The sequence below is a fragment of the Symphodus melops genome, assembly GCF_947650265.1.
Source record: "Symphodus melops genome assembly, chromosome: 9".
Classification (NCBI taxonomy): domain Eukaryota; kingdom Metazoa; phylum Chordata; class Actinopteri; order Labriformes; family Labridae; genus Symphodus; species Symphodus melops.
Window position 1 is genome coordinate 15,604,246 of NC_136699.1, and position 271,732 is coordinate 15,875,977.

Here is a 271,732-nt window from a genome sequence, read left to right on the forward strand (position 1 = left end):
AATATATTGCCTACTGGTTGGGTGAGGCGTAGCTGCATGCGCTGAAAGTGCTAAAGATAAATATGCAGACGTGTTGGTCACAGTCTGTAAGTCTTAACTTACATTGTCCACAGTTTCAAGATTTAACCCACAGTATTTAAACATTCTCACATTAGCATAAAGCATGCAGGTTAATTCTGTAAATAAACTCCTGTGATTTTAAATTTAAGCAACTGCAATGAACTTTGACGTTTGAGACAAATTAATGCGTAATCTTTGTCTTGCTTTTTGTTTTTTTGTTTTTAAATTATTATTATTAATGCCACCACTTCGCTCACAAACACTCGTACACGCGCGCTGGCACACTTTTACACACTGACCTACTTTCCCAGCCCGCGTGCACATGTATCTCGTGCACCCTGCAGAAAAAGGTCACGACACGACAATAACAAACAAATAAGCACGCACACATGCCCTTACCCAATGCATAAACATGCGCAATCAAACACACTGGTGCAAAAAAAACACAAGTGAAAGTAAATAAAAAAACGTCTATCGTCTTAAAGGAAGCAATCTATGTTTCTGTATGCATGATGTTGATTGGAAATACAGCTGGGCAGATCCATGTTTTCCTGCACTCACGTGGACAGACTGCTCTGCGCAGCCCGTCAAGCTGTCTCTAAAGCCAAGAGAGGAGAGCTTATTATGGGAGCGGCTCCTGCTGTCCTACAGTATATCAACAACAGCCAGCATTTCTCCAGCTATCTGCAACCATGGCTCCGAGTGAATGCCGTCTTCTTTACAAACAGATCAACACATAACAGATAGGAAAGTGTTGTTATTGGGCGCTTTAGGTAAGTAACATGTATTTAAAGACGTTTGATCTCTAAAATATAATCTGGTTATTGTTTGCTCATAAAGCTTCTACATTTTGGTTTCGCCTACCTGGCGCCACAGGTGCTGTGTAGCTCAACTTTGATGAATTAACCTTTTGCATGGGGAGATTTCCTTCATAGTAACATAGTAAAATTCATAATGTGCAATGGGACAAAAAGAGAATAATGTGATTTTATAATGCAATAGGCTAAGTTATATTTAGGTGCATGAATGTACACATTTCTCTTAACTACTAGTATGAGGAGTCATGGAAACTTCGAGCTTAGATGTTGAACTATTATTCAGAGTGCTGTTCGAACAAGGTCCGTGTAGATACAGTGAGAAATGTTGCTTAAACCTTTGAACAGATTTGGTTAGGGAAGACCTTTCAGGTAAAAAGCAGCAGATGATGCTTCTTTGATAGATAAAAAAAAGAAGAAAGAATGCAATTGCAATGATGACATGAGGTAAAAGCTTTAGATAGGTGCTTCATTCTGTAGACGACATCAGGACATACTGGGACTCAGTCATAGAGCTCTTCCACAAGAGGAGGCTTCAACATCAATATTTTCACAAGTTTGTTTTGGTGAGTTTGCAATTTTTTAACATCCAATTATTCAAAACTTTCTATTTTAAGTCCTTCCATTGAAGGACTGAAGCCTCCTCTTGTGGAAGAGCTCTATGACTGAGTTGTGGCAGCAATGGCAATTCACTTGTGTTGGATAATTTGGTTACATATGTTCTGTCCGTTAAAACACGTTTTAGTGTAAGAGGTTGAGGTTTTGGGGAAAAACGTTTTTCAAATACCAAAATAGAGATTTATTTTTGTCATTTTGGATTTTAAAAGTTGGCTCAACATTGATGTACTGTGTACAGTGGGGAAGTCATTAGAGCTATGGAAAAGATCATGTTAAAACTAAGTGTAAGCTTAAAAATCTGTTTTTAAAACAGCACTTTCAATGTTCTGGTTTTCTGAATGACTGTAGATTGTGATTAATATAACTGTGTCTTAGGGTGAAAATATTGCACAACATCAAAAACCAAAAAAAGCCATACAATGTCACTCATATTTAACTCAATAGAAAGCACATTGAATTAAGAGCCAGTCATAGTCTCGCTGTTCATCTTTGGCATTGTGTATATTTTTGAATTTAAAAGATTTAAGATATCAGAACTTGATATTGCACATTTTCGCGCTTCATGTTTTACCTTCCCTTGTTTCATATTACTACTTTATTAAATAAGATACTAGATTTCTAATATGTTAAACGATATTTTCAGCTGTTAAAGTAAAAATGTAAAAGACATTTCAGTCTAAGATACAAACTCCAATTTAACTGCTGGATTTAGGATCAGTGCTTTTGATAGAGTTGGACATTCCTATCCCTAAAAATGAATGATGAAGAAATACAAGCAGTGATGATCTACTTGTTATCATTGCTGGTCTTTACACATAGTTATTAAATAATTATACCTCCTGTTATGTCTGGTGGAAAACAGGAAATAACCACATTTCAGGTTAAATTAATTTTGATTTGATTATATTGGGACTTTCAGGTTGAGAGTGCATTGCTCATTTTATTGATTACGTAACATTTTCAACATTACATTTTCTTAAGTTGCCAGAGAGCTAACCTGTCAGGATGAAACGAAGAAGGATGGGTCTCAAATCAAAGTGCCAGAAGTTCCCCTCCCATGAGAAGAAACATAAGTGGGGGGCGTCCAGCTTCACCCTGCCTCAATCTGAGGACTGGGGAAACCTGCCCCACTATGTTGTCCTGCAAATCTTCCAGCATCTGTCCCTGGTCGACCGGGCCAGGGCTTCATCTGTGTGCCGCTGCTGGAATGACGTCTTTCACACCCCTGACCTGTGGAGGAGATTTGAGTTTGAGCTCAATCAGCCGGCAACGTCTTACCTGCGCTCCACTCACCCTGACCTCATTCAGCAGATCATCAAGAAGCACGCCCAGCACCTGCAGTACGTCAGCTTCAAGGTAAGAGCCTCTCCTGCTGTCCTTGTCTTCACCTCCTCCCCCTCCATTTTCACAACACAGCTGCACTCAAACACAATGTTAATCCAAACCATATGCTGCTCATCTGATCATTGCTCATCAGCTGTCTTGACATAAGTGCACCTAACACATCTAGTCTGAGATTCTTCTCACACTCATCTTTCCATTCCTCATTTTTGTGTTTTTTTCCCCTCTTACTCAACTGGTGAACCCTGGCTGGTTAATCAGGTGGACAGCTGTACGGAGTCTGCAGAGGCGGCCTGTGACATTCTCTCCCAGCTTGTGAACTGTACTATTAAGACCTTGGGACTGATCTCCACAGCACGGCCAAGCTTCATGGACGTGTCTCAAGTAAGAGGCTGTCTGTGCTTTATATGCACTCTGCAATACTTTTTTAGTGCTGGCATACACAATAATCCAGATTACATATGTGATGTGTACCTTTTGTAGCCTATGGCAATCTGAAGAATTCAATACATCCAAAAACTGTATTGTTGTTTTTTTTAAATAATAATGTCCCTGATGATTTGCATTTTGATCTGGTAAATATAGAAAGATTACAGTTGTTGTTTGTCCTTCCTCAGGCTCACTTTGTCTCTGCACTGACAGTCGTATTTGTCAACTCCAAGTCCCTCTCCTCTATCAAGATTGATGATACGCCTGTGGACGACCCCTCCCTCAAGGTGCTGGTTGCCAACAACAGTGACACTTTAAAGTTGCTGAAAATGAGCAGCTGCCCTCATGTCTCCCCAGCAGGTAAACAAACATCAGCAAAACTATTAGTGGAATTAAAGGACTCCAAATGATGACAGCAAACAGTTTTTTTGAGAGCCAATGCAGTATCACAGAATCTCAGTGGTTGTGCAACAGAAGAGGTCGGCAGAGTATCAAAATCAGAAAGATTCATATTCAGGAGACCATGAATGTTTGTGCAAAGTGCAACAAACCACGCAATGAATGCCTAATCCCAAAAAGAAAAGCCAATTATTAGTTTTTGTTCTCTCTCTGTCCTCAGGCATCCTGTGTGTTGCAGACCAGTGCCATGGACTCAGGGAATTGGCATTGAACTACCACCTCCTGAGTGATGAACTCCTGCTAGCCCTATCATCAGAGAAACATGTCCACTTAGAGCACCTGCGCATCGACGTGGTCAGCGAGAACCCTGGGCAGATTCATTTTCACACCATCCAAAGGAGCAGCTGGGAGGCTTTGGTGCGACACTCCCCAAAGGTCAACATCGTTATGTACTTCTTCCTATATGAGGAGGAGTTTGAGCCCTTCTTCCGAGAGGAGACCCCCGTTACACACCTGTACTTTGGTCGGGCTGTCAGCAAAGAGATGCTGGGCCGCATTGGATTGAACTGCCCCCGGCTGGTGGAGCTGGTCGTGTGTGCTAACGGCCTTCAGCCCCTGGACGAGGAGTTGATCCGCATCGCAGAACGCTGCAAAAGCCTCACAGCCATTGGGCTGGGCGAGTGTGAGGTGACATGCAGTGGCTTTGTAGAGTTTGTAAAGATGTGTGGGGGCCGGCTTACTCAGCTGTCAATCATGGAGGAGGTGTTGATCCCAGACAGCAGCTACAACATGGAGCAGATCCACAGTGAGGTGTCCAAGCACCTGGGCCGTATCTGGTCCCCTGACATGATGCCCACCTGGTAGACCGACATGTAGCCAGACTGGAGTTAAAAAAGAACATGAGTTTTATGATGCCTACATTGGAGTCGTTATAACAGTGTTAACAGTTAGACATTTTGTTTTTCCACTGGCATAAAGCTTCAGTATTACCTTGCATTTTCCTTTTTCAGACATAAGAGGGCCGAAGATGGTGTTTCACATGTATTTTTATCTGCAGTGAATGTGATGTGAATGTGTTTTTCTCACTTCGGCAAAAACATTGTTTTCTGGCTTTATTTTGAGTACTCAGCTATTTTTCAATGCATAGATATTTTAAAGTGAGATTTTTGTCATCATAGGGTCCGACAGTCTATGTGCCTATATTAAGGTACAGTCTTAATTACCTGGCACTGGCCCAAACCTTTTTGTATTAAGGATGTAGATCTGCCCTCTGCTGGTTGCTTGTGTTATAAGCGTGCCATTTATCCTAAAATGGCAATAACAATTCTGAATCTACGATTTAAAGGAAATTTGATCCTTCATTAATTTTTTGGCCCTATTATCATCGTATGTAGCTCAATTAATTCTACAGCATTGTTGAGCCCCTCAAAATTTTGCCTCAGTCATGTTTGTGATTTCCTCCATTTTCCAGGATATAATTTAAGGGTCTTCACATTTGGAGGTAGTAGAACAAGTATCAATAAAGCTATAGTAAGATGGGCAAAGGCGAACAAAAGATTCTAGTAAGGTTCTCTTCATGTAAACCCCCCTGAGCCTTTTGTATTCTTGTATATTAGAATTAGGGTCAGTGGAGTTTAAAATAGCTTATCTTCAGCTACAACATTTAAATGTCATGTTCAGTATGTTGTGTTGATTACTTTAAGATTTACATGCTGTTCTACCTTGTCAACAGGAGGGCATTCGACCACTCATAATGGTTATCTCCTGTGAGGTTAACATTTTATGAATTAGTGTCATAGACTTGAAATAATGTAAAATATAAAGTGATGAGAGAAATGAATTTAAGCCACCAAGTGACCAAGCTCTGTTCTCGTGTCATACGTTTTGTTTGTTGTCGTTCATTAATAATGAAATGTTTTATAAAAGAAAACCCTTGACACTAAAAACAATGCAACACATTAAGTTGTAGTAACAGCGTGATCGAGCAGTGATGGCAACTCCTCTCTTTCTAATGTTATTTTTATTTTAAGTATGCAGAAGGTGGAACTTCAAACTACATCTACATTTGTTTTCAAGGTTTTATATACAGTATTTTTTGTTTTACACTGATTTCTGTTTATTAAAAAGCACTATAGCTAAAGAAAATGAAGCTTTTTTCCCACCTGTTGTCTTTTCTGTATTTAAAAGAAAGGGTAGTAATCCAGACATTTATCAGTAAGTGTTGACATTTCTATCTGTTTTTTTATATTGTTGTTTTAGAGAAAACAACAATATAAACTTTTGGTTACATTTGTCAATCTACATGTTCAGAATCGCGTTTGTGTGAATTTGTCACAGTATAGAGTATGCAGTGCTAAACTGCATCATATGAAGACTTTTCCTTGTACTTCTTTGTTTGCCAATAAATGATTTTTATCATACATCTACATGTGTTTTAGTGTTTTATAGGCTTGCTAATTTATATGTATATATATATATATATGTGTGTGTGTGTGTGTGTATATATATATATATACATGTATATATATGTATATATACACACACATACATACATATATACACATACATCAGACATGTATATATAACGTGTGTGTGTGTATGCATATAATCTTTATAAACAATATTATTTAAATTAGATAATACATGTTCTTGTAGCTGTAAAACACTGGACCCCATCTTAGCTGTTGTAATGTTTGTTTTTCTGACTTTGTCCCATTTGACCTTTATGCAGTTCTACATTCTCACCACTTGAGAGCAGCAATGATCTAAAGAAAGGAAGTGGGCCCTTATATAACCAGAGATGCTGCTGTACAATCAAGTATGCCAGCGATAACTCAGCCCTTTTACAAGTGGATTGGGCTTGTGCACACTCCATTTACATAAAAAAACCATCAGACTGTGGAACTGAGAAGTCTTCTGATTCCTCTGAATGTTCCTCTGTATCCTTACGTGTGAGGGAAACACATGTAAGGAGCACTTGTGTTTACATGTATTTTTTTCCAGCAGATTTCTACAGACATACACATTTTCCACAAATATTGTCTTAGGCCTAGTCTATATGAAAATTTAGGGTTTTTTTCAATGCGGGCAATTTAAATGGAAAATCTGTAAATCAGACACGTGTTCCCCTCACTGACAGGATCCATAGTGATTATTAAGGGTAAGTAGGTGACAGGAACACATCAAACTAGCTAAACATTTTGTTCTGGAAAAGTGCCACATTTTGGAAGGGTGGGTGGCATGACTAATTGGGTTACCAGTGTGCTCTGAAAACCCATCAGGAAAGTAACAGGCTTATGTGTTCACTATGGCAGCTTGTTATAAGCAGAGTAAGGGGGAGAGGCCCTACACGCTCCTGTCAAGTTCTTTATCACAAGATGAACTCATCAGCCCAATGATGATGATAGTTTGCCACAAGTCAAAGGGCGACAGTGTTTCTCCCTCGCTTAGGTAAAATCACAACCTAAAAATGAAACTCCAAACAGGTATCGAGTGTATATGAACCAGTTTAGCTTCAGCACAGATTTTATGAATACATCTTCATCTTATTACTTCACTTTTTTTTAATGAGACCTCATGTGTTTAGAGGCCTCTGACAGTTGTCAGTGAGGACATTCAGTGTAAATTCATCCCCCATGTCAGAGACACTGGGAGATTGGGGATAAATCGTGGGAGAGGATGGGGTAGAAAGCCTGGAGCATTTGACCCCCCTGCTGCCCCTGAAGCTCCTCCACTCCTTGATCCTCTGCTCCCTCGTGCAGGGGTCCATTCGGTCCAGCTGCCTTGCTTGCAGGAGCGGGGAGGGGGCGATAGAGTTCCTCAGCACGTGAAACATGTACCTGGGGGAGAGAGTGTGGTGGTGAGAAAGTAGGCCAGAGAAAAATATGCGGCCCTTTGATGTAAATCAGAGCATTCCCTCTAAATATCAGCACATACAGACACATCAGCAACCAGGATGAAGAGTGTGCCTAGCGACAGTCGTTCCGGGACCTCACAATTAACATTAATCACAAATCAGTTTAAGCTTTTCATACTCATAAACACCTCACAGTTACATGGCAGATAATGACCCAAAAATAACACTATTATGATGAAGTGGAATGACAGAGTGGTTTGTGACCTTTTTGACATTTGACTCCTAAAATGTCTACCTCTAATCAAATACAGCGGGGAAAAGAAGAATAAAGAGTCCATAAAATCACTACATTTGATCTATTTTAAAGATTTAATTGGTGTAGATGCTTTAATGCATGAAACACTTCCTTACACATGCCTTGGACCACAAAGAAAAGCACAAACAAAGCATAATGTTCTTTTTAAATTTAACTCTAGATTTTGTTTGTAAAAATCTTAATTTACAATGCCTTTTATTATGTAACTTTAAATTATATCTTGTAATGAAACACATTTTGATGAAACAAATGGTTGATCTATAGAAAATCAATTAGACACAATTCTATTTGTGAGCATACCCTTTTTTATAAAATTATACATTTCTGTTTTGCACTCTGACCCATATACATACAATTGGCCTCACCTGCAACTGGTTGTCTTGAATTTTCTGTGTATTTAATCCAACTGTATCCTTCCTCATGTAGTCAGTTCTTTGCATGTTATAGCACTGCTGACTTCCAGCCATCTAGTCATGAAAACACTGCTCGTTGTTTTTTTCCTGTGTTACTTTTTTGCCTGCCTCTTGTTGGATTTGTGTGCTGAGGTTTTTAAATACATGATCTGTACCAACGTTGGTATTTTTGCTAAACTCTGCCCATTATTGTATCTGCCCTTGTTTGAGAGGTAAAAGAAGAAAGTAGTGAAAGAATTCTAATTCAAGCAAGAAAAATATAGAGCAACTCTGACGATGACAATGTCCCCCCCCCCAGGAGAAAAATAGTGATGGTACCTGGGCAGCAGAGCCACCACAGTCGTGATGATACAGAGTAGGTAGAACAAGGGATCGGCCATCTGGTTCTGAAGGATCCAGTACAGGTTGGCTGGAGGGTTACAGATGATGCAGATACTGCTGTAGGCGAGGGTGACTATAAAGTACATTGCCACACTGCCCAGCATGACGATCCAGTGAACCCAGGTCTGCAAGACCAATGCAGAAAACAACTATTAGATATGGTGACACTAATTTAACCAGTCAAACAACTGTGTATAATGTATGTTTTTGTATTGAATTCAGCTACATGAAAATATGTTAACGGAGTTTAACACACGTGATGTTATAATGTTCTAGCTACTACAGTAAACCAATAACTATCTCAATGCATTCTGATTGAAATTATCTAAAAATGGGATTTGAGCTCACTGGAAGCATTATGTTTGAAACACATATCCATCAGTGCACTCACCCAGGCTTTAATCTCTATGGACAGATGCAGCAAGATGGTAAACAAAGAAATTGTGTTCAAAGGAGTTCCAAAGGTAAAAACATCAATATCTGAATCCTTGTAAGCCTGCAGAAGATAACACATTTAGGGAACACATAATGATGCAGTAAAATAACTTGGATTTTCATCTTACCCAGTATGGAATAAAGAAGCACACAAGACTCTGATAGAAAGCATCCAGCATGGAAAGCCAGAAGGTTGAGAAGTTGTATTCCTAAAGAAATACACGTTTCAAAACATTAACAAGAAGAGTATGTTCTGCAATTTACTCAAGATATTTTTTTCTTCTTCAATTTACACAAGTTGAACTATTGTTATTTATTGTCACTCACCCCTGTGCCCTGTCTGGTCCTGTACAGCTCAGGGACACCCAGCAGCGTCTCAGCAGAGACGTCTTTGTCCATAATCCCAAACATGATGGGCGGCAAAGAGGTGAAGAAGAGATTAAAGAAAATCATCAGCCAGTAGTCTATCATGGCAGTGCCTGAGAAGCCGCAGTAGAACTGATACCAGAAGAGCAGGTTCACATAGGCCTGGGGAACACATACAACTGTGGATGAATAGGTGATACTATAGAGACAATATGTGAACAGAGACAGCAATGGACTTTATAAAACTCACCACATTCTTATAAAAGAAGTAAATGATCATGTTGGCCAGTCGAGTGTAGCACCAGTGTCCATGAACCAGGAGGAGTTTTCTCAAGTGTTTGAAGCGAGGTATAGCGAAATCACTTGCCATGACTGCCTGCCAGTAAAAAAAACAAAAACGTTTTAAATGGTGAGAAAGAAACAATAGTTCTTTTCAAAGCTTAAGACTCAATTCAGACCTGCATGCCCTCCTGTCCGGATATCCCAACACCAACATCGGCTGCTTGGATCATATTGACATCATTTGCACCGTCACCTCAAGCCAAAGAGTAAAAGTCATTTTAACATTTACAGTTTTTGCATTTAAATACCTTACTAAGCAGTTTACTTCAAACTGAACTGAAAACATAATTAATTTAAAAGAACTTAAAAATATAATATATAATATATTTCAAGTATAGTCTGTTTATAATAAAACAAACATTTCTTCCAGCTTGTAAAAAGGTGAATATATTGTGATTTTGTCTGGTAGAACTTCCTCACATCGAAGAAGGCATTCAAAGAACTTAGGGAAGTGACTCAGCAAGACTCAAATCTGAAAATGTAAAGTCTAAGGCCCAACAGTCAATTTCTCAGGAGGTTCAATAACTCAGAACAAGATAAGAAAACCGGAAAGAAGTAGAGAAAAATTACCTTGAGGTTCCCTTGTGTTAGATTTTGTATTATTTCACTAAACCAGGGTTTTCACATGAAATGTCTGTCCTCAAACCTCACATCAAAGTGTTACCGTTTAAAACACAGGTGTCACTTATAACATTATCAACATTATTTTTTCCCATCTAAATGATCCTTTAAAATAATGACATTGAATTAGAATGGCAAAGGCCAGGACTCTAAAACTGAAGCAGCTACATGGGATTCAGCCATCATGGAAGGACTTACAAACACTGGCGCTGTTATTTCTGTAAACTCTTATATCGAGACTTATATCGTACCCAGTCAGATATACAATGGTAAATAAGACATTTGAAAAAAAGGATATTCAATACAGCCTTTTAAGGAGTAAAGCTACATTCTTTCATTCAATACTGATTAAGCTCAATCTATTTTTCAAGTTTTATAGTTTCAACAGTTTTCTTTGTATACTGTGATGCCTATAAGTTAGCTCAATAGCCCCAAAAAAGCAAAACTAAAACAAATAAAACAACAACAAAACGTTCTTACCAACAGCAAGGGTCATGACCTTGAGTTTCTCCCTGACCACCTTCACCACTCTGCTCTTCTGTAAAGGCGTCACTCTGCAGCACAGCACAGAGCGACAGCACTTTGCCAACTCCAAGAAGTGGTCCTGCAGGTCTGACTCCAAGGCCATGGTCAGGGTCTGTCCATCAATCACGAGAGAGATATTCGGGGTCGTGTCCACATTACGAGGGTCTTCGCTGTACCTCCTCATCTCCTCGAGTGTGCAGTCCAAGAGGGAGGTGCATGACAGCTGAAAAACAAGCTCCCCTTATTTTGCTGATCATATATATATATATTTCTTTATGAATATTTACATACTGGAGCTGAAAAAATGAGTAATTTAGAGTTAAAGTAAAAGTTCCAGATTCCCCAATGGAAGTTTTGTTGCTTTAGTTCGTCTTTATGGAAAGGTCAAATCAGAGTATTAGATTCATTCATAGATTATTCAAATATATAAAAATTTATCCTAATGGAAATAATTTCACTGATGAAAGTCTTATGATCAAAAACTAAGGATAAGAGACGAGTGCTTATCAAGGTGCTATATTAGAGACAAAACTTATGTGCAACAGAACACAGATGTGCTGGTACTCTGATGTTGAATTATATTCATGGAATTAGGGGGCGCTGGTCCCATCAGATGCATCAATTTTTTTTGTAAATAAGTCTGGCTTGATAGCCAAACGGAAAGTAAAAATTATGAAAAAATGGGTCCCCTTATCCCCTTATTCATATCATGCATCTAATGTTGGTTAAATTTCATTAGATGTGATTGGGTGGTGTCTGTGGGAATGCATCCCTGAGATGGTCATCAAGTTACAGGGGTAAAAATAGTTCATTACCAATTACCCTCCTCTGTAGACCATGAGTGAGATGGTATTTCCTCTGAGTGTTGCATATTACACCGGCAATTAGATAGCAAAGCAGCAGATATTGTATTGGGGGTATCTGACGCCATTCATCATGAATGACTGGTCCTATCTGAGACGAGCTGTCTCTTTGTTCCGGAAAGCTTTCAGAGAAGCCTATCTATATAGACAGGTCATTTTGGCCTATTTGAGGCAGGGGATGATTAGGAGCAGTCAGGTTGTTCTGAAGGGTTCCTTCCTGTGCTACCAAATCTTTAATGATCTCAAAGAAGCCGGGCCGACACCTGAAGACTTATTTTTCTCAGGTGGAAATGTGAGTGTTTGACCTTTAGTTAAAATGTAAAAATGGTGAAAGAGGTTTTGCCATTTAAATTGGATGGGGCAAGTTTCAAGATAAAACCTCCTGAACTCAGTGCTTTGGAAAACATACAGACAAATGAAAGTAAGTATCTCGTCTATAACCAAGATATGGTAAATAAAAACAACAGATGAACTTAATCTTTTTTTTTTAAATGCACTGCATCAGACTTTTTGTTAAGTTAAGCTCATTGGCATCAGATAAATAGCAAAGTGTAGCTTTTATAATGTTGTTAACACCTATTATTGCTCACCTATATTACAAGGGTGGGCCAGGCATTTTAGATATTTATTGAATTTCTCTTTTTATCTGTTCCAACAAAGAATCAAATACTGTGATTAAATTAATGAACACATTTATCTGTCTGTGGCTTATGTGTACCCATCTCCCTGCCAAACTGTTCACTCTGCCTGTGCACTCATCACTCAGGAGTGCAGCCAGGGCCCTCTGTCTGTTCACTGACCAGCTTTCATTCAACTTCTCACTTACAACCTGCCACAGAGACAGCAGAAAGATGACACACGGAAGTTGTGTTAAAGCTAGCAAGCTTTCTTTAGTAGCACAATAATGCCGAATGGCGAGGCTTAGTAGGCCTATGATAGTTTTTTTTTTAGATGTCCAAACAGAGGTGTAAATATTGCATGTTTATTAAATCAATACCACACGTTTGTTACTAAGTGGCTAAGTGGCTGCAGGCTACAACTGCAGCACATATTTACTATTACAAGTATTATAATTTCTTGTCATCTAACTCTCATCAAGGAAATTATCTTGTTTGATAAAATTGACTTTATTTTCATATAATGAATATATTAAAGGTATAATAAAAAGGACATCATCCATGAATATTAGTATCATTACTCTACTGTTTTTTCATTATTATTATTGTGCTTTGTTGGTTATTATGCTTTGGCCATATACAGTAGTCTTCGTTACATTCATGCCAATAGAGCTTCATGTCATGAAATGAAATTGAATAAGAAATCATTCTTTATTATTTCACATGAGCAAAGAACAAAACAGCTCTGCATCAAATTGCTAACATTCAGTGAGGCAGACTGCGGCCTTCTCACCTTGTTCTTGCAGCTCATGTTAATCACCAGGTCCTCCTCTTCCAGTAGCCTGCAGGCATAGCCGATGTTGACAGCTGTCTCCGTCTTGTCACCAGTCAGCACCCACACCTGGATCCCTGCCTCCCGCAGTGCTACAATGGTGTCTGGGACACTCTCCTGCAAACGGTCCTCGATGCCTGTCGCCCCTGCAGGAGGAGAACATATCAAAGTTTGGTATGATTCACACACAGAGCTTGTCACATACATGTTTTTAAAGTGCTTATGAAGACTGATGTGTTGTTGATGCATGTTACCAAGCAGGGAGAGATTTGTCTCCAGCTGCACAGCAGAGTCCATAACAAGCTCCTCTCTGTTCTCTATGGCAGCCAAGGCCCGCTCTCTGTTCACTGACCAGCTTTCATACAACCTCTCACTTACAACCTTCAGCAGAGACAGCAGAAAGATGATACACAGAAGTAGTGTTAAAGCTAGCAAGCTTTCGTTAGCACAATAATGCCGACTGGCGAGGCTTAGTAGGCCTATGATAGTTTGTTTAGGGCTCTCATACAAGTATAATGCTTGTTAATATGTAAGTATGATTATGCACCTTCTTTGTAAAGCAGAGTGTACGCAGTCCTTCTTTAGCGTAACAGTCGAGGTGATGCTGAGTATCTGCTGCTACATTCTTTTGATTTCCACTGAGATGTTCTGAAAATAACATCACACAGGATACATATCATACATCAAAAATGTTGCAGGGTTTCTTGGTATTATTCAATCTATCATATTATAATTGCAATATATATGTTTGAATGCAGTTTCACCTGAACATACCTCCATATGGAGTACCTAGTAGCTCCATTATGGCGTAGTCTGCACCTTTAGTGTACAGCACATACTCTTTGGTGATTGGGTGTCGCACCAAGACAGACATCCTCTTCCTGGTTGAGTCAAAGGTCAAGGTCTCTAGCAACTCAAACACGAGTTTCTTCCCTGTTGGGAGCCTGACCGTCACACTGTCAGGGGTGCGGGCTAGCAGAATGAAGCCATATGCCTTGGCTGCATGCACCAGGGCGGCCTCATCTGGACTCTCTACCTCATAGCTCAGATTATCTGAGGACGCAGCAGGCTTGACAGGCAGAGAAGGAACATGAAAAGAACCTGTTTGTCACCCATCCATATCTTCAGACCCCATCTCTTTTACACAGGTCTTAATGTGATCCTCTTCTATTACTAAATCCTCTGTGATGGTACGATTTCTCTTCCATTTCCGATTAGAGGGCATAAAAAACTGTGACTGAGGCCAGACTTTCTTAACCACTTGAAGAAGGAATCCAGGGACTTATTTATCTGAGTGGAGCATTTTGTTCCAAAAAACGTTTGGCTCAGACACCCATCTGGTGAGCCTTGTCCACCTTTTTCACTCTGCTCCTTTTAGCACTTTCCCCTCAGATTATAAACTCCAGGGAAACTTCATATTTTTCTCCAATCTGCCAGACCTCAGAACAGCACAGTCAGAAGCAGTGAGTGCTAAATTTGATAGAGCCTACCCTGAATTGCCTCTGCATATTACCTTAACTATGTGGCTAATTCAGTAAGGAATCTTTACAACTATGGCTTCAGAGATGGGTACATGACTATGAAAGAATAGACAAATCAAGTGTACACACACAATCAGTGACGTTAATAAGTGCTATTTAAACTATGTGTTTCTTATTAAACTATGGAGATCTTGCTGCAGTGCTGCAGCCATATAGATCTATAAAAAACAAAAAGTGAAGAAAACACGTAATAGATTCTGTACATTGTTGTGTTGATGCAAAGTTTTTTATTTTAAGTTTGCATACTAGAAGTGTCATGACAACAAATACTACTACATACACCTTTTCTCTCCCAACAGTGCCCTCCATCTCCTCTTCCCATACACAGCCGCATTACACTGAGCACTCACCCTCTGTCTCTGAGCTGTTGCCATGGAAACCACCACCGTGTTGCAAATGGTGAGAGCCAGAAAAAAGTCCAGGTAAGGATCTATCATCCCACTGCTGCTGCTGCTCTGTGCCCTGCTAAGCTGCTGAAGCAGCATCCTGTCTGGAACCACCTCAGTTTCCTGAGGAGTAAAAGTTAATCATATTTTTTTAATTAAAAAAGGTGTTGTTAAGTAACTGCTTGTTACATACGCTTTGCTTTGAATGGTTTGAAAAAACAGGATTAGAGGAATCTTTTAGCTTCTAACCTTTTTATCCACTTCTGTTTGCCTGAATGCACAGAAAAACGTTTTCATTCATACATCTGTTTTTCTATATTAGAGACACAGCATGAGGAGGGAAACTGGGCTCTGTGCAGCCTTGTTTGGAACAAACACAAGTCTTATTCAGTCTCATCCTGTACCTCCAGGCTTCTGCCCTATTCTCCCCATGCACAAAAATAGCTCCGGAGTTACTCTACTGTACATCAAGACGAAGGTGACTAATCTATAGTACACATTTACAGTTTATGTGAAATCAGTGCTGTGTGCCAAGCGGGGCCCAGCTTGACCATATGTCCCGTCACAGACACAGGCTTAACTTTGAGCCAAAATGGATGTGCTCATCATGACACCTAGCAGCTCAGCCATCTGCAGCAGGGACTGGGACCATGAGGCCTTTTAACACAGGGATGGGTGAGAATTAGGTAAACAAATGTCCCTTAGAGGTCCATGAATATAGGCACTGTAAATAACAAAATTAAAAACTTTTTTTTATACATTTACTGAAACACTCAGAATTTTAATAACCCATGCTCTTATCTAAAGATGATAGTGACTCAATTTGAAGATAGATTTTGAAAGAAAAAAAGTAGAACTTTTGCTCCAGATTAAATAAATATTTAGATTTTTTGTTTGATGTGTATAATGAACACAACTGATTTAAAATCATAACCGTTTTTCAGTTCTGTGATAAACTACCAACAAAAACTGGATCCCCTCAGCCAATCCATTCTGAGGTACATGACCATGACACGAACCAGATCAAGATTTTGAAGGATGATGCTTTTTTTTTCTTTGCCTCGTTCTGATACAGAGCATTTAACTGATGGATTGCACAGAGTTACTAGCGTTTTGTCATTTTCAACTCTTAAGTAGTTCTGTTTTTTTTTTAATCTACAGCACAATAAAATAATGTAATTTTCTGTTGTGCCCATTGTGAGAGATTTTTAAGCAGTTATATTTAAGCTGCTCAGCTGAAGATGCTGAAGACCCTTTTACTCATTGTTCCTCCTTGTTACCGTGCACTTACTAATACAAAATATCAGATAAACCTGACAACACTACACTCTGAATGAAATTACAGTATCTGTTTCCTGACTGAATGATAACTTTACCAGCTCTCTGCTGAAGGCCGCATCTGTTGATGCACCTCTCGAGAGCTTGCTCCTGCGTCTGCTATGGTGGTGTTGATGTGTGTCCTCAAAGTCGTTGTCCTCAGCATCCAGGGACCATGTGGTCTTTGCAGGTTGAGGCTTTTGGCTAAAGATGACATCTTCCTCTGTTTCTTCACCTTCAAGAACAGCTAGGTGGATGGCTGTAAATTCCAGAAACTGTTAGCATGTGCAGATGTGCAAGACAAAATCACACATGCATGCAGGTCAAAATATCTAACAGTCATGCCATGACATTTAAATCATCTTTTGGTTAATGAGACAAATATTATTTGAATGTCATTAAAATGTTTTCTTTGTATTGTTTTTCAGCTAAGATTAGCATGCTTGCAAGCTTCAATCAACATGTGGGACTGCAGGTGGAATTTAGCACAAATGCTACAACCTGGTACAATGCATCTCTCCTTTTTGAGGTTAATGTATATTGTACACTGCCCCTGTTCAAATAACTAAATAAATGAAATGAAATGAAACATGTAAATATTAATGGACCAAGCCTGAGTAACGTTAGCCATCTGTCATATTGCATAATATGCAGCCTCTAAATCATATCAAAAATTGACTTCTGCCAGTCAGACATTATTATTATCGAAAAATGTCATTTACTTTCCAGATGTATGACCAGCTTGTCTTCATTAACTGTTTGATCATGCATTTGAGGGATCAACGCAATGAATGTGTGTATCTAACAATCTCAAGAGATCGGACATATATTTAACCCTCACTGAAACAAAAGGAAACAGAATTTTCAAATGCAGTTTGAATGGTGAAAAAACATTATAGTCACTTTTGCGATATTCATGTCCAAAGTCAATAATAAATCATACTAAACCTTAAACTCATTAAGCCCTTAAAATGGACCATTATTTTGGAAGTATTCTATATAGGACATGTGGAAAGGTGAGGTCAAGCAGAACCAAATATCTAAATACAAACACCTACTGTTCTCTTTGTGCGGGTACTCTGTGCCCATGATGGAGCATCTGCGGTACACCATCTTGTTCTCAGTGAGGGTGCCAGTCTTGTCTGAGAAGATGTATTCAATCTGTCCCAGGTCCTCTGTGATGTTCAGGGACTTACACTGCACCCGACTGTTTGTGTCTGGGTCGTACATATCCACGTCATTATTGATGAAGAAGATCTGACCGATCTTCACCAACTCAATAGAAAAATAGAGAGAGATGGGAATCAAGACCTGCAGAGGAGAGCAGACAAAACGGTAGGACAAAAGGTTAAAAGAGAAAGAAAGGTGACAAGGAGGAAAGAAGAATATAGGAGATGAAATGAAAAAGACACAGTAATGTAAGGGATAGGAACAGGGGAAGGCGGAGAAGTTGGAAATACAATATAGCAGATGAAGAAAAGAAAAAAGACAGAAGACCAGAAATTGTGCTATAGAGTTATTAAGAAAAAGCATCTTAAACTCTTCAAGAAACACTTCGAGACTCCTCAACCTGCAGAAGGACGATCATGGTGAAGAACATGTAGAAACCAGACAGACTGGGACTGTCCAGGTGACCGCTGCTGTCAGGGACCAGGTAAGGGGACACATCAGGCAACGCCTTCAGCCATGAGTAGTGACCTGCATGTGTGAGGACATGAGTATTAATCACACTGACTGCAGCGCACGGACAAGTTATTTTTAACACCACACCTTTCCCTGTCTCCTCCCTCCGCACCCAATAAGTCTTCACGTCTTCAGCCAAGGTGACTTTTTTTTTTTGTCCTTTGGAAATTAAACATCATTTCACTAATGCAAAAGCATTAATCATGAACCATTCTGTGTTGTGATTTTATGGTCAAGTTGTGTGATTCATTACTGACCAACTGCTCCGACGAGACACATGGCGAGGAGGAGAATGACACAGAAGATGACGTCAATGTTCAGCTTCCGCTCCAGTTTGCTGCGCTTGTATCGTGGCCCATTGTTGTTGAGCATGGACTTGGTTTCATGGCCTTAAAAATGGGATGAGAAGATGTTGATTCAGAAACCAACAGGAACTCCAAATGGTCAACTTCCAACAGGAAACTGGAATATATAAAAATGTTTCTATTCTGGATGAAAGCAAAAAACAATGCCAAGGATAATCATGACAATATCTTACATTTTGAGTTCTTTGCAAGTTTAACAGTTGTCCATTTTAACCATGCTAGTGTGGATCGAAGTTTTTCCAAATATGTTTATTATGTTGTACTAACACAGTTAGATCCCAGTTAAATAAGGGTTAATTTTGACACATAAGTCTTCTTATAGCCTAGCTATGGCCCTTTACAACCATCATGGTAAAAGCTAAAAGTTAAAGCAGCGCAAAAAGTACAGAATATACCTGCAAACACCACAAAGCCAACAGCATGGTCCGTGTTCCTCAATGTGCTTCCTCGCAACAGCAGACTCTCAATCCCAGCACCCACCTTCTCCTTATCAGGTTTCTCTCTGCAGCAGCAGGAGAAAGTGAGAAACCTCCTTTGTACTGTCAGATCTTGTTAGATATTCATTACTGCTTATATATTTTCCATTAGCAATTCTCCTGCTTTACAACCATAGCTGGACAGAATAGGCAGACCGGCTGTAAGAGCTGCGGTGCTCGAGGAAATCGATTATAGTCTATTACAGCCCCAATAATGCCTCTGGAGGCATCAGAAAATGCAGCAAGTGGGTTGAAATTAGTTTTGCTTGGCTGCTCTGAAAGGCCCAAAGAAGCAGTTTTGGGAATCACAGGTGATCTGTCTATTTGATACTCACAAAAAACACTTGAAATGGTTTAGATTATTGTTCGGCTTTTCACACACAACAATGCTGTTGAAGCTTTCAGGCTCAAATTCAGGATCCTGAAAAAAAGTAGGCATAAAGTCAGACAGTATGAATAGAAACTTTATTGCTGTAACTTAACTAGTCCTTTACAGTCTGACAGAATTATTATTAACCATGGAAAAACAACTGTTCTCCACAAATATTATTAGGTGTGTATTTCCTGTTTGTCATGAAGTACTTTGACTTGAGTGATTGCAATTGACAATAAATGTTCAGTAAGTTAAAGGAAATGAAACAGTTGCTCTGTTGATGTGTGTGTGTGTAAAATGTAACTCATGAGAGCGAGGTGGAAGATGAGGCAGCACAGACACATGTTAATAAAGTGGAAACACAGGTGAGAAATGAAACCAACAAATTGTATTTCTATTTTTCCTCACTGAGTTACAGAGGCCAGATATGGCCCCCTTCTGCTTTAGGTTTGTCTCTCCATCCAGGTTTGACGTCTCAACAAGACACATGCCGTTGGTGTCTGATGTGTGCAGGAGCAGGAGGTCTGCAGGGATGATCTCATTGCAGAACACCTTCACAAAATCTCCCACTCGTACATCCTTCCAATGGCTCCCCATATACTGTTTCTCTCTCCTGAAATCAAATATGTCAGACACCAACACTCATTACAGTTTATTTGTCTTTGTCACTAGGAGGCTGTATTATTGATTTCTGTCATGTTTATTAACTGCAGTATTGGCACAGTGGGCGAAGTTTGTCCATATTTTCGAAACAAAGGAAATAATTTGGTGCAGTATGATAGATACTTAATATTATGGATACAAAAATCATGGCAGCTTTGCTAAAGTAAAACAATAGAGTAAATTAAAAAATCTATTCCCTTTATTTTTTGAGAGCCACCCAAATGTGTCTATGTGCTTTACAGAACAGGGAAACTTGGGGGACCCAACTCAACACATTAATAGTTTAAGGCTCCCCAGAGCCTCATAGTTTAAACATGTTTGTCCAGCTAGCTAACCAGCAGTGACAGAGAGCTACAGGTATGTTGCCCTGCATGTAAGACCTGATTAGCTGCCACATGACACCACACCTTGCCCCAAACAAAGCTGGGGAGGGGGATTTATTTTTAGTGTGTTGTGTTTAGATAAGACGTACCAGGTTGCACACATATTTGTTGTTAAGAAAGCTTTTTGTATGCTAACCATATGTCAGAACTCATAGCATTTCACAGAAAGATCCATTTCACCAAGGCATGTTGTCATTTATCACACATGATCATGTGTGACATGACAAATTGTTTTTAATAATAATAATACTAATACTACTACTACTACTACTACTACTAATAATAATAATAATAATAATAATAATACATTTTATTTATAGAGCGCTTTTCAAAAACTCAAAGACACTTTACATGTTAAAAACAAATACAAGTATGCAGGATAATTCATTTTTGACTTGTGAGGAAGCTTCCACAGTTTGGTGAGGATGATTCTCTTTTAGAAATGCATTTGTTTGCTTAACTGAGCAGAATAAAGATGAGAATATACGTACGAGAAATATAACTATTTAGCTTAGCATTTAGCTCAATAAGAAAATTAGAAAACAATAGCTAGGCAAATGGGAGCATGAAGATAGCGTAGCACATTTATCATTTATCTCACTATCCTTAACTTTGCTCGAACAAGCAAACTAACTATTGCTTGTAGATTCATAGAATGAAGACAGACAGACAGACAGACAGACAGACAGACAGACAGTGTTAACACTTAATGACAAAACATCACAACAGACCAGTTTTAGGATTTTCTTTGTCAAGATAAAGAGACACTTAAGATAACCAGTTCAGCATGAAGAGGAATAGACGTCATTAACACTATAGTGACAGGTGTGTTTTAAAAGCTCTGCAGCATTAAATTAAGACATTTGACAACACTGTGATATAAGTTAGGCATTTGATCAGTAAGATCAACTGATTTCCTGTTTGCGTACAGCTGGGTTGTAAAGAGTTTGACATTAGATAAGATAAGATAACATGCACTTTTATTGTTCCCCAGGGGAAATTTTCAATGGACTCAATCCAGCTGCAATTTACAAGTTATATAGAATAATATTAGATAGAGATGAGGTGGATAGGACGACCCTAAAGATAAGGCACTTTATGTTCAAACAAACACATTTCCCTCCTCCTTAAAAGGAACATGCGCTTTAGGGGTGATAGGACACCTGTAAAGGTCTGATGAGTCAAGTTAAATTCCTGATGGAGGTATTTACATGTAATGCAGCAGCTTTTCTTTATAAAACACTGCCAGATGGATAAAGTTAACCTCAGAGAAGAACAGGAAATGCGTGGAAGCCAAAAATCTATTCTCAAGCTTTCTCTGGACTCATACTTCTGTATACTTAAGTAATTCCTGCTAATCGAAGCTGTTCTAATCTTTATAAGCCCAAAATGGAGCTTTAGTATCCCCACTCAGCGAGCAATAAGAGATCCACAGAAGCCCACTTGACACGATTCAGCTGCTCTTGGTGGGATTGCGTAAAAGACACCCAGGGTCTGCTAACAGGGCTGGACAGGCATGTGAGTTTTCTAAAATGATCCTAAAATGCTAAGCCTGGTGTCAGCACCTATGAATACCTGAACCCCGACACACACATACAAACAAACATGCATGCAACAGATTTTTCCCAAATACTTGCTGACTCCTCATGGAAGATTCGGAAGCTAGAAAATGCTGGTTGATTTCAAACCCTTCCACAGCTTGAATCTCTGAGGATTCATAGTCGGAGGTGCTTCCAGTTTCAATTCATTACTCCCTACTCCTCCTCATCCTAGCCTACTCCAAAATCACTGCAGTGAAAGGGTTGAAAGTGTGTTTTTCCTCCTTTCTGATTAATTGGTTTTTCATCACTAATACAAAAATAGATAACAGCTAACCTCACTGTCTTTGCTGACGCAACGCTCAGATGAACATTGCATCAAATGTGCACAATGTAATGGTAAGAGATATTGTTGTAAGGATTTATAAAAAAAAAAAAAAAAGGAATAATCTCCCACACATTTTCTATTTGTAAATTCTCACAGGGTGCTAAAACGCAGATGAGGTAAAATACACACACACACACACACACACACACACACATATACACATACACACACATCTTGCACACAATCACACCGATCTACACACTCTCACAGATAAGAATCATAAACAAAGATGTGGGGTGTTTCTTCATACCACATCATGCTTTGAAGTGACATAGTATTGTCTTTGAGTCTTTTACCTGCTGTAGATAAAGCATGGCATGTTGTTAAGCTTTCTGTCTGACTGGTACCTCCCAAAGTCCTCCCAGGCGTCCTTCAGGGCCGTCAGAGACATGATGACACAGATGGGAATCAGAGCCACCTCCGGCTGAAAGGCATTTACTACAGGGATGAAATTCAGAATTGCAAGACCAACAAAGTAGATGTTTGCCAAGCGGTGAAACTGTTCAAAGAGGTTCATAGGGATGAAGAGGAGGAGGGAGTATTTGGTGGTTTTGATAGCATTTCTGGCAAAGTAGCGGTTAGGTTGCTTCCCCTTCTCCAGGCCCTCATAAGGCAGATTGGACACCAAGTTGCGGAGCTCCTTCTCCCTTACCCTCTGACCTCTCAAAGCGTCCCTCACCAGTGCCAGAGGGCTCCTCCACGTCATGGCTGCTCTTTTTCCTTCTTCTCCTTCTCAATTGTTTTTCTCACACATTCTAAAATGTTGTAGCTTCAGTGAGTTAAAAAAAAAAATACAGTTGTCTTCTTGATTGACATAGAGATGTGAGTGTAAGTGTGTGTGTGAGTGAGACCTTTCGCCAGCTTAAACAAGTGACAGCACACCTACTTCTTTGAGCCCGCCCTTTTCATTGATAGGTGTGTTGCAGCAAACAGGTAGCCACGAGTGCTCCAGTGACTCATCCGATTTAAAGTTTGCTTTCAATCCACCACATTTACACTCTGACATCATGCTTACGGAAACTCAAACACTGTTATAATGATGTTTCTGCTTTATTCCACACTGCAAGTAGTCAAAAAAGGTATAGGCTAAGAAAACTGTATCGTGCAATCAATACATGGCTTTTGATTTCAGAGCAAATGAAAAAGAATAATTAAAATTTGGATGGACTTTGGACAACATTTCAAGGTTATGAAACTTTTTGCCAATGCTTGCAATAAACTGTACCTATCTAGCATCATGTTAGCTAGCATTCTCCCTTTTTCTCTTGTATAACACCAACACAAATATTAACTTTTAGCCACTTCCATGCTAATAGTCAACTAGGCTAGTTACAAATACAAAAACGCTATAATGCTTGAGATTTAAAACTTAAGTGTGAATATGGTCCATAACACCCCCTCAGCAAATCATTGGACCAGTGTGACACGAGAGGCGGTTCTTCACATTTAGATCTTACTACAGACACCAATCAGAGCATAAAGTTTGCTCATGGGAAACGCATCAAGAAACTGTAGAATGTGAATGAACACATGTAGCAGAGGGATACACACCTCATTCAGGTGGAGAAAAACGTGTGATAAAAAGCTTTTTGTTGCTTTTAATTTGACTGACGATAGTCACATTAATAGCATTGATACCATGGTCCTGTATTGGTTCATTTGGGGTCAGTGATCAACTAAAGAAAACCTGTGTCTGAAGGCTATTAAGCACATCTGTAAGAAAGAATACTCGTCGAAGTTTAACTTTAACTACAAATTTGATCATGTTGAATGAATACACATAATAACGTTATTGCCTGTATGTGCAATTATGAGACTCTTACATGTGGACTAAAACACAGCCGCTTCTTGCACAGATTGTAGTCATGTAGGATGCCTTTCACTTCCTCATGTTAACTTATAGTGTCTTTTCCAGAGCAGCCGAGCTACCAAACCTGTTAAAAACAGGCCAGATTGCAACTGGGCCTCTTCAGTTATTTCACTATCACTTTCACAATGTTTACATTTCAACACAGTTACAGTCCAGCAATGAACATGTGTATTTCTGATTAGTATTTATTAGGCATAATTCAGAGGCATACATGGTATTACCTGCAATGGAGATAGATAGACCCCAATAGTATTTTTCAAAGGATGCCATGCTTGGCCTTGCATGTGATTTGCTATAAATCAAAGAATTTAAATTATTTCCAGTTTTATCCTCGAACAGCTGACACAGGCGGGTTCATCTCTCCAGGTGAGAACAGTATGTTTTTTTTCCATCCAATCTGTGTACAGCAGGGGAGTGGCGTGACGTATGTGTGCCAGACTCACGCGCTCATCCTTCCCAGTCAGCTCTGGCTGGGTTTGGCTTGGCTGGCACTCCGACTGCGCAGTGGCGCAGCTGTGAGTCTGCACTCCCAACACACACACAAAAACTAAACACACCATTGGAAACAAAACACACATGGTTCCACAGAGCAGAGGTCTGTGCATCCCTAATTACAGCAGTGACATGGAAACACTACAAAGCAGAAAGCATCTGCTTTTTCCCAACTCTTACATGTTATCACTGATGCCCTTTGTGAAAAGACGAAACATGAGAGAGAGAGAGGCAGAGAGGGCCAACTTTGCACAAACCATCTGCCTAGTGTAGTGAGTTATTACATCTGTTATATTGAGGGGGAACAGTAATGTAGAGCTGATTTTTACCGCTGCATGGTGGAAACTGAAACAAGGTTACATGTCACGTTACATCAGTCTTAACACCACTTTGCCTTTTTATGGAGTTTTGCACTTAGAGCTTTTACTTCTGGTATGATCGCACACACGCACACACACACACACACACACACACACACACACACACACACACACACACACACACACACACACACACACACACACACACACACACACACACACACACACACACACACACACACACACACACACACACACACACACACACACACACACACACACACACACACACACACACACACACACACACACACACATCCTCTCATGACACGTGCAGTCCTATTCAGAGGACAGGGTTTCGTCTGTCTTCCTTCCTCATAACCAAACTCAAGCTGGAGCAGTCTCTCTATCTGTTACATTTTAATTTGTCCTCTTCCTGAGCTCAGGAGAAAAGTCCACCAGTGTTTGTTAAATGTTCTCAATGTGTCTGGAGCCAGACCGGACCATTCCACAAGCTCAAATAATCCTCAGTTCCTGCTTATATACCTAGATCCAGCTCATACTGATCACCCTCCATCTGTTGGCATCTCATTGTGTTATCTGGTCCTCTAAGTTGAAATAAAACATTAGCTGCACATTAGTCCTCGCTAGAACAAAATCCCTTTTGAAATATTAAATATTCAGTGTTTTGCAACATCAAATATTCAAAAGCATCCATTTAAGAGCTGTAACAGTGGTCAAGTCAGTGCAGTGAGTGCAGTCAGGAGGATGGAGGTAGTGGAGGCATGGATGGATGGATCGCCCTCTTTCTTGCCCTTTATTTCTTCCTCCTCCTGTTTTTTTTTTTTTTTTTTTGTAGCAGGCGCTCCAGCCCTTGCAGCCATAGTTGAGTCCACAGAGTGCCTCCATATATCTCTGGCTCTCTGCGTTAATGTCCCCTGAGGCCGAGGCTGACGCTCAGCACTGCCCAGACCCAGACCACCACTGCTGTGGCCTCTCGCTCCAACTCCTCAGCCTCTCCATCCATTATGCAGCCAATAGGCCCCAGCTGCAGCTCTCGCATCCCCCCTTTTCACCTCTACATTTGCTTCCCTTGCTTGATTCTGCCTCCCTGATTCATGCTCAGCCCCTCACTCTCTCATTCAGACACTCAATCAGCCATGAGCTAAGTCATGGCTGTAATTACAAACAGCCACACATTCATCTGGGACACATAAAACCGCCATCTGTGTACTCTGTTATTGAAGTGATAGACTGAATTGACTTTTAATTGAATTTAGATACATCTTCATAATTGCCGACAATCATTACACAAGATATTTACAGTCATTATGAAATATTACAATTGGAATTTACAGAAACTTTGTACAAAATATGCCTGACTTCAATGCCTGGATAGTGGGGTCCTTGTTAAGTCATATCAGGAGCTCAAAAGATTGACCCAAAAGTCACTGGTGTCTGGAAGTGCTTCAGTTTCAGCAAGTAGATGCTTTTAGAGTCCATTAAAAAGAAAGAAAAGAGAGAAAAGTCCAAAAAGTACAGAGTCAGCAAAGTTGTGAATCGTGTTTTTCTTTTTCCTCAGTTAAATTGCTCTTTTCTTTTTTTCTCCCGACTGAATGAAACATTTGATCTGTAATTCAACTGCAAAAAACAACAACAGAGACCCATTTAAATAGAATAAATCCATAATATTTACACAATAATGTGAATATTGATTTATAAAACTGAATCATCTCTTTTTCTTTAAATATGATTTTTATGTTTATCTACAGTTTTTTTCAAAACAGATACCTAATCACAATGAAACGCATCATACTTCTATCATTCAAATCTACTGATAAATGATGATTGTGGATTTCCATATTTATGCAGCAACTCTGGTTCCAATAAAACTCAGCTCATCTAACAGCAAAGTTCTTTCACCAGCTCATGTTGTATTAAAGCCTTTCTCCGCCTTGGAAGCTCCTCACACAATGGCAGAAAGTATGGAGGAGTCACATGGTCTCTTCAAAACAATAATAAAAATAACACATAGTGAAATGGATTTAATTCTGTCAGCACAGCAAAAGCAAAAAAAAAAAACATAAACTTGGTCAAAGCATCAGTGTCCATCAGTCCCACTTTTTTTTACCTGATAATATGAGACCTTTAACAACTGAAGAAGCTTTTTCCATTCAGCATTGGCACCACTGAAGCTCTACAGGGTTGTCCACGGAAAAGATCATTCCCTGCTGTACACCTGTTGTCATCCAGCGACGCTCAAATCCACCCAGGTGGGCCTTGCAAAGCCAAAGCTGCAAAATGAAAACTTACAGACCAACCTCAACTAGTAAAACTAAAATACTTTGCGCTCCATCATCATCATGACTAAGATGCAAATGAAATCAAACATAAGCATGCTTTTAAAGGATGTTTTTGATATACAGTAATTATAGGAAAATAGACTATCAAGGATGACTCCTTTTAAATCATTTATAAAGCTTTCCTGGATGCAGACAGCTCGGCTACGAAGTAAATAGATACTAAACAAAACAAATCCTTAAAGTATATGCAAACACAAGCATAAATATTTGATCCACAGAGATTAAGCTACGAATGACAAATATTAGTGATATATTGAAATTCTGGAACAGGCACCATTTCTGTCTTTTTAAAACTCGCTCTTCTTTTCGAGTGTTTGTCAGTCGTATTAAGGTGTTTCCCAATTCATAAAAGAGTCACTGTTGACTGAAGTGTTGGGTGCTGCTGCAGTCCATCCAAAAGTCTTTGCATCCTCCTTACTTTTTCTAAAATGAACCATCTGAAAGTTGGTGCACTGTTCATCTTTCACTCTGTCTCTCTCACATCCTCTCACTCTTAAAGATTGATCTCATCTTCACTAAATCCCCCACACTGCCCCCATTCTTTGTTTGCCCTCCACAAAGCTGGCCACCGGACACCACCGGGTTTAATGGACGTAGTAAAGCCAGTAGACGACGTTGAAGAAGGAGAAGACAGTTGGGAAGATCATCCTGGACCACTTATCGATAGAGTTCACGTCGGAAAGGTCTGGGATATTCACCTTGAGCTGGGAGGCCCGTCTCCGTAGACGTGACTTCTTCTGGGCGTGGCGCTCCAACGCACTATGGCCATAGTTCTGGCGGGCCATGGCTGCCCTACGGTACTGCAGTGTCGAACTATCATAAGCCAGCATGGTGTTGCGAGGATCCCCAGGTGCTCCCAGGCCCCGGGACAGATCCCCGGCACCACCCATCTCATTCTTCATCTCTAGGGTGCTGAACAGGATGTTGTCATCAGGAGTCATCTGTGTAAGGGCGTAAAAACAGATGGAGCCATGAGAAGTTACTGCCAAAGGAAAATCTGTTTTTAAGATTATAACAATACAATTATAATGTAAAACAAGAACATCTGCAATACATTATTTACTGTGTAAAAAAATACTGATGAGGTGCTATAATGGATAATGTCAATGATTAAAAAAAGTGTGTTACTTACAGTTAGGAAATAGTTACGGTACTGAAGAAAATACTAAATAAAACAGTGATCATCTGTCAATCAATATCAAGTGACAATACAACCACAAGACTATGAGGTTACATTCCTGGAAGAGCACAATGCACTCCACAAAATTATTCTCATGGAGAAATCTTCATTGTCATCTCAGAATTTCAACCAGGCTGTGATTAAAATTCTGTCGATTCACAAGACAAACTGAATAAAAATAAGTAAAGCAAAAGGAAAAAATGTGACAGGAGAAGGTTGAGAGAAATAGTAAGGACTTTGCAAAGATGGAGGAGAGGCTAAAAAGGTTCGGGGCAGGTCAGGAAAAGACGTTGTGGGAAGTGAATTCAGATCAACATTTCTTCATCCATAGCCTGACGTCTGAGGAGAAACATCCCTAAAATCCAAATCCTGTCCCGCTGTAAATGGAGCTTTTTATACTTTTTTGTCTTTCTGTTACTTTGAAGAAAAAGCCACTTTTTGGGCACTATTCATCCAACTTCAAATCTTCTTGTCTCTTATCCGACACCCATTTTAAAAAAGTGTTTCACTAGGCCTTAAGAGAGTTATCAGTTGGCTTTTTTTCACCTCAGCATCTCACATCTAAATGATCTTATTTCTTAAGAGAAGCCACTTACGTTTTCTTCTCTTTTGCCATATTTGTTGTAATTTCCCATTATTTACATTTACAGCCCATGTCCAGATTTAAAAAATGCCTGCAGAAATCAAACTGCTAAGCCATGTTTGTCAGGAAAATGCATGAAGAGCAAACCAAGAGAGGGAAAAAACACAATGGTGGGAGTGATGATCAAAGTTACCTTAAAAATCTATAGAAATCAAAGAAATGCACAAAAACTACAGCATTTTCCTCTGATCTGGATTGATTCAGATTGATGACATTGTTAGTTTTGACTTTCAAAACCTCCAGTACCTTATTTCTTTGCTCGCCTAGTCCTAATGCGGCATCGTCCACAAAGATGGGATCCCACATCGAGTCATATGCGTCAATTTCCCTCTGTTTCATTCTGGCATACAGAGCATCATCTCTCTGAACTACATTTCCCACCAGCCACTGCAAGCATACAAAATCAGCACTGTTACTTTGGGGAAATCGTAGCTTGCCACACTCAGAAGGAAAGGGTGTTTTTATTTTAAAGGTGTTGTTGTTCCTGCTAGCGTTAGCAGCTCAATAAAATGTTAAGGGAAGGCTTTGGCACCACAGCGTGTGATTTTTCCAAGATGCCTTGCCCTTTGAGAGACACAGAAATATGGAGATTAAGAATAAGCCAATCATTGCTTCTGCATTCACTCTTTCAGATCCTAATCTGTGTTATAAAGATGATACATAAGGCTAAACCAGTGAGAAACGGAGAGCTAGAGCAGAGTTAAGAGTGCTGGTAAATGACATAAAGCATTGATCACAGCATCACATTGACCTTGAGAGGAGAACCAGTCATTTGCTCCCACAGAAACAAACACAAATATTAACCAACAGCACAAATACATTTAGACAACTTAAGCCTGCACATGTACCTTGTTAGGGTCAGGTCTCAGCTTTTCATTATTGGCCGTGGCTGCTTTCTCAGCCGCTTTCTTCTGCCTCTGGGGTCCCTGGCCGAAGAAGATGTAGTTGACGAAGGCATACTCCAGAAGGGCCAGGAAGACAAACACAAAGCAGCCCATGAGGTACATGTCAATAGCCTTCACGTAGGGAATCTTTGGGAGCGTCTCTCGCAAGTGGGTGTTGATGGTGGTCATGGTCAGCACCGTAGTGATCCCTGGATACCACAGGTCACACGTTCAGAAACAAAGTGAGGTATTTAGCTGAAAGACATTATTATCAACATCTGTACATTAAAACATGGCTGCTAGAATCAAGGTAGGAAATATCTTTTTTGCCATAACCCACATTTGTCAGATCTGGACAATATGTAATTTTGTACCAAATACCTACAAAAGAAAAAACACCCCCAACAGCACTTACATTTCGACTTTCAAATCAAGCTAACTGGAAGCTGTAAGCATGCTGTGAAACTTAACTTCAGATCAAAATTGTTAAAGGTAAATTATTACAGTGCTAACTTCTATGACCTGTGTCCCTTTTCTTTTTTCTTTTCAAGGTTTTATAGGTCTATTACAATTTCTCTCTATCAACATCAACATAACAGCAAATTATCTCCACAAACATGATACAAGAATGTATAAAAGCAATGTTCACCTTCTCCACACACAATAAAAAAATGAAATAAATACAAAGGCTGTAACTAATTATAAGTCAAATCCTAGGGTGCGTTCGGATTGTCCCTCCTATCCACTTTCACTAGCATTTTTTCCTAAACCCCGGAAGCAGTTAAGTGATAAGAGCCGTTTAGAATTCTCTAAAAGTTCAGGAAAGGTGACTCAATGCTTCCTTTATAACCTCCTTTAGCATAGGAAACACTGGACCATCCAATTCACATACTGTGAATTCAATAACAACAATTCATTGTGGCTGCAACTTTTAAAGCGACTCATGCATCTGACCCATGTCGAGCATTCACGAAACCTAACGATCTGTCAGAGGAGAAATGTGGAGACAATCTGCATATTGATTTGGATATTGATTTGACTTATAATTAGTTACAGCCTTTGTATTTATTTAATTTCTTTTTGTGTGTGGAGAAGGTGAACCTTGCTTTTATACATTCTTGTATCATATTTGTGGAGATGATTTGCTGTTATTTGATGATGATTTAATACAAGAAATTGTAATAGGCCTATATAACCTTGTTTATAAAAAAAGCAAAGGAAAATGGTGACAGATCATATAGAGGTTAGAACTGCAATAATTTACCTTAAACAACTTTAAACTATCTTAAACCCAGAGGTGAAGTCTGAACGTGCTGTTGATGTTATAACACCATCAAAATGAAGGATCCTGGTATCCAATAAAGCCTACCTTATATGTTCATTCACACCTCGTGGTTTTCAGGATTATTTCACCGGTAAGAAGGGACAGGGGAAACATTTTTAGATGAACTTTTTGTAGTCCATTTTCTGAAAACTGTAGTTTGACCACGGCAGACTCATGTCACTAACCTCTGCCGCCGTCACATTATTATTATTACATCACCTAGTGGAAGTGCGGTCGGATTGTCAAAACAACGCAATCACCTTTTCCTAAGTCCTTTATGAATTCTCCTAACACCTTTCCTTAACCCCAAGATGTTTTGCCGGGGTTAAGGTAAAGTGGATGATGAAAGTAGAGAAGAGGGACAATCCGAATGCACCCCTCGTCTTACTTGCTCCCTTTGTGTGTGTCCCTCCCTCTTTGATTACCTTCATTAGTTTCACCTGCATCTCGTCTGTCACACCTGTGTTTGATTGCTCCCTGTATTAAGTGGCCCTTTCCGAAAAGCTGTCGTTCAGTACACAGTGTGTCCTTTTGAGTAGGTGGTTTCAGTAGACGGAACACTTGTCGTTGTTCAGTGGGCGTTTTTTGGGTCCACCTCAATATTTCAGCATGTATACTAACTTTTGGGTTTTGTGCAGTATGATTTGTAAGCTTCGTTTTAGGAAATTAATGTATTTTAACACCCACAATGCTCTGTAAATTTACATGTAAAACACCAACTCACGTGCGCCTCCAAATCAAAGCAAACAAGGATAGATGAGGCCGGTTCGGGTAATGTGCCTTTCAGATGTTAAGTATTGCAACATGTATTATGTATTGAACCGTCGTGCAGATTACTGTACATCTGAGTTGGAGTGTCAATAACATGAGGCGGGCTAATGACGCAGCATTCACACTAAATGAATCAGACAAACTAGAAACAAATATCTGCTTACTGTGCACAACTACTGAACAGTAGCTCTTAAATGTTTCCAGCACAGATATTAGGGACCGTTTACTGTCAGACTGTGTCAGCACTTTGCAATTTGCATGCAGCCTCTGTGTTTCTTCCCTTCTGTGTCAGTTCATCAGTTCTACCCGTGTTTACTCGTGACTGTTTTTTCTCCTTGTGGATTTTTTTGTTTTTGGACTTATTTTGGACTATGTTATGGTTTTGAAATAAAGATACTTCTTTTTGTTCTTCCTGCAATAGGGTCATTTACTTTCTTTGTTTAGAATATGTGACAAATACGATTAAATATACTGCCTTTGTAGGTTGGAGGAAGAGCTAGCATAAAATGAAGACTCTGTAGACTACTGGTCCAAAATCACTTCCTACAGTAGCGTATTGTACACCTTTTTGTAGTCCATTTTCTGTAAACTATTCACTGCTCTCTTTTGGGAGCAGTGAATAGTGTCTCGTGTGAATTTGCCTGTGATCTATAAAGTGAGATCAGGTGCTCATCTTCAAAGGATTTTTCATATGTGCTTATGAACATTGCCCTTTATGTTTATTGCCTATTGTATAGTTCTTATTTATAGGAATCAGGCAGGCCTGGACGAATGTGAACCCATATAGAATAAAAGATTGAAACCTCCTGAGACTGGAAAAATGTATGTGTGTTTTATGTAAGTAAGGTTCATATCCAACCATGTATCCAAATGGATATGAAACCAACTGCAGGCCATAATAAAAGCACAACGTTAGCACTGTAAACATCTGCTATTAGTCACAGCACGATTCACCTGCTTTTTTGACATACACGCATTGTGCTTGATACATTAGTCATCTGCATGCACAATCTGCATTTGGTTAGATTCACACGTATTATAAATAACCCAGCAGCCAGCAGTGTCACTGTAGCATGGAGCCTAGTCTCTTATTGGTTAGTACGTTCTCAGGGCGCTGGGAGGAGGCAGATCTTTAAATCACGTTACCCTCCAAATGCACCGTCTGGGGCTCCAAACTGCATGTGTCCCACTCCACAAAACAAATGGTGTGTGACAAGAACAACACACAAAGAGCTCAAAGCCATGCTGTCTGCTGCTCTGACCTGTCATAGCCCATTTTAACATTAAGTGGAATTTTTATTTTTCTATCAGTGCTAGATTGACATTATCGTTAGAACAATACATTTTATGTACACGACGTGGTGCATTTATGGAAATGTGTAAACTTTGATTTGGCAGTTTTTTTAACAGAGATCTGGCCCAGATAAGCTCGACCAATGAGAGGCTCTGATGGACAGAGAGGCAGAGAGAGAAAGACAGCACGCTTCAAGGTCGAGCTGCAGCGCTTCTCGCTCTGCATGAGTCATGCATATAGTCATCTCTGAACAACAGACATTTAGCTAGGCAGCCTATCACACACTGCTATCACTCACATGCTTAGAGCTAATGAGAGGACAAGTAAATGCTGGGAAAATAAAGAGTCACAGCAGAGATCATGACACACACATTCATTTTAACATGTGAAGCACATGTAAAGGGCTCCATGTCTGCTAAATGGCTCTTTTTATGCTCTGTTATCATTTAGCTGTGGGTTATTTCTCAGAGTCACTGTTCAGAAGCGGCGAGTTGATCCTACCCAGGGCCACTCTGGCAGCAGAAGCATCATAGTTGATCCAGAAGGAGACCCAGGAGAGGATGGTAATCAGGATGGAAGGCATGTATGTCTGCAGGATGAAGTAACCAATGTTCCTCTTCAATTTGAAGCTGAGGGACAGGCGGGGGTAGGAACCTGAAGGAGGCACAGGGATAGAGGAAGGGGGAAGATAGTTTTATGTTAGTTGTACAAATAAAACAAACAAAAGGTTTCCAGTTTATAGAAAATATCCCTTTTCCAGGTCAAGGTCAAAGTGTAAGTGTCAAAGACAAACTTGGCTGCTGTGTTGTGTACCTGTAGAGAAGACCACGTTCTTGGAGATGAGTTTATAGTCAACTATGGAAAACTGTGGCAGCTCTATTCTGTCAACCCCAGACACTGCACCGTCTCCTCCTCGCCAGTAAAACTCAATATCATCTGTGGTGTAGCCATCTGCAACGAAAAACAATATCAGTGTCAATTGATCATTTTTAATAAATAACAGTGTAACAAGAGTGTGTGCTTGATGTGAATGTAGAATGAAATAATCACAAAGAAAAGCCAAGGGGACACAAGGAAACAAATAACTATTTTACATTTTATACGTATTATTGGGACCTTTGTTGCAGATTTTTATTCTTAATATGGTTAGAGTGAAAAAGAAAATATGCCATCTTGTAAGAGGTTTTTACATGTACGTTTTCAAACCTTAAAGGCAGCCATTGATTTACTTTTAATGTAGCTCACAATGAAAACCATGGTGACTTGTAATTGGCTCTACATCCGTCACAGTGAACATTAAGCTCATCTTACTTACTTACTTTTGAATGAACGATAACAGTATTAAGCTTCTTGATTGTGTGTTTCCAACTGTTCTGGATACAAAGTCTTTCTCACAAACAAACAATAAATTAGTAGCTTCATGTTCTCTGTGATGAGTTACACTTTATTTGCATATTTTTTTTACATCAACTAAAACAAGAGCTAAAACTACAAGGTAGGAAAAAGGAACTATATTTGTATATTTTGGAGGCTGGCTGAAGTTTGATGTTTGGTGAGGCCTTTAGAAGGGATAAGCTAAAACCTCCTTTAAGCTTTATAGTGAAGAACTATTTCCACAAAACTGCACAATAATAAGTATATATGATAATAATATAATATGAAAATAAACAACAAACAACTCTAAAGTCTCTAGTAAATAATGAATACTGTGGACTGATGCTGTTGTTGCTGTGAGCGACAGAGATTTGGAGCTTGATGTGTTTGTTGCACATGGATGGAAACCAGCGCAGGCGCAGTCAGTATTGCAGACAGGCTTTGACATGAAGAGCGTCATAAGCAAACAGAGAGCAGCCATCTCCCCACTCTAAGCTGTGCCGTGTCTGCCTCGCTCTCAAAATAGAGGCAGTGACCTATTCAGATGTAATGAATAATTAAATTCAGAGGCTTTGATTTTTAAAAATTAACACAATTGTGTGTGCTGCAGTGGCCCTGTGATTCAAGGTTAAGTTAGTGATGTTGCTCACATTACGCATGCAGCAAACTTAATTCATGTGTTTTTGTATTAGATATTTTAGTATGTGATAGTAGAGACAGAGAAGTTCTAGAAAAGGAAAAAATTCCAATATCTGCCCTCAAATGCAGTTATCAAGCTTGTGGAAAAGATGTATGACAAAGACAAGGTGGTCACACAACTGGAAGGTAACTGTGCATGTAGATGCATCATCGCGTGACACTAGAGAGTGATGATTCTTGTAATCCATATAGCACACTCTACTGGTGACAGAGAACAGCTAGTGTAATTCAATTAAACTCAACTTAAATGTTACTGTTGAATAAATCTAGTTATATTGTAATATATCTGTGTTTAAATGACCAGATACTGATAATCACTCGATACGCTAATATCAGCTTGAATTTCCCTCGGGATCAATAAAGTATCTATCTATCTATCTATCTATCTATCTATCTATCTATCTATCTATCTATCTATCTATCTATCTATCTATCTATCTATCTATCTATCTATCTATCTATCTATCTATCAGCCAATATTATTGGCCGACTGATCGATTGGTACAGTACAGATGTCAGTTCTATGAAAAAATACCATTACGAGTTTTTGTAGCGGGTGTCATGGATGTGGATTTTTTTTCATTTTATCTGTAAATCCAGCTGCACAAAACCAACCATTTTAATTCACATTTCATACAAACAAATTCAGATTTATGATATTTTGAATATATTCTAAATCTGAATTTAGTGCACCAATAAAAGAAACATGACAAGCATTTGACATATGTATTAAACGGCTAATGCTTACAATTCACTGTCGAGAGTTATCATGTCTGATCTGTCTGAAGTAAAAAGTCTGTTCAATCCCTTACATGAAAACACTGAAGATAAAATGAATGTCCAATGGTTGTCATTTTTCCATTTTTGCACTCGTTTAACTGTGTCAATTGTTGTCCCCTCTTCTTTTTCAATGTTATAAAAATCACTTGAGCATAAGCGCCCCCTACTACTCACCTCATTAAACCAACTCTTAATGTTCACGAAGCAGCAGTGGATTCAACTCTAATTTTCTTTTGCTTAGTTTTTGAAAATTAAAAAAAGTTGAATCATTTCAGTGTTGTGTTTGGTTTACTGCAGTGGTGGTGTTTGTTGTGTTAGAAGCTGAAATTGAGCACCAGTCAATAAAGTGAGCTCCCCTTCTTCATCTGCATTATCATTATTGCAGCCTAATACAACCCAGCATCACCCCAATTAGAGCCACGTCCACCATGCTGCTGTTTTGATGTGCGACTCAGTTCAGTTCCGATCAGCCATGACAGGTTGGGATCAGGAGGGTGTTGAGAAAGGGATGCGGGGGGGGGGGGGGGGTGTATTGGCATGAGGAGTGTCATAAAGGGATGAGTTTTATGGCCTGTATATAACTGGTCAGTCTGTTTGTAGCTCCATTAGTTCTGGACCATTGTCTCTGTATATTTTGGAAAGAGATGTCAATGTGTTACATCACTGTGCTCCTCCTGGGCTGTCATGTGAGTCCCACAAGAGTGACGTGAAGAGAGAGACAATGCAGCCTTAAGATATGCATTCATGTGTGGGTGTGTGTTTGCATAGGAATGTATGAAAAACAATAAACCTTTGGTGTTGGAACAGTAGAAATCAATTATTGCTTCGCACAGACCAGTGGCCTGAGCTGCAGCACAGAGCTTCTGATGTATCAGGGGATCTGCAGTTTTAAGACTTGTGTCCGTTAAAAATGCATCAAGTTTATCAAGGGAAGTGAGAGTTCTCTGGGCTCATTAGTCTGAATAAAATAGCACACTCTGGCATGAAGCGATTCCAACGTTAAAACCATTGCCAGTTAATCCATATGAGAGCAGATACTGCCTGGTGATCAAAACTGGAGCTGTGTGTGTATGTGTGTGAGGGAGAAGCACAGAGTCTGTGTGTACATTTTGTGTTGTGCAGCCTGACTGAAAGGAGGAGGAGGAGGAGGAGGAGGAGGAGAAAAAAAGAGAGCATGAGTGATGGAGAGAGAGATAAAAAGGCTGGGAGAAAGAAAAAGAAGATGATGAGACTGTGCAAAGAAAGGAGATGAAGGAAAGGAGAGAGGGAGTGATGAGGACGGAGATGGTGAGCATAATGGGAGAGGAGCAGGGAGAGGCGGTTCTGACCCGTACTGTTTTTGTGCTGCTTAACGCTGCTGGCAATAGTGTGATCAAACCCGGAAAGACTGAGCCCTACACCACATCCCAGCCCCATAATCCTTTTCTCCGGGGAGCCAGATAAAACACGCAGAGGACCTCGTCTTTCCCTCTCATGTTGCTCCACACTCCCTCCCTCCTTCCCTCAGCTCGAGAACGCCAGATCACGTACAATTACGAGCTCCGTGTGAAATGAGCTCTTTGTACTGTACAAACATGGAGGCAGTTTTTCGGGAAAAAAGCAGCACATAACATCCACTATCAGCACATCCCTGAAACACTGGACCTAATCAGGCTCCTCCACGCCTTGGGAAACCACAGCAGTTGGAGTTGAATTAATTAGGCTGGATGTTATCAGTCAGTGAGCCATTAGTGATGTTCCTCTTCTCAATGCCTATCTCCTGATATCTCATCAGCCTTTCTCAGCATTTTACATGCAGCCTTAGCAAGCGTCTTCCTACCTCGGCCCCCAGATGGTTTTCACAAATTTTCATTTCAGAGTTGCATGCCTATGTGGGATCTGTTTAAATCTACGTTTACAGGTGGGCGTGAGAAGCGGTTGTCAGGGACGACAGTACTTACAGCTTTCGATCTCCAGGGTGCAGTTTTGTTCATCCAGAGGATATCGGCGCAGGTCCATCATGCAGGCTGCAGTGGTGGTGATCCTACACACAGAGTGGGAAGGAGAAGTAAAGGATTCACAGAGGCAGCCAGAGCAGCCCAATTCATTTTATTTGACCCTCATTGCAGAGCGTGATACACACGGCAAAGCATGACTAATATGTTACGTTTACTCAGATCAGGTTTAATTGGAAAACACACCGATATGAGAAAGGATAAACTAAAAATTAAGTGTTTTTAATTCAATCTCAGAAACTCTATCTTTCATTATTGACGTTAGGAATAAAAACCAAATAAAATGACAACATGACCGACCAGTTGGTTTGCTCACACTTCCCATTTAACATGTATTTCCTGTTTTAAGAGTTCCATAGGACACAACTCTATGTCGCAATATGTTCGATCCCTTTTCTTGCAGGGTCTCCACTGGTCCTAGCTGCTGCACTGCAGCTATGAAAAAATGTTTTCCCCTCGTTTTTTTATTTCTGGAATGAAGCCTTTATTTTTTTCCCATTTTGTACTCATCTTTTATTTGTCAGTGTACTGTTTGTCTAAATGTTAGATTTTTGCTTTCTGCTTTTATTGTCCTGTGTACACAGGGCACCAGATAAAAAAAAACAGTTCTCATTGAACCACCCTGTATAAATAAATAAGGCTGAATGAATAAATTTAAATATTTGTTGTAGCAACTGATGTACCAAGAAAAACATTTTGCCCAATTAGACAAGTACTACACTCTTCTGAAGACAGTGCAGTAAAATACTGTACAGAAATATCCGGAAATAAATAACGTGACTTTAACATTGGTTTTTGTCATATCAGCATTTTTAAGCTATTTTACACTGTATAGGTTTGAGGTATGAAAATATTGAATATAGCATGAACAATACTATTGGAAATTAAAAAAATCTTGCTGTTTCTGAGTTTGTGATCAATGAACTATTTTGAAAAAAAAAAGAACATAAAATGAAAATGACTTAATGAAGATGAATAGCTAATAGATGAAGGTAATTAAACCCTTTTACTTTACATCTGCTGTACATTTCTTTCTGCAGATTTCTGCAACAACTCAGTGTTAACGGAAAAAAGACAACTGTCATCAATCATCATATATATTGGTTTTTGAAAAGGAATCATTGTAGATGGTATTGCTATTTATATTTCATCCTGTCAGTCAAAATAGTTAAGTCCATATGTTTTTGTTGTATTCTAGTTGTAAGAGTTGTGTACTGTTTAAATTAGTTTGTATTATGAAACATGGACATGGTACCATTTAATTTTTATCCCATAAGTAGGTAAAACAAGAACAGGGTTCAACCTCTGGCCACACAATCCTGTAATAAAGAGCTGCTGAGTGTGAGCCAGCAATGGCCGACAGGTTAACTCAGAGAGACGTACTTCCTGTTTCACACACGACAAGTTGGCCAGTGCTGAGACGGGCTGGCACCCGGCAGTGCCAAAACCCCCGAGGCTGTCTGAGAGAGACTGGACACACTATTTAACTACAGGGACTGAATCCGTGACTGGTAAAAGAAACACACACACACACACACACACACACACACACACACACACACACACACACACACACACACACACACACACACACACACACACACACACACACACACACACACACACACACACACACACACACACACCGTTACATACACAAAATACAATCATTGACTTAAATCATCTTGTGACCATGATCAATTATAGAAGCCTCTGGTAGAATTCCAAGTATGAAATATTGTTGATTTTGGCTTTGCACGTCTTCACTGTTTCTGTCATTCCTTAGTTTATTACTTTTGTGGTTCAATCTTTCACAGCAGACAATGAAAATATTCTGAACCTGCATCAACCAAAAGGTATTTTGAGAAAAAAAAGATCACACTTTTTATATTGCTATAATTTCAAATCCTAGTCACATTTTTCTAACACAAGGGTAGGGAGTCTAAAAGGACTGTATTTCACTTTTTATTATTTGCAAAATTGTTGAAGGTTATCTTTGAATAATCTGCCTGATTTTTTTTTGTTTACTAGGTTGTTGATGCGAAATTTCTCAATTTAATTGTTAGGAAACTAGTAAAGGAAAAACAGCAAAATCATAAAACAACCTTAATGGACTTGCACAAAATGACTTTTATGCACTTTATGAGGATTTATACTTTAAGATACTGTGTATGTATGTGTATATATGTGTGTGTGTGTGTATATATGTATATATGTTTGTTTGTGTGCGTGTATATATACAGTATATATATATATATATATACACACACACACACATACATACATACATACACACACATACATACATACATATACGTAAACACAGGTCACAATCACTGCTTTGTTAAACAATATTAAAGACATTAAATTAGATCATGTGAAATTGTTTAAGATATCATACATATGATCTAATAATGTATTAAGTCCTGCTTATTGATTAATATTTTAAAGACACAGATCAACTAAACATGTATTTCCTGAAACTGAAGGTTAATCTGCCATGATGTTAAAATACGATGTCAACAGCATATTATTACCATATTCCCCAAACTGTCTTTTTATTTTGGCCAAATTCCTTCTTGCAATGTTTAAAATAACTCTTCTCCGCTCAACAAATACGAACAAACTGCAGCAGAAAAAAACTAAATGACAATATCTTTCCTCACTTAACTTTATCGTAACTACAAACTCGACTTGAAGAGTGCTTTGTCTTTAATAATTAAGAGCCAAAGTTCATTTGAAATCCTTCTACATAAGACTTGCAGCTCCCCTGGGCCCAGCTTGGCAAGTTTAGGATTTCATTTTTTGAGCTGCGGAGATGCTCTGTCTTTCTCTCTCACTCAGCCTCTGTCTGTCTCTTTCTCTCTGCCTCCTTTTTCTTGCTCTCTGGGCTCTTATATAAGAGCCAGTTAGCAGGGCCATGGTGCACTGGGGGATTAACACAGGAGTCTTATTTCTGTCCTAGTTTACCGCTTTTATGGTCACAACTTATTCAGATGTTACTGATCACCAGCCACATGCTCATCACCCACCATCATCACCATCAGCACCACTAAATCGTTGCAGTGGCAGAGGAAGCACAGGGGAAAAACGGAAATGAGGCCAAAATGGCAGGGGTAAAAATAACAGTCTATTTATAGCCCACCTACATCATCAGCAGAAGTCTCGAAGCTTTTTTGTCTGAGACTCAGCATCACTGATCAAGAGCTAATACTGCATCTTCTGGCTCAGCTAGCATGTCCAATACCCACGCTAACAATTAATACACAGATAATAACCGAGGAGGAGGAGAGATGGATGAGGATTTCTCTGCAGGATTCCCTCCCCATCTTTTTCTCTCCTCCTCCTCCTCCACCTCTTCGTCATCTTCGCTGCAGTGAGAGTCTGCAGCAGCAGTGATCATGAAGCACACAGGCTTGTTTGCTCTTCATCAACATCAGGGCCAGTCCCTCTCCCTCATACCAACCTGCCGGAGGAGAGGCCGCGCTCGAACACATCACGCAGATTCAAACACGCTACATTTGCTCTGCGTTGGAGATAACAAGACAAGGAGCGCTAAAAAAAGCCTTTTTTTTTGTTGCTTCTGTGCATGTTCCCTCACAGTTCCACTGTGTACGTGTGTGTGTGTGCGTGTGTGTGTGTGTGTGTGTGAATCCCCCTAAGGCAGCCTGTGCACCTTTATTCCAAATGACCTTGTTTACGGACATAACAGCACCACCATGAATTCCCAGACAGAATCACATTTCGAGGGAGCATCGTAGCAGTGATCTATGCAGACGGAGATTTTTTTTTTTTTTTTTTGCAAGCAGGATGCAACATTGTGCATTCTTTAATTAAACTGACATGTCATTATTACATACATGGACACTGCAATGGAGGTTGAAGTGAAATTAAGATGGAGAGGCTTCCACCATTTTGGATAGAGAGCCTGTGTTGAGATGAGGAAACATGGCACGCAGGATTGTCTCTCCGTGCTCACACACTGTTGCCAAATTTGAAAATAAAATGTCTGCAGTGGCAAAAAAAAAAAAAAAAAAAGAGTCCAGTGTGTTCCAGCGTATGCCGAATCACAGGAGAGACTTCACAATTTAAAAGTAAAAGCACATCTGACAAACAATTCACCCAGTTTGAGTAGTACCATGAGAGAGAGATGGATAACTTTGAAGCCAGTATTGATGGTATTGACAGAAAAAGGCTTATTTAAATCCCTTTCCTCCTCCACTCAGCAGCTTTCTCCTCCTGGCCATGCCCTGTCATCTATTGAGCTGCAGAGTGAAACAGTCTTCGCACTGACAAAGAAGGACGTCAGTGTCCATAACGCGAGGATATGTCCTCTCACAAAAAGAGTTACAATGGTCACAGAGAGGGGAGGGGGATTCCTAACAATTTCTCCATTTTGAATGAAGTCTGACCTTTGTGTCTGTTTCTCTCTGTGCATTTTGAGCGACATGCATCAGCAGTCGTGCACAGAATCTCTCTGGTCTTTTCCTTCATAAAATGAAAGCCCCTGTGGAGCGTGTTTGCAGTATCATGGTTATTGGTCAAGCCTAGTTTAGGGTCTGGGTAATCGGACCAGAACGCCTCTGCCTGAGAGTCAAAAACTTAGTTCTGAAGAGAGAGTTGGACGTTTTTTTTTGCTCCTCCTGGTAATTAAACAGCAGAATTTGCGATGCATTTTATATCCGGGGAATAAAGAGTACACAACACCCTCACTCTTCCTCCTCACCTGCCATGCACCTCAATAATAACCATCACCTACTCATGCACGTGTACCCTCACACACACACACACACACATAACGCAAACCGGAACACGCTAATCTATCAGCACTCCCCATGTACGGTGCTGGCTCATGTCAGTAAGTTTAGCACAGATCCATGTACACCAATCACTAAAATTTTGTCTACTGTTGTGCGAGTGTTGTCCCCATGAAATTAAAAATACCTTTTCACAATTTTCACACATATGTGTTAAATGTTCATTTATCTGCCATTATCTTTCAAATATATTCCAATAAAGCATCATCTGAGTACTTAACAACAAAATAACCATATTTTTATCTTTCTGAAAAATGTTTCGGATGTTTGAAGGCATAACCTAATTTTTGATTAATTAAAAGCTTTGTGGAAACTGATGATCCAATCAAAGTCCTCCCAACATTATGTCACACCTTCTGTCTCGTGATTGGTTTCAGTAGGAAATACTCCACAACACGTAAGATACTCTTGTTCTGTTTCATGGGGACTTTGAGTTCAGATTTTAGTTATGACATTTTCAACCGTTAATAAATTCACAAACAATTGAAAAGCACCCAAACAACTCATTTGCAAACAAAATAAAATATCGTTCTATAAACCAAAATAATAAACACTGCAGGCCTGATTTGTTGCCAGGAACGTTGTGACCAAAAACAAGTGGTAATTTTATTTGCTACTGTAAGCAAAGAAAATAAAGAGTACATGTACTAGATAAATTAAACTCACAAATCATCGGCTCTCATCTGCAGCATAGACAGATTATGAAATATTGGGCTCCTGGGCACATGGACTCTGACACACATGCGGATACACACAGAATTTACAGCACAGGAATATTGAAAGGCAACATCAGAATAATTCCAAATAAATGTATCTGTATCCAAACAAAACAAGATTTACATAAAGGTTGGGGTGGAATCTTCTGTCATATTCAACAATTTAAAGGGACAATCTGCAATGGTTATTTTTTAAGACCAATATATCGGGTATTTGCAATAGAAGTGACCACTGCTGAGAGAAAAAAAGACAGTCAGACGCATAGATACAGAGTGAGCTTTTACGTTATAGTTTTGCTTTTTAACTCAGTAATAATCACAGATTTTATTAGACTGACTACAGTATATCTAACATTGTACGGTTGCACAACTTTCCAGTCATAAGGGGCCTTTATGATGTTCTTTAGTCTAGACAGAGATGGGCTACTATTATTATTGTTTTTGCGGTTGCTTTTCTTTTTTTCTTTCCTTATAGTTCAGGGCCCATGATGATAAATAGGCTTATATTCAGGCCATTCCTTTATTATTTATGATATGACTTTTTGGACCCTGCTATTTACATCAGTTACTGAGCCCTACGACTATGCAACATCACCTTTCACAAGCTCTGGCTTAGGGGCCTCCTGGGCCCTTGGGCCCCTGGGCCTGGGCAAGAAAGACCCTTGTTGTAATCCAGCCCTGATCTGCAGTAGTCAAAAGACAATGTAAAAGGTGATTGTTAACAAGATGAACAGGCAGTGAAGTTAAGGACTGGCAGCAACAGTCCAGTATAGCTGATTTCAAGAATTCTACACCTCCAGCTGGTCCAACGAGTTCTTGGTCCACTGTGTCCATATATCTATTAGTGTCTTTTTATTCATCCACAAACTCCTTCACACAGAGACTGTGTGAGCTTTAAAGTAGCTGAAAATAGCCGACACTAACAACTCACGGAAACATTAGCTGCTTCTACATTGCAGATATATGCTAATTTCGCACTAATTACACTTTCCATCAAAACATCTTCCTTCAACACACTACGTCTTACTGAAGCAGTAAAAACTCAATACACAAAGTATTTACTTTACGCAAGCTTGTTAATGCCCATTACCTGTCGGTAAAGTCTACATACACCAAGGTATTAAACATTTTAATTCACTAAAGGTTTACACTTCTGAATATACGCCTGTGTAATGTTATTGTCTCTTTAACCTTCGTCTCCAAAAAATGAAATGCTTTATTTTGCCTGATAAAAATATAATTCCAAATAAAAAGACAAAAAAAAAAAAAGACTATTTAAAGTCAATGAGGCAGGACCAGCAGATGAATCTGTGACTCAAAAGTGAGTCACATCAGAGCGATATAACGTTTTAAGACGTGCACAGCAGATAAAATCACCATTAAAATTGTAGGTTATTTATATATTTCGCATTTTAATGTCTTCTCTTTCTTGCGTTATTGTCATATTTCTTCATGTTTCTTTTGGATCCTTTTTTTTTTCGCTTTCGTTTAAAATTTTCTCTGTGATTGTAAATAGTTTGTTTTAGAGATTTGTAAAGTTCTAATGTTTCTGTTTCCCTTTGATGCTTTTGAAGTCTTTTCTTGTTGCTGAAATGTGCTATATTATGTAAGTGATTTAATTTAAAATAAAACTTATTTCCCAACTATCATCAACCCCAGATGTTGTGAGGGAGAGATATGAAACGTCTTTTTGCAGACTGTTGACACTGCCTTTTGGTTTTTAATATGCTCTTAATATGTTACAAAGCGGTCCATCTTTGACACGAAAGGTACATTCCATAAATATTCACACCATCTTTGAAAAAGAATAAACAACAACTCTTGCTGCTAAATTTCCCATGATGCATCTGGAAAGCATATTTTCAGGTCTAGATTTTAAAATCCATTTAAAAACCGGATGGCCCACATTTTAATGCACACCTCCTGTTTGTATTAGTAGTTCTCCAGCCTTGATCACACCACAGTGACATCATCAAGGTTACTTGTCCAGTTTGACAAAACTCCTCCAGAGCTGCATGAACATTACTGTTAACGCAGGGGGAGAGGCTCAGCCATTGACAAGGATCCGGACTTTAACATGTACAATGTTTTATCAGTTGCTACTTCTTATTTCAAAGGGACAAATCTGCCTTAACACCAAAAATATATTGTGTCAATTAATGATAATAAATCTAACAATGAAACTTTCTTTTTTTTCTACCTTTTGAGAACAGATTTCTCAAAATGCAGGATTTGTAGATGTTTTTTTTACGAGGTGATACCTTTATTTAACTAAAGGACATAAATGTGTACTCGACCCCTGCTGACAACGCTTAAAATGAAGTCATAGTCGAACAGATAATGACACAGTTGCACACTGTCAGGATGTGTGTACACATCAAACCCGTCCTCCCGTTGACGACTCTGACTCTCCTCTCAGTTAGCTTCTCCTGCAAATCCACTGCTGCCCTGCTGTTGCAACCAGCCGGCCCGTCTCTACAGGTATGTGTCAGCGTGCTCACAGCGCACAGGCATCTGGCTGCGTTGACTCTGACAGAAGCTTGTGTCTGGACTTGCTAGCATCAAACAAAAACCTGAACCAAAGCTAAATAACGAAATAACAGAGGAGCCAGGAGGCATGCATAACCTCAAATTTACAAAGTTTCTCTCCTGACCTGCGTTTTTCCTTTTTTGGGCTGTTGTGAAAAAATCTAAGTTCGGTTTATCTACTTAAGTCAGAGCGTTTTATATACATTTCTGGACTGTTGAAACAAAGTAGCGATAAATAATGTAGTGCAGTACAGATACGTACATTTTTTAAAGCAGTCTTTGCGCAAGAAGGGCAACTGAGTGAAGAAAGAGTGACTGAACGCTGCAACATCTTGAATTAGCAACAATAATCTCATCTTTAAACACAGAGATGATTTACACACACACACGAAGAGGAGGTGACAGATCAGAGTAGGCAGCAGCACAATGATGGATGGCTGTGCTAGCCTCTGAATTCAAACACGCAGCATCAGTACAAATAAAGATTCAGTGTTTGTATTGAACTGCTACATTATTGATTATGAGATATCAATTATGGATGAGAGTCTTCCTCAAAGGCATCGCAGTCCAACACCACAAAGAGATGCCTCACAGTCAGCTTGAACCGTCGTGCACAATCACACTCAGTTTGTACTGCCCTGCTTCATTATTGATTGCAACCAATCCATAATTGATATTGATGATCATCAGGGGATTTTAAAGGCTAACAAGGCATAATTCTCCTCCTGTAAGTAGATGTTGGCGGTAACTTCTGCTTTGTGGCACACCGAAGTAAGAGCTGCAATTTAAGAATCCAGTGGCAAGAGGATCAACCAAATGATTACACAGGTTGTACGCTCACAGGTGATGGGTCTCCTATCTGTGAGCTGTCAACAAAGGACAAGTTATATTTTTATATATTTTTTCAAAGATATAATGGTGTAATTACTCCTAAAGAGAACAAATTCTCCAGTATTTCAAAAACAAAACATGAGAAGATTTGAGAGAAGTCTGCGAACTTTTTATAGTTTGTTTTTGTTTGCACTGAATTCTCCTATTTTGTTCATATGAAGTGCAACCCTGACCCGCATGATGTGTGAAAGTGAACAACAGGAATATACATTTGTTGTAAAGGCACACATGATGAATCTGATAACATCACGTCACTTCATTATCAACCTGAGCAAGGCACAAATAGTCATGAGGGCAATGTTAAGAGTTATACCTGAGTCCATAAAGCACTGTGCCGTCAGGGTGCAGACGGATCATCCTGTTCTTGACGGTGACACCATGAACGAAGGACTTCTTGTCATTCAGGAAGTAGGTGTCAGGGACCCACAGCTGGTCTGCCACCCGGTTATCCAGAGTTAGGTTGTAGGCAATCTCAGAGTAAGACAGACGCTTGTCCCGCCATGCTTGCTGGAAGTACATGGTCAGGGTGTAGTCCTGGAGGACAGAGAAGGGAGGGGGGGGGGGGATTGTTATTTTGATGATGTTATTTTAAATGATGAATAAATGCATGTTTAAAGGTGCAAAGTGGAGTTTTAGTAGAGAAATGTGAAAGTTGGAGAAGTGTACAGATTATGTAGTACATGTTCATAACTCTTTAGGCAAACTTTCCTCAGAGGAAAATGTGGTCCCTGTCACACTGTTTAAAGATACATGAGAAGTTAGGGTGATTGGCCATAACTCTCCTGGTACAGTTAAAATTGTTTCACTTCTCCAGCTCTCAATGTTCACTCAGAAATCTACATCGAGCCCTTTTGAATAAAGTGAAGTCAGACATTTAGATTTTCTTCATAGGAATCTGATTCAGTTTGGGTACACTGTGAAGAAATGATCTTGATGTCAGCAGACTTACAATCTATTCTGAGTAGCTCTGACCGCACTTGGAGAAACGTATATCATAAGGAATGTCTCTGGAACAAAATGTATAGACTCAGCTAGCAGTGTAATGAGAGATTGTTCTAAATAGATGCTTGATATTCAAAGAGTAAAGGTGACATGATTCTCCACACCATAGATGTATCTAAAGCTGGAAGGAATTTGTGATGTATGTTGTGTACTGTATTTAACAGATGCACAGAGCTCATTGAACTTGTCTGTTCTACAGTTTAAAGTCTCAGTGTTCTCTGTTGGGCCCCAAATTAGGTTATGCCGTCTTCTATCATCCAGTCTGCTTTATAGATTCAGCATTAGAGACATTTGGCTTAATCCCTAAAGGTAGGTTTAATCAATGCTGCTTTGATTACATTTTGGGGGTTTTTAGTTGAAACTCCTAAATTGTGCTACCTGAAACATTCTGGGTTGAAACCTTTCCATGAAAATGTACTACATATTCATATTACAACAAACGTAAGTCATGATTGCCCAAAATCCTCATCTTAAAAAAAAACAAAAACAACACTACAATGTTCAGCCAATCAGCACATTTTAGCTCTGTATAGCTTAGCCAGAAACATCCTTTAATGGAAGAACAGTTTTGAGCTTTTCAAATGTTCTTTGAACAGTTAAAAGACTGGATTGAGGTCTAGTACGGGCCTTATTCATCTCACAGGTTGCCAAATAAAAAGGGCTTCCACAAAGCTTGTTTTCGACTAAATCGTTCAGCTAGTATCAGTAGACTGTATTTCCTCTCCTGGGAATCATGTCAAGCATAAGCACTGTGTCATCTGAAAGTGACTCTATAGACGCCTCACAGCACGATGTATGGACTCAGCATTAAGAGAAGGTCAGCTGAAAGGTTGTCAGTGTTATGAAAGGCCACAGATTGTAACAGAGAACATGGCGGCTGGGGATGTGGGGTTCATATTCAACTGTCCTCACTTAATTTTCAAACTGAACCAGAGGGGAACTTTCTCAGCAGGCTGAATATTGTCTTGCGCTAAAAATATCTGCTTCCACTTGAATGGACAAAAACACTCTCTGCAAACAGCCAGTAGATTTCTTCCCTGTCTCTTTCTCTGCTCGCCTTTGTGTCTTCTTCTGGGCAACAAACCACCTAACTCCATAGATTTAGGAGAGATTTTAACCTTTGCATAGATACAGTATGCTTTCTACACTTGCTCAGGATACAGAATACTATCTCCTCCTCTCTCCATCTTTTCTCTGCTTCTCACTCTTATAAAAAGACTTACACCCACACAGCCTCAGTAAAACACAGCACTGCAGTTGGATCTGCTCTGTTGCAGTGTATTGCAGTGCAATCGATGAGTAGGAAAACAAATTAAAAAATACGGCCCGTGAAATGAGGCCCTTGAGCTTTTACTCGAAGCAGCCATCATCATTACTTTTATCACCGTATTTCTACGTTTCCTGAGCCGTTTTTTCCTATCATGACACTATGAAGCGATCCCTGCTCTCTAAGTCTTATCGTTCAGTACATGCAGTGTGTGCGCCACCAAAGCGCTGCGTAAAAAGGGCATCTAAAAATACATGAGCTGCTGCCATGTTGATTTTTTCAGGAGCAAAAAGTCGAGCGAGGACGGTTGCGTCCTTATCCTGTTTTACAAGAGTTCCCAGTGAACCCTCCTCTTACACTTGCTCCCTCTCTATCTCATTATCAGCACATCGATCGGATATCTCTATCACCTTTGGGATCGTTAGCTGCCGTCTGCAGGCTTGAGATACTTTACCCACTGAGGCAGTGGCTCCTGCAATACGTCTCCACCATGATTTGCCATGTTGATGAAGGAGCACAAGGAGCAGGAATTGTCACTACAACCTTCTCTCTGACAAAATGAGAAAACTGAAGTAAACTACTAGAGCCCCGTGGTAACAATCTGAGCAACGTGATTGTGTTGAAGCAGAAATTATTCAGCTTGATGGAAGCACAATCTCACACCAACAATCCCATATGGGCTCCATTTTGCTCCAGACAGTTTTCGGTAGAAAGGGAACGAAACATCCTTTGACATTTTGGTTAAAAAAAATGTTTTAAGGGAGCATGAGTGTGTCTTATGTGTCACCAACACATTTTGACTTTTCATTTTTGCATTCATTGCTCTTAATTTGTATATTTGACACTAACAGGATATAATTTAGAGTTGCAACGCATTGTTATTGTTACCATGAAAAGTCATTCCCAACTAAAAAAGATGCAAATAATATAGTGCCCATGATTCAACAAATGCAATCATTAAAAAACATTTTAAATATATACTATACCATGCACTGACTTCTAAACACAGGACGCAGCAAATCTTTACATTTGTGAAGTCATAAAATGTGTAAGCGTTTTTTAATCTGTTCCATTTCAGACTCAACATACAAAACAAGGCCCTAAAAGCCCTTTGAAATGACCAGACTTGAAAGGACATATTCAGGAGTCCAGATAACGGATCTAGCTTTTGAGACAGTCAGTGTAAATGTTGAGAATAACCCACTCATTGTTTAACAGAGACGCATAGTTTACCCTCTAGTGGATAATTATTAATATTTGTTTCTTCTTTAATTAATTTGTGTCTGTCTTTTCATGTAGCCAATAAGAAAATGCTGTTTTTACATCACTGACATGTGGAGTGTTAAAGCGTGTAATGTAAGCAAACATGTTTCTGAGTATTATTGAAGCTAATAAAGTGAATCTATTTTAGACTAAGACACTTCTTCCTATTTCAATTCAATTCAAAAACTTTATTTGTCCCCAGGGGGCAATTCAAGGGCACACAGAGCAGCAATTGAACGACAGTGCAACTATGCTAAAACACTTAACCAAGATAAGAGCTTTAGTTCTGTTTGCACCAGTACACCAAGAAAATTTGTATGTGTAAATTTACTTGGCAATAAAACCCGACTCTGATTTTGCAACTAAAGACGTAGACGCACTACAGTCAACTTGGACAGAGCCATTTGCCTTTATATTTTCAGCAGACATTTTGATGTGTCAAAGGGGCAAAAAGTGAGTCTTTAGAGTTTTTACACGATAACATGAACAAGCTAACTCTGCTCAGCTTTAGTGTCCCAGCAACCTCTGACAGTAAACCAGCATTTACAAGACCAGAGCACTCAAACCAAAGCAACAGAATGGATTTACAAACTGTGAATTAAGCTTGTTTTGTATAGGTGCTCGCTCGCTATAGTCTTTGTGTGTGCAGCTCCTCGTTGTGTGCCTTTAGAGCTCTCAGTCTATTGGGATGCACATCTCCCGCACAGAGAACACCTGGGCCTGCACGCTGCCTCCTGGCTGTGCTGTAAAATGGCAGCATAACTACAGCCTCACAGATGGTGCTTACCAACGCTCGGACATCACTTGAGCTCAGAGACGGACAGAAAATACAGCCGCCTCATTTCTGCTCTCTCTCTCTATCTCTCTCTCTCTCTCTCTCTCTCAGTACAAGTCACAGTTATGGACAAAAGGAAGAAATTCACATCTCGAAGAACAGCCTGGAGATTTTTTATTTTTTGATAGCGAAAGGTGTTTCACTATTTTGGAAACTTATGTTGTTGGTACACAAATAAAATCACCTCTGACCTCTGAATTGTCATTTTTCCTCAGCCCAAAATGCTCCAGAATATGAACAAACTTTGCATTACTTTTATTTTTCGATTTAAAAAAATGCAGCTCCTTCATTAAAAACTACAGTGCACTCACCTACTCAAAACATCTTTTTAAGCAAAATAACATAATTTATTCACATTACAATGACAGATGGATTTAACACACATTTGGCTTTTTGAATCCTGGGCTAAAAAAAAATCAAGTAATTAACAAGACATTTAATGTGTTTTGTGTTAAGACTCCCTTATTCCACAAATACAAGATGGAGAACAAGAAGTAGGTGAAGAGGATTTTGCAGCATAGACTTCTGAAAAAACAAAAAAGCAGCAGATTACTGAGACACAAATCGTCCCGTGCTGGAGTGTCAGTCTCCAAAGCGACCTTCAGTCTCCTTGTCACAAGAAGCACTCCTTAGAAACTCCATTAACATCACACTCACACACACACACACACACACACACTGACATACATATATATACACACACACACACTGACATACATATACATACACATACACACACACACACACACACACACACACACACACACACACACACACACACACACACACACACAGACATAGATATATATATATACACACACACACACACACACACTGACATACATATACACACACACACACACACACACACACACACTCTCATATGCACAGCCTGCCCAGTGAGCATCAGTTAGGGAGACATCTTGTGGAGAGCACCAACATCATAAAAAGGGAAAAAAATGTCATGATGACAGCCGTGAATACAAGCATGATGAAGGTGTAAAGAAGGCGGGCCAACTTAAAAGAAACATCAAAGATGGTTTGTACAGTGGCAGAGTCTCACTATAGACATGTTTAACAGAACCCATTAACAATCTGACACTACAGTGACGAGTGACAAGCAGTACTTTTGTGTTTCCCTGTAAAAGTCTGACAGGCTGCAGCTGTAACAAAATCTCCATTACAACTACATCAACCATCACCACTGACATGGAGGGAGCTGCCAATAGATGAAACATCCTGCTCTGTTTCTAGATGTAGTTTTAAGAGCTGCTGACGTTAGCACTCATTAATTCTATACTATGTGACCTCTGGTTGATCGATACAGTTTAAAAAAAGGAAATTTCAGGATAAAATGAAACAATCTTTGTGAATTCATGGCTTTCCACAAAAGAAATGCAGATAAAGGCCAATTATGCATCAAGATGCCCATTGTATAACTTTTTGTAAGACCAGTAGAGAGACTGTGTAAAATAAATGGATATATATGAAATGGATATAAAAGTCCAAAACCATATAGGCTATGTGAGTGGCATTTGATTGTCATTTCTGGGGTTTGTCACTTCTTATAAATGTGAAAATTGTTTAAGATAAGAGTTACCCTTTTATATAATTTACTTTACAATGTTATTACTTCTATTTTAAGAAATTATTATTGTTTGGAGGGTGAAAACTAACGTGTTAATACAGTGTGATCATTAAGTACTTGTGAGAGTTAGTGTGTGTGTGCTCTGCAGCTCCATGTGAGCAGACAGACGTCTACCATATTGCCAACACTTTCATCTGCTGTGTCCCTGCAGCAGAGGGGTCTAGCAGAGGCAGAGGGAGGGCTGCGCCCTTAATAACAATGTCTGCTGTACAAGGCCACGAGGAGACGACCCGGCGTTAGGATAACAACAAGCTTGTCTGCAGAGATCTTTGCCTCGTGTCAGTTTGCATCTATGAGCTGGAGGAGGTGCTACAGCGGCACATCAACTGGTCAAGCTGAGTTTGTTCATAATGGTGCTCTCAATGTCCTATCAAGTGTGAGCTTCAAATTTAATATTCGGGGTCAAGGGGGAGTTAGTGCAATCTGAATGAGTAGCTGGCCGCGCTCATCCTGAGGGAAGTGACAACATGGATGCATTTATGACTCTTTTTGCAATGGGTCATTTTTCAGCTACTTAGCTCCAGTGGAAAAAGTGCCTGACAGAATCATTTAGGGAGTCATCAGCACAATAAAGGGCTTTGATGGAGCCTGCTAACTACTGCACCAGCCATTAAAAGAATAAAGAATATTGTAAAATATACACTCCATATTTTTTTTGTGCTGATAATGAAAGCAAAAGACAAACTCAAATAAAAGTAGTACCCGTAAATGACTTTGATATGATTAGATGCATCAACAACTATCTGTTGTGTTATTAAAAAAATAACTGTTAAAAGATATGAAGAAAGATACCACATGTGTCAGAACATGCATCTATTAATAAGTGTGTCTAAATTCTATGCAATGGAGCCTTCACAACAAGGTCTTGCTGTCAATCATGCTGTAATCCTGTAAACTTCAGGTCTTCATTTTATATTCAAACAATCTCCACACTATATGGACAGCATTAAACAGACAGCCGAACATGCATGTAAGAAAGCTGCAGGATTAAATGTTGTTCTCCTGTTGAAATGATGCTGCTCACCATATTAATCTGTTACGGTGTGCATTCATAGCTAATGTCATTCTTCTGGACAACCTGCATTCTTGTCTTTTTTAGAAAGATAAGCAGAGCAAAGAGAGCAGAATCAAAGCTGCACAGGATGCACAAGAAGAGGAAATCTGGTCCTTAATCAAATACAAGGAAATTGCAATTACATCTGCAGAATAATGTTCATATGTTGTAGCTTTGATGAAAGATTTTGCAGCAAAAATCAGATAAGAGTTCATGTAGAATCGTGATGGTAGAATGAAAAATAATAGAAATCCTAATCAAGCTATTGCTAAAGTAAATTTTTAAACTAATTTGCAATTATGCTTGATGAAACTTCCCAAATGTCTGAATGTTTCAGTATACTATATCTTTCTGAACATGATATCTTTGAGGGCTGGCTGGACAAAACAAGCAATTTGAATGTTGCTCTGGTATACATGTGCTTTTTAGACAATTTTACAAAATCACAGAGCAATCCTTTAACTGAAAGAAAACAGTTTATAATTCAGCATATAATCCTTAGTTGCAGCCCTGTTTAACCATCAACATGTTGGTAATTCCTTGCATAATCAGCATTTCTTTACTGTAAAAGCCACATTATTAACAAAATAAAGAACAACAAAAATCTGACTTCTCTTAGAGGACAAACAACCTTAACCTGAATTATAAATGAAGAAAGTCTCTAGAAAAAAAAATAGGCCGTATTTGCTTTTCTTTGACTTCCCCAGATCCACCAAAAAAAAAAAAGAAAAAGAAGAAGGCTGCGTTGTCATGGAAACACTGAGTAAAAATAACACAAGCTTATTTTCCACAAGCTCAAAATAAAATGGAACAGGATCAGTTTGGACAAACAAGATCAAAATGGTTGCTAATGTACAGACAGAAGAAAAACGACGTCTCTCACACGGACATGTGGAGGGCATTGAGGAGGGCCTGCCTCAAGTTCCTCCTGGTCATCCCCTCCCCCTCCCCCCCCACTCCCCCTCACTCCCCCTTTCCTCCTCCTCATCTGATGGCTAGATCCCCTTACTCATGTAAAGAAACCAGCGCCTGTCAGGATAATGATCGTAATAAAGGGAAAGCTCACGCCCCACTAATTCCTCCATCCCAGAAGCCAGCACAGCTGGTTTGTTTAAATCTTTTAATTCACAGCCAGCTAATTAAGATTCAGAGAGCAGTATTATAGTACAGGCAGTGCCTCTTAACAACCACCAACTTCAGGTATTTTACATGTAATTAACAAGCAAAGGCAAGGAGAGAAAATACTAATTTACCTCCCTTCTCATTGCAGCCTTGGAGTGCAGCTTATCATATGGATGCATGGAGAGGATATTATTATGCAGCACTGATGCATCACTGAGACAACACACACCACTAGTATTTAATCAGCTGCACTGGCTGTGCGTGCAGAACTCTCTTTTTAATGCACCGTAACCAGAGTTCAGTTACTGAATCTGTGATTTCAGCAAAGACAAACAGCAATATGCAAATGCATTTTCAGCTGCTTCGTGAGAGATGAGTGAAGAACAGTGATAATTTGAGGAGGGGGGTCTCCGCCATGATATCATATCTGTGGCATATTTTTCACTAACCCCTGTGAGTCAGCAGAGCCCACCCAGCGAGGATGTGTGGTCACACCTCGGACTCGGAGGACACTTCCCTCTCAAAATAGCACATTTGTAATGTCATGCAGGCGAGGCGGCGTCCACGCTGTGGACTGACCTGCTCGTTTTTATCGCCCGACAACATGGCTGACCTTTGAGCCTCAACGGGCCATCAATGTAGATCACACTGAGAATGCATGAAAAAAAGAGACTGCACCATGACATGAACGCATGCCTTAAACATGTGCACAACACACAGAGACAAATGAATACTAATCCCATGTAAGTACTCAAACGCCACCTCAACAACCCTCATGCACTACATGTCAGAGCAGAAGATGCCACAATAGCTTCAATCATCCTGGACCAAAACCGCAGAGTTCACTCTCCACCAGAGGCAGTCCTCCTGTCTTTAATTAGAGGAGGGAGCAGCTGTCTGCAACCAAAAAAACCTGCTTACCACCATGACAGCAGGACGGTTAACAAACACTGACTTCAAATTCAGACCAATTCATTCACTTCTGACAGCAAAATACAACATTTACCTGAAGGATCACACACTGCAGGTGTAAAATCCAGCCAACGTTGGTCTGATTTAACACAGAAGATAACTTCAGAGAAAACACAGGTTTATCAGAAGCTACTTAAAATGTGAAGTCAAAACATCTGAATCAATGTATCTGAGTGAACAAAGGCTGTGTGATATACTATAATCAAATTATAAACATTGATTTTTCTCTCATATTTCTGTCTTACTTCACATAAACCCTTCACATTAACAAATAGGGCCTAGTTTGAAAAACCAAAGCCCTCAAAAACACATGCCATGCTTCGTTAAACTGCTCGGGCCTCAGGATTAATTCAAACGATTGTAGATGCTCCCTATTTTTCTAGAAGATCTTTCAGCTGAGCGGCCATCTTGGTTTTGAATCTTCCCCTCTGTCAAAGCTGCAATACAGGCTGATAGAGATTCAATATGAGAAATGGAAAGGCTAAAAATAAAAATATTTTTTGCAAACTTGGATACACTTCAGTGGAACAAACGGGAACATGTATGTGAGGGGTTAACAAAGCAATGGCTGAATCTCACTTGTGGGAACAAAAGGTCAGCAGAAGTTGCTTCTTGATGTGAATAACATTACTGATCCGAGTAACCTTCACCTCTTTACCACCCTCATCTTCACCAGCTTTATCCTCTCTTCTCCCCTCGATTATTGTTTTTCCCTCTCAGCACTTTAATCTTACAAGCGGTTGCCCCTGATGAGGAAGATCAAAGCAGCCCCTCTCCAGGTCACCAGCTCCATCCTTGTGATCATGCAGCACGGTGATATTATTGATTTCTCTCAGATCAATCTCATCCTTTTTTGTAGCAAAGACAGCTGGACGTGAAGGAAGGAGGAAGAGGAGGATAATCCAACTATGCTATATGTCCTGGAAAAGATTTTTCACAAATTACAAAAAAGAGGTATTAGCACATCTTTTGTTTTTTTTACTTTTTGTCTAATTGTGGCAGAATGAGCTTTTTCTGAGAAATGAACCAAATGAACGCTCCCTTGTAGCCACAGGGAGATACATGACGTCAGCCGCCATTCACTGTTTGTGCACAGTTTTGTTTTTGGTTACACACACACACACGGATGTAAGAAGCAGTGTTTTTTTTTTTTTTTTTCCAGATGAATGCTTGCATAGATGTCTCTTAAGTAAGATAACCCTTTGGAGCAAGGCAGAGGTGGATTACATGGCTGCTGAGCCCAGATTCACAGCCAGGGATCCAGTTGAAGAGGTGGGAGTGAAGAATGGAGGAGGGAGAGAGAGAGAAAAGGGGGGGGGGGTTTCTATTTCAAATCTCCCTGGACCCCCAAGGCACTTCCGTTCTGGCTGCATCCTCCACCAAAATAAGTCATTCCCATCAAAGGAAAAGCTCGGACCATTCAGTGTTGCTCCTCATCCAATGCAAACTTGCAACAACTCCTGTGTCCATGTGCAGAAAACTCATTGACCGATTCTTAAAATGACCCACACTCGTTTGACAGGCTGCCAAACCTGACATTGACTTATAAATGGCTCAATTAATAATAGAAAGCACATCTACTTCCATTTCCTACTGGCAAACTTGTTTTCAGGCTCTTATATAACAGCCTCTATTATATTGCTGCATGGAGAAGCTGCTTTGTAAATGATCTTTTCTCACACTCTGAATTCTTTGCAATGGCTCTGGTTAATATTTGTCTGAATGCATCCAAAATTCCACAAGCAGAACAGCACATAGAAACAGCAGATAGAGCTCTCTGTCTTCCTGACACATGGATCAATCTATGGTGCTCTTCCATGTGGGTCGGTGAACTTTTCCCACTGTCCTCCTCCAAGTCGCACAAACCTTTACATCCATGCACCAAATGTGAGCGTTTTCCCCTCTTTTATTGGTTGCAACGTTGTGAGACCAGACATTTATAATAAACACAACTGCTTACATCATCTGACAAGTGGGGTTTATTTCGTCTATGTAGCCTGTGATGCTAGGATTGGAGGGTGAATTAAAGCCTTAGAAATAAATAAATGATAAACAAAATGATGATGATGAAGAAGAAGAAGACTATGGCCGACTTATTCATTTTGTAGGAAACTGCATGTGGAAGAGAGAGGAGGAAGATGAGGAGGAAGAGGAGGGGGTGCGTGTCAACAAAATTACACCACCGAGGGTTGACAACGTGAAGCAGTCAGGAGGAGCACACACACGCACAAACGTACACCCGTACACACGCACTCACACGTACACACACACGCGCGCGCAAACAGGAATAACACATGCATCCAGCTCTCCGCGCGCGCAGCCGGGACTGTGCGTCCGAGTGCGCCAGTGAGTGTGTGTTTTGAATTCAAATGCAGCAGCATCACACCAGACCTGCAAATGCAGAGACTGAGAGGAGGATGGCGATGATGTGTTAGTGAACGGAAGCCTTCCAATTTTCTTTTCACGAGAGGAAAAAATGAGTCACAGTTCGCCCAAACCTGGCACACTTTATCCCGGCTCGCTCTTACACATTGAACCGTGCTAAGTAGCCCCCTCAGAGTCATTCCAGCCATGCCAGGCACATTTAGAAAAATATATCAGGGTAATAATGATGAAGCTGCACCTACCATGTTGACTTCAGACACCATGTCTATACTGGCTATGTCTATATTCATCCCCACCGCCACCGGAGCACCTGCGGAGGGAACCAGGTGTTAATACATCATATATGTACAGATCTCCCAACATGTAAATTTAACAAATTCGTGACGCGTTCGCTCAGGTTGCTCTCCTCCACCTACAGGAGACTTGTGCATCATCAGCCTGAGCGGAAAAGCCTTAACGTTTAATGCGAACATGAGCTTAAATGCTGCTAATTTGATCATTTTAGCAGGATAATCAAACATTGATGAGCAGGATCGATCACATTAAAAGCCTTGTCTCATCTCCTCATCGGCTGAAATATGCTCATAATTTCTCAGAACCTAATTGGAAAGGCCTATTTGGCTGTGAAGGGATGATTATGTAAATTAAAGCAGATTTTGCGATTCATTAACCATGTATTGCACGTCAGGAGGGCGTGAAAACATGACATTCCCGTTTTTCAAATTTTCGTCGTTACCTCCAAAATCTGGCCTCAACCGAATGTCGTATCCGTTCATCAGTCTGTCCACTGTTTCTTTTACCAGAGGCATATTGCTCGGATCTTTGAGATCCTTGACACTGGGGAGAAAAAGGTGGTGTAATGCATAAGAGCTTATTAATATCACACACTCGAGGCACGGCTAAATGACATGAGAGGACAAAAAAAACGGAAACAGGGTTTTACCTTTGAGTCCAGACAAAAGTCACTAATAAGGAAAAAGTCAAAATCCCAAAGTGGTTTTTCCTGATCCTCCCCATCGCAACAGTTTTTGAGGTGGTCTGGCGATGTGAGGAGAGCGCACACCCAACTTACTCCAGACGGTGCAGAGGAGCCAATGAGAGGCGCATGCGTGCAGCCAGCCCAAGATCAAAGAGTGGAGACTGATGATGGTGGATGAGCAGTTTCCATTGCAGAGAAAAATATTAAAGGGACAAGTGGATGTGCGTAATGAAGAATCAAACGCTTAAGCCAGGAGAGAAAACAACAACAGCGTTTGTTTGAAGCTCGTTTTATTATTTTTAATAACCACATAACAGACGGGGTTATGTGTGTGTATGTGTGTGTGCTGACAAGGTCAAACATCAGGATGCACGAAAGGGTTAAGGTAGCCAAAATGTCAAGTTAACGTCAAGTTTTTACCTTCCGTTTTTATGCTACTGGACATGTAAAAAGGCTAAAATCAAGACCCCTCCATTATCCACTTTATAAACAGACATATGTGGCCAACAATCATGCACCATCTGTACAAAAATAGAATATTAAAATCCCCAGCACCCATGAGAATTGATTGTTTTTCTACCCTGCAATGTTTTCAGGGGTCCTACAGTGAATATGAAAAGGCAAAGGGAGCGCCAGGGGGCCAGACCAAGAAAGATGGGATGGAAAACACAATCCCCACAATTCATTTCTCAGGTTTGAGTACATTCCTGAAGCTGTGGGGAGGGATGTGAGCCTGCTCTAAATTGCCTTTGATCTTGTTGTAGTGGGAGCTATGCTTCTGTAGAGGGCAGGCTTCAGAAAGCATTGGTTCACTGTTGCATCACCACCAGTTACAGCCATCATTGATTATATCATCCATTTCTTTTTGATGTGTTTCTGGGTCCGTGTTTGTCTTAAGTGTGTGTCATACATAGGCTATACTGTATGTGTGTGTGTCTCACAGTTGTTGTGTGTATTCGGTGAAGGACAGCTCTTCAGCTACTGATCAGAACACAAGTGGGCAGTGGTCACAGCCTGTGAAATGAATAGATGTGTGGCAGGAGAATAAATGAGTTTCTGATTCATTTCCTCTGTCGGATGAGAGCAGAGTGACTGCTGAGGGCTTGTTCACTATAGAGCGAGAGAGAAAGAGAGAGAGAGAGAGAAAGAGAGAGAGAGCGAGAAGGGTGAGGTGAGGCGGGCTGGATGTTGAAGGTCTCTCTGGCTGCACGTGCCCTTTTCCAGGTCCTTTTAGTTTTGAACCTCCACATCCCTGCAACACAGCGGAGCACACAATGTGAGAGGAGGCTCCAGAAAAAAAAAATCACATTCACAGACTCTGCAGTGCCAAAACCTTTTCTGTGCTCACTCTTCTCCTCCCTGTGTCTTCTTCATGAGCACAGAGAAGGGGATGTGGATAAAACGTATGTAAAGGGAATAGATGGGATGCAGCTGTTCTCATGCTCCCCATCTTGTCTCTCTCATTATTCTGCAGAACATTATAAACAAAACAAGCATAAAAATTCCCTGACAGGAACATGAGAAGCATGATGAGCAGATTTGCACTCCCTGGTGTTACATAACACATCTCTCTCTCCTCCATCTCCTGCTTTCTTATTCCATCTTTCTGCACTGGATCTCTCTCTTTCTTGGACATGGAGCTTTGTGTTCTATAAGTGGCTCACTTATAAGCGGGGAAGAGAATCGTTGTTTTTTTATGTGCTAAATGTACAAAGAAAGCTCCCGTTTGTTTTGCCTGTGAGATCTGCTCCCTGGGGAGAAACAGAGTTGCCATTAAAATGACCATGGTTTTTATTAGCCCTCAGGTAAAAACCTTACATAAAAGGGGAGAGATTATATTATCATTATCATAGTATTCTTTTCAAGTTAACTGAACAGCTGGCCTCTTTTCTATTGTAAGCCTATGATGATGCTAAAAGCCACAGTGCTGACATCAACACACAAACAATGCCACCTAACAACCCCCTGGGCTGTTTCAGCTTCAGAAAGTATTGATGTCTTTTCTGTCTAGATAAAAGTCCTTGGAAAACACAGCGTGTCTAGTTATTGTTTCCCATGAGCTATCATAATCAGAGCAGAGTGAGAAAGGTCTGTTCTTCTTTCAGATATAGATACATTATTTATTTATGGAAAATTTTGATCAGGGACAGTATACATTAATTAAGAAGTCCCTTTGCCAGATGTTCTTTGGCATTTATTAATCAGAATGAACAATACATATATACAACTTAAGTAACAAGACAATCCAACACATGATACACTTACAGCTACCATAGGTAAGTACAACATCAGAGTTCTGGTTGGTCATCAGAGTTATTGGTTGTCAATAAACCTTTTTTTAAATATAGGACGTTGACTCTGACTGATCGCAGTATTAAATTCCATTGATTACCGTAAATGCTGATTGTGCGCTTACCCAGCTGTGCCTCTAGTGGTGTTGTTTGTGGCAATTTTTAAGTTAATAAAGCTAGACAAAGGAGGGGAGCCTAGCCATGAAAAAGCCACTCAACTTGGCAGACATTTTTGTATCTAATAAAGATTCTCCATCTAAACAGACCTATATGTCACGTAAAAAACTCAGGTTTTTTTTAATGTCTAACGTGAGACTTAAGTGCATGTTTATATAATGACTTCATTGTTTTTCAGGGCTGTAGAGTATGTCTTTTACCAACACAACAGACAATAGGTGATGAATATCCATAATCCATTGCCTGATTTCTTTTTGCCTTTAACCTCATTTTGAAAGAGGTCTTGATTCCCTCCAAGTATGTCTCTGTCACTTTTTTTTTTTTTTTGCATGAATAGCTTTTCAAATCTGCTGCCTAGTCACACAAGCCTCAAAAGGTTTAAAGTCATACCCCAAAGGGAAAGCCTACTTGTAAGATGTAATAACACTAGATTTGTGTTTGTTTATGTTAGTGGCTCGAGCTAGAGCTTAAAACTTGCATAAAAGGATGAAAAAAATACATTTGAACTATTTTTGCATGTTGATCTATAATTATTATTGTATGTATTCCCCTTCAAGTGACCTTTGTTTTTGTCCTTAGCTCTCCAATGTACAGAGAAAACAATGTGAAAAAAACACAATTCTATCATAACTGTACATGCTTGATAAGATTTTATGTAGAAATTGCTTTATATAATTTGGGTAGTACAAGTGGAAATGCAAGCACTTAATTGCAGTTATCAATGTTAGCTATAAGTTGATGAGCATAGGATAAAGCCCATGTTGTTCTATACATTAAATCGAGAACGCTACATGACACAACGTGCTGCATGACTTCTTCTTTAGGCCAACCCAGCACTGCCTGTCATTAAAAAGACAAAGACATTTTGAAAACTTGATTCGTAATGATCATTTTGATTTCAAAGCATAAACACAATCAGCAGAAGTAGAACAGCTGAAATTGAGGCATGAGCCAGCTACACAACAGCCACAAGACTTCAGTGTCACCACCAACTTCTACTTATTCAAGCCCTGCAGTTTTTTACATATTTTTACACTTGGCTACCTGCTGTCATTTTTTTTTTAGATGTTTCCAAAGTCTTTACAGTTGAAAAATCTTATCAGTCAATGGTGATCAAAATTTCTTACTGATAGAAAATAAATAAATAAGGATAACCAATGTGCATGTCTTTCAGATTCATTTCTGCTGCTCTATATACATTTTCAACCACATGATTTTGTCTACTAACAGCTGGAAACTGTAGTTTTAATAAATGTTATAACAACTGGTTTTAATAGTGCATCCACTGCATGGGAACTATATTACCAGGTGCTGATTTGTTGGGTATTTATGGTGCCTTGATAGTGGTCGTAGGATTTCTTGTAACATTCTTGTAACATTACGAGAAGAGATAGTAAAAAGTACCTGGCCCTCTCCATGGTGTCCTTGGCCAGGTAGATGTACCAGTAAATCCCATTGAACAGGGCGAAGGCCAGAGGAAAGAGGATACGGGAGTACATGTCGATGGGACTGGTGCCGGCCAGCTGTGGGTTTTGAGGAAAAGCTGATCCCTGCTGGAGGAAGATGGGCAGTTGAGGAGCATCTCCTGGTTCACTGCGAGCCAATGAATGATTTCTTTTCTTCAGGCCTTCTTGAGGACAGCCATCCGACTAGTGGGGGATTAGGGGTGTTTGGAGAAAAGGTGGAAAAGATGAGATGGGGTTTGTTGTGGATTTTCTGCTCAATCAGATAGAAATGGTAGTTTGCGTATAGAAGGGTTAGAATGTGTTTGGTGATAAGAACATGCTGTAAACATGTATTTAAGCCTGGAGGTGAGGTTTTATTCCCATGGGAGCTTTCTCTCAATGGCATGCCAACATCCCTATAGAATGCAGCAGGTAGTTTGCTAGATGCCCATAGGATGATGAGGAGATTATGCAGAGAAGAAGGCTGGGGTTGTTCTCTGTTCTCACACTGAGGCTATTTTTAAAGCATCTAACCATGAGCCCTACACGTGAGACAGATCCCAGGAGGATGCTGTGGTGGCTTACTGTATTAGCATAAAGCATATAGCTGGCATAGAGTGCTACAACCGCACATATCACTATTTAATGTGTGCTCTGCCCTGAATGCAAAGAATGGAAAAGGCAAGGTGACTGCTTGAAAATGCATTGAAAACAGACCTCCCATCTGTGGCATGATTTCTTTCTCTCTACATCCGAGTCTGGAGCTGCAGACATCCTGTACATTATCAGCATCACAGCATTACACTCACTGTGCAACAGTAAGGATACTTTGTACACCTGTTCACAGCAGTATCTAAAATGCATTTAACACCATTTATTTTTCTTGCTGATGTTTTCCTCAGATATCACAGCCTAAACATAGAACATAGCTCCCTAAATTATAACTGTAGCAGTTCTACTATAAAGGCCTTTTAAACCTCGTAACTAATGATGCCACATGCTATATTTCAGAGCATGAACTATAGAATATAATGGATTTGTTTTGCTTATGCCACCAACACTGCCAATCAAATGTGATTGAACTTACATTGGTAAATGTTTTAAATGAATACTTAAAGACATGCTTAAGATGAAACTTCTTAAGTACTCCATCTTCATTTTTAAAAGTTTCCCTTTTTGTGTAGTTATACTACATATGAGCTAAATCAGTGAAAGAAAATGTGTTGTTCTTTTGTATGTTCTTTGGTAAAGGCGCTCTGATATCTGTTGCACTTCATTAGATGGTCACCATGTTTAAATGATGACAGTGAACTCTCATTCTCCCTTGATTATCATCATAAATTCAGCTCCTCACCGAAACTGTTTCACCATCATCGGGGGGGCTGGCCAACACCTCCGGTTTGTCCTGTCTTGTTTTCCTCCTCTTTAGATGTTGGGCCTGCAGGGTGGCGAAGTAATTCACTGCAGCAAACTCAATAAGAGCCGACGCCACAAAGGCAAAACACACAGCAATAAACCAGTCCATGGCCGTGGCATAGGCTACTTTGGGAAGTGACTGACGAGCGCTAATGCTTAAGGTGGTCATGGTCAGCACTGTGGTGATGCCTGCAGAAAGAAGGAAAATCATGGAACACACATTGAGGTGTAAAATGATATCAAATATGATTATTAGGCTTAAACATTGGTGGTAAGATGGGCATACCAGCGACTGTTCGTGCAGGAACAGACTCTTTGTTGATCCAAAATGAGACTTGAGACAGCACTACCACCATTATAAGAGGGATGTACGTCTGTATGAGGTAGTAACCCAGCTTCCTCTGGAGGTGGAAGTGGACCACCTGCACGGAGTAGTGACCTGCAAGATAAACAGCATGTGTAAAGAGAGCAACCCCGAGGAGGACAAGAAGGGGGTGGCACAAATCAGATGCCCTTGTCTGCCCTTGAAACAGACTTGCTACTGAGCGAAACAAAAATATATTTTTGTTGTTGTGAGGACTGGAATAGCCCACTAACCGAGAGACATCATGTGACAGAGAAGAGGAAGAAGGAGGAGAAGAGGAAGGACAAAAAGGAGGAGGGAAGGAGGAGCGAGCACAGCATCAACATTTGGAGATGGGATAAAGTGAATAGGAAGGAGCGAGAGTGGAGGGGGCAGGAGGAGAGCATGCAGTGTCACAATGCGTAACACTGCCCTGGTCTGTCTAAACACAGGCACACGCAAACACACGCGCACGCATGCACGCACGCGCAGAACACAAAACACACCACATGTTAGCAGAGGTTCTCTCTCTCTCTCTCTCTCTCTCTGTGTTTTCTTAATGGATATCATCTCTAAGTTTGGGAGTCTGCCTCAACCTTTTTTTTTCTCTCCATTCCAGGAATCTGTTGGAGGAGCAGGGGAGCACTTCTGCTTCTTGTGGTAAAAAAAAATACAGCACCCACACAGACACAGAAATACACACACTTGCACGCAGGAACACCTCCATCTGTCCTCCTTTCTGTCATCGTTGGTTTTAAACCTGATAGTTCTTTTAAAACCATGCAGTATTTATTTAGCCTATAAGGCCTGACCACTTAAGCATTGTATAGAAGACAGGTGCTTATGGAGGTCCTTTCTCTTATATTAATCCACTGTAGGGGAGAAACAAGCAGTAGAACTGACTTTAAGAATAAACTTCTACAAATACTTCTAGATAGAGTTACCTGTGTTAGATCTGAATATCTCACTGGACAAAGTGTTTCGCACCAGATCGTATTGTAGAAGACTTATGGACTCTGCAGGACAATCAACTGATGCTATCGGCCCCTTCCTCCAAGTAAACATGATTTCACTGCTTGTGTAGGCATCTAAATGGAAAGATTTTTTGGGAAAAATGTTTAAAAAAACTAAAAGTTTAGGCACATTTCTGAGCAAGGACAAAAAAATGTGATATACTTACAGCTTCCAAATCTTAGAGGACAGGTGTGGCCATCCATGGGGAAGTCCATCAGACTCATTGGACACTCTGCGCTGATTGTCAGTCTGAAAATATGCAGAAACCAACCTGGTCACATTTGCAAATAAACTTCATAGGACTTTAAAAAAGTACCATGAATGTAGAATATAAGACGACACCTCATGGTGTAGAGGACTGTCCCATTCTGCATGATGCGGAAAAGTTTGTTTGGTGAGGTCGTGTTATGAGAAATGGCCTTCTTGGAGTTGCGGAAGAAAGTGTCTGGGGTCCAGATCTTTTCCACCATCTTGTTGTTCAGACGGAGGATCTCAGTCGGGCCCTCAAATTTTAGCCGCTCATCCACCCACATCTGACGGAAGAACATGTCCATGGTATACTCCTGAAGCATGAACAAAAAATAAACATCAACTTTTTATTTTATAAAACCCTAAATAGTTGCTTTAACCTTTAGTATGCAAACCAAACATGCAAAATACTGAAGAGCCATTACAACTTGCAGTTGAAGGTGAGGAGAGACGATGAGGCAATGATGGATGCCACTCATCTTAGATAATCATTAATCAATCCATTCAACCGTTTGCTCTGTCTGACATGTTGTCATATTGATTTAGACACCATCAATAATGGAGTTATAAGGCTGCTCAAACAGATTAAAGCTCATTAGATGGTCTCACGGCAGATTGCCTGAAAGGCAGTGGTCACTGGAGCACTGGTATCTCACACAGTCAGCACATACACATGTCTTTGCAGCAGAAGCCTCTTACCATCTCAACATCTGAAACAGGTCCGAAGCTGGTGACAAAGATGTCTGTTTTCACCTCTGTAACACCACCTGTGATGTATAACACACAACAAGATTGTATATCAGCATAATATGCTGAATCATTGTGACATGTTTTATTATTGTTTAAAAACAAGGCTTTAGGATTTGAAATCTGATTTACCTCCTGATCCTGGCCGCAGCCTGTTGTCGTACCCATCCAAAAGTCTGTCCAAAATGCGTGTGATGTTGTCTGAGGAAATCTTGTCATTTCCATTGGCATTACCAAGACTGCATAAAAATATAACATTAAATTGCTAGGTCCACTGTACTCAAAAATTCAAGCTGAAAGACAAGACTTACCTTATTGAGCACATAAAAATAACCAAAGTTACTTTCAGTATAGCCATTCTTGGCTTTGGGTTTTCACCTAGTTTGAAGTCAACTTTCCAAAACACTTGTATTAAAAAAAAAAATAAAATAAAAATTATGTCAGGGGAGTAAAAGAATAGAAAAACAGTTCCTTGTTGATGTCATTTAAGTGACTGGTAGGTGTGCTGCATAGGGAAACAGAAGGCACTAAGGAGCCAAAAGTAATCTAATTAAAAGATTAGTAAATCCTCTCCATTTTTAGACAAACCATGGATTCTATTAATCTACCTCAAACACCAAGTGTGATCCCTTAAAAAGAAATAAACTATACAGTCAACGCCTCAGATCACTTCACACTGCAGTCATTACAAAAACAAACAATCAATCTTCTGTCACGTATGCCTTTTCATGTTTTCATACATATATTGGACAGCAGATGGCGCTGCAGCCACGACGTGGTTCAAACCCGGAAGTGAACTCTTTACTGACAGAAGAAGACATTTCGAGAGTGGGGAGGGCAGATTAATATGGCGAAAAGAAAACCTTACCATTAATCCCTGAAACTATTTATTTTTTCAGAATAACAGTGTCGTAAAGTAGTTGATAAGTCTTGAGTGGTAAACATTATCAGTGAGTGTGATAAACACAGCATCTGATCTCGATAGACTTAGCTAATGTAAGTCATCAGGCAGCATGTCTGTGAACTTTGAGGAGAGGAGCGGGGTCGTCCCCTGTAAGACTCCGTGGGGATCCTGGTACCAGACTATGGAGGAGGTCTTCATCGAAGTCAACGTGCCTAACGGGACCTCTGCTAAAGAGGTCAAATGTCGCTTGGGATCCCGAGACATCGAGCTGCATGTCAATGGGAATGAAATATTCAAGGTACTTTTCCCCAAGTCAGTGTTTTGATTTTCCCTTCCTGCTGCCAACAGTATGTTTATTAACACAGAAATTAAAGTATTTAATTCAACTCTGCGTTTGGTCTTTTTATTCATAACACAGAAGGCAAGAGTAAATAAACTTTACTGAATGTTTGATCTCTTTTACATGTGTTGATTCGAGCTGTGACATTTTAATTTGATTTTAAACTGCTAAATATTGAAGCAGAGAGCTAGTGGTGATATGGAGGTATTTAAATAAGGTAAAAGTACTTATATAGTAGTAAAAACAAACAAAAACATTGGATTTAGAAGTCACATTAATCACTTTCAATTGATTACAGTTTGTAAAAAAGGTTTCTATGAAAACGCAGTCACACAAACTAAGTGTTATGTTACTAAGTCTCTGAGACTGGTGAAATGCAAATTGAGTTTCATTATGTCCTGATTATATATTGACATGATGTAGGTTATCATTTGAGAGGGAAAATGTTCCTGAAGAAACTCTGTAAATTAATAGTCAAATCGCTGTGAAAGAGGTTGGTTAGATAATGTGCACAAGTTGTGAGGCTAAGTTCTGTAAACACAAATAACCTTCCACTCTCTGTGTTTTTAACATGATGTCAGGGCAGATTGTTTGACACAACCATGTCTGACGAGGCCACGTGGACTCTAGGTAGGCTGCAAACCTTTAACATTCACATGTTTAACTTCTCTTAAATGCATCCATACCCCATCTTATTTACCTTTTTGTTTTTGTGCTCAGAGGACAAGTGTCTCATCCGGATCATATTGATGAAGACGAACAGAGAGGCAGGAAACTGCTGGTCGTCGCTGCTGGAGGGAGAGTACTGTGCAAATGCCTGGGTCCAGGACCAGATGCAGAGAAAGCTCACTCTGGAAAGGTTCCAGCGGGAGGTCAGTTTGATGAAGTACCATCTGTAGGGTCATGGTGTATGTTGCCAAGCCGTTATTACAGGTCATCATATGCATACCTGATACCTAATGTGCTTTAATTAGCTACGAAGGTACTGCTGTCTAGTCAGGTCCTATTTGTGTAAGGGCGTATATGTAGTAACTTAAAACTGTTGTTACAAATGTAAGTAAGCCATAGAGAATCAATCAAGTATTCATAATTATTATTGCAAAGGCAGTACCCAAACAATCATCTTCTGTCGGTGTATCTCTACCAACTTGCAACCTGGTGTTAACTGCAGGTGGTGTCTCTCAGGCAAAAAGTGCTGGGGTAAAAAAAAAAAATCTGTGAAATTGGTCGTATTGTAAGGAACAAAGATATTAAACCATGTCATGAGTTGAAAATTAAATTTGGCCTGGATAATAAAATGATTCACAGATTTAGAAAATGTCCTTAATAGCCAATTGTAGGATGGTAATGCTGGATGAAGACACTGTTTCTGTTATATAAATATATTAATTGCGTTCCGTATCAGCACTACATCCACCAAACTACAATGAGCATGCAACGTTCCCTCACCCTCAGAGCAGAGGGATGCAAAACTGAAATGTTTAACATCCTTCTCCAACTGCGTGAGACAGATAATCCTCCAAATGAAGACAATGCACTACACGGGGCCCATATTACACCACACATGTAAAAAACATAACAAAAAGCTGGAGATGGGTCGCCATGGCTGTGGTGGGACTTGCACGCTCATGCACTTACACTGGTCTTTTTGGTCAGAACTCTTGGAAACAACATGGAAAATGTACAGTCAAGAGCTACACGATATATTGTTGCATTAGCAATTTTGTCTGTCAGGAAGACCAAACTCTGTGCAAAGTACACTCCTGTAACATACAGTACATACCTAGCTTATGGACTCATCATACTTAATTTAAGTGGAGAGTGCAGCATGGATTCTCAGTGTCTATGATAGTGGACGACATTCAACATTGACTAAAGAAAAAAAAAGTTTATAAGTAGAATAAAAAACCTGATGAAAAATTGTATTGACATGGCATATTGGACGATAATAAAAGTGTTGACCTGTAACTGTCCTGTAACCTGTTCTCTGGCTGGGTTGCAGAAGGGAAGTCAAGTTAATTCAAGTGCATTGTAAAATGATTTTGAATGAGTACCTTGTTATGTAGCAACCTGGCTCCTGCTAATGAGTGCATTTTGCTTCTTCTCTGCTAGAATCCTGGATTTGACTTCAGCGGTGCCGAGATCTCTGGGAATTTTGCAGGCGGTGGTCCGGACTTCTCCAGCTTGCAGAAGTGACAGATTCCATGGCGCGTGCTGGAGGTGCCTCCTCTGCCTAAGGACAGCTTCATGACATGCAGAGAAGTGAATTCCTTCAGAACTGAAAATTGAGCTGTATACAAGACTGTCTGACAGAGACACTTTCACAGGAGTCTTAACATCATTTTATAGCTATAACAGACAGATTTAATTTCAGTATGACTGGAGTATTACACCACTCCTTCTACCTGAACAGTTTATTGTAATTATTCAGCTCTCAAGGAGCCTGTCAGACGTTTTCCTTCAATAATGAGAAGACTGCACAGTAATAGCTTTTCAATAAAGTTTTTATTGAAAGGTACAAGTACATGGGTTAACTCGATGGTGTATTCAATTAGCCATTTTCAATTTGAGAACACATTTTGTCTCTTAAAAAAACTTAAACTAGACAGGGAAATTGGCAAAGAAAGTTCAAAACAAATTCTAACCTATGTTTCCACTGCAATGACCATTTTTTTGAGAGTTCTCTGCATAATTGACAACTGAAATCAATTAATACAAGAGGGGCTTCACTCTGTGTACACAAATCAAGAATCTGAAAACTACTCATCTTTAACTGTGGACGACCTTCACAGCCTTCATCAGTTTTGTTAACCATATATGATGGGATCGTCACTCGCCTCACTTCACCGGAGAAAACCGGAGTTCCCTCGCCATAAAAAAAATAAAAAATCACCTTGGGTAGGAGTGTGCAATTAGGACAGTTTAGCAACCTAGGGTAGGAGTTAAGGATTTTGGGCCCGATTACTTGGTTCCATTTTTGCTGTTCACAAAATCCTTCTCCCTCCTCTTCCACATGGTGGACTGAGGACCTAGGTGGTTCTTTACTTATTAACTTAAAACCAGCAACCCGTTCCAGGAAATACCCACCAACCTGGGTACGGATTTAAACAAGAACATACTGTACACTTGACACTTTTTATCGTTGGGGAAAATTTTGGTTAGCTTGATCGATCTGTGACACAAACTTGAGGAAACACCTGAACATGAATCTTTCCTTAAAGAAGTCCATCATCTGTGATGAAGATCTGTAAGGAGAATAACTCAAGGTGTACGTAGGTGACCGAACTGTGAAAAGTCACAAAACTTCAATCCAATCAGGGATTGATTAGTGACTGCTGTAATTTCTATCTTCACATTCGGCCATCCGGTCGTAGCCCTGGGTTTAACAAGCGGACTCAGGTATGGTTGGAAGATGAGTAATCTTGTAGTAGCTGTGCTTCAGTTGGCGTGCAGTTCGCCCTGAAATAGTCCAGCGGAGCCTCTGGGTGTTAGGCCTGGAGCACTTGGTGGTGGCGTATTCAGCCAGGCATTTTCCAACTAGCTCTCGCACACAAACCAGGTCCCCGTCTCTTATCTGCACAGAGGAAAAATAAACAGTTAAGCAGACAGAACAGAGTGCATGTTCCATATTTGAATGGTAAAACAATTCCCACATAACATTGAGGCCAAATTACATAAATTAGTTTTTTAATTCACAAGGAATATTTGACATTGTAAACCAGTTTGTACTTACATTTAGAAGCTTCTGCACACTTGTAACGGCCTCTTGTATGTTGTTAGTGTGCTCAGGGTCATGTTGTTCCTGAGCCTCAAAACACAGGAGAGCCATGGCAAGCAGAGACGGCTGCAGAGAAACATGTTCAATTACAAAGTGCAAACAGTAAACAAATCCAAGAATCCAGGCAAACATTTTCCTTTTCAAAGAACTTTACCGAACACATAAGAAACTAACAGCCAATTATTAAAACGTAACACTAAAACAACTTCACATGGGCAGAACAGCAACCCGAAATAGGCCATCTATTGGAACTTTGAAGGAAACAGTTTTTAAGCCGACCTTTATTTTGGAGAAGACAAATGCGCAGTGACAGGCTTTCAGCTGAGCTTCCAGTCTCTCAAGGCTCAGGATCTTCTTACTGTTAAAAAGAAAATGCTTTTAGTGTCACTATGCAAGTTGAGTTCAGGATGAATGTGTGGCAGCACTCACGAGATCAAACGACAATCTGCCCCATCTATTTTAGTCAAAAAAAATATTAGAACATGCCAAATGTCAAATACTCTACATGACTTAATATTGTTCTCGTGGGCCTTTAATACAATATTTTTGGCTAGTTTACTCTTCAAAACCAAATAAAAGAAGACACATTTTAGGAGGGTAAATATACTCTTGCTGAGTCATGGTTCTGCCCTGCAGGTTGATTTGGGCATCTGTCCTTACCTCTCAGCATCGAGCTGCTCCTGGATGTGGCTGTGAAAGAGGCGGAGAAAGCGGAGGGCTGTGGGAGCCTTCACTTTCCAGTAGAGCTTCTCCATGATTATCTTCTCCATCCTCATCATGTCCGACACTGTGAAGCGATTCTGACTGATGCGGATCAGGTCGTTGGCCATAGGCACGTTCTTCTCCTCTTCTGAGGACTTCACTGCAATGTAGAAGCAGCACAGGCCCACACAGGACAGGTGTTTGGGCTGAATCTGCAGAAAAAGGAAGAAAACAAGATTACAAATGAACTTCATTTTTTCTAAGCAGCCAACATGAATTTCACACGTTTACACACCTTCATTACAGAGAGGAATCGATCTAGCAAGCTGATGGCTAGTGAGAAGGTGTCCGAGCTGAAACCAAAGAACCTGGTCAGAGACAGCAGGTCCTTCACCTCCAGCTCCCTCAATCTGGTTGTCATTCTGAGGCCATTGTCCTGGGAGCCCTCAATGAGTCTCAAGCCACTGAGTTTAGGTTGGTATCTGCCCTCCAGATCTGTCATGGCCTTCAGCTGAACAGCAAATGGCTGTGCTCCAGGTCCTGTTACTGTGTCGATCATCTGTGCAAGAGGAATACATTTAATATAGCCCTATTGAACTAAACAATAATTGATTGATTTGATATGTCTGTTTCAGGATAAAAGACGGGAGTTAAATAATCGCTCCGGGTTGTGGGTTATGAAGTGTTCAGGAGAATCTCAGACATGAGAGTGCTTCCACATTTGTAGGCTATCAAGTAACAAGCTGTCCCCGACCAGCTGTCATTGAACTGAACTGCAAGGGGTACATAACGGGGTTCTACACTTTAATAATAATGTATGTAACAAATGTGTTTTCATAATTAATTAGTTACTATATATATATATATATATATATATATATATATATATATATGTACATGTTACTGCGATTCAAAATAAGCATGTTATAATGACATTTAATGAAATAAATGTGTTATATTATGGGGGCAGGGTCAGTGGAGGAGACATGTCGGGACATGTCTGAACCAACGGGGAGCTAACGGTGAGTCCAGTGACAATAAAACCCTTCAGATTAAACACGGTACAACAGTGGACACAGCTATACAACAACCAGAAACTGTGGGCAGAGAGATATGAAAGTATCAAGCCTCATATGTTAAAAAATAAATAAATAATACGTCAAAGCAGTACGACGTACATACGTAAGTTAGCTGCGGCCGCTAAAGCTAGCACAATGCTAAATCAGTTTTTAATGTTTAACGCGTTAACTTAGTTTCTTTACAGACACCGACAACAACTAAACAACACTAGATCAGGTTTTACATGACCAAAATACAAGTTCCACATACTTTTAAGTAATATGATAAAGCAGAAGGTCTAGAAAACTTACCTTGGATCAAGTTACGTTGCCTTATATGACGTGAAAGTAAGCAAATAAAAAAGTCCCCACGCGCTTTGAATAAGCGAGTGATCAGGATAAAATAAAAATAAAAAAGGTGTACGTATGAACTTTCACTTAAGAAAGTTTTAAGCAGAGTTTAAGTTGCGCCTGTGCACACCCCCCTACCCTCGGTGAAAGGCGATGGGGAAAAGGGCCGTTCAGTTATCAGGGCAGGCATAAAACCAAGCCCACGCCTAAACATGGTGCGCTTCGATTGGCCTATATTGGATGACGTTTGAAGATCCACATTCCTATTGGATAATTTTATAGTCGTTCACCATTGTGTTCCGCCTTCTACCGGTTAGAGAGCCAATCAACACTGGAAAGGCGGGACACGCTTTACACAGTCTATAGTTCACTGATGAATAAAAATATGACATACCTGTACATTTCTATCACTTTATTTTAAACCTTTCAACAGGCTTTGGTACATTATCAGTGGACACAGTTGTGATTTTGTGCTACTAAGCTACAAAATAGTAATATAAATAGAAATAGTCGGCTTCAGGATTAAAAACAGACTATACATGTATTGTTTTAGTAAACTGAGATGATCACAGAAGATTTCCTGACATTGTGTTTACCTTTTTGTTCCATAGGCCAGACATTGCCTCACTATATTGTCTTTTCTCCTTTATAATGGACGCCTCCAGGCAGTTTTCTGGAACAGTCTGGAAGGACCTGAACCTGCTGAGTGCAGCTTTTAACCTGTACTCTCTTCTGAGTGAACCTTCAATTATAGACTGAACAAATGACTTTTTCAACAAAGCAAGTATTTATTACACAAGAATTTACAAATCTCCAAGCAGGCCCACACAGACCTGTAATATAGATCATCTGACATTAAGCGATATTACCCTGAATTTCTAGACATCAATCCTTCTCATTCAGCAACAGTATATGCAGTGTATGTATGTATGTATGTGTGTGTATGTATATATATATATATATATATATATATATATATATATATATATATATAGCTTTTTACTGTTAAGACTTTAAAACACTTCTTAATATATCTATTATAAACATTAGGGCTTACATGTTAATGTAATAGGGAACCTTTCACACTGATCAAAGACAATAATTGAACTATGTTTGATTTAAAGTGCTGTTAAATCATAGATTGTTACATTAGTAAAACATTAAACATCATGTAACTTTAGAAGATTTATCTCACAGTGTAAATTGTCATCAACCAGAAGCTACAAGCACAACATGGTAGATGAAAGAATGAAGTACATCCAGAAAAAAACTGCTATTTTGGCAATGACATTTTAAATACTAGTAGGAATGAGGGTTAGGAGCCATGCTGAGACCATGCTACTGAGCACAGCTGGAAAGCTTACAGGAGTTTAGTAGACATGGAAGACGACTCACTCCCAGGGATGGTAAGTGCAATCTTACAAAATGTGTTATTTCACATTGTAAAAATATTAAGCTTGATAGTTAGTCTGTGATCCTTTCATGTGGTGACAAGTCTTCTAATTCATATTCCTTCCTGAAGTTAAGGAGCACGCAGATGGTAGACTAAAGAAGCTACAAAAAGGAAAGAAATATCTTGTTATTTATCAGCACAAGCAACTTATTGATCAAAGTGTCATGACAATCTTAACAAGATGAAAAACACTTAAAATTAGAGAATGATTATTCCGTTTAGTAAGCATTTGTTATTTATCTTTGTGGCTTCTGACTGAAGAAAAAACTTGAATTACATGATTTATGCATTTTATGCAACGCCGTTAACAGTCAGAGAACCATGTGCTTAGGTACGTCATGATGGATGTGATATGAAATGCTGTAAATCACAGAAATGACTGAAATAATGCTCAGAGAAGTGGTGGTGATGGTGGGGTAAACAGATGACCAACAGATGAACTGGTGCCAAGATCAGTTTTCCATTTTCAGCCTTTATTTAAACATGACTTAGGGCAAATATTTTACTCCCATCCAGAATTGTGTTGAATAAACCAAACAATTGTCTCTATACCCTTGCATGGAATGTTAGAACGTTTGATAACCTATCGTTAAAAATGAACAAAACAACAAAACAAAACATTAATAGATTTGTCTTTCAATCATAAAAAAAAGCCTGCAAGAAACCATTTAATGTGGGCATACCCCTTGTATAAATACATACAAACAATTACTGCATGTATCATCAAATACTGTATAAAACTCAAAATCATGTTCATTCCAGTCATTTAAACGAGAGTTTTCTGTTGTCGGTCTTTATGTTTCTCACCAGAAGACCAACACACCTTTAAAACCAGAACGGATAACAAAAAAAAGCTAAATGTCAAGAAGACCATTTGTGGATATGTCTTTAGAACAGTCTGCATTGGGAATAAATTAAAAACACTAAGCAAAGCTATCTTTTTAATCCACAATTAAAATACTTGCTTATAGCTATCACATTATTTAGGCTCACAAACGTTAGGTCACTGTGACACTAAGTCCACACCTACAGTGCCAGGAAGTAATGCTCCTTTTCCCATTCTGATGACATTCCTGGTTTTCCCTGGATGTCCGATAAATCAACTGAAAAGGGAGAAGACAAAATAGACAACGACAACAACAAAATATGGAAAACTCATAGAAAATAAAATAAAATGGTAGGCTGGCAGATGGAAGGATAGGATGTTTTGAGATTCAGTGACATTCAAATGATGCATGAATGAAATTCTGACGCAACAATATTGAGATGTTGGTACTTTAACACACAACATACACATAACACAACTTAATTTCCTGAATCCCAAAATAACAGTTTTTAAAAATACAGCAAAAATTCTTTAAAAAAGCTTTAAGATACCTCTACAATTGCTGATTTTCAAAGCATATGTTGGCTTTCAAACACTGTATGTATTATTATTTTTTAGTTTCGCAAATGAATCCTGACCTATGATGTCTCCACCTGCAGATATTAATATCTTTCTATGTTGGATGTCAGAGTATCATCTGCGGCTCACATGGTGTGAGCATCGAGAGACCAGTCGAATGTAAACAGAAGTGCCCCTGCCTGAGATGCGGTCTGGCAGGTCAGCCTGCAGAGAAATAACCATCAGGCTTTCTCGTGCAGGCTGTGACCCTTCCTTTTATGTCTGGGCACACTCTGTCAGTCTGAATCTGTCCCTGTATCGGTTTCTGAGCCAACATGGCTTCTGGGAAGATAACACTCATCTCATTAATCACATTGTACGCCTCCCCCTCTGTCCATCAACTCCTTATAAAAATGGTCTCAGAGAACATAACCTTGGCTCGTGAATATAAAGTATGTGTGGTATTAAACCATTTATACTTGGGCAGCATATACATGTTGAGTAACACTGATGGTTACCCTGAACACCATGGTGAACGTACAAGACCAGTTAAAGAGCAATATTATTCACACATGCAAAAAGTCAACTTACTTCTTCTTGTCCTTGTCCTTCTTGAATGGTTGTGAGGAGCCTTGGAGTGCCTGTCCCATCAGTGTCTCTGCTGCAACCTTTCTTCTATTGAAAGCATTCATCCCCTCCTCCAGTTCTCGCCGTTTCTCCTCCAGATTCTTCTTTTCTTCCTGGTGCATTCGCTTGAGCTGCTCAAACCTCTCGTGTAGCTAAAGATGATAATGGGGGAGAACAGGATAAAGTGTGAGGCAAACCAAATTAGGTATTTTTAAAATGAAATGTATTAAGATGCCAATCCTCACCTCTCTCTCTTTTTCTTTCAGTTGTGCTTCCGTTTCCTTCACTTTGTTGACAAACATTTGTCTCATTTCCTCCTCTTTGCGCTGCAGATCTACAAGGAACTCCTTCCTCTTGGCTTCATACGTCTCCTGGAGACTGAAAATCATAATAGAAGGTCAGATCAGTGTAATGTGCTGAGTCAAACAGATTAATACTCTGGAGCTGTGTGCTTCAGCTCTTGGGTTCATACTTAGTTGTACACAAATGTCAACTTGGTGGGAATCAGTGAATTAAGTCAAAGAAACAAAAAACGATGGGTACTACTTACTAGAGCACTAAAATAAAACATTTCACAGCAAACGCATTACAAAGGTCTGGATTTATGGCAATCACTAAGAACATGCTTCCATAAGAAAAAACAATGCTTTCTCACTCCGCATGTGTACATTGTATATGCGCTCACATTATTGTTATGCAGTCAGTTGAAACTCAAGCTAGCTGTGCCTTACCCTGTCAGCATTTGATGCAAATGAAATGGTAAAAAAAAAAAGGCTTAATTTACTTTGGACTCAAGAGAAACATTGCAAAAAACTATAGCTAATATAGATTATTTAGTATGAGCATTGCACATCACGTTTCATCGTTTGTGCCTCAGAAAAAAATAGACTTAAATTCAAAATAATTAAATTAGGATTTTAAGATTCAAATGTTAAAATGCCATATTTAAACCTGAGAAAACAAATTTATTTAGATTAACTTCCTGTATTCATGTCACGATATATACACTATACTGCAATGCAACCTTTTTTGCCCAGAATATTCCTCAGCCCTACTATTAATCTTGAACTTCATATTCACAAAATAATTCCATCTACAACAATTTGCCTGTCATAACTGTAGCTGCATATCTAGCTTTCATTTTCTAACATGTCGAAATCAAAGAGTGAAACCAGTTGTATCTATTCTATTTACCTGACATTAAATAAAAATGCTCTTAAATAATTAGATCAATTGGGATTTAATGACATATCAATATAAAAGATATTTATATCATAAGGTTTCCAGTAAAATAATCTCCACTCACTCTCAAATGTACAAACAACATTAATTCTGAAATCTAGCCTAAACATTTCTTCAAATGTTAAAGAAACAACAACTAGATTTTAGCTCTAAATGATCATATCTTCTTTACATTGTGATGGGTTTATTCAAGAGTTTATTAGACGCAACAGTGACTTTTTTCATCATAGCTGATCGCTTTGAAATAGACATTGCAATTTTAACATCATTAAAAAGTCTTAACCAGACTTTCCTCAAGTTATTTTGACGCAAAAGGATTTAGAGGAGATGACATGAATTTCTAAAAGCACTAAAAAGGTTCAGATGAGTCTAAAATATACCCAAAGACATCAATTAATTACACCATAGGATAAATAATTAAACTGCAGTCTAAAAATAGATTAAAAAGCATGAACCTTTAGTGTCCAATCTTTTGGTAGAAAAGGTGAAACGTTCTATTTTTACTTCACCAACTATAAAACAATCAAATAAGAGTTTTGCTATTTTGCTATAATCACTGTATCATTCACTTCTCCCTTTGCTCCCGACAAAACATTTACTTTATTCCTCATGCTTAAATAATAACAGTATCTTTTTCCTGTGTGTATATTTGGTCAAATTATGAGTGTGTCTTTGTTGACGTTTGCAAAATTGGAAGAAAGTCAGATTTAAAAGTCAACAAAACCAAGCGAGTCTGAGAGAGCATTAGGTAGGCTTTGTATCACAGATGCTCAAAGTCCGCTCATCTTGCCTGAAGATATGAATCCCATCTGAGCTGTCTACAGTTCTACATTCTATAGAATGATTTTTTTTTTACCAAATCATATTTAAAAAAAAAAAAAAAGCTTTTAAAAAGTGCTGCATATTGGTTAAGTCACTTGTCAGCATGGCTTTGAATAATAAGAGAGATGAGGCTTTTTTGGACAGTTCCACTGATTCAACTTGCCCAGGTGCATTACATCATGGCGAACCCTAATTTCACCTGAACGACTGGCTGTCCGGGTCTGTGTCCTTGAAGCCCATCTCTTCCAGCTTGCAGCGGCGGTAGAGCTCGTAGTGTCGAGCGTGTGTCTGCTCTCGTAGATCCTCCATGTTCACACGCAGCAGCATCTCTCTCAACTTCACAAAATCACAATGATTTTCGTTTTCCACTGAAAAGAACCCAATTATGGTTATTTAACGTGTTTCACTTCGTGGGAATCGTAAATAACAACTCAGTTACACGAGGGCTCATTAACACAGAAAATCGGGATGTGTATGTTAGAAGAAAAAAACTATTAATAGATCAGCAGCAGGCATGTGACGAAACAGCCCTACTTTGTATGAGGCTTGTCGAACCAAATCAGTGCACTCACCCTGTACTGAACCCCAGGGGTACAGCCTCGCTTTCACCATTTTGTTGCCAACTTTAACGTCTTCTACACTTCCAACCACAGCAAAGGGGAGATGAGTCTGTAACATAAAGAAAGCATAAAGCACTGCTGTTGTTGTAATACCTTTAAAATGGCATGTTTATGAACAATACTGGTCTTTTATTATCACAGATTTTACTCTGATGAAAACAACATGTATTAACATTTCAATTCAAATGTGCTTCTTATTATTTCAGCTACATTTCCAACCTCATCTGTAGCATTATAATCAGAGCATTTCACTATATGAATATTACTATGATACTGCCATACAAAAAGTAATCATCTTAATAAGTAGCAGTGAAAACCATAAGAGAGCATATTATTTCAGAAGACATGGGGTGCGTTTGTATTATCTGTCTTTCTCTGACTCACATTCATGGAGGAGTTGATCTCTGCGACAGCTTCATCCTCTGTGGGGAACTGATAAATCTGTACTCCATTACTGACCAGCTCACTCATTATCTTGATCTTTAATTTGTCCAGCTCACTCTTGGATAGCGTATCTGCCTTCGCAATAACAGGGATGATGTTCACCTGCATTAAAAAAAAAAAAAAAGCTACGTGTATATGGACGGACGGATATACAAATATGACGGACTGAAGAAACATTGAAAGCTGAAATTCATATTGCCACATTCTTTGGTCACCTTGCTGTCCAGTTTCTTCATTGTAACAAGGTCCAGGGACTTTAGGGAGTGTCCGGTGGGCGCGATGAAATACAGACAGATGTGGATTCTTGTGTCATGGCAGTTAAACAGGGAGCGTTTTATTTTCATCTCCTCTTCAAGATACTTGTCAAATTGGGCATCGATATACTCAAGAATGGGTTTAAAGCTGTGAAGAAAAATAGGTGTTGAAATATAAGATTACAGTTTCCACCTTAAATGTATGAAGATTTAATGTATTATGACTGTCATTGATGTTTGAGAGACACATTTGTATCCCAGTTACAAATTCTGAAACTCAAAAAATTCCAACGTTGTACGCCCTGCTGTTGGAACACTCAGAAGTCTTTTGAGATTGAATTAGTTCTACCAGTCATTCCCACATTCCCTTCTCCCCTCCTAAAGCCCACACTGGAAAAGGGACAGATCTGTCTCTCAGTTCTAAACTGTGTAAATGTGTTAACTGGCTTAAAATCCAGAGTAAAAAGAGGAAATGATTAGTATGGTGCTGATCTGACCAAGAGACACTTTCATTACTGACTTGCAAATCTTTTAAAGACGTGCAAAAACAGTAATGGAGATTTCTGCTTGAACTTTTTTGTTTATTTTAATAACAGATTTGTTTTTTTCTGTCCTCTCATCCTTTTTTAGTCTTTGTAGCACTCATGGGGAAACACAAGAATTTCTACCTTTCGTCTTTGTTGAGCTGGTCTCCGAACCCTACGGTGTGAACCATGGTCAGCTTCAGGTTCACGTTGCTCTCCTGCAGATTGTACGTCTGTTGGCGTAGACGTACCTCTTTCTCATTGTGGCTCACTTCCTCATTTTCAAATGTCGTATTGAAAAGCGTATTCATTAATGTGGACTTGCCTATCCCAGTTTCACCTTCAAAATATGGAGAGAGGGAATAACTTGTGGTGAACAGATATAGGGAAAGACTAATTCAATGGCATCATGTTACATCCCTTCATACATACCTACACAGAGGATGTTGAAGCTGAATCCCTGAGCAACTGACTTGCTGACCAACTGATCAGGGAGACTGTCAAAGCCCACATGGCCTCTGAGCTCCAGGTTTCGCTTTTCTTCATTCTGAGGTATTTGGAAAACAGTCAGGAAAAAGAATATGAATATTTTTTGATTATTTGCATTTGAGCGATCGTTGGTAAGATAAAACAAGTCCTTCAGTCACATCCCATCCCCACACTCTCGTTCAAGCTTAAAGCATGCTACTGTATGCAAATAAGGTCACCTCTCTCTTCTACAAAACAAACCGGTAAAGTCAGACCTATAAAAAAAGTGAATTCTGTGAAGATACCAACAAATCTATCATCATGACACACAGCTATGAATCACTTGAGTTGTGCAGAACAAATGATGCAGAAATGATGAAATCATACTTTTCTTTGCACACGTTGTTTTGTGCCTTTATAATGAAGCTTTGGTGTTCGAGCTCTGCCTACTTCGTATGTGCATGTTACCTAAAGCAGTGGTTTGGGATTATAACTATGCTGTTAATATGAACTGTTTACTGTAATATTTATTGTCACCATCATCATTTTTCAATTAAGATTAATCATCTACTACATACAGTACTATTAAATGTCCCCAGTGGTCATCACACTTGTTCCAAACACAATAAGTTATAATTAGTGGATTCAGTTTTTCTAACATAACATCCAAAAGCAAAGAGATCAAACTATCAGCTACTTTTCTCTGTTATTTGACTCGTCGTTCAATCATGACTGGCACTCATTCAACTCATGTTTGGAGAGAATTTATTCAAGCTAACATGTTAACTGATTAACTAATTACATCTCACAAACACTGTATCAAAACTTTCCTGATCAATTTCGCCCTGCACATATACATTACTTTTCAAACATTACCCTGACAGTGCTGGCTGGGAACTGGTTCATTCCTCCTAGAGCAGGGAGATGCTGAGATTTTGGCATCGTGCAAGTGGCTCAACATGAGGACCAGGATGTGTTCAACAAAACAATCATCCGTTTTAGTCCCTCTCTCGTTCTCGTTCTCTCTTTCTCTCTCCCTGTCTCTCTCTCTTACTCACACACACACACACACACACACACACACACACACACACACACACACACACACACAAAGAGGTCTTTCTTTAGATGTTATTTCAGAGGATGGAGGAGATCCAAACTTTTGGCCGCCCTGGTACCCATAACTCCTCTTTTCACACACACTCACCCTTAAAGGCAGGGTTGGTCATTTTCTCCACATAGGCTACACTTTTTAAGAATGTGGTAGAATCTGTCTTTAGTGTGGACATAAATTAATAACTAATGTCCTGTAAAAACTTAAACCAATGTCTGCCACGAGGACCCAATCTGCTGAACTAATCATGTCTCCCTGTTCTCTACATATTATGAAACAGTTCAGTGTTCACCTAGGTGCTGAATCAGTTTCCACACTAAGTACATTCAAAGTAAGCGATGAGCTGAGGATGTGGATTTAAAGGAGCACTGAGGGAATGCGACTTTCAAAATCATGCTATTTTTATTTTTATTTTTTTAAATCATCAACCCTATAGGGTCCTCCATCGTTTGCATTGCAACCTGTAAACAGCATACATCTACACCTACTGTAGGCTATAGCAGCCACTGACTGAAAGCCATGTTACAACACATTGACACGAATTACACGTTTGGCTGGTCCATTTCAATTTTCGCTGAGCAATCTGGAGCTCGATCCCACAATAAAGAGGCACTACTTATTGTCATCCTCTTAACTTGAGTCTACTGCAGCCTGCTGTCCACTGATTCATGCAGGTGCTTTCTCCTCCCGTGTGCACTTGTCAAATGTGTAGACATTGTAAACATTCGAGTGTACACCTTGTCTTTTTTCATGCAGTACAGTCGGATGACGAAGTGCGCTTTTTCTGCGGGACTGTGATATATCAAAACCGCAGGTTAAAATGCGTCTCTATCCCGACGATCCTTGGTGCATACCCGACACACAGCTCATCACCTTTCTCTATCACACCTGAATAGCGAGTCTAATGTCTGTACTCTTAAAACCACAAATCACTATTGCAGGTCCGCCAACAGTAGGCTATCATCATACTTACGGCGAAAACATCAACCTCGTTGGTCGCCATCGTCACAAGTGGCTGTGTTCAGGAATACTATGTTCAGTCAGCTCCTCGCATCTACAGACTACTCTCAATATGGCCACTTGGAGGCAACACCCCCTCGTTACCACTGTTGTCAAGTACTTTTATCAAGTGAGCCAGCGTTTGTTTGTTGCTGCGCATATTTTAACGCCTTTACGGTAAACAACAACCAAGTCGTGTGGACCCATGTGACCATAGACATGTGACGCGTGACTGAAAGTAAACCCTTCAAAATAAATGCCCGAAAATTAGTGACGGGTGTTTTGACAGATATATGGAACTATTTTACTGCAATAGTTTTGAGTAACAAATGATCAAAGTTGGCTCAGATGACATAATGCAATCGTCTTTTCCCTGTTTTAAAATGTACATGAAATGAATGTCTTGATAGGTTTGCAGATTATTTCAGTGGATTTCAATACTAGACATGTATGGAGTAGGATTTGTTCAGGTCTTTATTCAGGCGAGAATATAAATGATCTGAGAGAAAAAAAACGTTTGAGAGAAAATTATGTCATACCAATAGCAAAAAATAATAATATTTGAGACAAATGTTTTAAGATAAAGTATTTTTATTTCTGAGAAAAAAAAAACTCTCTAAAAAACACCTTTTTAAACTCTCAAGTATAGATTTTTTTTTTTTTTTTGCTCTTGTGTCAAACCTAGCAAGACATTGATTTTATGTACATTTTAAAACAGGGAAATCCAAGTTTGACAATATTTTATTCCAAATGTTTACAGTAAAATTGTCCCACTTTTATAATTACTCTCAATGACAATGTCTATTATTAACATCCATTGAAATTATTTGCAAAACTATCAAGATATTAATTTTGTACATTTTAATACAGGGAAAAGACCGGAGCCAAGTTTGACAATATTTTCTTCAAAATGTTTACAGTGAAATTGTCCCAAATGTATTATTAAGCTAATGGACAATGTGTCTTGACATCCAAAGAACCTATTTGCAAATCTATCAAGGCATTGAGTTTATATACATAGATCTAGCTATACGTCCACCATTACTCTCTGAGCTTTTGTTTTGAAGGGTTTACTTTCGGTCAAGCGTCAGATGGTTCCGCACGATTTGCTCTTTGTTTACCGTAAACGCGTTAAAATATGCGCAGCAAAAATTAAACGCGGGCTCATTTGACACCGGTTCACTTGACAGCAGTTCTTTGCCGGAGACATTACAAGACCACTCAAGTTAAACAATATTAGTAGCCTATTAAACTTCTTTGCATTTCAGAGAATATATATTTAGTATTATGAATAAGTCCCTTACAAAATGTGGAACTCCCTGACATTGTCCTCATCCTGGTATTTGAACCGTCCCCATCATCATGCACCCTATTATATAAGAAGATCATGAATGAAGGACTGAATGTAGGCTATATTGTAGATCCGATTTGTTTCTCTTCAATGAAAAGCCTCATTGAAAAATATTTGCCACACAACTACAATCCAAAAAGGCTAGGCTACAAAATAATGACAGGAACACAAAATTACGTATGAATTATAGTAATCCTATCATTAGGCTAACATAAAATAACATTATTAACTGGTAATGGGCAACGAGCAAATAATGATTATTGCTGAAGTTAATTTCGTCTAATAGATTTGTCTCACGGTATTTTTACGTTTTATTTTTATTTAATGGAAAGTGTAACATATTCAACATTAAGCCTCAGCCTATTGTAGGATAAACACTTGTGATAGGACAGGAGAAAATCCATAGCCTATCATATAATGATGACGAAATAATAAAATTAATGTAACCTAAATAAATCATATAACTGCAGATGTAAACTAAGTCTAAACTGATTCTGGTACAATATATCAAATGGAGACGTTTATGTTTAATATTTCAGCCTCGTGGTTTCTTTGCCTTATACAAAAGTGAAATAAAAATTGGAGCTGTAAAATATCTATCCTATAATTGCTGTGTGGCTATATATAAATACATCAAAATACAGTGAGTAAAATACAGTCCTTGTTATTGTATTGAGCAGCGTTTATATTGATCAGTAATCAGGAGCTGTGAGCTCTGTCAGCCTTTAACGAGGATGCTCGTCATAATAAAAACCGGGTGTTTTATTTGAAGAGGCGCCGGAAGCAGCAGGTTGGTGGAGGACAAAAGAAGGGGGGAGAGTAGGCAGAGCTACGAGATAATCCCCACTCTGTTGTTGTTGTTTTTTTATTTAATCTGATATTGGATTATCGTTTTGTATTTGATCGAAATGGCTTTGACCCAAGAATCGGTTTTGTCTTTTTTGCTGGAGCATGGAGGCAAAGCGAAGAACGCGGAGCTGGTGAACTATTTCAGGAGTCAGATCAGCTGCAGTGATCCCGCTGAAAAGCAGCACAATAGAGACCTTTTTAAGAAGTTGGTAAATAGCGTCGCTGTGGTCAAACAGATCGAAGGGGTGAAGTTTGTGGTGGTGAAGAAAAGGTATCAGGACTTTGTAAAGGAGGTAGCGCACGATGCCTCACAGGTGATGGATGATAGTTTCACGAGCCAGAATACGAGCTTCTCGTACACAAGTCCTACACTTCCAGCAGAGTCTGCCAGAAGAATCTACTCGGACATTGAGAATAATAATATGTGCTTTCCCGCATACTCAAATGGCATTAATTATGGTGATGCCACGCGTGCATTTTCGGAAACAACCACCGTAAAAGTCCTGAATATTTCTGCAGATCAGGCGAGCAAAACAAGGAATTCTGGAGCTGTGTTTGCTGTCATAGCGGTCAAATCCCCACCGAGAGACCCTGCACCAGAGACTCGGGATGGATTATACTCCCAAGTGCGCCAGTCTAACACTTTGGTGACCAAAGTTTTCAAACCACCAGTGCAAAATCTGAACTTTAGAGCTAGTGAGAAGAGTGCACAAAGTGACCCCCTGTGTTTGGAAAACAGGCAGGCAGAGGACACGCAACCTCATGTGAGGTCCGAAAACAAGACCACCAGGCAGGGTGATGATAAGTATTCTGAGTCTGTGCCTCTAGAGCCACTAGCACACGAGTGGTTGGTAAAGTGTGCTGCAGGGCTGTGGGGACAGATCCATGGTCTGCTGCTGCAGGACACACGGTTAGCACAGAAGAAGGACTTCATTTCAGGGTTCACAGCGCTGCACTGGGCTGCAAAGGACGGCAACAGTGAGATGATACACAAGCTCTTAAATATCTCAAAGAAAAAGGGCACTTCTGTGAATATCAACAGCAAAACACATGGAGGGTACACACCTCTACACATTGCAGCCATACATGGTCACAATGACGTGATGGTTCTACTTGTGCAAAGTTATGGAGCCAATGTAAATGAAAGAGATAATGATGGTAAGAAGGCCCTTCATTACCTGGGCAAAGGGGTGTCAGCTGAGGTCAGAGCACTTTTAGGAGGACGGCAGGAGAGCAAGTTTAAGGATAAGGCGGAGGATGAAGACTACAGAGGGCAGCCGAAGAGCTTCAACACCATCAGTAAACTGTTCCAGCCTCACATGGGGAAGAAACAAAAGACAATACCGAAGTATGCTCAGGACTGGTGAGGATGACAGACCTCACAAAAAATTAGATAAAAACTGTAATATAGGAGATTACACTATCTGAGTTTATCACAGTCCTATTGTTTGGATAGTCCTATAGATGACAGACCATAAAGATGTATAGTTTCTCAGTAGCCTGTTGCAGGTATCTCGTAAAGTGAACACTATTGCATATAATGTTTCTAAATGCTATTTATTATTCGTTTTCCCCTTAAGTGTAACACTATCTATTAACAATAAATATTGCAACAAAAACACATTAATTATTTTTAGTAATAAAACAAGGTTTAAGACAGAGGTGTTATCTTTCACTAATTTATACTTTTTTTTTTATAAATGAACCCTTAATTCTTGACTTATAGTGCAAAACAAGGTATTTTGTTGCTGATGCAGACTGTGCTTCCTGCTTCAGTGCACAACACATTTTGTCTGTCTTCTAAGTATTAGCATTACACAAAATGAAATGTGATGGAACTATGAATGCAATTTTGGAAGAAAAAAAACAGCTCGAGGTTTCACATTTTGAAAAACTGTCTTTCGGCATTGACAAAAGCACAGGGGGGCTTTAAGGGGCCAGTTATTCAAAGCAGGCCCCTCGACTGAGCGTTGGAATGTCTCCCTTATTGATCTCTTTGTATACTTGAGCTGTAATAGATGATGAGGCCCTCCTTTGTTTGGTGAACTATAAATCATGAGAGCTTGTATTGATCAGAAACAGGTTTTACATCATTTCTTACACCTTTGAAACTATAAGTTAAACGTTACATTTTACTGTTAAAGAAACAAACACTACGTGGATTTGAACCAATCGAATGTTCATGTCATAATAAATAAGTCATCTTACTCAGATCAGAAGTGAAAAACAGAAATCTGCACTTTATGTGAAGTACAGAAACACTGTATCCTAAACTGACCCAGACCAAAACTATCTTAAAGACTTTTAGACAATGAAGCCACGTGCAAAACAGTGCCAGAACAATGTCCATTGTCTTGTTATCAGGAAAAGAAGCTGCTTGCGTAACGATCATGACAAAGGACGGCTGCACTGACACTATGTAAGCTGTGTGTCAAACCTCACCTCAAAACATTTATTTAGAATATCTGAAGACCATACAGGGAAATCTGTCACAAAAAGGCTTTTGTGTCTTCTTGTGTCTAGTAGTTTAGTCCATCTCTTACATAATTTCCTGTTAGACAATGCAGAAAGGGGTCATTCTACTTTTAGTATAATGTGCATATCAACATGTTGATGGAAATAACACAGATTTAAACCCTTGAAAGCACTGAGATGGCTGTGTTTAAGCTCATTCTGTGTTGTGCTATATGATAGAGTTATCAGCAATCAGGTGATATTTTTCAACTCTTTCCTGACCATTAAAGTTTTAATAATATCAGCAGGTCAAATACATTTTGAAGGTTGACAAGTGATGATCCAATGACTTTTAGTCTTCTTTAATGAATTTAAAAGCTGATTCAAATTTAGTTTTTGTTTTTTTCTGCCTGTGTATTAAAGGTCCTTAGATGACAGAGGATGGTAATATCCTAGTATTAATTGGTTGGTGTGTAGAGGTGGACTTCATTTTTCTTTTTGGGGCGGTTGTGGCTCACTTGTTAGAGTCGTCATCTCTCAATCCCAGCTCCTGTAACAACCCAATGTGACCTTGGGCACAGTGTTGTAGTGGGACCTGAATAATATCTACATTTTTCCTAAAAAGGTTTTTTTAAGGGGCCTGCAGCAGAGGATAAACAGCCTTTGTTATATACAGTGACATGTATAAGACTACTATTGCTTGGACTTTTAGGGGGGCAAACCATTCCTAAACAGCCACACTACTGTTCATCTTAATATTCTGGTTAAAAGATCACGAGAGCACAGTGAAATCATTTGTCATAATAATGGTGGTGGTGTGTCTGTGTGTTACCCAAATTACCCAACATACAATAAAATATAATTGTTTTTGTCCCTTTATATGTTTTTAGCTATTATTGGCTATTAAATATATCTGATTAAAGCAATGCAGTTATTTATAAGAATGAAATGTCTGCCCTCTGGTGGTCGTGGGTTACAATAACTCCAATTTCAATCATCATTTTTGTTGAGTATTACAAAAGAGAAGGAAACGCCATTGTTACCCTGTGAAACACCCTCACATCTGGACAAAAACTTATAGTCTACAAGACAAAATATGTACTTAGCAACAAGTTTATTTTCTCCAAAGCAATGGACTGATTTGAACAATACTCTGTGATATACGGGAGATTATTTAGATTGCAGCCGATTATAAATGTCATAATCAATTTCATTGCTTGAATAAGATGATCTTTTATAGCCTGCAATATGTTTACAGAACGTATTAACCTTAATCCATTGACACATTAATATATATGAAGTAAAAATGTTAGTGTTAGTAAAACATGTGGACTAAAATAACATTTAAATAAATGTTATTTTAGTCCACATGTTTTCCAACAAAAGATAAACCCACCAGATATGTTTTCCCCTTCAGATTATGAATATATTAAAAAACTTAATGAACTATTTACAGTCTATGACTAAAACGGAAAAGGAGAAAAAAAACACACCGGACGCTGTCAAGTTGTTTTCACAACATTATTGTCAATACATCCGGAAGTTAAATTTGGTCTTTATGTTAAATTGGCTTTAAATTTTTTTTTAGCTGGCATAAACGAAACCAGCCTCTTGCTGTTTTAGTCGTGTTGTTTTGTGAAACTGAATGAATTGCTAGTTTTCTTGTAATTTAGGCTTTTGCCAGTTAAATTAAAAGCTATGATTGCAAACACCTGGGCTATTGATCACAAGTTGCACGTGCGTGTTTCTGTTGACCTCAGCTCTCAGTGGAGAGTCTCTTTAAGTTTTGACCTGTTTCGTTGTTTATAATGGAAAAAGAAATGCTGATGTCAGCTGTTCTTTGTTATTTTCGCACGGTTGCATTGCTGCTGACGTTAACCTGTTGCTTGCCGCTGGTTAGGTCTTCCCTGGGATCTTCCAGTGCGCCACACAATCTGGGCGACTTGATTTACCCTTACGGCACCATCTTCTCACCGCTACTCAAATCCCTGTCAGAGCACGGAGGGTCGAGGTGGAACCCAGACCTGAGGAAAAAGATGAAACCTGAGCAAAAGTACATCAAATATCTGGCAGAGGTTTACAAGAAGTCTCCCAGAGTACAGCGGAGTTTGGGCGAAAATAAATTCTACAACACTGTCCGATTGATCAAACCTCAAGATGAATGCCTGGAACAGGAAGGTGAGAAGGGGAAATAAACTGACTGCACATTGACAATATGCTTAAGTTATACATACCTGTCACAGTCCTTATTGTCCATGGTAAAAAAACAACAAAAAAAAAAAAATCAACATAAGCACAATTGGATGGAATATGACACTCAAACTTAGTATGGGTGATGACAGTGTAGCTTATAGTGAAAAGCTGGTGAAAATGTATAACGTAATCTTTTTCTCTGTACAAGAATTTCATAATGTTCAGTTATTATATGCACATTTTTGTCATGTTGTCTTATGCAGATGTGTTACTGGAGCTCATGTTTTCTCATATTATCCTTCAGACAATTTCAAGCAAGATCTTACCTACAGCCTTGATCAAGTAAGAAATAAAGAGCGGCTCCTGAAGTCAACCCTGCTCTATAATTTAGACCAAGACCTTGCACCACCGGTCAACTCTGTGTGCTACCTGAGTGTCAAGGAGCAGGACCTCTCAGACCAGAGCCAGCTGTGTCCCGCTGCACAACTATCTGTAAACTTCACAGCCAGCACGGACAGGAGGAGAAACTGGGTGGAGGTTGACGTCACCCCTTTTCTCCTGCCCTTTTTACAGATAAAAAAAAAAACAATACATCTACTCATCAATGTCACCTGCCCAGAGGAAGAAAGAGTCAGAGTGAAAGGGAGCAAAGGCCCAAAGTCCCCCCTGGGTTCTCCTCTTCTGCTTCTATATCTTAATGACGCCAGCAACATTGCCCACCAGAGGTTACCGGTCAGGGCCAAAGCAGGGACTTCTGCATCTAACACACTTTCACAGCAGAGGGCTTACAGACAAGAACAGAGGATCGGGCGGAAAAGAAGATGGAAGAGAGAGTCTCCAAAGAGCAAGCAAGGTGAAAAAAGTGTGGATTTCAATTTGCCTGAACTTCTTCCAAGCTCTGAATTTCCAACCAGTGACTGTGCCTTGTACGATTTCAGGGTGCGATTCAGCCAGCTCAAACTAGATCAGTGGATTGTTTACCCACCAAAGTACAACCCTCGATACTGCAGAGGCATCTGCCCAAATACCGTGGGATTCATCTACGGCTCACCTCGCCACACGATGGTGCAGAACCTCATCTATGAGAAGCTGGACTCCTCAGTGCCCCGGCCCTCATGTGTCCCGTCCCACTACAGCCCCTTGAGTGTCATGATCTTTGAGAAGGATGGCTCCTATGTCTACAAGGAGATTACAGACATGGTGGCCACCAGGTGCACATGTCGCTAAGCCAGCTGCCTAAATGTCTTCTCAGTGTTCTTCCTTTTTTAAAGGTTGTATTTAACATCAACATAAACCTCCTCAGCAGTGGTCCACCTCAGATTCTCTGAGCAGGTTCGGTCATTTCAGGAATTCATAAAATCGTTGTGCATGTAAAAAGTTTGACCTGGAGCAGATGATTAGTTAATAAAATGTTTACTTAAAGTGTTTTATACTCGTGCGAAATGTGAAAACATTACATGCATTTGCTTTTCGTTATGGAATGACAAGAGAGGGTGTCAATGCATCCTAAACTATATTGTTTGCAATGTAGTGTTGATTCTGATGCACTTGAAGATGTGCGTTGTATTTTTTTTTTTAAGTTATTTTTTTGTTAATTTATATTGGGTGGTCTCCTTATATTCTTTAATTTAACACAATTGCAAAGTTTTAAGTAACCCTGTCCAGGACCATAGATGAAAAAGCAGTCAGTAACTCTTAGCAGACCTTTTGCACTTTGTTTTATTCCTGGGTATTACAGACAGAGCTCTGAATGGACGCCTGTCTTTATAATGTCCAGAATGAAAGTTGTCAAGGTTTCAGTGTGTATTTATTACTTCTGGTCACCAAGTGATCTCATATGAATGATCTGACTGCATGCTTATGAATTGTACTGGTTAAATGTGACTAAATGCTTGCCATGTCTATTTATGCAAATGAATTCACTGTGTGTCTGTGCTCAGCTTAGGGATACGTAAAAGAATGAAATGTATCTACAAATTCTTGGGTGAATTTGGAAAATAAAAAAAAAATTATGCAACAATATTGTTTTCATACTGCTGGTTCAAAGACTTTTGCACTAAAAAAGGAGAAATAACATTTTTCAGTCCCGCAGTTGATAAATGGCTCTGAAATGCACATCATCAGGCTCAATTTTTCTCTTAGTTTGGGACCCATCTGGAGAAGTATCTGATCATGAACGTTGGTTTTTTTAACGCTATATGGAAAAGGTTATCGTAGACTGACGGGCCATGTTTACATTAACACCAAATGTAAGTTGAAACAGTTGAGCTGACAATACATAAGTATTATTATTAAAGTTTTTCAAAAGTTTCACTCACTACAATTTACAGCTCAGGCTTTCCCACTAAGCTCCATCTCTCAATGTGCTTTCAGGGTTTGTCATCCTTGTATATGATCTAAACCAGTGTGTCCATTTACAGCATGGACATTGCCACTTTTACGTTTCTAAGACTTGTGGGGGGAAAAAACCCTCTCAGGTTGAACTGGGGCTCGTTTTAAAATTATATATTTTTTGTTCTTGTCTGTGCGTGTCCTCACTCCAGTACGATAGGGGCGCTATTCTCCTCAGTGTTAGCAGCCGAGCGGCGCTTCAACACTGCGGAAGGACACCGGAAGTCTCAAACACTGTGGAGCAATAGCACGGTAAGCTTCAATGTCACGATTTAAACATCAGTTTTTGGTTTCCAGTAGGTAATATTGACAACATTTGTGAGTAATATCTTCTCTATTGTAACACTTGTGGCGTACGTGTGATGTATTTAAATCAAACTATCACCGCCTTAGAGGTGTCTCAAGGACTGTTTCTACCTGGGAGGCTGGTTAGCTTCGTGAAGCTAACAGTTAGCTACCACTGTGTCTTAACTTATCATTTTAACATGGACTTGTCAAACATATCCAAGGAAGCTTTTTAAATTAAACAAGTTACACGTTTAGCCCTTTTCGGACAAATCCATATAATTCATGTTAGTACATAAGGATCACCCCCTTTGCGTCAACAAAGATTCAAGCAGATTGTGTGCTGTTTGAGAAGTATATTCATATTTTAAATAGAAATACATTTGTATATATTTTATTGTCATAAAGTGCCTTTTTATTTTAAACAGAAACACTGGTGTAAGTGTCACGGGATACACTTCCTAAATAAAGGATAGATTGCAAACAGCATATTGTTTTTGTATTTTTATCTTATAACATAACCTTTTTCTTTTTCTGTCCTCAGATCAGCTCTCTGGTGAACATGGGTAAACACTTCGGAGACTTGGCCAAGATCCGGCATGTGATCACCTACAGTCTGTCCCCCTTTGAGCAGAGGGCTTTCCCTAACTACTTCTCCAAGGGAATCCCAAATGTGTGGAGGAGATTCACATCCTCTTTCTTCAAAGTCGCCCCGCGTAAGTTTTCACTGTTACACACGGTAAATCAGTATTAAAACTGAGTGGAGTTACATGTAAAACATTAAAGTATGGTGGTTCTCAAAATCTTTCGCACTTAATAATGAAATCAAAGATATTTTGTAACTCGTGTCAACTGTCAAATAACAACATACTTATAAAAAAGTATGTTAGAGTTAACTAAATTCTAATAAATGGTGCCACATAACCCTGTCTACCAGCAGGATGACAATTTTACTTTAAATCAGTTCTAAAAGAAAGAGTTGAGAACATACTGGCAAACAAAACACACCATGAAACAGATTCATAACGTAAACAGAGATTGTAATAGTCCAAGGATATACTGTACGCGTCATCACTCCCTCCCACTGACTCATCGTGGCTGTCTTGAATATTTCCTGCTGCTTTGAGTACACTCTTGCGTCGGCCCACCCAAAAGAATGTGGACAGTTTACTAGCAGATGGCCGGAAAGAAAGTCGGGGTATCTCGCCAGCGAAATATTAGCTGTTTGCATTCACACGTTGTGTATATGTGAAAACACCAATGTACCAATCAGGTGGGGTTTTATTCAGTCACATGATAAGCCTGTTACCTGCATTGAACCCAGCCTTTGTTTTGGAAACCTTAAACTGTGAAATGACAATGATTTGACATTTAAACAGAACCTCAAACCTCTAATAATGTACGTCTAGTTGTATTTCAATACAGTGATGATCCCTGTACTAATGTATCACATGATCTTATTTTTGCAGCAATGACTGTGATGTACCTGACATACACCTGGGGCAACAGTGTCCATCAGCAGGGAAAGAGGAAGGACGCTACTCTGTATGAAAATGATGAATGAGCTCCTGCCACTTTATTGAAAGCTGCCCTCTCTGTTATTAAATCTGACTCTGCGTGTATCACCAATAAAGATTGAAATATTTATGTGAAATCTGTGTTTATTACTGCAATCCAGCCATCTTTCCATGGTTTTATACTTTTTTTTTTTTTACTTTTTTTTTTTTCAAAAGATGGGGGGGGGGGGGTCAGATCAATGTCATGGTTTAATGATAGTAGAAATGCCGTACTAAAGGTCATTAACCAAAAATGTATCCTTGGCGCTCACACAACACCATTATACATTCCAATATCTAAAATGTGAGAAGAGATTTTTGTTCTTTCCTAAAAAATAACATTTAGTTTGGTATTATGGATTGAATAATGACAAGAAGACAGCAATCCTACCTTTGGACCTATCGTGTTAAAGACTTAGGATAATGGGATAGATAATGAACATGATTATATAGTTTTAAGGAATGTATTAAGTCAAATGAACCGAATAACACTTTAGTTTGAGACAATCATTCAATAAACAAGACAAGGGTTTAGACCTGCATTGTTATTGTTATAGGGATGATAGTTGTAGCTGGTGTTAATGTTAATATATGTGACATATTTATTATAGTTTTTTTTAATCACTAAATATACATTATAATAATTTATTATTTCATACTTTTGCTTTTGAATCACTGAATGTGAGAGTGGCTTTTTAAAATTACATTGTACTTGATTGAAAATAAAGATACTCTTATTCTAAAGAGGCTACTGAAAGAATCACAAACACTAGGGAATGTAAAGTTGTTGAGTTACATTTGGAAGTGACCAGATTGGGAGTGTAAGGAGAGATAATGGTGGTGTTTTAAAAAGGCTGAATAAGATATAAACCGATTTTGTAAAGTATCTCTGGAATACTATGCTGAGAGCTTGTAATAAAATTAATCACCAGCAAGTGGATGACTGATGAACTACCCACACTGGAAGAATGTATAGAGCCTGTTCGAAAAATTGCTCAGATGGAGAAACTGACATTTGCATTGAGACTCGACCATGACAAACTTGTAGAACGCAGGAAACCCTGGATGGACTTTATGAATGCTTTAAAGGGAATTCACATGTGACACCTAATGTTCTGGATCTACTCAACTGTTCTTAGTTTTATTTGTTTCTACACAAAAAAAGAGTGAAAGAAAACAAAGTAATCAGGGAAAAAAGACAGGGAAAGGTACATGAGGGGGGAGTATTTAGAAAGAAAATGTAAATAATCAGTTAAGAACTGTATATTCTTATCTCCATTGGAAAACCAAATAAAACATTGAATCATAAAAAGTTATTCATGATTATGTCTGCAGGTTTGCCGCTGCACTGCCTTTCCCTGCCTGTGGGGGCGCGCGGCAGCAGCCTCCTGCGCTCTGCGGTGCGACGCGATTGGTCCGTCTGAACAGACAGAAGATTCCTGAACGTCTCACGCATCAGCCGGCGTACCTACCGCATGCTGCTTACCAAGCTTCATGGAACAAGAACAAGGGTGTATCACCGTCCGCTGACTGAAGTCCACTGTAGCTGTCGCTGTCATTGTTTAGCACTGAACTACATTTCTGTTCTTCCGTGTAATTACTCGTCTATAAACTGTTCAATTAGCTCGTCAACATGTCAGTCGTCGGATTTGACGTCGGCTTCTTGAACTGCTATGTAGCGGTAGCCCGAGCCGGAGGGATTGAAACTGTCGCTAATGAATACAGCGACCGATGTACACCGTGAGTATTGTCAGAAAATGTAATTCTGTTTAATCTGCCTCGTGTTTTCAGCACTGATAGTGGGTACTGGATGTGAACAAATCTTCTTTTTGTTCACCGTAATACTGAATGAAGCTAACCGTGCTAGGTAAGCTAGTTAGCATGCTAATCTATTTCACAACAGGAAACGGCATGTGATTGCTAAAAGCCGATAGCTAGCTGAAGCTAAACCATTGTGAGTATTAAGAAATCTTGAGGGCATCTCGTTCGATTGAAATTCATCTTTCTTGCTCTTATTACAGTTATGTCGTAGAAATAATCTTCAGAGTGATACCTCACCTTCCTAGTGTCAGCTGATGGATATTTTTTACTGCAGGCGTAAATGAGCGCATGATGGGAGGAGGCCGGATCGTGGCTGTCAAAACGGCTACTTAAATCTAATGTCACTTTAGTGAACATCGTAGAGCAATGAATGAACTTGATTTATATGCATTCAGTCGATATATTCCAATGTTGTATATAGCGTTTGGCCATTAATACCAAATTCAATTGTATTGAGTTTTTCAATCATTCACGATGCTGCATCACTAACTCGATATTTGTTTGTTCCCAGAGCATGCGTTTCTTTTGGACCCAGGAATCGATCTATTGGTGCAGCTGCTAAAAGCCAGGTTTGTTTTTATGTTGATCAGTTGGACATTAAACATGAAATAACATGACAGGTGAGGGTTGAATGTTTAATAATGCATGGAGTATGAATATGACCAGTACTAGGCATGGATGCAGTACACACGACATTTAAATCACAAAGTAGAAAGTTCTCAAGGAATTAATCCACAATTTTCTAAAGTGTGCTTTTTTTTTTCTTTTCTTTTTTTAAACAGATTGTCACAAACTGCAAGAATACAGTCCAAGGTTTCAAGAGGTTTCATGGCAGGGCCTTCTCAGATCCCTTTGTGCAACGCCTCAAAAACAGTATCGTCTACGACATTGCACAAATGCCGGCAGGAACAACTGGCATCAAGGTAACAAGACATCAATGTACTATTCCTTTACTATTATTATTATTTCCTATTGAAACTAATACTACCTGTGACTGACCTAAATTTACATTACATTTCCTCCCAACAGCAAAGATCATTAACAACCTACCAAAGCATTTCTACATCAAAAGACATAGTCATGGGTCTATTGAGAACTTGAATTGACTTTACAGTTGTCCTTTTCTTACTGAGATCTTTAAGTAATGCTTTAAAAATACTGTTTTATTATGTTTGCCTTGTTTTTTTTGTTGTTTTACTCCAAGACAAACACTGGCATACAGCTCTTTCAAATGTATGATATAAGATAACATTTTAAGGTTTGGGAGCAACTGTACAGGACAACACAAATCACAGTATGGAGGCACCCACAGTGCCCCACAGCACTGTGGCTTCATTACAATGGAGAGAATTGAATTTAGGATTTTCTAATTCAATATAAATTCAATAGCAATCTGGCCCATGACAATTATTTTAATTATTTTCTGAGCAGAGTCACGTGATGACTTGTCCAATCCGCGACATGGAAGCAATGTCCATCGTTTGGCCACATTTTGTGTTTAGGGGATACGACACAGAACAAAAAGAAGTCAAACGTAAACACTCAGGAAAAACAGTTTGCAAAAAATGCAAGGTATTCATTTTTTACTGGTTTAGAGAAGTGAATTTCTACTTTAAGGCTAAAATGTGTAAATGTGTTACATTTAAAACAATCCTTTGATTTTAAGTTAAAAATATTCAATAAATAACCACAACAATCAGATATGCACTCTTTCATTGGAAAAACAAGATCCCAGCTCCAATCTGTCCTGTCACTGTATCACAGAAAGGTAGTGAATGGGCAGATTTACATATTTCCTTTTTTAAAGTAGTTAATTATCAATTTTACATTTTTAAGTGTTGAATATGCTTTTGTGCTTGGATGACTAAATTTATTTTTCTTTTGTTCAGTGTATCTTCTCTCCATTGTCAGTCTGGTGCTAATGAATTATTAGCAGGCCCTCATAGGCTTCAGATAAAAATCTTTTTAATGCACCTCTAAAGCAGCAAGTCCTTCATGAAGATGAAATATGTCATCTTTTAGCTGACATCTGAAATGTCGCCTTGTTAATACAGTGAAAGTATTAGACCCACTTCAAGGAGAATGAGCAGCTGTGGCACCTGAAAGCTACTGGCAGTGTAAAGTAACGACGATGAGTCAAACTGTGCATGTCGGGAAGTATGATTGTTGTTAGATTGACAGCCATTTGATGACAGATTTCGAGGCATCCAAGAAGAAAAATGTCTCTCTATGTAATGATCCTCTCCTGTCTGACAATCTTAACTGTCCCTACAGGTGATGTACATGGAGGAAGAGAAGGTGTTCAGCATTGAACAAGTCACTGCCATGTTGCTGACCAAGCTCAAGGAGACCGCAGAGCATGCACTTAAGAAACCTGTGGCAGATTGTGTTGTGTCTGTAAGTTTGACATATGACCTTACGCTGTTTAATCAAGCAGTTTGATGAACAAAAAAAAGATTTAAGACTTAATCTGTTTGTGTTGTGTCCAGGTTCCCTGCTACTACACCGATGCTGAGAGGAGATCAGTGGTAGATGCGGCTCAGATCGCTGGTCTCAACTGTCTGAGGCTGATGAATGAAACAACTGCAGGTCAGTGCGCCTATGTTTTGTGTAGTGCTTGTGCATTTTTGTGAACGTTAGCTGCCACTGTGGCTAACATTAGACATCCAAATGCACACTTTAAAATCAGATTAATGGTTTGCTTTATTAATAATTAAACATTTTTTCTCACAGTGGCTTTAGCCTATGGGATCTACAAACAGGATCTCCCTGCTCCTGAGGAAAAGGCCAGGAATGTGGTGTTTGTGGACCTGGGCCACTCTGGATTCCAGACATCAGTGTGTGCCTTTAATAAGGGCAAACTCAAGGTCTGTAGCCGAATCAGTGCACTGTCACCTGCTCATCAGTCTGTAAAGGGGCTGCGCATCAGGGCCTCACTCCTCTTCTCTTCATCTCACAGATCCTGTCCACAGCTTGTGATCCAGAGTTGGGAGGAAAGGACTTTGACGAGATGCTGGTGAAGTACTTCTGTGAGGAATTTGGTAAGAAGTACAAGCTGGATGTCAAGTCAAAGCCCCGAGCTCTTGTCAGACTCTACCAGGAGTGTGAGAAACTAAAGAAACTGATGAGCGCTAACTCCTCGGACCTGCCGCTCAACATCGAGTGCTTCATGAATGACATTGACGTAACTGGGAAAATGAACAGGTAGATCAATCAAGAAATGATTTGTTGATCCAGTTGTACAGTTTCTTTTTTTAAAGCTAAAGTCATGTTCATCACCTTTTGTCTTGTTCCAGGGGTCAGTTTGAAGAGATGTGTAGTGATATTTTGGCACGTGTTGAGTCTCCTCTGCAGAGTCTGCTGGAACAAACCAGTGAGTAAAGGCTCAACTTCACTGGATTTTTAAGGAGCAATATGTAATAAATCTACTGAGCGAAGTTAGAAAATAATCTTAGTGTATCGTCAGACATTTAGGAAATTTGAAAACAACACAGCAGCCATTGTGTCCTTCTACGTTTGGGTTTCAGTCCAGAACGGTCTGTATTTGTTTGCGGTTTTTGATGCTGGGCTGTTTGCCTTTTATGAGACCAGTTACCACGGCAAACCTACAGGTGCTGCAGCGATGGAAGCGAGCAAGCAGAATAGTTCAGAAATAGCAGATGCTACCCGACCTAAAACTTGGGAGGAGAGGCAGCAGGACACAGCTCAGTGTTTTCAATTTGGGCTTCAGCCCCGATTTTTAAAGCTCGACATGTCAGAGTTATATATTGCTCCTTTAGTTATTATCATAATCTTTAAAGAAGCTTAGTTTTCAAGTCCATAGGATTGTTCTGTACCAAGAATGTGTTTTGTTCCATTAGAACTGAAAAAGGAAGACATCTATGCTGTCGAGATAGTGGGTGGAGCTTCCAGGATCCCAACTGTCAAAGAGAGAATCAGCAAATTCTTCGGGAAGGAGTTAAGCACCACACTGAATGCTGACGAAGCTGTGGCCAGAGGATGTGCTCTGCAGGTTTGTCTTCTTCTTTCTTTTCTTTTTTTTCTTGCTGTTGTCCCAGAGCTTCTTCAAAGAGCTGTCAGTGTATTTCAAACAACATGACAAGGATAATTTCAGATGAAAGTGTTTCAATAATGCGTTGTCATTGAAACACCGGTTGTGTCTTCACAGTGTGCGATCCTGTCACCTGCCTTCAAAGTGCGTGAATTCTCCATCACAGATGTGGCTCCCTATCCTATCTCCTTGAAGTGGCATTCTGCTGCAGAGGAAGGGCTCAGGTAAATGTTTTTTTTTTATTATTTCTCGTCTTCTGTCTCTGGTCTTGATTACTGAATCCAACAATAACTCTGAAACATTTTCTCGTTCCAGTGATTGTGAGGTTTTTCCCAAGAACCACGCAGCACCTTTCTCCAAAGTGCTGACCTTCTACAGGAGAGAGCCTTTTTCTTTGGAGGCCTACTACAACAGCCCCAATGAGCTGCCCTACCCTGATCCCACTATTGGTAAGCTACTGATATCAAGTCTGGATAACAATCTTTCGCTATCCTGGATCAGATATTTCATAGGACTTTTTCATTAAAGGAAGTTTGGATTGACCCAGCCGCATCGGGATAAACACTTTGAGACTAAAAGTAATCTGGTTAACTGTTGTCTAAATGGGAATACATGCCACGTATCTCAATAAACCTATATAACCGATATAAACCTCCATGTTAGCTCTCTTTTTAACAGCCCTGAGCCAAAAGAAGGGAAAAAAAAACACAAAATAAATGGATCAATTAACAAACCTAGGACAAGAGGTTAAATAATGTGACCAGACTGGGATTCAGCTGATCCTATTAAACAATCAGAAATGCACTGGTCCTTCTGTCATTTGCTTTAAATCCATTTCTAGGCTTTTTCATGAATCAAAGGTATCCCAAACCTGCTCAAAAGTTTAGATTGACACATACGGTAGGTTTAATACTTCACACATCCTTTTTTTGTATGGTCTACAGACTCCTTTTATTATTCTGGTTATTCAATGCCAAGATACTACTACACATGCACACTCATTGCATCAGGAGACACCTAAAAGTTATTTTCCCTGCTGAATTTTGGTCCTTGCTCATTCCCCTGTCCTCCTTACAGGTCAGTTTATGATCCAGAAGGTTGTCCCACAGGCGTCTGGTGAGAGCTCCAAGGTGAAAGTCAAGGTGCGAGTGAACATCCACGGCATCTTCAGTGTGTCCAGCGCCTCCCTGGTTGAAGTGCAGAAGTCAGATGAGTCAGGGGAGCCCATGGAAACAGAACAGGCCAATGAGAAGGAGGGAGAGGTAATAAAAACAAGTTTTATTTCTTTATAAATTGTCCTTTTACAGTGAACGTACGAGAAGTTTGTGTTCTGCAATCCACTGCACTTTTGAGACGAACTGTGTTTTATAACTCTTTGTCAGAGCAAGATGCAGACTGATCAGGACGAGCAGCAGGGTCAGGGAGACGCTCAGAAAGAAACAGAAGAGAAGAATGAGAATGAAGAGATGGAGGTGAGATGCTCAATTTTGTGACACAAAATTACCCAATAAAATTAATTTTATTTTTTTGAATTAATTTATCGGGTCTGTCTTTAATTGACGAAACACGTGTTTAACTTGTATTGTAAATTCTTATTCTCTTACCTCTCAGACTACCACAGAGGAAGGCAAAGGCGAGAAGAAATCTGACCAGCCCCCACAGGCCAAAAAGCCCAAAGTTAAAACAAAAGTTTTGGAGCTTCCCATTGAAAACAGTCCACAGTGGCAGCTAGCAGAAGACATGCTCAACCTTTTTGTAGAGAATGAGGTAACTACACTTAAAGCCATGACATGTCCATCCATCACTTAATTCACCCACCTGTCATGTTTTAATTACTTGGTCTATTTTATAGTGTTGAGTGGTTACATTTGCTGTTTGGCTTCTTCTCAGGGTAAGATGATCATGCAGGACAAGCTGGAGAAGGAGAGGAATGATGCTAAGAATTATGTCGAGGAGTATGTGTACGACATGAGGGACAAACTACACGGGATGCTGGAGAAGTTTGTCGGTGAAAGTGTGAGTAAAGCATTACCTACGATACTCTTCTCTGATATCACTTTACAACAGAGTTGGCAGTCCTGCTGAAACTCTTTTTATTTGTAGGACCGAGACACTTTGTCATTAAAACTGGAGGATACTGAAAACTGGCTGTATGAAGATGGAGAGGACCAACCCAAACAAGTGTACATTGACAAACTGGCAGAGTTAAAGGTATGTTTTTCAAAAGTACATATCTTTCTCATTAATTACCTGATACCTGTTTCTTTAAACAACACTTATACAATTTCTCCATTAGAAACTTGGCCAGCCCATTCAGGACAGGTACACAGAGGCTGAGGAGAGACCTAAAGCATTTGAGGAAATGGGAAAACAGATCCAGCAGTACATGAAATTTGTTGAGGCATACAAAATGAAGGTAACAGTTTGCGCTTTTTATATGTAATGTTTTTAATTGCCCTTCAACAGCATTTACTTGACTTAAAACCTTTTTACTGTATGTCTCTCAAGATCTGTTACCTTAATAAGAGGGGATTGAATGAATTAGTAACAGTGCTCCTGATATTCCCCTATGATATTACAGGAGGAGCAGTATGACCATCTAGATGAGGCAGATGTCAACAAAGTGGACAAACTGACCAATGACGCGATGATCTGGATGAACAGCGCCATGAACCAGCAAAGCAAAGAGAGCTTGGCGTTGGATCCGTCTGTCAAAGTAAAAGACATTCAAGCTAAAACAAGGGTAAGTGTCTTCTTATTCAAACAAAACATTACTAGATCCCTGAAGAAGGAAGTAGAATACAGAATGGATTAGGATAACATATAATTGTAGTGTAAAAATAACAGGAAGGATTCATTAAAGTTAAAAAAAAAAAAAAAAAAAAAGACATTACAGGGCTTGGGGGTCTTGAATTCTTTAAACCATATACAATAAGCTGCCTATTCATTTACTACTACATTTACAGCTCATAGTTTAAAAGTATCTACAATTTCTTCTTTACGTCACCATTAAAACAGAACACTGAGTTCCCTTATCTGGCGGTACTTTTGTGTATTTTACAAATGTTATTGGGCCAGCTTTAGAAACTTAAAACATTATTATATGTTGTTTCCCTTTCTGTACATTTCTAGGAGCTGTTCTCCACTTGTAACCCAGTTGTGACCAAACCCAAGCCCAAGGTTGAGCTACCCAAGGAAGACACACCTGCAGAGCAAAATGGACCTGTCAATGGTCAGGAGAAAGCCCAGGAAGAAACTGCAGACAAGGGAACACCTGAGAACACAAGCAACCCCAGCTCAGAATCCACAGAAAACAAGCCTGAAATGGACCTTGATTAAAGCAGCCTCTTAAATGCCTCCCTGAGCAAAGCTTAATGGGTGCTGGTTGCTTGAGAATGAGGTGCAGTCTGGGTGTATATCAGAGCAGGTAAAGTGTTTCAGGAACTGCACTCCACAGTCAAAGGAAGCAGTGTGATTAGCACACTGAGCCAAGCTCCTGATCTCTCTGATGACATAGCATGCCCTCAATCTTTCTGGATGACATAAATCAAAAAGCCAGCCGCAATAAGCCTGTTTGACAACGAGCGCTGTACACATGATGGTATTTATTTCTGTTGTGTGCTCTGTACGTGTTCTGGTCTGTGTCACAATATGGTTTTAATAAAGTTATTGAAAATTACATGTTTCATATTGTTTATTTGGTAAGTAAAGGTACCCAGTTATACTTGTTTAACAGGATTGAAAATGATATCAATGAAGACACCTGTCCTGACAACAGACTGTAAGAATAACCTGACTACAAAATATAAATCTTATCTTATAAATTCTGACAACAAAATACGTTTGGCTGAATTATTGTTTGGGATACGTTTAACATGTTATTTATTTTATAGGCAAATGGGTCTAACCAGGATAAATATATCCCGATTTAAAAGTTAGTGCTTATAAGGTATGAAACGATAGTTATTCTTTTTGTGTTGCTTAGCAACTGCTGTGAACGTCCTTGCAGGAATCTGAGCTGATAAGACTGGTTGAAATACGTCTGCTCTGTCAAATGTATACAACCAGAGCCTTATAATATTTTTAAATGTGTTTTTTTATAACACATAAATCATCCAACCAGTTTACGGATTCATACATTGTAACAACAGCCAATGGTTTCACGTCTCAAGTCATATTAACTACATAGCTTCGTGGCTAACTTTAGCTAACGGTGAAAGGGTTCCGTAATCAGTTCCTCCACAGTGAGCGCTGCACCCAACTCAAGGAGTCACATGATCCATCCAGATCCTGTCTCTGCTGCGAGTAGAGGCACTCCGAACTAACAATTGTCTTTGTGTGTTGATAGGACGCTAATGCAACAGGTAAAGTTTTTTGGCAGAGCTGCGCGACTGTGTCCAGTTTGTTACAGCTTGTTTTCTTGACTGACATGCATTTTCACTAATCCCATTTTACTGTTATATGGTGATGTAGTTCCCTTGATGAGTGTAAAGTCTAAATAAGGTGTGTTTTGTGCTGAACTACTTCTAGGTAGACCTTCTTTAGACAAAGCAACACGCTCCTCTTCACTCGTGTGTTTTTTCCCCCCCTGCAGGACCATGAAGCTGATCATCCTCAATGACTACGATCAGGCGAGTGAGTGGGCTGCCAAGTACATCAGGAACAAGATTATACTCTTCAAACCTGGTCCGGATAAATATTTCACCTTGGGGCTCCCAACAGGTAAGCAGAGGCATATCTGCTTTTTTTCCGAACTAAGTACATGAGTTACTGATCACAGTGTGAAAACTGATAGTCAGCAGTATTTCCCCACAAATGCTGATTCAGTTTTAAAGACGGAAAGAGCCTTGAAGTTCAGCTCTTTTATCCATTAATGAGAAATGCTTAACGCATAGTAGAAAGTGAAAGTCAAATATCCCCCTTTCCGTCCAATATTTTAAGTAAATCATTTTATACAAGAACCGAGTAGGTTAAAATGGACTATGGTTATAGCGTGACATGTTTTGCATATAAACCTTTCACATTGATTTAGTAGATTAAACATTTTTTATATTATTATCAGGTCTGTGAAATAGAAAGACTATGTACTGCATGTGCTGCTAGTATGTGCCTGTCTTCAGGAAGCACCCCCCTGGGATGTTACAAGAAACTGATTGAGTACTACAAGAATGGAGAAATCTCATTCCAGTATGTAAAAACATTCAACATGGATGAATATGTGGGTAAGTCTTCATCGTGTGTCTCTGCCCCAAAATTAAAATTGTTACACATTTAGAAATTGTTGAAATCAGTGGACTTGAATAACGCAAGACGCTGTCATCATAACATTTCATTTAGGGCTCCCCAGAGATCACCCAGAGAGCTACCATTCCTTCATGTGGAATAACTTCTTCAAGCACATAGACATAAAAGCCGAGAATACCCACATCCTAGATGGCAACGCTGCTGACCTGCAGTCAGAGTGTGACTCATTTGAGGAAAAGATAACAGCAGCTGGGGGGATTGAGCTCTTTGTTGGAGGTATTCAATTTAAGCTACTCAGGCCTATTTTGTTATCTATTGATTTTCCCTGTCAGTGATGATGAGACAGTCAAAATCCAATTATTCCCCCGTCCTCTTAGGTATTGGACCAGATGGCCACATCGCCTTTAATGAGCCTGGTTCAAGTCTGGTTTCCAGAACCAGAGTGAAGACACTGGCAAAGGACACTATCATGGCTAATGCCCGGTTCTTTGATGGGGATCTCTCAAAGGTGCCCACTATGGCTCTGACTGTAGGAGTGGGAACTGTTATGGATGCAAAAGAGGTTAGAAGTCTATACGAATAACAACTCTGTCCAGTATTAATGTTTAAGATTCTGTTGTCTTTTTCTGCAAAGTTTCAAACATACCACATGTCAGGAATCAGTTTATTTCATGAAATTGCTTTGAGTTGTAGAACACTAAATTGATCTGTCACTGTATCCCCCCTGACTCAACAAGAAACATTGATGCAAGTTGTACTTTCTCAGACTACAGGTCACTTTTTTTTCTCTTCTTAGGTAATGATTCTCATCACTGGGGCACACAAGGCGTTTGCTTTATACAAAGCTATAGAGGAAGGTGTGAATCACATGTGGACAGTGTCTGCGTTCCAACAACACCAACAGACTGTTTTTGTATGTGACGAAGATGCCACCTTAGAACTGCGTGTCAAAACTGTTAAGTACTTTAAAGGTGAGACTGAATCAAAAATGCAGCCCTATCCTAAAATGTATGTAAAGCAAACATAATCCAAAGTAAACGTGCTGATTAATCTCCTGTTTTTAGGGATGATGTACGTTCACAACAAGCTGGTCGAGACTCCTTCTTCAGAACAAAAGAAGAACTGAGAAGATCTTTTCCACACATTGCTTATTAATGTTCTTTAAAAAATGACACTCCAGTGATTCCTTTATTTTCAGATGGAGATACATTTTAACTAATACTTTGCAGTAATAATTAGGTGCTGTAGTGTCAGGCCTTTCAGGTTATTATGTGACTGTTTATACAGCTTTGCTTCTCATTTGTTCTTTGTAATAAAGTTCATTGAATTTGTACATCTTCCTTGGTCTGTGTGTTGTATTTGGATAGTGCTGAGGTATACAGTATGTTCCTCCTGTCACATGACAATAGGGAACAACTAATGGTGCATTTAAGTGATCCTTGGAAGCTTCCACTTCCAGATGTATACTGGAATTGATGGTCTAATGAACCTTTTATTGATATTATTTACACATTCTTTACTTTGTAGGTTTAAGAAAAATGAGACAGAGTCCTTCTTGACAGGTGTGAGAGTGTACTAATTATATTTACTCTTAACAAGTATGACTACTACAGTGTAGTGCGATCAGGGATACTTTAAACTTATCTTACAATAGATTTCTTCTATTTTGTGTTCATGAGGCATGTACTAATTAAATGTTAACTTGATAATTATCTTATAGCTGATTTAAAATACACCTTTTTGCATGTCTCAGGAGTAAGAGACAGTGTGTGTTATGCAGGGAAAAGGACTCTGGGAGGCTTTGGATATGTGGTGTTGTATGAATTAGTATTAAAAGTGAGACTTTTTATTTCACACACGTTGATATTGTGTTATACATTAAACCCATTGCCCCCCCCCCCCAAAAAAGAACAGTTATTTCTAAAACGAGTTAATCTTCAAAGATAATACAATTTTATAAACGTGTTAGTAATGCCAAAGACAAAAAAACTCAGGAGGTTAAAATGCTACAATCTTAGTAAAAGTATAATGATATTAGAATAGAAGATATCAATATTATTAGTTGATATTGATACTTGAAATCCATTTTGTTGATAATAATGATGTATTATTTAACTGAATGTAAGTTTGAATTCATGATACATCACTGCAGCTTAATATATTTTACATTTAGTCTTTTATTCATTCTTTTAAGAACAGCCTGTTTTGGGCAGACACTGTGGTTTACGGAGATTCAGACAGCACTTGAAGGCATCATGAAGTACTCGAGCCGTCAGGACGAGAAGAAGGAAGGAGATGGCCGACAAGTAGGCAGCGTTAGCTTTGGTGCTTCTTTGCTCGAAATTCCTTTAAAATAACTCACCTTCAACAACTGGAAAAAAAAGGGAGGAGGACGTCTTCGACATTTCTCCCTCTCTCTCTCTTCCACAATGGCAGAACAAAACAACAACGTCAGATATCAAGAGGTAAGCAGGAGTTTCTAAGAGCTAGCATTAGCTGAGTCAACATTAGCCTGTCAGTGAGAGATAAACCATAGACTGCAAAAATAAAAACACGGAACTGGGATCAAACAATAATCTAAGTTGTGGTGTTTTCAAAACAATAAAACCTACTTTGAAACGCATGTAGCTCATTATTTAGAGCTCACATGACACATTTTCATTTAGTAGCTGTAAAACAAAACAGAAACGCCAGCCAATGTTTTTGTGGCCTTAGTAAGAGTACACTGATCCTTCTGGATCATTAACTAATACACTCGGACACGAACACATACTAATGTGAAGAGGCCGATTACTGTTTTATTTCAGTGAGTGGATAAAATGTGAAATGTGTTGTTTGATTGAAGAGTTTTTTTTTTTTTTAACGATAGTAGAGGTTAGTGCAGGACATCCATCCTACGTGGAGGAGGAGATGGATGTAGACGTGTCTGATATGACCACTTGTAGCATGGTACATAATATTACAGTGTGTGTGTGTGTGTGTGTGACAGCTTCAGCACTTCATCAACAATCCTGTCAACCAAATATTTCTGCTCAAACAGCAGCAACATTTAGTTATTGCAGTTATTATCGTTCAGTGATTTCAGATGGTCTATACTACTTCACATCTTTTAAGGGATTTGTAGTTAATCTTATCACAATCAGCAGTTTTCCTGAATGATTTGACTTGTTTGATGCAGATTGTGATGGTTGTTTTTTATGTTGTTGTTTACATTCCTTCAGCTGGTGAATGAGGAGGAGCCCGCCCAGTCATCACAGGAGGGTCTCGCCCAGGACGCACCGCCGCCCTACAGCAGCGTCGCTGCAGCAAATGCAGGTTGGGAAACTTCACAGCTCCATGTCAGATAACTGAGAGACACAGAAGCAGGGAGAAATATTTGAATTGACGTGCTTCTGAATGCTAGCTCTGGATCGAAATGGAAAGTATTACACCCTGAAGCAGCCTGAGCACAGAAGTACGACCAGCAACAAAAACAAACAATTTGAAGAAGATGTTTGTCTTCACAGTAACACACCGTCTGCACAGCACGAGCGCTCTCTGTTCGCTGTGACTATAACCACACGGTGAAGGTACAATGTGTAATAAGCTAAAGACTTACCAGTGAATTCTAACAAAATGAGGTTTATAGTGTATTGATGATTGAATATGTGAATCATCTGTCAGTCACCTCTCATCCGTCTAGCAATTTCAGTTGATGAATGTTTAATGTAAGAGCTAATGGCCTGCCTTTTAGAAGAGTCTGATGTTTCTAATCTCGCTTCTTATGAGGTCAAAGGTCAGCTGTTGCATAAGTGGGTGTAGCCTTGAGCTGCAGTGTGAGTCCATTGATCTGGATAAATGCAGTGTGTGTTTGTAACATAAAGGAGCTCTCTGCGGAGCGGCCAAACGACCCAGATAAGAGTCTGGGCTCCTATTGGACAGAACATGAACGTAATGGACACACTATTAATGTCCTTCCTGTTGTTGCTCATCCCTTCTTGATCTGAAGTTAATCTCTGCAGCTTCTGCTATTCAAGTTCAGGAAGTGAAAGAACAAAACCTTCACAGATGCTGCTCATGTCAGGCCACACGCTGCGGCTTCTGCTTTACACATTCAGTGACAGAAACAATGTCTTACTTTCTGGCTTTAATAGTTCTGTGTGTGTTTATCAGTCAGTCTGTTTGAGGAGTATACAGCTGGTGTTAGATGTCTTTATAGGGAGAGTGATCAAACTCCACCACAGACTCTGTGAGCGAGCGGTCAGTCTGAGGTTTTTTGTCCGACACCTCTGCTGCAATAAGAGAAGAAAAAGAAAAAAAAAAGTGGATATTTTAGATTTCGGTTTGCTGTACTGAAACTCTTGGGATAAGTGCAAACAAACCAGCTGTTACTGTTGTTTCTGCTGTTTGCTGAAATGTCCAAAATGTTTTTCAGCTTTAACCGTTGTGCGATTCTGACAACACAGTTTCATCGCCTCGCTCTGACTTCAGTAGATATTGCCTTCACACCTTTCAAAGACCTTTACAGTTAGCGTCACAGTCTCCACCTGCTTTGAAGGGTTGGACCCTTTTGATTACAGCATGAACATTATGAGCCTGATTGATGATAATAATCATTAGAAGGGTTTATGTTTAGGGCGAGTTGTCTGTGTGTGTGTGTGGATGAATAGTCTTTGCCTCTCACCTTCACAGCTTTCTTTGAATACAAAGAAGACGGAGGCCGATTCCCGAACCCCCCCTCCTACAGTGTTGCCACCAGCTTACCCTCCTACGATGAAGCTGAGAGGAGCAAAGAAGAGGCGGCCATCCCCCTGGTCACTGGAAGAGTCACGGTACACTCATCTTATTCTCAAACAGACACTTAGATTTAGAAAGTGTCACCTTTAAAAGAAATCACAGCGAACTCTTTACTTTGACTACAGGAGGACGACTTCGTGGCCAGAGATGACTTTGAAGATGCCGACCAGCTGCGGATAGGAAATGATGGCATCTTCATGCTGACTTTCTTCAGTAAGAACGAGACTGGACATTCAATGTTTGACTTATAATATGTATATTTAGTACAGAGGGAGCCAGACATGGAGCGAAGAGGATGTGGTTTCAAGACATGATCCCTCAGAGGCATAAATCGTAAAGAGAGCCGATAACGTAAAACGTGAATTTTCGAAAAGTTGAAAGATTTCCAACTTGAAACGGTCAGAGCAGCTGAACAAAAAGGGGACGTTTTTCTTTTTTTTTTTTCGTCCAGGTGACCATCTGCTGCTGCAAACCCTCACTACTTATTGAAACAATTGGAAAAAGACGCTAGCGCTCAGAAAAAGTGACACGAGCTAACGTGGGGCCTCACACTATTTAATGGATTAGATTGAGTTTTTAAAAGCTGCAACAGTTGGTTTTCTTTCAAAAGATGAAGAATGTTTGAAAATCCCCAGCCCTCTGTTCATTCACTCACATCATGTTGGAAACGTAATCTTTTAACACCACGTCCTAACAGCATGTGACATGAGCGCCAGCCACAAAATCTGCTTCTTTCAATTGTTAACTACTTGAGTGTCCTAACATCCTGCAAGTGACGCAGCAAGAAACCAAGAAGACACAACGCCTTCCTCTTCACTGGCAGCCTCGAGCAGGAACGTTGTCTTTGTTTTGCTTTTCTCACTCAACGGAGCTTGTTTAACAGAGTGCAGATATTGCTGCATTAATAATATCCATACCTGCGTTAATATGCTGTGCTTTGACTTTTGTCAACGCCGGAGAAAACTTTTCTTTGGCTAACAGCGAGCCGTTTATTGACGAGCCTTTGGGTGATGTGATGAGAGTCAACTGTTCGTCAGTACAAAAGCACTCGATATGTAACGGATGGGGTGTGGACATCCAGCACGCGATATATACGAAATGTTTCATTTTGCATTAATGGTTGTTTTTTCTTTTTATCTGCAGTGGCATTTCTGTTCAACTGGATCGGCTTCTTCTTGTCTTTCTGTTTGACCACTTCAGCTGCTGGTCGCTACGGCGCCATCTCTGGCTTCGGCCTGTCACTCATCAAATGGGTTCTTATCGTCAGGGTAAGAGCTGTTAAGTAAATATTCAATTCTAACCGTGTGTGGGAGAAGTGGATTAAAACTCTGAACATGTTCCCTATGATCCGACAACATCCTGATCGTACCATCTCATCATTCTTCCAGTTCTCTACCTACTTCCCTGGTTACTTTGATGGCCAGTACTGGTTGTGGTGGGTGTTCCTGGCCCTTGGTAAGAGAAAGAAAATATTTCATAAAAAAAAAAAATCCTTTCTCCTGTTACATCTTGGGGATTATGTCATGTGTTAGGATTTGATAGTATAATGTCTTGTGTTCAACCTCCAGGCTTCATGCTTTTCATCAGAGGCTTTGTGAACTACTCCAGAGTGCGTAAACTGGCTGATCCCACTTACGCCACTCTTCCTCGAACAAGAGTACTCTTCATCTATTAGAGGTAGGTTGGTTCAGTAGTTTTACACTGAACTGAACCTGGATTTAAAAACACATGAAACATCCTGCATTTCTTACCACCCACTGAGTGTCTGTCAACAATCACTTCTTTTCCAAACCTGTAAAAAGGCTGGATGATCGTCACAGTTTGGTAGTTTTAGGAGTCTGATTATATTTCTGATTGGTTCCTCCTTAACTGGGCTATACTGTCTGGTTATATGGCACCCAAAATAAACATCTGGCATGCTGGACAGCGTGAAAACAAGAGCACTCTTTTAAAAGGATTTTAGCCTATTTGAAATAGTACAGGACATGTATTAGTGCCAAATTCAGCAAGTAATGAAATGCATGTTAAAGATGAGGACGGACACGCCCCAGAAAGCGCACCGCACATTGTGAAATATGAAACGAATACCTGTGATTTGATTTGTGCGTATCTTCTCTTCACCTTGATTCAGGAACTGTGGCTCTTGAAGACGTGGACGACACGTGCAGCAGCTCTGTGAAGTGTTTCCGATCTCAAGTGAAGACACTAAAACACGTGTTATAGATGAAGACAAGTGCGGAGGAAATATTCAGGATTTATATCACTTGTTTTATTTTATCGTTTCGGAACTTTATTAATGGACGATGGTTAACAGTAATAGTCCCTCATTGTACTCATTAGTGGCGAATGTTACGTGCTATTTACATCTCTGTAACGTATAAGTAATGCCTTATATCATTTGGTGGTAGCGTACAAGCATGCATCTTAAGGCTGATGATTAGGGAGAGTCTCATGTTGGTGACACTTGAAGCGAGCAGGTTTTAATGAAACAACACTGTCTAGATTTTCTGTAGCATGATGCAACACTCTTAGTAATCTGCACTTCTCTGACTCCATGGTTTTATTGTGGCTTTTAGGCAGTTTGTTTAGAAACCACATGCACTCAAAAGGTAAGCTTTCATTAGGCTGTAAATGCTGATACACCCATATCTATTGATTTCTCTCACCGGTCAGCTTTTAGTAGTGTTGCCCTCGTTCTGAGCCAGAAGGGGGCAGTGTTGTCTGCTGCTGTTAAATTGTTTATGAAGGGCGTCATCACAAAGAAACGTACATGCTTGTGATTTAAACACAGTGTCAGCGGAGCAACTCAAATCACATCGGTGTGTCTGAAGTCATGCTTTGGACCTGTTTAATGTTTTTTTTATTCTACATGAAATCAGGTGAAATGATCCACCCTGGAAACAGAGTTTTCTTTTATAAATATGAAATAATCCAGTTTGAGTTCTTGAAATAGAAAATGCCAGAAACCAGATGGCCACGAATGTCTGGAAGCCTCAGAGCAAGCTCAGCTGACACAGAAGTTTTAAACACTGACAGCAACCGGGATGATGTTTTTTTTTTTTTTTATGTCTGCGTATATGAGCACATTTTCTGGTTCATATCCTCAAACAGCTCATGTAGATGTGAGAGTCTGACCTTGCCATGACTCTGCAGTGAGTCAGTGGAGTCAGCGTCTCATCCTCTGTCAGTGGAAAAGCTCTATGATTAGAGGAGAGAATCTCTCTGTGTGTGTGTGTCTGGATTTCAGCCGTTAATGATTTCCCCTCAGACATTTGGAATAAATTATCCAAAAACAAAAAAAATAACTCAAATTGTGTTTTCAGGTGGGACTTTTGCCTTAAGATTAAATTGACAGATGTTCTTTTTCTCCTTTCTCTACAATCTTGATCTAACAGGTGTAAGATGTTGGCTGTTTTGTGGGTATCAAATCTATATCAAAGAATGTTTTGTATGCAGGTGCACTTTTAGAAACATAACCAATAAAACCCAGAGGTCGTTCATGACTTTAACACCCGGACAGATAATACAGGAATGAATGATGCAGGGCTGCAGGATTGACTTTCCTTGTTAAATTGTGGAATAAACTGGAGTTTTCCATTGAAGCTTTGTTGTCAATGGAAGGAATTGGTGTGCCTGAACGTCTGGCCCTGCAAACTGAACAGTTTGTCTTATCAGTTATGTTCATGCATCTGCCATGGCTTTGAGACTCATTGTGCTTCTTTCTATGTGATGTAGAGCTGCAACCCTTGGGTTTTGTTGATATGAATCTGTACGGAAAAACGTTAAGTGTTAAATAAACGTCACTTTTAATGTCTCAATTCTGAGTCGTCTGGATTTTTGACTTCTGTTTACCAAGTGGGAAAATGTTTTTCACTGTAGTCAGGGAGTCAATGCCACCAACATGTCCAATCAGAATCAGTTTTTTGTTTAACACAAAAGGAATTTAACTTCGGCAGACTGTGCGTCTACACACATCTAACACACTTATGTAAATACTGTAAAGATAATTACCACATGTTTACTTGATCATGCTTTTGCACGACTCACAACTGCACTATTATCTTATTTACTGTTGTACATATTAGTCTTTAATTACCTGTTTATATTTTTAGCTAATTGTTCATATTTAATGTTTACATTGTACAGAGAGAGAACAGCCTACTGAAGATAAATTCCCTGTTTTAAACACACCTGGCCAATAAAGCTGATTCTGATAGTACACGTTGGTGGCACCATGTGGCTGCACAGTGTAAGAGGTGGCGATGTAACATTACACCTCTTCACCGTGGCACCGGCAGAGCAGTGTGCAGATAACAGGCAAGTCAAACCAGAAATGACTTTGAGTTTTTACTTTTAAACAAGCCAACAACACGCTCCGTCAAAGGGTTACATGTGTCATTCAAGTTACAAAAGTGTTTTCCTAGAGTACAGTAAAATAAAGTTAATCCTCCATACAGTATGTCCCCTCAAAGGCGCATCAGAAATGTGTTTTTTTACTCCGTTAGATTGAAGGACAGCTTTAGACACTTTAATCATTTAAATATAATGAACACCACTTTATCATTGGCTTTCTTTTACAATTATATTATTGTCTCGGATGGATTGGCAAACAGTTCAGGGTTTACCCCGCCTCTCGCCCAGTGACATCTGTGATGGGCTCCAGCCCCCCTGCAACCCCAAACAGGATAAGCAGTTTAGATGATGGATGGTTAAGTGTTTTCTCCTGGTGCCAAAAAATCTTCTAAAGTGAATCTCTAATTCAGAGAACTGGTCAAAATAACAAGAAGAACATCAGCTGAATGGTTTGCTTTGTGTGTTGAAGACACTGTCCCCGTCTGTAGAGTTAGTCTATATTAGAATAACAACATGTACAGTCTTTCAACCGATGCAGTATTTGTCTAAGGAATCATATTTGGATAAAACAGTGGGTGGTCTTTGTCTTCACAATGATGCACATCATTAGCCATTTTCATAATAAAATAGCAAAATAAGACATGTTCTCCTGCAGATTGACCCATCCTGTTCAGTTTCTCCTCTGAATGAGTTCAGGTCTGTGTGTCTTCACTCATTCAGCTGTCGAGGCAGAAAGAAGACGGCCTTCTGTCCAATGTGAGTCCTTGGGCCCAGTTTAGGTTTTCCATTCTTTTTCAGAGCAACGTACCAGTTCTCCTCCAGATATTTCTGAGATCTATATGTGTTGTAGTGATTCTCCTCCAGCTTCTCCAGGAAGTAACATTCATCAGTCACTGTGACCTGAGAGAAACAGAACATGCACGGGCAGCTGACAGCACTTCAATGTTTGGATTGGGTTTAAAAATGTAGATCAAGATTATATAATAGTCATTAAGCGATCACTCCTAACTAAATTGATAAATTGAATAAATAAATTGATTAACTATTACACAGATCATCAGGTGCGCTGTATACTCACTGAACCGTACAACCGTCCCTCATCGCTCATGGCCAAATATCGCCCAGCTTCTGTTCCTTGGATGATGACTACGCCAATGCCCACTGCTGTGAGCTTTAAAACAACTCAAAGGAGGCAAAATAACAAATAAATTCAATCACAACAGCTGAGGCCTATGAATACAACTTCACAAACACCTGGTAAAAGGGAAATCTAATCAGAGATTTCTCCATTGATGCATGTTTGCCCTCCACTGAAGTGGACAGTGCTGTCAAGATGAGTGACAGTGATGTGTTACATTAAGTAGGAATGTCATTTTTTACGTTTACCATTTTTTATTAGGCTACCTGTTGAGCTGGACAATTGGCCCTCTATAGAAATATTCCACTATTGCACAAGTGCTGATATTTATTGGTCTGCATTATTTTTTAATTTATCACAAAGCAAAGCATTATAGTACATTTCAAAATGAAAAAAAAAAAAATATCAGTGAAAACACAGGCATGTCTTCTCTTTTCCACCTTTTTTTAAAATCTCTAATTTGCTTCCTGGTTTATTGGACGGATGTCTTTAAACCTGACACGCCTTCAGCTGGCTACAGGGAAGTGAACGCATCATGTTGCAGGCCTGACCTGGATGCAAAATGCGCAGTGCGCTGCAGCCTTACTGTGATCGTCTGTGTCCTCCCTCTGGCCCTGCACCGTCCCATCGGGAAGGATCTGGAGGTGATGTCCGCCATTCATACAGTACAGCCGAGTGAGCCGCCTGAAGTCCCGCCGCAGGCCGCCGTCCGCTTTTTGCTCCTCTGATACAAAAGTTTGCACATCCGTCATCCTGCTCAAAGCACAGCTGTGAATCAACAGGGGGGGATAACTGAGTAAATGATGGCTTTCTTTGGATAATAATCAGCTGTCTCTCTCTCTACCCTGCAGTGGTCAGGTGTCTGCATGCGCGGGGACGAGTGGAGATGCGCGTGTCCGACTCAACATTAAACTGGGAAAATGATTTTGGGTGTGAACACTGACACAACAAACTGAGGAACAATTATGTAACAATATAATATTATATAATTAAACTATATTCTTATTGTTCGTTTTATTGTATTTTATTATTTGACAATAATAAAGTAGCCATATCATCATGGAAAAGACTTCCAGTTTCCCCTCTACTATCCTGGTGATAAACCCCATGTTGTGTTAAGATGAGGAAAAGTACAGAATTTAGGACAAACTTCTGCTAACCATAGGAAGCAGAGTTGTACATTTGTTTTTGTTTAGACTTTAATCAACAAGTGTTTTTTTAAAAACATTTAGAATCTGTTTGGGATTATTTGGAGACCCACGTTTTTGATGACTCGTCAAACATTGTTAGAGCCAATCGTCTGCTGCAATATTCTAATCACAGAAAGAAACACATTCAGTGTCAGTTAAAGAAATCTGCCCTGATGTTGAAAAGTGTGACTTGAATAAATGGTCCGTGGTGCTAGGCCTGATGACATGAAGCTAAAGTTACACAAAGTATTTAAAATGACATCAGTGTAACTAACTCACACTACATTTGTAAAGAGTCATTGATCAGACTTCATTCACTGGTCGATTCTTTGTTTTATCAAAGCAGAAGAGTATTTGGAACACGTTTCCTCTGTGTTCCCTTTCTTTAAGAAAACCCAAATGATGTATCCCCTCCCCTAACAACTGGAACATCCTGGTGTCCAGTTAATAACTCTCCAATGAAGTAGGACGGACATTTTTCTGAGAGTTACTTTGGTACTGGAAGACAAAGCAAGAGTATTTACTATCGTACTGCCACTTTACCTCGTCTTCATTTTTGATCACACGATTTAATTTTATTTTTCTATTTGCACTTGGTCCTGATTGGCCCAAATGTAACCACAGTGAATGTGAAAACATCATCCTTTAACGCAACCAATGTGTCAGCTTCTACAGTAACATTCAAATCTTCAACAGTCAACAAAGCAGCTGTCAGAATGGAAAAGCGCATTTTATTTGATGAACAAGAGCTCGGTGTGATCATGAAAAGTGTCTCGCAATGGGCTTACTGTTTCCACTGTTCAGAATCATCCAGTTCATGATTTGTCAAACATCAGCATACAGTTCATTATTTGGGGAAGTACCACACAAAGACACAGTTGGACCTTTAATCAATGGTGGATAAGATCAACTGGAGCCACACTACACAGGAGAAATAATACAGAGGGGAGGAATAGAAAAACTGTTATTTGGAGACAAATACGCCACAATTTTCTTTACAATGGATTATATGTACACATTCTTTTTTTTTTGCGCAAAACAAATGTTTTTTTTTTTATTATTTTATTTTAGAGAAAGCATTTTACCAGTGAAACATGATCTGCCCTTGATAATTCTCAGAATGTCTGCATATGTTTTATACAAAATAGATTTTCAAACAATATTTGGGTAGTGCAAATCCTTTTAGATTCAAGCTGGTTGATTACTTTCACAAACAGTTGTTTTTGTGTGAGTGAAAAAGACTGACTCCTATTCTATTCACAGTATTACACAATCTGACCAAAGCCATTATGTTAGAGTAAAAAAATGTGTTTTTAAAAAAAAACAACAACAAAAAAACAACTGTACATTTGTCTCCTAGTTTACGCTGACGAGTTGAATTTATCTGTGCTCGCTTTGGTCACTTGTAGTCAAACATCAAATAGGTTGTTTTTGTGTGATCAGCTGTGATAGACTGATTCCTGACTAAGGGTTTCTTTTTCCTGAAAATCTGTCCTGCAGAGCTAAAAGTGAAGTGTGAATCTCCTGTATGCAAATAGCTTATCCTGGAAAAAACATGAGGCTACCACATTTTGTAATGTGATGGAGATAGATTATCTGTTGTTTCTATTGCATATTCAGATGTCCCCCTCAAAAATGTACAAGAAAGTGAGCTAGGATACATTTTTGAGCAAGAAGAGGCAAGTGTGCGATTTCTTACATATATATATTTATATATATATATATTCAAGCTGTCTTAAATGAACAGCGGCAGCAGCAGAAGAGATTTGGATATACTGAATGTGAAAGTAACCCATGAGTAACCCTAAGCAGTTAATGAAGTTGATTTTCACAAGTATTTTGAATAAGCAACAAAAAAGAAAGAAAAAGAAAAAAGCGACAACTGTTGGTTTTTTTTCCGAGTGTGGATGACGTCGGTGGCAGCTCATCCCTCTCCTACATCTGTCTGCTGAACCATTAGCCTGACACCAAACACAAACTTCAACATCAACACAGAGGTTTTTGTGTGAATCTAAAGGACATAAACTAGGACATGAAGTGTAAGTCGGGCTCCGACATCCTGAGCAAGGGAGCGCTTTACGTTTCGAACAAGTGCTTTGTTTATTGTTAGCGGTGTGTCGTCTACGTACGCCCCATCGAACCGTACGTAGTTGCTCGCTTGTGATATTTTCCCCGAGTATTTAAATCGAGAAGGGAATCAACACCTTTGATCCGTCAAAAGGAGTTCCCTCTGTAAGGTACACAGAACATTGGGGTTCGAAGCAACAACTGATGGAAATGTTACCTACGGGATTGTAGAAGTGTGTTATATTTACAGCTACCACTCACTTTGTAAAGACTTCAAACTCTGGTTATTGAGGACTTCTTTTTCTTGTTGTGGACAAAGCTTCAATACCGGGACGTGTTTCCTTTTCCACTTCGAACCCTGACCAACTTTCAGCTTGTGAAAAAAAAGACAAAACCAGAAGTTTAGCACTGGAGTCCCACAGAATAAAGGAGCCATTGTGCCGGCCTCCCAGAGGAGGAGGACCGATGCTAAGTGCTTTCAAACATTGGGTCTCCACTAAATCACAGACAGACAGACAAACGTGCAAATGTACTACAGAAACAAAGACATGAAGACAAGATGCCTACAGGGCGTTCAAAGAGCTGAAGGGTTAAAAACGTAACTCGAGAAGTGAATCCGTTGTGCCCACACTGTCCAAAGTGCTGCGTACACAAGCTGTCCATCATCGGTTTTTTTTTCACGTGTCAGGAAAGGACGCTTTCTTTCTTGTGTAAAGTTCGACAAACAAAACAGCTCGTTCTTCAGATACGCCACAACCACCAGATGGTTAAAAAACACTTAGCATAAAGGCTGGTGAATGGGGCCGACAGATCACTCCTCAGCTAATCAATACCATCACGCCGTGATGCTTTCATGAGCAATGAGATCAAACGGATCAAGCAGCAAGAAGTGAGGATGTTGTGTGTCTGACATTTCTTCGACCTCCCAGTCATGAAAACAGCCTCTCTTTCGCCTACAAATGTAAACGCATGATATGAGACAGAGTACGAGCGATAGAGAGAGAGAGGATGGTGAATGGATTCTGTTATCTTCAGACAGGCTGGCTGTTTCCAGTCTTTATGCTACGTTAACACGAAGGAGTAACTGAAAGGCAGTTTCAGACATTTTAGTTGAGAAAGTCTTTTCACCCACCGACTGGCCAGAAAGGAAATGAGCCGTCCCCGATGTTCTCAACTATTCCTTTAACAAGCGCAGCAAAGTCTTTCGACGATTAGTTACCCTTTCCCAGAAGCATAAAGGTTATACGGTCCAAGAAGGATGGTCAGTGGCAGAATCATGACTACATGTTCATCAGTTCTATAAAACAGACTGTAAAAAGGAGATATAAAAAGGACAGGAGCCATGTTAGAAACACAGAAAGAAGCTGTCCTGATTAATTAAGAAAATGGCATAATCTGTCACACATAAAACATGCCCTCTCTTCTATGATTGGTGGACGCGGGTTGTCTATCACATTCAATTATTAGACTATTGGGGCAGGAGCGGGGGGCTAAAAGAAGCATCAGAGTGGGCTATCATACTAGAAAAAAAGTTCTCTACCTTCCATCTAAAGCCCGGTACAGTTTAACAGTCTTTCTTCACAGTCTCTGAAAGCCTTTAAGCGCGGTTCAAAGCGCTCGCAACGCACTGGAGAAGAAGGGTGTGCGGGGAATCGCATTAAAATGGAAGCAGGCTTCGATCATTTGTACACGCGGCGGATGGACCGAGCTGCCACATCTAGAGGGAAACGCAGCCACCGAGGAGAGAAAAAAAAAAAGAGGTAAAACTTTCAACTGCATGTAATGTAAAAAGTACAATCGACATATGATGAAGGTAGACGTGTAGGAAGAAGATGACTTAGATGATATATGAAGCAAAAAAGGCACATTTTTTTTTCCCTTTTAAAATAGACGTGTGTAAACCTGAAAGAGAGTCAGCATATGGGAGAAAGAAACCTCTGGATAACGCACTTTGACTGACGGTCCAACAAAAAATGTTTCCTATGTTCATTGTGTCAATCAAGTGATGATGTTTTTTTTTTTTAAACAACTGGAAAACAGTTTGTTTTTCCCCCCGAGTGACTATGTTGTTACTACTGCTTACAAAAACTAAAAGAGGAACATACGGTCCAAAAGCATACCTAAGAGCCTGTTTTTAAACACCAACCTGTAAAAGTGTATAAACTGGTTGATGATTTGAAAATGTAGAAAATATTATCAGAACCTGTACATATTTGCTTTATCTTTATGAGACATTGTTTTGTGTTTGAAGATAGGAAACCTGAGACGACGTGGATGTTAGCTTACTTCTCTTGCTGATTATCTCGTCTTAAAAACTTTTTTTTTTTGTCACCTCTTAGACTGCTCTACGTAACCGCTGTGCTCGCTGTCTGCTTTCCACGCGAACGCGTCCGCTCACGACACAAAGTCGCATACCAACAAACATCCCTGACTCCTTGCCTCGGGTCCTCAGTCCTCTCTTTGAAGCTCCTGGATGGGGATTGGGGTCGGGGTGCGTGGGTGTGTGTGTGTGTGTGTGTGTGTGTGTGTGTGTGTGGGGGGTTGGAGGTGTCTGGGTGCTTGTGAGGTGATGTGATGGGCGTTTTAAGGCAATGTGTCTGTTTTGGGGTAAAGTCATCTCTGGTGGAAGAGGAGCGGTTTGACGCTGCCGGCCTTGAATTTTGGTAACTGGTTGCTGATGATCTCCGCCAGCATTTCTGGGAATTCCACGCTCAGGGATTTATTCACAAAGGTGTAGAAGCAGAAGTTGAGCAGCCCACCGACCATCTGCACACAGACATGTTGGTGTATGATTATCACAGAAACACACACACACACACACACACACACACACACCTTCAGTGTTTGTTAATATAAAAGGAAAAAACCTATTCGGACATCTTATTGTGTCAAAACTACAAGTTGGATTCTGTCTCATATCATCCATATGTGGAAAAAAGAGCTGCATAAGTCTGTTTATCTTCACTGAGTTTACTTTGTGTGACAGTACTGCATAGTAAAAAACAGCAACGGTTGCTTTTACACCTGATCAGCTGCCACACGAAGTAGAGGTCACATGTTATTAAAGTAAAAAGTATGTATCTCACTTATGATCATATTTCAATGCATCAAACGCTGAAAATGACGATAGCTCTGAATTATGGGAGAAGACGACTTGTTTTCAGCCTCATCTGTCATTCAGACTGATGAGGCTGCCGTGTCAGGATGAAGCTGAGGGGGGCGGGGGGGGGGTTTACCTCGTGCATGGAGTCCAGCAGCTTGGTGAGCTGATAGAAACGCTGCCAGTTCTGACTGGAGTTCTCTTCACGCTTCACTATGGCTTTCCCCAGCTCCTTGATGTACGACATCCTTATATCATCAAACACCGCCTGGCTCTTCAGGCCGTCCTTTGGCACTGCAGGGGAGAGGACACAAGAGGTCAGCATTCGGGAGAGAAGGACGAGGAGAATGTACTGCACCGATGACCAGATAGAAGCGTTCATCAGCTAATTAATCAAAATCAGGTCGTGTGAAGAACGGCAGCACAGAGACACAGAGAACAAAGGGCAGCGCAACATGAGGACGTCTGTTTGGACTGTGAGCTGTGTTTAAGTTTCTACAAATTAAACGTCTCAACACTCTTTTTAATCAGAGTACAATGATTGAGTCTTTGTTTACGCCTTTCATTTTCTTGAAGATGTTTAAGAGACAACATAAGGTGTTATGTAGGTGAGTCTGTTTTTCTGTTATCAAGCTAGAAAAGCCACAGTGGATTCAATCCCTATTTCTTATGATCTTTAAATGTCAACGAATGAAGTTTGAAAAGTGCTGTGATGGGATGTCTCGTGAGTGCATTCAAACAGCACCGTGTTCGGAGTCTTACCTGTGCTGAGCAGCAGCAGGACCTTCATGCACAAATACTCGTCGTGGGAAACCTGCAGCCGAACAAGCTCGGTGGAAATCTTCAGCATCTGCTCGCACTGGTCGGCCATGTAGGGCAGCTTCATCCGCTCCCTGGGGAAAAGAGACAAGTGGTTAAAAAGCTTATCCTGCGCGCACCTTAAGTCATAGTTGATTTATATGTCTGTGTGTGCAATCTCTTTGAGGGAGATGAAGCAGCTCTGTGGATTAAACTTTCAAGGTCCTGTTTTAAATCATTCTTCCAGAAATGAGTTTCAGTCTATTAGCTTGTTGGAGCAGAACGTTAAGAAGACAAGCGCGCCTCACTTCAGTGATGAAGTGATGTTGTGGGTGGAAAGTACGAACAAACTCTCCAAAACTCTGGAAATGTATGCCTAGGAGATGCTTATTCTATAAACGTGTACAGAAAACAAACATCCAAGTTTACAAGAAACACCTGTGCTAGATTCTTTCATGATCCAGGAAACAAGCTTATAAATAGCAGAAGAGTCAAATGGTGAAAGGCTGGTCTATGACTTCCAACCAGATGAAAATATCATAAAGAACTACAAACATGCTGCAGCTGAATGTAGTTTTGGGGGCCTGGCTGATTAAGAGAGAACACAACATCATCAGATATTAATTATAATCACATCAGCTTTCAGCTCATGATTACAGAAAAAAAAAAAAAAAAAAAAAAGAGAAAGCAAAAGGCCTTCTGCAGCCTGCAGCACGGTGGCCGTGCAGACTGCTCACGACAGTCCGATGGCTTTGTACAAACGAGAGTCATCAGGTTTATAACAGCATCAAACACTGATTACACACGAACTGTATGAATCTCAGGGGATATGACGCAAAGCACAGAGCAGGGGCAGCAAATCACATGTGCAAACCAAAAAAAAAAAAGACAAATATACTACGATTGAAGACTCAGACGTGGCGTCTTACTGTCCATACCGACACATTTCCACTGGAAACGGTTTATAAAAGTCTGTCACACTACATCTGGAATCACATGAACCCACAGTGGTTTAATGCATGAAAGATGGATTGATGCATACTCATTGATGACGAGGTCCGGTGCAAAGCAGAGCATGTTGCCGTTGCACTGCTGGTAAGACCTCCAGCCCAGCCCGAAAGACATGAGGAAGAGCCAGGAGCACTGCAGCAGAGTCATCTGGTCGTCCAGATGCAGATTCCTGAAACCTGGAGGGAGGCACAAGGAGACACCATGTTTGAGAGGGTGTGGAGGAGAAAGTGACGACGCTTAGGGAGACAAGTCAAAAATGCATGTTGACTCAGCCCGAGACGCAGCACATCCACACGTGTTGCTAGCTTGTTAGTTTACACAAATCAAAACAGTAAAGCCCCCTTTGTTTTGCACTGCTCCGACAACATCTGATGTGTTCAGTTAACACAAATATCAATTCTTAAAATCATTCTGTGTGCTGTAAATATACAAAGTGAAAACAAACACTGTCTGCACTGAATTGTTACAATACCAAACAATTATTACAGCACTCATTTTAAAGCTGTTTGTGCTTTTTCAATCCTACTGCAAAACCCTCTATGTGGCACATCCATCACTCTGCAATTTCTCCACGCTGCAACCACTGTTTATCTTAGACTTTTTTTTATTGATAATTTGACAAGAAAGCTCCCAGAATTCCGGCTATATGGAGCAACTGTGGGACAAATGTCATATGTACTGAATAACCTACAACAGAAAACGCACAAACCCCCTCACGAAGGCTATTTTCAAATCACTTCTATGCAAGAATTCAACGTCTCGAAAGTCGTCTCGCTGCGGTGCGTGGCAGCACTGTGCCCAACGTGCGAGCTCTTCTTAATAATCACTGCGCAGCGAGCTTCAAGGCTACAGAAGAAGACGTTATCACAACACGCTGCTGCATATTTTTCTGTCATCATGAAATTAACTGCGTCGGTGTTTTGTTTGTACTCTGCAGATGAAGTTATGGCCGCCACAAGCAGACTCAAATAGCTCTGTGAAACTATACGAGAGCCTGACGGATAAACAGCTGAGCTGCATGTTTAAACATGATAGGAAACAACCAGGATGTTGTATAACTCAAGTGTGTATACGAGCTTCCCTGGCAAAACATCTGAGCATTAGATGAGTGTAGTCTATAGATGATGATCTCATATTGATAAAAAAAGGAAAAAAATTCTAAGATGTTTTGCAAATACCGCACGTGTGGAAAAGACAATATTTAATGTCAAAATCCTTTTTTTTATTTGCAATATTTCCAGCTGGATTTTGGCCCTTCCCATCTTTCTGTGCACCTGATGCTGACCCCACCATCACTCTGACAGAGCTGAGCACCAACCTGGGAGAGCCTTGGCCCACTTGACAGCGGAGATGACCTGTCGGCCACCCAGTCTGTTGAGGGTGGTCATGAGGCGGGTGGAAGTGTCTGGCAGCGTGCTGTCGTAGCCGGCGTAGATCGTGTCTGGCTCGATGGCCTTGAGCAGAGACAGCATGGTGGGAACGAGCTGAGGCATGCGCTTGGGCATCAGTGAGTGGGCCTCGATTGGTGGAGAAGGAGTCAGCTCAGGCGGGTTGCTCTGCTGGACGCCCTTTAAGCGGTTCAACTTCTTGGTTTTGCGCGCTGCAAAGGAGAGAGGAAAACAAGGGGTGGTTTGAAGAGAGAAGCTAAGACAGAAGCAATCAAACCAACTAAAGGGTGAGAGTTGGGCGTTATCTTTGTGGTTAATACTTACCCTCCAAGTTCATGCCTGCCATTAGACATTTGCGGAAGCGGCAGGCTGGGCAGTTCTTCCTTCTGATCTTGTCTATGATGCAGTCATTCCTCCCAGCACAAAGGTAATTATGCTGCCCTGTGTCACACAGAAGAGCAAGATGAATCTGTTATTTACCTTCACTGCTGTGACTAACAGTCGGAGGGGGAAACTGATTAGATGAATCACAGCCCTTTACTTTGTTATGATCAGGATCATTGCAGTATTTGAGTCCATTTATGTGACAGAAGTTAGTAATCAAAGCGTTCATCACAGGCGACAGATTCATCAGTGAGGAAATAATGATGTTATATTACCTTCGACTGCTCTCTTGAAGAAGACCTTGCAGCTGCCACAGGTCAGAACGCCATAGTGGCAGCCTGAAGCCTCGTCTGAGCACACCAGGCAGATTTTATGAGCCCCGCTCTTAACCTGTGCCGGAGGTAGAGCTGTGCCGGCTTCCTGTCTGCAAGTAGAAAGGGAGATAAATGTCAGGGATATTCAGTCTCTTGAAATGTTCCCTTGGGACTTTTTTTTTTTTTTCCAGTGACACTATGGAGCTTCTTTAAAAAGGAGGTCACCGTTGTGTTTATTCCTGATATTGACACTTCTTTCTGTAATTCTGCTGTTTTTCACTGATCTATAAAGATATCCAGCAACACAGCAACAAATGTTTAGCAGAGTAAAAATGAATGTAAACATTTCAGATTTTAAAGACAAACATGTTTTTGAAAAATAAATTAATAATAATAAAAAACTGAAAGCAAATGTTTGTTTTATTCAGAGGGAAACTCTAAAGGCCATAAACACTGAAATACTACTACTACTAATTTCTGAGTAAATAATATAATTAAACAAATGTAAGTCACGTGAAAGGAGTTGCACAAACATTTCAATCAACCATCCATTAAGGAGAACTACTGTATGAAATCGACTCTATGCCATGAACACTGCCTACACATACCAGTTTTCAGTTCAGATTTACAACCCTTCAGTCAAACTTAAAATAAATAAACTACACAGATGTTTTACACACAGCTCCTGCCATCGGACTCAATGTGCCTCTTGTTCTTTTTTTTTCTTGGCAGCGTTGCCTTCGGTTCTGACATCCTGAGAGAAGATAAGTACGGCCATTGTGTCTTTCTTGAAGCCTTGAAAGATTAAATTATCTAAAAGATCTGTGGTCACATCCTAAATCCAGCCGTTGTCATAAACTGCCCTTCTTTCTCCTGTGACTGTCCCACAAATGTGTCCAGGCCCAGTGAACAACGGAGGTACAGTGCACTTTCAAAAATAAACCACCAGAGGACGTCAGGCTTTATTTCATCCATGCACCAGCAGATCGTCCACACGCCCCTTTCATACCAAGTGGCCACAGAAACAACAACAACGCAGCCAGGAAACTGAGCATGAGACGTGCAACAATTGTGCCAGATTGTCTGTGTGTGTGTGTGTGTGTGTGTGTGTGCCACCTCAACAAAAAAAAAAAAGTTTAGCTTGATAAGGAAACTGCTCTGAATTGCACACGAGCACACGTATGCAGATTTGAGCCAGGGAGCCAAGTTCACTCTTAGTTACACAACACAGGGGAATGAGCATGAAAGCAGGCCAGGCCTCACTAGTCAGTGGGTGTAGTAGGATGGGAAAACCTGAGTGAAAGATCAAAGCATCAAGTCCAGAGGCATTCAGCAGCCAGATAAAAATATGACAGTATATTTGAATTAAAAAAAGATCAGGGAGAGTCATCAGAGCAGGATGTCTAGCCATGATAGAGCCGAGAGCTTTCTGAGCACCGCTAATAAACTATGGTCAATAAGTCTGTCCATTTACCTCTTATGCTTTTATACAATATAAACATGTGCTGATAGTCTGTGGGCTTTTACGTCCTGCCTGAGTACTTTTCCTCCACCCATCGATGTGTACAGATGAAATACAAACCCTACATGTCTACTCTTAAGTCATCTGGGTCAGGGAAGTGATCCAGAACACAAAGTGGGGTTCTCACTGAACAGCTCCCCCCTGCTCCACGTGGCAGGGGTCAATCCTGGGGCAGAGAAGAACGAGCAGCAAACCAGCATTTTCAAACATGCTGGCTTCGCCTGCAAAATGAGCCCGCCTGGACATTTTTACAGGAGTAACAAAACAAAAAAAAAAAATCATCATTTCACACACACGCAGGGATACACACGCAGACACCATGTGTCATACAGGTGCAGCGCACACGTCATAAACGTTATAATGTCTGAGGCAGACAACTGCAGCGGATGTCACATACGACACATGGTCTTTACATCATTTCCAAAAGTTGAACTTTAGTTCCATATTACACTGTGATGTGTGCCATGTGTAAGGACAAATAATGTGTTAACTTTAGCAGCAGCCAAAACAAGGTCTAAAACCAACTCTATGTTATAAGAGGCAGACAGACACGATGAATCATTCAAGAGCTGAAGAGGCAGGTATCTCCCTCAGGAATAACAAGCCAGCACTGACCTCGACATGGCAATGATCTGAATCACCATCCAAGATAGACCAATCAGGACTCTTCTTTCAGCTGTGTCATTGCACACAGAGCAACACATGCAGATGTGTGTGTGTGTGTGTGTGTGTGTGTGTGGGGGGGGGGGGTCCCCACAAGGCAGAAAATGGGACTCTAGTTGGCTTTAATAGCTTTACATGGTAATGATAGCGTTTATAAGCGGATCCTTTGCCCTTTAACTAAAAAGATCATTAATGCTGCTCAAAGAAGCTTTAAAGAGAAAACAATGAGTCATTGTTTTACATGCAGATAATCAAGCTCAGATAAACATTCAGGTACTTTAGTTCTCACACACACAAAAGGCCATCACGCCTCTACAGGAGGGCGTGGTGCACAACTTGGTGATCCGAGGAGGATATTGAGTCCACAGTGATGATGATGATGATGATGATGTCAGAGGGTTTGTAGCACTTTGTCCTTCACTGGCCCACTGGGATGGTGTCAGCTTTACCAAAGAGCTTTAGGCAACTGGGTCAAATCCAATTACTGGGGCCATTATATGCTTGGAAGAAAACAGAAATAAGCCTGAAGTTTTGTCTCTGCTTCACAGATTTTTCCAGAAGCCAAATTAGAAATGCTTGATGACTTTCATAACAAAGTCACAAATCATTTCATGTGAATTATCAGACACAAAAACAATCAAAGCTGCAAAGCAGACTGAATTTCCTCTTTCTGAAACCATCTGTTGAAGTGAGCGCTTGCCATCGACAGGAAGTACTTGCATTCCCTCGGAGTTTATTATCGGTCAGAGCAGCCGCAGTGAAAGGCAGAGAGACACCCTGAGATGGGCCCTCGACTTCAACAACAGCAAGGCTGAGGAAGTTAACCGCTTACGTCTGCGAGTGCGATCCATCAGCTCGAGTTTTAATGAGGCAAGCCACTTCACGCACTTACGATAAAGCCCGTGGCCCAGTGCCCTGCTCAACAATTCATAATCCTCTTTAAGCTCAGAGTATCACGAGTAGCCTCGCAGGCCCCTGGTATACACCTCCAGCTCTTTGTAAATTCGGAGTGCACAACCACATTATTACAATGCAAAGCTTTTCTGTTTAGCAGCAACAGATCATTCTGGGCGTTTATTCCTCTTTATTAATCAGTTGTTTGACCTACTTCAGGCCCAGCTCCAGAACACAACATCATCTCAGATACAAAAGGGGAACAATGATTATGTTTACCAAAGGTCAAAATTCTATATAAAAAGATCTTAGGAACGATCAGAAGGCTGTAATCCTGCTTTGTGTGGATGATTACCCCTCATCTTCATCATCTTCACCCCATGAGAGTGTGAAGATGGGACGAAGACAGTAAAAGGAGAAGCGCTCCTCTCTGAGGTTAACAGTGACCAAAATAGAAAAAGGGGAACTGGTCTGCACGCTCGGGGGTGGTTCTTGCACGCAGAGCGACACAGCGTCTGTGCGGGAGCGGACAGAGCGGGTTTGTTTGGCTTAATACTGGAATCATCAAAATAATAAACCCGGCTCGTCTGCTCTCAAATAAAACAGCAGAGTGATTTAAAGGGGTACGTCATTGAAGCGAATGCTACGCCGCCACAGAAAATGAAAATGATGGCGATGTAGTAACTCTGAGTTTTTTTTTGGTCAATGAAAAGAGCCTTTGGAGAGAAACTCTTACTGTGCATGTGACACTTGAGATGATCCCCTCAGTGAACAGCTGGCTCTTGCTTCCTGTTGTATTGACAAACATGATTCAATACCAGAAGCGTCATTTTGTAGCTCATGCTCGACTTCAAAAAAACACCACAGGAGGAAAAACCTAACCCGTGGCCAGGCGTAAAAATATAACCCCCAAGATTTGTGTTTCCATAAAAAGCTGCTTATGACTTGTGTGTAGGTAGGAGGGCACTTCCTGTAGAATAAACAGAGGGCCTTCTGCTGCTACTGTAACTGTACTCATAACCATAACTCCTCAGCTGAATGAGCTGGAAGTGGGAGGAATCCACTCCCAAAGTTTGGACTTTGCTGACTCAACAGCTGAACACAAAAGTAAGAGGAGGGGCCGAAACATAGACTTCGCTATATCCTCTTAACCTCAAGAGGAAGAATGGGGGAATTTCTCTGAGCCTATTTGCTGTGAAAACACAACAATATCTAAATAAAGAAAAGGCAAAACTTTGGTTACAGGGGAATGCCGTAATAACTTGAAAGCGACTGGAATGATTGGCATCTGATCTGGTGTGTTCATTTGGCGCCAGCTGTGGAGTGGCGGAAAGGAAAGTAGGTCAGGGGAGTGAGCGCTCCACAGCAGCGCTCTGTGGTCCTGGCTGCTACAACACTAATGACATACACACACACACAAACAAGCATGTGCACACCTACACAATCATGAATAACACACAAAGCCAACACATATCTATACCACAGGCACAGAGGAAATATGATAAAAGATGATTTAAAGCAGCTGAACCCTTCTGTTGACATTCAAAGTCTGTGGCCCGAGTTTCAAGAGGCAAAAACAGGACAGAGAGAGGGGATGGGCGAGCGAGGCAGAGGGGTGAGGGGTGTGTCACCAGAGAAAGACTAGTGACTCTGACTGAGGTAGTCCCACAGATACAACTAATCATTCACTAAATATAAGCTTTCTATAAATACAGAGCTATACATGAGTCCAAACCACTCATATCAAACAAGACGCCAACTCACAGCTGAGACAGACTTTCAATCCCCTTCTTCTTTGGTCTGATTCTATCACTGTTTTAACAATGGGATAGTTCTGCGTGTTTTTATTGCACTTACACAGCAGTCATTAAAAAAAAGGGAGATCGATCGCGCCGCCCTTACTGCACAGTCGGCTCTGAGCCAGCAGGCCACCACGTTTCATTATTATGTCCCATAAACAGAGTACAAGGGCAAAGGTGACCATAACTAAAGTCAAAGAGACAAATCCTCATGTTCCAGGCCAGGGTCCAAAATGAACAGCCGCCAAGCGCCAAATGTGGGTAGATTTTCCGTTTGGGGTAGATTTCGGAGGTTTAGCTGGTGAGTCAAAAAGTTCATTTTGGACCCAGTTCAAGGACTTTCAACTGGGTAACATTTGCATTTTTAGCTGATGATTATCTATGTGTATTAATCAGCAAACTGTTTCATCCACAGGAGACATTCAGATGAGACACAGACTGAAAGGTTTCATCAAACAGAATGTGAAGTCCTGACTGAATGTCCGCTGAAAGGATTTTCCCGAAAGTCTGAATGAATGACCTTCTAGGAGTGTGAAAACACGAACCATACAGCGTGCAGAAAGGGTTAACACAAGATGCTAAAGAAACAGAACAGTGCTTTGTCTATGAAGCGAGATGTGAGAACGGCTCTATTCAATCAGACAGATGTGCGAGTCGTGCAAACAACGCTCCTCCGTTACACACCATCAAGTCAAAAGCCTCCAGGAAATTCCAGTAAGCTACAGTGCGTGTTATAAAACTTTTATAGATCTTATAGTCCAGAGCTCGGAGAATGCACAATGGGGCACGGGCTTTAGTCAGCGGCGGGATGCAGGAGTATATATGCTATACAGTTTCTGTTCTAAAGTTGCATAAGGCAGAGCTTCAACATGAGCTGTATGATCATCCACAGGATTTATTTTTGCTTCATGTTAAGTATTTCCCTCCTGGAGCAACTCATTGCTAACAAGGTCATGACACACCAAAGCATGAGGGTGTGTTCACAAACATGGAACAATGCTTTCCATCTCACTAAGCTTGATGTGAGATGCTCTGTGTCAGATGGTAAAGAAGAGTCGGATTTTAAAACAGTGACGTGACACCAACAATGTGGAGAACTGGTTATGTTACTTGCTCCTCCTAGTTTGATGCAAACTGACTGTGAGGCTCCAGCAGGTCAGGTTCCAAACGTGATTCGAGGTCCTCCGAGCCTCAGCAGAACGCACTATTGCGTGAGAGGCTGGAAGTGATGGGGACCTGATGCAAACCCGCCTGAGAACCACCGAGCCGGTGAAACCCAGTGTGAGGTGACCTCTTAAATGTCAACACAGGTTGAGGCGAGCGAGCACTGAACTAAAGCAAACTCCCACAAGAGACCGAGAGAAATGCTAAGTTTAGACACCCGTAAGCCAATCACCTAACAGCCACACACCCACACAAAATTGTCTTGGCTCATGCCACATGCACAAACACAATCCCACACTTAAACACAATCACCTCTGAAGAAACACAAAAGACGGGGAAATTAGAGCTAGGTGTGAAATGGTGAGGTGTATCCCATGTCTCTGCCCATCTGTTCCCCATTAACACGCATCAGTGAGATGGTCAGACGCTCGTGGAGATGGTACCAAGCCTCTTTTGCCCAAATAATAAAAACACACATCCGCACACTGGTTGAAGTAACACACTTCTGCATGCCTGTTTTTGGGCTGATCGCCTCCTTGAATCAAACGAGTGAATGTAAAAGAGATACTGACAAAAAAAAAAGCCTCAGTGACATGTGCATGACTGCTGATTAAAAAAAACAAAACACTGGGGCATTTCATGACTGGGTCTCCGCCCACATTCACAGCTGAAGTCATAAAACTCTTTAGGGCCGCAATAAAGGTACAAAAGAAACTGTGTCAGCCTGTGTGGATCTGAAACACTCAGGCTTCAATCTCTACATTTATCTGAGTGTGAACACACTTGAAAGAAATCACTGCAGAAATGAGGGTTGAGCAAAATCACATGAGTAAGTCAGTGAAACAAGGATCTCCTTCAACTGTAGGGCCCGACTGTTATGTAAAGGCCACACTTCATTCATCTGTAGTTAAATTGACGGTCTCTGCAGCTATTTAGGGACAGATCTGCTTTAAGTGAAGACTGAGTACATTTAAATCTATTTTAAACTCCCCAAAATGTCCAACTGAACCCCTAGTGAGGATATTTACACGAGGAGGTTGAGCCAGAAATTACACCTAAAAGTAAGAGATACGAAGATTAAAGAGTGCACGCTAGTTCGGAAGAGAGAGAGAGAGAAAAAAAGAAGCTAAACTTGTATAAAAGTGGAAATCCCCTGACTGTAACAAAACCTTTCCCAAGATCTATGTGCTTATTGCTGCAGCAATGTCCAGCAGAGTCCACAACGCTGCCTCCCAAAGCAGGATTACAAGGTTAACAAACCGACTCAGGGGTTAAACCAACCATTTTTGTCTGAGTGTGAAGGCTCGGTTTCAAATCAAGCCCCATCGTCATGGAAACCCAACACCACAAACCAAACCTGCAAGCAGTTATGTTTTCGACCACACTCTGTACGTGAACATCCAACACCTAAACGTGTGTCTGTCGTATCCTCTGATGTGTCTGACTATGTCTCATAAGACTGGCTGTTCACAACAAACCCTCTTTCCTTCATGTACAAACTCACACACTGAAAAATCCTGGACTAACAATCCTGGACTAACAATCATATGGAAGCAGCTATCTAGAATAACCACTTCTTCCCTTGTGAAACCAGATTACTAAATCTGACTTAATCTGCAGAGCACTGATTGATTCCTTTTTCAGCGGCGTGTGAAACGTGATGAATAATGCCAAGTCGCCTTTAAATACGAGGCCGACCAAAGCATTTAAAAACATAGATTATTCCCTGATAGAGAGCCATGTTTGTTTTTAATCACACTGGATTTACAAGTATGGTCAGCTATGCCTTATAGTAATGCTGAAACTATTTCCTACCACACGCCTCTTATTATCATTGACAAAAATCTGAATTTTAACATCGGTGTAAATGAAGCAGGGCGGCGTCAGATCAGCTCATTACTACACATACTGTAGTTGTTGTTTTGTGTTTTTTTTACGTTTTGCTATTGATCCTGTTGATGTGCCTGTTTTTTAAGATGCTGTAACAACTACATTTCCCCCACTGGGGGAATCAATAAAGTTTGTCCTTATCCTCCACTGTCCAAAGACAATAAGATGAAAAAAATCCCCAACAAAAGCATCATCATTACTAAATAATACTTATTAATTACTCATTCTCGATGAGAGTAGGTTTTCTATTGTTGCTTTGTACTTACAGGTAAATTAAACTGGATCATCTTTGCAAACCGTGATGAAGGCAAAAACAAGCAAATATCTTTGAGTTACTGTACGACTGAGTATCAAAACTGTCAAAAATGAAAATTCTTCTGATTTACTAATTAAATTAAGGACTTAGTTTGTGGCCACTGTGGACATTTGTGGCCATGACCCAGCATATTTTAAGAACAGCCGTCTCGAAGATAAGAACCAACAGTTCTGATCTTAAGAAAGAGAAAATAGGTTGTGTGTTGATGAACGAGAGGATGGAGTAAGATATAACTGGGATGAACACATAAATGGGTAACACTTAAATTGAAGTCCACCAAGCAGCTGAGGTCTAAACACTTTTCTTACTTGACAAAGCCAATGGTGAACGAAGGAGAGCTTGAAAATGCCTCTGTGCTTCTGTTGTCCACAATGGTCTGGCCTCGGTTCCAGGGCGCACTGATGGTTGTCACGGGGAGAAACAAGTTGGACACTTGCTTCTGACTCTTCTGCTGCTGAGATTCAGTGCTGCTGGTGTTGACTCCGAAGTGAAAGCTCTGTCCACCTGAAGTGCTGACCCCACAGATGGAGATGGGGTTAGGGCTGGGCATGTCTGGGGAGGTCGTGCCACTCATTTGGCAATAACTTTGGCCTGCAGATGTTTTCTCCTGTTTGATCACACCTGGAGTGCAGAGCTGAATGAAACCAGAGTCTTTCTCTTTCTTCACCAAAGCAGACAAAGTGGTCGTAGGAGTTAAGGAGGCAGTTGTTGATATGTTGGAGGGCTGATCTGGACTTGTCATGTTGATGCCATTGAGGGCAGCAGAGGTTGCCCCACTGCCGTTAACACTCTCAACAGCAGCAGCCTTCATGTCCTTCTCCGAGCTAACATCCCCAAGCAGAGAGTCATCTGTCAGAGAGGACAGGAAAGCATCATCTCCCACATAAAAATCTGAAGGAGAGCCAGTTAGCTCAAAGTCATGGAGCAGGTCCAGGGTGTTGTCACTGAACAATTTCTGGTGAACATCCACATCTTTCCCAATGTGCTCAAAGGCATTGTCGAGGTCGATGGGGTCCTGGTCTCCTTTATCCATAGAGAAATCCCCTGTTTTCATGGAGAAGAAGTTTGGATCTGACCCTCCAATAAGTGAATCCATGGAGGACTGTGCGATGTCTGTTATACTGGCCTCCAGCTGGGGCAAAGCTTGACGCCCAAACAAAGTGGAAGTCGGCGCCTGGAAAAACTGCTGCTGCTGAGGTTTCAGATCTTTGCTCACGCTCCTGGACTCTGGGTCTTCTAACAATGTGCCGACAGTGGCGGTGACGTAGGTGAGCTCCTCTGGAAGGGGACTGTTGCTGAGTCCGTTCGGTACCTGTCCTGGCTGCATCAACGGGCTGGATGGAAGAACTAGAGATGTGGCAGAGGCGATGGGCATGGCACTGTGAGGAGCCACTTTCAAGAGACCTCCCTCCTCAGGGCTTTCAGTATACACCAACTTGCTTAAATGGTCATCTCTTCTGTATATGATCTTCTTCACTCCTCCTGTATCCATCTGTTAGTTTGGGGGTGAGAGACACCGAAGGTTAACAGAGCAATCTAGGTAAGGTGCAATGACCCCACACTATAACACAACCAACATGAAAAGGTCTTTTTAAGGGTTGTGCAAATGCTTAAAATAATATACAAACATCAGGTCAGTAGGACTTAAAGTTGCCCCCCCCTCCCCTCGCGCGCCCTTGATAGCTTAAAAAAGCTAAAGAAAGCTAACTGCGTCTGTGCAGTCTTTAGGTCCTCATGACCGCAGAGAAACACTTTTCAACTCCTATATAAACACACATTGTAACATATTCAATCATAAGTCACATTTAGACAATAAGATTAATATATGTTTACCCTAGCGTGTTGTTAACTGTTGGCATGCTAACGCTAGGTAGCAGTGTGGCTAATAGTTCATGCTACGTGCCTTCATTTCAGTCGACTGTCGCTGCTTGCCTGCTAACCAACACACCGCTAAAAATATACATTTAGCTTTAAATATTCAATACTATTGTAATTACCCCAGCTAACTTTTAATCGTATAACTTTGAATAAATGTTTATATTTACCCTTGAAATGACAGACTGTTGGTATGTGTCCACAGGTCGTCTGTCAACATTGTTTTGGTTGAAAGTGTCAGCTCTATCTGTCTGTCTGTACGGCTTCTTTTAAAGCACGACACACACCGCGTATTTCACCACTTTACGGTCACGGTGCAGGTCGATGCAGCCGTAAATTATCATGCAAACTGCGCTGGGTCTGGCTGAGCTAAGGGGATTCGCAGCTAGCCATTAGGAAAGTAGGCGCTAACCTCCAGGAAAAAAAACATACAAAATGGAGAACTAAGGAAGCCAGCCCCATGGCAGACCTGTTTACAACACGCAGCGCAACCTGCTGGTCGCGTCCAGGAACTGCAGCTTGTGGTGACCTGGAAGTTTAGGCATATTATGCCCCTTTTTCACCTTTTCAAACAGTCCACCTGTGGTCTAAATGAAACATCTATGCAATGCCTTGGATCCAAATATCACATGAATCAAGCACCTGAGGAAGTTTATGACCCTGTACAAACCAGATCTCTCAAAATGCTCAGTTTTGGTGTATGTATCTCTTTAAATGCAATGAGACCCTCCTGAGTGTTCTTAGTAAACATCACCTCTCTGTAGAGACAAAAACAATGGCAGACCTGTGCATAATTTTACCTCTAGGCTGGAGGTGGAGTCCATGGGAGGAGATACCTGGGGAGGTGAGGGTATGTTCTTATCAGACTCCAACTTGTGATGTCACAAACATTTTGTGTGACATTTGAGCATTTTTCTCTATGTTGTAAAACTTATGCAGACCACAAACAAAAGACTGGATGGATTTATTTTACATTTTGTGAGGTTTTCAAATAAATGTTCAAAAACACTGTAAAACACTTTTTAATAATATGTCCCCTTTAAGTTCTCCCTCTTATTTTAACAAAACCCAAGGACAACAACTTAAAATATAAATGTACTGTAATAAACATTTGAAATAGATCTAAACCTTTATAATGAAACATGTTTTGCTAATTGGCTGTAAATATTTAATTTAGACATTTTCCAAAACATTAATTGACTGAAATGAAACTGAAATTATAAATACTGAATATTAAATCATCATATTCCTCATCTCAACAGAATGATTTGTGTGTTAATTTAAGATAGCCAGAAACAAAACATGATATGAAGGAAAATCTGGGCCCGAAGTGTGCATTTGTAGTGAACAAATGGTGCTCATCATAGCGCCATTATTTGGCTCCTGTTACATGATTTCTGTTGCAGCTGCCCAACATGGGGTCTCCTCTGTCTTGCAGCTGTTCATAGAAAGAGAGAGAGAGAGAGAGAGAGAGAGAGAGAGAGAGGACAGGAGGAGAAATTGTGAATAGATTTTGTATGTAGTCCTTCATAGAATGATGAATCCAGTGGCTGGGAACAGATGGAATAATTATGTCCGATCTCAGACAAACTTTTATTGAACTTTAAAACTGAAAATATGCACACTTTGAGATTTAAAAAGTCAATTCAGGGCATTCTCAAGCCAAAACATCCACTGACGTCTAAACTCAGTCAGGTCTTGGATGTCATATAATAATTAGATACCTTCTGACAAATGTAATGAAATAAATATTTTTGAACCCAGAACACTTAAGAGTGCTTTTAAAATTGCAGCAGCATTACTTCATTAATGATTTAGTAAGAAAACTGAAAAATACATTTTGTTTCTCAAGACATGCCAGCTCTGGCTCCTGCATCTTTTATCTAGAAAACTGAAGTGAAGATGATTCAAGGCTAAACACAGGGTGAGGCAATCTATTTCATGCACATAGTGTTTGTTTTTTTTGCTGTGATTTCACACTAAACAAGTTTGCTTTCATTTGTTTAAAAAAAAAAAAGTTTAGATCTCAGTTTCATTCTTAGACTCCTTTTTGAAATGTAATGTTTCAGTGTTTTGTTTTATAATATATTCTACCCTTGCCACTTTTCAGACTGCAATACAAGACCTTGCAAAAAACGGAATTTATCAATTCAATGTCAGAGATTTTCTTACTTCACGCTCAACTGGAACCGATATTGTCTTACATTATTTAATGCTGAAGTTACATGAAATTCAACCCCTTTCATAAAGATAGAATCTAACCTGGGAGTAGCATGCAAACAGGAAATAAAGTGGAGACAGGAGGATGGGAAATTAGCTCTAATGGGATGATGAGTGGGATGAATAAGAAACATGCTTTATAGCACATAAGGGAAGAGATTCATCCATTAGCAGGGTCTAGGAAAAGAACTACAAGTACTTTTTAAAGTCCAGCACCAGGGATACACTCATTGTATTTATATATATTCTACACAACACCAAACACTTAATCTGGTTGTCACTATTTGTTTTTGCTATCTGGAGGTTGTGTATATTGTGCTCAGATATACAGGTCAGACAGTTCACAAAAGTATAATGTACACAGCTTTAGAGCAAAGAGATCAGTGGGAGTGTATTTCTAAATCCTCACTATTTAAATCCCACTCAGTCCCCTGTGGCTGCTGAGCAACCCCTCTCAAGTACAATATACTTTGAATTAACAGGGTAAAAGCGTGACGGCTGCCTCCTCAAAACCACAAGTTAAGGGTGCTCTCCCATCCCTCCATCATCACTGCCTTCTTTCAGAACCACAGCAATAAAAGCCTCTGATTTTTGGACAGCACTGTTTCAAAACAACACAGAAAACAAAGCTGAAAAGCAAACAGGAGATACAAAACAGTGTGAAACCAAGATTTGTGCCGATGCTGCTCGGGCTCTGTGTGATGTGGGCAGTGGAGATAAGGGACCTAACACTTCTGGCAAAGATGTCCCAGATTCACCTTTGAATGAGTAAAATCAGGTAAATACTCTCAGTTAGTCTCTAGTACATACATTACATATATCAGTAGCTTCTGACCTATATACAACAGCATTCACTTTATGTAATTGTGCCTAAAATTCTCCCATCATCTAAACTGGATTTTCCACCCTCCAGTTCTTGGCTCCTCAGCAGAGTACACTGATGGCTCTATGACAAATTCACTGAGCAGGCCCTGAGCAATAATACACCATTCCCAAACCTCTGTGCCCCTGCTGCTTTCATTCAGAATGAAATGACTCACTAATAAGTTCAGAGTTGGTTTTTTAACCTCTTTACCACAAAGAGCTTTAAAACTGCAAGGAAGTCATTAACAGAGTGGGATTTGATAACGGAAAGGATTTCATTTTCATGTTTGCTGTAGCATCAGAGGACAGTAAGATATTCCTGCATTAAGGAACGCATTGTTTTACTTTTTTTTTTAAAGTAAGCTTCTAGTTTATTTGTAACTATAAGGGGCATCAAGCGGCCGTGAAGGAGATCTGTCCGTGGTGCTGAATTAAGACTTCACTTGATCAACTCGATGAGAGGGGGATCAATTTCCATATTCAGTTTATATTTCAGCTTTTCTTCCGCAGTTCACGTGGAGCTGTCACTGCCGATGAGTCTCTGAGCAAGTCACTGCATGGGACCTAACCCCCCCCCCCCCTTCTCTCGGGATAAGCGCGTCAGCTAAAAGCGATAAATGTAAATGCGAAAGCCTCTGTGAAGACTCAGAAGAAGGGATTAAAATCCTCAACGCTGGATGTTTAAAAGCTGAATCCTCCCCGCCAGCTGCACAGCGCCCGTGGCTGCATCAGAAATTCATGGAAAAACTGCACAGATGCAGCCACATCAGCCCGCTTCATGACGATCGTCTGCACATGTCATTTTCCTTTAAGATGATGTAAGACACTTCATGGGACCACTTTTTTTTGTCTCTCTCTGACCGTACTCTCTCCCTCTCTAGCTCTCTCTTTTGCACAGCCTGGAGCAACATCATCTTAAAGCTTTTGGTGGACCAAACGTTTCCGCACTCAGCAGTTTGGAGAGATGGGCGCGCGCCGGAGACCCGCGTCCATCCCTCTCTCTGAGCGCGACCTCGGAACGGGCTTCAACATTCCAGTTGTCACGAGGGACTCTCAGTAGCAGAAAACCGGGATACAAGAAGGTTTTTTCAAAATTAACTCGAGCTAAGGTGATTAAACTTGGAGCCAGACGCAAGACGGGGAACCTTTCCAAAAAAAACTTGCGCTACAAAGCAAATCATTTCACTATTTTTTAAATGGAATTTTTAGATTGAAGTTCGGATTTTTTTTCTCAGAAGTCACACCAATGACCCCTCGTTCTGCATGTGTGTAACATGGAGCGCTCTCTGGTTACGATAATTGATTATGTTAAAAAAGGATGCACCTTGGGAACACACATTTACGCATGGGGTTAAAGGCTCGATAGAAGGCACACCTTGGGATACATTGACACGAGACTCTGGAGGCGAGGGCTGCAGTTTGTATCAGGACTATGCTTCGGGTCTGATTGCATCAACGCCATGCAGCTACACCCCACACACTAAACTTCTGGAAATTTTGCGCTCCAAGACGAGGCTCGGGTTTCGTGCACGTATTTGGGGAAGAAAATGGCACTGAGCGAAAATTGCAAAACACAACCTGCTAAAGAACAAGACTTGGTGCAAAACCCTCCATCGGACGTGGTTGAGCTTAACGTAGGTGGACAGGTGTATTACACTCGTATTGCCACCTTGACGAGTTTTCCAAATTCTTTGCTTGGGAAGCTTTTCTCGAACAAGAAGGGGTCTTCAAATGACTTGGCCCGGGACCTTAGAGGACGTTATTTTATTGACAGAGACGGCTTTCTGTTCCGCTATGTATTGGATTACCTTAGAGACAAGAAAGTTGTCCTGCCTGACCACTTCCCCGAGAGAGGAAGGTTAAAACGAGAGGCGGAATACTTCCAACTGCCAGATTTGGCCAAACTTTTGTCATCCGAGGAGTCCAAATTACTCCAAGACGACTTGTACTACAGTGATTTGGATGATGTGTCGCAGGGCAGCGACCAGAGGTTTTACCCCCCATACTCCCTGGACAGGAGGTACGGCTACATCACGGTCGCTTTCAAAGGTGTATGTGCCGGAGGTGGCAGAGAAAGTCAAACTGATGCCAAGACCAAAAAGTTACCGAGGATCTTCATCAGCAGCAGGATCGGTTTAGCTAAAGAAGTGTTTGGAGACGCCCTAAATGATAACAGGGACTTGGAAAGACCACCGGACCGGTACATCTGCAGGTTTTACCTGAAGTTTAGGCACCTGGAGAGAGCTTTTGACATGCTGTCAGAGAGCGGCTTTCACATTGTGGCTTGCAACTCGTCCCTGACTGCGTCCTCCATCGGTTACGCGGATGACAGGGTCTGGTCCAATTACGCACAGTACATCTTCTACCGTGAGTGAAGATTTATTCTGCACTTTGACAAAATTAAGTCAGGGAAACTACTGGCTTAGCTCTGCAGAAGTTACTAGAATGCAAACAGTGAAATGAATGACACTTGAATAACAGAGAAGTGACAATCATTCCCCGAATCCATGCTTTAGGAGTATCAGAATGTATGTCCATAAGAATAATGTTCCCGATACATCTCATTATAATGTACTTCACATAACTCTCCAAAAGAAAGAGCCTCTACTTGGCTCTAATGGTCTAGACACATAGGCATTGTGCAGGAAGTGATCTGTGTTGGCTCACACCACCAGGAGGCACGGTCGGGTTACTCAAATCGCTGCAGTCCTTGCAGTGGCTGACTTTAAACTTCTGTTTCGGATCCTAGATAAGACTCAGTCCTGCCCACAGGCCTCGGGCGTATTGAGTCACAATGCTGCTGTACTTGAAGTACACATGCGTCACGTGGGCACGCGGGCTACTGCTCAGATTCCGATGGTTTATGAATAATATAGCACCAGTGGGCAGCAAAAAAATAAAAATAAATAAATAAAATCACATGAACGCTACCTCATAGTCTTAGCTATTTTCGTTATTACCTGAAGACAGGATTTGTTAATCAGCAAATGCCTTAATTAGCTGTAAATACGGTTCACTCAGCTCTTTGCAGAGGAAGGAGTTGGGCCATATGGCCTATTAAAAAGCACTTTGTTCATTACTGTGAAAGGCTCCCTTTGGAGGAAAAGAAGAAAACCTGCAGGTATGGAGGGTCAAGGTGGGAGGTTCAGAGAGAAGACATGACATATGGTTTGCTAATGATAACCAATACTGATGTTAATTGGGCTAATTATAAGAGAAGGGCCTGCCTCGACCCTCATAAACATCCATTCAGGATTTTCCTGAGTCATTCAGCAAAGCATATGGTGGAGGTGTTACCCCCTTTCCCTATTAACAGCCACTGCCTGAGGACAACGACTTTGGACAGAAGAAGGAGGAGGAGGGTCCGAAGGAGACAGGGGAGTTTATGTGAGAAATACAGCACTCTAAAGAAAAAGATGCAGAGTAAGAAAATCACAGAGAAGAAATGAATAAAGAGAGGGGGTTTAAGGAAACGTGTAAAAGAAGAAGAAAATGGAGGCAAGCAGATGGAGGAAAGAGCGTTGGAACAGGAGGGAGTAGGGAGTAAAAGTTGCATGAGACCTGGCCATGGGGAGAAAGAAGTGAGGCAGAAAGAAGAGGGAGGGAGCGGGGAGCAAAAATAGATTAAAGTAAGTATCAGACAGAAAGTTCATTGAGTCTGAGAGAGCGGAGAAGGAAAGGAGAAACACTTTTTGGGGTTGTGATGAGGCATGAAAGAAGACGGATATTGAAGATCTGGGTGGGGTTAAATGGGTATACAGATTCCAAAGAATTGTTAGGAGACAGAGGAATAGTCAGGAAGATGGATGGATCCATCAGTGGCAGACAGGCTTAAGAGCCTTTCACAGAACAACATCCACTTTCCAAACTAATACTGTAACCGGATTCTGAATGTAGGACAGTGGAAGGCCCAGAGCACCTTGTCCTAAACTAAGAATGACAAGTGCACCTTTTGGCAGAGCAAAAAACAGATGTGCTTCATCGTTGTTTGTTTATTTCAGCCAAACACCCCCCCCCCCCCCCCTCTCTTCCCCTCCATCCACTCACAGGCTTATGTAGAAAGAAACAGTGAGGCAGTTTTTGTTCTGAGTGTAAAATAAGTAATTCAGAGCAGGAAACACAATGAGATGTCTTCCAGCCTGTCAGTTCCTGAGGCTCATCCATGTTGCTCTTCTTGTTAAACGCACCTCTTGTTTTCTACAAGCTCCACTGACTCTCAGTATTGTGGACTACTTTGCAAAAAAATCATCATTTTACGATGTGGCCATACTCTACTTTTATATGGTTTTCATCACACCTGTAAAATGATCACTCTGTTGATTTGATGGTTTACAATTGCAGCTTTATTTGAACGTTTTGTTATTTACAGTATGACTGTCTTTCTTCGTTTTCTCCATAGTTTTGTAATCCTGTCAGGTAATTTGTCTTAGATAAATGAGGTCATTAAACACTATGAAGATGTTAGGTTTATTAGACTGGCATTGACAATACATTTCTGTAGTGATTAACAACTCTAACCTCTGAGTTGGAGTCGTGGCCCGCTCCCCTCATTGCAAATTTTCTCGGGGGAGAGAGGCGGCGGTTGGCTAATTAAAAAGCAATCTGCGCTCCCAAAATATTATCTCTAGTCATCCAGGAGGGAGATGCAATTTAGAGAGATGAACCCTTGCTTATTTTAAAGACATTAAAATGTAATTCATACTCTAAAACCGGAACATGTAAGGGAAATTTCAGCCACCACCTCACACTGGCAGAGCAGATCAATATTGAGCAGAGGAACTGGCAACATCAGGCAAACATCAGACTCTTTAAGTTTTCTGTCAGAAAGAGTCGTGCAGAGGAGGCAGCCATACACAGTAGTGATGGAGAATGATTGTGTTTCCCAGGTATGCTCTGTTAATATAGCTGTGTAGTCTTCATTTGGACGATGAATGAGATGATGTGTAGCCGCAATGGCTCCTTAACAATGGCCATGAGGTGGACAGAAAAGAGGCGAGAGGAAAGTCATCAATTGCACGACAGAGACAGAGATTGGTAGATTCCTTAGCTCCACAAGAGGTGGGTTGTAGTCTGGATGGATTCACAATGCCTGAAGAGATGAATGAACAACTCATACACGTCTGAAGATCACCGGGGCAGAAAGATTGTCAGAAGTGAGGTGCAAGTGTGTGCACTACATCTGCTAACCTTGTGGGCCACTCTAAGTTTATAGAATCTGCAGCTGCAAAAGAAATATATATTTTCTTAATGATTGTCTTTTGGGCTGGATTTTTTCAACACACTGTTTGATATCTGACTCACAAAACAACAGATGCTAGGAGTGTCCTTGAATGCACCAACAAGTAGATTTGTCAAAATAGACCCGCTTGGAATTTCATTACCAAGGAAAATGATAATACAATTTCAGGTCATTTATAATTGACTTTGATAGATTACTAACCAACAGGATGTTCTTAAAAGAAAGATAATGTTGTATTCTAGTTTCAGTAAAACAAAATACTTTTTTTGTAATTGTCTTCCTCTTGTATTTCTGCACTTTTCTGTTGCAGACATTTAAGTACGGTCTGATATCTTATACCTTAATGATTCCTTCAGAGACACTTAATGGATACTTGGATGGGAAAACTCACTTTGTGGGAAGGGCTGAGAGTTTCCTGGATCCTGTGTGTTGGTATGCAGGATGCAGGTTGTTTCAGCACTGCCTTTTCTGATGATGTAAGATTGCTTGTCGAAGAGAAAAATTACATTTCTGTACATATATGGTACAATTTTTTTCACTAAAGTTCGCGTGATGTGGAACTTAAGACTGGATCTGGTGTGGGATCTCAGTGCTACATGCACATTTCTTTATATGTCACTCCTTGAAAATCAACTACTTGACAGGATGAGGGAGCAGAGAAGCCCCTTATGTTTCCTTTAGCCTTTTGAGGCATCATTTAGGTGATGACAGGAACTTGGTTAATGCTCAGGACAGCTCCTCTCATCCTCTCCGCCCCCTCTTTGCTTCATCAGTGCTTGTGTAGTGCAGTGGAGGGGGTGTTTCTCTAGGTCTGGGCAGGGAGGCCTACGGGGAGAGGCTGATATAGACATCTCAATCTCCCTGCGTTGCTTATTCATCTCCCCCTGCCAGGGAGAAACTCAGCGGGCCGCCACCCTCTGACTCTGGGAGGAGGCAGCACCAGCTTGTCATTACCAATCAGCCAGTGAAGCTGTCACCTACTCAGATAATTTGGACTCAGGCAGTATTGGATCTTTGTAAAAGTAAGTTTGTCCTTGAACATAACCTTTGTTTGGACTTATTTAAATTCCTTGAATTGTTCCTGCTTCATATCAGAGTAGTTGAAACTCGGTGCAGAATGTTGATACTGACAAATTCAATTGTATGCAGATATAAAGGCATCTGAATATGTCTTGTAAAGGTTAGCTGAAGCCATATGAGCCCTGACACAAACTGCTGAAGTGATACTTTTACAAAGGAGACTCTCTTAGTGGAATGGATTTCCCCCACCCCGTGAGGACAGTCACTGCCTTTGCAAGACAAGCCTATTTTCTGCTGCAAGGACATGCTGGCCTCAATTCTGAACTAACAAGCATGTAAACTACACTCTCCTCAGGCTGAGACTGTATAGGGAAATTATTTGTGTAGCTGGATATGGGAGCTGGAGAAGAGTGTGTCAAAGATCAGAGCGTCTCTCCTCTCGCCTGAGCTTAACGCCATGACGAGCTGCATGAATATGCATATTCAGCCTGTCAGATGATATTAGCCTTACATCACATAGCTTTTTCATCAAGCTAATCAGGGCTGATACTCATGTGTTTTCTCTATTTTTTGTATCATGACCAAAATTGAGGTCAGAGAATAATAATAATAATTGTGCTGGAAATCAAGAAGCAACTGAAGCATTTGAAGATGATTCACCACATGCAGCCTCACAGGAGTTTGTTGTGTTTGGACAAATAAAAATGTTTATTTTGGAAATTGAAAAAGTTAAGTGGGCTTTTTTTTACATTCTGATAGCCTGGATGTAAACTGCTCTGAGTTCAAAACAAACTGTCATTCATTTAGATTGAGGGCACAGTTCATATGGCTGCAGAGATTCAAATTTGAAAAGCATTTATGCCGGGGGTCAGTCAAATATAAATCTGAAACAAATTGCATTATGGCCTTCTGGTCATGTGAAATAGCAACACAGCATTGCAGAGTGATGAGCCTTTCTTGTTCCTCTTTATTAATTTATTTTCCTGCCTCTTGACTTTCAGGGTATGAAATCGCTGTCAGATAAAATGACTGAAGCAAGGAGCTGCTATGCCATTAAAGAAATATTCATCAGACACCCTTGATGAGTCAGTCTAAAGGCAAGGATAAAGACCTCTGTCTGGCAAGAAACCCAATGACATTTCAATTTGAGTTCGTCAGAGCCCTCTGCCTTCAGTCCCCGTCATGTCCTACTTTTCTGCCATTTAAAACCTTTAATGCGTAAAAATACGTTGTTTAAATATAATATCCAGACAGTTGGACTTTTGTGAAGCTCTGATCCCTCTCAGGCATGAGGGCAACCATCACTGCTTTCATTAAAGAGAGGAGTTTGAGGATACCCCGAGTTGCACGCCTGCATCGCTCCATGCAAGTCCACTCCCTCTCTCTGTGTAATTTATGAGAAGTGCACTGCTCTGAAGAGCAGTCTGTTAATGCGGTTGGAACATGATCTCCTAGACAGGCTGTAAAGATCTGAGAAAAACACATTGCAATCAATGGCTTCCCTGAAAAGATACCAAAGGCTATAACACACACCTACTTGTTTAAATGTCCCAGAGAAAGACTGTCTTTCTTGACAAGGGTCTTTATAGGTCCCTGTTTTCACTCTAAACTGTGACCTTTACAGTAAGTTTGTAGGAACGTCCTTAAACACGCAGGTCTGTTTTATTTCCACGAAAGGCTAAGCTTTACGCCCAATCGAGACAAACTGTTGTATAATACAGTATACAAGGCCAGGTACTTCTCGGGCTGTCACTAGCTTTTAAAAAATATGTTACCCTGCATGACTTGAACATTTAATGACGCTATTATTGGGTGTTGGCTCGTTTCCTGAACAAGTTGCCCCTCTGGACAACAGCAGTCATCCATTTAGAAACAATGCTCTGCCTCCCTCCTTTCATTTTCCTCGCTAAAGCGTCTGCATCCATTTTCCGGGTGCTTCTTGTCTGCCATATTCAGCGAGATTCATTTTCTGTGGGGGGAAATTGGTGCACTGATTGGCCTCTTTACTCATGGATTAGCCATTAAAAAGCTGTTAGGGACTCTCTCACTATCTGCTCAATGCAATCATCGCACCAGAGATAAGGTCATTATTACAGCGTGTGCAGAGAGGTTAAAATCCCCCTTGAACTCTGCTCGTTGTAGATTGGTGCATGAACGTGAATGAGGTAATGGACAAATTATTGCTCCCTTTGAGATATCATTGCTGTTGAGTCTGTATCATCCTACTGGAAAAAGCCATTAAGAGCTTTTTAAAGTCTGTGTACATTCGTTTGTTTCTCATACACTGTTGTTTATATTACAGCTAGTGCTGCAGTTTTCAGTCAATTTCTTCCTCTTATTACTTCTAAGTGAGGCCTTAGTTCAGGGATACATTTCATGGACTACAGCTACAGTGTTTACTGGCTTCACTTGAAAACATCCTAAGCTATTGTGTAGTGGAGCATTGCAACCCTGGTTGATAATTAACAGTGTAGGAGGAGGTGAGATACAAGAAGTAGATCCAGGAGGAAGAAGAAAGACTCCTAAAGTCCTCCACTATTAGGCCACTTCATGTTCGCTTCTATCCAAACTTTCCGACAGGAGGTCAGGACACCTGCAGCTTCATTTATTCACTTGACCCCATTCTGTTACAACCCATAACAAATTATGCTTTACCTGCTTTTTCTGGCTTGTCTTCTCCCTAATGGTAAAGCACCATGTCATGACTTAGTGATCCAAAAGTCAGAGATATTACACACAACCCACTTTATATAGAGGCACTCAGGTAACAGTTATAAAAGAAACAGCAAACGTACATTGCTTTGGTGCGGAGACAAACTCAGCCTTGGGAAATAGGTAAGGTCTTTCAGTGAAAAGCACTGGGCTTTCTGGGTTTTCATTATCAGACGAAGAAATATGCATGCCCCCCCAAGCTCCTCGGGACACAGCAATCAAGTGTCAGAGCCAATCACTTTTATGTTCTTACGTCTGTAACCCCTGAAATGTCCTCACACACTCATGAGATGTTTGTTTAAAGGTATTTCATTGAAACTGCTGTGTGGACATCTGTCAACGTTCAATTGATTAGTGCAACTGTTTGGCTTGGTTTAGTTACAGCTTGAATCTGTCATTGAACACGTCTTGGTTGTATTTTAGTGTTAGTCTGAATAAAGGAAGTGTGTCCTATTAACTAAAAAAAGGTGTTTATACATGTTTTTTTAGGTGGGCCCTCAAGATGGATGTCATCTCACGGTGACTGCTGCTGCAAAAGCCACAAAAGCGAGCGAGAGGGAGAGAGCGGCACCTCCTTCAACGAGCTCTCCACTTCTTGTTCTGAGACCCAGTCAGAGGCCAGCTCCCCTCAAGGAACCGTGATCTGCGGCCCTGTTAGTCGGCAGTCCCACATCCAGACGCTGGACCGTCCTATGCCGAAAGGACCAGGTCACATGATGCATCAGGCAGAGATGCGCCGCAAGACAGACGTTATCCGGGTGAGAACCTTTGGAGTCAGGGAACGAGAGGCAGCAAAGAGGAAAGCAAACAAGGAGAAGATGACTCCAGAACAGGAGATGGAGAAATGCATCCAGGATTTCCGACGCATTAGGATTCCTGATCACTTTCCGGAGAGGAAGTACATGTGGCAATCAGAGCTCCTGAGAAAGTACCGTCTCTAAAAAAAATGAGTGTGATAGAAGAGGAGAGATTGAGGTATCTCGTGTCAACAACAGTATTAACTGGAAGGACTCCACCCTCTAAGACACACACTGCATTAAACAAATGGCCACTTTCCCGCCAGCATGAGTAGCTGAGCACACAAGGTACAAGGCAGTGTGATTCCTTGATTTGTAAAGTCTGCACAATGTTGTGTGTGATATGCACATGTGTAAATCAGGTTACTCCTGTTGGGGCTAATATCACCTAAACGTGTTCTCCTCTCAGAGAGCTGGGTGCAAGTCACATAAAGGCTTCTAAGTCACTAGTTGAAGCAACAAAGCAACCTCAGGGGCAACATGTCAATTCATCAACCTATCACTTACTGTTTGTGCTATTTCCCACAATTACTGTTTTTAAACATGGATGTACCCAGAAGGTGCTGTGAGTTAGCGATTAAATATCACTTTACTCCACTAATAACACATACACTTATAGTAGGCTTTGGTAAAGGCACTGCATGTCATTTCACCCCTAGCATAAATATGCAATATCAAACAAACGTCGATTCACTATTTTGTGTGATGGGTAAAAATGGTGTGATATGACTGACCGTTAATTAAATTAGGAAAGCACTGCCTAGATCTGTTTGCAATTGTAAAAAAAAATGTCCAGTGTTGTCAGTGTATGTTGGATAGATGATATTGTGTAGGTAGAATATATAATGTCAATGGATATTTGACGAATCCTTGATTGTAAGTGTGCAAAAAAAGCTAATAAAAGGATTAGAATTGCATTTATTTTCAGTGGATGTTCTTATGACCGTTTAGATTTACTTCAAGAATTCCCTTTTAATCTATTTTTTAACATGACTTTAAAAACCCCAGTGACTGCCTGAGCATAGCAGCCATAAACAGAGAGGCGTGTGATGCTCTATATTTTTCCACACATTGAAGAGATTTTGAACTGAGCTATTAAAAGAGCTAGTTTGGATTGTGGTGATGTTTGTCTTTGGTTTTACTTCCAAAGCAAAAAAAAACCAAACCCCAGAGGATCAAAAGAGATTATATTAGATTAAACACATGTGTTTATCTTTATAAACATAGACTATAAATGTTAGCATAACTTGATTCCAACCCAGGAACTTAAGAACAACATTTTTTACCACCATTGAAGCAATTTAACTGGATAACATGTTCAAATGAAGAAGGTGTCAGCTGGAAACCATAGAAAGTCAGCCAGAGACAACTAATCAAAGAAAACATTGGCTTACTTAGCTAGCTAGCTGAAGCTAATAAAATTATCTGGAAACACTTGCTCGTTAAAATCAATGATCTGGAAAAATGACTGAACGCATCTACAACAAAACAATGTGGTCAAGTTTTTATTTGAAATGCTTTAAAACACTGAAAGTAGTTTGATGATATCCATTATTGGAACTTTTTAAAGACAACACTTGGACGCAGAACAGAAGATGATTTTTTTTTTTTTTAAATGCTGTATATACTGCATGGTGCTCTGTGAGACACGGCACAGCTTATCTGGAACACTTGACCACACTACAAAGCCTTCATTAATCTTATAAGTAACAGCAATGCTTTTTCACCTTGATTTTTTTTTGTTTGTTAAAAATGCCATAGATAAGCTTAATGGCACTTTCCAGCTAATAAAACAACTGTGTCCATGCTCTTTTGATTTGATCCTGACAAACTTTGATTTCTGATCTGTTGATAGTAATTCTACAGCCACCCACTAACCAACTAACCCCTCTCATACCTGGTGTATTTAAATAGTGTAACAGATCTCTTTGTTGGACTCTGTACTCTTGAGACGATCTCCAGGAAACATGAAGACAGGCAAAGCTGTGGATAGCAAGCACCATTAACATAGAGAGCACTATTTTTAGCAATCACAATTCTGCTGTGTTGCCACATTGCAACCATAAGGAGCAATGCTTGGGGACCTTATTGCTGCGACCCAAAAAACAACCCGAGTGATGATAGATGAAGAAAATGCTTCCACCCTTTGGGACAGTCAGTGTCCTACAACAGGAGTTCAGAGGAAATGCTTTGTTAGGGCTTTGAGATATATTCATCTATATGCTGAAATGGTATAAAAAGAACCAGAGCGTAATGTGCTGTAACAAACAATAACCATTTAGTCCTTCCAAAGCAAAATAAAGCCTTTATTATTGGGTGAAAGACATCTGCCATTCACTATATGTTAAAAAAAGAAATTGCTTAATAATCAATCCTTTTTAGAGTCTTTATTAACTGCTACTTAGCTGTGAAGAGATATGGTTTAGTATGTGAATGGATTTCCAGAAACTCACAAAAAAGGTCATTCGATTCTTAATACCCCAGCAGAGAATAAAATAGCAAAAACCTGGAAGGGGATTGTAACATAATGAATTTGTCAGGGATATAGTGACCAGTCTTCCTCTCCTCGGCTCAGCTTCAGGACCCATATCTCTTCCTCTCAGCCTCCTTTCAATAGGAACACAGCATGAAATCTCTCAGCTTGAAATCCAATGCCCCTTTCCCCATCTGTGAAAACCAGATCCGCTTTGGATTGCATTTCTCCTTGCACACAATCTGAATCCTTAATAGCCCAATGAAAAATCAATGAATCTGTTTTTGCATATCAAATGTACACACTGTCCCAGGCATGCATGGCCTGGCCTGCCCAGGTGACCTTGCTGGCCTATCCCACTGAACCACCTGAACTGCTTCCTTTACGGATCAATATCCTCAGATCCTGGCCTTGGCCTTATAGTCTTCACACATGATCAATAACCAGCATCCTCCTCCGGGATGAAACGTAAAATTAAACCTTCAATCAAAAAAAAAAACAACAACACTGCCACCGCTAACCACCCTCAATTATCCTGCAGGGTTGCCTGCAGGCCTTGCATTTTCCACAACAGCTTTCTTTGGCAGAAGACAGTTCTGATGGCGTGATTACAGCACCTGAATTACATAGAAAATAATTGGATAGACAAGAGTGGTAGAATAACCCTGTTTTTCAGTTATTAAAGGACCAGAAATAGTTTTTATTCACACATAAAATAATAGCAGCATGCATTAATTAAGCAAACAAGAATTCATGTTACATACAATGAATATAAGGAATACACTATTTTGATGAAGCGGAAGACTTCCTCTAACGTTATAAATCGGAGGTGGTAACTGATATTGCAACATGTCTGAATGTATCACAGCAGGCTCAGGATCATTTCTGCTCAGGTTTTCACCTGAAATAGAAACATAAAATATGTCATTAACATCCTTCCTCTGGAAAAATACCGAAACCCTTATTGGGAGACAAGTTGTTCTCTGTAGCTTGTCTCCATAAATATCCAGCACCAGCATGTTTTTCTGTTCACTCATTTAATTTTAGATGACTGACATCTCAAAGTTGCTGCTGATATTTGCACATTTGTTTCCCATGATGGCAAAAAAAGGGTAGTCCCAGGGCTTGACTAAAGTAGGCAGATAATAATCATAAAATAAGGATTTAGCTACAAAAAATTGTAACAGTTAAAATGGAATTTGCCCAAGAGAAACCTTTATGAATTATCTTAGAGAAGGGAAGTAAACGTTTAGTTTTAGCATCACTCCCCTAGGGCCCATATTCCCATTAGTTTCACTTGTTTGTATTTATTTATACCATATTTCATAGATTTATATGGCAGAGTTGATTTCTCTACTTGAAGCTACATTGTGCTCTGATTTGCAGTTCTATTAAACCTACAAACTGTGTGCTCTTTCAAGAGAAGCCTGCAGGGACCTCGCCAGAGAAACAGGAGCCAATTTGCAGCCTTGGAGCACATTTGGGGTCTCTTTATGGCCTGATTCTGCCAAGACTAGCACATGGAGATACCCACTGAACATAATACAAATTAATCCAGGGGAAGAAGTGACAAAATCAAAGAGATGTTCTCCGGAAAGCAAAGATATATATTCCGAATAATGGAACTTTCCTGCTAGAACGCACATAGACATAGTCTTTGATGACCCCCCCCCCCAGCCCCTGTTTCTGTCTTTTTTAATCTGATCTCAACTTGACCTTCTTCTGTCTATTTTATATAAAAAAGTGATAGTGGTAATTGGCTTCCATGAACAAGCTCTACTTCGATACTTCGGCGAGTGGGTGGAGTCAGAAAACCGTGAGAGAGAAAAAGTGGGGAATGACACAAGGGAAAGGATTTCATTGACAGCTAAAAATAATGAAGTAAAGAATGTTTTTATAAAATCACTTGAAAACTATTTTTTTTTTAAATGCAACCACAAACATTGTCCAGGTTTAGTCAGCAGATGATATAGGGAATGGTATGTTTTGTATAAACCTAAAGGTAGACATCAAGGATTTAATGCAAGCACAAGAAAAAAGGGTTAAGAAAAAAGTTTTACAATTCTGTAACCAGACTAAAAAACATCCAAAGATGAAATACAAGGTCCAGCAAGAGGTGAAAACACAGGCAGCCACAAGAACAACCAAACAAGTACACTTTGAATAAGACATTACCGTGCTCCAGCACAGACATTAGAGTGACAGCAACCTTGGTACTCGAAAAGAAATGCAGGATGTGATAAGTTGGTTGACAGGTCTTTGTTTTGAGTCACGTTTTTTTTTATCATGAATACATGATAAGGGACCAGAAAATTATTATCAAACTAGGTCTATTATCAAACAAGACCCTGGGTAGCCAGAAGGCCTTTTGTCACTCATGTGCATACACTGTAATGCAGAAACAACCCAGTGATGCAGTCTCTCTCACACACACTGTAACGACAGGTGTCAGTCAATAGTGCTGACTCAGCAGGCATCGAGTCCAAGCTATTTCTACTTTCTCTCTCCTGTGGCGCCATATCTGCGCTCTCAGCTCGCTATTCTGGCGCCAACGCATTGAACACACAATCGTTCGACTCCACACACAACCACTGCTGCAAAACAGTTAGCTATCTGCAATATGTGTGCAGATTTTCACATTCTTGGATAGGCTATATCTCCAATCCCCTGTGGGATCGGTTCAGCCTGCTGCTCTGCACAAAAACAATGCTCTGAAATAAGGTGCAGAGTCCTAATTGGTCGAAATATAAAGCAATCCTGAGCATGCAGAGGAGATAGTGAGCTACCAGCATGCTCACCTGGGCTCCCCCTGGGATGAAGAGCTCACTCATGGATGCAGAAAGAATGAGGGTACAATAGAACAGCAGCTCCCCTCCCTAGTTATGAGGTCAGTGAAGTGAACTTGAATCTCTGCAGCATTTGTGCAGGTGTACATAATGTGTGTGTGTTTTTTTTCCACACCACAGCTGATTTACAGCCAAAGTGTCTTCCACTCGTCATTTTCCCCCTCATTACTTTATCCCTTTCTCAAGGACTGCTCTTGAGAATATACAGGCTCAATTAAGCCGCTCTGACCAGGAAACCCATTGGTCATAAATCAGCACTGAGGGCTACTGATCAGTGCTTCTACACCACAGTATAAAAGTGGTGCGTGCTGCTCAGCAGGGCAGAGGCTGTTATAAATCAAAGGAGGAGTACAGAGTACACTGCAAAGGGTAAAATAATGGAGGACACCATATCATAAATCTGAAAATAATCACTGATTGTGTGATATCAGACAATGAATAAGGGAGGACAGGTAAACAGTTATGATGGTGTGGGAGAATGGACAAGGACTTACTCACCTTCTTACAAGAAGTCAGACAGTTAGGAGGCTCAAATCATAGCAGGAACATTTTATACTTTGAGTCTTGAGTGTTTGTCAGGATGTTTATATACCCGAGGAAACAAAGATTTCATTCCTCTCTAGAGCCAGATTTGTACAGTGTAAAAGTGCTGCACTCAGCTAACGTGTCGGCCTATTAAATAATCAGAAGGGGAACACTGTCTTAATTCCTCACAACATTTTCCCAGCGCTGTGCAATTAGAACTGCATCCCAGAAACTATACCTCGAGGTGCCACTGCGTTATAAAACATCCTCAAATAGCTTCAGAGCACATTTCTTTATGTGTAGCCCCTTTTTAGCATATAAGCAAGATAAAGACTGTGTTCGCTGTTAATTTCTCTCACGCCTCTTAACAAGGGCCTTGGGAGAAACCCTGCACTGAATGTATTATACAGCGCTTTCTCTGTGTAAGGACATAATCTCAGTATTAAACTTGAGGGTTCAGTTTGACTCCACAGCACAGGGGGTTTAATGAAAACAAATCTTTTGCATGACTTAAAACTCTCTGATCGAATATAAAGAATTGTTTGCGGGTCAGACTTGTCGCCACAAGTCAGCTGAAGTTTTTGTGTATCGAATTTGTTTTTATATTGAAGAATGACAGAAGATGAAAATGAGTGGGGACAATTCTCTCTCTCAGTCTGTCTCAATTCTTTGAATATAATCCAATCTATTTCAGTGTAATCTGTTGTTTTAAAGGGGTGGAGGATACAGCTCTGCACAGAAGCAGCATATTGCATCTAGCTACATTCATTAAACAACATTCTTTTCTGTGAAATAATAATATCAATGTTATCGTCTTCATCTTTTGCAGGACAGGAGGATGTATCTTTGATAAGATAAAATATTCCTTTATTCATCTCACAACGGAGAACTTTACAATTTCAGGGTAAGCATCGAGTATTTTCACAAATCCGTGTGAATTATGCATGTAAAAAACCCATTATATTTCCCTTGAAGCCCCAGAGTAATCCTTCCAGAGATTAAATGTTGGACCCAGATGGTGGGCATGTTGCGACCACATCGGCTGACCTGCTAACATTGCCGTGATTATCAACAGTGCACTAAACATATCGGCACAGATTACTTTGACGCATATCAAGACTGAAAATATGAAATTCTATTATTAAATTCTGGAAATGAAAAGTCCAAATGTTTGTTGTGGTGACTTCAATTTTAGGTGAGTTTACAATAGATCATAGAGGAGAGTCTGCTCAAAAATGTTAGAAGAATCCCTCCAGCAGATGTCCATATATCGAGGAACGATTTTTTTTAAACTTAAGAATAGAACAACTCAAAGTTAGAGGCTTAATGCTCAGGAGACCATGAATGTCTGCAATTCACAGCAAACTTGCAAAGCCCCGAGTCAGGCATCGAGCAGGGCTAAAATTATAAACATGAAAAAAGAAGACCTAAGAAAAATTCTGTGGCGAGGGATAGTGATGAGTTTTTTTATTTAGTCGGGTTGCAGATTTAAGTCGAATCTTTTTTTGCATGAAGACTTGTGTGGTTTTGATGGTTATATAAGGCCAGTGGTTGTTTGTGAACGTAAAATTGTAAACAGCAAAAACAGAAGAGCAGATGCTGTTCCCTCCTGAAGCAGTGAAAGTGTTAAGACCCCAACATTCTCATTAATCTCTATTGGCCTGTGTCGCCGCGCAGAAAGAAAGGCCAGATTACTCCCATCCCTGGCCTCAGACTCTCATTTAGCCGCATACTTCCAGCCATTATTCAGCCATCATAGCAACGCCACAAAACAAATGGTATTTACCTCAAAGGCCATTTTACCTCAGGCTGGAGGAAAAGGGAGCGAAGGAGCCCAGAGTAAGGCACAAACAGGAGTTTGAAACTCATCATGGAGCTGCCGTACATTCACTTTTTCTGCCAGGCTGAAGCTGTCATCCGTCATATGAGAACATGACAAATGGCTGAAATGAGCTGGAGAAGGATTTGACACAGATGTCTGACATCACCATCTAATCCATCACTACGCTCTGGAAATGCCGCCATGGGATGAACTGGATTGCCATGGCAACAAACTCAAAAATAATCCTGCAGACCCCGAAAGCATGTTTGATTGGGTTTGATTTTGATTGTGGTATTAAATCACAGCCTGCTTCTGCACCAAAGAATGACTGATCTTCCAAATTAGGGCGCTGTTAATTAGTCACCCTCACGACAGTCGATCACAGGCTACAATCAGAGAGCTCAAACCTACAAGCTTCTTATGAAGCTGAACCAAAGCTTAGCCTTTAAAGTGCCACTGATTAAATCTACTTCAGCCTTCTTGTTTTAAGTCTCATTTTTCTGGGTTAAATATCAACATCTGGACCTCACAGTTCTTTCACCAGAGGTCATGTTGTAAAGAAGCAAAATAAGTCAAGGTCAAAGAGAAAGAGAAAGAGAAGGCGAGTGGCGATATCGAGCTGAGGAAGACTTTGTGTGTGATAAATCCAAAGATGGGTGCCAGCCATGAGTCAGGACGTGGGTCTACTGTGTGATTAACTTTAGATAAAGGAGACCACAGAGCGGGCCAAGCAGGTTTAGAGCTCCTTGAACAAATAGGCAAAAGGCATACAGGTTGAAGAATGCCTCGCTCTCCACAGGATCCTAATCTATAATTCTACAGGAAAACAACTCACATAGAGTGTAAGAAAATCCACATTTCTGTCTTAAACAAATTAAAACTCTCAGACAATGACAGAAAGTATCTAGTTACTGCTGCTGCTGCTGTGTGTGTGTGTGTGTGTGTGTGTGTGTGTGTGTGTGTGTGTGTGTGTGTGTGTGTGTGTGTGTGTGTGTATGTGTGTGTGTGTGTGCAGAGGGGAGAAAGAAAGAGGGAGAAAGCCTTGAGCAAAAGCTGAAACCCCTCAGAGGAGCTGGTGACATTTCTCGGTTTGGCGCAGCATACAGATTACATCCACGGTTTAACAGGAGTCGTGATCTGGCCTCTAGATGGCATGAAGTGTCACCTTAATCACTCCTGACACAATTTTAATCACCGCCATGACTCCTTCCACCATTTACCAAGGAAGGCTACAGGATAATGAAGAACTTTACCAGTAATTTTTTGAACTTAATCTTTTTATATTTATATTTCCATTTTCTTGCATCCTCAACCTCTATTTGTCAGTCTTCCTTTGAAGGTGCGTTCACAACAGGTAATTTACTAAATCATTACCTAATTGGCGTGCTGTATCACAGATGTGTATTTGTCAGGGATGTTCATGAATATTGATGAGGCGGACAGAGAAAAAAAAGACGTTGCATAACCTAGTTTTGATGCTCTGAGTCTTTCTCCAAAATTGAAACAGTGCAAACTGCAATAATATCCCATTCTGCCAGCTGAATGTGAATTAGATGCACACAAAAGCACATCAAATTAAAGGGGTTTGTTCCATGGGAGATGAGCGAAAGAAACTCAGCCAGCCATTTCAGAAGCGTATTACTTTCATCATCCTCACACATACAGCAGGCCATAATAATCATGTTACCGCGTTTACTTTGTGAAAGAGAATTTTCCTGTTCAGAGTCTTGAGGGAGGATAAATAGAGGCAGCTTCTTTTCTTATTCATGGACCATGCGGCGTACTGTACGTGGGTACACTACCACATGATTAACATCCTTCATGGAAAGAGTAAACTCTTTGTCTGTATTTCTGCTTCACCTTGATGCTCTGTAGAATTACAGGCACAAAAGCTTTTTAGCATGTTGCCCTACTCAGAAGATGTAGCAGGCATTTTTTATACATTTTTCGTACTGTCAAAACAAACAATTAAAACACAAAAACCTACAATGTGTTTAATTCCCAAACTCTCGAACTGCAATGTGTCTCCCAGTCCAATTTTTTTCCCCTTCTGACAAAAAACATAACATAAAAAGTTGGTCTTAAATGTATAATTTAATTAAAAAAAAAAAAAAAGTTGAGCTATTTCCTATTAACTGTTTTGAGAAGGCAAAACTGAGAAAGTGAAAGTGGTGCATATGATGGGTACTATGATGTTACGTTTGTTTTGCCAGTGCAGTCAGTGAAGGTATGACTTTACATGTACAACAATGACTCGCTCTTCTCAACTCAAGCAGCAGTTTTCCTCTGATCTCTGGCGCAGGAAGGTGTGTACTGGTGTGTTCCAGTTAGCAAGTTGTACAAAGTGTATTCATGATATTCTGAAAAATATTATTATTGTAGTTTCTTGAATGATCACAGAAGGGACATTTTAAATGAACAAATTTGATAACTATAGACAAAAGCAAATGTTAGGATTCAGCCTCTTATCTAACATTCTTGTTTGATACTGTTACATGATACTATGGGAGAGGTTAAATTAGCTAACATGCTAACATAAGCTGGTTTGTGTATAAGGTAAAGTTCCTGCCGTTGTTTCTATTGGTGATTAATCCTTAAGCAGTTAAATTATATCATATAAACCTTCTCTTTTCTAATACAACTTCCATTATAAGACACCTGTACGGTGGCCAAGAAATGTCAGACCAATGCAAAAATGTTTACGATATAAATATATATACACACACACACACACACACATATGCATACAGGTGCAGCTCATCCAGGATGGCACATCAATGCGAACTGTGGCAGGAAGGTTTGCTGTGTCTGTCAGCGTAGTGTCCAGAGCATGGAGGCGCTACCAGGAGACAGGCCAGTCCATTAGGAGACGTGAAGGAGGCCGTGGAAGGGCAACAACCCAGCAGCACGACTGCTACCTCCACCTTTATGCAAGGAGGAACAGGAGGAGCACTGCCAGAGCCCTGCAAAATGACCTCCAGCAGGCCACAAATGTGCATGTGTCTGCTCAAACGGTCAGAAACAGCCTTCATGCGGGTGGTATGAGGGCCCGACGTCCAAACGTGCAAGACGTTTGGTATTTGCCAGGGAACACCATCCATAACATCGCTCCTCTGTACCTCTCTGAACTCCTGCACATCAACTCACCCACCCGCACTCTTTGGTCTTCTTCTTCCCTTCAACTCACCGTACACCTTCACACCTGTCCACCATGGGGTCCAGAGCCTTCAGTCGATCTGCCCCCCACCTCTGGAACTCCCTCCCACCTCAAATCCGTAACATTTCTCTCCATTTTTAAATGCCATCCCAAAACACATCTTTTTAAACTGGCATATTCTGTTTGATCATTCCCTTATTCTCTCCCAAGTCTCATAAATTCACTACATTCTGATTTTTTTTTTTTCATTTTAATGTTCATTTTATTGATGTAATTGTAACTTTGCTTTTATATATCTTTTGTTTTTATCTCTTTGCTTTGTATGGTAACCTTGAGAGTTTTGAAAGGCGCCTTTAAATAAAATGCATTATTATTATTATTATTATTATTATTATTATTATTATTATTATTATTATTATTATTATTATCAATCCAAATCAAATCAAAATTCATTACCATTTGATTACTCTGTGTCTGATAAAACACCATGACTGGAACACATACTTTTCTACCACAGCCTAACGTGCATTAAGGTGCAGGCCTGTTCCGTACTAGTTTATTATTGGTTTTGGAATACTTCCACTGTTCCTCTTGAGTGAAACCATTATAAATGTAAAATACAAAACGGCCATCGTCTGATGTCAGATGAGTTGTTGGTCTTTTTATAAACAAAAGATGCCTTTTTATTAATACGCAGGATAAAAAGTACAAAGACATGGCTCCAACTGCACCAATGCTTAATTTCCCGCCAGTTTTGGACTCCATGAATGGTTGGCATTTTTTTTTGCATACTTTTCAAACCCATGTCCTTTTCCACCATGATCTTCTAAATTTAGGATAAACTTCTGTGAGCTTTTCAAATAATTGGACGAGGACTCATTAGACAAAGCTTTCACATTGTCAGTACTGTGCCACAGAGTTATAGTTTCCCATCAGTGTGGATAATGGAGCATAGTTAGGGGGAGCGGTGTCCCGTTTCAGCTCTTTCATGCCAGCACAGGATTGGCTGGAGACAAAAGGCCTGATTCAGGTAGAGATTGCAACCAACAGGCACTTTCAGAGATTGAGGAGACCAGGAGGTCTGAAAAAGGAGAAAGGGGCGACGAAAAGGCGCTCCCAGAGGTGAAACAAAAAAAAAAAAGGCAAGAAGAGGCAGCTGGCTCTGAGGTGTGTGTCCTATTTTTAGTTTCCCTCATGCACGTCTTCAACTCAAACAGCTGCTGGAGAATTTGCACACCAAAAGACTTCAGCTGTGTTTTTCATGCATACAAAAAAATCATACAGAAAGAACTTTCTGGCTCAGGTGTTTCATCTGTAAGTGGCTCATAGCAGAAGTCCCGCCCCTAGCCTCATGTCCTATGATTTTATTTAGGTTGAGCTATTTTTAGACTTGAACACTAAGGTGAGGTGTAGCATAAAGTCACTTGCCCTATACTGCTGTGCTCACTGCCTGTAGTCTGATAAGCTGTACACCTTAAATAAAATCGTACGTCACATGACAAATGTATGGAGGGTTCCCAGTGTCTGAGGGTGGTGTTTAGAGATGACATTAATGGCGTGATAGGTTCACTGACACGCTGGTGTTTTCTGGAAATGAATGTGTCTCCTTTTGTTTGCTTCTAAGTAAAGAGAGAAGTGCATTTATACCTGGACTAAAGCAACACTGAGACACTTTGACTCTGTTGTGGTTATAACATATTTAATTCATGAAATGCTCTAGAAATGTTAGAAAATCAGGACACCTACTAGTGAAAAAAAAAGAAAGAAACTTCAGCTGTTAAAAGAAAAACAAATGCATCTGATGTCCTCTGCTATATTTTAAAAATAGACTAAATTAATTCATGCAATAACAGAAACAAAGTCAAGAGCTGTGATAATAAGCTCTTGCATACGTAGGCAGCGGCGCAACTTAGAGCACTACCGAGAGTAAGAAAAGAGGTTGTTTCATTTATTTATCAAATATGAAATATTTATAGGATTCAATCTGCTGGCAGAGGGAGACCAGACAGAACAAACTGTGGGTGGAAGAACCACAAAGTTGCTACGTTAATTAAATCATCTGGTGAAGGACTGCCTGCAGCTCCGCATACATTTTTTCATCCTGTACATTCGCAGGCTTTTAGGCATTCATGATGGACTCAGCTTTTCTTGGAGTGACAACACACTGCAGGCCATTAACATATCGCCCTGCTGTCAGCCCGACTTTGCCTGTCAGAAAATAGGAGTTGGCGGCTCACCTACAAGATGAGGTGTTTGCAAACACACACACACACACACACGTACACACACACACACACACACACACACACACACACACACACACAACTACAGGTGTTCCAGTTAAACTAGTTGGACAGGAGCAGGTTTTTTCTTCAAACACAAACTGAAACCTCTCATGTGTACCGTGTCAGGAAAAAATGGGCTTAAAGTTAATGTAAATCAATGCATCTTAAAAAAACAACAACAACATAAATTAAAAATGGCTCCCAAAATATGCTGCAGTACAGGAACTGTGAAGTTTAGGGTGGAAGATTAGTTCCTCCTGAAAGGGAGAAGTTAATTATGTATAGCTTTGATGCACCTAAAGGGCTCTTCGATTTGTGCTTAATCCCCATTAAACAAGGATTATACATTTACTGGCACCTTGTTCAAATCAAACTGCTGAAACATATACTCAGAGAGAGCGAGGCACATCTGCATGTACACCACAGTCAAATGATCAAACAGAGCAGAGAAAGAGACCCGAAAAAGAGGCAATGCTGAGACAGATCACATTCAATGAGTTTGCAGTGCACTCTGAGTTAGACAGCATTTTAAATTAAACATGAAAGCTGGAGAAGAAGGCACTCCTCCTTATACAGAAACTTGTGACAAGCCATGATATTCTGAGAGACAGCACACCCAGCTCAAAGCCATCCCCAAGGAGACCCTTCTCTCTCCATCAGATAGACTACCGTACACCAGAACAAACAAACATGGTCCCTCATCCCACAAGATCCCAGGAGGTCAGACTGACCATCAGGGCTGTATGCAGCCGATAAGCAGTAATGTACAGACTTCCTTCCTCCTCTGTATCTTTAAAAAGATAACGAAAGATCCATCGCTCACTCACGGGAGCACTACAATCATCAGGAAGTTAAGTTTCAATCCAGAAAGAAAATATTATCCAGACATGATCAAATCAAGTTCTGTTCAGGCTTAACTTAACTCTGAGTCATTAAACAGTGACAGGATTGAGGGGAAGGGACTGTATCAGCTTTGATATGAACATGTAAATAAATCATGGCTAATCTCTCTCTCTCTCTCTCTCTCTCTCTCTCTCTCTCTCTCTCTGTAAAAGCTATATGCACATTTTAGAATTCCCCGAGTCTTGCTGACGTGAAGAAAGAGATAAAAGATTCATGATTGTTTAAAAAATTCAAACAGATGTCCTGAACTTTCGCTACACAGCAATGCAGATAAATTATTTAGTCTTTGGATGCAAGAAATGTATTTTGGGAGATTGGATGGGGCAAGTAAAATCCAAACAATAAAAAAAATCCAGCAGACAAAAGCAGTGATTATTATGCATTTGTGTTCCATTATTATCCACTAACTGTAACTATGATTTCATTGCAGCAAAGGACTGAGACAAACATATTTAATCACATAATATTCGTTAGAGTTCTGTGTTTTAGTGTGTAAAGTGATCTGTTTAGTGGACTGTAGCATACAGTAGGTGAAGCTGCAGCGTCGGTCTATGAATACACCAGCAGAGGGAGACCATGACACATGACAGAGCTGTCTCTCTGCCTCTGGTTTCATGTTGTCTTCACTTTGACATTTTAAACAGTAAAAGTTAGACTATTCATGAAAATGATATATTTTTTTGAAAGGGACATGCATATTATTAATTAGCCTATATGACCTGGGTTAGACATTTAAAATAAGAGCCCCTTAAACAACAATAGTTAACATATGTGTTTGAAATAACTTGCTTAAGTACTAAACCACCTGTCTTGAAATTTATAGCATTTTAAAATAATCTAAGATGATGGTAGTGTCATTGATGACGTAGTCTAAATTTAAGCGCTGGTCAGCTCTTCAGGGTTCATTTGAGTCGGACATGATGACACTTAAACAGCTTGATGAATTGAGCCGAGCTGTGCTTTAGTGCTTGTCGCCGAATTGTTGTCAGTCTCGCTTCTACAGGTGAGTGTAGTGCCTCAGTGTAAACACGAGCTCGTCAGCAACACAACAACGTGAAGCTCAGCGCGCTTGTGCTGCGTCGTCGTCGTCGCACTATCCCGTCCTCTGCGCACTGCGTCATGGCGACAGCGGGGACAAAGTTACGCATTTCCTAGCCGGAGTTTATGGACTATCACTCCGGCAGCCAAGGAGACACATGTGTAAGTAGCCTACTTCACGTTTATGTACATAATGTTGCTGAGATAGATATGTGAATACTTAGTCAGTATTTCCTGTTTGTGTCTTACCTGTTCAGCCAGGTGAGCGTTCATGACACCTGTTAGCAAACACTGTAGAGAAGCCTACTTATCATATCACAGCTATCCCGTCTTATCTAAGTAGTCAAAGTTTTGATAGTATCTCTTATCTATATAAGTTCTCTCACAGAGCAGAGGAGGACTTTGGTTAGAAATGCTGTAACTCTTTAATTGTGAAATATCCGACAATACCAGTGTCACTGAAGTAGCATGTCCTCTCTCTCTCTCTCTCTGTCTCTCTCTCTCTCTCTCTCTCTCTCTCTCTCTCTCTGTCTCTGTATCTCTCTCTGGGATTGATTTCAGTGTTTCTCATGTACCTGAAGCCCTAGTGGGACACTGTTAACATGGAGGAGCCAGCTCTGGTGGCCTTGCTGGAGTGTCCTCTGTGTTTCCAGCAGCTGGATGTGTCGGCTAAGGTCCTGCCCTGCCAGCACACCTTCTGTATGTCCTGCCTGCAGAGCCAAGAGGCAGCCCACTCCAAGCTGCTCTGCCCAGAGTGTCGGGCTCCTGTCCCGGCCAAGACCGTGGACGAGCTTCCCACAAACCTCCTACTGGTGCGGCTCCTGGAGGGACTCCAGGGCTCACAGGGGCCCAGCAGGGGCGGCCCCAGTGCCCACTTTGAAGTGCCCTTGTCCAGGGGCGGTTTAACTGTGAGGGAGGGAAAGCAGCAGGAGAGTCAACATAGAGAGAAGCAAGGGCAGAATGAGGTCAGTGCATGACCCTGACATCCTGTGGGTGATAGTTTATATGGTCTTTTGAATTATGTAATTTTTTATTCTGATACAGTAACTTAGAACAATACGACACAATATTTAAATGGCTAAACCCCACTAATGTTTTTACTGTCAGAAAACCTCTGTGCACCAACCTCTTATACATTATGTAAACATTGACTCCACATCACATTATACACTGATGTTATATGGTCAATTGGTAGAGATACTTTGATCGGATGAAATTTGAGTGATTAAATACACAATAACTCCATGTCATACTGAGGCTTAAATCTGACAAAAAAAAAAAAACCCTGAAAAAAAAAAAAAATCATAAAGAAATTCTGCATATTGATTTTTAACATTGCCCACATTGTCCTAATACACCTACACAAGCTGAAGGGAGAATTGCCTCACTGTAAACAATCATCTCTCACAGTTGAACAAATCTAACTAGGGTATATTATTGTCTTTTTGTCTATTAGTTCATTTATATGCACTTTGTGGAATAGGTTTAACTATTTGGTAAGATATAAAAGCTTGATCTTGAAATTGTTTTCTGTCCATTTCTCGACTTCTCTGATTATCTGATCTGATGATGTTGCTCTGCAGAGGGTAGAGAAAAGAATATGTTGTGACCATTTTTTTCGATCTATGATAACTTAAAAAACATAAAGAAAAATGTGTATTGGGATAATACAGATGGACCAGAGTAAAAACTCAAGATGAAGTTTTCTGAAAATACATTCTGATTCAATAGTTTATCACTCACAGACTGATAAGAGTTCCTTATTGTTAGATTATGCTGGTGTACTTAATGTTAGAAATACATTTATTTTTTAGTGATAAACTCTTCACTCATGGATTTTTTTAGAATGGGTTGTGAAGTCTTGTTTAGTTTTTTTTGGGTTTAAGGAGTTCTATAAAAACACAACAGTGGTGTGAAGCGTTATCTTTGAGAGTCAAGAGCTCTGTTTTTATACATCAGTTTCCACTTCAAACCCTGCTGAGATCTGTTGCTCCTTAACTTTCTTCACATTCTGTCAGCCATGACATACTTTTCATTTGCTGCTTATATTTTATTCTCTGCGGTCACGAGGGCAACTTCCTTTGGATGAACTACACAGCACTTCTACGTGTTGACTTTGAAGCCGTATGTCGAGTTCAGCCAGAATTCAGACACTTCATCCAAGTTTATGACGATAAGATTGTTCTCATACTGCTCAACTATGCTGAAATCATTGTAAAAACCTCATCTGCAAAATGATCAATCATACTCTCAATAATGCCCTTTCATGTAGGCAGGGTGTTAAAAAAAAGTCCAGAGTTAAATAAGAGTTAATCTTGGGGGGAAAAAATGATGTCTCATGTTAATGAAAACTGTGTTTTGAGATACAATCATCAAACATCCACGGTCTTAACAATCAGATCTCTATCACTCGGCACCCCTCCAGAAAACGAACACTAGATAATGTTGACCTAAATGAGACTCCCTGACTCTTCCTGTGGCTGGACTCGAGGGATGTTACAGTTTTAATAATCTGTTATCTGTTACATGACACGAACACACTTTTTGCCTCAGTGAAGTCAATGGAAAATGCTTTCTTTTAACTGCTGAAAATGCTAATTATGCATTATTTATTTACATGTTTCTATCTTTAAAACATAAAATGTTCCATGTTACTTTCCCCCAGCTTGCCCTCAGAAATCTGATGCGCAACCAGAGAGCTGATTTTACCAGGGAGCCAATCTACATGCTCAGTAACGGTAACACCCCGAAACACAAAGTGGATGAGAACTGGCAACACCTGGGAAACTACGCTGACAGTAGCGGTTTGTCTGTCACTGGCGGCACGCTGCAGGTTTTTAGCCAGATCCCCCAGCTGCAGCCTCTCCAGCAGTCTCAACCTCTCTGCAGGGCAGTGTTCGACTTTAACCCCGAAGAGATGAATCTGGAAGACAGTAAATGTTGTCTCAGCTTCCTCAAGGTTTGACTCTCACACAACTGATTATCACAGCTGGAACAGATTATTTTAATGCCTGCACTCTTGTATTTATACACTTGATCTCTTGCTAGCAGGGTTTATTAGTCTTTAATAAAGCAAACATGGTTACAAGCAAAAAAGATCAAAGGTACACCTTGACTCTCCTTTTAAGGCCAGTTCATACGAACTACGTCAACTGTTCAGCTACGTCTGTCACATTATCAAACATCAAACTTCGACGTTAAGTCTTTCTGCTATTGATCAGACACTCGTGACAATCATGTAGCAACAGGGTTTTTTTTGGCAAACAGCAAACATTTTCGTTCTTGTTGGTTATGCTGCCAATTATTTTCTCAATTCATTGGTTGGTCTAAAAGTGAGCAAGTCGTTAGGAATGACTTCACTTACAGCGTGCAGGAAACATTTAACTCAACAAATCAAAGAAGTTCTTTCTACTCTGATGGAAAAGTCGAAAAATAAAACGGAAATTGCTCACATTATTTAGTTGTTGCTTTAAAAAAATACTTTAACAATAACATGATTGTTTTCCTTGTTTTTTTCCCGATGCTGCTCAAACACTTGTGGCATGTTAAAAGATCAGTGTCCTCTGTTTTTATGGGCTAAATGATGTGTAGGTTTGTTACATCATAAATGGCTCCATCATTTCTGAAAATAAGTGTTAAGTGTTAGATAGATTTGTTTAGACAAATGTTGGGAGTCTGTTGTTTCAGTAAAGGCAGTTTGCATTGATGCTTATAGATAATGGAATTCGTTTTAGTTCTGTTTTTTATGACACTTTTAGAGCTGGAGGTTCAGACCTTTACTTCTGTGGTCTTTATGTCCCCTAAAGGATTTCAGAGACCGTTATATAAGAGCCGCTGTAGTTGTAAGCGTTCCATTAAAGCACACTTAGGCTCAGCTCTTTCCCCTCTAGTTTTAATGCAGATGGTCAAATGGTTTTTAGAGCGAAGCTGTCCACAGAATGGACTAGGCCTGCAGACACGAAGCGAGTGGATGTCACATGCTGCGAGAGAAACGCAGAGCGTGGAGAGTTTCAGATCTGAGTGCTCAGTCTCCAGGACGACCACACTCTGTTACACACACCTGGCATCCACTTTGTTGTTGTAGCCGTACCTCTGCCGCCCAGCTTTGCTGCTCTTGGTCTAAGTTCATCTCTCTCTGTGTGCCTGTTGCTTATTTCTGGACTGCAGGGGGACATCCTAACTGTCATCAGGCGGGCGGATGAACACTGGATTGAAGCCAAGCTAGGGGACAAAGTTGGAATTTGCCCTTTGCAGTTTACAGAGGTAAGTTCTCTTTAGTTGTCTCTTCTTTCCTCCCTCATTGTTTGAATGTGGCTTTGGCCTTTTCATCGGGATCAGCCTTGACACCTGCCATTTGACACTGGGACTGACCGTGTAGTTCTACAAATTGGACCATAGGCGACGTCCCAGGATGCCATTAAATCCAGGTCACTGCCAGGGCGCTACCTTGATTTCCATTCAAATCATTTTCATCTGTAAATGTCAGTCATACACTTCAAAGTGCTGAGGCAGAGAGCCGATCTGTAAATCCTCGCTGTTTCTGCAGCTGCTCATTAGTGTGTGACTATGTGGCTTACTCATGTTTGCTGTGCTTGCTTAGCTAGCTGACGACCATTTGTTTTTCTCCGTGGTTTGTGCCTCAAGGATGAACATCATCCCTGCCAGGGAAATGTGCTTGCTTCTACAGTGGGTTAATGTGGCGCCTCATTCAGTTCTCTTTCCTCACTTGTCATCGGTTCAGCCATAGTTTCTTTCACTCTTCCCTCTTATTCATCCACTCGTCTCCTGTCCACCCATATCTTCTCCTGAAGCCCCGCCTCAGCGATGCTCTTCATCTTTATTCAACTCTGTTCTCTATGCTTTCATCCTCCTCTTCTCTCCCCTCCTCCTCCTCCTCCTCCTCCTCCCCGAGCCTGCCTCTCCTTGTGTCGTGCAGCCGAGCGTAAAGACACAGTAATGCTTTCTCTTCTTGGGTGGCATAACAGCACATCACTGTGGGGAGTGAAAGCATTAAACCTGCCATGTCTATCTGTCGGCCTGCCTGCCTGTCTGTGCAGCTCCTCTCATAGCACCCGTCAACCCTCCCTGGCTTAGTCGCTGGAACTTATGCTTCTGGCGTGCTGCTTCCCTGCGTGCCTGTCTAACAAGTTGTAGGGGTGAGTTGAGTGGTGAAAAGTGGGTGTGTTTAGACAGCCGTTTTGCTGATCAGCAGGAGCAGAAGTTGATAGGAGCGAGTAGCAGCGAGTTTTGGATGATTTTTCTGCACTGCGGATTGACTTTTCTCTATATGGGGGGTTTTATCCTGATTTTGAAGATGGTTTCAATTTATGTTTTAATCTCTTTCAGCCAAACTCTGTTGCTGCCAAGCTGCTGGAGGGAAAGCCTCAGAAGGGGAGTGACTCAGCAGAATTTCACCTTCGCACTGGGAGCGGGAGCAAAGAAAAGGCCACTGACATTCCTAATAGGACCACCCTTTACGGTGTCCCTCAAGTCCCGGCAAAGACACCCATCATCAATGCTTTACCACTGTCCAGCCAGAGGAAACAGCCTGCCGCCAGCAGCGACAACTTTTATCAGACCAGTAAAGGAGAGACGGCAAAAATCAGCAACTTCAACAGCTTCAACCATCAGGGTCAGTCGCAGCGTCTCTCTGTGCACGCTGCTAACCGTGGCCTCTCTCACCCCTCCAGAGTGAACACTCAGCGAATTAGACGGCACTCTGAAACGACGCAGCGACACCTGTTACAGGTGAGTCCTGTTCAAACACATCTGCCTTTATTATGTTTAAATGTGCCCTTGTAAAGCTCTCAAATCTGAGATATTCTCATATTCTGGATATCTTTGAGCTCATCGGTGTTCCGCTTTGTTTAGTGTTTTTTTTCCTATTTGTTTAAGTGATAACATATGGTTTGCAAAAGCTACGTCGTCTGTGAGATAATTGATGTTTTTATTTGAGTCACTGAGGGATCAAGTGTCCTCAAGGGTTGCAGGGAGGGATCTGTGACGCTAAGCTTCAGGAATAAATGTGAAACAAGCTTCACCCTTGTGTTAGCCGCTACATGAAGAAGTGTCTTTCATTAAAACAATACAGATGTGGAAAAGGGGTTTTAACGTGAAAGGAGGTGACTGCTCCGACCCTTTTGAAAGGTCTTTAATCAAAAGTTCCACAAAAGTAAGCCAGTGTTCCCCTCCTCTGAGATGAGTCGTGATTTTACAAGGTGTGTGCGTGTCCTCTTTTCATCTTCAGTGGATGCAGTTCTTCTTGAAAGGGTGTTAAACACACACGGGTCCAGTTCAAGTACTTTTATAAACTACTAACGGCTTTAAACACAATGCAGCAAAAACAAAAAAAAAGAAAAGAAAAAAGGACTCAACTTTGCTGCAACTAAAAGGAAGATGTTTTACATTCTTGAATATGACCTTTGACCTGGAGAAAAGCCTTTGAGAAGAACTTCAGAACATTTGGTTCTAATGTTATCAGAACTCATTACTTGCTGTCTAGCTTGACATCTGTATTTATTCCATAACAGGATCATGATCAGGAACATTTTCTTTCTCACTATTTGATCTACAGTATGCTAAGTTGAACTTTTGAACACTTTCCCATGGCAAAAACATGTTTGTTTGAAATGCTCTAAAGTGCAATGAAAACACAAAGGCCTTTGCCAGGTTTAATCATATCACTCGTTGCCAACTATCCTGCCTGCTTAGATAATGATTTCCTTTGACTTAGCTCAGATTTAAAGTGCTCTGCTTGCAATAATACATGTCAGTGAATACATCGAAATCCTTTTTAAGAACAAACAGGAAAGCAAGGAAGTTGGCGAAGAATTAGAACTTTAGAACAGGAGCACATTAAAGGAAATGGAAGAGATAAGGCAGGACTAGGTAAAGCTGAGAGGAAATACCAGGGGGAAAAGATGGCGAGGAGCTGGGAGAGAAACAGTGAACAATATGTGTGAACTGCAAAAAGGCAAAACACAGAAACATTAGAAGAAAGTGGAGGAGAAATAAGAAATAGATGTAAAGAGTGGGAGGCTTGGAGAGTCCCTCAGTGTGTCCGCTTATTTCTCTCATGCTGATCATGATGAGTCACTGGTGAAGTTGGTTGCATAAGGGACCCTCTCCCTCTCTCTCTCTCTCTCTCTCTCTCTCTCTCTTTATCTCCTCCCCTCTCCTCTGCCTTCAAACTCCTTCCTCTTCACTAAGCAGGTAACACTCACTTTCACATCAGTGGTCCAGTAAAAGCAGACAAGCCACGCACTTTTTCTTTTTAAAGGAGCCGAGGGTTCTGTTCCTAAAGCAGAGGCTGAGCTCTCCTCTGACCGAGCCAGCATGCATGCTATTCTTAGCGCTGCATCCAATCAGCTCTCACCTCTGGCTCTGCTCAGATGCAGCATCCCACCAACTGTGGATGAAATGATGTGTTTTTGTGTGAATATTGGCAGGCTTATATAAGAGCAACATTTAGGGTGGGAATGATTCAAAAGTGGGAACATCTTCAAATGCTAAATAGAAATATTCAATCACTTATCATCCACTTTAATGACACACCAAAGTGCCTGATAATGCTTTCTTGTTCTTTAGTTATACATATACGGCAGCAACCATTGAACAATGGCTTAAGAAGACTAAAAGCAACTAATAATATTCAAAGATTATGTAAACAGGTTTTGAGTAGCTTTAAAGTGTCCCATATATAACAACAGGGATTTCAGAGTACAGATATTAGATATTATATTTAGATGTAATATCAATTGATATTAGCGATAGGACAGTGGATAGTCAGAAACGGAGGGAGAGAGAAAGTTGGAGAAAGACACGCAGGAAAGGAGCCACAGGTCAGATCTGAACCCATGCCACCTGCTGTTGAGGACTTAGACCTGTGTACATGGGGTGTGTGCAGAGACCTCTGGGTTACCAGAGCCTGGTTATCTTGGCGCCGCCCAATTTCTAATGATCTAGATGAACTGAACACTTGAGGGTGTGCAGGGCGTTTAAGGTAAGCATGAATTGATACTGATGCGCTTTAAAAAAATACATACATGTAATTAAGCCAGATTTTTGTGTGTGTGGGGGGAGGACCTCTTACACTCGTGTACAGTAAGAAGAGGCGTTACATTTCCGATGGTGTTTGGTTTACTTCTAAATGTTTTCTCAGAAACCTGTTTATCTGTAGATAATTATCTGTATAATCCCCCCCCCCCCCCCCCGCAGACTAACTGGCTGCTTTCTATATTTCTGTGTAACCGTGAATTGATCGACCACATTTTGGGAAATGAGCATTACCGTTTTACACATGAATTTATTTGCAATCCCCTATCTAGACTATTTCATCACTCAGTCAGCACTTAAGTTCGGAAGTACAGACTTCCTTAAAGAATACAAATACATTTGACCGGCAATGAACTGATTGATTGCTATATATATATATATATATATATATATATAAAACTGTCAGATAAAATAAAACTTTCTAAAATAAACACTTTATTCTATAATGTGTCTTTAATGTATTTCATTTTGAACGCTTTGAGCCTCTGTTCATAAAGTCCTTACTTTTTATTGTGTCAAACAGAATGTTGCCGTCGGACCTTAAGTCGATCACGAGAGGTCAACCAAAGGTGGACACAAATATTCTTCTAATGAGCTTATTTAGTAAGGAATTCTGTCTGCATGAGTTTGTCATGCATTTACAACTAATCAGGCTTTGTTAGCTACATGACTGATAGGCGTATAAATATACGCACTGCCACTGCTAGGTCACTGCACCTAGCCTTTGCGTGACTGCAGCATAACTGAAGCACTCTCTGTGACTCTGATAAAACTCGAACCAAGAATAGAAAGAGAACACAGAGTAATGACAAGAACTAAATAATTGAATACATGAAATGAACAAGTATCGGCCCCTTTCTTTGTCACATTATAAACTGGGACTTCATCGCCGCTTTTAGCATCAAAGTCATTCAAAACAAGTAGATAAAAAGCGACAGATGACAGTGATGCTTTCCCATTTACTCTTGATGACATGCTGGGATGTCTTCAGGACATTATAGCACAACTTAATCTCGCTTCTCTTCTGCCTCACAGCACCGCCATTGATAAGTGTGACTTTGCTTAGAGCGATTGCTGCATCTTGTTTATGACTCCTTTTGTGCTTCTCTGTTGTACTGTGTTTCTTTGCAGCCTAATGGAGGGGGAGCTGTGGGATCCAGGCACATGTTGTGTATAGGTAACAACAGGCCCACAGGCCAGCTGTAGTAGTTGAGTTGTTGTGCTGTTAAAAGTAGCAAATCTCTGCAGAGATGAAATCGTTGGTTAAGTTATTTTTTATTGTTTTGAAAGAATTGTGGGAGATTTGTTTGATTGTAAAATGATAAGTATATATATAGATCTAAGTAAAGTACACGTTTCACTTTGGTAATTATACATAAATGAGGATTAATTTTCTGTCATTAACAGCTGTGAGACACACCTCTGTGTCACTCCCCTGCGAGTCAGCAGGCTGTGTCAGGCTGACGTGCAGCCTGCTGACTTTAAGCCTGTCAAATTTTGTTTGCTCTCAGATTTTAAAAAGAGAAGGAAAAAAAAAAGACTAAATACTAAAAAAGGCCTGCAAGCAGTTACATGCATTATAATTCTTACTGCATTTTGCATTTGCAGGAAATGTATACGTCATCGTCTTTGTAGGAGTTGGAGCTAAAAATATATCCATCAAAAATCATTTATGATATTCAGGAAACAAAATAAAGGAAAGTCCTGAATAAATGAGCAGTGAAACATAACTAATGCATATTTTATCACACAGAACATGAGAGTTTGCTGAATAATTGATGGGTAACAAAAATAAAGCCAATCATATGTTATGGCTTCAGCAGTCCCAACCTGCCAGCTTGAATAAAACATGTCAGTGAGAGTGTAGAGCAACATGTTAAAGACTCACTGTAACAATCAAACACCAAACAGATACTTTAGCCTGTTCATGTCAGTTTATATTTGATACTATATGAACAAAAACAATATTCATACATCTTTTCTGGCGTTTTTTTAAAACTATGTACCAATACCTTTTAAAAAAACAAAAAAACAATTCACAATCTTTGTTCTGTGCACAAGTACATTCCCTTTAGCTGAAGTTAATGAGGCTTCAGTTTTTGTTTGACCAATCAGCTCAATATCTTGTCTCTGTTTTCCTTCCAAAATCCTCAGGTCAGTCTAGCTCTTGTTCAGACTTAGATATATCAACAATTATGAGACAGATTAACAGTGAATTTCTTCAAGACATTCATGATGACCACAGGAAGAATCCTAAAGACTTTGATGAACGATGAACCTCTGAGCTATTCCTTCTCCCCCATCGAGCGCAACCGTCCTGTCAAACGTTTACGTTCTTCACTGTTTTGGTTCATTGGTTGAATGAATCAGCCTTAGCTGCACTTTTTATTTTAAAGTGGTCAGCAAATGGTATTGACCCATGGAACAGGTGTAATCAGCTGGGATTGTTAAATATCTAAAAGGATTTTTATGGATTTATTCAGAAGGAAATATGTACATGGATCTTTGTGACTGTGGGATAAAATGTTATCAATGTTACACCTGTCAAAAGTGACATGGCCAGAGACATTTTTCAAATAACGACGTGAATGTCAGTCCATCATTTTAAAGGCTCTGCAGTGTGGGTGTGGATGACTTCAACATTTATGCAATAAAAACGGTGCCAGCATGGCTGTAGGCTCTTGTTTTTATACAGTGCTCTTTAATAATGAGCAATGAATCACACACTGATTTCCATATGATGATCATTTTGAGTCCATCTTATTTCAGAGTGAGAAGAAGATGACCAGTGAGACCCCGCCCACCATCTCCATGGCCCTGGTAAACCCCCAAACGTCCTCTGCCTCTGCAGACAGCAAAAACTCCTCCACACAGCAGCTCTCCATCAGTGTGTGAGTCACCCTATTAGCAGTATACCAATAATTTGATGCTGTCAGATACGTGAGAAAGCAACAAGAACCACTCAAGTACCCTTAAAGTAAAATCTGCAATTATAAAGTTTGAAAATAACATAAACCTACCCTCTGTGTGACTCAGGTGTGCCGTCTTGTACTCCTACAAACCACGACAGCCTGAGGAGCTGGAGCTGAGGAAAGGCGAGATGGTGGGAGTGTATGGAAAGTTCAAAGAAGGCTGGCTGCGTGGGTTGTCACTTAGAACTGGTAAAGTAGGCATCCTGCCCAGCAACTACATCTCGCCTGTGCTCAGGTGAGAGGCCATGATCCCTGACTGCATAGAGTGGGAGGGAATGACCTTGTGATTTAGTGTGGGCAGATTCACATGCCATCAAGCATACATTTAGATAGTTTAAGTATTATACTAATCCTTGTGCTAATTTAGTTTAAACTTGTTTGTTTTATGAAGTTAACGCAGGAGCGTCAGTTTGTGCTGAAGTGTGTCATTGCCTCACTGCAGAACCTCGGCCAGACTCTTGGATAACAAAGCAGCTAGTTCTTCCTCACAGTACAACACAGCCGCTGGAAAGAAACCCACAGCTGCCAAGAATCCTGCTGTGGTCCTTGCTCTTGATAGGGTCAACACAGGTGGAACGACATACTCAGCAGGGCAGGTCCCATCTGTGTCAAATGGAGCACAGCATACAATGCCATCCACTGGTGCTGGAAAACCATTTCTTTACGGGGGCACACAAGGCTGGGAGACAGTGAGGCGAATATTCAACCCTCATAGAGGTAAGAGTTTCACAACCACTTCTGTTATATCACTTCTTCATTGATTCTGATTTGCAGTGCTGTTCAAGAATTCCTTTAAAACATTTTTTTCAGGATCAAACCATTTCTCCCAAACATCCAATATGAACGTTCCGTCCAACTCGCACCACTTTGCACAAGTTCAGGCGTCCGGCTACTCACCTGCCCTGCAAAGGAAGAAAAGCAGCAGGCTCCTTTCCAAATCCAGCAGACCGCTGGGCTGGATGACTGAGCCAGCAGCGCCCTCTGCTGCTGTAGGTTTTAAGGACAGGGAATTTATTGCTTCACATGAGGCAGCGTTTCAGTATGACAGGCATCCATCCAACAGGCCTCATTCAATACTAGTCAGACCTGACTCACACAAGAACAATACAGACAAGGTAAATTTACATGATGAAGAGACCTTAGATTGCTTTTATCTCAAGTTCGACATGCTGTGAACATTCCTAATCCATACCTGTCAATTCTATTTGATATTTTATTTCCCTAGCCGGCAAAGTCAGTGCGGTTCCTCGCAGATGAAGACTCCCCTCTTCTAAGACCTCGGACCTCCTCCTGGTCATCGGGAAGTCAGGTCCCCTCCAACGTCCGTCCTGGACCCCCTCTGTTAGAGGTTTGGGCCCCATCGCTCACCCTGGGAAGAGATGGACCAGGCATTATTCTCAAAGAAGGAAAGGTTCCTATTTTTCGGCAAGGACTTGAAACAACCATGCCAGATGTGAATTCGAACCAACAGAAATCGACACCCTTACAGCCGTCCCTATCTGCTGTGTCAGCTCAGTTCAGCCCTAGCAGGTACGTTTAATTTGTGGTTGTCCATCAAAAAGTTTGATTGATTATGAGACAGATGTGTGTTTTTTTTAATTTTTTTATTATAAATGCTCAAAAACCTCAAAGACTAACAACAACCTCTATCATCTTTCCTTTTTAATTCCAGACACAGAGTGACCACAACATATTTTGCCCAGACAGACTCGGAGCTCAGTCTGCTTCAAGGAGATTTGGTCCTCGTCCACAGACCTCGACCTGATGGACGGATTCTGGTTACTCAAGAGAGCAGTGGGCAGACAGGCTTATTCCACTGCAGTGTTCTTCAGGCCCTGGAGAGGCTCAGTTGACTGTGTAATAATGTTGTAGTACTGTATTCTATCTTCTGTATGGTCATACTGCCAAATGACTTGACTGACCTGCTGAACAACAAGACGTGTAGAGGTCCAAAGGTTATTAATACCAAATGACAATCTTATGAAGGAGGTGTTTTTTTTTTAAATGTTCTGACTGCATATGAGAGATTGATTAATTCTACAGAGATATATTGTGTACTTCCAACATGTGCATGTTTGTTACACATGTACTAATATGAGATTTGCACAAAAACCCATCTAATGACTGTTCCTTGTTGAATACCCATGTTACACACATTGGATAGTGCCTTTGTCAAAACCCACAAAGAAAACAAACTATATTTAAATATATTCAGAGACATTATATAGTAAAGTATATGTACTGATTACTTGCTAATAAACTCTACTTCCAGAGCAATGGTAGTGTGGTGTCTTAGTACATTTAAAAGTTCAACTGCAAACTAAGGTAAGAGTAAATTAAGCAATTATGTCAACGCTGCCTTATTAAACTGCCTTTGTTTTGAGTCACTGCACAATCCACATGCCATACTTTTCTCTGTAACCTGTGGCAACAACATGGTTTTGATTACCACACACACACACAGATGATCTGAGAACTGTTTTTCTTTATTTCTCTCAGTAAATTTAATTTAATAATATAAGGATCTTTTGAATTTGTTTCTGAAATAGTTTTGATCATAACTGAATAAGTATCATGTAAAAAATGGAAACAATAAACCTGTCTCTGATCCCTGTAGAAAAAGTTAAGACAATCTTCTTAAACATTGGCACAAATGAAGTGTAGTGTGAGGGACCCTGGATCTTTTTCCAGAAGGTAAAAAAGCTATTGCTGCCTTATAGTCCAAAGTACATGAGCCCAAGTTATTAGAGTAGTGTCTCTGCAATGTGCCTTTTAAAGTATGTGCCATATGAACATACAGTAAACTTGGGTCAGGCTTTGTTCTAGCAAAGGAATGTCATACACAATGCACAACGCAAAAAAACAAAAAGGGGCTCAGCAACAAACCCCCCAAGCAGGTTCATCATGGCCAACAAATGCGTAAAGTTATTACATTGCAATGAATCGCCTACACAAACGTATGTGGTTACTAAACATATACCATATAATCCCCTTATCCTCGGATATATAAATTATGAGATAATAATGTAATTTAGCACATTGCAGCAATATTTGCAAACAACTGGGTCCCCACCACCACCACTTTCCACTGCAGCGCATGCGCAGTCGGACAGACCTGACAGCAAGTGAGCTTTTGATGTAATGGGCACTGAGCTGGCATTTAAATTATCCGGATAATCTCGAGGCGTATACACAAAGCCAAACGTTTAACTGTCATTATATTGATACTATAATCGCCTTTCTGCGTTGTCAATATGCCGGTAAGTAGCCTCGCCAGTTTGCATTGTTTTGTAAGAAAGGGTTCCTCCCTTCCTCCGACCTCACTGGTGTGATGCTAACCGGTTAGCACTGTTAGCTTAACAGTTGGCGTTTGTGTACGATAAACAAAGACGTGTTAAGTCCTCCATAATGGGATTTTTCAATTTACCACGAATCATGATGTATTGACAGTGTGGCACTTTGACCGTAAACGTTAAAATAAAGTATTGTTAGTCTATTTCGTCTGTAAACTAACGTTATCGCCAACGGTAATAACGTTAGCGTATGCCTGCCTAGCAACCCTGGCGATGACGTCACAAGCGTGTAATTAAATCGAGTCACTAAACAACAAGCTTTGCTTGCATTAATACATATTAAATACTATTTCCTTACCCGCGAGATGTGTCCTTGTTCTCACGTTTACAAATTATTATATGGTCCTTTTTTTCAGAGTAATAAGCTTGAAAAAGCTTACAAGCAGGAGGTCAATGATAACGTTAAGGTGGTGGTGAGATGTCGGCCTCTGAATCAGAAAGAGAAGATGATGGGCCACAAACAGGCCGTGATTGTGGACGAGATCCGTGGGACCATCACAGTGAACAAGCTGGAGACTCCCCAGGATCCCCCTAAGACCTTCACATTTGACACAGTGTTTGGACCAGACAGCAAACAGCTGGATGTCTACAATCTCACAGCCCGCCCCATCATCGACTCAGTTTTAGAAGGATACAATGGTAAAGTGTGTGTGCATTTTCATCATATAAACAACATCTGTATGTTGGAGTAGTAACTGGACCATCTGACCTAATCTTGTTAACACTCAGACATGCACATTATACGCTTTTAAAATACATTTCTTTTTTTGTTGCATGAACTTTGATATCAAATTCAATTGTTTTATTCTGTCCCTTTTTTTTAGTTTAATATTCTACACTGGCATTGGTGGGTGGTGAGTTTATGCTCTGCTCTGCTCTCCATTTCAGGAACCATTTTTGCATATGGGCAAACTGGCACAGGAAAAACCTTCACCATGGAGGGTATGAGGGCCGTGCCAGAACTCAGAGGAATAATCCCAAACTCCTTTGCTCATGTTTTTGGTCACATTGCCAAGGCAGAGGGTGATACAAGGTGAGGAAGTGATCAATTAAATGTTCAGCCAGACAAACAAACATCTGTGCCACATTTAAAAAAAACAAAACAAAAAAAACCTTCTCATTTAAGCCTTATGAAGTCCACCTTACAATTACAAATGTTGACATTAGAGTACAAACAGTGAAACTGCTGGTTGTGTGTTTATGTTTCCCACTTGTTCCCATTTGCTCACTCAGGGAAGACTAAGTAATTTCTTACACACTTCACCACAGTTACAGCAGAACTGTCATCAGTTAACAGTCTTCATTTAACATGAATATTGTCAGAATTTATTCAGAATGGATGGTAGGTCTTTTCTTTAACACAGTGAAGTGAACATTCAGCTAGTCTTAGATAGTGTTGTAAAGACTGCCAAACTCAAACTTCCTATAATCTTTAGTTGATGGATCTTATGCTTCAGTATAAAATACAAAACAATCAGACTCATAATGAAAAACAAATGTTTATCCATTCAGTTGATTCTGCATGTAAAGCCCAATGCTTTTAAATGCGATAACATTTCTTTGAGGGGTTATGGTTAGGAAGTGTAGGCTGTGATTAGGCTGCCTTCATGAGGCAGTTGGTTTCTCACTGAGTTCTTGCTAGCAGATTAAACGGCTCAGTCCTCTTGTAAAGGGGCACAAGTGATGTGAGGGATCGATTAATTTAACTTTAAATACACATTTTACTTGCACAGGTTTTTGGTTCGTGTTTCATATATGGAAATTTACAATGAGGAAGTGCGGGACCTGTTGGGAAAGGACCAATTGCAGCGTCTGGAGGTAAACCAATGTTTAAATGTATTGTTACAACCTGGAGTTCTGTAATTAACTAAAATACTTTATGGGAGATCAGCAATAGAGTATTATTTTATTTTTATTTTTTTTATGACGAAAACATTTGCAGAAGATGGTGTAACAGATTTTCATTTCCATGATGATGAAGTTCTGTTTCCCCATCGCAGGTGAAAGAAAGGCCAGATGTTGGAGTTTATGTCAAAGACCTCTCTGGTTACGTAGTGAACAATGCTGACGACATGGACAGGATCATGACACTGGGGCACAAGAATCGTAAGTAGAACAATCAATATCACATCAGTGCTAACACCATATATATCATTTAAGAGAAGCTCCTTCTTTGCAGATAAGGAAACATGAGGGAACTTAAGCAACCTTGCAGTCTTGCATTGTGTATAACGTTGTGTGGATCACAAAATGAAATCAGTTCTGTTTTATGAAAATAAAATGTGTGTAAGCATTAAGCTAAAGGCGTGTTTATAAAAGTATAAAGTAACATACAGTGAACAGCTTAGTAGAGATTGTATCAAATTGCAAAGCTTATAGGATCTAAAATCTAAGTGTTTTGCTTCGTGTTTATGTCAACAGAAATAAACAATTCACTTATTTGGTCTTTCAAATCCTTTTTTGTTTAGGGTCTGTTGGTGCCACAAACATGAATGAACACAGCTCCCGTTCACATGCTATTTTCAGCATCACGATCGAGTGCAGTGAGAAGGGTGTGGATGGAAACCAGCATGTGCGAATGGGAAAACTTCACCTGGTTGATCTTGCGGTAAGGTATCCCAGTCTGAAGGGCTGTACTCGCAAAGAGTAGCTCCAAGTGGTGCACTTCTAAGAACAATCTTAGAACGCTGATGTCACCAAAGAATTTCCCCTTAAAGTCACAACTAGATCCTGTTAAAGATAAAAGGAAGTGCACAGTACACGTCACACAACTACCAGCATGTGAAGAGGCCGCTGTGGGCATGTACATCGTTTTGTAACAGAGACATTCATAACTCACGTAATGTCTGACTGTATTCTATGATTAAGTCGTGTGATTTCAGTGTCTTTATATGCCCATTACCACCTAGAGAGCATTTTTTTCCTCTCCTTTTTTGACCGACCAAACAGCTTCTGAAAGAATATGTCATTCCGAGCAATGACATCAGCCACGTCTCCTCACTAAAATAAAACGTTTTAGTGCCATCCTCTCTCAGAGCTGCTCTGGGAATGTTCTTAAATCACTCCTCAGCTCGGACTCCGTGCTGGAATTTTTTCCGATTAAATTAGGGACCTCTCTGAGATTATTGTGGTGTTTTGTGAATAAAGGTCAGAATAAAGGTCAGAAACTGTGGATATTTCCTATATTTACCACCTCTCATGATCTGCCTCCCTACAGGGCTCAGAGAGACAGGGCAAGACGGGAGCCACAGGTCAGCGTTTAAAGGAGGCAACAAAGATCAACCTCTCGCTCTCCACACTGGGTAACGTCATATCTGCCTTGGTGGATGGCAAGAGCACTCATGTGCCCTACAGGAATTCTAAACTGACTCGTCTGCTGCAAGATTCCCTTGGAGGAAACTCCAAGACCATGATGGTAGAGTAAAAAGAAAAAGTTGTCCATGACTTGCACCACAGACTTTTTATTCTGCTTTTTCCCCCTTTTGCAATAAAGGTGCATGAACCTGTGAATGACATGCACCTGCCATAGAGTGAGCAGTACTTTTCCACATGCCTTTTTTTATGAACATACTTCTCCCCAATAGTGTGCCAACATCGGCCCTGCGGACTACAACTATGATGAGACCATCAGCACCCTGCGCTATGCGAATAGGGCCAAAAACATCAAGAACAAAGCCAGGATCAATGAGGATCCTAAGGATGCTCTGTTGCGCCAGTTTCAGAAGGAGATCGAGGAGCTTAAGAAGAAACTGGTTGAAGGTGACGAGCCAAATTGCAAAAGAAAATATATACTGTATTCTATATTGTAATGACAAAAAGTCTTGTCTTGAAGATTATTGTCATTGGAATGTTGTTGTTTTTTTGTCTATTTAAAAATCTGTTTTGTGTGTTTTTAGGTGAAGAGATCTCTGGCTCAGAGGGCAGCGGATCAGATGAGATGGATGAAGGTGAAGAAGAAGGAGGGGAGGCAGGAGAAGGTCGTAGGAGAAGAAGAGGTAAGCACTCTATGAACTGCTTATTAACTACACACAGAACATTCTGCTGATTTAGCCTTTATAACCTTTGTGGTTATAGTACAAAACAGAAATTGCTGATTCTGTGAAGCGATGGATGAACATCCGCTTAATGTTTGCTTGTCTGGTTTGATTTCTTATCAGAGTGTTAATTATGAGTCAGCATATATTCTTGATGCTGAACAAGCAGATCGTTCGTTAAAGTAGTCACTAGTAATGCTCCCTTCTTTGCTGGTTGTCTATCTATAACTCGGTTGTTACTCAGGACTTTCCCTCGACTTCTCACCTTTTACTTGTAATGTTCACTTAGGTTATTTAGGTCAAACTGTATTGCATTTTGCAATTGCATTACCGGCAGTGATGTCACTTTCTCTGGCATTTTGATATTGGTGTCTCATTGTGCGATTATTACGTCCCTCTGAAATAATAATAACCTAACAGTTCCTCTCCTGTCTGTACGGTTCTGTTTCTGCAGTTTGCATGCTTTTATCCTCCATGATCCAACATCAAGAAACGATGTTAGGCTTTAAGCTAACCAGCGGCTCATAGCCAGTAGGGATGGGTATGGTTAGAATTGTTGATACCATTTCTGCTTTTTAATAACAGTTCTAATCACTGATAATAAATTGTATTTGTAGCGCACCTTACATTTAGAAACACTACTCATTCTGGTTCTCGTACTTGGTACTGAGTTGAAATCATTTCTGTCAGATGACCTCATTATGCTCCTGACTCTCTGAAGAGACTGCCGACCCTTTTGTTATCTCTTTTTTTTAACTGACACATCATCGAGGGTAAAGGAAGGAAGTCCTGTTTCTGCTTAGGCTCTCATTGGCTATAGAAGAACAGTGAATGGAAGGTTGTGATTGGTCAAATAAAGTCTGTCAGAGTGGGAAAGTGCAGAGGACTGTGGAGGGAAAATGTAAATCAATCTGTGGATCTTTTTGGTTGTGGTGTGTTTGGATTCATATTTTACTGAATTTGGATCATTGAGACAATTTTTATTTATTGACAATACTGGCACCCTGCGCTGGAATCACAAGAATCATACAGCAAACATTGTGCACAGAATATAGAGCAGTTGTTTAATTGATGACAGTTTTTTTTTTTTGTCTCTTTTCTCGTCACTTTACTGATGACAATTTGATGTCAAAACTGAAACGTGTCCTTCTGTTGTCTGTCCTTGTGTTGTTCCACTCTGTAGAGTCAGAAGACTTTCCAGCTCCTTCTGTAATTTGTTGCTCTTTGTCTCTCTTTCCTCCTCCCGGTGCAAACGCCGTCTGTGTTGCATTCAATACACCTTTTATAACAAGAAGACGGAGGTTGGTGTTTGAATATACTGACAATAGTCTGACTGCCCTTTAGCTGTGCTTGTAGAAATGATTCAGATGTGTTTCAGTAGCTATTTCACCAACTCTCACTAACCCCCAAAACAGGTTCATTATTGCTGAACATGATCTGCACTCATGGGTTCCATGTTTGGGTCTTCATATTCTCCATGTCATTTCAGAGAGTTCTGTAGGTATTATTATTTTTCAAATGTGCTTGTGTTTTGACTCGGGGAATCCTCGCTAACTAACAAAAAAACACGAGGAAACAAAGTTAGGTGAACAGTGATTCATCGTCCTCCTGACACAAAGTGACCAAACGAATGAACAAAGAAACGTGGCGGGCCGGTTGGGAAATCGAGAGATGGGGGTTCCCCCTTGCTCCGCAGCAACGCCACCTTCTCCTTTTATGCACTGCATGGGGAGTCCTCACTGCGCCGGATCCAGCCAATCAGCTCCTTCGTCCTGCACACCTATACAGGAGCAGGAAACGACGCACGCACAACACAACATACAAAACTAAAATTGGACATTTCTGAAGAAATTTCAGTGTGAGAGCTGCAGCAGCACACGCTGGACCAGGAGTCTGCGAGTCAGTGAGCAGCTTATGTGTTGTACTCGGGAATTGAACCCAGTATCTTCGAGTTAGGTGGACTTGCCATCGGCCTAAGCCTTTGCGCCACAGTAAAGACATAGTAAAGCGTTTATCGTCGTCACGGCCACAACGTTTAACCGATCAGTAAATTTGACTTATGGGTTCTGGAGTATCTCAGCAATGGCTGTACCAATTTTGGTATGCTTTGAGTAAATGCACGATGAGTTACAGTAGTTAATTGATTATGCATGTTTTGGAAAATATAGAGTGACGAAGTTCTGAATTGACCATAGGTTGCAGCTCGGCAAACGATCAGTAGCATCCAAGCAACGCGCTGTGCGAATATGTTTTTCGTACTGCTAATTGTTAGCGACATATTAGCATTGACAGCAAAACGCTTACTATTTCACCACATGGTGGTGAAAACCGTTTAGGAGGAGATACAAACCAAAAAACGGCGAAATAATAATAATAAGATAGAAAAATAAAGATCGAAGATAACATAAGTGTGAGAGCTGCAAATAAAGAGCGAAGATAACATAAGTGTGAGAGCTGCAGCTCTTGCACTAAATAAAGAGTGAAGATAACATAAGTGTGAGAGCTGCAGCTCTCACACTAATCAGGACACACAGTCGTGACAGCTTCACTAACTCATTATTTAATACTCTGCATTAGCAAGTCATAGTTTCAGTAACTTCATCACTGGCATCGTCATCAATGAAGTTAAAAAAAGAAGAGTTGTGTACTACAGATTATGAACTGATTCTGCACATACTGCCAATGGACTCAACTTTATTACTTGCATTCTATTCTATGAAATGAAAATAGTTTGGCAGGGAAAGGACTCATGGATCACAGCCTGGAAGTCAAGCATGTGGTTCCCTGTGTTTCTCTTTAAAGGAAGGAAGAAGGTTTCTCCAGACAAGATGGTGGAAATGCAGGCGAAGATCGAAGAGGAAAGAAAGGCTTTGGAAGCCAAGCTGGACATGGAGGAGGAGGAGAGGAACAAGGCAAGAGCAGAGCTGGAGAAGAGAGAGAAGGACCTTTTGAAAGCCCAGTGAGTGCATTAAATCCAAACATCTCCCCCTTTTCAAAACGACATTTGCAAAGTTTTAACACTTGTTCCTACTCTGAACTCCAAGGCAGGAACATCACCTTCTGCTGGACAAGTTGTCGGCCTTGGAGAAAAAGGTGATCGTGGGGGGTGTGGACCTCTTGGCTAAGGCAGAGGAGCAGGAGAAGCTTTTGCAAGAGTCCAACAGTGAACTGGAAGAACGTCGCCGGAGGGCAGAGCAGCTGCGGAAGGAGCTAGAGGAGAAAGAGGTAAGAGGGCAAACCAAATCTCAACAAGAAGATTCTTTCAAAATCTCACTTCCAGGTACTTCACAGAGTTGATCGGACAATGTGAAATAGTCTTTCCATCATGCTGTTATCAGGATGACATTGAATGATGATTATATGGATGTGTGCATTAGTTACATCATATGTAGCAACTTTTACACAGCCAGTGTCAGACGGGACTACATGGCCTCGTCAGGTCGGCTACATGTTGTTTATGACAATACTTCCTGAGGTTCACCAGATGTTAGGATAGAGAGTGCGTTGTTTGTCTTCCACTGAATGGGGATAGATTCACTTGGACTTCCATGTTGAGAATAAGTCATTTAACTTGATTTATAACACAAAATAAAGACTCAATATGACAGCAGTAACGTAAATATAGAAGCCTCAAGTCATGGGCTATGTCTGTTGTTTAATGTTTAGTAACGTCCTTCTCAATGTTGGCCTGATAAAGTCTGAATCATTGTCTACAAACTTTAAACTTTATTTTCCGATGACAGACTCTTACTTTCTTAGTGTTGGCTTTTGCCGGAGAAAAACCACAGGACCCACTTCCTTTCTATGTATTGTAACATAATGCATTTACACGTCACTATCAAAAACAGTTTCCCTTTCTGCTGACAAAGAAAATGTTTTCTTCGACCATACACTCCAGCTTTCCAGCCTTTGAAAGGAGCTCACTCTGCATCCTCACCTCTCTCTCTCTCTCTAAACAGCAAGAACGTCTCGACATAGAGGAGAAGTACACTAGCCTTCAGGAGGAGGCTCAAGGAAAGACAAAGAAACTGAAGAAAGTTTGGACCATGCTGATGGCTGCCAAATCAGAAGTAAGCAAAACGTAAAAGATGAAGAGTGAGAGTTCAGACATTGAGCGGTCCCTATGAGCGTGCAGTACTGAAAATCATACAGCGTAAAGTGTAAAGATAGTTGGCAATAAACTCCAATTCGGATTATTATTTATTTATTTTTAATCAGAGCCTAAATTGATAAGCTGTAAAACTCCATCCATGGTTGTACCTCCTCATTGTTTCACTAAATCCGACCGATTCATGTGGTTGTGATGTGTCTTGTTTGTCAGATGGCAGATCTGCAACAAGAGCATCACAGAGAGATCGAGGGCCTCCTGGAGAACATCCGCCAACTGAGTCGTGAGCTGCGCCTCCAAATGCTCATCATAGACAATTTTATTCCCCAAGAATACCAGGTGAGTACAGGAGTGAACGTGACGATCAGATTTCTTTTATCCCTGGAATCTGTGCACAAAAGAAATGGACTTTTGATTAATGACAAAAGTTAAAAATAATACAATCAATGTTAACCTTCTTCTTGATGCTATCAAATAGCTATGAAACACTCTGCTGCTGCAGGCAGATTTACTATCAATAACAAAGTAGTTAATTTGAAGATGGGGACATTTGTTTTGCAGCATGAGCAGACAGAAGGACAACATCCCCATAACACGTCAACGTGAATAAAATTTGAAAATCAGACAACACAAAATATAAAACCAAATAAGATAAAAGAGTGTAATAAAATACGAGAGCTTATACCAAGATGGGAAACTAAATTATTAAAGTGCAAAGTGGAGGTGCGTAAATGTGCAAAAAGAGCAACCAAAGGGCTAATTGTTGTTGAACGTGAGTATAAATGAGACCTGGAGTCTGTTGGTCTCCCTCACAGGAGCTCTAACATGATGACCTGATTGTCAAAGGTCAAACTCACTGTGAAGTACAGCCTTGGCTTTCCTCAGGACCTGCTGCTTATACAAAGTCACAAAGCCCAAACTGACTCTGAGATTCTGCTGCTTGTTTTGACGAGCCTCCGACGTCTCCATACCATGCAGCGAGACAAACATGTACAAACAGATTCAATAACTCCAAGAAAAGAGGGCCATCATCAGGAGTTTCAAAACACAACCTGTTGTCAAGAACAACACCCAGACATGTTAATATCATGTCAATATCAGCTGATTTAAATACAGCTGGTATATGGCTTGGTGGGGACTCTAAAGTCAATGATCATGTCTTTTGTTTTGCTCCTAGTTTTAATATCTTCTGTCTTTTTTATGTTTAGGAGATGATCGAGAATTATGTACACTGGAATGAAGACATTGGAGAGTGGCAGCTGGTGAGCTCAGCGTGCATAAATCATGCACACGCTTACTGTTTGTGACGACACTGACACCAGCTCAAAGGGTAAAACTCAGTCCAGGGCTTCTTCTCAGTGCTGTTGTTTATATCTCCATTCTTTCAGAAATGTGTGGCGTACACTGGAAACAACATGAGAAAACAGACCCCAGCCCCTGATAAAAAAGAAAAAGACGTGAGTTCCGCGGTGACATTTGATGCTTTTCTGTCTTATAAAATGTCTCGTTGACCTTACTCCTCTTCTCTGCCTGCCTCCTTTAGCCATTTGAAGTGGACCTGTCTCATGTGTATCTGGCCTACACAGAGGAGAGCATGCGTCAGTCTTTGATGAAACTAGAGAGACCCAGAACCTCTAAAAGTTCAAAGAGTGGAAGACCCAAGACTGGGCGCAGGTAATCTACATTCTGCACAGATAACAGACACCCTGAAAGGCCACATCCTCTTGCGCAATAAACCAACCTCCACCCTCCACCCCCTTCATACAGTTTCTTAAAGCTCGATCCTCCCTCAAGTCCCGACTTATATTCATCGTTTTAAAAACCTGATTCTGATCAAATAGCTTTCATTCTCACAGATATATTTACACATCACATGATACACTTGAACTATGAACTCTCCATTAACAATCACAAATACTTGACAGACTTGCATGGATTTGTTCAACATAAATCTGCACACGACAATGCCGCGCCCTTTTTTAGTTCAGGTCATTCAGTGTCTGTACCAATCAGAGGTCGGATAAATGCCACACCAGCACTTAATCTGCTCAATTTAATAGAGCTGTTTCAAATAGCTAGTGACAACAAAAGCAGAGTTTATAAAGAAAATAGATTGTCAGAACTATAACTGGGGGGATTTAGTTAGAGTGTACAAATCCTGGCAAACAGTGCTCCAAGTAGCATTGCTGCAGTCTGACAGAGATATATTAGCAACGCATAGCATCAGGTTTTTTTTTTTTATCTGACTAAGAGAAGCACAATAATAGATTGATTTTGATGACCATTTCTCTTATACTGAGTCCTTATTCCTAATTCAGTAAAGGAAGGGTCTATTGGAAATCATTTTCTCTCCTGACAGAAGAGTGAGAAGGCGACCTTCTTTGGTGTGATGTCACTCCTGTAAGCAGGGTTCACATTAGCTGGTCTTTACCTGCTTTTAGCCGGTATCTCTAGCCAACTGTCTGGCAGGTACAGATTTCCACAGACAAATTGTCAGGCTGAGACATATGCCAAACATTAGTAATGGCATATTTGTTTTTCCTTTTTGTCTGTCTGATCTGTTGAAGATCTCTAATCGTGATCAGGAGGCTGCACTAACCTCATGTAAGCTGATGAAGTGTGCCACTCGTTTTCTGACTTCTCATGTTAAAGATGGACCTTCTTGTGCTGTCGTTTAGAGATTCACCTTTCAATACAAAGCTTCCTGTCTGAGTACAGCAAACAAGGGCAGCTCGGAAAAACAAACAAACAAACAACAACAACCCTGTATCGTCGAAGGTAATGGCTTCATTCCAGACCGTCTCCACATGTAGGTGAAGTGTGGAGTCAGAGTGGTGCAGTACACAGCACTGAGAGGACGATTAGGATTTTGAATTCTTGCATGTTATGTTAGCATTTTTTTCCTTGAAATACATTCATTTTTATGTACAGTATGTAATATAAAAAGGTATCCACAGTGCAGGTCATGGTTATGCTTTGATTCTGTGGAGATCCATGGTGCATGTGTAGGCTGAGACAAAAACATTACAACACAACCTGGTTTGTAGCCGTGGCTCATCATGTGACTGGGAGATGGTGGATTTCTCTCAGCGGTCAGTGTTCAGGGGAACACTGACCGATTGGATCTATCCCAAGCTAGCGTACTGTGGTTACATTATTAACCCTTTCAGCTGAATAAATTCAACATCACTCACTAGGGGAACAGTCTATCCCCCGTACCACTGCAACCTGTGGTCCAATGAAGTTTTTATCAGTAAATCACTGAAACTGCATCAAATGATGCGATGAGTAAACGGAAAAGTAACTGGTGGTTCATCATAAGTCTATTAATAGATAATATGATGCATAAACTAGATAGTATTTGCTCTTATCAAGCTGTATGGTTATTCTGAGAAATACTCAGAGCTCCCTGAAAGTGTTTATCGTGTAAACTTTATCGTGTGCCTATCTCCACACAGGAAAAGGTCTGCAAAGCCTGACGCTGTGATCGAATCCCTTCTGCAATGAAGACGGCAAAGACGAGTGCTTGGCTTCTCTGCATATTTCATGTTACTTTAATCAAAACAACGTTCATTATTCAAGTCTTAAGAATATAATGTTGAACATAACTTAAAAGATGATACACTGTATAGCCTCTATGGTTTGAAATGTGAAGCAGCAGCACCCATGAAAGGACTAAGGACTCTTGGCTAAGGCGACCTGTTGTTTGTATTATAATCTAACATTTATGTTTCTTCGGCACAATCAGGTGGTAAAAGCCTTTGTTTAGATGAAGCCACTTTTTACCTGAGCACCTTTAGCATTAAGGAGGAAGTGACCACAGGAAACACCATAGCTTTTAAATATGACCATCAGGAAACAGAAAGGAGAAGACCTGAGCTAGAAACTGAATTCATATCTGTTGCAATTTGTTGAGTGTTTTTAACACGACAGGCTTCAACCTATAGGATGTTTCCAATACAAAAACTCTTTAACACTGAGGGAAACACAACACTAATGTTTTCACACAAGAAGGAGAGGGGCTGTATTACGTATCACCAATGTAGTGAAATGTGACTTCTTATTATTAGCTTCTGCTTCTAAGTCAAAGGCACAGGGGCATGCATGCTTACCCAGCTCTACCAGTGCCATTTGCTCATCAAAGAAAGTCTTTGAATTTATTTTCACTGTAGAACACTTTTTGTTACATTGAAATACTCTACATACTGTATGTCTCAGTATAATGCACCAGTAGGAGGTCTCTGTGGTTTGTCTTTAACGCTGTTCTGTAGTGGAGGCAACTGATTATGATTTTGTAACATATGTTTCATGTTTACATTCACCGAACCCCTGGATATTTTATTTATTAAATTATTTTTTACGTTTGATCTGATTTTTCTCTTTCATCTTGGGGATGTTTCTAGTTGGTAATTGGCGCTCTGAAAACATCTCATTTTGGGATGTAGCAGCCATAAACAGCTTATCTAATTGTCTATGGTTCAGCTGCAGAATCAGTGTAATCCAAGAAGGCAAATGGTGTCTCGGAAGACGCCTCATGTTCTGAAGTCTTCAGTTTAAAACAGCTGTTTGACTTCAATGGTAGGAGTTATTGATGATTCAAACTTAAATTAGACACGATAGGAAAGAAAAGGGACTTTGAGCCAAAATGACAATCACATTATGATTTATTGACAGATAAATAGCAATATTACAGAATACGGTATATAAGAAAATTCTTCCTTCAACAATAAATAAAAATAATTTATGTTAGTTACACTAGCTGCCGAAATAATTCTTATGATCACTTGTAAGAATTCATGGGATCACTTGTTCTGAGTAATTTTTAGCACATAAGGCAAGGTCCGTCAGGAATTTTCTCATGGGAATTGTGTGGTGTGTCTTCAAGGAACAGGTCTGAAATGGAAAAAAATAAATATGTCAGTTTAAATTGTTAGTGCACAAAAACCAATCTGCACACAAACGTGTCAGATTTGTGAGCTTTTCAAATAAACACTTAGAATAAAGGATGTGTAGAGTCAATGTATATCTGTCTAAATTGAGTTTCACTCAGAATTCCTCTTTACCTTGTTGTTGAATTTGTTGTTGAATCGTTCCACCATTTGGGTGAGATTCTTCAAAGTTGTTTGTTTCAGAGTCTTTTCAGTCAAGCAGAAGACGTGCAAGTCCTGTGAAGACAACACAATTAGTAACTGTTTCCAACAAACTCAACTAGTCTAGAATATTTTTAAAAAGTAAGAAAGGATGTCTACGTCCAGCGAAATATCAAACCTCATTGTGTACGGTAATTATAAAATGTTTGCAACATACCCAACATACTTCGCTTGTGTCTGGCCAACGTACGCTCTCATTCTTCAATGACAAGATAAAAATGTCCAGATGTCAAAACGTTGTCAATCAAGCTAAACCACGTCATTTTTTGTAGTTTTCTTACCTTAATAGAGTTGTCTCCCATCTTCTTTCTTGCTTCATGCACTATCTGTTGCAGAAGGGGTTTCCAAAGTTTGTCCGGTTGTGGTGCTGTGTAGATCATTGAAAGCATCATCGCTGAAAGAATTAGAAAAGTGAAATTCTTCATGTCTTCAAGAGAGACCGAGTGCCAGCACTGTAAAGTTGAGCAGGAAAATCTAACTTCTATGAATACTGTCTCGTATACCTGATGCTTCTTATATTGTCATCATGTTCACACTCAAACCCCGATGTGACCACAATCTAGGGACACGTAAGAGGAGGGAAACGCCAAATAAGGGCTAAAGGATGATGTTTATCAGATTTACTATCAAGTGTTCCTCTTGATGTATACACTTGTGGTTATCTGTTGCAAAGGAATTACCTAAGAGTCCCTTAACAGCAAAGATCTCACCTTAAAAAGCTGCTCATCTCCTTAAAATGTGAACATCTAATGAAGGTCATTGCAATGTGTAGGGACGGGGGTGAGGGTAGATAACATGTAATGACTGAAAACTTTGACTAAACTGTCTTATTACAATTTAATCAAGTGTCTGGGTCAGAACTGTTAATTAAGCAGCCTGCAGTTATGAACATGGACTTTTGAGGATCTATTGAAAAGGCAGTTATCCACATTTAAGCACTTTTTATTATATGTAACACCTGTGCTTCCCCTTTTATGACATGACAACAAGACTGTGTAGGCACATGGGTATTATGTTGAGTCAGTGTTTTAGCTTGAGGAAATTAGGCAGAGGAAAATGTGACTAACAAAAAAAAACCATCTTTAGTTTCCCTTTAACTCGAGCAGAAAAGACCCTAAAACAGCTGTCAAAATGAAACACCCGCAAATCTGTCTGTCCTAAAAAACTGAAGAGTTCTGTAAAGTCTTGTTTAAAAAAAAGAAGGGGAAACTCACTCCAAATAAATCACTTTAAAACTTGTGAAAATGTTTTAAATAATGTTATGAACCAAAAACATCTGACTGAAAGTCAAAGACTTCAAACAAAGCTCACTTTGGGAAATTCATTTTGCTGACACTATTGCTCATACATTTAAATTGATCATTTCTGTTATGCTACCATTTGCATTACTGAACCAACAGACTGACAATGGTTGAAGGAGAGCCCCATCTTCAGGAAATAATTGTAAGTAAAGCAATATAATAGTGTAGCAAACACACCTCTGCATTTTATTGAGATTTTATTGTTTTAACCACAAAACAAGCAATGATGCTCAACATAATATTCTTGTCATTTTATTGTACTTAACTACTATAGGCCTATATATATTATATATATATATAGGCTATATATATATATATATTATCGTTAATGTTACTCACTGTGTGTGTTTTAATTCCTGATCTGTCTTTCCACGAGCGAAAGTGTACATATTGTTTATGCCTTGTATTATAGTGTTTATGGTGATTATAGTGTTTATGCCTGGTATTATTTAAGTCTATAATAGTTTTCTTTAACCCCTTTATTTAATCAATGTAAACTGGCTCATAGCTGTTCTTTTTTCTTTCTGTTTATATTCCCTGTTTTACCGTTTTTTGGAGCGATTGTAACAACCAAATTTCCCCCATTGGGGGATCAATAAAGTTCATCCTTATCCTTATTATTATTTTTAATTAACTAATTAATGCATCTTCAATTAGTCTAACAATCTATGTTTTTATTGCTTCTTCATAAAGAGAAAGTTGCTTATATGCAAAACAAAATCACGCGCCCTGAACTGTATCAACAAATGAATGAAATGGAAATACAGCCAGCAGCGTCTCACGTCCCGGAGAAAATCACTCTGTCAGCGGCTGAACGAATCAATGAGCTCCGGGTGAGCATGGACCACTCAGAGCGGGAGAGCGTCGGAGGCTGCTGGCCAATAGGAACGCGAACAGGATTTAGGCTAGATGCGCCATTTTACCGCGTCCACAGCCATCCGGCAAGATGGTCCCCTCGCTTTGTCTGCCCTGACCGGAGGAGTTTCTGTACTCGGTGTTTCTTCTCACTTCCGTATCATCCAAATATCTGTACATTTGATCGACCTGGACTTCTTGTAACATCAACAGCACGTGTATGAAGCAGTAACGCGATGATGTGGGTGAAAAGCAGGTATGAACAGTGTGTAATATGTTTGTTTAGGTGAGTAATGTTTGCATTGATAACTGTGCTACCTTCACTAGCGGCGCGCCGGGCCATGAGTGCTAGTTAGCATGCTAGGTTTGCTATGTTGAAGCTATTAGCTGCGCATCCGGCAGTGTTCAAGTCCGTACACATGCATTGTCGGATAGACAAATAATTAAAGGAGGCTTGTCACCGTATATAAATGTTAAACTTTGTGCCGGTGTGTTCAATTTAAAAGACTTGTATGAATTCCCCCGTAAACGTTGCATCGCTTTTTTTCGAGGGCTATCAGCTAGGTTCATGCCAGTGTTGCAGGGAGCACAGTGCCATGGTATTGTAAGAAAGCGGGAAGGCCCGTATGTGCATTTTTTTCGGTGCATGCCATGCACTGGAGGTTGCATGCATTGCTGATATTGCCATGTTACCAGGGCAACGAGAGGAGGTCGCTCCACAGTAATAGCGGACGCTAATGTTAGCAGAAACTTGGCATCTGTGACGGGAGCTCAGGAGTGTTGTCAAAACATGGAGAGGCTGCACTGAGGAGAAAGGAGAAGCACTGAGTCTCAAACGCAGGATTGTGCCATGCTTTGGAAGGCGAATGAGCTGGGGTTTTTTGTTTTTCGACTGGCAGAATTGGGAGACACTTTAAGGCCTGTTTGTGAGGAAGCCCGACTCTTCTCATCAGCCCGTTATGAAGCTGAACTGTAAAAACAAACAGCGATCCGTGTCTCAGTGTGAGGAGAGGGTTACGCGCACATCTAATATGATGCAATTAATATTCACGTGAAATCATTAAATTAGTCATTAGACATTATTATGCGGCTGCTGCAATCACGCCTTTACATTGATAAACGGCAGTTTGTTAAACTGAGTCTGAGTTTTGCAATAGTGTACAAACATCCCATAACAGTGTGCAGTGCATCACTGACTGGAGAGTACACCTAAATCCCCAAGAATGTTGATTTTAAACTACTGTTGAGCATGCATTTATATTTAACAACAAAGAGAAATAGATGAGAACAATAAATACAAAAAAAAGTCAAGTTGAAGTTTATGCACTCTAACTGCAGTTGTTTATTTTCCGCTCTTAACTGTTGGTCCAAGCTTTTCTGTTCTAAACAAAAAGTGTTATGATCTTAATAGAACTCAAAATAAGGGCTGAGTCCAGGTATTGAGGTAAACATTTAAAATGTTTTATTTTTTTAAACCATTCAGCTACTCTGAAAAGGAATAAATAACTCAACTAACTATTAAAAACTCCTAAGTCAATCAGTACCTGGGTATTCGAAAGGTTTTTTTTTTTTCTTAATCAGTTAGGTAAAAGTAAAATGTGTTGTTAGATTACTGACACAGGTTTCTGGAATGACCTACTGTGGCATTATCATGTATCATCAAACAAATCTTTCAATGTCTCCCCAGGTAAAATGAGTCTGCTTTCTTCTAAATCACATACAGACCAAATGGCAGAGAAAGCAGAGGAGGTAAGTTTGCAGCCTTTATAGAATCAGTATAAGCAGCCCTCAGTGTGTTCATAAAAATTAAAATAGGAACAAATTTTGCTGTTGTCTAAATAAACGTGTTCTCTTCAGGCTGGGAGCTCAACAGACGCTATGAAGCCCTCCTCTTCTCGAAACAAGAGGTACGGAGCGGTTTTCTTTAGCCTGGATGTTTTCTTGTTCTGTTGTCCTTAAAACTGCCCTCACATTTCTCACAGCTTACATTATTCAACTCATTTCAGGAAGTCTGCTACTGTAACCAAGCACACTGAACAGAATGAACCAGACTCAGCCGAGAGTCAAAATGAAGATGCCTCCTCTGACAGCCTGTCTGACAACAACACAGGCAGCGGATCTAAAGGTACGAACTACTGATTTGGTTGGTTTTGACATGTAAATGCTGAAACTGAATGGGATGCTGATTATGAAAAACTTTTCCCCCTGAACTTTATTTTCCCCTGCTCTTGTTGTCTTTTGATCAGGCACTTTAGTGATGACGCCAGCCGGGAATGAAAACAAAGGTGCCATGAAACTCCGAGTGGATTTCAAACAGAAACATACAGGTGATTTCATTTCAGTGGTTTGTTTTTAATATCTGTGTTCATAAGTGAGGACATGTAGAGTTTTAGTGTAACTTAACCAGCTAGCCTGAGAGTTGAGTAGAAGGTGGGCGGTTTTAAACCTCTTTTCTCCTCATCACAGATGACGCCCTGCAGAAGAAGGTGAACTGCACTGCATGTGGAAAACAAGTCAACCAGTTTCAGCGCAACTCTGTGTACGAGCATCCTGTTCTCAAAGTACTTATTTGCAAGGTAGGACAACTTCAGTGTACATTTCAAATATTTAGCAATAATAGTAAATTAACATATTGGTGTATTAATTGTAACATTATGTCTTCCTCCTCTAGTCCTGCTACAAGTATTACACAAGTGACGACATCAACAGAGACTCTGATGGGATGGATGAGCAGTGCAGGTACTTTTTTTTTTTAACACTCAATGTGACGGGCGAAACCGACGATATTTGTACTGACGTGGTTATCACAGCAGCAGCTTTCAGTAGCAGTTAGCGTAAGCTTATGCAGCGGTCTTTTATGTAATATCCGGTGTATCCTCGACAACGATTGGCGTTTCGTGTCAGTCATGGCGGCTGCCTAAAAGACACTTCCCGCTTCGACTTAAAAATTACAGCTTTTTCTGCCTTTGATAACTTTTGAAATATTTGAGGTGATGTAAATACACAACTATCTTTTTATATATGTGTATATATATAACATGGGTTTAGTCAATTTTCAATTTAAGTTAGATATTTTGATGTAGCATGCAATTCGACATTCTTGAAAACAAAAACACATCAATGGAGTATATACTCTTAGCTTAACTAGTTTACTTGACTTAGCATGTCTATTTTCTTTGATTAATCATAATGGGTTTTATTTAGTTCGACAAAAGATTTTGTTTCTGTGTTCTAAATACTTGTAATACTGTAATATTTAATGAAAGCGTTTGACCCTTTTTTTAATACCTGTGTGTATCGTTCAGTTTTTAGACATGCATGCTGTTAGCTCAATCCTCATTCAAGAGCCACTTTATTTAGGACATCTAGTGCACAGGTCGGAATGGTTTCAAGACTTAAAGGGCCTAGTTTTCTGTATGACGTTTTCTGCTTCTCCTTCCCAGGTGGTGTGCTGAAGGTGGCAAACTCATCTGCTGCGACTACTGCAACAACGCTTTCTGCAAGAAGTGCATCCTGCGCAACCTGGGTAGGAAGGAGCTGTCAGTCATCACTGACGAGCTCTCGAAGTGGCACTGCTACGTCTGCAGGTCGGAGCCCCTCCAGGATCTGGTCTCCAAATGCAGCAACGTCATGGAAAAACAGGAACTGAAACTACGGAAAGTGGAGAAAACGTCAGAGGAACGCGAGGGCAAGAGACACAAGAGCAAAGCAGTGAAAGAGCACAAAGCAGTGGTTAATGGAAAAGAACACATCGAAGGCTCAGGGACCATGACATTTTCCTACAAAAAACTGCATGTTCCTAAAGATCTTATCAAAAAGGCAAAAAAGCTTGTTGAGACTACAACGGGTTTAAACAATACGTTCATCCAGTTCATCCAGCAGGCTAAAGAGGAGCAGGGAGATAAGTCTATCAGGTATCGACACTTGAAAGCCTTCAAGGCCGTTCTCGCTGACTTGAAGAAAGCTCACAGCGCTTTGGAGGCGGCACTGGGGCCTGAGTTCAAGAACATGGAGCTGCAGAACGGGAATGAAGAGCAGCATGCTGTAAGAAAGAGCACTGAAGTCAATGCCGCGGTAGACGACGACCACAGTGAGGATGTGTCTGAGGCACTGGAAGAGGCGGACGCAGACGAGGAGCAAGGCATGGACCAGGATGAGCAGCCAGATGAGAGTCTTGATGAGGAACCAGATGAGAATCCAGCTGAGGAGTCGGTTGATGAGGAGCGTAACAAGGAGCTTAACGAGCAGCGTGACAAGGCGGTCAAGGTGCAGCGCAAGAAGGAGCCCAGCGAGCAGCGCGACGAGGAGCCCAGCGAGCAGCACGACGAGGAGCCCAGCGAGCAGCCTGACGAGGAGCCCGACCAGCAGCCCGACGAGGAGCCCGGTGAGCAGCGCGACAAGGCGGTCAAGGTGCAGCGCAAGAAGGAGCGTGACGAGAAGCGCAAGAAGGAGCGCAACGAGGAGCCCGACGAGAAGCGCAACGAGGAGCCCGACGAGAAGCTCAACGAGGAGCCCGACGAGAAGCTCAACGAGGAGCCCGACGAGGAGCTCAACGAGGAGCCCGGCGAGGAGCTCAACGAGGAGCCCGGCGAGGAGCTCAACGAGCAGCGCAACAAGGCGGTCAAGGTGCACCGTAAGAAGGGGCTCAACGAGGAGCCCGACGAGCGTTGTAAGGAGGAGCTCAACGAGGAGCGTGGGGAGCTCAACGATCACACTAAGGAGGAGCTCAACGAGCATTCTAGTGAGGAGGTCAACAAGGAGCGTAACAAAAAGCTCAAGGAGGGCGGTAACGAGCAGGACGCAGACAATGATAAAACATCACTGGAGACCTCGGTGAAAGACATCCAAACAGAAACTGTTGTGACCAAAAAGACCATTAAAACTGAAATGTGTGATGATGCACTAATGTCAACCAGTGAAATGTCGCTCGATCACGACATTATGTCAGTGTCTCCATCAGTTCCCGAAGAGCTGTTTCAGATGGTAGAAAGTCTGGCGGATTCCAGCATGCTCTCACAGAAAGACACTGATTCAGTCCCAAACGCCGACGCAAAGTCGGACAAGGACTCCACGAGAAGAAACTCGTCAGACTCTCAGCGCCCCCAGCCGAAGGTCAAGAACCTCATCGTCAAACTGACTCCCGTGCCTGTCGTGACGACGCGCGAGTCGAGAAGCTCCAGGTCCAAAAACAAAGAGAAGGATGGAGAGACTCCCAAGAAGTGCAAAGAAGAGAAATGTGAGGAGAAAGAAGACGATGATGACGACGCAGCGGTGGATCAGACGGACAGCCCGCCGCCCAGCCGCCGCTCGAGTCGAGTGAAGACCACCCCGCTGAGGAAGCAGGCTGAGAGTAAGAACAAGGACGAGACTTCTGAGTCTGAGACAGAGGAAGACAGTAAGAGCAAGTCCAAGTCCTCCAAGAAACCCTGTAACAGCCAGAAAAAAGATGGGAGAGAGGAGAGCAAGGCTTCAGAGGACAAGACCATCGATTCAGACTCTGACGAAGCTCCAGACATACTGTTAGAGAAAGCTGCAGCAGCAAACAGCACAGACGAGGAACAGGGCAGCACAAGTGCTAAAAAGTGTCTTTTCAAATCAAACAACACGGCAAAGGAAAAAGACTCGGCGCCCAAGCGGAAAAGGAAGACTGAAAGCTCCGACTCTGACCCAGAGAACAAAACCAAAAAGACTTCCAAGAAGAAGAAGAAACCAAATGGCACAGAGTCCTCCGGCTCCGACTCTGACCAGGAGAAGGAGAAGAAGAGCAAAGTGAGCACAGCGAGGAGGAGATCGAGCCGCGTGAAGAAGCAAGATGAAGTGAAGGAGGAGGTCTCAGCCGAGAGGAAGGCAGCTGACCGGAAGAGGTCTTATGAGAAGAAGCGCAAGGGGAGGAGCTCCAAAGCCAACGCCAAGCTGCAGTCATCGTCCAGCGAGGCTGAGGAGGAGGAGCAGCAGCCTGAAGAAGAATCTGGAGAGGACAGCGATGAGCAGAAGATCAAACCCTTAGTGGAGGATAATGTGTTGGGAGCCAGTGGACCTTTTCATCAATCCTCAGGTAAATGGAAACATTGTTTATGTAGAAGTTGAAAAGTTTAGCTTCTTGCCAAGTGTCAGGCTGCCTTTTTCTTGCCGAGTATTCAATGACAATATTAGTTTCACACCCACGTATGTCCTGTACGCCTGTTACTGAAGCCAGCAGCTTGTAGCTTAGCTCAGCGTGATGCCAGCTGAGCTCTGTCAAAGGTGTCAGATCTGCTCATTGTTCAGGTGATCGACAGAGAAATGTGAAATAATACTCATTTTTCTGGAGTTATGGAAAACAGTCTGGGTCAATCTTTTTAAAGAACAATGTCAGATTTTTTTTTCCCACTCTCTGACCTACTCTACTCCTGTGCTATTTTGTTGTGTAGGAGAAGAGGTGGATGACAAAGAGAAAACTTCCGGGGTTTGTGAGGAGGAGGAGGAGGACGATGACGACGACGATCCTGAGAACAGGTACCTTTTCTCTACACCAAGAGTGGAGCTCTATTTATGTCAGTGATGGTTGTCACGGCTTGCTGTTTTCTTGCAGACTTATTTATTTACTCCATGGTCTTAAAGGTGAAACGTTCGTAGTAACACCTGGAAAACGACAAGCTAGCTGCTATAGTGTTCCATCTGTTGGCGTAACAGTGGAGAAAACCAAGCCAACCCACACTCTGACATTTTCTACTCGTGCTCAGTTTTGTAACAATAGCGGTCCTCTGTAAAGATAAGATGATAACTGCGAAGTGGCACCAACCCCCTCCACAAATAATGAAATGGAAAGAAACAATTAATGACGTCTATCATTTGGAAACAGTTACACATAGGTTACTGGATCTAGATGACGTCTTTGAGTCACGGTGGAAAAAAAGTAAACTGATAAAGATTAAATAAAGGGGGAAAATGTAGGTGAGGCAGCTTTTTATTCAAACTGTTCCCTTCTGTGGAACAGTTCACCTGGAAACCTGAGGGAAGAGCACCACGTAAACGGGTTTAAAAGCAAACTCAAAACCGAGCTTTTTAACTGAATCTCAATTAGTTTGGTTACATTTTTAACCTCCAGTGTTTCCTCGTTTTAATCTCGTTATTTTACCTTAAGGCCGGTTCACACGGCAGGATTTTAAAATTGTCGGCCGAATTCCCAAACTTGAGACCACACACAGCGGCCCCGACATTCTTCCGACCAGACGAGAGCGGTCTGAACACACCACACACGGCAGGATGGTCTTATAAGATTATCTTATGATCGGGGCGTCCTTAAGATTATCGGAAGGGGAGAATCGGGGCCAAAATCGGCGTAATTATCCTGCCGTGTAAATCAGGCATTAGTCTTTGAATTGTGGGGAGGGAGTTGTGTTGTTGCTCTTTGATTTATTATGACGTAAAGCACTTTGTGATGCATCTTTGTATGAAAAGTGCTATACAATTAAAGATTGATTGATAGATCAACAGAGAGTGAAGATGTGAGTACCATCATAAACAGAAGGTGAAAAACACACAAACACTATTAGAATGGAACAAACAAGGCCAACTATTTATTTCAGTTGTTTTATTCTTATCTCAACTGTTCATTTTTTCCCTTCAGTCTATTCTTACTCTCTTTGTGTTGTAGGATGAGCTACCAGAACTATAAATCCACGTTTGTGTAGAAAGTGTACTTACACTTAAGTACATCTTCTCTACAAACCACATGCTAATGTATTTATGCTTGTTCTGACATGTTCAGATTTTTTTGCTTTTAATTTTTCAAAACAAGACATAAAATGTATAAGATTTTTTTTGTTTAATCCTTCATCTAATTAAATGGCAGGAAGCATACTTTCATACTTAATCCACAAAGCATAGAGCAACAGCTCATTTCCTGAAGATAGTTTTGTGTTTAAATGAAATGTGTGCGCAGCATTTCTCTGGTTTGATCAAGTAAACACCCCCCCCCCTTTTTTTCTCTTTCTTTTAGAATAGCAGTGTATAGGGTCATGCGATCTCTTTAGGCAGCCTTTATTTCCATCAGCTCTCCATTCATACGCTCCATGGAGAATTTGTCACATTCCTCCAATGTTCCAGTTTTTCGATTGTCTTGTAGAAATACTTTATTGTGAGAGGGAACATTACATTTTTAGTTTAATAAGCATAAAGGACAGTTATCATTCATTTGTGAATAGAATGCAATTTTTTTTTTTTTTTTTAACCAAATCTCACATTTGTGTCTTATCTGGTTTTTTTTTCTCTTTCTCTCGAAGGATTGCAAAGAAAATGCTCCTCGCTCAAATCAAATCCAACTATTCTTCTGGAGCTGAGAGCTCATCTGATAACGAAGGAGACGATAAGACTGAGAAGTCCTCCAAGAAAGTTAAAAAAGAGGATGAGGAAGAGGAGGAAGGTAGCACATCATTCTAAATGTGTCCTGCTTTTTTTTTTTTTTTTTTTTTTTTGAATGAAGTGTCTGATTGTGCATGGTTCAATGCATTTTTTTTTCTTTTCTAAGATGAGGACTCGGACGCCTCAAGTTCTGACGTTGATGTGAAGAAGCGAGGAAAACGTCACAAATTGCTTCGCCATAAGCTCTCCCTGAGTGAGGGCGAATCAGGAGAGGAGAAAGACGCCAGCAAAGAGAAGAAGAAGGGGGGCAAGAAGAAGTCCTCAAGGAAAGGTGAATGCAGATTTGTGTTTGTGTGTGTTGCGTCTTCGCATTATGAGCAGAACTTTTCTGAACTTATGACCTGTTTGTCCCTTGTTTGTCCGCCCGTCAGTGGGCAGCGATGACTCAGCCGATTCAGACTTCGATAAGACAGAGGGCTCCAGCGAGGCGTCGGGAGTAAGCGAGGAACTGAGTGAATCAGAGAATGAAGGGAAGCGGAGAAAGACCAGGTGAGAAGACCGAACTTTAACCAATCAATAGCAGCAATTGATCAGCGCCGCTGGCTCTGGATTGATTTGCTGCTTCTCTTCTTGAGCTCTGTCCTTGAACTCTTGTTTTGTGTCTGTAGATCCTCCAAGAAAAAGGATGAGGAGAAACAGAGAAGTTACAAGCAGAAGAAAAAGCGACGCAGGATCAAAGTTCAGGATTCCTCCTCCAGCAACGAGAAGGTGTTTAAAATGCAGAGCACTCAGTCGTAGCCCTGAACTGTCCCAAAGGTTCTTTTTCTCCACTTGGTATTTGCCAGGTCTGGACCAGCAGAAACGTTTACAAGTCAGGTCACACTTGCTACATGAAATGTAATTCGAAGTTACCCCCGGAGTGTGTTGTGAGGATACAAATTAATCATAGGCTCACTCGGCTTCTGATCGTAGGAGGGGAATCATTTTTTATTTTATTTTTTCCCTTCAGGGCTGAAGATCAGAGAGCTGAACTTAATGTTCCTTTTTTTTTTTTTTGCAGAGCGGAGACGAGGATGAAGAAGGCAAGAAGGCACGCAAAAAGATTCGCAAAATCCTGAAGGACGACAAGCTGCGGATGGAGACGAGAGACGCTCTGAAAGAGGAGGAGGATCGGAGGAAACGCATAGCTGAGAGAGAGGCGCTACGGGAGAAACTTCGAGAGGTAAATGTGAGGCGATGCAGGTTTCGTTCAAGCTTCTCGACGCCAGGGTTGGGTTGTCTCCTGAAAGCACTTTCATGACTTTGATAAGATTAGCAGTTAGAGGCAGTAATAACTGCCTTAGTAGTGATGTACGACACTCCACTTATAGAAAAGAGTTGCACTGATTGAACAGTTGGAGAAGCCATTCTAGATGGAAGTAACTTAAAGTGTGAGGAACATCTCATGGTATGTTTGGATGGATTTTCAAAGAAAACATTCGTCTTTTTTTTTTTTTTTACCTCTGATGGCACAGACGATCACAAACCGTTGAGATATGTTTTGTCTGATTAAACATTTTAAATAAGAATTTCTCCCCTGAAGTGTAGAAATCTTTACTCTTGTGTTAAAGAGCCTAAAATCGACAGCCTGTTTACAACATCAAAGAATTTGTATTTTTTAATATCATTCACCAGAAACACAAATATATTACCGGTAACTTGATTGGGATCCAGTGCAGCTCTCAATTTCTTCACAATGTTACCTTCTGTTGAGAAGGACCGTTCAGAGCGCTCCTCTGAGTTTGCATCTTCTGAATCAGGGCCGTCTCTGTCTTAATTTACCGAGGTCAACAGTTCATGCAGAGCGCCCTCTGCTGGATCAAACAGCCCGGTGCACTGATGGACTTTATTTTAAATTCAATCAACTTGTTACATTTCGAGCGTGACCTTTTCCCCCTGGGTTTAAAAGAATACAAAATGACAGCCCCATGGTGTGTGAATGTATAAATGTGTGGCATGACAGGTGAGAGGGACCTGCAGGGATAAAGTGTTTTACAGACTTGTTCTTCCAAACGAAGCTGACTCTTCTCTCTCTGCCTCTGATCCTCCTTCAGGTCATTGTGGTGGAGGAGTCCTCACAGGTGACCTGTCCCATCACCACCAAGCTGGTGCTTGATGCAAATGAAGAAACCAAGGAGCCGCTGGTCCAGGTGCACAGGAACCTTGTCACAAAGCTCAAACCTCACCAGGTTGATGGTAAGAGCAAATGGTGAAACAAACAAATGAATATTAACTGACATAAGAATAAAATAGAATGCCTTTATTGTTGTGATACAAATTGTACAACGAGATTACTTGGCTTCACCTTAAAGTGCACACAGCTAAAAACAACAAGAAGAGTATAAAAAGTGACTCTAGTTAAGGTAAGGTGGGATATGTGTGGTAGGACTCATTTACAGGTAGCATCCATTTGAATGCATATAACAGACATCAGATGAGTTACTGCACTGTATGAAATGTAAACCATAGCAGGGAGTAAGTATGAAATGTAAAAATATAGCAGGATATAAGACCATAGCAGAGATATAAATATAGCACAGTATGAAGTAGACTATAGTAGAAATATACGAAGAGTGTGGGTGAACTCCAGAGATGACTCATTTTGACCTCCCTGTGTTTGTGTTTGATCACAGGTGTTCAGTTCATGTGGGACTGCTGCTGTGAATCTGTGAGGAAGATTGAGAAGTCCTCTGGCTCTGGCTGCATCCTTGCCCACTGTATGGGACTGGGAAAAACTCTGCAGGTAGAGAGGACGGAGAAGCGTGTCTGCATTACAGGAGTTCATGAGACTATCCTTTAGACTATTAGAGGTGTATCGAGGTTGCTGTCTACTATTGGCCAACAGGAACTTTTCCATAGTTGGAGGAACTTTTAGAACCCTCCCTCTTTTTTGTCAGGAACTTTGAACCCTTTTTCAGCTCCTGCTTCAGAGCAGGTAGTCTACCAGCACAAGAGAGCCCTTCAGTGTCTTCAGTGCACTGTGGTCGGTCCTCAGTCTTTGGCTTCTCGACTCAAAATTAAAACCCCAGAGATCCCAATAATTAAACACGAGCATTTAAAACATCTGCTCCAGAACTTAAACACTCTTAACACTCCATCATTAACAGTACATAGGCTGCTTGACTTATAACTAAAGCTAAGGTGGTGTAAAGCCATAACATAAAGAGATTATTTTTTCTCTGTTATGGGCTATTAAAGCTTTAAAGTGTGGTTCTTTAAGTTTGATAACTTTAACTAATGCTAATGTCATAGAAACAGACAATTAAGATGTATAAGTGTAAGATGAAAAATGTAAGAACTGTGATTATGAAATAGGTTAACTGGTACTTTGTGTATGTCAACATTTCTGATGAATGGGTTGTTGTCGGCAAGCTTGTGTTTTCGTCACAACTTAAGTGCAGTTGTGTTTGTGGCCTGTAGGTGGTGACATTCCTTCACACATTGCTCCTGTGTGAGAAGCTGGACTTCAGCACAGCGCTGGTGGTTTGTCCTCTGAACACTGTCCTTAACTGGCTCAATGAGTTTGAGAAGTGGCAAGTGGGAATGCAGGATGATGAAAGTTTACAGGTAAACAGAAGATTCATGAGTGTGTAACGCTTGTTCCTTTTAACCACGCGTGCCATTGTTTGTTTGTTTTTGCATGAGTGAGTTTTTAATCGCACCTCTCACTTCTCTTTTCTGCGCTGTGTGTTTTATTCACGAACAAGGTGATCGAGCTTGCCACAGTGAAGAGGCCTCAGGAGCGAGCGTATGCACTCCAGCAGTGGCATGAGTCGGGGGGTGTTATGATCATCGGCTACGAGATGTACCGAAACCTGACGCAGGGCAGAAACACCAAGAGCAAGAAACTCAAAGAGATCTTTCAGAAGACTCTGGTACATCCAGGTACGGTGCTGTTAAATGCCAATGTGTGTTTTAACTACAAGTTTGAGGTTAAAAACTTTTCTCTTGTGTGCAATCTGTTATTTTTTGTTGCTTTTTTTTGCTTTCTTTTCCATCCAGTAAACGTTACAAAACAAAATAGCCTGAACGGGTGAAAAGATTAAAGACCTTTAGATATCTGCTGTTGCTACGTAACGTACCGTCTCGAGCTGTACTTCAACCTGCCATAAGTTTTCTCTCTCTTCCGTCACCTTCCCCAGGTCCAGACATGGTGATTTGTGATGAAGGCCACATCCTGAAAAACGAGGCGTCTGCCGTGTCTAAAGCCATGAATTCCATCAGAACGAGGAGGAGGATCGTGCTTACTGGAACTCCTCTGCAAAACAACCTTGTTGAATGTGAGTCTGCCCGTTCTTTCACGTGACACTCGAGCTACCCTTTTGTGCGTCTGAGGTGCGTCTTGTGATTTTTATTTATTTTATTTTTTTCTCTCCTTAGACCACTGCATGGTGAACTTCATTAAGGAGAACCTGCTCGGCTCAATAAAGGAGTTCAGGAACCGTTTCATTAACCCAATCCAGAACGGTCAGTGTGCCGATTCCACGTTGCAGGATGTCCGGATCATGAAGAAGAGGGCTCACATCCTGTACGAGATGCTGGCTGGCTGTGTCCAGGTACAGACTTGTCCTAAATGGTTGGCTCATGTTCTCTTTGACCTTGACTTTGGTGCCTTCCAAAACCAATATTTATGTCCCGTTTCTAACAGAGGAAGGACTACACTGCGCTCACTAAGTTCCTGCCTCCCAAACACGAGTATGTGCTGTCAGTCAGAGTGACCCCGCTCCAGTGTAAACTCTACAGATACTACCTGGAGCACTTCACAGGTCAGAACCACACTGTTTTAAATCTTTGCTTTGTTTTTTTTTTTCAGTCAGTTTCCCAGACTGGGGTTTAGCTTAGTCTCAGACTTAAACGAAATTCAACGGAGAATTCCGCTGGAAAAGGAGCGTAGTCTAGGACTTGGCGGACTCCTGCTGCAGGAGTCGTGTTTCTCTTTAAAGTGCTCTCTTGACTCGATGTCATTTACTCCAACAAGCTTTTCAGATAAAAGGAGGGCCTTTCTGCTCGCTCACTTTTTCAGACTGAATTGTTAAGTCGTTTAGTGGACTTTCCTCCCAGAATGTGGCCCAAGATGTTCGTTCGTGTGTGTGTGTGTTAGAGTGGCAGCTGGCAGAGTGCCGCAGGCAGGGTTTAAGCCCAGTTTCCCACGTCTCCCTAATGAAGAGCTCTGGGAGAGAGGGAACAGGGAGGGTGGGGGGTAAAGGGGGGGGGGGGGGGGATATGGGGGCATAAAGAAAAGGGAGGCTGGAGGGGCCAAAGGTTTTACACCAAAAGCGAAAACAAAGAACAGGAGGGCTGGTATGTAAGAGGAGGAGTGGGGGGGGGGGGGGGGGGGGTTTAATGTGCTGTGGCTCATTACAGGGCACAGCACTGATGTTGTGACTTTGTCTCTGGACCTCCACAGTGGGGTCTTTGGACCAAGACCACCAGTTGTTCTGCAGGAGGGGAACAGCAGCAGATGTTATCTCCTTTATCTGCTGCTTACTTTAAACACGCTGTAACTTTCAGTGGTGATCACAGATCTCACCGTTTGGCGCTGTCACTGATTTTTGTCATTGATCGTTTTTCAGATCTGCCAAATAAAGAGCTGCTCCTTAGCCAGCCATGATTCAAAGTGTGCATTTTAACCACAGTACGACTCATCCTCTTCAGCGCAAACGCACACACGTACAAACATGCACACGCTCGCAGCCCGCTCGCACTGGATCCATGATCCACACGACCGAGTCGGGATCACGTGATCCGGTCAAACAATCGGCTTTTCTCCGTTCACTCTCACTGTGTGTGCAGCTAGCTTAACGATAGCAACGTCCTCTCACAGTCTCTGTAGTCTCAGTCTGTGAACGTCTCCACTCAGACTCTGTGAAACAGCACTGAGTTATAAACATGGCAGGTACATTAAGGAAACTTATCTTCAGTTTTTGTTTCCGTGTTACAGCGACAGAGACGTTTGTCACACACTGCTGCTGTCTGATACTTGTCTGATTTCATCTCAGCACTCAAGAAACAACAGCTGAAGCAGCGTTAGAAACCATCTACACTTTACGACTGGGCTCAGTGTGAAATTTGCGTCAGATTTGCGTGACCCCCTATATGCACTTCTTTAACTGAGACTCTGCTCCGGGATTTAGTGGCGGTACAATTATTTTAAACCATCTTTAAAAGATCAGTGGATCACGTGCAAGGGTGATCAGGCAGACAGCCATGCTGAACCTTATTTCTCCATGCTCTCTGTACATAACACAAACACACATCCATCTTTTGCATTCTCTTCCCACTAACACTCTTTCCCGCGTACAGGTGTGGGGAATGCTTTGGAGGGGGGCCGGGGCCGCGCAGGGACCAAACTCTTCCAGGATTTCCAGATGCTGAGCAGAATCTGGACCCATCCCTGGTGCCTTCAGCTGGACTACATCAGTAAAGAAAACAGGGTAAGGCCAGGCTAGATGATACAAAAGCACACTTAACCGTTACTCTCCAACTATACTGGAACAAATCTCACTCTCACACACACACACACACACACACACGGGTTTACAGTAGAAGCTAAGCGCTGACATTTCAATTATCAAGGGAGAGCAACACACTTGCTGCCACTGCTGCAGAAATGTCTCTCGTATGCTTCATTTTTGCTGCACACGTCCTCGCTCTCTGTGTTTGTTTGACCTACATCATCGCAGTACAGACTAAAGCTCGCGCTCGCTTTTGCAGGGTTTCTTTGACGAGGACAGCATGGACGAGTTCATCGCTTCAGAAACCGAAGAGTCCTCCATGAGCATGACCTCCGAGGACGAGAAGAAAAAGTAAAATACGACTTCATTTCCATTTGCACTGTTTTCTACATCGCCCACGAACATCATCTAACTGCCTTTTTCTCCGTCTCTCTGTCTGATAGGAAAAAGAAGGGTGGGAGGGGTAAAAAGAAGGAATCTGAAGACTCGGACAGTGACGACGTGGAGGTCATCAAGGAGTGGAACTCCAGCTCACGGGGCAGAAATGGATTGGGCCGAAATAGACCAGAGCCGGTAGAAGAACGTAAGTTTGATCAAACGCATGTAAGCGTTATGGCTAGATGGTGTTTTTGTGCTTTAAAGTTGCTGGATTATGAAATACACAGTAAACATCTTCAATTTTAAGACAGTGATTTCATCAAGTGTTCAGAACTTAACAGCATTGGGTTGTTACGAGTGAAATAAAAAGGCAAGTAACTTCTGCTGACTGTAGACTGTGCCTTCGTTCCTGCTCCTTCTTATCGGTGTGAGACTGTACTTATCTGTGACCTTGTGCATCAGAACCGGCTCAGCCCTCCAGCTCAGCACCAGGCAGTCCCACTCCTGACTGGCACAAGGAGTTTGTCACTGAGGCGGACGCCGAGGTGTTGTCGCACTCCGGGAAGATAACGCTCCTCTTTGAGATCCTGCGCATGGCCGAAGAAGTTGACGAGAAAGTGTACGTTCTTCGTCCGTGTTTGTGCAAAAAAATGTATTGGCCTTTCCTGTTATGCAGGGGTGCAGACAAGTGTAGACTGTAAAAAAAAAAAAAAAAATCACAGACTGACATAAAGCGCTTCATGCATCCTTCTGTGTTGTCTCTCCTTACCTGCCCTCAGGTTGGTGTTCAGTCAGTCACTCATCTCTCTGGATCTGATCGAGGATTTCCTGGAGCTTTCTTGCAGAGCCAAAGATGACGGCAAAATCTCTCCATACAAAGGTGCATTTTTATTGCAGTCTGGCAGGGCTTCATATTCCAAGGAATGCTCTCGCTGCTCCGTTGACATGCTGGTCAGTAGCTTACATCACTAAATGATCCTACAGTTACCTGGGATCTTCATCTCTAATTTTTCCTTCATTATGTGCCGTGGTTGCAGCATACACCATATTATGTCTGACGGAGCTGGTGGAGCCTTTTCAGTGGAATAGGTTATTTGTCTTTAAACTGATTGAACTGTGTGCGAACAAAAAAAGAGCCAACCTTTAACTTTCGAGCAGCCTGAAGTATTTTCATAAGGAGATGCAGGTTTCACACTGGTAAGACAGCCCACGTGCAACAGTTCCTCTCCACTCTTCTTGTGTGCTTATTACCCTGAAACTCACAAACACGCCGCCATTGGTGTAAGGTCATGTTCCTAATTAAACCTCTGCAGCTGTTTTTACTTTCATTTTGAAAATGATTAGACCTTGACTTTTTATTCCACAAAAAAAAAAAAAAGTTTGCTCAAGGGTTTGTAATTTGTAATGAAAAGATCACAGTGCTGTAATTGGAAACATACTGAAGTGGTGGTTATAAAGGCTGGTGTTAGGGGGAGGGGGGGTGCATCTTGAAGGCTAAACATGGCTGGCCCATTACCAACACAACGATCTATCTGCTGTCCTTCTGACAAGGTGACAGGCGTGTGTTTGTATTTCTGTTCTGGGAGCAAAGATGTGTGAATTCATCAGCCGTTGCACTTCGTACGTATATTTCTTTGCAGGCGATGGCAAGTGGTTCAGGAACATTGACTACTATCGCCTGGATGGCTCCACCAACGCAGTGACCAGAAAGAAGTGGGCTGAGGAGTTTAACGACACCAGTAATACGAGGTAATAAAAGTCTGCTCCTTGTAAACATGAAATCAAATGTATTGATTTGCAATAGCATTTTCAAACATCAGCTCACCTCTCTCTCTCTCCTCTCCCTGTTTTCTGCACCTAACCAGAGGTCGCTTGTTCCTCATTTCAACGAAAGCTGGCTCACTTGGCATCAACCTTGTGGCAGCCAACAGAGTCATCATCTTCGACGCCTCCTGGAACCCGTCTTACGATGTCCAGAGTATCTTCAGGGTCTACAGATTCGGCCAGATAAAGACCGTCTTTGTGTACAGGTTCCTGGCCCAGGTAAGTTACCAAACTGCCCCAAACCTTGTTTCAAACGTTTATTTTCTTTTCTTTTCCTCCAAAGGTTACCTCATGAATTCACCCAGGATACAAACATTGGTGTCAGTTAGTCCATTAAGTCCATTTAGCCTCTTTTTCGATCATCCATTCTCTCCACACTTTGTGACAGCTTTTAAAGTCAATTCACTTCTTCGGTTTTTCAAAGTATGAAGATTGTTGTCGCCTTAAAGTGTGTTTAAACATCCATTCAAAAGGTTTCATGCACAGAACAGGTCTCTGTGGATTTAGTCAGTCGTGCTTGCTCCAAATGTTCCGCTCACCTTTTTCCTTTCTTTCAGGGTACGATGGAGGAGAAGATTTATGACCGACAGGTGACCAAACAGTCTCTTTCATTTCGAGTGGTTGACCAGCAGCAGATTGAGAGGCACTTCACCACCAACGAGCTGGCCGAGCTCTACCACTTTGAGCCTGACATGCTGGATGATCCCTCAGAGAAGAAGAGCAAGAAAGCCACACCGTTACTCCCGAAGGTAAACAAACATAAACATGTGCTGTTTAAAGATGCACCAACCACACGTCTGAAAATTAGATTTAGAATAAATCACACATGTAACAGGACTGAAGCAGACAGTTGGGATGTCTTGTTTGTCTTCAAACTGATCCCCACAGGAAATGCAGGAAAGCAACCTGGAAGTCATTAACAGTAGTAAAATTGTCTCTCTTTTTTTCTTTCAGCAAACATGGCACAGAGTGCCATCTTAAATGCCAAGTTTTGTTTTTCCCAGAATTGCAGTCGAGTAGTTTGTTGTTCCCTTTGAAGTTTAGCACCTAAGTTATAAACTGTTATTTAGACTCCATGCCAGCTTGTATCCTGCTTGGCCTTTCCGGGATCTTTTCAGTTTTTTTTTCTTGTTTCCTTTCATAATACTACGCCAGCCGCTTCTCCTCTTCATGCAGGTGCTGTGTCACTATTTGAGCCCCCTGGGGTTTAATAAGAACTCACAGCCCTTACATGGATCATCCAGCCCCGCACAGCTGCACAGATTTTGTCTGTTTACTGCTATTTACTAAATAGTCTTCTCATTGCAACACTGCTGCTGCCCGGCTATAAACCTGCACTCCTTTTTTTTTCTTTTTTTTTTTGAAATGTCTTATCATTCCTTCTCTGCTGAGCGTTACGTTTCTCCCATCGTTGCTCACTCCTGTCCTGAGTTTATTCAGGTCATCTCTGTCTCGATTCACCCGTAGAGATCTGTAAACAGGAGGAATAGAGGAAGCCTTTTAAGTCCTACTGTTTGTGCTCTGAGCGGAGAGTTGAGCCTTAATGCTCTCTTCATGGTTAGTACCAGGTAAAGAGCACTGCATGAATCCACCTAGCCGCCTGTCCATGTCATTGCTCCACCTTCCATAGTCCATGAAACAGGCGCTCTAAAGAACAGAGGAGCTCAACTGGAGATTTGAAGAGGAAAGATGTGTTCATTTAGCGGCAGCTCTTTGGATGTGCGTGTGATCTTTAATGATCCCAGTGACATTTATGTGACACAGCAGGCTGACCAGCTCTTTCATAAGCTGACCTGTTTTGGCCAGGCGGTTAACTGCGATGTGGCAGCGGAGCTGCAGTATTACGGAAGGAATTTTCATCCTGGAATGATGTGAAGATGAGTCAGAAACGCTTCATCACTTTGAGCCAATGACACAGAGGGGTTCGAGCTACGACTGAAGGAGTTTTATTCTTATTATCGTGTCTCTGACTTAGACTTCAGAGAGGATGACTTTTATAAAGAAGCTGATTTGAGTTAAACTTTTCTTGTAGTTACGCACCGCCGACCTTCCTATTCTTCTGATCAGTACCAATATGTGCTACCATGTTTATTTCTGCACCACCGTGCCCTCATTATCCTACCTTGATGTCCTCGCTCTGTTCCCTGTCCAACATTACCCCACCTTTTTTTTTTCTTTTTCTTTTTTCTCCTGCCGTCTTCGTGACCATCTGTTGTCCTGACTTGCCACTCTGCCTCTCAATGTTCAAAGCAAACTCAGTTTAAAAAAAAAAAAAAAAAAAGAAGAGAGAAATTCTCCCTCTGGCCTACCCCTGCATCGTGAAGGGTCATTATTTAAACCCTGCTCTTAAAGATCTCCTCTGTGCGCTCCTCGGAAAGACTAATTGGAGACAAAGGAAGAAAAAAAGCCCTTCTCCCTAATAACAAAGAAGGTCTCCACACCCGCCCATACTGTGGCACCCTCACCTAGTTCCTGTTCATCTCAGTTGTCTCTTTTTCATCTTACATGTTTATCAAAGGTACAGTGGTAGGGTTTTTCTTTTTTTTCTTTTTTTTTTTTTAAAGACAAACTGCTCCGTCTTCTCATCAGACCTCTCTGCCTTGTCCAGGCTGTGGGCGTTCCTCTGTGCATGTGCTCTCAGCAGGTGATGGCTGCAGTGGTCATTAGGCCCTGTCAGGTACACTGTGCGTCTGTGCACCAAGGCCACAGCACAGACAGGAGCACACTGGAGTAGTAAGCCACACCGTGCTCGTCTCATTAGAGGTAATCTGAACTTATACTCTGCAAAGCTAACATATCATCAGTCGATGACCTGGAGTTTATTACAGGGCTGTTTTGTGATGCGAGTTTTGCTGGCCCTGTATACTTTGGTAAATGGTATCTAATATTTCCCAGAATGCTTCTTGCCAGCTTTCAGAGAACGAGCCTCGGCTTGTTGCATTGCAGGTGGAGAGAAACACTAATGATAGTTACAGCAGGAGGCTGCAGAGCTGTTGCAGCTTAGAAAAAAGTAAGAGCCGTCTGCGTGAAGTCTCCCAAGATCAGAACTCAGAAAGTGCTGTCTGCAGAATTATTGGATTCTGTGCTTCATGTTTTTTTTGTGTTTTTTCTGTTTTGTGAGGAATCGGTCTGTCGTTGAACTTCATGTAGTAAAGACAATTATTGGAGGAAGTTCCTGATTTAGATTTTAGTTTGGTTGTCAGAGTGCAGAAACTGTTCAGCTCGCCACCTCAGTCGTTCTCCACACACAGCTTTTGATTTTTTTTTCAACATGCTGTGGAATTCAGGAGACTCTGTGATCCTTGAGATTAGACCTTTTCCTTCCCCGAGCGCTCATTTGATAGCATTAGATGGCCCTGATTCTGCATGGCATCCCCATAGAATGGGACAGGAAACTGTAGACCAGCCTGTTTTGATCTGTCCACCTTGTCTCTGTTTCCTAACAGTAAAGTTCAAGCATCCCACTCCTAACTTGCTGGGAATCCCTTTCAAACTGCTTGTCCACCTCCAGCGTGTCCGGCCCTTATCGTGAGCTCTCTCTCGTAGAACTCCAAACCCAGACTGCTGCTGGCTCGGTCTTGTTTTTATAGGAATGCGGTATGCTTATTGTCTTTGCATAGCCCTTTGTGACATCCTCGATTTTGTTTCTTTGTCAGTCCACTGACAGCTAGATAAACCCTCTGACTCGTGCAGTTCCCAGACGGGGTAAAGACTACGTGGTCCTCGGGGCACGGGCGGGCTCCTGATGTCAGCGCCTCGAGCTGCGTGTGTGTCTCTGCACAGGGAAAAAAAAGTGTTTAGAGCAGGCCAGTAGGCTCGTGTGCATCACTTTCGAGCAGCTGGGGGAGAAAGAGTTTTGACTGGCTATGTTTAGGTATTACAAACATCTCAGCCACTTGCATTCCTGCTGTCGGGATCCTGTCTTGGCCCCCCTCTGTCGCTATGGCTAACACACCTGTGCATCTAAAAACCCTCTCTGGCAGACGCTCTGAATTCATAAAAACACTCCAAGAGGACAACTCCACATCAGTGTCGTAGAATTTATCAGTAGTTTAGTTTGTTTCCTTTTCTGTCTATATTTAAATTTTTACGCTTGGACACAATCAGCGTTTGTTTCTCCTAGTTTTTCAAATACGACCATCTATTTTCTGCTCATGAGATTCCTCTTGTGTGGGTTTTCTTCTGCTAACTGCAGGTTTATTGTTGAAGAAGTGGCCATGGATGCACGGTCAAAGCATTCTCAACACATTCAGGATTCGTTGTAAGTTGGCTGAACGTGGTCGAGAATGTTCTCGGCTTGAGAAAATATCTGATAACCACGCCGGCATGTAAGGCAGCTATCGATACGAGCGAGTGTTTAATTGCATCAGACCGTTTCACAGTTCAGCTCCACCTCAACTCTTTTGGTAGTGACACGTTGGCGCCTGTGCCAAGTTGTAAAGTCGACATGAGGCCTGCTCGTGTCGACTCCAAACTTTTCATCATACTGATGTGAGAACTGCTTTACATCGTTTATGGGCTGCTGGCAGTTTGGACAGTTTTATGATTTTTATATATATATATATACACGTACAAGAATTTGGCTTCTCGATTGAATAAAATGTTTCTGTCACTGGAAAGTATGGAAAGGTGTTAAATGTCATACTAATGGTGCCTTGTGTGATCAGATGTGTTGCTCTGCTGAATCTTTTTTTTTTCTTTGCTTGATGTTGAAGCCAAGACTTCTTAAAGTTAACGGCACATTTACTGATTTTAAATTACTGCAACCAGTGCTCGACCACGGACTGAATAGCGCGCAAGCGGTGCAATCTGTGCACGTGATGGAACTGCGTCATCATGTTTTCTGTTCACCCGCTCCTTTATTGATAATCTGATTTATTGATTTATTTATTTTTAAACCACACGCAGCATTGATGTTAAAGAAGTGTCATCAGAGTCAGACTCTGTTGCTGCGTCTGCCTCTTCTGTGTCGTGACTGGGAGCAGGGACAGTCTCTAATTGCATGGGACGTTTGGAAACAACCGAATCGGGCAGATTTCAGGGGCAGCCTGCCTGAACATTTTGGTCGAGCATGAAGAAAGCGTTCCCCTCGGACACGGACAGCCACCTTAAGCGTTACAGCAGGAAACAAACGCTGCCGCGCGATCACCAGGACTCCTTCCTAAGTCTGCGTCTGCTCCCCACTTTTTGTGGCGGTTGGAGTCGAGTTGATTTACCTCTGTCCCTGCGAGCATCTGCCCACACAGCGCCTCTCTGGCTGCCTCTCTTCCCCTGCAGTAAAGCGATAGGCTCCATATGGATGACAATAGCCCAGGTCAGTTTACCTACAATCATTAGTGCTGGCTAGGGACACACTCTGAGCACACCAGGATCGGAGATGGACCAGACCACCCCGGAGCTGCTGCTGGTTGGGATTACTTGGGTCTCCCAGAATTCACTGGGGTTCCAGTGGAAGCGTCTGTACTGTCATTTGACCTGCAGCTCCGATGACCCATTACCCAAGTCGAAAGTACTCCTCTACAGAAACTGCCGAATCAGCAAGCAACTTTTTACCACATGTGGCTTTAAACGACAGCTTAAAGCCCGATTTTAAAAAAACAAAGTCCAACATTTAGAGCAAGTGAGCGTCGCCTTATGATCTGAAGTGTGACAGCATCTGTTTATGCAGACGGCAGGTAACAAGCTGCAGTCTCTGGCTGTAGTTGGAAATGACTTAAAAACTACACAGATCAATGTGTTTCAAGTCGTGCATGATGCAAATATTTGTTAGTTTTTTTTTTTTTTTTAAAGCAGCCTTTTTTTAGATGTGGTGGAGTGATTTTGTTTCATCCTTATTCTTCCCGCTGCACAGCAGATAACTGACAAGTGAATGATTTCTGACATAAAATATGATTATTCATGTCATCCTTCCCGGATCACCCACAGACTGTGCAGTTCTCATTGTCTTTAGCAGGGCCGTCATCAGGGACTAAGCTGGCATCTACCATGGCCTGTACCTGACCTTGAGTTCCCCTTTTTTTTTTTTTTTTTGTTTGGCAGACGGAACCAGGATGGATGTCTTTTATCTGAGTAAAGCCTACAGGCCCTTCTGTGCTTTAATGTCCTAATTAGAGAGCGAGCAGCGGTTGACTCTCTGACTGTAGCGCTGCTCCGAAATGTCTGCTTGTTCACTGGTGGTCTGTTTCAGTCCTGATTTAAGTGTGATGACCGGTAAACATAAGCAGGTGTCAATGAGGAACATAAACAGGTCCAGGGCTCAGGTGTTAAAGGCTGGTGTGTGTGTGTGTGTGTGTGTGTGTGTGCATTGTTTGCTTCAGCCAACTTCTCTGTCCCTTTCTGGAGCTGAGGCCTAAAAATAGGTTCCTGTGCAGCGCTGCTCTCCCCTCTCCTGTAAAGATCCAGTTTCACCCCATCTGGTCTGGTGTTTATTTTCTGTTTATTCAACACAGGTCCGCAATCACTGCTTAATTTCATAGTTTGGTGTTTCTGATTTGGTCTTTTTTTTTTCTGACTGCCGTAACGCTAGTGACGTCTATGATTAATTTTGTTTGCAACTTCACACTCATTGTCACAGTTCAAAGTGAGACAGCATAGGGCAGGGTAGGAGATCACACACACACACACACACACACACACACACACACAAACACACAAAACCCCCCACTCAGAGTTGGCCCACGTGGAGGTTAATGATGCAACTTGTGTATGTCGTTTCCAGATTGCAAAGTTGAATGTAAAGTGAAGTCGAGACAAAGAAAAGCAAACGCGCTGAAGGGAGAGTAATCTAAACCATGTTTTTGTGAGCGGAGCCTGGCCCGGCTCTCTTAATTTTCCTCAGGTATTGTTTTCAATAACAATGTAGTCATGGTAACCTGAAGCATAAAAACGTATCTTATTTGTTTTTGTTTGCAATTTCTTATTTTAATTGTCTTGCAGGAAAATCTATTTCTGTGCTGCAGCAACAATGTAGGTGGACTTTCTACTGATGTGATCATTGTTCATACAAAACTGCCAATGAGCCGAACCAGTTAGACCACCCTGATCTTCAAACCCTAAAAGGAATCTGAACCTGAGTCCATATTTGCATCTAACAGTTGTCTCATATATACACCAAAATTGTGAATCTATTTTTAAATTGAGGGTTCGATAAAAGTACGGTAATCGATTTCCAATGTATGAACGCAAACTTTCTCTTTTTGCTTCTCGCCTGGATAAACGGTAACCTTCTTCTCCCCTTTCTCAAGAAGCACCGTAAACCCACCTAACCCTTTTTTTTTTTTTTTTTTTTTCTCATCTTCTTCACGTAGGATCCCTTCTTGGCTGAGATGCTGCAGAACAACAAGGACCAGATCGTATGTTACCACGAACACGACTCCTTGCTGGATCACAAGGAGGAGGAAGCCCTCACCGAGGAGGACCGCAAGTCCGCCTGGGCCGAGTACGAAGCTGAGAAAAAGGTGGGCGCAGAGAAAGACGCGCATGCTACACACGGGCTGTTCCACTAGTTCTGAAACCAAAGGCCAGTACACAAGAGACTGTTTCACTCTGTATGGATCGATCCGACAGCTGATCACTCGGCAGATGTAGAAACAACAGCAAGTTACTCCAAAGAGTTCACATTTAGGCTCCAGTGCAGATTTTTACCATTACACTCAACAGTGACATGGATGTAAGTGGCAACACATTCAGCAGCCATCTGGTGTTTACTGAAGAGGATCAGAGAGACACTGATGGGAAGAGAAATATCTTTTTATTACCAGGTCCTTCTGAGTTAAGAGAAGGAAACAAAGCCCTGCTAATAATCCAACACTTTGTGAAATAGCTACAAAGAAAAAAAAAAAAACTAGACTGTTAGCGGCAGCTAAGCAGCTTAGGCCGAGCTCTGTCTGATGGAGAACAACTGGTACTTCCACTCGACCTGCTTCATGACGCTTCAAACCACTTCAAATCATTTGTCCTTTTAGACTGACGTCTTTGTCATATCGCCCCGGTGTCAGTCATCCTTCAAATCATTGATATAAAAAAAAAAAAGGCGCATAAGTTGTTGGAGAATCTTTAGAATATGTCGGTCGCTCAGGGCAACCAACCACCAGGAAGTTATCTCCACCAATCACTCCCCGATTTATCTTTCAGACCCCGATCGTTATTTTGATCACATCCCTCCGAGGTTGTCGAAGCAGTGTCTCTCACTAGATCAACAACCAGTGCACAGGTCGCTCGGGACTCCTTTCCTTTAAGAGAAATGAACGGGCATTTGGTGTGGTTTATTTGTTAAAGCGTATAGAGGAAGGGACATAAGAGAGCAAGAGCTCCCCCCCTCCCCTAAGTGTAATCCAAGATTCTAATTCACTCTAATGATTATTTTTCCAACACGCTCTCCCTCCTCTGCACTCTGTGTGCCTTCAGCAGCTTTTCTCCTCGAGCTCCTCTGCTTATCAGGAGAACAGGAGTTTCCCCGTCACAGACAGAACAGAGGTGCTGAGGTCGAATGGGAGAATTTCAATTTAGTCACTACAATCAGTTTTTCACTGAGGATCCTCAAGTAGCCGCTCCTGTCCACGAGAAGCTTTTCAGCATCAGGTTGTGTACTCTGAGCTTTGTAGAAGAAACAACTGGAACGCAACCCAGTCTCTGCTAATGTCTTCACAAACTGAAGGGCTGGCCAGCAGTGTCCAGGAAAAGCTACGTGTACGAGTATCAGATTTGTAAGTCAGGAAATGGGAAAACCTGCGAGAACATGATCAGGCGCCCAAAACCAAACTGAACCCAGGTGCCCTCGGCCTCGCCGGGAAGACTTCAGCTCACTGAGGCTCGCACCATAAATATAGATTTCAGACGCAGAGTTTTTTTGGAGCTGAAGTCCAGTCTAGATTCAGTCAGTGAAGAATGTAAGGATGCAGCTTAAGTCAGAGATCTGCTGGTTAATATTCAACACACGTGAACGCACGCACGCACGCACGCACACACAAACACACACACACACACACACACACACACACACACACACACACACACACACACACACACACACACACACTCACACACACACACGCTCAGGTTTAGGTTGTTGTGGTGTGTTAAGACTTGCACACCTGTCTCTGACCTGTTCCAAAAAAATCCCCACTGGCCCCAACACACACACACACACACACACACACACACACACTCACTCTCACACATGCCTAAATACCGGATGGCCAGATTACAGGGCACGGGAAAACCATCTGCAGCAGAGGCTCAATTACACACAAACATCGGCATCCTGCTGGCCTTTACTGGGACAAGACTGTTTACTTCAGGTCATGTGTCTCTCTCTCTCTCTCACACACACACACACACACACACACACACACACACACACACACACACACACATTTGAATGCTGTTGCAGAGTGAAACAGGTTATGTGTGAAGAGATGAAAGCTTTACTGTCAGATCGCTGACCGATCACCAAGTGAACGAGGCGGATAGGAGAAGTGAACTGTCGACGCTCATGATGTACATCGTTTCCCATCATGCCCTTAGTGGCTCTTAACACCTGCCTAATTGATGCGTACTAATCCGTGTCTCTCTCTCTCCCTCGCTCCCTGTCTTGCCTTTCATCTCTCAGGGTCTGTCCATGAGGAACAACTACCAGACACAATACTCCCAGATGGACATGGGCACCTCCAGCTACTTCTCTTACAATGTGGCTGCTTTGGCCTCCATGACCAACCAGCAGCTGGAGGTAAGTAATGAGCTCCACATGCCCCCCTCTGCTGCCTCGCACCCCTTCCTCTTTCTCTCTCTCCTCCTCCTCCTCCCGGCATTCCTCAGACCCCACTGCTCGTCGTGACAAAAGTCTCCATTTTCAGATAGCGTTTGGTGACGGATTTTAAGAAAAGCAGCATGAGCTGTCTTGGTTTGGTGTAAAGGCCATCACATAACAACCCTGCTCTTTGGTTCTACAAGTCTCTGATCTCTCTAAAAGAGATGAACACAAAGCTGTTTCTGCCTTCACCGTTAAAGCGACAGTTAACAGTTAACTTAGCATGTTTAGTCCAAAATGTTTCCTCGCTGTTTAAGGGTTGAGATTTGATAACGTCAACAGTCCTATTAACATAATTTCATTTTTTTATCAAACAAATAATTAAACAACATTTTAATGTGACAGGTGGACCAAACCATGCCAGTTGAATGCTCCCTACAGAATAACAGAGCTGTATTACTGAAGGCTAACTTGTATTCAAAGCTAGCCGATGAGCTCCAACATGAATTTGTCCCTAAATGCTCACAGGTTGGAACCTGTGGCTTCGGGGGATTTAAGGAAAAAGCTCAGCATGCATCAGGTTAAACCTCTCCTTTCGTTTGTGTTCAGGAACTCATAAACCAGGGAAGACAGAAAGTCATTGATGCAACAAACGCGTTGAAGACATTTTCCCGGGAGTCAATGGAAGATACCATCGCCAGAGTGGTGAGTGTGAAAACGTTTCTAACACAGCTCCTGAATCCACCTCCCGTCAATCAGAGGATTCTCTCCAACTTTGTCAGAGCCTGAATCGTATTTCCCCTCTGACTGTAACGTGATAAGAGTGGACCGACATGTGAGCTCTCCTCTCTCCCCACAGTGGAAGGAGAACGCGTCTCTCACTGAGAGCCAGGTCCAGTCTATTGCTCTGGGTCGACAGGCCAGCATTGAGCTCGAGGTGAAGCGCAGAGAGGCCGTCTACAGAGACGTCCTGAACCGGCAGCAGACGGTAAGAACTGCTCTGTGGTCAAATCTCAACAACTCTCAACACTTATCTAGCAAACTAAGCTGTCTAAGTAGCAGGAGTGTGATTTGGACATAATAACACTTACCTATCAATGCAAATATTTCATGAATGATGCTTAAAGGAGATTAGCATATCGTCTCATTGTTAAAATAATTGCCTTAAAAGTCATTTTTGGAGTTTTTTTTTTTTGTTGTTGCTTAAATCAACTCTTTATGATGCTGGCCACCTCAGGTAAGGTTACCTATAACCTCAGTTAAACAGATCATGTGATCATCTTTAATATAATGTCAAGAGTCTGACTTAGGCCGTTTTATTTTGCCTAAGTAAAAAGACAATGTGACTTAGGGAAAATAAAACAGCCTAAGTCACAGACGCATGTTAAAAAAGTGATTTCTTTTTCTCATGTTACATAATTGACATTGTTATTAGTATGTCAGTGGTGATCTGTTTTCATTACCTTGCTGAGTAGAATCATTTAAAAAATATATATTCAACATCTGGCTCAGTGTTTTGTGTTTCCTGAAAAACTTTTAAAAAAATGACGTAGGCAATTATTTTAACAAGGTGACGATATAAAATGTGTTAAATAATCAAAAGCTGAGTGTTGAACTGATGCATTCAGAATGTAGTTTTACCATAAATGTGTCCATTGTGTTAGTCCAAAGAAAGGCCACAGTTTTCTTTGTGCTTTTAAAGCCTTCAAAAGGACATGTTGACCACAGTGTCTGTGTGCTGTACAATAGTGTTGTGAACTAACTTCTCCCTTTCAGTGCATGTAAACCTAAGTCTTCTTTCAGTACCTGATCTCTTCGATGTATTTATTCTATTTGGTTTTTTTTGCAAACCAATCACTCGCTGGTATTTCTTTCAAAAAATCATGAAGCCAAAAGTAAACCATCTCTCTGTTTGTGTCTGCTCAGCTGATGATGTACGTGCAGAAGCTGATCACCAACAGGAAGGTGCAGGAGCAGCAGCTGGCCATGGCCAACCAGGCCAGTTACCTAAACCAGTTGGCTCTGCAGAACGGCATGATGGGAGCCGGCGGGCTCAGCCAGATGGACCTGCTGGGGCTTTACCAGCAGCTTCACGGCCTCAGCTCACACCAAGGCATGGGCAAGAATCCTGGGCCCTCCAAGGGCCTGTAGGTCAGAAGAACACTTCCTCGCCCACTCTGCTAGTCGGCTCCCAGTGACTCAGACCCGACAAGGTCCGGTCCTCTCTTTTAAAAAAAAAAAAAAAAAAACGCATTGTGAGGCCTCACAGAGCTCAAAGCAAACTGGCACACCCAGGCAGAGGGTGGAGAAGTTCGACACCAGGCTGCTGTCCACTGGGGGGATAGACTTGGTTCTTTTTTTTGTGTAGTTCACTGAGAGACGCTGGTATATAATGTATAAATGACTGTGTACTAGGAGTCCAGTAGAACAGAAAAAAATGTATATACAGCCTTAATGTTATTCAAATTCTACATCTTCATTTTTCATGTATTTAAAGACGACTTTTATCCCCAGTGCTTTAAAGCATTGTATTGTTTTGCCCTAAATGAGGATTTCTTTATTATTTACACTCAGTTTTTTCTACTGTTTTAAATGATGAATTGAACCTGAGTGGGACCAGTGTAGTGGCAGGTGACAGGACTCTATTATGTAAAGCTCTTCAGGGTCATAAACCGTGGTAGATTCCTTCACCAATAATGAGCAAAGCAGACAGCGGATGGTGCTGCAAAGTCCTGCTCTTTTTTTGGAGTGAAAAGAAATTGATAAATCAACTAAAAAAAAAAAAAAATGAAGAAAAAATATGGCCTTATATTTGTTTCTTAAAAAAACTTGTAAAGCTCTGAGATTTGTTGAGAATCTTTTCTATTCTGCTTTTAATTGTTTACATTAGTTGTTGCTGAACATGGTAATGGAATGCTTGTGTTGTTCAAAACTGCCTGCCCGTTCCTATGACCTTTTTGTAACATCATCCTCATTGTCACGTGTTGTCTAGCATAGCGCTGTGCGTCCTGTTCATTGTTTATGTTCCACTTGTGTTGATCCCAAGCTTTGGTGAGCAACTGGGTCTCACAAGCACAGCCAGTTAAGTGGTGCACCCCAGGGCCCACAACTTGACGCATTACTTTTCTGTCAAAAGAATAAAATGTGTGTCTCGGTGGATTTGACGGATTTGAAAGTAAGGACTGTTAATCTTACAATACCTGACTGATCTGCGTTATTTGCTTTGAGAAATTCCTTCTGGACTTTGTAGTCTCACCAGGCAGGCTGTATTCTACCTTGGCACATGCTTGCTTCTAAACTCTGGTGTTCCTTCTATCCATGAGGATTATGTACAGTTCTCATGACGAGGCCCCTGCTGTCTCACGTTGGTTCCTGTGTTTGCACAAAGTGTATTTCATAAATGTAGAGACACTTTTTGGCCCTCCTCTAAGAATGTTTTTATGTTAACAAATACACCACCATTATTTGCCATGAATCTGATCTGCTATTATCTTGATAAGTATTTAATATAACATTTAATAAAGTGACCAAAAGAGTGGAAAAAAACCTCTGTGTTGGAGTCATTTGGTTATCAGGTACTCTCATATTCTTCTGTTCTCACTGAATTGTTTGGAAATGTTTGAAAGAAACTGTAACTATACACATCAGACACATGCCTGAAGAATGTTCAGGGTTTGTGCTCATAATGGCACATCAGGTTAAATACAATTGGCAGAAAGTACTTTTCAGTGTTTTTGTGGACTTGTATAGAGAAGAAGATGGTAGTGATCAGTAAATCAGTCTCGGCCCTGATCCAGTCTCCAGCATGTTGTTGTTCATGGTCAGTGCCTTAAACCTCCTGGACAGAGGCTAAGCAGAGACCAAATATGACTTTTGATTTAAATCACATGGTATAAAAAAGGTGATGAGTTATTTCCTGCATTACATATATAGATCATGTGTAAATAAGCTTAAACATAGAATTGTGGTTGTGGACCCAATTTAGCTAATGGCTTAGGTTAAATTGTTTCCTGATTAAGTATAAAGTTAAACCCAGTTTAGCATAAAGATAAGGGAGTAAAAGAAAAACAAAGGCTCGTTTGTCACAGCTTCTCCTACAAGCTCAAACTTAGAAGTTTGCATCCCATGAACGTGTTTCTGTGATGCTGGTCGTTTTATTTTGGAAAAAGCAAACTGTATATTTTTTCCATTATCATACTTGAGTGACATTTTACAAAAAAACAAACGTTTCCTATGCCCTCATGTAACACTCGGTTCCTCGCCCCCCCCTGAATAAAATTTGCCAGTGGGATGTCACTGGTCCAAGCCCGTTGACTGGTTGTAGAAAGACCACGCCCATGTGACATCCGTACTGAGCGACTGACCATTTACAACAGATCGGAACTGCCGACCAATAAGATCAGACCAGGCCCACACGGGGACCCTGATTGTGAGGATTCAGAGCGTTGGAAACACAGGCCGATAAGACGCTGCAAGGAGCGGCAGTACATGAAAACAGGCGCTCATTAACGACTGTGAACGTACTTTAGTAGGCACATAAATTAAAAATATGAACCTCATGGCATAACATGGGACCTTTAATTTGCAGAATTCTGTGCTATAGCTGGAAAAAAAAGACTACTGATACATCCTCATAGATGCCTCTGTTTCCCATCCACAGCACTCAGTGCCTTTTGTCCCATTCTCTTTTCCCCTCAATCTTTCATCTATTTTTCCCTCTCCCGGTATTGTTTTCATTTCTCAGTCTGCCAGGGTTTTCCCCGGCATGTCTTTGACTTTTCCATTCTCTCTTCCCAGGGGAGCTTGCTCTCACAGCTTACAGATATCTGCCAGTGGAGAAACATTACAACTATTGCAGATGTTGAAATGTTGATCCCATCCCCTCTCACCCCGAGATTACCACCACTCCAGGTTTGTGTCCCTGCTGGTTCCCTGTGCAGCAGGCAGCTGTTTCTGTCCATTGAAAAGGACTGCCCCATAGTGGAGTCTGTGAGGCCCCTGCAACCAGCAACCAGTCACCGCTCTAAATCCATGCTGATGTGCAAAGCCAATTTGGAGTTGGGATTCAATTGCACAAGGAATCCGATTTTGTACGGTGGATGTAGGCTGATAGAGAGGGTCTGTGCACATCACTTGTTTAAGGGTTTACAAGGGAAAATTGGCAAGGGCTTTTATCAGGACTCGACTCTGGGAAAGTCTGCTTTATCTTTCAGCCTAACTTTCTTCAGCAGACGACTTTTAATTAAGCAAAGCCAAATATAAAACCAATGAACAACAGTTAGTTCTGAGTATTTTGATTGGACAAGAGGCATCGCATGAGTGCTGATATATAGAACATCACTGGGACTGTTCACAATGTGTATCACTCTTCCTACACACAGATGTTCTGAATACTTGAAGTCAACATTACATCAGACAGTTTGTTCTAGCTTGTACCTGAGCTCTTATTTGACTTGCTGCATGAAAAGCTAGTCTTTGGTATCCATGGATACAGGAGTGCAGTCCGTTTCAGTTAAGTTGGGGAACTTATTGAATTGGTGGAGGAAAAAGTTATAATCAGTCTTTTTTTACTGCATTAATTATAGTTTAAAAGCAACATCCAACTCCAGGTCTAGATGTTGTACTGGACATCAGCACTGCTGTAATTTTCTTTTACACTGACCTGCTACAAACAAATCACAGTAGTGCTGAATTTCAGCACATTAGACTACTCCCTCTTGTGTGATATTGCTAAATTGTCAATGTTTTTTGCACCAAATAAAATGTGATGTCCATCAAAGCAGTCCTCTGAAGACTGAGAACATCTGTACTAAACGTCATGGCTGTTGAGATATTCAGGTATGACAAAAGCTTTGGACCAAAGTAAAGAAATGCAACATTCACAGAGATTCTATATCTGGTTTTAATTGGTACATAAGATGTTTATCCAAGCAAAAAAGTCTCTCACAAAGAGTTCTAGAAAGCAGGACAATTTTATTGTCATGTTCATTGTAGTTTTGTTGTCATTTTTTGGTATATTTTCAGTAGAATCTACAGCCCAGATAACTTCAAGTTCATTACAAAATAAAGTCTTTGCAATAAATAAATATATAGATTTATATTTATACTTAATATGTAGAAAATAAATATATTGTACATCTCATAAATAGGATCACCCATATGTACACCTCAGCTGCTTGCATCTTTAATAATGTTCCTGACACTCTGAACATTACAAGTCACCATCTTTTTAAAAAAAAAACACCCCATCAATTCTTCTTTACAACTTCAGTCACAGAAGTGCTTGTGTCCCAAGATTTACCTCTTGTTTTGCATTTAATTCCTACAAGACGCTGCTTTTCAAATGCGATGAATGAGACTCTGATGATGACGTTGGAGTCCGAATGAGCTAGGATGTGAAGTAAGTGCTCTATCATCTATTACACATTCTTTAAAGAGATTAAACATCCCCTTTTCCATCTTTAGTTAAAAAAAACTAACTCCAGTTCTGCCACGCCTCTTCACTCTATCTGTTCCTAAAGTCACCAACATGCATGACGCATAAACATTTTGTGCATTTCTGGCACCTCTACTTCAAAAAAAAAAAAAAAAAGCTCCATGTTTCTGGAATGTGCCCTTTTTTCCACCTAACATCGTTATGGTTATGCATTTTCTATGAAAATAGCATAATGAGACATTTGCAGTGCTTTCCACCTTTTGAGCTCCTCAAAATCTTTGCTTGGTGTTTCTCATCGTTCATTTTTACTCCCACTCCAGCTTAGTGCTACTTAAAAGCCAAGAACCATGACTCCACTTGTCGTTACAAGTTGCTTCAGTTTTTACACATTTCCCTCAGATAAAAAGTGGTTATGGAGAAAACTTGACACCTGATTTATCGTCCTGATCACACACAGGCCTCCTTCATCCATGTCCTCAGTGGTTTTATAAGACTGCTTTCCCTCTTTTTCTGAGGTCACAAGTCCACTTAAAAGCAGCATCCAGGATCTTGCACGATGTTATGTCAGTGCTGTAACGTGCTTTGCAGTGGGCTTCGGTGTAAACAAAGTGATCTCAGTGGGAGGTGAGGGTAAACAGTTCCGTCCAAGGTCCAAAATATCCAAATCAGCCTCTCCCTCCTCTTCTTTTAAATCTATTCCTCCAATTGGATCCAGTTCCCCGAGCATCAGTGCTGGTCACCTGTACTGGAATAAGTCTCTGTATGCCTGAGGGATCTTCTCAATCTCCACTGGTCTGGGTAAAAAGTGGGTGAGTTTTTGGTGTTTTTTAGTCCTGTTGCCCTCCCTGGGCGAGCCGTCCTTATTTAAAGCCACATAGTAGAAGCGTCCCGTATCTGTGTGCTTGTACAGAGTCGAAGCGTAGGTATTGTACCAGTTCTCCTCAAACTGCTCCCTGAACACACACTCTGCTGTCAGCTTCTTCTGCAGGACAGAAAACAACATGTTAGTGAATCCTAAAGCCCCAACAACAGTTTGAAAAACAGATGTATAGCTAAATCAAACAAAATTAAACCAAAATCATGCACATTCAACTCTCAATGTACTTGTTTCAGTATTTCATTTACTATTTCTTACAGCCATCGAAAGCTGAAAGGAAGTAGTATAAACCCGTTCCGACAGCTGCTGGTTATGGCAAAAGACAGGAAGTCATGAGAGGCATTTCCCTTTTTATGCCAAAAACTCTTTCCTTAAACCTGTTAACCTCTCATTGTGCATGGAGAAACATTTTTTTCCCTGTGATGCAAGAGTAGCGTACCATCATCTTCACGCGCATGCACACACAAACACACGCACACCCATGCTCACACACACACACACACACACACACACACACACACACACACACACAGAGGCTCCCAAAGCCTTCCCTGACAGCCCAGCATGAGCGATGGCTGCGGGTTCAGCAGGTGAGAGTGTGCTGGCTGAGTGAGTGTGTGAGAACAGTGAGACACATTGGGGTAAGAGCTGCTTTTGTGCCAAAACCTGAGAGGATCAGGGGACACCATAGTGGACCTGAAGCCCAATATGTAACGTTTTTTAAAGGTGTCACTATCACCTATTTCTCAGGGAGGTGTTTGGATAAGAGGACATAGCTTCTCTTCATGGCAATCAGTCAGTACTTGCCTTTAATAACACACACTATAGTGTTTTTGCAAGAGTCTCAGCTTAAATTCCTGCAGCAATTTTGTTGATTGGCTGTCAGGCTGTGCTTGGCTGGGGCTATGTGGTGAAACTGTTGTCTGTAAACACAGCCCAGAGGGCACATGACTGGGCCAGCTAAATCCAAATACACACACACACACACACACACACACACACACACACACACACACACACACACACACACACCTCATTGGATCAAAAGCACACTTGTGGTCTAGCGATTCTGGGACGGAAGCAGCCTTCTACCTGTCCCCTTCCCCTCCTCTCCTTTCCTCCACCTCCGCCCCCTGGCCCCTCAGCCTCCAACAGACATGTCTATACTTCCTCTGTCAGTCAGGTGACTCTGTCAGGTGTGCAATTAACCAACCCCCCCACACCCAAAATCACAGCCTCCTCCCTCCACTGAACGCCCACCTCCCCTCAGGGTCAAAGCTCCAGGATGCCAGACTCTGATAGCACGCAGTAATAATATCTGCACTTTCAACATAATGGTCGTGTTTAAAAAGTAGCCTCTCTGTTCGAAATGTTAAGACCTGGGGGGAGGGGACGTCTGAGCCCGTGAGGCCCCCAGGTAAAGCCCAGGGACACCTGATACAGGTTACCCTCACAGACTTCCCCTTCTTTGTATCTCTTTACTTTCCTCTCGCTTTGTCCCCAGATACAAACCATGACAGACCATTATCAAGCAGGACAAAAAACAAAGTTAATGTTTCCTAAATTTGATAAAAGCACAATATTATTGTAATACTTTTTAAAGCAGCAGTAAAGTATGTGCGAAAAGGTTATATCCATTACATTCACCCACAAAACACATCCAAAGGGACTTCAAACTTTCCTGTCTGCACTTTTGGAAAGTATGTAAATATTTCTACATAAATGAAGAGGTAGGCTTGCTGTCTACAGCTGGGAAATGGACTTTTCCTGGATTCTCAAAAACATAGAGATCTGTCTTTCTGCTAATGCTGCTTTTCATTATCATTAATTGGATGTATCCTCTTTTTTTATTTCTTTGCAGGCTGTACCATTCAAAACAGCAAGAGAAGAAACTGTGAGAACAGTTAAAGTGTTAGACTCTAAAAAAGAAAACACACTTGTTTTGTCTCGCTGTGGTTTTCCCATCTGCTCTGTAAGGCAACATTGATAACAAACCGGTTCAGACATTGGTATTGAAAATGTATTCTCTTCTCTCATAGATAAGTCAGTACTCGGTGTAGGTTAATGAAAGAGCAATTTTCTCATGACACTTGTATCAGCGGTCAGACTTCTTGTAATTGGGACCCCAGGTGAGGGACAAGGGTGTGAATTTGTTGATCTCTTTTGACTCACCGACCCATAGAGCTCTCCTTTTTCATTCATGCCGAGGTACAGTCCAGCGTCCACCCCTCTGATGCTGACCAGACTCACTGCCAGACTGATGAACTCCAGGATGCCTGAAGCCAAGCGATACACAAACTCACAAAGTGCAACGAAGACCATTCAGGAAAGTAACAAACACAACAAGTGGCCTCCATTTATGTGACAGAAGAATTAACAAACTATTTATCTCAAAACAAATTATCTCTAAACATTCTTTATATTCTTTCCTACAGTGTTGTATTGTAAATCCATTTGTATAGAAAAACTGCATATACATTCAATTTTAGAAAAAAATCAAGTTAGTGTCACACAGCAACATGTGGCATTTATGAATTAAAATCCTCATCAAAATATGGCTTCATTTTTCATTTAGAGCACAACTTGCATTCACATACACTTTTACCTCACTCTTATTTTAATATTTGAAAAAAAACAAAAAAAACAAACATTTTTTTCTGAAGAACATAGGTCCTATCCCTTAAATCATTGTGGGTTGTTGTAACTTAAACTTGTTCATACTGACTCCTGGAACTTCCCAACTGACTTCTAAACTGAGCCATGGCTGTTGTTTGGTGGGCTGCTGAGTCACAGGAAGTTACAGTAAAGTGAACTTGTACTTCAAAGGCAGGAGAACAACCGGTGAAATTAAAAGTCTGTTATGTTGCGGAGGTTAGTCAGAGAGGATCCAGCTGGCGGTACTGACTGGTAGAGACCAGCGTACAGCCACCTGGTCCCCATCTCCACGACCTCATCTGATGCCAGAGGATGACACAGAACATCCCTCTAATTTTTGTGGGGAGAAGATTGTGTTTCATATCCCTCTAATCAAAGCCATGTCCTGCAGACAAAGACGTTGCATTTTAAAGGAAAGTAAAGCCAGAAACAAATACGCGGACCACCCATCCCAACCGGCTTGTTTTGGCTCGAGTTAAAACGTTAGACCCACCCTGTGTAGTGGTCCTGTTTTAATTAAGTGTTGTTCCGCAGCGAGGCAGGTAGCCTATATGTGAGATGTCTGCATTGAAGTGAGGCGCGAGACGTGCGTGTCTGCCTTCTGTCCTAATTTGTTTATCGCTCGCGCGCGAACCGCACCTTGCTCCTCTTTACATGATGGAACCAAAAGTTCAAATACTGCAGGCGCACGTGTACGCGCACGAGTTGTTTCCGTGACCTTGAGACGCACACGCGCTGCTTGTTTGTGACGGAGGAGAGACACCTGCCCCCACGTTTAGCGGTGATTGCCATAGAAAGGTGTGTTGCTCTTCTTCCCCACGCGCCAGGTGAGTGACGCACGAGAGACTATTCACGAGGGATGTATGGCAGGAAAAAGCTAAAAAAAAAAAAAAAAAAACTTCAGCAAGTTTGAGTGTAGTGCGTAATTAAGCTTATTCAAATTCAAAGATAGACAATAAAACGTGAAATTTACCTCAACTTAGCAATTTTATCACGTTGTTAAATGTGCCTGGGTTCTTTATTTTGAAGCCATTCTTCAATACATTTGAGCTTACAAATTGTGTATACGTTAGTCAGAATGAAACCTTTCGTTCTAGTAAAAAGTAGTATATAGCCTATAACAGAATGTGACCTTGTCATTAAATACAAGTTTAAATTAAAGAAATGCCCCCACCAAATCTGCTGTGGTCCTGTCTCGTCCCGTACACAGTCCCATTTGGGAATATCTCCAGCTGGAAGCCGGTCCTGCAGTAGAGCTGTCGCCGCCTCAGGATCCCTTTCAGGTGCCCGAAATCTGTTGGCGATCCCCGCTGCAGCCTCCCTTCAATCTGCCCCAGCCGCTCATTCAAGCCCACTGGAGACTCCGGCAGGGGCACATTCCCGAGTGCAGGAAAGCTTTGTAAATCCAGGTCGATTGTCCCCAGAAAACTCCCGACTTCTGCCATTGTGTGCACAGCTGTTAAATTAAGCGACGGCATTTGAAATGTAGACTATGGTGACTCAAGTAGTAAAAAAAAAAAAAGTTAGACAAGTCCGGTCCATGCACGCACAAAGCGTACCCAGCACGCGTAGCTCTCCCAGTCAGCAGCGTCCTCTCAATTTATTGATCGTCCTCTGCTGCAATGATCACTTTGATATCTATGATTATCAAAGGGAAAGCCTCTATTATATACATACTCCCCACGCATTCTCACATTGGATATTCAAGCACAAGCCACGCCTGGCTGGCATCCCTTTTCACACGCATCAGTTTCCTTACAGAAAGTGTACTTTCTAACCAACTTTTAGAACCGACGATGCCACTGACTACGCGCCTCTGTCAATGCTGCCTCTGAAAGCTGGATCTGTCTCCCAAATCCAAGAAAATCCAAGTCCAGAGGCGTCTTCTCAAATGTTCTGCACTCCTGATAACGCCCCAAGGCTGTGTGATAAAAACACATCGCCAATCCAGGGGCAGGGAACTCTGGCAACAGTAAGTGGTGAATTAAAATGCGACACAGATGATTTTTGTTAAATTGACACAAACGTCATAAGCGCACCTATCATAACCTGTCAGAACTCCAAAACGAATTAACTCCAAAACTTACTCTGACTGCTTTTTAGTCACACCTCAGCTTCTTCTAGAAACAAGATGAAAAACAAATCTAAACAGAAAACCAAAAAGCATCAGGCGATCTTTCTCCAATCAAGATTATCAAAATAGTCTGCATAATCTCAGAGCCATCCAACCTCCTGCACAGGTGTCTGTGCCAACCTCTGGAGTTGGGCGTTTTTCATGAGAGCATTTTCTCCACCTCCTTGTTGGAAGCAGGTGCTTCCTCGCCCCTCTGCATAACGTTTGCAATGTGCTCCAGCAAACAGCAGCTTAACCACTTGTACTCCTGCCCAAGGAGGGGAGAATAGGGAAAATCCAAAGGCTGATGACGTGTAGTATCACATCTGACTGGTGTAGAGACTGTTTCAGAAGAGTTTTAATAACAGTGATTTAGATAATGCTATAAAAATAAATGTTTGACTTTTGCAAAGTTTGGATAAAGCTGCTGCTTCTCCACTAAACTTCTGCTTTGTGATTATGAAATAAAACGAGTAAAAGCACCACATGCCATGAAAAGAAACACATAAGTTTCTTCAATTATCTTTTATAGTTAAATAAATGTCTCCTTGAATGAGTGTTGACTAAATATTCAGATCATGATTAGTGTTGCATTTCTACAAATACTCAAACTATCATATATATATATATATAAAGTACTTATGCAAAGAATGAACTGATTGCAATCAAGTGGCAACCACTGGTGATGAAAAATAAGACAGATGTGGAAGTGCAAAATCCTGCAGTTTGTATAATGCAGCAGAAATCATTCAAAAAAGCAGATTTTTACAACAGATGTTAACATGTTTACAACATGGTTAAAATAGAGGTTTGATCAGCTGATGTCTCGATTGACACTCACTGTATTGGGGATGTATGTGTTGTTGTTTTATATTTGATTTTATGAATGATAAATGTTATTATATTAAGATGCATCACTGACCTGATTGACAGGCAGGTGCAATGTCACAGTTTGTCAAGAGGCTTAAAACCCAGCTCAGCTCCAGCTCTTAGCCTGTTGTAGGCTGACTGACTAGACAGCATTTTATCATTTTCAGAATGCTGACTGTTATCAATGGGACTACAATGATGTAAAACGGTTCGATAGCGGCACTTACATTCAGAAATCTATTTCCAGAGATCGTAAGCGTTCATCAGATTACTTCTGATGGAAGTCTGTATGTACAGTACAATTATTGCGGACTGCATTCAGCCAACTTTTGCTCTCCACACACCTGCTAATAAGTGATTGGTCGATTCTACTAACACTACTAAAGTACTACAAATGGAAATCAGAGCACTTCTCATACTACATCTCAAACTAGAATATGTACATAAAGATTAGTTTAGAAGAATTGTTTGGAATTTTAATGCAATTTGTATTTAACTACATTCTGTATATAGTTATTTAAAAAGTAGCTTCACTACAGCTGCCAAAAGGTAAACATTTACCCAAGTCCTGGTGAAGAAAAGGTATGAAATAGCATTTGAATAGCCTTCTTAAATGAAGTAAAAGTACCTCAACATCATAAGAGTAGATGCACTTATTTACTCTCTCCACGCACTTGCATATTCCCCTCTCCTCCTCCGTCTGACGGCTGAGGTCAGACCTTCTCCCCTGTCAGACATTTATTAGGTATTTCAGGTGCTAGGTGATCTGTGCTATCATGCACATGAAAGAGAACAGAGGGAAAGCCACAACAGGACTAATGAATAATAGGTGTAATTTATGATTGAATGGGGATTTTACATCTCCTCTGTACACAATTGGACTACATGTCCCAACTTGTGGCTTTGTAGGAAAAAACCCAACTGTTTAGTGAAGATTTCTGTGTGAGGATTGTAATAAAAACAAACTGCAGGAGTGTTTTAATTAGTTCACTGTTCTTGAGATATCAGTGACAGCAAGGCGGGTGGGAGGGAGGGGGAGGACATGATTACATCAATAACACTGTTTAACTATTAGGCATGTTATTTTAGACCTCCTTTGAGATGTTTTTGGAAACCCCCATCCTGAGGGGGCGTTCTCACCTCAGAGCTGCTCATCACAGGCAGCAGAACGGCAGCAGCTTCCCTGTAGGGAGATTGGATTTATGACGGTGTCTAGCTTCCATGAATGGTGAGAAATAGTACATTAAAATGACCCAGAGTGTGTATGATTGTTGAGATGTCACTGTCTTGCTTTGATGAATTTTTTTGCTTCTTGTTTTCAGCTAATTCATCAACTTTGTGCAATTTATTTAGAAGCAGATGTGACTGGCTTTCAGAGATACTGTTTGACTGACCCTCCAAAGCATGCAGGCCTTTTTCACTGCTACTAATTATGCCACTATAAATCTTTGGGGTGTGTCACGGCTGCATTGAAGTCAGAGAAGGGACAGTGGCTTTCAGCTGGTGCAGGATATGAAAGGTGGTGGGGGTGATGAATGCCCATGGGCCTCCGCTTGATGAATTGGGCAAAGGGGTTGATGAGGAGTCAGCGATGGTCAGGCTTTGTGCGAACAGAGAGCAGGGCCCTCACTGCAGAGGATGATGAAAGGAGGATTCGTCTCAGCTAAAAGGGTAGAAGTAGAGGGATTAAAGAAAAGACAGAGGAGGAGAAGGATAGAAAGAGACCAAGTAAGTAGAACAGAGTAATAGAAAATTAAAAGGAAACACTCCAACCCCACTTTTCTTTTATCTGTATGGGCATGGTCAGACTCTCACTGACTGTCCATCTACTGTGCACAAAGCTGAAATCAGTCTTACAGGCTATTAAGTGTAAGAACCAAAATTGAAAGGTGGTAAATTTTGATTTCATTTTTTTGGTAGCTATTAGAGCTACATCTGTTGCTGGTCAGCTATATTTTATAGTTGACATGGCAGATTTATAGTTGCGCGCACACACACACACACACACACACACACACACACACACACACACACACACACACACACACACACAAATCCTGAGTTAAAATGTTCCCATATGCTGAGAACCTGCAGAGGATATAGAAATGAAGATAATGACCTCAAGTGCATAGGCTGCTGCTTTGAAGTCGCTCTCCCATGAGTCACAGCGGGAGAGTCCAAATTGAAAATGAAGTTACACTTGCAATGGGAATTGGAGGCTAATAAGAGCCTTACCTGTTTATTTGGATTACACAAACTTCAAATGTGTCCTCTTTAGAGGGGAGAGCAAAGGTCTGCTCGCACAAATATAGCTGATATATTTAATAGACTGAGATTTGTTTGATTCGATTATGGAGCCAGCTGGAGGCACTGTCTGTATTTGGCAGGACTATAGTTGAATTAACAGAAATTTGCAACATTTTTGAGAAATATGCTTTCTTGCCAAGTAATATAAACATGTTTGATGTCAGTTTGGAGATTATGAGCTACAGCAGAAATCCACTTAGCTTAGCAATACAAACTGGAAACATTGGGAAACAGCAAGCTTTTAGTTAACTATAGATGTGTTAGAAGATTCATTTTTGCTTATATGTAACCTATTTTCCGTAGTTAAATTCTTGATTCCAGGCTGGATGTAGCTTCTTATTCTTACTGAAGATATCGCAGTCATTTTTACAAATAAATCTTGAAAAAGTTTCCTTTAAGTATGTTCTGTGTTGTTGCATCCTGTTTGTCTGAATTCCTCTACAAAAAGCTCAAAATATCTTCTACATGTGTCATACTGGTTAAAGTGGAGCCAGTTTCAGGCTCCCTCTCCTCTGATTAATTCCCAGTTTAGAAAAAAGGCCTCCCGCTGGCTCCTGACGGCTCACATGTAATCATCAGATCTAGGATCAGGTTCCTCGAACCCCTCTTAACCCTGGCCAACTGAGGGCATGAAAAAATGGCTGACTCAATGTCAGTGGCTATTAGCAATGAGCCCTTGTATTTCAAACCAGCTGGTTAACAAGGCCACCACAGGCCAAACCCCTGCTCTCCTGGTCGGGGAAGCAGCACAACAAAGTGTAAAAAAAAACTAAGAAATGAGGCTGTAGAGTTAGGAGAGAGGACATCATCTGTTCTTATTTTACCTTTTGTCAAGCACCATGTGGAAAATGATCTTCACTGTGAGTTATTTGCAGAGCTGGATTCCGTGTTATTTCATTCCCTAGCAGAGACATAACAGAGAGGGTCTCCTCTTTCACGCAGGTGGTCCTTCGGCCTTGTTCAAGGGCGCCTTGTGCGCTGGGGCAGGGGCGGGAGGGGACGCAGGCCGGGATGGGAAGGAGGAGGGGTAAGACACAGACAGATGCATGCGAATTTAGGTAATGGTGTAACATTTCTGCGCTTGCTTTCCTTGGCCACCCAATGTAACGCTAGTGTTAATTAATTTGTTTGCTTTGCTTTCAAGCACCAAAGAATGGAGCCCCCCTGGTTTGAGAAGCCACTAGTATGCAAGGAACACAGTCTAAAACCAACATTTGTTGTACAAATTACTAGCATATGTTCTTGGAGAGGGAAAAAGATACTTGTCATGACACACAAACAGAGATGTCCCATTTTTTTCACTCCATGTGAAACGCTTGGTAGGAATATTTGAAGTTTGTCTGCAACACTTTGGCTGAGCAGTTAGTGAAGCCAAACCAAGCCAACACGCTCTGTTTTAATCAGATGTCTGGCTAAAACTGGAAGATTAAATGTTGTGTTTCATGGTGTAAACCTCTAATCCCTTACATTATTTTTGTTAATGTGCTGGTTTGTTTTTTTAACAGCCACTGATTCATCAATTAATTTACATCGCTTGGATTTGATGCAAGCTTATTGGTGAAATTAATTGCCGCCTCATATTGACCCTCACTCTTAGCTAAAAAGAGCTCTGGCAATGTGAGCGATGTTCCACCTGTCCATCTTAGCTGATGAGTGAGCTGTGGTGTTATAACATCAATAACTGCCCGACTTGTGTTTCTCTGCTCTGCGGGGCTGTGGTCTGACGTTAGTGAGTGTATATGCATGATCATGATCCAGTCTGATGAGGGAACAGGCCCTCAGAGTGAGACCATTATTCTTACAACAACACAGAGCAGGAATCTACCCTCAAACAGATGTTCAGAGCCCTTTGTAGAGCCTCTGGCACCAAGCCCAACCCTACCTATCTACACAGCTATTTACATGGCAATCCAGCTGCTCTGTCTCTCTTTTTCTTCCTCTTTTTCTCTCTCTCTTTTACCCCCTCACTCCGCCTGTGTCTGCACATTTACATACCCCCTTTCTCTCTCCCTTTCCTCCTGTTCCCCGCTTGCTCTTTGAAATCATATACCCGTTTTTTGTATATACTTTGATCAATTAAACACTAATTTGTTTAGCCGACCAGACAGTGACATACAGATGCAGGTACATTTACACAGAGATGAAAAAGGCCAGGCGTCTCGTATCTGGGAATATCTCAGTGCTGACGCAAACCTTTACTGCACACTTTATATTTAGTTATTCTCTGACATGTTAAAACTAAATATATCTCAAAAGCTTCTAACGGCTTCGCTGACTTCTTGTCCTCTCTAATCCAAATAGATGTGGGAGGTGAGGATTTTTAATGATAACCATTCCTGGAATCAGAGTTTATATTTGCTTTCTCACTTATCATATAAAGTGATAAAAAACACTCTGCACTTCTATTTTAGCCATCATAGATTTAGAAATATGCAAACCTGTTGTTACATCATCTGTTCAAGTAATTTATTTCATTTAACTCATCCATCAAGTTCAGATTACATAGGAGCTGTTCTAAAAATATTGTAATAGGCAAAGAGGCTGAAGTTTTCCTTGTGTTCCTCGTTAAAAACTAGCTCCTCAGTGTTAATGTACACTCTTCAGACACTCCCCATGAGTAAAACAAAATCACAACAAACCCTGATATATTAACTGCATACAAATCTTAACATATCCACTTATTGTCAAAAAAATGTAAAATGGATGCATCCATTGTAGGACAAACTCCTCCATGCGTTGGTTCTTTTGCATTTTATTGTCGTTTAATAATCAATAGGGTTTATTTAAAGTGACTCAGAGGATGGATCTGGTCATCAGCAACAGGCCGATCAGTGGCAGCATCATCACAAGACAATAATGAGACAAGCAACCTTCATTTAAACGAGAGGAAATTAAATCAGAGTCCGCAGGGTCCCTGAAGCTGGCCGACTTCTCAGTAGAGGGTGCTGATGTTTTCCCCTCTCATATCCCGGCCAACAGTTCAGATTGCCTCAGAATCATGCAGTGTCACGCTATGACAAATTGAGATACATTAGTTAATTAAAGTAGAGAGTTAAGAGCGGGGTGACGTGGGTCCTCCCTCCTTTACACAAATCCATGTCACGGTGCAAAGGCAGAACTAAGTCCAACTTGTTTACTCTCTTGACATGATTCCAGAGTTCTTTCTCAGTTTCTGCAATCAAGATGATTTCAACTTCTGACGTATTTTTTTTGTTGCTGATATTCTCCACTCTGTTGTTGATTTAAATGAAGAGAGTTGCAGTTTTGGGGTGACTGTGTAAGCTAAAACAGTTGTTAAAGTAGATTTACTGCAGGCAAGCGCACACATAGACAAGAAGGGGCTCAAGCACCTGCCCTCTGAGGAGAAAGTGCCCTTTAAATAAAAATAGTGTAAGTTTGTACACAGACTGGCCCAACGACCAGATAAAGTCAGATAAATAAGAATATCAGGTCAGTAGAAAAGCTACAGAATGTGGTGCACCCATGTGTGAGCGCGTGTATATGCATGCACAGATACTGCGGCAGTATAGCAGGTGAGGAGATGTCAGAGGGTTCATGTCCCGATGAAATATACCAAAGCTCTTCTTATTTTTGCAAAACAGGTCAAGTACTTTAACCAACATGTGTATGTACGTCTCTCTTCATATTGCAGGGATTACTGTTTAATTAGCATGCCATGACTGTGGGATCACACGGCTTGCTTTTATGTGCTCCATACAGACTGACAGACAGACTGCAGATGAAGAACAGGAGAGAGAGAGAGAGGGAGAGAGAGAGAGAGAGAGAGAGAGAGAGAGAGAGAAACAGCAGAAGAGGATGATGAGTGAGGGGGACAACTCTGATTGAAAAAGCGTGTGATTGTTGTTTTTTATGATTAAATGAAACCAAGGTAAAGTGAAGGCAGTCAACTTTTTATCAGTTCATGAAAGCTGGTGTTAATCATTTGCGAGGTACACGTTACATTTTGAGGGTTGTATGTATTTGAATGTAACCAGGGAACAACGTGCAAAAAATAAAATCAAAATACAAGTATTTAGTACCTCTGTAACCTCTGAGGTCTGATTTCAGCGCTGAACACCTCATGATTAGCACCTTGTATAATCTAGATCTTGGTTCTTTGTTAGATTTCTGTGTTGCATTATGGTATATAATATAGTTTTGCTTTAAAAACATGTAGTTTAATGTCTTTTACAGCTTGTCACTAAGTAGTCTACCAGGTGCACATTTACTACAAATTTTAGGAAAAAATCCCTTGTCCCTCTAAAATCCTCTGCACGTCCCTGTTTACATAATACATATCCTGTGCGTGCTCATTGACATTCAAAAGTTCCTCAAGCAGAATTGTTTAATTGACTATTAGTGTTTTTTGGCAAATGAGAAAACCAACTAATGGGGACATAAGGTTAATTGTTGTTGGATGTAATGGGAGGCAATGATGGAAAAGCAAGCAGAAAAACCCACTGTTTTCATCTCGTCTTCCACTCCTACGTCTTTGATGTTTTGGGGCCGAATAGTTGTTGGGCTGAGAAAGTCTCAGGTCAGCTGCCAGAATCAAGGCTGGAGGCTGAGGCAGGTGCACAGCGTTCATCACATCCTGATGGAGGAGACAGAGGGCCAAGATGTTGTTCTCAACATATTGGAAGTGTTTGTTAACAGATGGAGACATGTGTTGGCAAACGTTACCTCACTTGGTCCAGAATGAGCGGAGAAAAAAAAGGGACGGGGTGGAAAGCAACACTGGAGTTGCAATGGCACGAAAGACATTGAGATAGAAAGAAAGATTAAAGAAAAACTCATCAAGACTTAATTTCAATATTAACGTCCAAATGTTGCATTTGATGGTACAGTATAAAATGAACCACTTCAAACTGTCATGTTTAACTGTCAATGTAGTTTGAGAGAAAATGACACAGACTTTGTTTATTCCCAGTTTTGACTATATACTGTATATCCAGCTGCAAATTGTGCAAAACCACAAGCAGGTTAAATATTTTCCCCTCAGGAAATCTTTTTTATCCCATGTCTGTCATACTTTTTAAGCATGTCTCAGTCACACATGTTCTGCTGCTCCATATCTGTTTTTGTATCACAGCTTTATTTCTCTTGTAAGGTCATGCAGCTACAGCTGGCATCAATATGGTTGGCCTTTTTTTTTTGTCTGAGTCCAGCGCTGGAAAGTTAAATTCATAGGCCTAATCAGTTTAAAAGATAATGAAAACAGAGATTGTTTAGAGAGATTAGGCCCTTGGAAATGGAGTAATCAGTGCTTTGAAAAGGGCACTGACAGCGGTGGGCTGGATTACTGTCTGTAGAAACTGAGCTATGACCACTCTAACTCGCCATCTCTAACAAGCTCTGCGAGCCCTGATGTCATCACAGATAGAAGATAGAGTACCTTATCCTCCACTCCTCTCCATTTGCTCCTCTTTGCTGGAATGAAATTACTCAACGCTTAACAGATGGGGCACCTGTCAGCCAGATGTGTTTGAGTAATGAACAAAGTGTAGGATGAAGTAAGCGTTTTTACAAAGATGTCTGCTGAAAAATTAATCATGAACCAAATTTCTCCTCAGTCCATTTTTTTTTATATGCTGTATGATTGATGCTGAAAGGATATGCTTCATGTCGGAGATATAGATACTATAGCAATTTCAAAGCCCAACTAAAGATCTTGAAATATTAGTAATTTTTCATACATATATACAGCTTAATCATAGGGAGGCCTGTCTTTATGACAGAATTATGCGGTTTTAATTTGTATGGCTACAACAGTGTTGTTTGTTGGCCAAGCTATTCAATTCAGTTGGCATTTTATTGATTGGACAGACACATGGGGCCCCGGTTTAATTGGGGAGGGGTTCCCTTATAAGAGCTTGCCACAGAAAAGCCATGTAAGTAATGATCAGTATCTCAGATGTCATCTGCAAGGGGGGATACATATGTTTAGGATTTGGACTTGTAAAGGGTTGCCCTCTTCACCAGCCAAACACAATTTGTATCCTACCACAAAGTGAACACACAGTGCAAGTACGTCTGTAGCAACATGTCTTCTGACAGAAAAAAAAAAAGATCTGCAAGGAAGATAAAGAGTTTTTGTCCGAGAAGATAGTGGGTGTAATGTGCCAGGATAAGAGGCAGAGCTGCTTGTTTTGGCTCCGGATTTGATTCAACAGTTGGCTGTTCCTGAGACTTTCCTTTTATTATTGAAGAAATGAAATGGGGGACACCAGAAAGAAAAATCCCATCTCAATCGTAATTCATGTTTGGCATTATTGAATCTGACTCTTTACTTAAGATTTACTGTAGAGGGGAATAAAAGGAATAATCCGAATACAGAAAAACAAAATATTCTTTTTGTTGTATGCTCTTTGACTGATCAGGAAGACTTCTGGGAAGGGAGACTCCTGCAGGGAAGAGGATGGGTGTGAATCTTTTCAGTCTTTTGGCGACTGTCAGTGGAGCAGTCCAGCGAGGCTAACCCCCGGCCCTCCGCCTCTGACCAATGGCTCTGGCATCCTCGGCTCTGGCACTGCGATGTCCAAGGGGAATCTTTATTCTGATCAGAACTCAGGGTAGAAACCTCCTATAAAGTCCCACAATAAAGTGAAACAGAGTAACCATGGACATCACTGGAGAGGAAAAAGGGACTGATCACCATAAAAATGTAATTTATCTTTTGGGATTTCTACTATACTGATCACATTGTCCAATTTTTCCTGCGAGATACCTTCCTGTGCTTCAGCAAAGACGAAGGAGTTGACTTTTATCTGCTGCTGCTGTCACTTTTAAAGCCCTCTTAGGACTGATGTAAAGGTTTGGGTTTGTTAAGCACTGCATGTATTCCAGTACTTTAGGAAATCTATCCATTTGATTGTAGAGGAGACTCTGACAGTGTGCTTGACAAACAGTCGGCTGATCCATTTCCTTCCCAAAGGAGAATGACAGGGGGCTGCCTTTGCAGTTAGCGGCCCCACTGTGCGCCTATAAGAGCTGAGAGTTGGGTGGTCTGTCCATCAACGGCAGATTTGGGGTTAGCCCTGAGAAAAGCAGCTCACCCATATCGGTTTCAAAGAATGAAACCCAAAGCGCCGGCCGCTCTCTGCCCACTGCAGCCTCGTATGCACAAAGACACCTGTTGTTCGACTCCCACACAAAGGCTAAACCCATCTAGGTGTTTGCAGCAAAACAAACATACTCCTTCTTTTATTCCTTTGGTTAAATTTCTCATTATTTAAGAAAAACTGTACATTTCTGTTCTGCATTTGGCCCATGGCAGCGATAGAGAGAACAAAGCAAAATCCCTTATGACAGGCCATTATCCTTTTAATATTACAACATTTTTCAATCAGTTGTGAACTTAAATTCATTCTCAGACTGCAACAGAAAATGCAATACCAAGCTGGAGTCAACTTGTTGTCAGCAGGGGAATAAAAAGTAATTTTGAGGGTATAGGGACTGAGGGGAAAAAAAAGCAGCACAATCAAATTGCCACATCTTATTTATAATGACACACTCTTTGCACACAAGATGTACAAGAGCCAGTCAGTTTCGATTCCGATTTAAGGGGACAACAATTAGATAATTGGAGATATCTACATGTGACGTAAACGTCAGAGCTGAAATAGAAAAAAGCAGACCTCTTCTATGAGGATTACGTTGCTTTTGCATCACTTTTACTGAACAGAGGAACTTTTGTATTGTTGTTCATATGCCACTGAACTAGACTGATAGTCATGTCTTGCACACCCAGCTGGGCCACTCAAATTAGGGTAAATCAAGGGTTCTGTTTACTGGGGGACCAATCTCAAACACCTAACATAGCCTAATGGTAAACTTCCTGTCGAAATATTTTAAGACACTGAAGAAAATCAAAAGTGGGTGGTCTCTTTAAGACAGGTTCTGGGACTATATAAAGGTGGACTGTTATGGTTTGGTTTTGTATTTTTTATATTTCAGAGTTTTGAGTTCTGTTTTATTTACTTCCTAGTGTTGTGTTACTTTGTGTCCTCATGAAAACTCATGGATTTACCTTTTTGTATTAAATAGTGTCTGTTTTTAATTGTGCTGTGTTATTATTATTATTATTATTATCAGTAGTAGTAAAACGTGCTTCATTTAGTATGTATCAGTTATATCATTATTTTCTTGTTTCTTATTGCTTTGATTATTTCTTTTTGGGGTCAACTTCTTGGAGGATTGGTCTCTCATAAATGCATCATGTTTCACCAGGTGATCTTGAATGTAACAACTTGGACTTTTAGATTGGGAAGTTGTGATGTGTTTTTGATTTTCACTTTGTTTTAAATCAGCCCAAAGAAAGATTAACTTGTTATTGTTTTTTAAGTTATTTCACATTTTTAAGACTATTGAGATCTGATGTTTGCAATGTTTTTAAAACTTTTTTTTTAATAGTCTGTGTAATTCCACCCCTGCTTGTAGCAATGTGGCTTTTACTAAGATGTATTTAAAGCTGCTGTTTAGTCCTCACAATCTCTTTGTCAGTCGGCTGGGAGTTTATTTTGATTTATATAGAGAGAGTTCAGATTTTAACATTTTGTGGCAGTGATGGATTTTCAATATGTGTTCTATTATTTGTTTTTGGGATGCAAGTCAAGTCTGTCTCCTGGCGTTTTAGGTTGCAGCCCATCAGGGTTTCATACAGACATTTTCAGGAGTGCACTGCAAGTGTGAAAGGGGCTTAAGACTAATGACCCCAAAAGATGAACCAAGTGCAGACATTATGAGTCAGGCAGAAAAGACCAGATCAACCCTGTAAAGGTTGGAAAGGTTTTTTCAAATATTTTATCCTGAATCACAGAAAATAATTCATAGTCAGTACGAGGAGCAAAACTGATGCAGTATGTTAATTGCTTGATGCCATTGTAAAGTCAAGGCTATTGCTTGATGCATGGCTACTTGACCCTCCTACTTTTGGACTTGTAATAAGAAACATTTGCATAATTCTGTTAATTATCGTTGGACATTGTGTTGCGTTTCTGCAGAGCAGCAACTGGGTGTAGTCAGCATGAGGGCCAATGATGAAAAATCTGTCCATGTTGAACAAATTTAGCTCAAATTTAATAGTGCTCGGTTTAACGATCAAATAGCACAAATTGGATAAAAGTAATCAGTTTGGGATGTCTTGTTGAAGTTTTATTGAGCTTTGAAGACCCGAAGTTTGGCCAAACACTTGGAAGATGTCTCGTCTGGGAAAATCTGAGTTCAGTTTGGATTATGAGCACCTTTTTTTTACAGAGACGTAAAAGTTTATTTGTAAAAAAAAGCAGTCGTTCCCAGCAAAGTTTTGGTGTCTGAAGCAAAAAATATCAGAAAATGTAATTTCATTAGACTTGATTGACAATAACAAATTACTTTCACTCTTGCTGGCTTTATTTCTGACACTTATTAATCTAGACAACAATTAAAAGAGACTGAAATTAAAAGAAGATTGTTGAGGAAAGATGTATGGGATATGTTTCTTCCTAATCCTTTCCAGTAGAGGGGAGGCAGATATGAAGGAGCTGCAGAATTTGATGCGCTGCTGCTTCTCTTTGGGATCACACACACAGAGAGGAGGCCTTGTTTAAGAGCCAGAAAGGTTTATGGAATCAAATAGAACTCTTCATTTCCTCATTTGAGGTGATGCACAGAGGATTAGAGGAGGAAATATGCGGTCCATGATGAAAAGTAGTTATTAGACACACAGTGGGTGGAACAAAGCCTCTATGGTTTATCCGTTAGTCCGTCTGATTTTCCCTTCTTGCTTTGAACCGTGTCTCGGGGATTTTACTTTGACTAGGTTATTAGTCTGATGGGTTAGTTTTTTTTGATTCACCTGCTACTGTCTCAGAAAATCTCTTATATCAAATTGATGATTGTAACAACAGATTGTGTTAACTTGATCGTATTGATAATTAAATACATTGCAATAAACAGAGTTGCATTAGCGAGGAAGAATTGCCTAATTTAAGTTACCGCTTTAATATCTGTCTGTTAAAATTAAAATATTATTTTCTATTCATTAGGTTATAGGTTATATGATGGTTGGACGTGTTGCTTAAGCTCTGTTTTCTTTTAAATACAATAGTCTTGTGAATTTAGCTTCTCAGCAGCTGGTAGGAGGAGTTTATTTCCTTTACACGGAGTTAATCTAGCTGCTTTTGCTTCCAGTATTTATGTTAAGTTATACTAACTATAATGACATGTAGATACACTCAACAAAAATATAAACGCAACACTTTTGTTTTTGCTCCCATTTGTCATGAGATGGACTCAAAGATCTAAAATTCATTCCAGATACACAATATTACCATTTCTCTCAAACATTGTTCACAAATCTGTCTAAATGTGTGATAGTGAGCACTTTTGCTTTGCTGAGATAATCCATCCCACCTCACAGGTGTGCCACATCAAGATGCTCATCAGACACCATGATTAGTGCACAGGTGTACCTTATACTGCCCACAATAAAAGGCCACTCTGAAATGTGCAGTTTTGTCTCACAGCAAAATGCCACAGATGGCGCAAGCATTGAGGGAGCGTGCAATTGGCATGCTGACAGCAGGAATGTCAACCAGATCTGTTGCTCGGGCATTGAATGTTCATTTCTCCACCATAAGCCGTCTCCAAAGGCGTTTCAGAGAATATGGCAGTACATCCAACCGGCCTCACAACCGCAGACCACGTGTAACCACACCAGCCCAGGACCTCCACATCCAGCAGGTTCACCTCCAAGATCGTCTGAGACCAGCTACTCAGACAGCTGCTGAAACAATTGGTTTGCATAACCAAAGAATTTCTGCACAAACTGTCAGAAACCGTCTCAGGGAAGCTCAACTGCATGCTCGTCGTCCTCATCGGGGTCTTAACCTGACTCCAGATCGTCGCCGTAACAGACTTGAGTGGGCAAATGCTCACATTCGATGGCGTCTGGCACGTTGGAGAGGTGTTCTCTTCACGGATGAATCTCGGTTTACATTGTTCAGGGCAGATGGCAGACAGCGTGTGTGGCGTCGTGTGGGTGAGCGCTTTGCTGATGTCAATGTTGTGGATCGAGTGGCCCATGGTGGTGGTGGGGTTATGGTATGGGCAGGCATCTGTTATGGACGAAGAACACAGGTGCATTTTATTGATGGCATTTTGAATGCACAGAGATACCGTGATGAGATCCTGAGGCCCATTGTTGTGCCATACATCCATGAACATCACCTCATGTTTCAGCAAGATAATGCACGGCCCCATGTTGCAAGGATCTGTACACAATTCTTGGAAGCTGAAAATGTCCCAGTTCTTGCATGGCCAGCATACTCACCGGACATGTCACCCATTGAGCATGTTTGGGATGTGCTTGACCGGCGTATACGACAGCGCGTACCAGTTCCCACTAATATCCAGCAACTTCGCACAGCCATTGAAGAGGAGTGGACCAACATTCCACAGGCCACAATTGACAATCTGATAAACTCTATGCGAAGAAGATGTGTTGCACTGCATGAGGCAAATGGTGGTCACACCAGATACTGACTGGTTCTGAGTCCCCAGACCCTCAATAAAGCAAAAACTGCACATTTCAGGGTGGCCTTTTATTGTGGACAGTCTAAGGTACACCTATGCACTAATCATGGTGTCTGATGAGCATCTTGATGTGGCACACCTGTGAGGTGGGATGGATTGTCTCAGCAAAGCAAAAGTGCTCACTATCACACATTTAGACAGATTTATGAACAATGTTTGAGAGAAATGGTAATATTGTGTATCTGGAATGAATTTTAGATCTTTGAGTCCATCTCATGACAAATGGGAGCAAAAACAAAAGTGTTGCGTTTATATTTTTGTTGAGTATAGATGGACTTGAGATGGCCTAAATGGCCTTTGCCAAAATATCTAATTCTTGCATAATGTTATCAGAATGAGTGACTGTCTTAGAAACAACATTTTACTAAACACCTCTTTGGAAACATAAAGTCCCAGTATGGCCAGGGCTACCTCCTTCTCTGCCACTAAATATACTAATTTCTATTGTTGGTTTTGATAGTTTTGCTGGTAAGCCATAAGGTATGAGTTTGGTTTGTGTTAGGTTAAGAATGTCAAGTTAAGACACCAGCAGCAGACCATGGTAGGTCATTAAATGATCTTATATAATCAACAAAATTTGAGGATTTCAAAACACTATATATAAAGAAAACCAAGGGATCACAACAGAAACTGTCTACCAGCCCCTCAACACAGAATACGAGACCATCTGCTCTGCTGACCATCCAGACAAACTTCACAAATAAAAATGGAACTACTTATTGTAGTGCTCTGTGTATTTTGACTTAAAATATGCTTTTATTGGCTTTTGGGTGTCAGACGAGAGTGAGGTCATTAAAGATTGCAGTCTCTCAGCTCTAGTAAAGGCTACAGCTGCATTTCAAAGAGGACTTGCAGGCAGCTTTAAAACAACTGATTGAGACATATCTTTGAGTCCTTAGCCCTCGTGATGAAGGGACAAAAATTCTGCTGTTCAGTAGATAACTTTTCTTTTAGTCAGCCTTTTTAATTATCTTTTCATCAAAACCAAAGAAATTATTTAAAAAATCAAGTTTCATTTTTTTGTAGCTAATATGGCAAATTTACCCGTCTGCAAATAGCTAGTCTGCTAAGGTAATGTAAGCTAATTTAATTGGTTGAAAAGCACAGGAACTGGCTGACTGTTAGGCAGTTATAGTTGCATGTTTATAACTAGAACTTTGTCTTGAAAATGAAAATTATATTTTCATCCAGTCACTTCACTTACAAGTTGGTGTCACCCACAATATGTTAGCACAGATATTTATGTGCTGCTTGTTTAGATATGTAGCCTCACAATTGATAATGCTACTATAGGGAGTTAGTTTGTTATCTTGATAAGCTAACAGTTTTAGCCAATATAAGAAGCACAGAGTGGTTAATGCATGCGTCAAACTTCTTCTGTTTATGTTTGTTTTAAAAGGCTTTAAAGGCATCCCTCCAAACCAGTGACACCTCGTTCTGGATAGCAATAGAGGTAGCGGTTTAAATTGAGCAAGTTTGCAATAAAGAGGAGTAGTTAATGTGTTCAACTTTAACAGTTCGTAGGAAACTGAGGTATTAGCCTTGTGGTCCGAATATGTGGTTGAACATTCCCTTCTGTTGAGTTCAATATTAGGATGATTGAGACAGAACACACAGTGGCAGCTTTTTCGGAAGATATGAGCATAACCTTTGAAGTGACTAGTGACAGTAGTTCATATATCTGGGGATGGTTTTGTCAGGTGGACGGCCGTCTATAAACACATTCCAGAGGTCCAGACATGAGCCATTTTCCAGAGAAGGTGGAAAGCAGGGATCCTACAATCACAGGGTTGGTTTTTGTAGAGTGATCACTGCATTGTGAAACTTTACATTTCTGACCCTGAGGTCTGAAAAATGCCCACATGGGCACATGGATTTTCATTGTCCTCACAAAGCCTGTCTATTGTCTGTCTACTCTCTCTGTCAAAATCAGAGACTCCAAAGCAGCTTTGCGGATGCACCTGGTCCATAAGGTTTCACTCATATGTCCTCTGCCTTGGAATATTAAAACACAGACAAAAAGTTAACCTGAATGGTGCTGTAATCTTTTAGCTGACTGCTCAGCGGTGCAATATTTGGCGCTTTTGTCCGGAAATTGTAAGCAGTCAAAGATTTAAAGACAGCATGGTCTGTACTTTGGGATATAATGTTTTCAGGGAATGAATTCAGAATTATTTTAACTGGAAGGGCTGCGATGAGGGGGCGAGGTGTGGAAGAAGTCTGGAGGTGGCTCTGACTTTTGCGATTAGTCTCAGCTCCTGCGTAGGGGCACAGAGTCAGTGGATCTCCTCAGTCATGAGCCTAGCAGATGTGTCCCTCTCTCTGTTCCTCATCCAGACTGTCATGGCAGTCGTTCAGGTTTTTTCTCTGTCCAAGGTTCAGCTCAAAGAGAACAGGTTTGGGACTTGCGTGCACCCTTACCCAGTGTTTACTCTTCGACCTGTCAACATAGCTGGAAACCTGCTAAAAACAGCCATCAGCTGATGTTGTGAATTACTGATAGTGGTGTCTGCTTTCAACAAAGAAGACTCTATTCATGGTGTGAGCTTTACGTTTGTTCTTCGAGGCCAATCATCAAAAGAATGAAGGTTATCGATAGCGCTCTAATTGGAACCACCTTGACTGTTGCTTCTCTTTCACTCTGCGCTCTCCGCCTCTTTTGTGAGTGATTTCATGACTTTTGTCCATCTGTATCACAAGAAACAGATGTGTGTATGGTTCTTGCCGGTTTCTGTTTTCGTTCAAAAACCTGGTAGATGGACGGTTTGATGACATTTTGTTTGCCTGTGAACATGTTCCTTATTAGATTTATGAAGTGTCTCTCTACTTTCAAACCACCTGCTGCTTTGGGGCAGATGTCAAATCAAAGTTGATACTCTCATGTCCCTGATATCGCTGAACACGAAGCGACATAATGAAAATCTGTCATAAAAATAAACTGGAAAGCACACAAAGTGAAACGTATCTCTTGGTGGACAAATAATTTGAGAATGTTTTATCATCCCCATAAAAGATACACATGTGAGTCACTAAGGAAACACGTTTTATATGGGGAGTATTATACATTATTGATCTATGCTGAATAGAAATAGGAACGACAAAGCAGCTACAGGTCAGTACGATAAGGGATTAAATATCACCTTTTATTAACACAAGATTATCATAGCCCAAGAGTATTGTTTTTCCACCATATTTTAATGTCATTAAGGAACATTTCAGGCTATAAAGAATTATTTTTTAATTTATTATATTTTACTATTTAGATGAAATTGTATTCAATAGGTTGCAGTTGAACCTGTCAAGTCAAACAATAGATGTAAGTGTTTTCACTGATTGGTCTTTAACATGTGGTTAACCGGAAAAGCTGCTCTAGAGAGTAGAAATGATCCTCTTTTCTTTCCCCGGCTTCAGAAGCCCTGTCACTTCACATTAGCACTAACTGTCAGCTGCTCCCCGGCCTCTTATGTCTGGCAATCAGCTCGGGAGCCTACAACACCTGCTCTGTGAGGCAGTTTCCATGGAATAATGCAGTAACTCTATCAGGAATTGATTGGGATCGGGAAAAGAGAAAGGAAAAAGGAAAAAATATGTGCCTGCACATCTAGTAGACTCGATTGGAAAGAATGCCATTGAATGTTTGTTTTTCAATCTGAGGAAAAACCTCACATCAAAGAGGTTCTGAGATATGAGATGTTCAGCTTGCAACGTTTCCGAGGGTATTATGCCTGCAATTCCCTGTGCAGTCTGCAGACTCCCTTTGATAACTGTGAAAAAAATGATATGCTACTATATTTGCTTTGCTTGTCTTTCTTTAACATAAGTCAAAGGTTTAGATTGCTAGTTGCTTTTTGTTGTTTACCGTAGGAGAAATTTGTTTTGTTACAACATAGAATTGCCCTCTATATCCAGATGGGAAAAAAAAACCCTTGCTGTTTTCGAAAAACTTTGAATAAATACCAAATAACAGATGAAGCCTCGCAGCAATTCACAAACATAAACATGTTATGGTTAGTTCCTCACCAATGGATGTTTGGTACGACACAAGTACATACACCTGCTATTCTGTTAAGCGTCTTCAGATAACATTTGTTATTAAATGCCGCTATACAATTAAAAATTGATTGCTAATGACATTTCTTCTCATACAGCTCTTAAACCCATTGTGATATTAGCTGTGGTGAAAATATTTTTTCTCCGGTTTCACCTCAGAGCTGTGGCTATATGTCCCTCTTCTGTTGTCACAAATGTAATAGAGACACATGAGTCCATTCCTTCCAGCGGGGAGGACAAGTGTTGGTGTAGTTGCAGAGGTTGAACATACTGCATGAGGAAATAATTTCAAAGGGCTGCGTAAGATTTGGAGAGTGAGGAAGTGCATGTCTTGTTTTCCCTGGAAAAACACAACTCTTCACACATCCTTCATCAAATATAGTGCCATCAATGTCTTTACACAGCTGAAGTCTAAGCAACGTGATGGATTTTTCTCTCTTCTTCAAACATTAAATCTGAGTTCTTTCATTCTTTTCCAAGCCTCCATCTCCAAGCCTCATCTTACATGTTTACATTGTACTTCAATACAGTCTAGTAGACTCCAAAACACATATTTTATATATGTGGTTAAAAAAGAGGATATTTAAGGGTTAAGATCTTGGCCCTCCTTTGTTTTGTAATGTGGGTGCAGCTCTATTTTTCCATGTTTTGCAGTGCTATGATAATGACAGCTTTTTTTTTCTTATCTGATCTCAAATTCTATATCAACTGGTTAAAATCTGTCAAAAAGAAAAGTCAGTGTGCTTGATGAACGTTCAGCTTAATCTAGAAACAGACTGTCATGTTCTCGCTGTGCCTACTCACTGTTTACTTTGTCTCCTCAACCTGCTAAGACATGAGATATTGTCTTCCTACTCACAGGTATTGTACGCGCTGTCTCTCCTGAGCATGCACACACGTGGTGCACAAACAATTTCCCCCTGTGTTGATGGGTGAGAGAGAAAAACATTCCTCAGTCAGGAGGTAGAGGTGCCCTGAAGGACTGTGTGTGTGTGTGTGTGCACGCGTGTGTGTGTATGTGTGCATGACAGAGAATGGACACACAGTGGTTTAACCCCCCCAAAAGATACCGGACTCAATTGGGTGTTGCTGCTTTTGTTGAAGGTGTTATCACACGTTTTCTAAGACAAAATCAACGGGTATGGGACAAAAAGAGCATCCCTTGCCCACACACACACACACACACACACACACACACACACACAGAAACACACACACAAGAGCGAAGAGGGATTACATCAGGACTTGGGTATTACTTCAGGTGATGTCTTGTCATCTTGAGGGTGTAGGTGTTGTACATGGACTTATGCAGTGAACCCTGGGGAGAGGTGTTTTGTCGAGGCGAAGGCTTAACAGCAAAGAAATAAACATGTTGTCAAGGCGATATCAAGCATGTTCTCTCATGCCTGCGACTGGCAGCGCGAGAATTTTCGATGCCTCAACCACTGTTTCACTACTTAAACACCTGTGTCACACAATAGGAGTAAAGCCTGGGAAAAGCATGGCTGGGGATCCCTTGGGGGAGTTTAGGGAGGAACGAGGGTGGGGATGTGTGTGAGGCCCTGAAGAAGACTGTGTTCATGGGGTGTTCGCCATGCAGCCAAGTGTAAGGAGCTTGGGGATGCTGGGGACTCCGGTGTGTGTTCAGCTGGACCTGCAGGATGTTTTTATAAGGGAGGCGATCCCCTCCTGCACGATGCATTATTGCAAACACCCACACACACACAGACACATGCAGGTGCTTACAGACTGGAGCTCTGACGGTGCAGGGTTACGTGGTCAGTGTACAATGCGTCACTGTGCAATATGTTCGGTATGCACACGGGTCGGTCTCAGTGCAGCGGCAGGGCCTTTCCTGTCGCCTCTGTCTGATGTCTGCTTCATTGCAGCCTAGCTTAGAACGCCTTCTCCTCTCTCCTGTCAGTCTATCAGAGGTCTTGTTCAAAAATCTGGAGATTTGTTCTGCAACACCAGGCCTCAGAGGGACCTCCACTCACATGTTTCCCACAACCAGGAGCAAAAGAAAGAGGAGGAGGACCGGGAGGCCTAACATCTGCAGCCAGTGCAGTTACAGTAACTGTCTGGATATTCCCAGTCAGGGAGAATAAATTAACAATAAAATAAAGGGAACTCCACTTCATAACATTTTAATTGGCTTTGGAGGCTTAGCTGTGGCTCGCCTGTGGTTAGCGCGGTCAGGCAAATATGGAGTGCAGCAGCCACTGGATGTTTTAAACTCTCAGCCACACCAATGCTCTCTAAGGAACACACACACACACACACACACACACACACACACACACACACGCACATGCACACACACTGTTTCTCATTCTGTGAAGGCCAGGAGTGCTGTTCCACAGAGGTTGGCATTTCCTTTGACAAAACCACTTGTCGAAATTCGACTCCCTCATTACAACGAGTTAGGATATCTACACACTGCAGAGAAATGTACGTCCCTGTGAGTTCAAAAATAGCACAGACGTATCCTCCAAACAGGTCCAAATGTGACTGTAAACACATCATGATATTGTTTCTGGTCGACCTCCATTTCTGCTGCCCACCCCCTCCAACCCTCTTGTATGAAGGTCTTGATGTGTTTTGACTTGAGGCTTTGCGGTGTGTGTGGTTCTCATGCTGTTTCGAGCTGTAGTGGTTTGGATCCTGTCAGCATGGAGCCTCTCTGCAATGAAGCCTCCAAGTGGCATCTGATGATGTCATTATAGCCTGTAGGAGCTTGGAAGATGTGTGTCAGAGTATGTGTGCGTTGTTATAACAAGGATTAAGTGGGGTTCAGTGTGGCCCGCTCACTTCAGATTTGTAGATATGGAGGTCAGTACAAGACTGTGTCTGTGTTTCACCGTGGGACTGTTTCCTGGTTCCCTCTGAGTGATCGAAAAGTCTCCAATTAGAGCCTGACTTCATGTCACACATCTGCTGATCCCATCCACCCTGCTCCAGGAGTTTCCTACCTATTTATGAGAAAGCCATCCATCCGCCTTCACGCCTACTAATCCCCCAGCCTCCATTATTCCTGGGAACGCAATGTCACCATAGAAATCAAGAGCTAGAAACAAAAAAACAAAACAACTACAACTGGGGGGAAATGTAGAAGATGAAAACAGGGGAAGGGGGCAGGAAACAATTTGGAAAATCTGCCAAAGGTTAAAACACCGGTTAAAAAAAAAAAAAAGTACATAAAAGGGAGAAAAATTGAGAAAAAAGAATCAGCCATGAAAGTGTCAGTGTGGAGTTGATGACGCATTGTCGGTGCGGGGTTTGCCTGCTCAGGCGAATGGGTCTCAGGGGCTCTTTATTTTTTAAGCTTGACTGCAATTTGGATAAGAGAAGCAGAGGTCCCTGGGAAGGAGCCACCAACCCTGACAGGCTGCTGGAGGAGCCCTGAGCAGGGTCACTGAGAGCGCTCCATCCTTAACAACACAGAAAGACAAAGCATGCATGCACAATGGTTCAAGGTGAATGCATGCTTTGTCTTCCTGTGTTGTTAAGGTTTTTGTTGCACATTTGCATGCATGAGTAGGATGGTGCTTATTTTAAGCCCGTATTCTAGTTTTGTTCATCAGTGTATTATTTTCTGGGTGTCCTATTTTTTCAACATTACCCCTACTCTTAAGACTTCTTTAAGACTTCTTTTAACCAGTTTTTCTCTCCCTTAAAAGAGAGCAACAAACTCACTAAAGGCCTCATCAGTCAAAAAAAAGTTCATTGTTGTACACTTCACAAAAAGATATCATAAAGCTGTGAACAAATTAGACCCTGCAAGACAACTTCAGACAAGTAGCTGGTTCCCCATCTCTTATCCAGTTCAAGAACATCAAATACAAGAACCGTTCTCCACAAACTCATACAAACTCATACATCATACACTCACTATACATGAGCTAATTTGACAGACTGCTGCTCGATAAGATGTAACAAGGCCAAAGAATGTGAAAGTGCAACGAGCCAGGAAGCGAGAGGAACCTGACATGTCCCTGTTGTGAAGGGGAGATTCCATTATTACTGCAAAGGTTAAGCTAGCAGAAAGCTGGCAGCTGCTTTGGTGATGGGATTAGAGAATACACAACTTTTTCGCCATGCACATGTGTCATAAAAAGAGTCGCCAAAGCCTTTGTAATGAGGATTATGAGTCTTTTCCATGGATTCATTTCTCCGCTTGGTGACATTATTGTACGCCTGTATCTCTCCCATCCTGACAGTCTTTGTCTGATTGCACACATGGGCCAACTACCTTGACTTTCCACTGTGCACTTTGAGGTTTTTACTGGTCAGTGTGGATACAACGCACCATTGGCCAAACCCTATAAAACTAGCACAAGCATGTTTCATTGCACTACAAGGTGTGAACTAATAGAGTATTAGTGTTTGGCAGCGGAGAAACTGGAAGTGAACCTTTGGACCTTGACTAACCTGAGCAGATAATTGTCTGTTATTCTGCTTTTACTCTGAGTTGTTTTTGAGACCTGCCTTTAAGGTGTTTTATTTGCTGGAATGGTGAAAGCCACTGGTAAAGTCGTGTTTCAAATGGTTGTCAGAAAATGTTTAGTGTTCATTTTATTAATTGACTTTAAATGCTCCCACAGGCGCAATAAAGTCAAATGAAATAGCCACAGTTGTATAAATCCCCAATCCTGAGGTGAATACAAAAAAAAAAAAAACACACACTCATTCATGCAGGTTTGCAAGAACTTGTATGTGTGAGAGGGAGAAAGAGAGAGAAAGTAGAAAAAAAGAGATCGAGAATAAATCCCCATTTGTTTTTGTTTTTTTCCCCCAAGACTGCTTCTCTGAGGGTAAAGATCCATTTATGTATTCAAATTCTTTGACTGATGTCCAGACTGTACTTGTATAATAAATTAATGAATTTATTAATTTTGATAACACCATCCTTTTAAGGTTTGATAAATGCCTTAAGTGGAGGACCTCAAGTTGTATTATAATTGATAATACAGTAATACTCGCATGCATCATTGCAATGCATCATTAAAGTTGTGCTATGAATCCAACAGGTGACAATTATAAATTAACAAGCTTATTATAGCCAAAGGAACCCAAGTCTACAAAAGCTTTCAACTACAGCCTGTTTTACAGCCTGTTAAAGGCAGTACTGTTGCGTTGCTGTTCATGGAGTGGCAACGATTCAAATCTTGTGAAGTACAAGCAGAGGTGTACAAGGCCCCTGGGGCGCAGACAGCAACTCTCTGCTGATTTAACCTGGTCACTGTTGTTTGATGTTCCTGTGGATTTGTGTTTGGAGAAAATCACTGCTGAGCGTTAATTTTAAGTGATCCTCAGAGCGTGCGCTGAAACAAGACTTGGCTGTGGGGAAAGGAAAAATTAAGGTTAGGTCAGCAGAAACCAGAAACTGAATTTCCAATTAGAGTCACATTGTAATATTACCGTGTGTTTTCTGTTGCTTATGTCTGTTTACAACTCAGAAATCAAGATGAACCTTAAACTACACAAGGATTTTAGTTTTCTTGCATATCAGGCAGTTGTATTGTTGGACTTGACGGACAAAGCAAGTCATTACGCCCCAACAGTCTGTTCTTGATGTAAGAAGCCTACTCTATTATCACCTCTGCTGTGTGGACTGGAACAGCCATGGATAAGATAAGTGTGTCACTGATCTATGAACAGTGAACACAGTCTAAACGGTAGCTTCAATGAACTTGTTCCTCATTGTCTACCACAAACAGAACAATCCTTTGACACACTGCCTAAGCCTGTCTAACAACTAAACCTGTTTATTTGAGGTTTGACTTGAAACGGAAAGTATCTATTTGTTTATACCAAAAGGTTAAACATGACTTAGTCTTGTGTAGAATGTGTTGTGTGATAAGGTAAAGATTCAATAAATTGTTGACGCCATTCCCCTCAAATCTCAATTACATTGCATTTTAAAAACATTTGAAGTGCATTGCAATAGTTTCATTTAGTCTAGCTGCTCTCATCAGTGTGGTATTCAACCATCGCTTAGAATGTAAAAAGACAAAAGCTGGCTAATCACTGAAGCAGGAAGGAGATGCAGGGGAGACATTTCTGTCCAATGCTTTGAAAGTGGGCTGCAGTACCCATTTCAAAAAGCTACGTGTCAGTTACAGATTGCTCCTTTTTAATGCCTCAAAAAATGAATGACAACATAACTAGTTGAACATGTGTTTATGCTCTTTTTTCTGCCTTTCATTCCTTTTTCATTTCGATTTGTTCTGTGCCTGTGTGAGAAACAAACACAAAATGTTGTGTGTGTGTGCGGTCCTGTTGGTGAACTTCTACAACACCCTGAAAAGCGTAAAATAGCCCTCAGTGGAGCGAGGCTCCACACTGCCTATCACTCCATTACCAGCCGCACCGCTTGACTCAGGCCAATGTGCAAAACAGCTGTGGAAAAGGCCTCATGCCTTTTCTTTAATAGAGTGTCCCCTTAGAAATGTTTTTCCTACTTCCCCCATTTTTATCAGAAGTATAGAAATACCCACCCACTTCTGTCATGTAAGATTGGTTCCCCTCCAAGTATGACATGATGGAGCTCATCTGGATTGAGTTAGGGTGGGGCACCCTGTGGAGATAGAGTGGACGGGAATGTCATTACTAAATCGATAAAGCCTTGTTTGCAGTTGGGTCTTATGGTGTGCAATACACAGTTGACTAACTTGATAGGATGCAGTCTACTTGTTCAGAGAGCTGCTGTACAGCACCATGACTGTGCACCAGTCCCCCCCCCAACTTCATAGTCAGCATTGCAACTTTCATCCTATGATAATTCAGCTTACTGGGTTTTCCTAACTTCCTTACAAGGATAAAATCTGTGATGAGAGTTCCTTTAAAAGGATGGTACTAAAAAGGGAAGTTAAATAAATGATGTTGCAGAAAAAAAGATAACGACTAATATTTAAATTAACATAGCATAATCTGATATTGATTTGATAAAACTGATGTAACTGAAAAATCTACTCTCTGTTCCACGAATACATGGTTTATAACAAAATGTGAGGCGACTGGAATTGTGGGCCACTAGGTGTCAGCATAAACGAGCAGTAATCGAATAATTTACATACAAATGTGTTTTACAAAAATGAAGCCCAAATATCCTGTGATGGCCACTGATCTCTTTTTTGTTTTGTTTTTTGTATTTGAAGCCAGAGTCAAGGCAAGTTTCGTCTTGTGGTGCTATTAACAACCCAACCTCTGCTAATCAAGGCATTAAATGTACTGACAAAATGGCAAAGATCACTTATGTTGGTACAGTGCCCATCAGAAATAGATTCTTGTTTTAATTCTTTTTATTGCACCCAATAACTAGCACTGATTAAATAATCATTTTAAGAACTAGTTGATAAAAACCTATTTTACATGTATATTTATTTTTTAAAGTTTGACCCATGTCCTCTCTGTTAACATGGAGTTGGTTATGATTAGAATGGTTACTAAACATTTGACTCTACAGTATGTCCAGCAGGTACATACCACCAGCAGCCTTCATGTGAGTGGAACATATTTACAATTTCAGGGGAAAAAAGAGGAACAGTGTGAGATTTAAACTTTTTTGATTTGGAATAAAAGAGTAGAATTTGTATAATCATTGAATCATTTATGATGTTCCAATCAGTTATAATCACAAATCAGTTGTGTCCTCCCAGCTGAAGCTACATTGTTTTTATAACATCCACGTGGGTGACGCATTCTGAACTGAGAGTAGTAGGAAAATGATGCATGGGAGAGAGCGTGTACCTGTATCAGGTGTCCTATGGTGCAGCTGTTTTGGTTGCTCTGCACAATGTGAGAGCTGAGAGAAGAACAGTGCTGTAGGTGTTTTTGGTTCATTGAATAGTTCTTTTCCTATGACACACACAAATTGTTTCCACTTGTCCTTTTGTTGCTGCATCTGTAAATCCCCTGTTGAATGACATTTGCTTTTTGAATGACATTTCCTCATGAGTGATCTAATTATGAAAAGGTTTCCATTTTCCATTACCAGCCATGTGATAATGTCTCCCAATCAACCATAGTACATTTGAATTTGCGTGATAAAAGGCAATTTGTGAGGACACGTGCATGACTAGTCCTCTCATCCTCCAACATTGATCTTTGCATGAGCAAGTTCTGTTGTCGATCCCATCCCCCTGGTGGCAGATTTGAGTCCTTGTATCCATTCATGCAAACCGAGGTAAAAAGCATAGCTGAAATAGCTGACATTTTCGCTAAGTCTTTTTTGATTACATGAGAAAGGTCCTAATGAGAGACATCAGGCCTGTTTCCAGTCCTTCTAATGCATGTCTAACACTCAGCCCATGTCCCTTCAGGCGCGTTCTCCCAGTCCGCTTTCATGCCAGCGCAGAGCAATCAGCCTAATTGGCCATGGTAACACTGATGAAACATTTCAGAAGGAGAAAAACAACGGCTTGGGAAACTGAATCAATATCATTAATCACAGACAGGAATCTGCTATTATGGTGTCTGTTTTCTATTAGGTGCTGAACACAGACGCAAACTGTGTGCACGGTGAGAGTATATGGACGGTGCTGTGACCCCATGTCCTCTGAAACACCAGTTACAAAAACTCACAGGAGAGTGACAGCACAGCTCAAATATTGATCAGAATTAGAATCAGAATTTGGTCTTTTTTTTAAAACTTTCTTTGTCAAGCAGGTCATCATAAATACTGTACCAATAGGTCACTACAAAAACAACTTCACCTAAACCTGCTAGAACAGGTTTAAGCAACTTAGCAACAGCTGTAACAAGAGAAATGCTGTCCTGTTAGCATTTTTATGAAGATACTGGTCTGAATTTTCTAACTAATTTTAACAAGAAAATGCTATACATCAGTCTGGGTAGGCCTAGATTTGTAAATACATTGTATGAATATGTTGAAGGTCTGATTCTGCTGTTATAATATAGTTTGCTGAGGCAGTGCTGCCTTTTTTATACATAATGTGCTCTTTTTCTTCAATCTTACAAGTCTCTGACACTTGGGGCCTTGTCTGCTCACATCAGGATCCTACAAGGTGAAAACATCAACAATTCCAAACATGGCTTCAAAAAAATCCCCAAAGCGATTTACAGCCTACACCTAAGAGATTAGTTGTGTACTTCATTCCCTAAACCAAGGGCATCTCACTGAACTGTTCTGTATTTCACCTAATTGTCCCTGCAACGTACAGGGCAAAGTACATCTATCTATCTGCATGAGATCATAGCCTTTGTAACGAGATTTGGATTGGATCGTCTTGTAAAGGAGAGTTGCACACCCCCAAGTAATATCTTTTCAGTTGCATGGCAACATTTTTTTCAAATAATGGTCAATTTAGACAACTAGAAACCAACACTGATTTAAAGTTCTGTTTCTCTCCACTAGTGAGAATCTAAGTGACTTCTTCCTTGAGCTCTGTTTTGGTCTCCTCTATCCCCTTAAAAGAAGCTATCTGGCTTTTCAGGTGATACAAGGTGTATTGTTCTATGTTCACTAGCTGCTAACTTTGTCCCTCTGGTGTAAGTTGTATGCAAGGAGCTTCCAGTGTGTTTATCAGAGGTTTGTCTGTTGAAAATAACTTTCTATTGTTGCTGGAAGTTATATTAACCTTGGTAAGAGATTACTGAAATAGTTTAGTTGTGGAGAAAAAAAGCTGAAGCCACCAAACTGAGGATAGCTATTGTCGCATGATTTGAAGTTTTGTTACTATTAGCAACCCACTTTCCCATCGGTTGTCACGTGATACCTTGTAAATATAGATACATCAAATAATATTTCATTTAAATGCACTCACATTAAGAGTTAATGTATATGATTTAAGATTCTGAATGACTAAGTCCTAGCTTTTGCATTATGGTATGTAAGGGTGGTGAAAAAGCACCACTCATGAACATGCAAGATATCTAAGCCTTGCACTGAGCCAGGTAACTTAAAAGACTCTTTCACAAGTGGCTCGGGACTTTATTGGAGCCCTTCAGACCAGAAAAGCAGATCGGCCTCCAGTGAAAAATATGACCCATAGCGGCTGTCCAACCAGCAGCTGTCCATCCACCAGAAAGCAGACCTTTCCTCCAAGGCTCTGCTAACACAAGAGAACTATGAGAAAACTACCTCAAGTGGAAAGTTTGTTATGCTAATGTGTTGAGGGACTGCAGAGAGAAGTGTCAAGCCTGAAGGCTATATGGCTGAGGGGGCTAAATAGTAGGGCCGGCATCCCACTTCATAGCTTCAGCTCTGCTGCACTGAGGTGGTGAGCACCTCTGACTTTCCAGACAAAAGGGAGAAGAAGGAGTAAGGGTACACAGGAGCAAAACAAAATGTACCCCTCCTCTTTCAATCCCTGACTTTGACGTAGCACTGCTTGTTATACCAAATTTGTCTTGGCTGTGAGTCTTTATGGAAAATACAATGCAATAAAGTTCTTGTTGCTGCCCGACTGCATAGATTTTACATTTAATGTGACCTTAAAAGATGGAGGAACTTTTCTGATGTGACACAGTGGCTTTAATTCCTCTCTAATCCCTAATTCAACACAGAGCTCTTCTGCGAATGAAAAATCCCCTCCACACTCATGTTAATGCTCTAGCTAGTATTTGTACCAAGTAGCAATACCATCACCACAAAACATGTCCATTATCAACAGCCTGATGACATCATGAGTTTGTTGTCATGACGATTGGAAACACTTCTGTATACAATGCATATCTTTCCACATCTACAGCTCTATCACATTAGCATTTATGCTACATCATGTTGCATATCTCACAGAAATCTGCTAAAAATGAACTAAATAAGAACTATTTTTAATAGCATGAGTTCAACCACAGCCAGATGTACAAGAGCTGCTTGACTATTGAAGAGAAGCATGTTTCTATCCGTTCAGTTATGTCTCCAATCAGTGAATCACACATTTAGAAGTATTGGTTTTTGCACTCTTCTGACAGTGATTACTTATGTTGGCAAATTTATAGTATTCTCAGGAATGGCATGCTGTGGTCGGCGTCTGGGTCACTGTACGTGAAGTGTGCAGTCCGTGGGAGTGTATATCCGTGTGCACTGGGAACATTTGGGATGTCAGAGTCTGGATGACAATTTCCAGTCACTCTGAGACCCCAACTACAGTTCTGTTTGGACCCACGAGAGTCTCTTTCCAGACAGCTGTCGGTCTGGTCAGTGGCTCCTGAGAGCGGTGTGACTGTAACACTGGATCCAACACAGGGGAGAAACCGTCAGCTGCCAGGGTTTACATGACACTGCCAACGGAAAGATGGAGATTTTAAAATACATCAGTGAAAAGACCTTTCGTGAAACCAGCTTGCCCTTCCTGATAAAGAAGCGGATGACAACAAACACACTCACTGACTAACAATGAACAGACTTATGATTTGAAGCTTTACTGGGACAGGGTCAGCGTGTTGAACGTTTTCATTTAGAAGACTATTACATGAGAAGTGACATATGTCAGATGTTCTTAACATGTTGTGTTTTTCTTAAATACTTTGCCAGTAATAAAATACTTTGCCAGCTTTAGATGGGTCAACAAATTGTTCATGCATTTCATTGACCAAGAAGAGCAACCATTGTCACACTGTTGATGCTATGACTTAGTTTCTTCTGCAACCATGAAGTGATGATTTTAGTTTTCTCTCTGCATCTCTTGGATGGATTGAAATTAAGATTCTTTGCTCAAAAACTTAAGATAATCCATAAAATTGGCAAAATGTAAAAAAAACCAAAAAAAACAAACCCTGAAGGACATTTACATTGTCCGTGTCTGTGCAAAGCAAGCAGCCTCCACATTATATTCAAGAAACATTTACGGGAAAATGAAAACTACCTATAGGCCTACTGACTGAAAATAATACACATAATCTTCGCTCCACTCTGCAAAACAGCTGAAATAGAAATGTTTTTCTACTCTGAAGCTATTCTTACTTTACTACAACTTCCACCTGTTGGTCACAGACATCACATCACCGGACACCACTTCTCCTTACTCATGTTGTCCACCCATGTCTGTTTCTTCTTGATACGTCTTTTAACAACATTTTGTTCAGGATTTGTATGTAGTGCGTTACATGTACCAATGGACACCCGAAATCATCTTTTTTAATAAATTATTGTCCGGTGCATTTCATTGTGCCTAGATATGAAGAAGTTGGAGAAGAAGAACAGTGTAAAACAAAGGACTTCTATCAGTTTACCCTCAAATACCTTACAGCTTTACTTAACAGCCTGTTGGGAAAAATAAGAAAGTACAGATAGTTTAGTTGAAATGAGTAGTGGAAGTAAAGAGTTTCTAGAAAATAAATACTTGAGAAAAAGGATGGATATAATGAAATACAGAATTGTACTGTATGATTTCACTTCCTTCACCTGGTGTTTAGTGCAAAGAAGAATGCTAACACATTGACATGTTAGCTTAAGATCGCAAATGTGATATTTTACCTGCTGAATGTACTTATCTCAGAGAGCATGCTATCATGCTAACATTAAGCTCGAAGCATTGCCAAAGTTCAACCTCACAGACTTTCCAACTTATTATTGTATCCACTGCACTTTCTTTTCAAGAGAAAACCTTAATCAACTATTTGTTCCCAGAAAGAAAAGTCCCACAACTCTGAATCGGCAGTAAATCAAACAACAAGCTGCTGTTTAGAATGGCAACATGCAGGTTTTTGCTGGTGTTCATTCCTGTCATCACAACTGATTACCGGTGCTCAGCTTGAAGCCTCAGGCGTGATGAAGAGTTGTACAAATTGGTTGGAAATGTCTGAAGTGTATGAGTAACAACTTGTTAGACACATGGTTAATGTATTATTTTCTATTCTTAAACACAAATGTCAGCTAATGAAGTGTTGCTGCTGGCATAGGTGGTTCAAAACTAGCTTGTATTTGTCTGTCTGTCTGTCTGTCTGTCTGTCTGTCTGTCTGTCTGTCAAAGGTATTCATGTATCAGAAACAGTGACTGGTCCAGGTTTGTTGGGGGTGCAGACAAGGTCAACAACATTTGCTATGACTACCACCCAGCCCCCCTGCAGTCCAGACTGCATCTGTTACATTCCTCACAAAACAGAGCAAAACACCATCACTCTGTGTGTTATGTTAAGCAGGAGCATGGAAACAGATTAGCACCAACATTAGGAAGCTTTAAATGCTATGGCTAGGTTTCTTAAATGTGGTTTATAACAGTGACTGTGCCACCTTTGGCTGCCTTCTTTCTCTGACCGCAAATTACTTACTCAATAGACAACCTTACATACTGTCAGTTCACTCTCTTCATATTCCTGGATGTTTCTATACCAGCATTTTCACATTCACATATATCCTCAATCGTCTTATTTTATTTTACTTATACTATGACAACCCTCTTGTCTACTCCTTGCACTCATTTTTCATTTCTCTCTCCCTTCTGTATTTATCTCCCTGTGTTCTATTTATTCCACCCTCGAAATCTTTCTCTCGGACTCACTGCCCCTGCGTTTTAAATTGGAGCATGGAAACCGATTCCCTTAAGTACCTGCACTGGAATCTTCTTTGCGATGATAACTCCAGACCTTTTCCATAAAGAGCTGGGAAAACAGGCAAACCTGAACTTAGTTTTTTAAAAGGAGAAGTATTTAAAGAGTTTTTGTTTTAAAATGTTTTAAAAGGTTTGTCAGTTTGAAAATGTAAATTATTGTTACTTATGGGGTCCTCCTTTGAATAAAAGTCATTTTCTAAAAAATATTTATTTGACATGGAAAAGCATTTCTTAAGGTTCAAATGGGGTGCTAAAAAAATGACAGCATACTTCCATAGCAGGAGAAATATGAGCTGTTGGCTTCCCTGAGTCTCTTTATGCCACATTACTGTTCTGTCAGAGCTCAGCTCTGTGCATGATTTGGTGTTGATAGTTGTGCACATCTGGGCCATGTGCTCAGGTGAGAGTGGATTCTGAAATATGGCAAACATGTTGAAGGAAGTATAAAAAGAAACTCAAAGATTTATTGATGATTTCCATCTGTATTTTTCCTTACTGCCTTGTAGGCAATGTGATTTGAACGTTTATGTATGCTTTAATAGTTCCATGTCATTAAAACCCAGAGTGACTGACAGATACATATATGTCATTATGTGTGCATAATGGCTCAGAGAAGTTTACTCATGAGTATCGGACCCTATTGCAGAGGAAGACTGATTTTTGTCTCATGTGCACCTGATGGTTGCATCAGCAGGACTGGCTCATGAACCCAACGAGGCCTTCAGCTGTCTAACTCGCCACAGTTCCATCAGTATACTCTCAATAGATTATCTTATACAAATACAGATTCATGAATTAGTTTTCTTGTTAGTGCTGTTTTGACAGAGTTAGATACAAAGGTGCACATTTCCTTGCACCGTCTTAAATGCATCCTGCAGCAAACACTGATCGGTGAATGTTTACTTGTGCATGGTATTGTGATTGTTGTGACTGTGTCTATGGAAAGAGTGCAGTTCCACAGACAAGTGTCCTTGGGGGACACTGGAGGCGAGCGTACAATACAAGGCAAACAGCATCTAAACCTGTGAGATGATAGACTTTCCAGCTGCTTTCTGTGCCTAGCACTGCACTCTTTCTCTGTATTTCACCAATAGCACTTAACAACCAATTCCTTTTCAATCAACCAAATAACACACATTGACACAACCAAACGCATTTGTGGAAAGTCATGCAAAGGTGATGAAAATACATTTTAGAGGAGAAGATTGCCTTTTGTTCTCACTATCTCTTAGGAAAAATAGGGTAGATCACATTTTCCATAAAGTATTTCCAGTGGCAAAGGCGGCGTTTCAGATTTCAAAAGGGCCTTGAAAGCGACAAAGCTGCTGAAGGTCCTCTGATGTTTTACTCCAAAATATTGCCATGTGCTTAGACACAATAAATAACTATCACTTGGCGAAATTTAATTAATCTGTTTGATGACAAGCACAGAGATCAAGAACAATGATACTGATGAAAAATGTTTCCAGTTTGGCATTGAGTCAATGAAAAGTGCATGATTGTTGTCATGGCAGCGTGTGACACAGAAATAACCCCCAATGCCTGACACGCACACAGTGTAATGAAATGCCTTTATTAAAACGCACATAGCCCTCCTTTGTGCCGAGGCCGCCGCTATTTCCATGATTGTCGAAGACACACACAGGTCTCCACCCTTGAGCAGATTTATTTTCACACATGCTGGGTGAGGTGTCTGCAATTCCTCCCCGCCCTGTCATTGTTTGTTCTGCTGTTAAGTGTGAATATGAGCAGAGGGCAGGCAGAACTATAGCTGCGTTTAAGGGCTTCTCCTGCTCCGCTGAGTGCCGTTTGCTGATGTCACGCTTAGTTAACAGCTTTCCAGACCGCTGTAGTCTACCATGTCCATCACTGGGGTGAGAACCAGACGTTGAGGCTCTGAGTCTGTCCTCAGAGTTCAAACATTTGTCTCTATGACGTAAAAACATCGAGGGAAACGCATGCATTATTCTCCCAGATGCCAATATGACTTATTCATAGATGCATAATACATAAAAACAGTTCTGCATCAGCATTAATAGACTAATAGTAGAATTCATTAAGTCTTTTTCTGTGTTGTATAAAGCTAAATTGTAACTGACGTGTGGGACCATGTTCTGTGAAGTCATAGCTGTGTTTTCTCCCACTAGTCTGTCTCTCTAATTACTCCTGTGCTCATGTCTGATTTCTTCACACATACCTTTTGTGTAAATGTGGCCACAGCTCAGAAACAGGCCCTTTTTGATCACCTGGACACAAACCAATGACAATAGCCCATGTTAAGATGAACACAGACTTTCCAATATGTGCTCCATATTGACTTCAAACAGATGCACACACGATGAATTCCCCGTCCAGACACTGAAGCATGCAGGGAATGAAATGGGAATCAAAGTCAATAAAGCATCATCTTGCATTGTTGCAAAAACATACTCTCCTGGAACACCTCCATTCCTCATTCCGCACAAGCACCGCTGCTTCACAGAAACACACACACACGCCCAAAAGGATTCAACCTCCCAAGTGCTCAGCATCATCAGCATTCCCTTGCTGGTTCAAGGCTGAACCAGCCTTGACTGCAGAGCACAACATGACAAGACAGTCTCAGGGGTCAAATGAAATGCATGCTCTAAGTGCCACTTTATCTTCAAGGCATAACAGTGAGTAGTTGCTTGAGAGCAAACTCAAACAACACTGGATTGTGTAGACCGTTGCGCGTTTATACGCCTGTATGGTGGTGCATTGTTAACCGGGGTCCTTTTGCACTTTTCTGTAGCCACGCATGACTTCTCGCCAAAAGGGCTCTCCTCCAGCGCCTGCTATCTGTTTATGTAGACGGCTACCACCAGGGTGGGCATGGAATGCACCTTTACTTCACTCACTCACTCACTCACTCACACATGCACACATATAAATACACACATCCAGGAGTCTGCCTCAACCTGCTGATATGAACCGCTTGTGTTTTACATTTACACATGGGTAAATGTTTTGATTAAAAAGCCGTTACTATTTTGCTAGTCACAATGGCTTTGTAGTGTGGAGGGGTTTGCTGCCGTGCTGATGGATGAACGGCCGCTCCCTGCCTCCAGTGAGTGGTTGAATGAGAGAGGAGCTGTCATCGCCCGGCTGCCAACACTGTTGTCTATGAGAGAGAGGTGAGGAAGAGAAGGAAGTGGGGTGGGGGGGGGGGGAAGAAATTGGATGGAGAAGCAGCGAGAGATGATGTGTTGAAGTGGGAGAAGAGGTCCAAGAAAGGAGCAGGGCCTAGAGAAAAAGAGGGGAAAGAACATATATGATGGAGAAGAGGAGTTCAACATTGGGTGCAGCACACCTCACACCCATATCCCAGAAGGCACTGCAGAGAAGGCATTACGTAAAAAGGGGGAGGAAGGCAGGTGCTTGGAAACACGAAGCCTGTGATCAACAGTTCTGCTAGGCTGTTCGCGTCAACGGTTAAATGCTTTGGTTACTCTGGGGTCCCATGACAAGATGAAAAAATTCACAGCATTCAGTAAAGGGGAAACTAAATTAGGCTGTTGTTACACATTGTGCTGGACAACCACGTCAGAGGATGACGGCATGTCATAAATCTTTGGAACAAAAGAAGTGAAAGAAAGGATCTTCATCTCTCTGGAGAGAAGGAGGACACGTTTATCTTAGAGATGCTCCTTAAAGGCTGAATGTGACATCAGCTTTGTTGGTATTTACAGAATAGGATCTGTTTCAATTTGGCCTCCTTCGTTGTATTAAAAAGTAAACTGTGAACAATAAAAAGTTTAATCGCCTCTTAGATTTAAACCTTGTTCTTAAAAATAAATGCCTGACTCTCTCATCACACCGATTTTCAAATCATACCCAGTGTGATGAACACTGCCAATGAGTTCACAATCATTTACAATCATGTTGGTGCAATGGTAAAAGATGTGTTATAAACTGCTCAATAGACGTCTGCTGCAAGGCTGGAATTTGTTTTGAGTGCAGTCTCACAGTGCCTCCTATGGGTGAATGCTTCAAAGTGCATGTAGCATTCAGGGGTATTTACTCCAAGACGCATTCAAGTTCATAAAAAGTGGACCTCGTACACAGTAAGTGGCCAAAGGGGCAGAGTGTACTTCAAAGTGTAGAAGCAAAAAAGGTGGAAAATTGTGAAATTGCTTTTTACCATAAAACATATATTTTGATTCTAAATACATCAACTAAAATTGGATGCAGTTTCTCTTCTCTCTTTTCAAGATCCAAACCAGTCTTGCCACTTCTAGCAGTGTTCTGATTGCCAAAACAAGAGATTATTGTATCCTGACAAATACTTCAGTCCTGTGCAAGAAAATTAATCTGCAGCTATAAGTATCATCCTCAAGGAGCTTCGGTTAATTATCTGCAGAGCAACTGTGCCAACAATGTATGCATGAAATTGGTGCAATTTGGTCCTCAGTCCATAGGGACTTGGGTTTGGAACCAGAGGGTTCAACTCTCGATGTGGACCAAAATATGGAAGTGGGCCTGGTAGCTGGAGAGGTGCCAGACCATTTCTCGAGCAAGGCATCAAACCCCCACCAGCTCACGAAGCGCTTCCACCGCACTCTGACATCTCTCCATTAATGCATGTCCACAGGTTCTGCTAGTGCATGATTTAGACCTGTGTGTGTGAGAAACATGTCTTTACAAAAACAGAGTGTGAACCACAATTTCCCCTCTGGGATTAATAAAGTATAGAAAATAAAAATAAATGTTTTTTGTCCTCATCTTTCCCTGTTCCTTTGCCTGTTTGTCCATGAACCATGTGTTCCCGCTTTTTTCACGTGTTTGCCTATTTTTTATTATCTTTTTCTGGTTTTGGAGTTGGATTTACACCTGCTAACTTTTAAGACAGTGTCATAGACAGTAAACATTGGTGGTTGTAGACCACTTTCACTGAGGGGGCCAGGCTGTCAGAGAGATACAATCCTTCAGTGGTCAGTAGGGGTCAGATGCTTGACAAAACAACAAACATTTAGAAAAAACGTGCATATTCACAAGCAAATGCAAATTTGCAAACAAATGCAAAAACACAAACGCCCTGCAAAACAAACAAACACGCTGCAAAAAAGCAAAACAACTGCATAATCATCAAACGTGCTACAAGTACATATACATTAAGTAAATAACACACACATTCAGAAAGCAACAGCAAATAGGCCTACAGAAACGTGCAGCAGGTTCAACCACAACGGAAGTGCTCCAGGCTTATAGTTAAATATTTTCCCTGTCTGTTTGCTTTAAATGAGTGAGGAAGATAGTAGCGGAGGAAGATGTCCAGTATGAGTGAGTTCTGTGCTCTTACTTGAAGCTGTGATGCACATCTGTATCTACAGTATATAAGTCTTTTTTGTCATATCTTCTGCTTTAGGATACCCTGAGTCTTTGG

At 40.8% G+C, this 271,732-nt stretch overlaps 21 protein-coding genes across 28 annotated transcripts; 12 read left to right on the plus strand and 9 right to left on the minus strand.

The window, feature by feature from the left end:
- The first annotated feature begins 570 nt into the window (after positions 1 to 570).
- Positions 571 to 6,082, plus strand: fbxl3l (F-box and leucine-rich repeat protein 3, like). 2 transcript variants are annotated; one of them, XM_079352098.1, is made up of 5 exons: positions 571 to 833; positions 2,475 to 2,849; positions 3,096 to 3,218; positions 3,452 to 3,623; positions 3,883 to 6,082. In XM_079352098.1, the coding sequence occupies exons 2-5, from the start codon at positions 2,499 to 2,501 to the stop codon at positions 4,524 to 4,526; spliced, it is 1,290 nt and encodes a 429-aa protein (XP_079208224.1). In that variant the 5' UTR covers positions 571 to 833; positions 2,475 to 2,498; the 3' UTR covers positions 4,527 to 6,082. The 2 variants fall into 2 exon arrangements, with proteins under 2 accessions (XP_079208224.1, XP_079208225.1); XM_079352099.1 differs by lacking the exon at positions 571 to 833 and adding an exon at positions 844 to 1,441.
- Positions 6,083 to 7,025: 943 nt separating this feature from the next.
- On the minus strand, positions 7,026 to 15,207 carry atp10b (ATPase phospholipid transporting 10B; the record flags this gene model as incomplete). Its single annotated transcript, XM_079352486.1, has 13 exons — positions 7,026 to 7,501; positions 8,566 to 8,753; positions 9,020 to 9,124; positions 9,192 to 9,272; positions 9,391 to 9,591; positions 9,680 to 9,805; positions 9,888 to 9,964; positions 10,873 to 11,140; positions 13,191 to 13,375; positions 13,484 to 13,610; positions 13,777 to 13,877; positions 14,004 to 14,298; positions 15,121 to 15,207. 13 exons carry the CDS (start codon positions 15,205 to 15,207, stop codon positions 7,237 to 7,239), a joined length of 2,106 nt encoding a protein of 701 aa, XP_079208612.1. The 3' UTR covers positions 7,026 to 7,236.
- Positions 15,208 to 26,492: 11,285 nt separating this feature from the next.
- Positions 26,493 to 59,941, minus strand: gabrb2a (gamma-aminobutyric acid type A receptor subunit beta2a). Of its 2 annotated transcripts, XM_079352123.1 has the most exons (10): positions 59,775 to 59,938; positions 59,568 to 59,668; positions 59,074 to 59,141; positions 47,597 to 47,817; positions 38,277 to 38,359; positions 34,297 to 34,434; positions 33,985 to 34,137; positions 30,059 to 30,303; positions 29,457 to 29,597; positions 26,493 to 28,328 (listed from the first exon to the last, which is right to left on the minus strand). In XM_079352123.1, exons 1-10 carry the CDS (start codon positions 59,846 to 59,848, stop codon positions 27,972 to 27,974), a joined length of 1,581 nt encoding a protein of 526 aa, XP_079208249.1. In that variant the 5' UTR covers positions 59,849 to 59,938; the 3' UTR covers positions 26,493 to 27,971. The 2 variants fall into 2 exon arrangements, with proteins under 2 accessions (XP_079208249.1, XP_079208250.1); XM_079352124.1 differs by lacking the exon at positions 29,457 to 29,597 and having other exon boundaries at positions 59,775 to 59,941.
- A 142-nt stretch (positions 59,942 to 60,083) lies between these two features.
- Positions 60,084 to 68,244, minus strand: gabra6a (gamma-aminobutyric acid type A receptor subunit alpha6a). Its single transcript, XM_079352129.1, has 10 exons — positions 67,804 to 68,244; positions 67,625 to 67,731; positions 67,445 to 67,512; positions 66,839 to 67,059; positions 66,663 to 66,745; positions 66,427 to 66,570; positions 65,426 to 65,578; positions 65,078 to 65,328; positions 63,683 to 63,927; positions 60,084 to 61,062 (listed from the first exon to the last, which is right to left on the minus strand). The coding sequence occupies exons 1-10, from the start codon at positions 67,848 to 67,850 to the stop codon at positions 61,041 to 61,043; spliced, it is 1,341 nt and encodes a 446-aa protein (XP_079208255.1). The 5' UTR covers positions 67,851 to 68,244; the 3' UTR covers positions 60,084 to 61,040.
- Positions 68,245 to 68,268: 24 nt separating this feature from the next.
- On the plus strand, positions 68,269 to 71,260 carry nudcd2 (NudC domain containing 2). The gene is made up of 4 exons (XM_079352139.1): positions 68,269 to 68,694; positions 69,318 to 69,366; positions 69,457 to 69,608; positions 70,849 to 71,260. Exons 1-4 carry the CDS (start codon positions 68,506 to 68,508, stop codon positions 70,930 to 70,932), a joined length of 474 nt encoding a protein of 157 aa, XP_079208265.1. The 5' UTR covers positions 68,269 to 68,505; the 3' UTR covers positions 70,933 to 71,260.
- Positions 71,223 to 74,814, minus strand: ccng1 (cyclin G1). The gene is made up of 6 exons (XM_079352132.1): positions 74,587 to 74,814; positions 73,512 to 73,775; positions 73,175 to 73,428; positions 72,794 to 72,872; positions 72,470 to 72,580; positions 71,223 to 72,310 (listed from the first exon to the last, which is right to left on the minus strand). The coding sequence occupies exons 2-6, from the start codon at positions 73,773 to 73,775 to the stop codon at positions 72,119 to 72,121; spliced, it is 900 nt and encodes a 299-aa protein (XP_079208258.1). The 5' UTR covers positions 74,587 to 74,814; the 3' UTR covers positions 71,223 to 72,118.
- Positions 74,815 to 75,123: 309 nt separating this feature from the next.
- LOC306829192 (septin-8-A-like) lies at positions 75,124 to 84,730 on the minus strand. Of its 4 annotated transcripts, XR_013779844.1 has the most exons (11): positions 83,340 to 83,878; positions 82,428 to 82,542; positions 82,140 to 82,335; positions 81,433 to 81,619; positions 81,158 to 81,319; positions 80,726 to 80,822; positions 80,353 to 80,521; positions 78,335 to 78,467; positions 78,054 to 78,241; positions 77,109 to 77,181; positions 75,124 to 76,179 (listed from the first exon to the last, which is right to left on the minus strand). XR_013779844.1 is itself a non-coding variant. In XM_079352126.1 (10 exons), the coding sequence occupies exons 1-10, from the start codon at positions 83,403 to 83,405 to the stop codon at positions 76,125 to 76,127; spliced, it is 1,368 nt and encodes a 455-aa protein (XP_079208252.1). In that variant the 5' UTR covers positions 83,406 to 83,878; the 3' UTR covers positions 75,128 to 76,124. The 4 variants fall into 4 exon arrangements, 3 of the variants coding, with proteins under 3 accessions (XP_079208252.1, XP_079208253.1, XP_079208254.1); XM_079352126.1 differs by lacking the exon at positions 77,109 to 77,181 and having other exon boundaries at positions 75,128 to 76,179; XM_079352127.1 differs by lacking the exons at positions 77,109 to 77,181; positions 83,340 to 83,878 and adding an exon at positions 84,551 to 84,730 and having other exon boundaries at positions 75,132 to 76,179.
- Positions 84,731 to 86,716: 1,986 nt separating this feature from the next.
- On the plus strand, positions 86,717 to 88,837 carry sowahab (sosondowah ankyrin repeat domain family member Ab). The gene has a single exon (XM_079352641.1). It carries the CDS (start codon positions 86,836 to 86,838, stop codon positions 88,141 to 88,143), a length of 1,308 nt encoding a protein of 435 aa, XP_079208767.1. The 5' UTR covers positions 86,717 to 86,835; the 3' UTR covers positions 88,144 to 88,837.
- A 2,034-nt stretch (positions 88,838 to 90,871) lies between these two features.
- Positions 90,872 to 93,606, plus strand: gdf9 (growth differentiation factor 9). Its single transcript, XM_079352797.1, has 2 exons — positions 90,872 to 91,408; positions 91,728 to 93,606. The coding sequence occupies exons 1-2, from the start codon at positions 91,039 to 91,041 to the stop codon at positions 92,648 to 92,650; spliced, it is 1,293 nt and encodes a 430-aa protein (XP_079208923.1). The 5' UTR covers positions 90,872 to 91,038; the 3' UTR covers positions 92,651 to 93,606.
- A 352-nt stretch (positions 93,607 to 93,958) lies between these two features.
- On the plus strand, positions 93,959 to 95,753 carry uqcrq (ubiquinol-cytochrome c reductase, complex III subunit VII). 2 transcript variants are annotated; one of them, XM_079352980.1, is made up of 3 exons: positions 93,959 to 94,066; positions 94,644 to 94,815; positions 95,569 to 95,753. In XM_079352980.1, the coding sequence occupies exons 2-3, from the start codon at positions 94,662 to 94,664 to the stop codon at positions 95,661 to 95,663; spliced, it is 249 nt and encodes an 82-aa protein (XP_079209106.1). In that variant the 5' UTR covers positions 93,959 to 94,066; positions 94,644 to 94,661; the 3' UTR covers positions 95,664 to 95,753. The 2 variants fall into 2 exon arrangements, with proteins under 2 accessions (XP_079209106.1, XP_079209107.1); XM_079352981.1 differs by having other exon boundaries at positions 94,050 to 94,132.
- A 1,313-nt stretch (positions 95,754 to 97,066) lies between these two features.
- hspa4b (heat shock protein 4b) lies at positions 97,067 to 105,204 on the plus strand. Its single transcript, XM_079352317.1, has 19 exons — positions 97,067 to 97,395; positions 97,988 to 98,045; positions 98,259 to 98,399; positions 99,751 to 99,873; positions 99,966 to 100,065; positions 100,210 to 100,343; positions 100,436 to 100,680; positions 100,773 to 100,849; positions 101,337 to 101,488; positions 101,645 to 101,751; positions 101,843 to 101,976; positions 102,605 to 102,789; positions 102,910 to 102,999; positions 103,139 to 103,294; positions 103,418 to 103,543; positions 103,631 to 103,738; positions 103,824 to 103,943; positions 104,109 to 104,270; positions 104,660 to 105,204. Exons 1-19 carry the CDS (start codon positions 97,289 to 97,291, stop codon positions 104,864 to 104,866), a joined length of 2,532 nt encoding a protein of 843 aa, XP_079208443.1. The 5' UTR covers positions 97,067 to 97,288; the 3' UTR covers positions 104,867 to 105,204.
- Positions 105,205 to 105,504: 300 nt separating this feature from the next.
- Positions 105,505 to 108,104, plus strand: gnpda1 (glucosamine-6-phosphate deaminase 1). The gene is made up of 7 exons (XM_079352626.1): positions 105,505 to 105,891; positions 106,122 to 106,249; positions 106,648 to 106,749; positions 106,865 to 107,047; positions 107,149 to 107,333; positions 107,568 to 107,742; positions 107,836 to 108,104. Exons 2-7 carry the CDS (start codon positions 106,126 to 106,128, stop codon positions 107,895 to 107,897), a joined length of 831 nt encoding a protein of 276 aa, XP_079208752.1. The 5' UTR covers positions 105,505 to 105,891; positions 106,122 to 106,125; the 3' UTR covers positions 107,898 to 108,104.
- An 893-nt stretch (positions 108,105 to 108,997) lies between these two features.
- On the plus strand, positions 108,998 to 115,365 carry ndfip1 (Nedd4 family interacting protein 1). Its single transcript, XM_079352135.1, has 8 exons — positions 108,998 to 109,236; positions 109,993 to 110,086; positions 111,443 to 111,582; positions 111,673 to 111,760; positions 112,691 to 112,815; positions 112,936 to 113,002; positions 113,116 to 113,224; positions 113,679 to 115,365. Exons 1-7 carry the CDS (start codon positions 109,201 to 109,203, stop codon positions 113,220 to 113,222), a joined length of 657 nt encoding a protein of 218 aa, XP_079208261.1. The 5' UTR covers positions 108,998 to 109,200; the 3' UTR covers positions 113,223 to 113,224; positions 113,679 to 115,365.
- Positions 115,366 to 116,260: 895 nt separating this feature from the next.
- On the minus strand, positions 116,261 to 117,953 carry fgf1a (fibroblast growth factor 1a). The gene is made up of 3 exons (XM_079352140.1): positions 117,625 to 117,953; positions 116,979 to 117,082; positions 116,261 to 116,800 (listed from the first exon to the last, which is right to left on the minus strand). The coding sequence occupies exons 1-3, from the start codon at positions 117,788 to 117,790 to the stop codon at positions 116,609 to 116,611; spliced, it is 462 nt and encodes a 153-aa protein (XP_079208266.1). The 5' UTR covers positions 117,791 to 117,953; the 3' UTR covers positions 116,261 to 116,608.
- A 986-nt stretch (positions 117,954 to 118,939) lies between these two features.
- nr3c1 (nuclear receptor subfamily 3, group C, member 1 (glucocorticoid receptor)) lies at positions 118,940 to 137,911 on the minus strand. The gene is made up of 9 exons (XM_079352117.1): positions 137,584 to 137,911; positions 135,847 to 137,030; positions 127,252 to 127,400; positions 126,917 to 127,033; positions 126,523 to 126,804; positions 125,236 to 125,380; positions 124,158 to 124,288; positions 123,532 to 123,689; positions 118,940 to 123,061 (listed from the first exon to the last, which is right to left on the minus strand). Exons 2-9 carry the CDS (start codon positions 137,028 to 137,030, stop codon positions 122,909 to 122,911), a joined length of 2,319 nt encoding a protein of 772 aa, XP_079208243.1. The 5' UTR covers positions 137,584 to 137,911; the 3' UTR covers positions 118,940 to 122,908.
- A 3,085-nt stretch (positions 137,912 to 140,996) lies between these two features.
- On the plus strand, positions 140,997 to 151,406 carry LOC306829194 (BTB/POZ domain-containing protein KCTD16-like). Its single transcript, XM_079352130.1, has 2 exons — positions 140,997 to 142,864; positions 149,958 to 151,406. Exons 1-2 carry the CDS (start codon positions 142,045 to 142,047, stop codon positions 150,407 to 150,409), a joined length of 1,272 nt encoding a protein of 423 aa, XP_079208256.1. The 5' UTR covers positions 140,997 to 142,044; the 3' UTR covers positions 150,410 to 151,406.
- Positions 151,407 to 165,201: 13,795 nt separating this feature from the next.
- sh3rf2 (SH3 domain containing ring finger 2) lies at positions 165,202 to 178,618 on the plus strand. The gene is made up of 11 exons (XM_079352115.1): positions 165,202 to 165,476; positions 165,876 to 166,279; positions 167,980 to 168,273; positions 169,482 to 169,577; positions 170,661 to 171,062; positions 176,139 to 176,260; positions 176,406 to 176,576; positions 176,784 to 177,058; positions 177,152 to 177,456; positions 177,567 to 177,871; positions 178,014 to 178,618. Exons 2-11 carry the CDS (start codon positions 165,917 to 165,919, stop codon positions 178,192 to 178,194), a joined length of 2,514 nt encoding a protein of 837 aa, XP_079208241.1. The 5' UTR covers positions 165,202 to 165,476; positions 165,876 to 165,916; the 3' UTR covers positions 178,195 to 178,618.
- An 822-nt stretch (positions 178,619 to 179,440) lies between these two features.
- kif3a (kinesin family member 3A) lies at positions 179,441 to 192,203 on the plus strand. The gene is made up of 17 exons (XM_079352118.1): positions 179,441 to 179,601; positions 180,051 to 180,333; positions 180,583 to 180,727; positions 181,428 to 181,512; positions 181,695 to 181,800; positions 182,163 to 182,302; positions 182,912 to 183,109; positions 183,279 to 183,453; positions 183,591 to 183,689; positions 186,531 to 186,687; positions 186,773 to 186,953; positions 187,688 to 187,798; positions 188,050 to 188,175; positions 189,045 to 189,098; positions 189,225 to 189,293; positions 189,380 to 189,510; positions 191,295 to 192,203. The coding sequence occupies exons 1-17, from the start codon at positions 179,596 to 179,598 to the stop codon at positions 191,341 to 191,343; spliced, it is 2,115 nt and encodes a 704-aa protein (XP_079208244.1). The 5' UTR covers positions 179,441 to 179,595; the 3' UTR covers positions 191,344 to 192,203.
- A 122-nt stretch (positions 192,204 to 192,325) lies between these two features.
- LOC306829204 (uncharacterized protein) lies at positions 192,326 to 193,559 on the minus strand. The gene is made up of 4 exons (XM_079352141.1): positions 193,268 to 193,559; positions 193,144 to 193,185; positions 192,900 to 193,001; positions 192,326 to 192,729 (listed from the first exon to the last, which is right to left on the minus strand). The coding sequence occupies exons 1-4, from the start codon at positions 193,409 to 193,411 to the stop codon at positions 192,631 to 192,633; spliced, it is 387 nt and encodes a 128-aa protein (XP_079208267.1). The 5' UTR covers positions 193,412 to 193,559; the 3' UTR covers positions 192,326 to 192,630.
- Positions 193,560 to 195,173: 1,614 nt separating this feature from the next.
- Positions 195,174 to 225,475, plus strand: atrx (ATRX chromatin remodeler). 2 transcript variants are annotated; one of them, XM_079352113.1, is made up of 34 exons: positions 195,174 to 195,398; positions 196,830 to 196,891; positions 197,000 to 197,049; positions 197,149 to 197,267; positions 197,389 to 197,469; positions 197,609 to 197,718; positions 197,814 to 197,881; positions 198,586 to 201,197; positions 201,553 to 201,637; positions 203,407 to 203,546; positions 203,652 to 203,816; positions 203,917 to 204,034; positions 204,154 to 204,253; positions 204,546 to 204,707; positions 205,579 to 205,720; positions 206,158 to 206,267; positions 206,945 to 207,091; positions 207,232 to 207,409; positions 207,667 to 207,804; positions 207,905 to 208,080; positions 208,173 to 208,290; positions 209,828 to 209,958; positions 210,239 to 210,330; positions 210,423 to 210,562; positions 210,820 to 210,976; positions 211,137 to 211,237; positions 211,998 to 212,106; positions 212,223 to 212,400; positions 212,739 to 212,930; positions 219,489 to 219,638; positions 221,792 to 221,908; positions 222,539 to 222,634; positions 222,789 to 222,917; positions 223,856 to 225,475. In XM_079352113.1, exons 2-34 carry the CDS (start codon positions 196,835 to 196,837, stop codon positions 224,078 to 224,080), a joined length of 6,693 nt encoding a protein of 2,230 aa, XP_079208239.1. In that variant the 5' UTR covers positions 195,174 to 195,398; positions 196,830 to 196,834; the 3' UTR covers positions 224,081 to 225,475. The 2 variants fall into 2 exon arrangements, with proteins under 2 accessions (XP_079208239.1, XP_079208240.1); XM_079352114.1 differs by lacking the exon at positions 195,174 to 195,398 and adding an exon at positions 195,840 to 196,134.
- Positions 225,476 to 228,163: 2,688 nt separating this feature from the next.
- Positions 228,164 to 234,176, minus strand: fgf16 (fibroblast growth factor 16). Its single transcript, XM_079352136.1, has 3 exons — positions 233,072 to 234,176; positions 231,415 to 231,518; positions 228,164 to 229,347 (listed from the first exon to the last, which is right to left on the minus strand). The coding sequence occupies exons 1-3, from the start codon at positions 233,373 to 233,375 to the stop codon at positions 229,102 to 229,104; spliced, it is 654 nt and encodes a 217-aa protein (XP_079208262.1). The 5' UTR covers positions 233,376 to 234,176; the 3' UTR covers positions 228,164 to 229,101.
- Positions 234,177 to 271,732: the final 37,556 nt, after the last annotated feature.

Bases quoted from the DNA above. Each gene is read 5' to 3' on its own strand.
- fbxl3l (XM_079352098.1), top strand. From the start codon at position 2,499: ATGAAACGAAGAAGGATGGGTCTCAAATCAAAGTGCCAGAAGTTCCCC. The intron at 2,850-3,095 runs GTAAGAGCCTCT...CTGGTTAATCAG, and splicing joins TGCAGTACGTCAGCTTCAAG to GTGGACAGCTGTACGGAGTC. The intron at 3,624-3,882 runs GTAAACAAACAT...CTCTGTCCTCAG, and splicing joins CCCTCATGTCTCCCCAGCAG to GCATCCTGTGTGTTGCAGAC.
- gabrb2a (XM_079352123.1), bottom strand. From the start codon at position 59,848: ATGGGGAGGATCAGGAAAAACCACTTTGGGATTTTGACTTTTTCCTTA. The intron at 59,142-59,567 runs GTAACGACGAAA...TTCCCTCCGCAG, and splicing joins GTTGAGGCCAGATTTTGGAG to GTGCTCCGGTGGCGGTGGGG. The intron at 47,818-59,073 runs GTAGGTGCAGCT...TCTGTCCTCCAG, and splicing joins TGGTGTCTGAAGTCAACATG to GACTACACCCTGACCATGTA.
- gabra6a (XM_079352129.1), bottom strand. From the start codon at position 67,850: ATGGCTATACTGAAAGTAACTTTGGTTATTTTTATGTGCTCAATAAG. The intron at 67,513-67,624 runs GTAAATCAGATT...TATACATCACAG, and splicing joins GCTGCGGCCAGGATCAGGAG to GTGGTGTTACAGAGGTGAAA. The intron at 65,329-65,425 runs GTATGCCCATCT...TTCTTTCTGCAG, and splicing joins TCCTGCACGAACAGTCGCTG to GCATCACCACAGTGCTGACC.
- nudcd2 (XM_079352139.1), top strand. From the start codon at position 68,506: ATGTCTGTGAACTTTGAGGAGAGGAGCGGGGTCGTCCCCTGTAAGACT. The intron at 68,695-69,317 runs GTACTTTTCCCC...ACATGATGTCAG, and splicing joins ATGGGAATGAAATATTCAAG to GGCAGATTGTTTGACACAAC. The intron at 69,609-70,848 runs GTCAGTTTGATG...CTTCTCTGCTAG, and splicing joins TGGAAAGGTTCCAGCGGGAG to AATCCTGGATTTGACTTCAG.
- ccng1 (XM_079352132.1), bottom strand. From the start codon at position 73,775: ATGATCGACACAGTAACAGGACCTGGAGCACAGCCATTTGCTGTTCAG. The intron at 73,429-73,511 runs GTGTGTAAACGT...CTTTTTCTGCAG, and splicing joins GATTCCTCTCTGTAATGAAG to ATTCAGCCCAAACACCTGTC. The intron at 72,581-72,793 runs GTCGGCTTAAAA...GTTTCTCTGCAG, and splicing joins TTGTCTTCTCCAAAATAAAG to CCGTCTCTGCTTGCCATGGC.
- LOC306829192 (XM_079352126.1), bottom strand. From the start codon at position 83,405: ATGCCAAAATCTCAGCATCTCCCTGCTCTAGGAGGAATGAACCAGTTC. The intron at 82,336-82,427 runs GTATGTATGAAG...CATATTTTGAAG, and splicing joins CTTCAACATCCTCTGTGTAG to GTGAAACTGGGATAGGCAAG. The intron at 76,180-78,053 runs GTAAGTTGACTT...TCCTTTTTGTAG, and splicing joins AAGGACAAGGACAAGAAGAA to CTTCTTTAGTCTACCATCTG.
- sowahab (XM_079352641.1), top strand. From the start codon at position 86,836: ATGGCTTTGACCCAAGAATCGGTTTTGTCTTTTTTGCTGGAGCATGGA.
- gdf9 (XM_079352797.1), top strand. From the start codon at position 91,039: ATGGAAAAAGAAATGCTGATGTCAGCTGTTCTTTGTTATTTTCGCACG. The intron at 91,409-91,727 runs GTGAGAAGGGGA...ATTATCCTTCAG, and splicing joins TGAATGCCTGGAACAGGAAG to ACAATTTCAAGCAAGATCTT.
- uqcrq (XM_079352980.1), top strand. From the start codon at position 94,662: ATGGGTAAACACTTCGGAGACTTGGCCAAGATCCGGCATGTGATCACC. The intron at 94,816-95,568 runs GTAAGTTTTCAC...TTATTTTTGCAG, and splicing joins TTTCTTCAAAGTCGCCCCGC to CAATGACTGTGATGTACCTG.
- hspa4b (XM_079352317.1), top strand. From the start codon at position 97,289: ATGTCAGTCGTCGGATTTGACGTCGGCTTCTTGAACTGCTATGTAGCG. The intron at 103,000-103,138 runs GTGAGATGCTCA...CTTACCTCTCAG, and splicing joins ATGAGAATGAAGAGATGGAG to ACTACCACAGAGGAAGGCAA. The intron at 103,739-103,823 runs GTATGTTTTTCA...TTTCTCCATTAG, and splicing joins ACAAACTGGCAGAGTTAAAG to AAACTTGGCCAGCCCATTCA.
- gnpda1 (XM_079352626.1), top strand. From the start codon at position 106,126: ATGAAGCTGATCATCCTCAATGACTACGATCAGGCGAGTGAGTGGGCT. The intron at 106,250-106,647 runs GTAAGCAGAGGC...GCCTGTCTTCAG, and splicing joins CACCTTGGGGCTCCCAACAG to GAAGCACCCCCCTGGGATGT. The intron at 107,743-107,835 runs GTGAGACTGAAT...TCCTGTTTTTAG, and splicing joins AACTGTTAAGTACTTTAAAG to GGATGATGTACGTTCACAAC.
- ndfip1 (XM_079352135.1), top strand. From the start codon at position 109,201: ATGGCAGAACAAAACAACAACGTCAGATATCAAGAG. The intron at 109,237-109,992 runs GTAAGCAGGAGT...ACATTCCTTCAG, and splicing joins ACAACGTCAGATATCAAGAG to CTGGTGAATGAGGAGGAGCC. The intron at 111,583-111,672 runs GTACACTCATCT...CTTTGACTACAG, and splicing joins TGGTCACTGGAAGAGTCACG to GAGGACGACTTCGTGGCCAG.
- fgf1a (XM_079352140.1), bottom strand. From the start codon at position 117,790: ATGACGGATGTGCAAACTTTTGTATCAGAGGAGCAAAAAGCGGACGGC. The intron at 117,083-117,624 runs GTAAGGCTGCAG...GCCTCCTTTGAG, and splicing joins GGAGGACACAGACGATCACA to TTGTTTTAAAGCTCACAGCA. The intron at 116,801-116,978 runs GTGAGTATACAG...TGTTTCTCTCAG, and splicing joins AGGGACGGTTGTACGGTTCA to GTCACAGTGACTGATGAATG.
- nr3c1 (XM_079352117.1), bottom strand. From the start codon at position 137,030: ATGGATACAGGAGGAGTGAAGAAGATCATATACAGAAGAGATGACCAT. The intron at 127,401-135,846 runs GTAAGAAAAGTG...TTCTACTTGCAG, and splicing joins TTCACCATTGGCTTTGTCAA to ACAGGAAGCCGGCACAGCTC. The intron at 124,289-125,235 runs GTATGCATCAAT...TCTTTTCCCCAG, and splicing joins CCGGACCTCGTCATCAATGA to GGAGCGGATGAAGCTGCCCT.
- LOC306829194 (XM_079352130.1), top strand. From the start codon at position 142,045: ATGGCACTGAGCGAAAATTGCAAAACACAACCTGCTAAAGAACAAGAC. The intron at 142,865-149,957 runs GTGAGTGAAGAT...ATGTTTTTTTAG, and splicing joins CGCACAGTACATCTTCTACC to GTGGGCCCTCAAGATGGATG.
- sh3rf2 (XM_079352115.1), top strand. From the start codon at position 165,917: ATGGAGGAGCCAGCTCTGGTGGCCTTGCTGGAGTGTCCTCTGTGTTTC. The intron at 166,280-167,979 runs GTCAGTGCATGA...ACTTTCCCCCAG, and splicing joins AGAAGCAAGGGCAGAATGAG to CTTGCCCTCAGAAATCTGAT. The intron at 177,059-177,151 runs GTAAGAGTTTCA...CATTTTTTTCAG, and splicing joins AATATTCAACCCTCATAGAG to GATCAAACCATTTCTCCCAA.
- kif3a (XM_079352118.1), top strand. The intron at 186,688-186,772 runs GTGAGTGCATTA...CTGAACTCCAAG, and splicing joins AAGGACCTTTTGAAAGCCCA to GCAGGAACATCACCTTCTGC. The intron at 187,799-188,049 runs GTAAGCAAAACG...CTTGTTTGTCAG, and splicing joins TGATGGCTGCCAAATCAGAA to ATGGCAGATCTGCAACAAGA.
- LOC306829204 (XM_079352141.1), bottom strand. From the start codon at position 193,411: ATGAAGAATTTCACTTTTCTAATTCTTTCAGCGATGATGCTTTCAATG. The intron at 193,186-193,267 runs GTAAGAAAACTA...TTGTCATTGAAG, and splicing joins TGGGAGACAACTCTATTAAG to AATGAGAGCGTACGTTGGCC. The intron at 193,002-193,143 runs GTATGTTGCAAA...TTGTCTTCACAG, and splicing joins ACACAAGCGAAGTATGTTGG to GACTTGCACGTCTTCTGCTT.
- atrx (XM_079352113.1), top strand. From the start codon at position 196,835: ATGAGTCTGCTTTCTTCTAAATCACATACAGACCAAATGGCAGAGAAA. The intron at 196,892-196,999 runs GTAAGTTTGCAG...TGTTCTCTTCAG, and splicing joins TGGCAGAGAAAGCAGAGGAG to GCTGGGAGCTCAACAGACGC. The intron at 203,547-203,651 runs GTAGCACATCAT...TTCTTTTCTAAG, and splicing joins GGATGAGGAAGAGGAGGAAG to ATGAGGACTCGGACGCCTCA.
- fgf16 (XM_079352136.1), bottom strand. From the start codon at position 233,375: ATGCCGTCGCTTAATTTAACAGCTGTGCACACAATGGCAGAAGTCGGG. The intron at 231,519-233,071 runs GTGGGGGCATTT...GCTTGGCTTCAG, and splicing joins ACAGGACCACAGCAGATTTG to GCATCCTGGAGTTCATCAGT. The intron at 229,348-231,414 runs GTGAGTCAAAAG...TCTGTCCTGCAG, and splicing joins AAGGAGAGCTCTATGGGTCG to AAGAAGCTGACAGCAGAGTG.